At 46.0% G+C, this 288,358-nt stretch overlaps 1 protein-coding gene and 3 long non-coding RNA genes across 12 annotated transcripts; 1 reads left to right on the forward strand and 3 right to left on the reverse strand.

The window, feature by feature from the left end:
- Positions 1 to 17,079: 17,079 nt before the first annotated feature.
- LOC120920481 (Fc receptor-like protein 3) lies at positions 17,080 to 241,124 on the reverse strand. Of its 6 annotated transcripts, XM_040332595.1 has the most exons (11): positions 241,015 to 241,122; positions 234,184 to 234,204; positions 107,127 to 107,384; positions 92,922 to 93,182; positions 86,047 to 86,319; positions 71,112 to 71,150; positions 65,949 to 66,014; positions 63,189 to 63,332; positions 28,234 to 28,304; positions 26,978 to 27,076; positions 17,080 to 17,266 (listed from the first exon to the last, which is right to left on the reverse strand). In XM_040332595.1, the coding sequence occupies exons 1-10, from the start codon at positions 241,043 to 241,045 to the stop codon at positions 27,008 to 27,010; spliced, it is 1,233 nt and encodes a 410-aa protein (XP_040188529.1). In that variant the 5' UTR covers positions 241,046 to 241,122; the 3' UTR covers positions 17,080 to 17,266; positions 26,978 to 27,007. The 6 variants fall into 6 exon arrangements, with proteins under 6 accessions (XP_040188529.1, XP_040188535.1, XP_040188530.1 ...); XM_040332601.1 differs by lacking the exon at positions 92,922 to 93,182 and having other exon boundaries at positions 241,015 to 241,124; XM_040332596.1 differs by lacking the exon at positions 71,112 to 71,150 and having other exon boundaries at positions 241,015 to 241,121.
- LOC120920482 lies at positions 135,145 to 136,537 on the reverse strand. Of its 2 annotated transcripts, XR_005744721.1 has the most exons (4): positions 136,448 to 136,520; positions 136,191 to 136,337; positions 135,441 to 135,542; positions 135,145 to 135,226 (listed from the first exon to the last, which is right to left on the reverse strand). It is a non-coding gene; the product is annotated as an uncharacterized LOC120920482 (long non-coding RNA). The 2 variants fall into 2 exon arrangements; XR_005744720.1 differs by lacking the exon at positions 136,191 to 136,337 and having other exon boundaries at positions 136,448 to 136,537.
- Positions 141,431 to 142,805, reverse strand: LOC120920483. Of its 2 annotated transcripts, none has more exons than XR_005744722.1 (3): positions 142,585 to 142,805; positions 141,823 to 141,924; positions 141,431 to 141,608 (listed from the first exon to the last, which is right to left on the reverse strand). It is a non-coding gene; the product is annotated as an uncharacterized LOC120920483 (long non-coding RNA). The 2 variants fall into 2 exon arrangements; XR_005744723.1 differs by lacking the exon at positions 142,585 to 142,805 and adding an exon at positions 142,388 to 142,503.
- On the forward strand, positions 143,184 to 198,511 carry LOC120920484. Of its 2 annotated transcripts, none has more exons than XR_005744724.1 (5): positions 143,184 to 143,344; positions 143,774 to 143,875; positions 157,051 to 157,167; positions 195,994 to 196,124; positions 198,323 to 198,511. It is a non-coding gene; the product is annotated as an uncharacterized LOC120920484 (long non-coding RNA). The 2 variants fall into 2 exon arrangements; XR_005744725.1 differs by lacking the exons at positions 143,184 to 143,344; positions 143,774 to 143,875 and adding exons at positions 149,293 to 149,399; positions 150,373 to 151,330.
- Positions 241,125 to 288,358: the final 47,234 nt, after the last annotated feature.

Below are 288,358 nucleotides of genomic sequence, written 5' to 3' on the forward strand. Positions count from 1 at the left end.
CCCACGCCATTTTTTTGGGGGGGTTTACGGCGGGGTTCCCCTTAATATCCATTCCAGACCTGAAGGGCCTGGTAATTTAATTTGGAGGGACCCCCATTTTTTTTTTTTTTTTTTTTAATGAGCAATGACTGTATTCTTTATAGCCATGAGTACTTTAAACTTCCTTTTTTTTGTTTCACTTCAGAAATGACATCTTGTACAGGGACAGTTCTAAGCACGGGAAACATGCGTGTACCCCCCCTCCCCCCCTGTATGAAATTTAAAGGAATATTTCACTTTTATTATTTCACTTTAACCACTTCCATACCGCACCTATTCTGGCACTTCTCTCCTTCATGTAAAAATTATATTTTGTTCCTGGGAAATTAATCAGGACCCCCAAACATTATATATAATTTTTTAGCAGACACCCTAGGGAATAAAGTTAGCGGTCATTTTTTATTTGATTTCCAGCGGTATTTGCGCAATAATTTTTCTAACGCCTTTTTTTGGCCCAAAAAAAAAACACGGTTCATGAATTAAAAAAAAAAAAACAGTAAAGTTAGCCCAATTTTTATGGATAATGTTAAAGATGATGTTACACCGAGTAAATAGATACCTAACTTGTCACGCTTTAATATTGTACACACTCATGGAATGGCGCCAAACTTTGGGACATAAAAATATCCATAGGCGATGCTTGTTTTTTTTTTACAGGTGACCAGTTCAGAGTTACAGAGGAGATCTAGGGCTAGAATTATTGCTCTCGCTCTAACGCACGCGTCAATACCTCACATGTGTGGTTTGAATGGTGTTTACATATGTGGGCGGGACTTACATGCATATTTGCTTCTGAGTGCGAGCTTCTAGGGACAGGGGCGTTATTTTTTTTTTGTTTGTTTTTTTACCTCATATTTTTATTCTTGCACTTTTTTGACACTTTTTTTGATTTTGGATCACTTTTCTTCCTATTACAAGGAATGTAAACATCCCTTGTAATAGGACTAGTGTGTGACAGGTCCTCTTTATGGAGAGAGGCGGGGTCAATAAGGCTGGAAAGCATGGTATTGAAAAAAAAAAAAAAAAGTTCTCATGCTTTCAGCTGCAATCATGTTCGTTCAGCACAGTGGTGTAGTGTATAGCACTTTGACCTAGCAGCAAAAGAGTCGTTGGTTCGAATCCCGCCCGTGATAGCATCTGCATGGAGTTTGCATGTTCTCCCTGTGCCTGCGTGGGTTTCCTCCCACAATATAAAAACACGCTGTAAATCGGATCCGGTCTAAATAAGCCCTAATATGCAGTAGTATATTTAGGTTTTGTTTTGCCCTAGGCCTGACTACATATCTGCACCTCCTAATAGAAAAATGACCCACCCCTTCCTGTCAAGGTCACACCCTGTTTTTGTATGACCCGCCCAGGAATTTTCAGGGGACCCACACACTAGTTCTGGGGGGGCACTGGATTCCCTTAACCACTTCCATACCAGGCACTTACGCACCTTCCCGCCCAAGCCAATTTTCAGCTTTCAACACTGTCGCACTTTGAATGGCAATTGCGCGGTCATACAACACTGTACCCAAACAAAATTGGCGTCCTTTTTCCCCCACAAATAGAGCTTTCTTTTGTTGTTATTTGATCACCTCTGCGATTTTTTTTTTGCGCAACAACTAAAAAAAGACTGCAAATTTTGAAACAAAAAAAAACGTTTTTATTTTTTTAGGTTAATTTTTTTGTAAATAAGTTTTTATCTTTCAATTACGGGCACTGATATGGCGGCACTGATGGGCACCGATGAGATGGCACTGATGGACATCGATGAGGTAGTACTGACGGGCACAGATGAGGTGGCATTGATTGGCGGCGCTGGCATGCGGCACTGATGGGCACTCATAGGCGGCACTGATGGGCACTCATGGGCGGCACAGATGGGCACTCATGGGCGGCACAGATGGGCACTCATGGGCGGCACTGATAGATACTTATGGGCGGCACTTATGGGTGGCACTGATGGATACTTATGGGTGGCACAGGTGGGCACTGATAGGTGGGCACTGTGCATGGATGGGCACTGTGGGGTGGCACTGATGGACACTGTGGGGTGGCACTGATGGACACTGTGGGGTGGCACTGATTTTCCCAGGTTGCCAGTCAGTGCCCATTTGTGGGCACTGATTGGCATCTTTTTTCTTTTTTTTTATGCTTTTTTTTTGCACACCCTGGTGGTCCAGGGTGGGCATCCCTGGTGGTCCAGTGTGGTGATCCGAGGGGGGGCTGCGCTGATAAACAATCAGCACGAACGCCCCCTGTCAGGAGAGCCGCCGATCGGCTCGCCTATACTCGCGTCTGTCAGACGCGAGTGAGGAAGAGCCATCGATGGCTCTTCCTGTTTACATCGTGATCAGCCGTGATTGGACACGGCTGATCACGTGGTAAAGAGTCTCCGTCTCCGTGAGAGACTCTTTACCGAGATCGGAGATGCAGGGTGTCAGACTGACACCCCGCATCACCGATCGCCGCGCTGCGTGCCCCCACAGGCGCGTGCGGCATGAAATCCTGCAGGACGTCCTGTCAGGATTGTGTAACCACTTCCCGGACGTAAATCGGCCATAGGCTGGGCGGGAAGTGGTTAATTTGCATAGTTTTTCTCTCACTTCCTGTTTGGCTATGGGGCAGGAAGTGAAGGCAAATCTCCCCAATTGGACACAGATAATACAAAATAAACTGACAGGGCCTATAACCCTCCCTCACTCTATCCAAAATTAAAGAAAATAAAACTTGTTGATTATAGTTCTTGTCAGGGGCGGACTGACCATTGAGTCACTGCCCGAGGGCCCCATGCCACTAGGGGGCCCCATCCGGGTTGCCAGGCTCAGTAAAACCAGGGACAGTATGTAAAAATCTGTGTTTTTTTTAGATCTGTCCCTGATATGTCCGAAAATTACATGCTTTTAATGTGAATATCCCAAGATTTTAGCTGCCCGCCTCTGCACTACCTCCTGGCGTGGTGGCCATCTGTAAGCCAGAGGGGCCCCATAATCTTCTATTGCCCGGGGGCCCCATGAGTTGTCAGTCCGCCCCTGGTTCTAGCTTAAGCACAAAATTTCATAGAGTTTTATTGAGAGCCCTAAGAAAATATAACCATGCCAATAGGCCAGGATACAGCGTGGCTAATATGTAGGAATGTGTGTGTTAGAGCACCCCACCCAATGTTAACTAAAAAATTATTAATTTGCAAATAAGTATTATCTGCTCATTTTTTTGGGGATGTCTGCACCCCTGATAGTGACAACATTTGTGAGGTGTCTTCACCCTTTCTAATTCATTCACTTCCTGTCACATAGCCAAACAGGAAGTGAGGGTAAAACCTTACGAATATCTTTTCTTGGGGACACAGAGATCAATCTAAATAGTTTCCCATTATGTAAATTGCACTCTAGCATTTTGCTGTGTACACCCCAAATTATTAGGGATCTTGGACTTTGGGGTCCATTTACTAAAGGCAAATCCACTTTGCACTACAAGTGCAAAGCAAGGAAGAAAGAAAACAAAACAACTTTGCTTCTACAGGATTGGATGTTAAAACCATCAGTGCTTCCTCTCTGATTTTCAGCAACTATGCTTGTACTGCAGAGTGGCTTTGCCTTTACTAAACCCCAAACTAAATAATAATTTGGGGCAGGGATCCTCAAACTACGGCCCTCCAGCTGTTGTAGAACTACACATCCCATGAGGCCTTGTAATGCACTGACATTCAGAGACATGACTAGGCATGATGGGAATTGTAGTTCCTGAACAACTGGAGGGCCGTAGTTTGAAGACCCATGATTTGGGGTGTACACAGCAGTGCTGGAGTGCAATTTGCTTAATGGGGACACTAGTTAGATTGACCTGTGTCCCCAAGAAATGACACTGGTAGGGTTTTAACCTCACTTCCTGTTCAGCTGTGTGACAGGAAGTGAAGCCAATTTTAAGAAAAGGGACACAAAGCTCAACACAAAAATAAAAAAACACAAAGCAGGGGTTCTAACACTCACTTGGCTTCCCTCAAACACCCACAATTTGAATAGGATTGCCTTGCGCTAGATTTAAGCACAGTGCTGTAAATCAGCACATCAAGCCTGTCCACCAATAGCAAACCCCCCCCCCACACAGGCCATGTTTGCAGGTTTTCCTTCATCTTGCACATGTGCTTTAAAATACAGTCTGGACAGCAATTCTTGATAAGAGAAATCCACAAAACATGTCCTGTCGGGGGTACTTGAGGGCTGAGGACCACTGCAGAAAAAAGAAAATAATTACCAGTTTTGTCTTTAAAGTCATGGAGAATAAACATGGCAAACATTTCATGATTACACACCAGGAAAGAAGCTTAGACAAAAATCACACATTTGTTAGGCCCAAACCGATTTCAGCTGCAGCGGTCAACATATGTAGCATGAAAAAGTAACAAAAGACAAACTTAACAATTTTAAAGTAATTTTTATTGGTCAACAAAACAAGGAAAGCAAAAAAAGACAAACAAACAAACACAAACAAAAATACATTTCAAGATTCTAAATAACCATAGCTTCACACATTTTTCATAAAATAAGGCCACATAGACAAATACATCAAAGTGAACATCATTTAAAAATAAACCAAAACCATTGGCAAAATAAAAAACAAAACCCATACAACAAACCACATTTGTGTTTAGCAACAGCATTTCTGCCAGCCTGCCCCTTCTGAGGGCAGCTGAGGACTGATCGATCCCTGCTTTTTATAACAGTGCTAGTAATGAAGCAATTGAAATCACATGAACAAATTGCAGTCTCTAGTTTGGGTGAGCTTGTAATTGGGCACACCTGCAATTAACCCAAACCACACTCTATGAGCATCCAAGGAGTGTTTTTCACCTTTTAAAAAGAAAGGATAATTTTTTTCTAAGTGTTTGAGCATGCTCAGTTCATCACACATGTAGGAACCAAGCTGCAATGGAATGAGAGCTTTTTTTTTTTTTCCCCTGATCTGATGCTTTCCAGCCTGAAGGGGAGGTGTTAAAGACAGAAGTAAACACGCACATTTACTAATCTATTTGTGGGAAAAAAAAGGTTGCCAATTTTGTTTGGGAGCCACGTCGCACGACTGCGCAATTGTCAGTTAAAGCGACGCCGTGCCGAATCACAAAAACTTGCCCGGTCATTGACCAGAAATATGGTCCGGGCTCAAGTGGTTAAAAATTAACAAAACACAAAAGTGAGCCCAATTTTTGGGGATAATGTGAAAGATGATGTTACACCGAGTAAATAGATACCTTACATGTCACGCTTTACTATTGGAAACACTCCTGCAATGGGGCCAAAATTAATTCCGTGAATATCCCCATAGGCGACCTTTTTCTTTTTTTTCCAGGTTACCAGTTTATAGTTACAAAGAAGGTCTAGTGGTAAAAGTATTGCTCTCGCTCTAACGTACGAGTCAATACCTCACATGTGTGGTTTGAACGATGTTTATATATGTGGGCGGGACTTGCGTAAGTCCCGCCCACATATGTAAAAATTATTTTTACTTTTTGCTATAATAAATATCCCCAAAAATATATATTCTAAAAAATAAAAAAACCCTCAGTTTAGGCCGATACGTATTCTACATCTTTTTGGTTCCAAAAAATCGCAAATAGCGTTTAGTGTTTGGTTTTGGCAAAAGTTATAGCGTCTACAAAATACTTTTTTTTTTGTTTTAACTAGTTATTGGGGCGATCAGCGATTTTTATCGGTACTGCGACATTATGGCGGACACATCGGACACTTTTTTGGAACCATTGGCATTTTTCTAGCGATCAGTGCTGTAAAAATGCATTGCTTACTCTAAAAATGGCACTGGCAGGGAAGGGGTTAACACTAGGTGCGAGGGAGGGGTTAAATATGTTCCCTGGGTGTGTTCTAACTGAAGGGGGGGGGACGACTGACATGGGTAAATGACAGATCGCTGTTCATGAAGGGGAACTCCAGACCAAAAAAAAAAAAATGTGGGTTCCCCTTCAGGTGCATACCAGGCTCTTAGGCTTGATCTGGAACATAAGGGGTTAAACCGCGCGGAAAACCAGCGCGGGGTTCCCCCCAAGATCCAAACCAAGCCCTCATCCCAGGCACGCAGTCTGGCTGGACAGGAATGGGGGTGGGGACGAGCGAGCGCCCCCCCCCCTCCTGAGCCGTACCGGACCGCATGCCCTCAACATGGGGGAGTGTGTGCTGTGGGGGAGGGGGGCACTGCCCCCCCACCCCAAAGCACTCTTGTCCCCATGTCGATAGGGACAAGAGCCTCTTCCCGACAACCCTGGCCGTTGGTTGTCGGGGTATGCGGGCGGGGGGCTTATCAGAATCTGAGAGGCCCCTTTAATAAGGTGGCCCCCAGATTCCGGCCCCTCACCCTATGTGAAGGAGTATGGGGGTACATCGTACCCCTACCCATTCACCTGGGGAAAAAAATGTAAAGAAATAAAACACCACACATGAATAAATTAATTTATTAGTCTGCCGGGGGTCTTCTGCCGGGGGCCCCCCACCACCACCCCATTAGGCCCCGGGCTTCGCCGTCTTTCACCGGGACCCCCTTCACCAGTGAGGCTCCTGCCTTTGGGGGAGGGTCCCGGGCTTCTGCGACGGTTTCTGCGGGGGGGGGGTGCACTGGCACCCCACCCCCGTCTTCAGCGACGTAATTCACCGGGACCCCCTTCACCAGTGAGGCTCCTGCCTTTGGGGGAGGGTCCCGGGCTTCTGCGACGGTTTCTGCGGGGGGGGGGGGGGTGCACTGGCACCCCACCCCCGTCTTCAGCGACGTAATTCACCGGGACCCCCTTCACCAGTGAGGCTCCTGCCTTTGGGGGAGGGTCCCGGGCTTCTGCGACGGTTTCTGCGGGGGGGGGGGGGTGCACTGGCACCCCACCCCCGTCTTCAGCGACGTAATTCACCGGGACCCCCTTCACCAGTGAGGCTCCTGCCTTTGGGTCCCGGGCTTGTACGGTGTCTTCCGCCGGGGGGCGACACCCGCGGGCTTCTGCGATGCCTTCCGCTTCTGCCTGTCTCCTCCGCGGAGCACAGGGCTTGTCTCCGCTGTCTTCTCCCTTCTCTTCCATTCGATGTTGACACGACGAGGTCCGGCGCTGGAATGCCGTCTGAGCAGTGGGCATGGACTTATATAGGGCAATGCCACCATGTGACCTCAACCCATGTGACATCACATGCCCAGGGAATGTGATGTCACATGGGTTGAGGTCACATGGTGGCATTACCCTATATAAGTCCATGCCCGCCGCTGACACGGCATGTCAGCGCGGAACCTCGTTGTGTCAACATCCAATGGAAGAGAAGGAAGAAGACAGCGGAGACAAGCCCTGTGCTCCCGGAGGAGACAGGCAGAAGAAGGAAGAGAGAAGAAAGAAGACGGAAGAAAGCCCTGGCTCCGCGGGGGAGCCAGGCAGAAGAGGGAGCAGAGAAAAGACCGGGGAGTTGGCGCACCCCCGGCAGAAGACCAGGAAGACCGGAACCCTGGCAGAAGGCACCGGAAAGACCGGGGGATAGGCGCCATCCCCCGGCAGAAGACCCCGAAGTCCGGATGCCCCTCCCTAATGAAAAAGAGCTTAAATGGGGTGGGGGCATCCGGCGGAAGGCTCCGGAGAGGACCGAGGGATGGCGCCCTCCCCCGGCAGAAATCACCGAAGCCCAGGGTCCCGGCGGAAGATCGGGAGAGAAGAAACCCCCCCTTGTAAGAGAGCTAAAGAAGAAAGGGGGGGCTCCGGAGCAGATTAATAAAATATTTTATTCTGTGTGGTGTTTTATTTTACTTTACATTTCCCCCATGTGAATGGGTAGAGGTACGATGTACCCCATACTCATTCACATAGGGTGGGGGGCCGGCATCTGGGGGCCCCCTTATTAAAGGGAGCTCGCAGATTCCGATTAGCCCCGCCCGCATACCCCGACAACCAATGGCAAGGGTTGTCGGGAAGAGGCTCTTGTCCCTATCGACATGGGGGCAAGAGTGCTGTGGGGTGGGGGGGCAGTGCCCCCCTCCCCCACAGCACACACTCCCCCATGTCGAGGGCATGCGGTCTGGTACGGCTCAGGAGGGGGGGGCCGCTCGCTTGTCCCCACCCCCATTCCTGTCCGGGCCAGACTGCGTGCTTGGGATGAGGGCTTGGTTTGGATCTGGGGGGGGACCCCCGCGCCGAATCGGCGCGGGTTTAACCCCTCACGTTCCGGACCAAGCCTAAGAGCCTAATGTAGCCCTGGAGGGGGACCCACGCCGATTTCAAGTTTGAAATTTGGCGCGGAGTTCCCCTTCAGGGCTGAAAACAGCTCGGAGATTCCCGTGCGCCGCGTCACGCAGCGCATTCACGGGTACGCCACTTGGTATTTACCAAGATTCTCACGGCGTACTGACAAGGCGCACGGGAAGCGCCGAAATTTCTCTCTGCGCATGCCCAGTATGCAAATGAACCTCCCGAGGTTCAGGCGCACTGTGCAAGCGTACGGGATCTGTTTTCAAAAAACACTTTCCCTTTCAATTCGGCCCGCCAAACACTTCAAAACACATGTCACTTCACTTCCCCTGCATCCCCCCACCTCCCCCCCTAATAAACTCCCGCCCAAACCCCCGCAATTTACATTTCAATGTGCCGTGCGCCAGGTCTGTACTGGTGCACAATGCACCCTCTCCTGGGCGCACGGAGCACATTAGTAACTAGGGAAATACACTGCACTAGCAGCGTATTTCTTTAGTAAATGACCAAACGGCTGCTACTCCTGCTTTTACTCCATGAGTCATGGAGTAAAGGCTTGGTAAATCAGCCCCCAGTTTACTTTAGGCCTACACTCAAGCTTACCTCACAAACAGCTGTTCGAAGCTGACACTTCTCACACTACTGAAGCAAGAAGCCGGTACTTTATTTTAAGCTTATACCCAACTAATCTTCCGTTGTTACTGCATCAAGCTGTATGAAGATTTGAACTTTGTATGTATTTACAAACTGATGCCAAGTGAGATGCTAATAAAACACATACATGTGATTTTTTTTTTTGATTAATTTTTGTATATGTGATTTTGTAATAAATAGATATATTTTTTATATATATTTTGAATTTTTTGCGTGTTGCCTATATAGTCCCAATTTATGAGGTATTTCGAATATTTTCTAATAAAACTCATACTTTGAGTAAGCCTGGCTATTTGAACTTTTGAACGAAACGTCCTGACAAAAGACGCTATTGACATAACACGTGTCAAATATCGCGTTCAACACCGCTATGGAATCGCCACCTAGCGGCCGGCATAGAATTGCATCCTAAGATCCGACGGTGTAAGTCAATTACACCTGTCGGATCTTTTGGCTATCTATGCGTAACTGATTCTATGAATCAGTCGCATAGTTAGGACGGCTGGATCACAGAGATACGACAGCATATCAGGAGATACGCCGTCGTATCTCTTCTGTGAATCTGGCCCTTAGTGTATGAGCACATATTTACATATTACATTTTTCAATTGTTTCTATTAACTTAACATTTCATTTTCGAGTTGATTACCTGTTTATGTAAAATATCTAATCTTCAGATATGTATAATTGCATCCAATTTATTATCATATACTTAACTAATATTACCATTTGTTGTAACTATTTATTACTAATTGTAACTGTCAAAATTGACAAGAAAAACAATGCCGAAAATTAAGTTCCCTGTTGGGGTTTTTGTAAATGTGAATGAAAAAGGCTGGATGGATGAAAAAGGTGTAAAGCTATGGCTTGAAAATGTATGGAGTAGGCGACCAGGTGGACTTCGTTGAGAGCTTAGCCTGCTGGTGTGGAATATGTTAAGGGCTCATTTAACTACCAGCACATGAAAAAGGCTGGAAAGAATAAACACAAATGTTGCAGTTATTCATGCAGGATTGACATTGTTGGTACAGCCACTGGATATGTGCCTAAACAAGCCATGTAAAGATCGCATTCGAGAACAGTGGAATGAGTGTATGGTGAGCGGCGGAAAGTCATTCACAACAGAGGAAACATGCGTGCTCCGCAGTTGGAAGTTTTGTGTAACTTTGTCATAAGAGACTGAAATGATATTGATGCAGAAACAGGAATCAAGTCTTTCAAGAAGTGTGGCATAACAAATTCATTGGATGGTATGGAGGACGACTACTTATGGCAAGATGAAATGGAAACCAAAGCTGAATCCACACATATCCACATATCTGATTCAGAATTAGATAGATATGATGACAAGGGATGAGCTTTATGTTCGGGTCGAACATGAGTTTGACTCGAACATTGGCTGTTAGAATTTTTTTTTTTAAATTCGAACATTATGGGGCGTTCGTGCCAAATTCAAGCAGTGTGTTACACCTCATAATGCACTACGACATTGAAGTGCATTGCTGTCTGATGATTGGCCAAGCATGCACTATGATCCGCATGCAGGGTGCCTTTGGCCAATTATGGCTCAGGGGGTTAATTCCATGCCCCACACTATATAAGGCCGCCTGCACGTCGGTCCTGTGTAGTGTGTTGCTGGTGTTAAACGAGAGAGAGTGTCATTTAGATTGAGCAGGCAGGCAGATTGTCCAGTGAGCTGCAGTGTATTTAGTATATATATACATCCAGGCTTGTGTATGTGTATATATATATATATATATATATATATATATATATATATATACACTGTCTCCAGTTTAGCTAGATCTGACTGCAGACCGTTCCTGGTGTACTCTTTCTAATATACTTCAGGCAGGTGACTCAGTGAGCTGCAGTGCGTTTAATATATATATATATATATATATATATATATATATATATATATATATATATACACACACACACAGTCTCCAGTGACAAGGATGATGACGCACATTCAGTGCTGCTGGAGGCTTTGTAACCGATCACAGAGTGCACCTGTCCACAGACACAGACTCAGACCTCATAAAAATGAATTAGTCTTGGATCACCAGCTACCAAGCACCTGATGCTGTTGTAACCGATACATTTTTCTATGAATGTGAGATCCCTTGAAGACTGCCTATGCCGATTGACTATCCTGTTATGCTGAGTGACTATCCTATTCCTCCTCAATGTTCATGTTGTTAGCTTCTAAGAACGCTTTTGCTTCAGGGCACCACCACCAGTGCCTAAGGCCCAATTTTTCTGCCCCTGTTTAAGTTACAATTGTTGCTGTAATATTTCACAGCAGGGCTCGTTCCTGCGCTCAACTAGAGTAACTGTGAGGGCTTACAGTGTACTGGTACCACCAACACCCAAGGCCCAATTTACTGCAGAGTATATAGGGAAGGCCGTATAGTATATACAGGTGGTCCCCTACTTTCAAACATCCGACTTACAAACGACTCCTACTTACAAACGGAGGGAGACAACAGGAAGTGAGAGGAAATCTACCCTTAGGAAGGGAAATTCTCTCCTGTAAGAGTTATTATGGGAAAAAGTTCTCTCCACTGATGCTTTATCACCAATCCTTGTTTCCCTAACAACCCCATTTTTTTCAAAATCCGATTGCCATTGGGACAGAAAGTGAGGTGAAATCTTCTAAACAGGGGCACAGACAGCAAAACAAATGTTACAGGGGTGATAATCCTTCCCTATGCTATCCAAAAAGCTTAAAATAGATTTTTTGGCTGGAGCTACACTTACCTGTTCCAAATTACAAACAGATTCAACTTAAGAACAAACCTACAGTCCCTGTCTTGTTTGGACCGCCCATATACTGCTGTTCAGAGTATATAGGGCCAGATTCACAAAGGAGATACGACGGAGTATCTCAGATACGGAAGTACGCTACGCACGTCGCCGTTCGAAAAAATTACGTCAGTTCGCGCAAAGCACGGCGGGAATTTCGAAACGGAGCATGCGCAGTAGGTCCGGCGCGGGAGCGCGCCTAATTTAAATGGCACACGCCCCTTTAAATTATGCGGGCTTACGCCGGAGGCCGCCAGCGTAGGTTTTCATTGCAAGTGCTTTGTGAATCAGGCACTTGCGATGAAAACTTGCGGCGGTGTAACGTATCTACGATACGTTACGCCGCCGCACTTCTACGTGAATCTGGCCCATAGTGCCTGGGGGCCCCAAGCCTTTTCTTTTTTTTATATGGGTACAGGGTTTCCCTTAATATCCATACAAGACCAAAGGGCCTGGTAATGGGCTGGGGGGGGGGGGGGTACCCATGCCATATTTTCTCAATAATTTTCATCCATATTGCCGGGACGCAAGCAGTTTTAAATTACTTTTGTTCCTTTAGAAATGTAATTTTGTGCAATGACAATGGTCCCAAAATAGTGTCAAAAGTGTCTGATGTATGATGTATGTCACGATAAAAACCGCTGATCACCGGCATTACTAGTAAAAAATTATTATTAATAAAAATGCAATAAAACTATCCCCTATTTGGTAGACGCTATAAATTTTGCGCAAACCAATCAAACGCTTATTGCGATTTTTTTACCAAAAATATGTAGAAGAATACGTATCGGCCTAAACTGAGGAAAAAAACATTTTTTTTATACATTTTTTGGGGATATTTATTATAGCAAAAAGTAAAAAATATTGAATCTTTTTCAAAATTGACACTCTATTTTTGTTTTTAGCGCAAAAAAAAAACAGAGGTGATCAAATACCACCAAAAGAAAGCTCTATTTGTGGAGAAAAAAGAATGGAAATTTTGTTTGGGAGACACTTTGCATGACCGCGCAATTGTCGGTTAAAACGATGCAGTGCCGAATCGCAAAAAGTGGCCATGTCTTTAAGCTGCATAATTTTGGACGAAAATGCATTCAGACGAAAATGAATGCACATGTCTACAATTTAGTATTCACAACTTGAGGCCTCATGTACAGTCTAGGCACCAAGAGATTTTAGAGGGATGCATATATAGATTTAAAAATGAACAAAGGTACTCTTCATCACTCTTGTTACCTGGTTCACACCTATGCAGGTTGCAGTTTCCAGGTGGATTTTGCGTTTTTCAATACACCTTTTGGCTGGATTCACACCTATGCATTTTTAGTGCTTTTTGCATTTTGCAGATTTGCACTACAGAATGTATTCCATAGGAAACCATGTTCAATGGGCTAGAGTGCAAATCTGCAAAATGCAAAAAGCACTAAAAATGCATAGGTGTGAATCCAGCCTAAGTGAAGATACTTCACCATTCGGCCATCAGTTGGAGCAGAACCTGTACTTTGACCACATTGTCTAAAGCCTCATTCACACCTATGCAGGTTGCAGTTTGCATATTGCTGGTGCATTTTGCGTTTTTTCAATAAACATCTTTAAACCTTTGAAGTCTTTGGAACCAAAACCAGAAAAAAAAAAACTGGCCCTTGCCATAAAATGCACAGATGTGAACTACATCCATAGGAAACCATGGGACTGTAGTGTGTTTCTGCAAAACTGAAAACGCACTAAAAAATGCATAGGTGTGAACCAGGCCTAGAGGCCCAGAGGGAAATCTTTCAGCATCCACTTCCTTTGCAACTTGAAGAAGTAATGAGACCAAAGAGCTGCCCTCCACATTCCTTGCTATCCCACACATGCAAATTCCTAATGTAAAACAAGGTCAGAACTAAAATATTTCTCTTATCTACAAACTATTCAAATCTACCTTGGTATTTTAGGTGTAACTGGTGGTGCAGGAATCAGGGCAAAACGTCTATCGTCTAAAGCCTCGTACACACGTACAGGTTTACCGCCGGGAAACCCGAGGGGAAAGCCAAGAACCTGCTCGGCAGCTTTTTCCCTGCCATGAGAGCTTTGGTCGTGAAACCCGGCCATGTGTATGCTCCACCGCAGTGTTTTCCATGTCTTCCATGTTTTTCCAGGAAGACTGCCGGGAAAAAGACCACCGAGAATCGCGGTATGAAAAAAGAGAACATGTTCTCATTTTTCCCGCTGAGATTCCTGGTGGTTTTCCTGTCTGGAAAACTGTCATGGAGCATACACAGGTCCAGTTTTCCCGGCCAAAACTGTCATGGCAGTTTTCCCGACAGGAAAACTGGTCGTGTGTGTGAGGCATAAGGCTGAGGTCAGGGTTCACCACTACCATGGGTTCAAGGTGATCCTGCAGAACATTTTATTTTCACTCTGGTTACAAGCTCTCTGGACTCTAAACACCTTTGCTGCTGTTTTGTTTTGTGGTTAATGTAAGGTTAGGGGTGATCTTTAGCTGTTGTCACATCCATAACATTTTTTTTCCTTGCTGCAGGACTGACAAACAAATGGGCATTTGTTTCAGAGGAGTGGGATTTGGGGATTTATTTTTATTTTAGCCTTAGCTAAAATTATGAAATTAAAAAGGCCAGAGAGTGTGCCCACCCAATTGTGTGACCATAGCAAATACATTTTTGCTATATTCACACTACAGTTACTCCCTGCCAATCAGGAGGCAGGTCAGTGAGACCTGTTTCCTGATTGGCCAAAGTGGCAGGTGATCCTATTGGATAGAAAACAACATATAAAAACAATATATATATACAGCAGCGCTCCTTATGGAATTTAAATGCTATTATATGACAGTCCAAAAATTCATTTGAAAAGCCTATGGTAAAAAGAATAGTCCCAAACAAGATGTTCCGTGAGAAGACTAATGCCGCGTACACACGGTCATTTTATGTGATGAAAAAAAATGACGTTTTTAAAAACGTCACTTTAATTGACCGTGTGTGGGGGAAAACGTTGTTTTATGTCTTCTAAAAAACGACCAAAAAAAATTGAAGCATGCTTCAATTTTATGTGTCGTTTTTCAAAACGTCAACTTTTACTTCACAGAAATTGACCGTGTGTAGCAAAAACGTCGTTTAAAACGACGTTTTTTCATCCGCGCATGCCCAGAAGCTACTTATGAAGCAAGCTTCAATGGAAAAACGTGGTGGAACGTAACCTCGCTTTGCTAGAGCATTGTGAGAAAACGATGGTGTGTAGGCAACTTCGTCTTTGAAAATTGAAGTTTCAAAAACGTCGTTTTTTTACTTCACAGAAAATGTCGTTTTTTTTCATCACATAAAGTGATGGTGTGTATGCGGCATTAGAAATCCCCACTAGAGACAGTCCAGCGATATCCTTAAAACCACCACCACTCGTGCAATGAGCAAGTAAAACTCTTACCAGACAACGCTGGGTAATAAGCGTTGTATTATAACTTAAATCACAGCAGGGGTTAAATCCAATCCTCATTAGATATCCTCTCCCATGTGTGAAAAGAAACAAACAGTGGCTCATAGCATAATTCCGTTTGGTTTAATATTAAAAGACAGAATAATATAAAATGTGCACTTACATTTGAGCAAAGTAAGTCAGGCAATGTACATAACAGCTTGCATCATTCAATCAAAGAAACGAGCATCCAGAGCGGCGTCCACCGCTCGGTTCAAAATTGTTTCTCCTTTTGGATGCCTATCGCTGTGAAAGAGGAGACACTCTGGAACCGGACCCGTCACTGCTGCTTTCAGGAGGACACAGAAGGAGAGGAGGACACAGCAGGAGAAGAGAGGAGGACACAGCCCACTGTATAGTAAGTTATGGACCTCCCGGGAAGGGTGCTGGCTGACAGTGCCGCGAGCCTCGTGGCCACCCCAGTGTGGGGCGGCATCATCAGTGCCCCCCCTTTCGGAGGGGGGGTGGTGCAGGTTGTTTGCTGCCCCCAGAAGAAAAGCCCAACAGCCTGGCTTCTGTGTTTACAAGTGACAGTTTGTCTCCCAAGTGCAATATAATAAGTGCAATATAATAATATAATAATAAGGGAGATGCAGGTGCCCAGGGTGCAGTGCAAATGCCAACACCCACATTGGATGATCTCCCAGAGCATGTCTATTCATGTTGTAACGTTCGGGGAACCAGCTAGATCGCAAAACACAGGCTTTTCAATCAAAAAGGAGGTTTATTAAACTTAAATGGCTTCACAGCAGCAAAAACAAAATAAATAACAGTTTTACCGACTTGTAGCGCTCAGAACTGCTATCTCAGTTAAACAGTCCTCACTTTATGTTGCAGATAACTTCCCCAGCTCGGAGGCTTCCAGGCAGGACACTGTCATGTGCTTTCACAGCTTTTCACTGTCCACCATTCACAGTGTCCACTATACTCCTCCACACACACCTACAACTTCCTGTCTTGTTTTAAACCACTTCCTTGGACAGGTGCGTTAACCCTTTTGTTCCCTTAAAGGGACCACAGTCCAAACAAGAGGGGAAATATAGCGTCTTTCCAGGACCCAGCCACGCCGCATCCTGTACAATGTCTATAGACAGCTATACACAGCACTAGTAGATTCTGGGTACCACAATGCATTAGAAAGTTTAATGGAGAATGTGTGCAAGTCTTTGCGAAATAGAAAAAATATAAATAAAACTAGAAATGGTTAAAACTAATAAGGCAATAGAAAGACCTTCACTTCTTGTTCTTTATATTTGACTGTTGTGATTCTATGGTTGTACATTCACCGTACATGCAAATCCGTTCTGTAGACTATGACAAAATGATTGTGCTTATATGTATCATGTTAACTTCTTTCCTACATCCAATCCTTAAAGGATAAGTTCACCTTCCAAATTCCAGCTCCCCTATGTACCAATATAACATAAATGTACTTCCTTTGCAAAAATAAAAAAGCTTTCCATTTATTCTACACACGTTTATCTCACTTTCAAAACACTGCTCCATTATTTCTGCCTTACTTCCTGGACAGACTTTTGGTCACGAAACTGGAAGGAATTGACCAGCTGACCTCATTAGCACACACCCTTCATCGTCTACCCTCAGCTGGTCAACTCCTTCCTGTGTTATGGCCTAAAGTTTGTCCAGGAAGTAAGGCAGAAGTAATCGAGCAGGGTTTTGAAACAGCTGGAATTTAGAAAAAAATTCCCGTCTATACACACTCCAACAATGGCTGCATGGCATTTCTCAGGAGGGGCTTCCTGATGGTGACAACTGTGGACAATACCTTCTGTATGTAATGGGTGTTAAAATGCCCATGTATAGTCTCCACTGGAAGCCTGTGTGACAAGATGTGACAAGGAGTGCCTGAACATAGCACAATAATTAGGTAGGTTTGTTTTTTTTTGTTTTTTTTTTTAATAAAAGCTGCACATTTTAAAACATTGTGAATTACACAGCATGCTTTAGCTTAAATTAGATTTTAAGTGACAGAGCTTACATAGTGAATACAAATAATATGCAGAAGAATGAATACATTTCCCATGTTATGGAAAATTGCTATGTTTTCGGAATCCCTGTGGTAGGACTGTATATCTGTATTGAAAAAAAATGACAATATTTATTTTCAGGGATAATAAATAATAATAAAACAGAATTAAAAAACCTAAGGAAGCAAGAGAAGTTTAGATTGTTTAGTATGTGAATTAAAATTTTGGATTTTGAGAATTTGAATTTTTTTCTTTTTTTTTTTGAAAAACAAGAAAAAGGTGCTAATACAAAGAATTTTTAAAACCTACTGAAATGATGAATTATTCATTAGACATGTGCGCCGTCAATAAATTTGTTTAGTTTGTGCCATTCCGTTTCGTATTAGCCGTTCGTATTTCATAATTCGTGTCCGAAATTCAATTTGGATTCGTACGAAATATGAATTGATCGAACAATTTTTGGAACATTATGAGGGGCTCCCACCACCCCTGGGCTGTGCTGACTTCCTGGGTTTGTACCCCTGCTGTGCTCATTATGAGGGGCTCCCACCATCCCTGTGCTGTGCTGACTTCCTGGGTTTGTACCCCTGCTGTGCTCATTATGAGGGGCTCCCACCATCCCTGTGCTGTACTGACTTCCTCCTGGGGCTGTACCCCTGCTGTGCTCATTTTGAGGGGCTCCCACAATGATCGAACAATTTTCGATTCGTACTCATGTTCAAATTGAAACTGCGGACCCTACTGGTGACTCCCATTTCAAATATTCAGAAAAGGTAATTTAACTTCATCATAACGAATAATCCTAATTATTATGATAATAATAAAACGATATTAACCTCCCTGGCGGTATGATTCTTTCAGAAAAAACATGCTGAAAGCGGTACCATTATTTGCAAGGAAATTTGGCGTTTTATATTGTAGGTCTGTCATTTTTAGAAATAACTCACTTAAATCTGACCAAACAAGCTTCTAATAGGCATCCCGGGTATGACATTTTTTTAAAAACAAAATTATAAATTATAATATAATAAATAATTATAAATAATTATAACAAATAATAATATAATTATAATAAAAATTATTCAATAATGTAATCAAATCAAAATCACTAAAATTTGCTCAGTTGCAGAATTGTTGCTGTCATTATTTTTTTTTTTTTATGACGAATTTCCCCACAAATCGCTATCGCACAATTCTGCAAGTGATTATAATTTATTGTCGCTGTTTTTTAGCTGATCTAAAACTATTTTTGACATAAAGGGACACTTTTGGTTGCTATGGACAATCTACAGTTTGCAGGGAGAAAGAAACGTTTTTATTATATAAAATGACATGCACGACACAGGACAGACCACTAGGGACAAGGGGGGTGTGTTTTTTTTACATACAGTACTGTAATCTATAAGATTACAGTATACTGTATGTATAGTGTTTGTTTACTTTTTTGAATTTGGCGCCGTTCTCCGTCCCCGTGCGTCGTAACGTCGCAGGGAACGGAGATCGGCGTCACACGGAGGCACTGTGTGAATCGAGCGAGGTCCTGCTCGCTCACACAGTGCGGTGGCATCGCTGGATCCAGGGACAAGGTAAGTAAAACTCCCTGTACATCCAGCGAGGCGAGCCCGAGTCTGACTCGGGGTTACCGATCCTAGCCCAAAAATCTCACCCCGAGTCAGACTCGGGAACACCGCCCAGGAGGTTAACAAACATTCTTATTTTGTCCAATTCTGAATCTCCCATCAACTACCCGTACAAGTCTCCCACTCCCATATTAAAAAAAAAAAAAAAATTCCCAACCCTCACAGCAGAAGAAAACCTCTGAATGGTCAACAAAACAGCAGTCAAGTTTCTGTTGTAATGAAATTTGGAATCCGAAATTTGCCAACGAAATTTCATATTTCGTATACAATTCGGAAGCATAGCAATTCGGATTTTGAATGCTTCCGAATGTACGAATTTTGGTGAAATTTTTACGAATTTTGATTCGAAACGAAACAAACCGCACATGTCTATTATTCATTGGTTTCATGTATCAGACACATCCAGCTGCATGAAGGCTCACATTTAATATAGCACACCCCTGAATTCCAGCGTGTTCCAGCATGCAATTTTGGACCCCAGATTCCCAGGTGAGAGCCTTAGATTCGTTCACTTTTTGTAACAATTACGACCATTTGTTATGATGAATTTAAAAAGCTAAAATACCTCTCTCAATATGGTAGTCGATGATAGTTTTGTTTTTGCCCCAGTGCCCCCAGTATTCTTTTCATTTACACATATGACTGCTAGAACAGATAAAAAACCGACGTTAGACCTACCGGTAACGGTATTTCTATGAACCTTCCAGGACGGCACCCGAGAGATGATGGCTCCTCCTGCAGGAAACACAATCACATGACAGTTTAAAAGGCCCCGCCCTTCCCCTTGCACCTCAGTATGCAATAGAGTAATCCTGAACTGGTTCACAAGGGACGTAGGCCTTATCGGTACTTACCTTTTTTCCCTTTCCACATAGGGTGGGAAGTAGGCCTGCCGTCCTGGAAGGTTCATAGAAATACCGTTACCGGTAGGTCTAACGTCGGTTTTCTCTTACCACCTTCCAGGACGGCACCCGAGAGGATAATGGAGTAATAAACACAGGCCTACCTTCAGGGTGAGACCACAGCTTGTAGAACCTTTCGACCAAAGGCTAAGTCTTGCTGTGACAACATTTCCACACGATAGTGCTTCAGGAATGTATGACGGCTGGACCAGGTGGCTGCACTGCGGATTTGTTCCCAGGAGGCCCCTGCTTTCTCAGCCCAGGAAGTTGCTATGGCTCTGGTAGAGTGAGCCTTGATCTTTACGGGAGCTGTTGCTCCAGTGCATATATAGGATTTAGATATTGCTTCTCTAATCCATCTTGAGACTGAGGCTTTTGATGCCTGCAGTCCCTTCCTGGGCCCAGCGTGTAGAACTAGTAGGTGGTTAGATCTTCTAAAACTCTTAGTTCTCTCTAGATAAATGAGAAGACACCTTCTTACGTCTAACAGATGAAATTTCTTTTCTTTTTCGTTCTTTGGTTCAGAACAGAAGGACGGCAATATTATGTCTTGCGTCCTATGAAATAGGGATGCCACCTTAGGCAGGTACAGGGGGTCTGCTCTAAGGGTGATCCTATCTGGCTGCACCCTCAGGAAGGGTTCTTTCATGGATAGCGCCTGCAAATCCCCTACCCTCCTGGCCGAAGTAATGGCTAACAAAAAAGTCAACTTTAAGGTTAGAAACTTAAGGGGAACCTCTTCCAGAGGTTCGAATGGGTGTATAGATAACGCCTCTAACACCCTAGTTAAGTCCCAAGGTGGACAACTATATTTTTGGACTGGAGAAACTCTTTCTCTAGCTAACAAAAAACGTTTTATAAGGTCCTCTTTCGCCAATCTTTTATCAAGATAGACTGAGAGAGCCGTTATTTGGACCCGAAGGGTACTAACTTTCAATCCTAAATCTACCCATCCTGGAGGAAGTCCAGGATAACCGGGATAGAAGTTGAAGATACCTGTCTTTCCTTACGCCAGGAACAGAAGGTCTTCCATACCTTTTGGTAAATCTTTTGAGTTACTGGTTTTCTGCTCATGAGGAGAGTATCTATGACCTTCTCTGAGCAGCCTTTGCGTTCTAGAATCTGGCGCTCACTAACCAGGCCGTTAGCTGAAAGAATTCCGGCTTTGGGTGGAGTACTGGGCCCTGCCTGAGGAGATCTGCCCTGTACGGGAGCTTCAGAGGCTCCGCCATGGCTCTTAGGCTTGCGAACCAAGTTCTTTTTGGCCACCATGGTGCTATCAGAAGAATCTGGCCTGGAGACCTGCTGAGTTTCTGAAGAACTCGCGGAATGAGCGCCACCGGCGGGAAGGCATAGGCCAGTCCGAAGCGCCAGGTCTGGGATAGTGCATCCAGACCTTCCGACTGTAGTTCCCAGGAAATCGAGAAATACCTTTCTACCTTCCAGTTTTGTCTGTTCTTACTTGGACTTCTCTGCCTCTGATGTCTTCCTGGAAGGCTATTAGGGCTTCCCCCACTGCTCTGAGTTCTCTGTAGTTGGATGACCTGCGAGCTAGTGAGCTGTCCCATTGCCCCTGAGCTTTTTTCCCCTCCAGGTGGGCGCCCCACCCCCAGGAACTGGCATCCGTGGTAACCTTCACTGGGTTCCACTGAGCCCACGGTCGCCCTCCCCTCAGGTTTTGGGGAGATGTCCACCACTCCAGGGAGGACAGAACCTGGGGGGTGAGTAGTATTTCCTGATCTAAGGACTCTTTCTTTTTGTCCCATGAGGACAGGAAGAAGAAGTGTAATGTCCTGGCATGAAGCTGAGCCCAAACCACCGCTGGGATGCTTGCTGACATCAGGCCTAGGACTCTCAGAACATTCCTTCTGGAGAGTTTGGGGTTTTTGATAAGGTTCCCAACTGCTGAGGCTAGTTTTAAAACTTTTTCTTCTGGTAAGAAGAGTCTCTGCTGCCTGGTGTCCACTACGTATCCCAGGAAGGTCTTGACCTGTTCTGGTTTGAGGGAGGATTTTTCTTTGTTGATTATCCACCCTAGGCTCTCTAGGAGTGCCATTGCTTTGTTGGCATCCAGCGTGACTTGGGCGGCTGATTTTCCTGAAATCAGCAAGTCGTCTAAATAGGGTATAAGGGATATGCCCTGAAGGTGCAGGTATGCCACCGCTTCTGCTAGGATTTTTGTAAAAATCCTTGGGCTGGAGGTTAGCCCGAATGGTAGTGCTCTGAACTGCCAGTGGAAGGTTTCTCCTTCCACTACGACCGCAAACCTCAGATATACCTGGTGATCCACGTGGATTGGCACGTGAAGATAGGCATCTTTGAGATCTAGGGTCACCAAGAAGGCCTCCTTCATGAGGTTCTTTCTTACCGAATAAATACTTTCCATAGTAAACTTTTTGTATTCCAGAAACTTGTTCAGGTTTCTCAAGTTTACTATTAGACGGTATTTCCCGGAGGGTTTTCGCACTACGAAAATATGGGAATAAAATCCCTGGTACTGCTGAGCTTTTGGTACTGGTACTACCACTAGTTATTTGGCTAACTCCTGTATGCCCTCCAAGAGGGCAGACCTTTTCAGGGTATCCCTGGGAAGGTGAGTAATGGTGATCATGGTGGGGGGTGTAGCCAGAAATTCTAGGCGATAGCCTTTTTGAATTATTTGGCAGATGTAATGACTGTTCGAAATTCTCTCCCATAGAGGGAGGAATTGAGATAGTCGACCCCCCACTCTGACTTCGTCGTCACTTGGACGGTTTGTCGCTGGGTTTTGGAGGAGGGAAAAGGAGGTTGTTCTTCCTGTTCCCTTTGCCAAAGTTCCAACGCCTAAAAGGTTCCTTTTTGGCTTTCTGTCTACCCTGCCCCTGGGGGCCTCGAAAAGTTTTCTTGAAACCTTCTTTTTTGGGTTTAACTGGGAATTTTTTACCTTTTTCTGATGACCTAGCAAGGACATCATCCAGGTCTTTACCAAACAACAGGGAACCTTGGAAGGGGATGCCACAGAGTTTTCCCTTGGATGTAGCATCTCCCTCCCAAGCCTTGATCCAAACTGCCCTCCTAGTAGAGTTAATGAGGGCTGCTGTCTTGGCTGCTGCCCTTGCAGATTCTGTAGCTGCATCTGCCAGGTAAGCAATCGCCTTCCTTACTACTGTAAGTGACTCAACTACCTCCTCAGCCTCCGAGTTCTGAGCGAGGTGGTCGGTGAGTGTCTCTACCCAAACATCTGTATTCCTAGCCACACATGCTGCTGCTAAAGCTGGGCTTAGTGCTGCCGCATTGGCCTCCCAGGCTTTTCTAAGGAGAATTCTGCTCTACGGTCCATCACATCCTTGATGTTACCCCGCATCCTCAAAGGAGAGATCAGATAATTTTGTGACTTGCGACAAAGCCGCATCAAGTCTAGGAAGCTTAAAGAAGACCTCCTCATCTTCCTGGGAGAAGGGGAATCTTCTTTTCCAGGTTTTTTGTTTGATTATTCTCCTTTCAGGGTCTCTCCTCTCCTGAAGGACTAACTCCTTGAGGGATTTGTGCAGGGGGAATACTTTAGATTGAGAGTCGCTCAGGCCCCTATAAACTTTATCCTGTGCTGAGGCAGGTTTAGGGGTCTCAGGAATTTCCTCTGTGGCGTAGATTGCCTGGAGGAGACTCTCTAGATCTTCTACAGCAAAGAGGTGTTTTCTTGGACGTGTGTCTTCCTGAGACTGACCAATGGAGTCTCCATCTACCTCTCCTGAGCTGTGCCTAGACCTAGGTAGACTGACTACCTCACTTTCTTCACCATCTGCTTCCCCCAGAGGGGGAATTTGTGAAGGTGTAAAGAAAACACTTGGGCCCCTAGAAAAGGGGGTCTCCTGAGAGGAAGTGCCTTCCTTAGGGGTAAGTTCCTCCATTTCGGTCTGTGCCGACTGCCCGGCTGCCTCCCGGAAGGCCTTAACTGTTGCTAACATTTCTGTTTGCATGGATGAGAGAAAACTCTTCATCATGGCAGCAGCCTCCTTTCCTGCCAGCATATTAATACATTTATAGCAGAAAGGTTTTGTGTAGGATTTGGGGAGCTTCTCTCTACAATTCCCATACTTTTTAGAGGAACTATGCCCTGTAGCGGAAGGAGACTGAGCTGAGGCCTCCTGGGGTCCGCTGGGGGTTTCTGAAAGACATGAAATGTACATTTAAATTGTCTTTCCCAAGACTGCTGGCTGTACTGGGGAGGGGAGGAAGTGGACGAGAAGGGACCAGATCCTGCTCCGGTCGTTCCCTAAAAGTTTGGGAACTCTCACCGCTTCCCTCCTCCCTTTCCAGGGGGATTGGTACTTACCGCCCCCCGACCTGGATCTGCCAGCGGTCGTGTCGGTCTTTCCGTCCTCTTCCATGAGGAGGGTGACTCGGTCCTGGCTGTCGGTACTCCTGTACTGGTTCACCGCAAGCCGACCCGTCCACCGCCCACAGCCGTCTCCCACGTTCCACTGGGAACTTCCGGGTTACGCCGTCTGGAACCGCCCACTTCCTGTGATGCAGTTCCTGTCTCAGAACGAGGCCTGGAGCGCGGCGTTTTTTGAGTTTTGGAGACCCGGGAAACGGCGATTCGAATGGTGGTGGATTCGATAGCACACAGTGATGGCTCACCTCCCCGCAGCTCAGAGCACTGGTGCTTACATAGGGCGACCTGTGAGTTTGGACCGAAGTCTACAGGTAAGTTCAGCCCTCCCCGGCCTCCCTTAGACCTGTCTCACAGGGGTACCTTCGACCCTCCCCGGTCTCTAGGTTTCCATTAACAAAACAAACGTGTCGCTGTGTTGGAGAAACACAATCAATACTGAGGAGCAAGGGGAAGGGCGGGGCCTTTTAAACTGTCATGTGATTGTGTTTCCTGCAGGAGGAGCCATCATCTCTCGGGTGCCGTCCTGGAAGGTGGTATCTCTTAGGGTAATTGATCAAAATTGGAGCAAACAGAATCTGGAGCAGTTGTCCATGGCAACCAATCAGCTTCTCTTCAGTTCATTCTGTAAAGATTTGAAAATTAAAGAGAAAAGCTGACTGGCTGCCATGCACAGCTGCTCCAGTTTTCGTTTGCTCCAGTTTAGATAGATCCCCCCATTGTTTGGGGTCACTGGCAGTGTTGCCAACCATTCGTATTTTTACAGACAGTTCGTAAAAACTGGCACTTTTTTCCCCCCGTTCGTAAATGTCCGTGGTTGCGGGAATGTGCCAGTAAACATAGCAGGAACTGCACATGGAGATTGGAGGCAGGGGGTGATGGTGGCTGCAGTGGCACCGCAGAGGGGGATGGAGGCAGGGGGAGATTAGAGGCAGGGTAGATTAGAGGCAGGGGGAGATTTGAGGCAGGGGGTGTTAGTGGCAGGGGGTGAGTGAGGCAGGGGGTGTTGGTGGCACCGCAGAGGGGGATAGTGGCACCGCAGAGGGTGGGGGATGGAGACAGGGGTTGTTGGTGGCACCGCAGAGGGTGGGGATGGAGGCAGGGGGTGATTGGAGGCAGGGGGGCCTGGGGGAGATTGAAGGCAGGGGGAGATTGGAGGCAGAGGGAGATTGGAGGCAGGGGGAGATTGTGGCACCGCAGAGGTGGGTGAAGGCAGGGGGTGTTGGTGGCAGAGGGGGATGGAGGCAGGGGGTGATGTGACTAAATAATTTGCCCTTATTATATCGAAAATAACAAAAATATGTTTTTTTACTTTAATATCTACCTTAAATCACATTGCTATTTGCCTAGCGTACTTGTTTGTAGCCTAAATACTGAAATTTGCACCTAAAAATGTACCGGTAATTTAGTAACTTTTGTGAAATGCCAGTAAAAACGTGGCTGCGCCAGTAAATTTCAGGTATCGTGCCAGTAAATTTCAATCTGGTAGGTTGGCAACACTGGTCACCGGGGATGTGCAGAGAGCACATGCGTGGTAACACCAAACAATTTCCAGTGACCCAGCACATCCCCGGTGATCCCGCACATTGCGGGGGGCTCTATCAAAACTGGAGCAGGCAAAACTGGAGCAGCTGTGCATGGCAGCCATGTGCTCATTATGAGGGGCTCCCACCCATCCCTGTGCTGTGCTGACTTCCTCCTGGGGCTGTACTTCTGCTGTATTCATTATGAGGGGCTCCCACCATCCCTGTGCTTGCTTTGCTGACTTCCTGGGTTTGTTACCCCTGCTGTGCTCATTATGAGGGGCTCCCACCACCCCTGGGCTGTGCTGACTTCCTGGGTTTGTACCCCTGCTGTGCTCATTATGAGGGGCTCCCACCATCCCTGTGCTGACTTCCTGGGTTTGTACCCCTGCTGTGCTCATTATGAGGGGCTCCCACCATCCCTGTGCTGTACTGACTTCCTCCTGGGGCTGTACCCCTGCTGTGCTCATTTTGAGGGGCTCCCACAATGATCGAAACAATTTTCGATTCGTACTCATGTTCAAATTGAAACTGCGGACCCTACTGGTGACTCCCATTTCAAATATTCAGAAGAAGGTAATTTAACTTCATCATAACGAATAATCCTAATTATTATGATAATAATAAAATGATATTAACAAAACATTCTTATTTTGTCCAATTCTGAATCTCCCATCAACTACCTGTACAAGTCTCCCCCACTCCCATATTAAAAAAAAAAAAATTCCCAAACCTCACAGCAGAAGAAAACCTCTGAATGGTCAACAAAACAGCAGTCAAGTTTCTGTTGTAATGAAATTTGGAATCCGAAATTTGCCAACGAAATTTCATATTTCGTATACAATTCGGAAGCATAGCAATTCGGATTTCGAATGCTTCCGAATGTACGAATTTTGGTGACATTTTTACGAATTTTGATTCGAAACGAAACAAACCGCACATGTCTATTATTCATTGGTTTCATGTATCAGACACATCCAGCTGCATGAAGGCTCATTTAATATAGCACACCCCTGAATTCCAGCGTGTTCCAGCATGCAATTTGGACCCCAGATTCCCAGGTGAGAGCCTGACCTTGAGCACTCTGGCCAGTGGGGCTACACTTTTCAGTGATGGGCCAAAATGAAAGCACAAAAGGTGAGAGGGGTCATACCACTCATTTCAAGGTTGGTGGAGCTGGGGCGTTATAAATAAACTCCGAGCATGCACATAGAAAGTCTGGGAACACCAAACCCCACTTCAGCTTTGTTTCAAAACAAACCTACACTGAAAAATGAAAAAAACTTTGCTAAAATAATCAGCCTCCTTTACTGCTCAAGGAATTACCAAAGCCATGACATGCTGCTGAATGGAGAAAAAACAGAACCTTGTTCTACTTACATATACATTGGTCCTTTGTGAAGATAACAGTCAGTCATGCAATCTCCATGGTTGGCACTTTACTATATGCAGGGGGGTTATCGAAAGACATCTGTAAATCTAAGAGTAGGTTACATTTTAATTTCCTTTTCTACTTCCTAATAGATTTTGTAAAAAAATATGGGCCAGATTCACAAAAGAGATACGACGGTGTATCTCCTTTTTTTTTTTAACTGTATTTTTTTTTTTTTAAGTGTATTTTGTGCGTGTAATCGAGAGAGGAGCCAGACTGCAGGAGTTGGGAGTAGGCAGGCCTCACCCAGAGGCAATCTGGGGGCACTGGTAGGTGGCTCTGTGGGCACTGGCAAGTGGTGCTGGGGAGCACTGATAGGCGACACTGTTGTGCACTGGTAGGTGACACTGGCAGATGGCACAGGTGGGCCCAGATGACTCTATGGCGGCTCTTCGCGATTGGAACCAATGTCCCTCTGACAGGGCGCTTTTTTTTCCTCCTCACGTTATCATTCTTTTTATTCTAGTTATTCTCACAGGGCCGGATTCACAAAGAGTTACACCGGCGTATCACTAGATACGCTGACGTAACTCGAATCTAAGCCCGTCGTAAGTTTAAGTGTATGCTCAAACTGAGATACACTTAACCTAGCTAAGATACGACGGTCTGCGCCATTGTAATCTTAGGGTGTAATTTTTAAGGTAGCCGCTAGGTGGCGCTTCCGTTGATTTTTGGGGTAGATATATGTAAAATGACTAGATACGCGATTCACGAACGTACCGCTTGCCCGTCGCAGTAAAGATATGCCGTTTCCGTAGAGAATACGCCTCGTAAAGATAAACCTGCCCCCTAGGTGGCGTAGCCAATGTAAGTATGGCCGTCGTTCCCGCGTCCAAAAATATGCTTTAAATTTAACCAATGGCTTTCCTAACCGATAGGTCAAAACCGATCGTTAGTAGGCACGATCTATCGGTTAAAAAATCCATGCATGCTCAGAATCAAGTCGAAGCATGCTTGGAAGCATTGAAATTCATTTTTTTCAGCACGTCGTTGTGTTTATGTCACCCCGCGTTCTGACACAGTCTGTTATTTAACCTATGGTGTGTAGGCGTGACGGACCATCAGTCAGCTTCATCGGTTAACCCAAGACCGTTCTCATCGGATGGACAGATCGTGGTGAGAGGCTTTAGTGTGTTTAATCGGACTGACGTGGTATGTAAAGCCATACACGTCAACACGTGTTGATTAATATTGCTGCACTTACCTTGTGGTATATGAGGAACCTCAGATACAGCATATTTTTCTTCAAACTCAATCGTGTCTTCCCTATCAAAACTGAAACAGACAGAACATTAAGAATGGTTTATTCTAATTAATTTGTTCATCTAAAACTATAAGTATAAATGAATATATTGCAGCATAACAGTCCTTAGATGAGGTGGCTGCATTCGTTTTCCTTTTGCCAGGGTTTTTTTTCCCTTCAGTTTCATCTCGCGATCCTGGCCCGGAAAAAAATCCTTACAAAAATTACTGAAAGAGAGACAAATGACCATGCCCAGAGCCCCAAAAGCTCTATTGTTAAATATACATGACAACAAAACAGAAAAAGACAGGAGGCAAAAATGCCCCTTCATCAGTGCTTGGACAATATAGTAAAATAGTATTGATTGAACTAAAGCAAATGATCCTGAATATAACTTTATAAAGGGGAAATAAGTAATGTGCTATTGCACTTGCTTCTAAGTAGGGATGACCTGAACACCCCCTGGTTGGGTTTGCAGAAAAACATGCGAACAAGCCAAAAATGTGTGCGGACACCGTTAAAGTCTATCGAACATGAACATGAAAGTGCTTAATTTAAAGGGCTTATATGCAAGTTATGCATAAAAAGTGTATGGGGATCTGGGTCTGTGACCCTGGGGACATGTATCAATGTAAAAAAAAGTTTTAAAAAAATGAAGATTTTTCAGGAGGCAGTGATTTTAATAATGCTTAAAGTGAAACAATAAATATGAAACATTCCTTTAAATATCGTGAATGGGGGGTATCCTTAGTTTTCCTGTAAAGTAGCACATCTTTTTCCACGTTCATAACATTGCCACAGCAAAATTACATTTCTTAAGGAAAAAATGTTATTTAAAATTGCTCGCGGCTGTAATGTATTGTCGGATCCCGGCAATATAGATAGAAATCATTGAAAAAAATGGCACGAGTTCCCCCCTCAGTCCATTATCAGGCCCTTTGGGTCTGATATGAATATCAAGGTGAACCCCTGTGCCAAAATAAAAAACATTGTGTGGGGTCCCCAAAATATACCAGACCGAGCATGCAAAAACAAGGGGGGATTTGAGAGCATGAACATGCCACATGTCGGGTGCGGTCCCCCCAAAAACACCTTGTCCCCATGTTGATGGACATGGGAAGGGTGCTCTGGGGTCCCCCCAAAAACACCTTGTCCCCATGTTGATGGGAACAAGAGCCCTCTCCCCACAACTCTTGCTAGGTGGTGTTGGGGGGCTGCGGTCGAAGGACTTATTGGAATATGGAAGCCCCCTTTAACAAGGGGACCCCAGATCCCAACCCCCCAATGTGAATTGGTATCGGGTACATTGTACCCCTACTCACTCATCCAAAAAAGTGTCAAAAAAGTAAAAATTACAGGAATTGTCCAAATCTTCCTCCTGTAATTTTTTTAAAAAAATTGGTGAATGAGTAGGGGTACAATGTAGATTTTGGCTAGAAGCTAGTAATTTAGGATTTTTGAAGGCACCTGATAGGTATGATAAGAAATTTTTACCAATATAAAATCAAAGAAATTAAATCAATAACTGGTCCACACGGGTTATCACAATCATAATACAATTCTATCATAGAAGACTCTAAAAAGAGTATAACAAAAGGTTAACTGTGCGATGTGTAACCAGGCGGTGGGTCCAGAGGAAAAGGAGGGCTCGCTCTACATGTTACGCATTAAAACAACGCTTCCTCAGGAGCATAGACATGTCGATCTATTAAAATATACCGTATTTGCCAGCGTATAAGACGACTGGGCGTATAAGACGTCCCCCTAATTTTCCAGGAAAAATTTTGGTTTTGGGATATACTCGCCATATAAGACTACCCCCTTCCTACTAGTCTTTCTGGAAGTTGAGGGGTAGCCAGAACCGCTGACAGGCTTTTTCAAATCTCACTGTGCCATTACATTACATGCCTCACTGTGCCATTACATTACATGCCTCACTGTGCCATTACATTACATTACATGCCTCACTGTGCCATCACATTACATGCCCCCACTGTGCCATCACTTGCCCCCACTGTGCCATCACTTGCCCCCCCACTGTGCCATCACTTGCCCCCCCACTGTGCCTGAACTTGCCCCCCACTGTGCGAACAGTGCCATCACTCACGTTTTGCTGATTTGACTTCCAGGCCGTGACCGTCTCCGTCTGCTGCGAGCGTCCATGATTTGAAAGCCACGCCTTCTCCTCAGACTGTCCTGTGATAGGCGGAACACAAATTTTCCCAGCAGCGCCTCTGTTCTGTGTTCCGCCTATCACGGACGTCTTCTCATCTCGTCCGAGGATGAGAAGGCATCTGTGATAGGAGGAACACAGAACAGAGGCGCTGCTGGGAAGATTTGTGTTCCGCCTATCACATAGCACTCTGAGGAGAAGGAGCGGCTTTTAAATCAGTGACGCTCGCAGCAGACGGAGACTGTCACCGGCGTATAAGACGACCCCCGACTTTGGATGCATTTTTTTGCATCCAAAAAGTCGTCTTATACGCCGGAAAATACGGTATACAAACAAAAAAGCAATAAATGCATTTTTTTTATTCTTTGTTTATTTATACAAATAATTTATTGCTTTTTTGTTTGTATATATTTTAATAGATCGACATGTCTATGCTCCTGAGGAAGCGTTGTTTTAACGCCTAACATGTAGAGCGAGCACTCCTTTTCCTCTGGACCCACCACCTGGTTACACATCGCACAGTTAACCTTTTGATCATACACTTTCTTGAGTCTTCTATGATAGAATTGTATTATGATTGTGATAACCTGTGTGGACCAGTTATTGATTTAATGTCTTTGATTTTATATTTGTAACTGTTTTTTATGACATTTCTATAAAATAAAATGATCTAGTTTCTTATCATACCTATCGCGTGCCTTCAAAGCCCAAAATTACTAGCTTCTAGCCAAAATCTACATATTATCGGGACGGTGGCACACTAATACCAGTGTATCCAAACTATCACCCTGTAGGGATATACGTTAAATTTAGTCTTCATTAATGGGTACAATGTACCCAATACCCATTCATATGGGGGGGGGCGGGATCTGGGGGTCCCCTTGATAAAGGAATGCTTTTAGATTCCGATAAGCCCCCTGCAGGGACTTTTCAGTTTGGAGGATGGGGCTTTGTGGATTGCTGCAGAATTCAAGCTGTTAGGTGTTAGGTGTTACTGATGATTCCTTTTTATGGGTTAAGGCAGGGGTCTCCAACCCCGGGCTGTGGCCCACTGCCGGGCCGTAGCCTATTTGCAGTCGGGCCACGAAGGCTGCACTTTCAGAGGTTCGGCAAGAGCGGGCGAGAAGAGAGACGACATCACCTCTCGTGGCCCACCCTGAATCACAGCTGTTTCACCCACACAGCCGGCCGCAAACACAATACCGTCTGAGGTGCGTGAGAGCAGAGAGATTATGTCATCTTTCACCGCCCACCCTGCCCCACCACTGTCCAGTCCTCACAGCCGGCACAAACACTACACTGAGGTATGGCAGGCAAGAGATGAAATCTCTCACTGCCCAACCCGCATCGCCGCATGATCCACCCTCACTTGGCAAGTGACAGTCGGTATCTGGCAAGTGACAGTCAGTATCTGGCAAGTGATAGTCGGTATCTAGCAAGTGACAGTCGTTATCTGGCAAGTGACTTCCAGTATCTGACAAGTGACAGTCGGTATCTGGCAAGTGACAGTCGGTATCTGGCAAGTGACAAGCTGCATCTGGTGGTAAGCGATGGTGGCAAGTGACAAACTCAGGGTTCCCACTGATTCTGCATTATGGTGCGTTGAACTTTTTCTTTTTTTATTACAATAAAATAATGGGAATTATGCGCTTTAATCATCCTAACACCATATTAACCATGGCGTTGTGATGATTGAAGCGCCAACACCAGCCATTTCCATAACAAATTGCCCACGAAAAAACTCAGCCGGTCCCCAGTGTAAAAAAGGTTGGGGACCGCTGGGTTAAGGTGTCCAGTCTCCCCCCCCCCCCCCCATCTTACTAGGGATTAACACACTTCTTGTCTTAGGGCGACTTTCTTCACTCACTGTACTGTATGGCATTATCACCCTTGGCTACTATTCTGATTTGGACTTCTGACCTCTTCTTGCAAGCTCTAGTTGCATGGTCCTCATGCTCATCCTATGGGTTTAGTGATCACTGATGTGGAAACAGTATGCAGATTACAAATGACTATTTAACTAAAGCTATGGTGATCACTTTTCCATGCTCTGTGAGTGCTCAGTGATGTAATTTCTGTGCTCAGGCACAGTTTGCATTGTACCAGACTCCAAGTTACTCGTGCCCCAGACCACCCCTTTTAAGTGATCCTTGGTATGATCTAGAGCGCCAATGCCGCGTACACACGATCGGAATTTCCAACAACAAAACCGTGGGTTTTTTTTCGACTAAATTTTGGCTCAAACTTGTGTTGCATATACACGGTCACACAAATGTTGTCGGAAATTCCGAACATCAAGAATGCGGTCACGTACAACACTAGGACAAGCCAAGAAAAATTCAGTTAAATTATTCCGAGCATGCATAGGATTTTTGTGCATCGTAATTGCATACAGACGATCGGAAAATTTGAGAACTAGCTCTCAAATTTTTGCTGTCGGAAATTGTCGGAAATTCCCACAGAAAATGTCCGATGGGGCCTACACACAGTCAGGATTTATGACCAAAAGCTCACATCGAACATTTCTTGTCAGAAATTCCAATCGCATGTACACAGCATGGCACATACAAATGAACCAGAATAGGCCTTGTACACACGACCGAGAACTCGTCAGAAAAGACACATCGTTGTCCTGGAATGAGTTCCTTGTTAGGCTTGTTTGAGGAAACTCGACAAGCTTGCTTTGCGTATACACTGTCAAGACAAAATCGCCTTGGGTTCTCTAGGGATGAGCTTCGCGTTCGAGTACGAACGTAGTTTCGACACGAACATCGGTCGTTCGAAGTCGTTCGTCCGAAACTCGAACAGAAACGGGTCGTTCGCGCCAAATTAGAGTGATGCAAAACGTCCCCATAATTCACTGCGGCGTTGAGCGCTGATGATTGGCCAAGGCTTGCTGTATGTCCCGCATTGCTTGGCCAATCACAGCGCGCAAAAAACGAAGAGCCATAATTGGCCAGAGCCAGGCAGGCTTAGGGCCAATTATGGCTCAGGGGGGGTTAGGTACAACGCCCCACACTATAAAAGGCAGCCTGCAAGGCGGCCTCGTGTAGTGTGTTCCGGCTTTGTTACAGAGAGGAGCAGTCAGACAGTTAGAGAGAGATAGATAGATAGATAGATAGATAGATAGATAGATAGATAGATAGATACATAGATACATAGATACATAGATAGATAGATACATAGATAGATAGATAGATAGATAGATAGATAGATAGATAGATAGATAGATAGATAGATAGATAGATAGAAAGACAGAAAGACAGACAGACAGACAGACAGATAGATAAATAGATAGATAGAGCAGGAAGGCTAGTTAGTATAGTTAAATCTACAGTTTGTAGAGAATATATTCACATCCCTAGGAGTTGTCAATATATTTATAAACTGTATAGCTCACCTAGATCTGCTATTAGTATCTGTCAGGCAGGAGATTGTGCTTGATGCAGTGCTCTAACGTGTTGTATGGCCTGCATTAGGGTTTAGCTTAAACATAGTACTCCGTGTTATTCAACGTGTGCTAGTTAATTGCACATACGCGCATTACCTGTTACTGCACGTGTGCTATTTATTTGCACAGAAACGCAGTCGCGTGATATGCAATTGGGGCTATTGAATTGATCAGAAACGCAGTCGCTCTTACTGCGCGTGGTGCAGTTTAATACCACCTAAAACGCAGTTGGTGTCACTGCGTGTGTGCTGGTACATAGCACCCTGAACGCAGTCCGCTCTTTTACTGCGCGTTGTGCAGTTTAAGGCCTTGTACTCACGAGCAGACATGTCCGATGAAACCGGTCCGCGGACCGTTTTCATCGGACATGTCTGCCCGGGGACTGCCTGTTCGATGGCTGTACACACCATCGAACAGAAGTCCGCGCGTAAACAATACGCGTGGCGTGTCCACGTGTCGCCGCGTCGATGACGCGGTTGTCGCAGCGACAATGACGCGGCGACATGGGCGGGCCCTGCCTTTTAAATGCTTTCCACGCATGTGTCGAAAATCATTCGACGCATGCGAGGGATGGCGGGCGGCCGGACATGTACGGTAGGTCTGTACAGACGACCGTACATGTCCGGGCGGACAGGTTTCCAGCGGACTGTTTTAAAGCAAGTCCAGGAAACAGTTGTCCGCTGGAAACCTGTCCGATCTGCCCGAAAATGGTCCACTGGGGCCTACACACGGCCAAACAAGTCTGCTGAAACTGGTCCGCGGACCAGTTTCAGCAGACATGTTTGGTCGTGAGTACAGGGCCTCATACCACCTAAACGCAGTTGGTGTGACTGCGTGTGTGCTGTTACATAGCACCTGAACGCAGTCGCTCTTACTGCGCGTGTGCAGTTTAATACCACCTAAACGCAGTTGGTGTGAATGCGTGTGTGCTGTTACATAGCACCTGAACGCAGTCGCTCTTACTGCGCGTGTGCAGTTTAATACCACCTAAACGCAGTTGGTGTGACTGCGTGTGTGCTGTTACATAGCACCTAAACGCAGTCGCTCTTACTGCACGTGTGCATTTTAATACCACCTAAACGCAGTTGGTGTCACTGCGTGTGTGCTGTTACATAGCACCTGAACGCAGTCGCTCTTACTACGCGTGTGCAGTTTAATACCACCTAAACGCAGTTGGTGTCACTGCATGTGTGCTGTTACATAGCACCTGAACGCAGTCGCTCTTACTGCGCCTGTGCAGTTTAATACCACCTAAACGCAGTTGGTGTGACTGCGTGTGTGCTGTTTCATAGCACCTGAACGCAGTCGCTCTTACTGCGCATGTGCAGTTTAATACCACCTAAACGCAGTTGGTGTCACAGCGTGTGTGCTGTTACATAGCACCTGAACGCAGTCGCTCTTACTGCGTGTGTGCAGTTTAATACCACCTAAACGCAGTTGGTGTCACAGCGTGTGTGCTGTTACATAGCACCTGAACACAGTCGCTCTTACTGCGCCTGTGTAGTTTAATACCACCTAAACGTAGTTGGTGTGACTGCGTGTGTGCTGTTACATAGCACCTGAACGCAGACGCTCTTACTGCGCCTGTTCAGTTTATTACCACCTAAACGCAGTTGGTGTCACAGTGTGTGTGCTGTTACATAGCACCTGAACGCAGTCGCTCTTACTGCACATGTGCAGTTTAATACCACCTAAACGCAGTTGGTGTGACTGTGTGTGTGCTGTTACATAGCACCTGAACGCAGTCGCTCTCACTGCACGTGTGCAGTTTAATACCACCTAAACGCAGTTGGTGTGACTGCGTGTGTGCTGTTACATAGCACCTGAACGCAGTCGCTCTTACTGCACGTGTGCATTTTAATACCACCTAAACGCAGTTGGTGTCACAGCGTGTGTGCTGTTACATAGCACCTGAACGCAGTCGCTCTTACTGCGTGTGTGCAGTTTAATACCACCTAAACGCAGTTGGTGTCACAGCGTGTGTGCTGTTACATAGCACCTGAACGCAGTCGCTCTTACTGCGCCTGTGTAGTTTAATACCACCTAAACGTAGTTGGTGTGACTGCATGTGTGCTGTTACATAGCACCTGAACGCAGTCGCTCTTACTGCGCGTGTGCAGTTTAATACCACCTAAACGCAGTTGGTGTCACAGTGTGTGTGCTGTTACATAGCACCTGAACGCAGTCGCTCTTACTGCACATGTGCAGTTTAATACCACCTAAACGCAGTTGGTGTGACTGTGTGTGTGCTGTTACATAGCACCTGAACGCAGTCGCTCTCACTGCACGTGTGCAGTTTAATACCACCTAAACGCAGTTGGTGTGACTGCGTGTGTGCTGTTACATAGCACCTGAACGCAGTCGCTCTTACTGCACGTGTGCATTTTAATACCACCTAAAAGCAGTTGGTGTCACTGCGTGTGTGCTGTTACATAGCACCTGAACGCAGTCGCTCTTACTGCGCGGGTGCAGTTTAATACCACCTAAACGCAGTTGGTGTCACTGCGTGTGTGCTGTTACATAGCACCTGAACGCAGTTGGTGTCACTGTGTGTGTGCTGTTACATACTACCTGAACGCAGTTGTTGTCACTGCGTGTGTGCTGTTACATACCACCTGAACGCAGTTGGTGTCACTGCGCGTGTGCTGTTACATAGCACCTGAACGCATAAATATGTCTGGAAGGACAAAGAGAGGCAGAGAGTCACGAGGGCAAGCAGGCTCTGCATCTAGAGGTAACGCTGGTGGTGCATCCTCTTCAGCACGTGGCCGTGGCCGCTCGTCCTTTTCGGGAGCTGGCCGTGTTGAGCCTCAACATGCAGAGAAATTAGTGGAGTGGATGACCAAGCCGTCCTCATCCTCCTCATCCTCTCTCACACAGACCAATCATAGTTTGTCTGGCAAAGCAGCTGCCAAAGCGTCCTCTTCCCTCTGCACAACGGCTTCACACAATCCTTCCCTAGTCCCACCATGTCCTCCTGAGGAGTCCCCCAAACTGTTTCAACACAGTGTTGGGTACATGCTGGCATGAAGATGCGCAGCGTTTTGAAGACTCCGATGACGGAACACAGATAGAGGGAAGGCATGGATGTGAGCCCAGGGAGAGGGGGGTGCCGAGAGGGACAACAATCTGGGAGTGATGTTCCCCCCACTGGAGCATACTGCCAGTTGTCGACAGTGAGGATGAGGAGGGAGGGGATGATAAGGTCACTGACTCTACCTGGGTGCCTGATAGGGAGAGAGAGGAGGAAGAGGAGGGAGGACAGGAGGACGAGGCACAGGCACATCTCCAAAGAGGCAGGATGCCCTCCAGGGGTCAGCCTAAGGGCAGCACACCAACTGCATTACGTGGCACTGCTGTGTCTCAACGGTACAGCAAAAGTTCTTTGGTGTGGGCCTTTTTTGAAACAGGTCCATCAGATCGTACCTTTGCTGTTTTGCAACATAATGTCTCAAGCGTATCTCGCGTGGCCAAAACATCACCCGCTTGGGCACCACATGCTTGTCCAGACATATGTCGACCTGCCATGCAGCTCGTTGGCAAGCATACCAGAGAGACCCACACCAAAGACCAAAGTGAACCTCCCCTTGCCCTTCTGTGACCTCCAACCCCACTAGACCCCCAGTCCTCTCTGAAGCCTGCACTAAAGTTGTAGAAATAGGTGTGTCACAACCTAGTAGTGGTAGTACATGCGGGCAATATACTGATAGTACCAGACAAATTTCCCTGCCCCAGCTGCTGCAGCGCCGAAAGAAGTACACTCCCAGCCATCCTCATGCCCAGCGGTTGAATGCTAGCTTAGCAAAATTGCTAGCACTTCAACTGCTACCTTTTCAGTTGGTAGATTCTGCCCCCTTCCGTGAGTTTGTGGAATGTGCAGTACCTCAGTGGCAAGTACCCAAACGCCACTTTTTCTCACGGAAGGCGATCCGGCTCTCTACCGGCATGTGGAAGGCAATGTCCATGCCCTCGCTGGACAGGGCGTTCACTGGTAAGGTGCATCTTACCGCTGACTCATGGTCCAGCAGGCATGGACAGGGACCGTTACCTGTCTTTTATACGGCCCATTGGGTGACTCTGCTGGCAGCTGGGAAGGACGCAGGGCAAGGTACAGTAGTTTTGGAGGTTGTTCCGCCACCACGCCTCCAAACACTACTACTGCTTGTGACAACACCTCTCTCCTTCACCCCCTCCTCTTCTTCCTCCGTGGCCTCTTCCTGTGATGATGTTTCCTCAGAACAGCCGTGCTCCGTAGGCCGTACGAGGGGTTACGCAGGAATAGCAGGCCCAAGAGAGGCCATGCGGTGCTAGAGCTGGTGTGCTTGGGAGACAGGCGCCCACACTGGGGAAGAGGTTCTTTCAGCTCTGCAGGGGCAGGCTCAGAGGTGGTGGACGCCACGCCAGCTGAAGCCGGGAATGGTGGTCAGCGATAATGGCACCAACCTTCCTCTCTGCCCTGCGACAGGGAAAACTCAACCCATGTGGCCCTGTTTTGCGCGTGTTCTCAATTTGGTGGTGCAGCGGTTCTTGGGCAGGTTTCCCGGGCTTACAGGATGTCCTGAAGCAGGCAGGAAAGTCTGGTGTACATTTCCGAGGTCATATAATGCCACTGCTCGGCTGACAGACCTCCAGAGGGAATACAACCTGCCCAAGAACCGCCTAATCTGTGACATGCCCACCAGATGGAACTCTATACGTTGGCCATGCTGCAGCGGCTGCACACGCAGCAGAGGGCATCAATGAGTACCTGTGCCAATATGGCAGCAGAACTGGGTCAGGGGAGCTTTGGGTTTTTTTTCACCACTGCCAGTGGGGCCTTGATCAGGATGCATGCACTGTCCTGTCACCATTTGAGGAGGCCACGAGGATGGTGAGCAGTGACAGTGCATGCATCAGTGAGACTGTCCCGCTTATTCACATGTTGGAGCACACCCTACGTGGAATAATGGACAGGGCCCTTGAGGCAGAACAGAGGGAGGAAGAGGAGGACTTCCTTACCTCTCAAGGCCCCCTTTATCCAGACACTGTTCCTGCTTGCCCACCTAGCACACAGGAAGGAGGAGGAGGAGGAGGAGGATGATTGTATCAGCAGCATGGAGGTGGAGCCTAGCACATCAGTATCAACAGCAGCAGTCTTCAAGGGATCATTTACAGTCCAAGGAACACATGGATTTTTACGTGGCTGGGATAAAGGGGGCTTTGGATCCTGTCGTCCTCAGTGACCCAGAGGACTGTGCCCCGAATGCCTCTGCAAACCTACGCTGCATTGGCCTCCCCTGATCCAGCAAAGCCTGCGTAAGGATCCTTGTGTACGTGCTATCAAGGAGAGGGATCATTACTGGCTGGCAACTCTCCTTGATCCATGTTACAAGAGTAAGGTAGCGGACCTTATGTTGCCATCGCAGAGGGAGCAGAAGATGAAACGTCTGCGGGAGGCCTTGCAGAAGGGTCTTTGCAATGCGTTCCCAGAACCGGGGGGATTACCAAAACCTGGCCCTGGACAACATCTTGCTGAGGCTTTGGTGAGTCAGAGAAGGAGCGGTGGAGAAGGTGGCCGTCTGACCGATGCATTCAGATAATTTTTTAGTCCACAGCCCCAAGGTCTGACCGGTTCCAGCAACCATCGCCAGCGTCTGGTTTACATGGTCCGGGAATACCTAGCGGCAAGATCCGACTTGGACACCTTCCCCACGGAAAATCCTCTGGCTTACTGGGTCTTGAGGATGGATCACTGGCCAGAGCTTGCACAGTACGCAATTGAGCTACTGGCTTGCCCTGCATCCAGTGTTCTTTCAGAACGCACATTCAGTGCTGCTGGAGGCTTTGTGATCGATCACAGGGTGCGCCTCTCCACCGACTCTGTTGATCGACTGACCTTTCTGGGCTCCGCCACCAGTGCCTAAGGCCTAATTTTTCTGCCCCTGTTTAACAGGGGCGCCTAATAACAATTTTTGATGCAATACTTTGCACGTGGCTCCTTGTTGCGCTCCAATTACAGTTATTGGGAGGGGTTGCAGTGTTGTGTTGTGCCTACGGACAAATTTTTCTGCCCCTGTTTAACAGGGGCGCATAATACAAATTTTTGATGCAATACTTTGCACGTGGCTCCTTGTTGTGTTCCAATTACAGTTATTGGGAGGGGTTGCGGTGTTGTGTTGTGCCTAAGGCCTAATTTTTCTGCCCCTGTGTAACAGGGGCGTCTGATAACAATTTTTGATGCAATACTTTGCACGTGGCTCCTTGTTGCGCTCCAATTACAGTTATTGGGAGGGGTTGCAGTGTTGTGTTGTGCCTAAGAACAATTTTTTGTGCCCCTGTATAACAGGGGCACCTCATAACAAATTTTGATGCAATACTTTGCACGTGGCTCTTTGTTGCGCTCCAATTACAGTATGTTTGAGGGGTGCCCTTTTTTCTACAATTTTGCTTTCACAAAAAAATGGCCCCCCCACCACCCCTAAAATAATCGAGATATTGTTGCCACACAGCACGTGCGCAAGCAGTATTAAATTACTTTGTTCTTATAATAATTTCATGTTGTGCAGGGACATTTCTAAACACGTGCCACTACTATAGACACACAGCAGGTGTGATATTTAACCTCCCTGGAGGTATGATTCTTTCAGAAAAAAGGTGCTGAAAGCTGTACCATTATTTGCAAGGAAATTTGGCGTTTTATACTGTAGGCCTGTAATTTTTAGGAATAACTCACTTAAATCTGACCAAACAAGAGACTAGTAGGCATCCCGGGTATGACATTTTTTTTAAAACAAAATTATAAATTATAATATAATAAATAATTATAAATAATTATAACAAATAATAATATAATTATAATAAAAATTATTCAATAATGTAATCAACTCAAAATCACTGAAATTTGCTCAGTTGCAGAATTGTCGCTGTCATTACTTTTATTTTTTTAAAGACGAATTTCCCCACAAATCGCTATCGCACAATTCTACAAGTGATTATAATTTATTATCGCGGTTTTCTAGCTGCTCTAAAACCATTTTTGACATAAAAAGACACTTTTTGTTGCTATGGACAATCTACAGTTTGCAGGGAGAAAGAACAGTTTTTATTATATAAAAGTACATGTAGGGCACTGGGCAGACCACTAGGGACAAGGGGGGTGTGTATTTTTTACATACAGTACTATAATCTATAAGATTACAGTATACTGTATGTAATGTGTTTGTTTACGTTTTTGAATTTGGCGCAGTTCTCCGCTGTGTGAATCGAGCGAGCACCCGCTCGCTCACACAGCGCGGTGGCATCGCTGGATCCAGGGACAAGGTGAGTAAACACTGTCTGTGGATGCTGCGAGGCAAGCCCGAGTCTGACTCGGGGTTTCCGATCGCAGCACAGAAATCTAACCCCGAGTCAGACTCGGGAACACCGCCAGGAGGGTTAACCCCCCTGGCGGTAACCCCGAGCGTGACTCGGGGTGGATTTTTTCTGCTGCGATCGGTATCCCCGAGTCACGCTCGGGGTAGACATGCAGAGCCTGCAGCGTGCGCTGGCTTACCTTCTCCTGGATCCAGCAATGTCACCGCGCTGTGTGAGCGAGCGGGACCTCGCTCGATTCACACAGCGTCCTCCTGTGCCGCCGATCTCTGTTCCCTGCGACGTTACGACGCACGGGAGCGGAGATCGGCGCCAAATTCAAAAAAGTAAACAAACACATTACATACAGTACTGTAATCTATAAGATTACAGTATACTGTATGTAAAAAAAACACACCCCCCTTGTCCCTAGTGGTCTGCCCAGTGCCCTGCATGTCATTTTATATAATAAAAACCTTTTTTTTCTGCCTGAAAACTGTAGATTGTCCATAGCAACCAAAAGTGTCTTTTTATGTCAAAAATGGTTTTAGATCAGCTAGAAAACAGCGATAATAAATCATAATCACTTGCAGAATTGTGCGATAGCGATTTGCGGGGAAATTCGTCATAAAAAAAAAAAAATAATGACAGCAACATTTCTGCAACTGAGAAAATTTCAGTGATTTTGAGTTGATTACATTATTGAATAATTTTTATTTTAATTATATTATTACTTTCTATAATTATTTATAATTATTTATTATATTATAATTTTAAATTTTGTTTTTAAAAAAATGTCATACCCGAGATGCCTATTAGATTCTTGTTTGGTCAGATTTAAGTGAGTTATTCATAAAAATCACAGGCCTACAGTATAAAACACCAAATTTCCTTGCAAATAATTGTACCGCTTTCAGCATGTTTTTTCAGACAGAATCATACCGCCAGGGAGGTTAAAGGAATTTTATTTTATTTTTTCACTTTAAGCATCATTAAAATCGCTGCTCCGGAAAAAACGGCCGTTTTTTTTTTTTTTTCAATTTCTTTATTTTCAAAATAAATTTTCCTCTTCATTTATACAAAACATAGGAAATAACAATCATCTAACAAATATAAACAAATAAATCCAAGTACATTCAAAAAGAAAAAAAAACTTATCACAGTGCAATCTCTCTATCCGTTCTTCTCAAAAGAGAGAGAGAGGAAGGAGAGAAAAAGGAGAAGGAAAAAAAAAAAAGAAACTAAACAATAACATTCCTACCATTGGGGTCTTTTCATCTCCCCTGTTAATTCCCATCCTCCCACTCTTCCGAGTCGAGAGCGTGGCCAGTTAACTCCCAATATTGATCCATACCAGGAGGGGGGGGGTCCTGTAGGAGGTAGCTTTTGATAAACAAAAACTTAAAATTCCCTAATGTTTGGACATGGGGGGACGCTGTCCCATGCCCTCCCTTTTTGTTTTAGCCCACTCCCCATGCCCTCTCCCCCCTAATACTTATAGTTCCTTATCATAATATACATTCCCAAGTTTTCCCTCTCCAACCCAATCTAATTCAAGAACCAATCATAATTAACAAACAAACAGCAACAAAAACAACAACAACAACAACAACAACAAAAAATATATATATATTTCTCTCTCCCCTCCATCTCTCCCTCTCCCCCCCCCCCACATACCCTACCCCCCCTCCATCAGCCCTCCCTCAGACTGAATCCAATCGTTCCATGGTGTCCAAATTTTCCTATATACTTCTCTTTGTTTCCTACTTGTCCATATCAGATCCTCCATCCTATTCACTTCCTCCACCTTCCTAATTCACATACTCAAAGTAGGGGGTTGTATTTGTTTCCATTTAAGCTGTATGCATGCTTTAGCAGCATTCAACAGGTGATACAGTAGTGGGTTCCCATTTATTCCCCAGGCAATGTCTGACAGGTGCAGCAAGAAGAAAGCTGGGTCCTCTGGTATAGTCATTTTACAAAATTTTTGTGTAATCTTCCGGACCCCTCCCCAAAACCCCCTAATTCTAGTGCATGTCCAGAAGATATGTACCATCGTGCCATTTTCTGCCTTACATCTCCAGCATTCATTTTTTATGTTTGGGTAGTATCTGTGTAACTTATCTGGAATCCTGTACCATTGTGCAATTATTTTATAATTACATTCCTGCATTTTGGTACAGGTTGCTGTCTTAAATATAGCTTTTATCATTTTAGTTTTTTGTTTTTCCTCAAAAGTCCTACCCAAGTCTGATTCCCATTTCTGGATAAAAGGCAACTGAAAATTTCCTGATGGACTACTCAGTATTGCATACATTTTAGATATTGTATGTGTACTTGGTTCTTTTTCCATGCAATATTTCTCAAATTGTGACTTCCCGTCCCCGGTACCATGGCACAACTTGAGAATTAAAAAAATGTATTAATTGAGCTGCTTGCCAGAACTCTAGCTGATAAGGTCCATTTTTATCCATCAAGTTCTGTATTGTTGGCCAGTTGCCTTCATTTCTGAAATGGGAAATCTGATATGTCCCTCTCTCAATCAATGCCGTAAAAGGGCCTTTCTGTATGCCAGGTATAAACTGCGGATTACCCAGTATAGGTGTAAGGGGCGAATTATCCGTAGATATCAATTGCCTAGAAAACAAATTATAGCAAATCTTTAAAGTTGTACCTATTGTTGGGTGTTTGTTTGTGTTAATTGCGGCCGCTTTATAGCACCAGGGGGCTCTACTTAATAGTTCTTTACATTGTAATTGTTCTCAATTTGGCCAAATCTTTATATTCTAATGTCTACACCAATCAAGTACTCGACCTAAATGTACTGCCTGGTAATATTTATAAATATCTGGTACTGCTAAGCCTCCATAGAGCCTTGGTAGGGATAGCAGTGACCTCTTTATCCTTGGTTGCTTTCCTGCCCATATGAACTTTGAAAATACTGTTTGTAAATTCTTAAAAAATGTTCTTGGTAATGTTATCGGAATTGCCTGGAGCAGATACAATATTTTGGGCAATATGTTCATCTTGATTATATTACTCCTTCCAAACCAGGAGAACATTCCCCTATTCCATCTTTCCAATAGTTCACGTATTTTATTCAGTAATGGTACAAAGTTCAATTCATACATTTTCTTTGAGGTCACTGCGATCCTTGTCCCCAAGTATTTCAGACTTTGGTCTGCCCATTTAAACTTAAAACTTAGTCCTAATCCTTTTGACATTTCTTTTGGTATTGCCATCATCAAAGCTTCTGACTTGCTACAATTTATTTTAAAATATGATAATCTACCGTATAGTTCCATTTCCTTGATCAGAATCGGTAATGACACTGTCGGATTTGTTATTGAAAATAACATATCATCAGTGTATGCTGCTATTTTATGTTGTGTTCCTTTTATTTCAATTCCTTTGATATCTTTATTAAGTCTTATTTTACATAAGAAGGGTTCTAAGGTCAGGGCGAAAATCAAGGGCGATAGAGGGCAACCTTGTCTTGTCCCATTTGTTATCTTAAAGGAAGATGAAATTACTCCGTTTACCTTTACCTGCGCCGTAGGGTTCTTATACATGCTTGCAATCCTTCCAACCATCTTCTCTCCTAATTTTCTAATTTGTGTGCATCATCACTGTTTATAAGTTTGGGGCAGTGTTTGTCAAGGAAAGATTTGATTAATGTGTGGCGGGCTTCAAGGCTCTTGTGATTTGTTGCATGTTTAGGCAGATTATATTAATTGGAGTAGTAGGTCTCAAATTGCATTGCTATATCTGTCGGCGTAATGAAGGCCTTTCCTTGCGAATCTTTGATAGTGTGGATAGTAGCCTGTGCTTTTTTGGTTTGGAGAGCTTTCGCTAAATATTTTCCGCATTTGTTTCCGAATTCGTAGAAGAGCTTTTGGTGCAGGACAAATTTGCGTCTCGTTTTGCGATTCAACTCTTCACGCAGGAGTTTCCTATTATGGGTAAGCTCATGGTAAGTTTGTTGCGCTTGAGAATGTTTGTGGGTGAGTTCAAGGGCCTTGATCTTGTCGAGTATGTCTGTAATTGTACGTTGTTGGGCTTTTCGGCGGGCTGCCTTAAGGGAAATGAATTTCCCCCTAACTACACATTTGTGGGCCTCCCACTGGGTGAGTGGGGCTATGTCGGATGTGTTATTTTCTAGGAAAGAACGTATGTATGGCACTTACGAACGTCTTCGACCACCTCTTCTGAGGTAAGTAAGGTCGAGTCGAGGCGCCAGATACTTTTGGAAGTGTGTTCATTAGGGAAGCTCAGGGTCATTGTAATTGGATGGTGATCTGATAATGTCATTGGTTCAATAGTGGCAGTGGAGAGAAAGGGAAGGTCTTTCTGGGATAGGAATAGGTAGTCGATCCTGGAGTATTTGTTATGGGGGGCTGAGAAAAAAGTGAAATCTTTTTAGTCGGGGTGGAGGGCGCGCCAGGTGTCGTGTAGAAGAAGATCTTGGATCTGTAGTTTAATTTGTTTAATTGCTCTGTATGGTAGGGAGGCTGTTCCAGTGGAGGTGTCCAAAATTGGGAATAATGCAACATTAAAATCTCCCCCTAGAATGGTCAGTCCGGATTGAAAGTCTGAGAGCAGTCTTGAGATGGATCTGAAGAAGCTTACTTGAGCAGTATTGGGGCTGTAGATGTTAGCTAAGGTAACAGGTCGCCCTTGGAGGCGGCCCTTAAGGAAGACGTATCTGCCCTCTGTGTCTATAAGTGAGTCTATGGGTTGCCAGTCTAAATTTTTGGAAAGTAGGATTGAAACCCCCTTGGTTTTAGCGAATGAGTTGGTAGCATGGTATATTGTTGGGAAAAGGTGGTTGGTAAGCTTAGGGATTTTGTTTGTGTGAAAGTGTGTTCTTGCCAGACAACTATATTTGCCTTCATTTTGGCCATCAAGTCAAGAGTTTGGCTATGTTTTTCTGGGATGTTGAGGCCCTTTGTGTTCAGGGATACTATTTTAAGCGTGGAGGTTTTTTTTGTGGAGCTTAGGTGCGACATGGTGAGATAAGTGTGTAGTTATACTTGTAATAGAGGACGGTCCGATGTGAGGTGGTTGTCCTCACTTGTATGAGCACAAATAATGAGAGAGGGGCGGAGTCTGGAATCGCTTTGTGTTGGAAAGGATGCGGAAGAGGCGGAGACTGCGAGGTAGAAGGGGGGGAGAGAAAGAAAAGGCGGGAGTAAAAGGGAGAGAGGGAGAAGGTGAAGGAGGGAGAGGGGGGGAGAAAAGGAAGACAGAGGAGGAAAAGAAGGAGAGATGGAGAAAGATGAGAGAGAGAGAGAAAAAGAAAAACAACAAAAAAAGAAGGGAAGAAAGGAAGAAAGAAGGAGAAAGGAAAAAAAGGGGGAGGGGGGAGGGGGGAGGAGGATAAGTAGGTAAGCTAGGGTATAAAAGTCACCGAAGTGGACAAATTACCGGAGTCGGAGAGGTTATATGTGACCTCCCCTAGTATACTAAAGTATACTAAAGTATCCGGTAAGGTTCGACAGGAGCAAGTATGTTCCTGTCTCGTGGAGAGGTGGTAAGAACCGGTATGGAACGGTCAAGAGTCAGTATCTCTCGTCCACAGGAGATTTATGTAGCAGGATATGTGGAGGAGCCAATAAGTGTTGTAGTAGATAAGATGGCTATGGGTCTAGACTCCAGGGAGTCATGAATCAAGTACTATATGATGTCACTCAGCATGCAGGTTAAGCAGTTATAGACAGTTGAGCAGCTTACATAACATAACATTTGATAGTGAGGTAGAACCTAGAACCTAGAATAATAGTATGAGATCCTCTTCATCTAACGTTATATATAGTGTTGCTCACGAATATTCGCATTGCGAATATTCGACTCGAATATAGCATATTCGAGAAATCGCGCTATATTTCGAATTTCGCGGTGAATATTCGCAATTCCGAATATTCGCATTTTTTCAATTTGATTTTTAAAACAGATCACATCCTATCGACGTCTAAAAGCATTGCTGGTATGATTAGAGACCCTGGCCGAGTAGCTAAGCTGAGGCGATCCTTTTATGTTGCCAAATTGAAAAAAAAAAATTGCGATTTTTCGCTATTGCGAATGCGAAAATGATTGCGAATTTTCGATAACTGTGGTAGAGAACTCTGATTGTCTCTGATGCAAAAGGGGGGGCTTTGTGTATGTTTCTGTTATGAATATTTGTATGTTTATTTATCATTTTTTTGTAAGAAGGAAAAAATTGCGCATACCTTAAAAAAGGGGAGAATACAGCAGCAACTCAAAAATGTTATACAACATAAATTAATACAAGACAGAAAATGGAGTCGCTCTACAAGAATAAAAAATATGTCTAGTGACAAGACAAGTGGGCAAATTATAAAATAAGCAAGCGCAAATAACTTGTGAAATACACAGTGAAACAAATATATAAAGAAATATAGTCCCAAAATAGAAAAATAATCTTTCATAAAAATGTCTTTGATATGTGAAGTGAAAAAAAGTCCAAAGCATGCAGCATGAAACGTGTTCAATCTTCAAGGTGTTTGATTGACAAATGGCTGTGACAGATGGATAGAGTAAAGAATCACCACCAATGCAAAACACTTTATATTTTGTATTGTAAAATATCAAGAATATTCTGAGCCAATCAGAGTGCTCCTTCCGCATTTGCCGAATATTCGCAATTATTTTGTATTGTAAAAATATCAAGAATATTCTGAGCCAATCAGAGTGCTCCTTCCGCATTTGCCGAATATTCGCAATTATTTTGTATTGTAAAATATCAAGAATATTCTGAGCCAATCAGAGTGCTCCTTCTGCATTTGCCGAATATTCGCAATTATTTTGTATTGTAAAATATCAAGAATATTCTGAGCCAATCAGAGTGCTCCTTCCGCATTTGCCGAATATTCGCAATTATTTTGTATTGTAAAATATCAAGAATATTCTGAGCCAATCAGAGTGCTCCTTCCGCATTTGCCGAATATTCGCAATTATTTTGTATTGTAAAATATCACGAATATTCTGAGCCAATCAGAGTGCTCCTACAGCATTTGTCGAAATTGCGCAATAAATATCGCATTCGCATGTTGCGATATTTCGATAAAATATCACGAATATTCTGAGCCAATCAGAGCGCTCCTCCAGCATTTCTCGAAATTGCGCAATAAATATCGCATTCGCATGTTGCGATATTTCGATAAAATATCACGAATATTCTGAGCCAATCAGAGTGCTCCTACCGCAGTTATCAAAAAATCGCAATTATTTTCGCATTCGCAATAGCGAAAAATCGCAATCATTTAATTTCGATAAAATATCACGAATATTCGAATTTAGCGAATATATCTCGAATATTCGAATATATATTCGAGATATATCGCGAAATCGAATATGGCATATTCTGCTCAACACTAGTTATATACCCAAATTTAAGATGAGGGGATCCTAGAACCCTGAGATATAACAGAAAATCATTTAACGTGAACAAACAAACAAAATATGAGTATAACTATAACTGAGCCCGTATCAGAGAGCAGTATTTCCCACGTGATTGTACCTGGTCAAGTAGCATCTAAAATAGCGTTAGATAGGTTGTCTAGGCTATACCAGCATAGGTTGGACCAGGAGTGGTACAAAACCATACGTGGTCAATGTTCCAAGAGATATAAGAGGGCAGTTATTGTGTTTGAGTTGATAGGGTCAAACACCCCTTGTCCGGGAGTGACCGATGCGTAAGCCTTTCAATCAGTGAAAGAAATTTTGCCCTCTGATACAGTTTAATCTGGAAATAACTTTTCCCTTTGCCCCCCCCCCCTGGGTGAAGCAATCAAAAGAGAATCAGAGCTGTGCATGCAGCCAATCAGGGGGTAGGTATTGCAGCCTTAGACCTATTACCCACAGAAGGGGTGTACGTTAACAATGGTATAGCATTCTAAGTTTGGGTGGGGTAAAGGCCAGAGAGGTGGATTAGGTCTGTGATCATATGCATGCGGGAACTCGACCTTTGTGTAGTAACACCCCCCTTGTACAATGCTATACAGAGCAATGGAGAAGCGAGAAAAAAAAAAAAAAGGGGAAAAATAACGTCTCTGGAATCTCGAATCTAGGCAGGCCCTAGTGACAGTGACCAGGGGGCCTGAGTGCGGAAAGTCTCTCGGTATAAGAGGCATTGGAAGCCAGCCAGGACGGGGTGGGGCAGGCAAGGATCAGAGGGTTGGGAAGGGGGGCAGGGGGAGCCACCAAGTTTCTCGGGAGGGTCTATCGGAACTTGGGGTGTCTCCCCGGCGGAGTAAAAGACTTACGAAACCAGAGAGGTTGCAGTCAGTAGATCCGGATCAGAATGCTGGGAACTGTAAAGTGGAGCAGTCATGGACATCCGGGGCTGACGGATACTGGGGAGAGAAAAGAAAAGTTATCTTTTGATGTCTCTGTGAGAGCATGTCTTTAAGGTGTGAAGGAGGGCAGGGAGACTATCATCTCATCAGGTTGTTCGCGGCGTGCTCTCCTGTGAGCTGGGGAAGCTGTTGGGCTGTTTTGGACAGCAGTCTGGTGGTCCGAGATGTCGGGTTCCCTTGGCGAGGTGTGTCTGCGGCGGCCTAAGTGGAAGTCATCACGGACTGGAATAGCATCGGTGGAAGTCGATCTTCTCATGTGTGGTGGGCGAAGAGTAGTGTACCAATCCGGGATGTCAATGCGGGGAAGATTCAGTGTATGAAAGAAAGCGGGCAAATCTTCTGGTAGACGCAGGTTTGCTGTGCGACCTTGAAAGGAAGCAGAAAGGCAGAAGGGAAACTTCCATCGATACTGAATGCCTTTAGAGCGCAGGAGATCGAGAAGAGGGCGTAGGTCTCTCCTATTTTGAAGAGTAATAGGCGAGAGGTCTTGGAACAGTTTAATTTCCGCTCCTAGATATGACAGGGAGCTACGGTCTCTGGCCCTGCGGAGAATTTCTTCTTTCAATTTAAAGTTCACGAGACAGCCGATCACATCCCTAGGGGATCGGTATCTCTGCTTCTAGGTTTTAGAGCTCTATGCAAGCGTTCAAAACTCAATATGTGTTTCAGGGGGTCTGCCAAGAAGATCATTAAAGATGGCGATAGTGGCTTTAGTAATTTGCGCGTTTTCGACGGATTCGGGGATGCCTCGTACGCGAATATGTGGCGACGCCCCTGTTATCCAAATCTTCCATGTGACTTTGGATATCTCTTAAATGCCTTTCATTAGAATGGGAAGAGGCCTGCAATTGCTGGATAGCAGTGTCATGGCGGGATGTTGTTTCTTCCACATCCTCCAGCCGCACTGACATGGCCTGCACATCTCTCCTGAGGTCTGTGATGGCAGAGAAAAGCGTGGCTTTAATATCCTCTGCCACTGATCGGAGGTCCTGTATGCACAGGGGCTGTGAGGCATCTGTAGTGGTGGTCATGGCTTGGGGCTGGGATCGTCTCTTACCTGCAGGGCTGAGGCTGGAGGAGCGTGCGGCGCTCGAGTAGGCCCGATTTGAAGCCGGGGCCTCGCATACTTTGGGTCCGGAAGATGTCCGGAATTACGCGCTCGTTTTTCACTCCGGAGCCTCTGGGAGAGCGGGACCTGGTTGGGGAGGCTCCCTTGGATACTTTCCCCATTTACTGGCAGCGGATGGCTCGGCTAAGAGCAGTGCTTATCTCCTGTGGACGGGAGCTCGGGAATCAGGCAGCCATTCAGGTCCGGTGCCAAGCCACGCCCCCTCTCCTAATTTTATATGTCGTAGGACTGAAAACATAAACTCCCACCCCACCGCATCCGTCCCAAGAAACACGCAGGGAGTTTTAGACGAGTCTGCTATATGCATCAAATTTATTGCTCTAATAGTGTCATCTCTTGCCTCTCTTGTTGGGATAAAGCCTGCCTGATCTTGATGGATCAAGGAGGGAAGATGTTGTTGCAATCTGAGGGCCAGCATCTTGCTGAATATTTTAAGATCCACATTCAGTAAGGATATCGGCCTATAGCTGCCGCATTGCCTCAGGTCTTTACCCTCCTTTGGAATCACTGCTATTGTGGCTTTTGTTGTTTCAGAATGAAAAGCTGATTTATTACCCATTTCATTGAACATTTTAACCATAAAGAGTATCAGTTTTGGGCAAAGTGATTTGTAATACTGAGCCGTAAAGCCGTCTGGGCCTGGTGCTTTCCCATTTTCTAATAATTGTATTGCTCTTCTAGTTTCTTCTACTGTTATTGGTGATTCCAACTCCTCAATATCTGTTATAGACAGGCATGGCATTCCACTTAATGTTAAGTATTCCTCCATTTCTACTTGGTCTGGGACCTCCAGATCTAAATTTTAGAGTGAGGAGTAAAAATCACCAAAAGTATCCGCAATTTGTCCTGGCATTTGAACCTCCACTCCATCTTTTTTCTTAATTGAGGGTATATAGGTCCTTGCTTGCACATCTCGTAGGGCTCTAGCTAATTGTCTCCCACATTTGTTCCCTGATTCATAACTACATTTGCGACCTATCTGTAGTGCCATTTTAGCTTTATATTGTAGTAAACCTGTTACCTGGGTCCTTATTTTAAATAATTCTTGTTCCACTACAGTTGTCTGAGCATGTTTATGTTTTGCTTCTAATATATGAATCTTTGCTAATAATTCAGTTAATTTGGCCTCCCTAATTTTCTTAATTCTTGAGCCATGCTTAATCAGTATTCCGCGTATTACGGCTTTATGCGTTTCCCAAATTACCTCCGTAGGGCTTTCCAAATTATCATTTGTTTGAAAGAAGAATACTAATTCTTTCTGTACATCCTCCAAGACCATTGGGTCCTGGAGGAGACTCTCATTAAGTTTCCAGGTAGTTAAAGTTGAATATTTCCCTTCTACTGGTTTATATTTTAAAAAGATTGGCGCATGATCAGACCAGGTAATTATACCAATTGAGGTTTCTTTAACAAAATGTAGTTGTTTATGTGGGATTAAAAAAATATCTATTTGTGAATAAGACCTATGAGGGTTAGAAAAGAAGGAGAAATCTTTTTCCTTCGGATGTAATAATCTCCAAATATCTACTACTCTTGCCTCTATCAGTGCCTTTGAAATCCCCTTTCTAACTTTAACTGGTACTGATGATGTTCCCCCTGAAGTATCTTCACTTGGTATTAAAGGGATATTCGCATCTCCACCCATAATTAACTGCCCCTCTGAAAATTCAATGAGTACACCCAACATTCTTTTAAAGAATATATCTTGTTGAACATTTGGGGCGTAGTAGGTTACAAATGTCATTATAATCCCTCTAATTGTTCCTTTAATAAACAAGTATCTTCCTGATGCATCTGTCAAGACTTCCCTATGTTCCCATGTTACTCTATTAGATATCATAATAGATACTCCCTTAGTCTTTGCCTCTGGGTTAGTTGAATGGTATACCGTTGAATATTCTCTACTCCTAAGTAGATTCAACTTTTCCTCTTTAAAATGAGTTTCTTGAATAAAGGCAATATCGACTTGATATCTCTTAAGATCCTGTACTAACATTCTGCGTTTTTCAGGAGTGTTTAATTCTTTGACATTAAATGACATAAACTGCAAAGTTTCCATTTTTTTCCTTTCCTACCTTACCCTGTTTGAAGCTGATAGAAGTTTAAATGGAGGATCAACAGGACAATGGGTCTAAAGAGAGAGAGTAAAGAATAACAATATTATTCCAATAAAAATAGATAGCTGAGGAGGAGAGGGCAAAAAGAGAGGGAGAGAGAGAGAGAGGGAGAGAAAGAGATGAAGAAAAAAAAAACACACAAAAAAACCCCACCCAACACAGAAAAACAAACAAAAAACAAAGACAAAAAAAAAATAAAAAAAAAAATAAAAGAACACAAAAAAAAATACCCCACCCAAAACAGAAAAACAAACAAAAAACAAAGACAACAGAAAAAAAAAACCCAACCCAACACAGAAAAAAAAAAATACACAAATTCCCTAATAACTCTACAACCAACCCCTACTTGGCCGCACAAGTCAGTAAGGCTTCTTGCTTTATACACTCAATTCCCAATCTATAATTGAGTGGTGGCCTATTGAGGGGTTGGGGTAAAGAGCAGCTGAGCCAGAGCTGACTCTCCATCCATAGCCCACCTGTTTATATATGTATAAACAATTTAATAGCATTATTCATTTTGTCCCATCAAACAACGGAAAAAAAAATATATAAAAAAAAAAAGAAAAAAAAAATATTTTAGAAACCCCTCAGGGGGAAAAGTCCCAATATCTTCATTAGATCATTCCCCTCCTTTTCTTCTCATCTCCCCTAATATTCCCTCCCCCTCTCCTCTTCCCTCCCTCTCTACACCCTCTACACTCTAATTTGCTCCTCTTCCTCCTCTCTCCGCCTGCCTCTCATATCACTCATTACCCATGTTACTTAACCATCCTCCAGATGCTATTTCTAATAGCATGGCTCCATTTCCTCTCAATATAACTCTTCCTCAGGAGAAAAAAAAAAAAAGGGGGGTCTATCTTACCATTTACATTTAGCCAGTTAGAGGGGTCCCCTCTACACCCCTTATGTGTCCTAATTATATCCAATATCAGTGTACAATAATATTACAATCCCCTACCCCTCCCTCCCCTATCTATCATATACCTCCCCCTCGCTCTTTTGCCAATTGGGGGGGGGTTCATCTACACCCATTAAAACCCACTAGTGTCAGTGTACAATAACATCACTAACCCCTCTCCCTTATATTATATCTCCCCCCTCCCACCCACAGACAGACTCCCATTTCCTATCCCCATATCTCAACTAAACCAAAAAAAAAAAAAAGGTGTTTCATGGTGTACCAGTGATTTGTCCTTTAGTGCCCTACCCCCACCATCTCCCCTTCCCCCCCTACCAATTTATTAGAATTATTAATATACCAACTAATTCCTATATCCCCCCCCCCTCCAACTAGCTAATATCCAATATAATAATCACCCAACATTTGGAGTCCATCCAATTACAATATATCTTGTATCGTAAATCTTGTCACATCTAAAGCATCCTAATCATTTTTTTATCACTTACGCCTTTTCCCCTTTATATAAATTTAAAAAAAAAAGGTAATATGCTGAGGGAGGAAGGGGTGGCATAAATTGAGTACTCATAAACATTATTCACTAGGAAAAAGGATAAGGGAAAGGGCGAGGGAAAAAAAAGAAAACAAAAAAAACAAAAAACCCTATTACCATAAATTTAAATGCTCGAAGACAAATTAATAATTAATTGATAATTAACAGATTAATTAAATAGCTCCTTCTCTAGGGTTCTCCTAAATGGGGAGAAGAAAAAAAAAAAAGGGGGAGGGGGAATCAAAATGTTTTATAATTCCTATCGTCCCCAAAAAAATAAAAATAAAATTGAAAATTTCCCCCAGAGAGAAAAAAGGGTGAGGGGAATCAAATTTTAATATTTAATAGTTCCAGTGGTCCCACATAAAAATAAAAATAAAAAAAAGTTATTGGCCCAGATTCAGGTAGATTTGCCCACTACTTACACATGAGCTGCTCAGCTGAATTTCTCTGCGCTGGGGCAATTTAGCCAAATTGCCACCTGATTCAGGAATCGTTTGTTCAGTTAATTTGCTCCTGTTTAAGGCAAAGCTGAGGGCGCAAGGCCGCGCAAGTGAAAGTGGGTGTGCCTCTATGTAAATGAGCATTTTTCGGCTCAGCAGAGGTTTGCGCCGGGCGCGCGCATGCACAGTTATGGCGCTTCCGTCTGCGCATGCGTCAAACTGCGCCTATCATACTTTCAGGGCAAATCCTGCTCAGCTGCTTGCACTGAGCAAATAAATAGGAGCAGACTTGCGCAGGTTCTTTGCTGAATTTCATCCTGCTTTTTACAACCCCCCCTGAGCAAGGAAATTTAGCCCATTTTGAAGAGATGGCACCTCCCAAAGGAACGAAAAAAAGAAAGGCCAACTTCGTGGCTGCGGAGATGGACATCCTAATTGCTGCACTCCTGCGCCATAAAGAAGTCCTATATGGTGCCCAGCGGGCAAACACCACCGTTGCCCAAAGGAGGGCTATCTATGAAGCCATAACCCTGGACATCAATGCCCTGGGTAATCAAGAGCGTTCCTGGGATGACATCCAGAAAAAACTAAATGATATGAGGCGCAGGGTCCGGGAGAAACTGGCTCTTATCCGCAAACATACCGGTGGCACGGGAGGTGGACCACGATGTAAGATCCGACTAAATCAGGAGGAGGAGATTATTGCCCAAAGTCTAGTGCAGGAGCAGGTGGAGGGACTTGCAGGGTACGACTCCACTGTTGGGAACTTGGGGACTGGTAAGTTATTTTGTTTCATATCTGCTGTGCATCATGGGAGGGGGTAGAAGTGAACATATTTGGGGGTAGAAGTGAACATGGAACTATTATTTTTGTTTCATATCTGCTGTGCATCATGGGAGGGGGTAGAAGTGAACATATTTGGGGGTAGAAGTGAACATGGAACTATTATTTTTGGTTCATATCTGCTGTGCATCATGGGAGGGGGTAGAAGTGAACATGTGAGAAGTGTGTTGCACCAGCAAAAAATTTTTTTTTGGTGTCATCCACAGGTGGTGATGAGGATGATGAAGCTGGGCCGTCTTCGGCTGCGGGGCGACCCACGCCATCCATACCTGAGCCAGGGGTCCAGTCAGGCCCCATGGACATTATGGCAATGCTGGTACAGGAGGAGATCCTACCGGGGACAAGTATGGTGGAGGAAGTGGTTTTGGAGGAGGAGTCCTTTTTCATCATCCAGGAGGACTCTGGCTCCCTCCAGGAGGATACCACCATCCCTGATCAACCCACCACCCCCCCCCGGCCAGCACGTTATCCCCCTCCAGGGCAAGCCCCTCCATTGTGGACCCCTCCCCTTCTCCCTCTGTCCGTGCCCGAGCCTCTCCTCCCAGGAAGGCTCTGTTCAAAACCAGGGATATACCCTCCAGCCTCCGTCAGGGTCTGCTGGAGGAGCAGGCCCTGCAGAGCCGCCATATAGGGGCCATGGTGGGAGATGTAAGACGTTTGGCGGACAGCATGGCATCCACCTCCACCTCTGTGCAGCATGCCCTCACCCTGCATGCAGACCGGGACAAACATGTCTCACGGAGCCTGGATGAACTAAGTGGCAACTCCAAGGCCATAGTCACCTGCTTGGTGGCTCAGCAGAACGCCCCCGCTTTATTAACCGCTGAGGTCAGCAGGATGGCAGCTGCGGTGGAGGCCAACACCGCTGCTGTGCAGGCCAACACCGCTGCTGTGCGGGAGGAGGGGAGAGTTACCCGCCGTCATCAGCGGAACACCACCACCCGCCAAATGCGGATGTTGGGCCAGACCAACACCATCCTCGCCCGCCTGGCCAACGCCATGGAGGGCATGCAGCCACCACCTGCGAGGAGTCTGGAAGTAGGGGTTGCTGCTCCTCCCCCCCCTCCATCCCCACCCCATGCCTCCTCTGCACCACGGAGATTGAGGAGCCGGAGCCGGGGCACCCTTGGCCCAAAGAAGAAAAAAAAAATAATATTATTTGAAAAATTATTATATGCTCAGAATATGAGCAATTTTTTTTTATTATATGCTCAGAATGTGAGCTATTTTTTGTTATTATATGCTCAGAATATGAGCTATTTTTTGTTATTATATGCTCAGAATATGAGCTTTTATATTTATTTGTAGTCCCTACACACGGTGAGGAGTGTATACTACAGTGTGACTGGTGTGTGAATGGGGGGGGGGGGTGGCACTCCTGCTGGAAAAGGGGTGTCACCCTCTGCCATGTGAATGGTGTATGAATGGACAGCAACATAATTGGAGCCTTGACGCGGCGTTGCTGCTCCCTAATACCATGTGGTATTGTTGGGTCTAATCCAATTGGGGGTGCATGTGTCGTGTGTGTGCTAGGGACCACAGTGGTGTGCATACATGCATTATACTTGTGACAAGATCAGGGTGTGTTTAATGTGCAAAGAGACGTTTCACAAGACCATTCCGGATTGCTCTTCCCTCAGAAGATCCGGTAGTGTTTATTGGGGGGGGGGGGGATTGCGTGGTTCTGGGGTAAGGTCATTGCGTAGCTCAATGTGCATGCCCCTTCTCTCTGCAAAATTGTGGAGAATACAACATGCCCCGATGATTTGGCACACAAATTTGGGTGAATACAACAGGGTCCCCCCTGATTTATCCAGACATCGGAATCGAGATTTAAGGATGCCAAATGTGCGCTCCACCACCGCACGGGTAAGTGCATGGGCTTCGTTAAATCTTTCCTCTCCTGGTGTTTGAGGGTTACGAAATAGGGTCATCATGTGAGGTCCCAGGGCATATGCTGCGTCACCTGGAAGGGAAAAGACAGGAGGATGTTAGTCGTGCATGTGCCCCTTGTGATGTCTGCATCATGGGGGGGGGGCAGTCATACCTGACACCCATGTCACTCACCAATCAGCCAGCTGTCTCCATACATGTTCTGGTCAAACTCGGTTGGGATGGGGCTGTGTCGGTAAATAAAACTGTCATGGCTTGACCCTGGGTGTTTGGCACGGACATGCCATATGAGGCCATGTGCATCCACAATCACCTGCACATTTATCGAATGCCAATGCTTCCTGTTGCAGTAGATATGCTCGAGGTGCCGGGGGGGGCGTAGTGCCACATGGGTACAATCTATTGCACCCACAGTGCGTGGGAATCTGGCTATTTCATAAAAATCACTGATTGCCTTCTGCCGCAGGTCAGCCGTGGTTGGTTTGATAAATTGTGTGCCCATGCGTCTGAGTATTGCAGGGATCACTTGGTGCACACACCTGCTCATGCTGGATTGGGACATCCCCGCCACCATTCCACCTGTGCGCTGAAATGAGCCACTTGCCAAAAAATGAAGGGTTGCCACTACCTTCACCAGTGGCTGCAATGCCTGTCCCCGATGGGTCGGGCTGCTGATGTCATCCTGCAGGATTGTTAACAACTCAAGGATGACTTCAGGGCTGAAACGAAACATGCGATACACCTCATTATCACTCATATGAAAAAGGTTGTAGCGCCCTCTGTAAATCCTCTCCCGTGCCCTCCTACGAGTCGGCTCTGTCAATAGAATATCAAGAATCATAGCTGCCCCTGGCATGTTGGTGCACAGATGTGAGGTCCCAAAAATGTGGGTGCTCTGCTTGTTCAGCTCGTCTGTCTAGGTGCTGCTGAAGTTGCGCGCTCCTGCAGCTGACATGTGGCCATCTGTTGCTAACTTGCCCCTGCTTTTAGAAGGAGCAAGTTTGCCCGGGGAAAAAAGCTTGCGCGCTTGCAGCGCAAGATGCGCCTCACACACGCATGTTTCAGAATCATCGGCAGTACCTAATTTGCATATTAGCTGAGGGAATAACATGAATGCGCAAATTACACCCCGCGCAAAATTGCGCAAGAATTGCGCAGGAGCAGCGAGGCTGCGTGCGCGGGAAAAAGGCCGAATTGCAGGCTTAGCTGGTTTACAGAATCAGCCGCAAATTTGCATGGGAGCAAATCAGTACTTGCGCGGCGCAAATCACACTTGCTCCCGCGCAAGTGCTTCTTGAATCTGGGCCATTATCTGTGGGACTGTAGATTCCCCAAAAAAAAAAAAAAAAAAAAAAATTTACATTACAGGATATGTAACGCTATGTTGAAATTCCTTTACATACACCTTTCATAAGAAAAAAAAAAAAACCAGTATACTTCTTTAAATGTTAATTTTCCTGCAGGGACATCAATACATATGTTGTTGCCTATTTATGATTTTATTTGCGAGTGTTCAGAAATTCGCATATGCCCAGTGTTCCTCAGATTTTTAATTGGGAGTCGCCAATTCTGGACTGTAAAAGGTTCTACTTTCAGGAAAGAAAAAAACCCTGGAAGGTCATTATATGTTTGTAGCATATACGTAGCTGCATCCTTCCTTATAGCCACTGCAATGGGGTACTTCCATCGATATGTTCCCCCCTCCTTTCGCACACACTCCAAAACAGGTCGCAGCATTGCCCTACGCTGTAGTGTGGCTCGAGATAGGTCAGGCAAAATTTTCACTGAGCCCCCCTCAAAATCAACCGTGCCCATATCCCACGCTTTCCTAAGCAGAGCTTCTTTATGCACATATCTATGCAATCGGCATATAATGTCCCGGGGTCTCTGGGGGTCCACCGATTTGGGACCAAGGGCCCTATGAACTCTGTCCATGTCCAAATTTGATGGAATTTTGCCCTCTAAAATCAGTTGAAAAATACTCATTACTTTTTCTTGCAAATTTTCCTGTTCATTGACTTCAGGTACCCCCCGAAGTCTTAAATTACAGCGACGGCTGCGGTCTCCTAACTCTTCTATCTGCAACTGCATCTCCAAAGCCATTTCTGTATGTTCTTCTCTCTCCTTCTCTAATTTTTCAATTCTTTCCTCCAGTTTTAAGACTTTCACCTCTCCGTACACTTGTTGTATATCAGCGTGATGCGCCTCTTCAATTTTAGCAATGCGGGCTTCTATGTCATTTTTAGTAGGCAATGCCTCCAAGTCCACTCTCGTGGGCAAAGCTTGTATCAAAGTCCTTAAGTCCTGCTCCATCTCACGCTGAGATGCTGGGCTCTTTAGTACCTCACTCTCTCCACTCACACTATGGCTATGCTCCAAGCTTCCTCCTACAGCGCACACTACTCCGTGCTGGTACTCTGTAGTACCGCACTCTCACCTCGCACACTGTAGCTCTGTTCCAGATTTTCTCCCACAGCACTCACCACTCCACGCTGGTCTGCTGGGCACTTTAGTGCAGCGGTCTCACCTCGCACACTGTAGCTCTGCTCCAGATTTCCTCCCACAGCACTCACCACTCCACGCTGGTCTGCTGGGCACTTTAGTGCAGCGGTCTTACCTCGCACACTGTAGCTCTGCTCCAGATGTCCTCCCACAGCACTCACCACTCCACGCTGGTCTGCTGAGCTCTTTGGTGCAGCGGCCCCTCCTTGCCCAGCACAGCTCTGCTCCAGACGCTGGTCTGCTGGATTCTCTGTTGCTGTATTCAAACCTTGCACGCTGTGACTCAGCTCCAGGCTTCCTCCCGCAACGCTCCCCCCTCTCAATAGTTCCGCTTGAGTGTCTGAGGTGGCTTTAGATTCCTGCCTGTATGCCTTTGAAAAGTATGCCTGGATAGCAGGCTGTGCTCCGTTCTGTGCTCCAATCTTGATACATGTTCCCTGGGGCAAGACCCGGGTTCTGAAAGACGTTTTCCAACATTAAATTGAATATTGGTCTTTAAAATGAGCGTTTTTGAATTCGAACGTTCGAGTCTCAGACTTCAATGGGGTTCTAAATGTTCGCGCAAACCCGCGGTCTGTTCGAATGTTCTGGTGCGAACCGTACCCGGGTATGTTCGGCTCATCCCTATTGTTCTCAAACGCGGTGACGTACAACACATACAACGGCAGGGGAAGTTCGATTACACTGGCACAACCGTTGGGGCTGGTTTTGCTAATCTCATGTGTTTGCGTGTTAGATAAAAGTTTGGTAAGAGAAGATTTGCACTTTTCAGTCTGTTACAGCTTTAAAAATCTGTTATCTTTATTACAAATGCTACTTTTACTCCCGTCTCATACTTTATTCTGAGCAGGCGCGGGTTTCTTAGCATACACACGCTCGAGTTTCTCGTCGAAAACCAGCCCGACGAGGAACACGACAAGCAAATTCAGACTCCCGTCGAGGAAAAAGAGAAATTGCTCTCTTTTTTGCTCGTCGAGTTCCTCGACAGTTTCCTTGATGAAAAACGTACACACGACTGTTTTCCTCTGCAAAAAAGCTCTCCCACCAAGTTTCGTGATGGATTCTGCCGAGGAAACCGGTCGTGTGTACGAGGCCTTTGGGAGTAAACCATGCCCGGCATAGTAAAAATACCTAGTGTAATTACCACCCTGATTCAAATCACTAACCTCTACCCCTAACTAAAAGTAGCAGTAAAATCAAAATATTTATTTTTATTTTGGGTAGAGAAAAGGAAGTTTATAACCCATTATAAAAACATATATTAACCACTTGAGATCCGCGCTATAGACGAAATACGTCCGCAGCGCGGCTCTCAAGTGCCAAGTGGCCGTTTAAAAACGGCCTTTATGTGCATTACCCGCGCGCCACTGGGTGGCGCGCGGCGGGTAAAAACTGTCCCGACGCATCGCCGAAGACCCGATGCGTGTACCTGGTGGCCGCGATGTCCGCCGGGTACACGCGATCGTCGGTGACACGGTAGGTGACAGCAGGAACGTGGAGCTCTGTGTGTAAACACAGAGCTCCACGTGCTGTCAGAGGAGAGGAGACCGATCTGTGTCTCTTGTACATAGAGACACAGCATCGGTCCCCTCCCCCAGTCACCCCCCTCCCCCCACACAGTTATAACACACCCAGGCTACACAGTTAACCCCTTCCTCACCCCCTAGTGTTAACCCCTTCACTGCCAGTCACATTTATACAGTAATTAGTGCATTTTTATAGCACTGATCGCCGTATAAATGTGAATGGCGCCAAATTTGTGTCAAAAGTGTCCGATACGTCCGCCGCAATATCCCAGTCCCAATAAAAATCGCAGATCGCCGCCATTACTAGTAAAAAAAAAAATAATAAAAAAAATCATAATTCTGTTCCCCATTTTGTAGGCGCTATAACTTTTGCGCAAACCAGTCGCTTATTGTGATTTTTTTTTTTTTTTACAAAAATACGTCGAAAAATACGTATCGGCCTTAACTGAGAAAAAAAATAGTTTTTTTAAAAAAAAATTGGGATATTTATTATAGCAACAAGTAAAAAATATATATATTTTTTTTAAATTGTTGCTCTTTTTTTGTTTATAGCGCAAAAAATAAAAACCGCAGAGGTGATCAAATACCACCAAAAGAAAGCTCTATTTGTGGGGAAAAAAGGACGCCAATTTTGTTTGGGAGCCACGTCGCACGACCGCGCAATTGTCAGTTAAAGCGACGCAGTGCCGGACGCTGAGATTTCGCCTGGGAACGAAGGGGGTTTATGTGCCCAGTAAGCAAGTGGTTAAGGTGTGCTGTCCATAGTAAATGATTGATAATTCACATGAATGTGTTAGTCTTATGCCTCGTACACACAACCAGTTTTCCGGAAAACCGCTGGGCATTGCGTCAGGAAATATGAGAACGTGTTTTCTTTTTTCCTGCCGCGATTGCCGGCGTTTTTTTCCCCCCGGCAGTTTCCCTATGGGAAGCACTGCGGTGGAGCATACACACGGCCGGGATTCCCGGCCAAAGCTCTCACCGCAGTTTTCCCAACGGGAAAACCTCTGGTGTGTACACAGGAAAAGTGACCGAGAAGGTTCTCGGTTTTCCCCCCGGGATTCCCGGCGGACTTTTTACCGCCGGGAATCCCGATCGTATGTATAGGGCATGAGAGATTTATTTTTTCAATGATATTAAATGAATCAATAGTACATTAACATTATATAAAGTGCATAAATCCTTATATAACTTGCATGAATAGAAATAAAAGTCCAACTAAAGTGCAAAAATAGTGCCCAGTGTATAATTATCCACTCTTAGGTGGAAAATGTTAGACCAGATCGCACCACCACAGAGTGTCACCGAAGCCTCTTCACCAGAAGGAGTTAAAAAAAGCTTCTTACCAGATCTCACAAAGAGATCACAGAACGCCTTGCTGCTCAGGTGCCAAATGAACTACGATCCAAGGAAAAAAATACTGTTTTTATGATTAGTTTATGCAAATAAAGGAAAAATCTAGCACTCTAATGTCCACAATGACAAAGGATATCCTTGATTGCAGTCACTGGCCTCTGCAATACATCTAAGCATCAGAGTAAGGAACATGGACTATGAGTGGGTGAGCTACTTATAAATCTCATCATGGTTACAAAGCAGCAAGAAATCCAGTAATGCCACCTTTGTCCTTTCAGGTTCTTATGGATGAGTTGGAAATCTCTTTCTTTTCTATAGGACTTACCTGTTATTTGCTGTTGGCTGTTAACAGATAACCAAATCTGTTTCCTTCTGTACACGAAGATCAAGATGGCAAAAACAAGGACTAGGAGCAATACTACCAAAGTCACAGGGAGTATCAACGTTAGATTATTTGTGTTATTTGTCTCTATAGGAAAAACAGACAATCATTATTTGTATTTTAAAGCAAAGGCATGGAATACTATTGATGAAGTAAAATGAAGTAGTGACATCAAATGAATGAGGAATATGAGAATTCAAATAAGGATATTTTTCTACAAGATTTCCTGTCTGATATAAGAAGCCAATGGTTGATTTGAACTTCTGACACTTCCACAAAACTCATTTTTTAAATAAAAAACATATGATACTTACCTCCACTTTGCAGTTCATATTGCACAGAGTGGCCCCCGACCCTCCTATTCTAGGGTCCCTCGAAAGGCGCTTGCGGGTCGTCCCAGCATCAGGAAACCACCTAGGAGAACAACCTCTCCTTGGGGGTTTCAGGTCAGGCATGCTCCCGGGTCCAGCATTTGCATCCATAGACACAGAATGCCCGACTCAGCCCCCCCCCGTTCTGTGTCATTGCATTTACTTGACAGCAGCAGGAGCCAATGGCTGTGCTGCTTTCAATCTATCCAATCAAGACCCGAGACAATGGGCAGAGAAGGTGAGCGCATTACGGGGCTCAGGTGGGTAAAACGGCGGGGGGGGCTGGTCAGTGACAGAAGTTTTTTCACCTTAATGCATTACGGTGAAAAAACATCCCTTTAAACCATGTCAATCATCGACGACATTGGGGGAATACAAATGTAGTATAGCCACATACTGTACCAAAGGCACTGCTTGTTTAAGCACAATAACCTTGTTACACAAAGTTGAATTCCAGTCAAACAGCTAACAACAAATACTAAAACAGTGCTGAAATACATACAGTATATGCAAATTGAGTAACATTTCTAATTCCGTTCAGACATAATTGTGATTTATGCACATCAACAGCCCTGCATAGATGGTTGGGTGACCTCACTTTTCTCTGTTAAAGATAAGCAATAAAGTTTGGTCCTTTCCCCACTCTAAAGCCCTGTACACACGGCCGGGATTCTCGTCAGGAAAAACCCGTTGTTTTTCCTGACGAGATTCCTGGCAAGATTTTCTTGCCGGCCCAGTGTACACACATACGATTCAAAAGAACCGCCGTTCTTTTGAATGGCACGAACGTGGTGACAACATAGACTACGATGAGCATGCGCTCACCACATTGGATGCCGTCGCCACCATCTTGCTTCACCATACCTATCTCTTGGAAGCTACCGCGCATGCATCAAAGTCATTTCAAGCATGCTCGGGTTTCCACGGAGACAGGTAAGAATACACACTCTCGGGTTTCTCGACAGGAAAACACTTCCGAGAATCACAACGAGAAAATAGAGAGCAGGTTCTCTATTTTTCTCATCGAGATTCTGGGCAGTTTTCACGACAAGAAACCTCAAAGTCTTGTACACACGCAGGTTTACTCGGCAAGAAAGCTCTGCCAGCAGTTTTCTTGCTGTTTCTGGCCAAGAAAACGAACGTGTGTACGAGGCTTGAAAATTGGATAATGAAGGACCGGCAGCACACTATAAGGCCCTCTCTTTGCACTTTGAGAAAGAGCTCTGATGCGTTGAAGAATATGGGAATCTAATTTCAGTTCAATCCATTAATTTTCTCTTTCTACATTTAAAATAAAATAGAATCATATATTAGCTTCATAGATTTCATCAGTTCAAAAAAGACTTTGAAACCTTTTTTTAGAAATAATTTACATGTCAGCATTATAGGTGCAGAGGTCCCAACGCAAAGATACCTTAAACCCTCCTTATGTTAACCCTTCTTAAAACACTAACCCTTGTGTAAGCTTAGCACTAACTGTTCCTGTAACCCAATTTCCTTGTTAAAACCCTAACACTAACCCTCCTGTAAGCTTAACGTGAACCCTTCCTGTAATCCAACTCTCCATGTAACTCTAATGCCGAGTACACAGGATCGGAGTATCCGATAGTCTAAAACCTGAATTCCGTTAAAGCTGTCTTGCATACACACTGTCAGACTAAATTCCGTCCAAAACGTGGTGACGTACAACACTACCACGAGCCGAGAAAAATTAAGTTCAATGTTTCCGAGCATGCGTCGACTTGATTCTGAGCATGCGTGGATTTTTCTCCTACGGAATTCCACACAGACGATCGGAATTTCCCATCGGAAGAATTTAAAACATGTTCTATTTTTTAACTCCGATAGAACAAGCCCATCTGATTTTTGTCATCGGAAAATCCGATCGTGTGTACGCGGCATAACCCTCCCTTTAACCTTAACACCAATTACAGTATCTTCTGCATCACAAATGCTTGATCACATCAGAAATGATTTCTAGTGCTTATATCTCATCCTAAATCTACTCATAGTCCTAAGAGATTTGATAAGCTGCATTCTTTGGTCCATTGCTTTAGGCACACAATAGCTACTCTGTTATCTTTAGGTCATGGGTACATCGGTACACCTACTACCCAAGTATAGATTCTGGGTTTTCTGCCTTGCCTCCCCAACCATCATACACAGTACAACCTCTTGTAGCCACTATATACTGCCAGTCCTTCTGACAGTGATAGGCATACTTTAGGGATAACCCATAGCAATTTTTTCAGTAGGGTTTAAAAAGGCCACACAGCAACACCAAACTTTGCAATTAGTTGTATAAGGATTGTACAATGAATAACACAATGACCTTCTGTCACTGGGTGTGGGGTCACTGGATGTGCAGTCGCTATAATTTCATAAGAATCAGAGGACTCTGCAAAAGAGATTGTAAAAGAAAGTACATTAAAGTGAAATTATTTAAGATATTTTTAGAGAGCTCATATTTACATTATTTTTTGTAAAATTCTGCAGGAGAATGCACTGTAGATGAACAAAGCCTTTAGTTTTATTTTATTTAATACTGATAGCATTTTTATTATATGACAGTTTTATGTAAGCTTGACACTCCTGAACTGACATGGAGATATACAAGACAACCCCGGAAGTGACGGCTATGGTATGCTGCTGTGCCTCAAAACATTTCACACATATTGTGCGTCCTCAGGAAGCCTCAATACATTCAAAACAAAATTCAGGTGCAGCAGCTTACCATAGACGTCACTTCCCAGGGACTTTCGGTTTTGGCATTTCCTGCAATTGGAAAGCATGCCAACTCGGAGGTGCAGAGCGGCAGTGAGCATTTGGTGTTGAGCATTGCTGGGTAAAGTAAGTGCTGGTTTAGGGCACTCTACCTTGTGAGTTTACACAATCTTTAAACAGTTTTAGCATAATAAACATGTTGTGCAATTAGGGCTGTTTTTTTGTGAATTTCTGGCATATCGGGGAGTATACTGAGAGTGGTGAAATACTATCTGTTGGATGTGGACCCAATTGAGAAGATTTAAATCAATAGACCACTATATGGTTATCGCACTCTGGTGAGTGTGTTATCTATGTGGTGGAGGGAAGAGCACTACTGAATGATATCAGAGATTTGTGGACACTTTATTATATTGGTTTCATCATTTTGAAAGTGGACTGGTGGTATTATTGGGCACACGGAGGGCACAGTATTTATTTGTGGACTTGAACATATTATTTATATATAGTATATAATTAGTGATCTATGTATAATTAGCACAGCTTCTTATATTTAGTTATTTATTGGGCTTTGCACTATTGAGCTACAGCTTGGAGCATAAGGGCTTTCATATTATTGGATTGAGCTGGTGTATTTTTTTATATATTTAAGTGGTCTTTCTCCCTTCTGTCCATACTTAATAAAGCTTGCTCTTTCTAAAGATTATATTAATATTGATCTCTCTGAACCTTTTCCTCCAGGTTCCTTCAGAAACCAAATGTGGAGAACCAGCTGTCTATGGGCCTATTTCTGCATTTCCAAGCTCACAATAACATAATTTTATTGATCTTGAAAGCTTTGTCTTCAGAATTATGTTTGCTGCCTGTTGCTTTACATAGGACATCAACTGGAGGGCTGTCTTCAGATCCATTTGTTTTTAATGCTGAGAGCACAGTACGGGTACTGTAGTCCATGGCATCTGAGCTGTTTCCCAAAAGAAAGCTTATGTAAGAAATCCTCAATAAATTATCTTATGCCCCGTACACACGATCGGAATTTCCGATGGACTTTTTCGATCGGATTTTCTGATGAATTCCATCAGCGTTTAGATATAGAACATGTTCTATATTTTTCCGATGGAATTCCTTTGGAATTCCGATGTGATTTGGCCGGGCAAAAGCCTGGTCGTGTGTACGCGGCATTAGAAACAGTTTTATGTGTGATTATGTTTTTTTTTTTGCAGTGTTTCGCTCTGCCTACTAGTGAATGTGCAGCGTATGCTACATTCAAGGCATGCCTTTTGTGATACCTGTTGTCAATTGTGAAGAATAATTTAGGGTAAAGAAGGAGACATTAATTACCTTCTTTGCCTAAAGCATTTGGCTTGGGGGTGGTATATAGTATGTCCTGAAGTGGGGATTACTGACCTCAGCTTTCCTTCATTCTCTTGGCAAGTCCCCACCCTATACACCTATTGGCAAGTTTTATCTTACCAGCAGTTGAATGGTGCCTGTTTTATTTGGTTAGTCTGTTGCCTGCCTAGAACTCATGTTTAAGGAAATTAAGTGCTATTCAATGCTTACAGTTTATCTGTTAACAGCACAGTATTTTACTCAAAATGTAATGTTGTCTGCTGCTATGATGGAGTAAGTATGAGGTTTCATAACTTGGTAGGGATGAGGTTCAGATTCCCTGCTACCAAGGACTCACGGCAGATCTAAAAGATTCAAAGTTTGCTACTCAGTGAAGTAGTGTGGAATTTGGCCAGGCTACAGTAAATACTCTGCAACCATATTGCACTACATAGCCTTTAATCTTAGGTTGGTTGGCTTATAAAGGTCAATAAGGGGGCTTTTGGATAATCAAGTCCACGCCAGTATTAAAGGGTGAGGTCATAGCAGCCAGCCATATTGACAATGTACCTATATCTGTGATCTGATATTTCCTAATTGTTGCTGTCTGCAATTGTTTATTTTACATATTTTTTTTTAATAGTGCCAACAGTGGAATATGCCTATGCAATGAACAAGGGAATGCAGGCCCTTGCATGGACAATCCACACAGCAGCTTACAGTTTCCTTTCGGGGAGCATGCAACATGGTGATCTGTAGCCTGGAGATTGTGAGAGACAGTATTATGAAGTGACAACACTCTGTCCTACGTATAGAATATTAAAAACTGTGTAAACACAAACAAAACAAAAAATTCAGATATACTTGACAATTTTTTTTTAGCAGGGACAGGGCAGTAAATGTGCTGTTCAAATAGGCCATCACATTAAAACAGGTCAGGTCTTTTTTTTGGTCAGCAAAATTGTTATTTTTTTTTGTGCCAAGATAAGATACCAGTCTTTGTGTACCTCTTCTTAGCTTTTGCACCTAGGGCCTTGGGCAAACTGGCAAATCTGGCACCAGATTTAAAAAACAAGCGCAAGCCTAAAATGTGGACACAAAGGGGCAGATTCACAGTGAGAGTACGCCGGCGTATCTTTAGTTTGAATCCTCAAACCAAGATACAACGGCATCTGGGTTCGATCCGTCAGGCGTACGGCTTCGTACGCCTTCGGATCGTAGATGTAATACTTCGGCGTCCGCCGGGTGTAGTTTGCGTCGTTTTCCGTGTTGGGTATACAAATGAGCTTTTTCCGACGATCCACGAACGTACGCGCAGCCGTCGCATTCTCTTACATAGTCTCTAGTCGGCTTTTTCCGGCGTATAGTTAAAGCTGCTAATTTGCGGCATATAGATAGGCTTGCCATGTTAAGTGTGGCCGTTGTTCCCGCATCAAAATTTGAATTTTTTTTATTTTTTGCGTAAGTCGTCCTTGAATAGGGCTGGACGTAAGTCACGTCTAAGTTCAAAAAATGACCTTGTTGCGACGTCATTTCGCGCAAAGCACGGCAGTAAATTTCGAAACGGAGCATGTGCAGTTCAATCGGCGCGGGGACGCGCTCCATTTAAATGAATCACGCCCCCTACCCGCCGATTTGAATTACGCGCCGAGAGATACACTACGCCACCGTAACTTATGGCGCGAAATCTTCCTGGATTCGACTTAGAGCCAGGTAAGATACGGTGGCGTAGTGTATCTCTGATACGCTGCGCCGTTCTAAATCTATGTGAAGTGATGATGTCAAGTTTTGGTATTTTTTGACAAAGGGAAAGGAAGAAGAAGGAAGAGAGGTGCCAGAAGGTCAAATTGTTGATATGAGTGACGGCAAAAGCCAGAATAAGGGGGAAATGTTTTTTGGATGTTTCTTAGTTAAAGTGGAAGTAAACCCTCCTATTGTTTTCAGCCAAGGAAGCTGCCATCTTGGCCTCTGTTTAATCTGCAACAGCCACGATGCTGCACATGTGATCAGTTATGACACCAGCCATTGGATGGTTTGACAGTTTGGTTGAGAGCACAAGCAAATGTGACATCTAGCATTTCCGGCATGCCGGGAATGTTAACTGTTTTTTTAAACTATCAAATAGATGGGTTTACTTCCGCTTTAAATGGATGTTTTTAAAAAAAAAAAAGTATTATCTTTACCAGTAACATTTGAAGTAGGTGTTTGGTAGTGCTCTGTGATTCAGACCTTTTGATAAAAGTCAACTTCTATGTCACAAATCCTCCCACTGCACTAAACACTCTCTGACATAACACCTGCAAATGGGTAGGGTATTACCTTGAGGGCTACCTTCAGCCAGCGGAATATCCTCAACACCCACCAGTTTTTTTTATATTTATACTAGGGCTGTTACTGATCAAAATGTTTCTGTTCGATTAATTGTTTTTTGTTTTTTTTATCGATTAATCGACTAATTTCGATTAATTATAACGCACATACATATCTAACTACTCTTAGCTGATCTCCTTGCAGGCTGATTCCCAGTGCAGCTACCAACCACTGGAAAAATGGATAGCAGAATACAAAAAACACACAAAGGCAGCGCTTGATGGGAATAGCATTAAAACTTTTATAGTCTTCAAAAAGGTAAAAAAATAAATATTGCACTGGAGATAAAATCGATGTAGCTACATAAACTGTAAAAATGGTCTGAGTAATATCAAACGGTACCAAAAGCGTTATAAAAACATGTAGCTAAGTATGATACTGGTATAAAAATGTGTACAACGATACCACTGCTGAATCCAGATGAGGAGAGGTTAACATCAGTCTGTCGGCATGTAGATGTCCCATGAAGGGAACTATCACAACTCCCCGTGTATGGCTGTAGAATCCCAGGTTGATAGAGGGAAGTGATAGAGGGAAGTGTAACAGCCCTTGCGTGTGGCAGATAGTAAGGTCCCGCCGGCATGCAGATATGAAGGCACAGCAAAGGAGCCCTTCAGATCGACACGGCAAGCCCCGTCGGTGTCTGTGACGTTACTGGATCTCCGACAGAACTCCCTGAAGGCCCAGAAGCCAGTGGAGAGGTGAGTAGCAATCAAAAGAATTGTAATCGATCAAAAAGATTTTGATCAATCAAAAAAATTAAAGATTAATCGATTAAATAAAAGTTAATTTGCACAGCCCTAATTTATACCTTTGCAATCCCTGCCCATGTTTGTTTGACCAAGGCAATGATGGCGTACGGGGGGGGGGGGGGTTTAAAAAGGAAAGTGGGTGTTGGCAAGTGCTGTATTGATTTTCAAGTCTGCACTGTGGAGAATGGCAGGCAGCCTATTGGCATAAGATTGTATACTTAATGTTTGATGTTGCCTGCCCTTTCCAACTTATGCTTGGAGAAAGACACCCAGAAAAGGCCAACAGGGGCTGAAGGAAATTAAAATAAGTCTCCCACCTGATATGGCATTGCTGTTCCTGTCCATATTGGCTTCATCTGGGCAGGGAAGGGGAAAAAAAACATTAAAATGGTGATGGAGGGTGGCAATATGCAATGTGGGACCACCAAGTCAAAGAACTTTGCACTAGAGTTTAAATGAATGTTTTTATGATCACACCTATTAGGATATAAAGTGTGCGCTCTAAGAGGAACACAACAGATATGTTGGAGAAAAAGGGCACATCAGTAATGCTCGCCATCTACTACCTTCATGCAGAAGCAGAGGAACCTGGCCTTTGCTGTGTGTAGCCAGACCACCACAATAGTACAAAATAATACAGAAAATAATAAAAATAAACATAAAATATAAATAAACGTAATTTTTTTAAATGATTAAATAACATAAGTAAAAACATTTAAAAAATAAATTGTGGTGGGAAACACAGACCTTAGGCAAAGTTTAGGCTTGGGTGGTTATAGTTTAGCTTTTTTGCAGTTCCAGATGACAGCTAATGCCCACTTTCCACTGTGACATGTCCTCCGCTCCAGCACCCTGTTGCTCTCTTTTGCTTCTTCTCTAGGGATGTCCTACTTTCCTCTCCTTGCCACACAAGCTCAGACTGGCACTTCATCTTCATACTGCTCACTGGGGCACAGCTTAAAGGGATTGTAAAGGATTTTTTTTTTTCATAATAAGCATCCTTTACCTGCAGACATTCCTCTTTTCACTTCCTCATTGTTCGTTTTTGCTCAGAAGTTGCTCTATTTCTTCTCTGTTCTGTTCACTTCCTGCTTGTCTGATTATTACTCCCCACAGTGAAGGGAGGCTTTACTGCGGTGGCCAGTGACGTGCTCGCCCCCTCCTGGGAACTACATCTGTGCGGCAGGACGCTCTCTACGTGTTAGAGACTTCAAGGAGGTGTGAATTACTGGCCGTACCTCAATGCATACTGGGAAATGTAGTTCTTACATGAACGAGCGCCGCCAACCAGGAAGTGAATGAGAGAACAGAAACTAGAACGCCGAAGGTGATATAGATGAAGGAATTTAATAGGTATTTACTCGTTTTTTTAACAGAATCATTACACTATTCTGTCTGTCTACCTTGCAGACATTAATTTTAGCCAAAAAAATGTATTCCTTTACAACTCCTTTAAAGAAGGAGCCAACTGCTGCTTAATTTCTGCTATCCTCTGACTGGAGTGTGGTATCCTAACAATTAATGCCAGGCTCTAACCCTACTCTCTGTTGCTCTACTCTTCTAATCATTTTGTGACTGCCTGAGAACAAAAGGAGAGATATGCAAGCAGCTGGAAGAATATAGCTTCTGGGGGATCCAAGTGGATTGATAATTTGGATGGATACTGATACCGTGCTGTGAAGTATTTGATTTGTTTGATGATCTGAATCATTTAAGTGTGACAAATATGCAAATACATTTTTAAATTACACAAAGATAACATGAGTATATACAAAATGCAGTTTTTTAAATGATGATTTCATTTATTAAGGGAAAAAAGCTGTCCAAATCTGCTTGGCCCTATGTGAAAAGTTATTGGCCCTTCCTTGCTAAATCATTAATGAACTATAAATAGCCAAATTTTTTGGAAAGCTGAGTTAAATTTCACTTGCTACACCCAGGGCTGATTACTGCCAGACCTGTTGAATCAAGAAACCATTTAAATAGAAGCTGTCTGACAAAGTGAAGCACGCTAAAAGATCTAAAAAAGCCACACATCAGGTAGCGCTCTAAAGAAATTCAAGAATAGATGAGAAACAGAAGTCAAAGTAATTGACATGTATCAGTCTGGAAAGGGTTACAAAGCCATCTCTAAGGCTTTGGGACTCCAGCGAACCACAGGGAGAGCCATAATCCACAAATGGAGAAAACTTAGAACAGTGGTGAACCTTCTTAGGAGTGGCCAGCCTACCAAAATCACTCCAGGAGCACAACCATGACTCAACCAGGAGGTCACAAAAAAAAACGAAAAACAACATCTAAAGAACTGCAGGCCTCACTTGTCTCAGGTAAGATCAGTGTTCATGATCCAACGATAAGAAAGAGATTGGGCAAAAATGGCATTCATGGGAGAGTTCCAAGGCGAAAGCCACTGCTGACCAAAAAAACCCCCACAAAGGCTTGTCCCACATTAGACAAAAAACATTTTGATTATCCCTGAGACTTTAACTGATGAGAGAAAAGTTTAACTTTTTGGAAGGTGTTCGTCCCGTTACATCTGGCATAAAACTAAGGCCTTGTACAAACAATCAGTCCAAACTGATGAAAATGGACTGAAGTTCAGTTTCATCGGTTCACCATCAGTTTAAAAACCGATCGAGTCCAATGCGGTGACATAAAACACAATGACGTGCAGAGAAAAATCAAGTTCAATGCTTCCAAGCATGCGTCGACTTGATTCTGAGCATGCCCGGGTTTGGAACCGATGCTTTTGCGTACTAACCATCGGTTTTGACCTATCTCTAATGCGTCCATCGGTCCAATTTTAAAGCAAGTTCTCTGTTTTGGGACTGAAGGACTACAGACCGATTTGGCGTACACACGGTCGGTTTGGACCAACGAAACTGAACTTCAGTCCGTTTTCATGGGTTTGGACTGATCGTGTGTACGAGGCCTAACAGCACTTCATAAAAAGAACATCATACCAACAGTCAAATATGGTGGTGGTAGTTTTTTTGTCTGGGGCTGCTATGCAGCTTCAGAACATGGATGACTTGCCATAATTGATGGAACCATGAATTCTGCTCTTTACCAAAAAAAAAAAACGAAGGAGAATGTCCTGCCATCAGTTCGTGACCTCAAACTCAAGAGCAATTGGGTTATGCAGTAGGGTAAAGATCCCAAACACACCAGCAAGTCCACCCCTGAATGGGGAAAAAAATTAAAATTAAGATTTTGGAGTGACCTTGTCAAAGTTCAGACCTAAATCCAATTGGAATGCTGTAGCATGACCTTAAACAGACTGTACATGGTGGAAACCCCTCCAATGTGGCTGAATGAAAACAATTCTGCAAAGAAGAGTGGCCTAAAATTCCCCTACAGCGATGTGAAAGATTCATTGCAGTTGTTGCCACCAAGGATTTAGGTTAGGTTTAGGGGTAATTACTTTTTCAAATAGGGCCAGGCAGGTTTGGACAGCTTTTGTCCCTTATAAATGAAATTGACCATATTGCACAGTCCACACATGGGCAATCATATGAAAACATTAGTAAAGAAAATAACAGAGACTAAAAATCTGAAGTGTTCCTATCCCCTTGGTCCAGGTCTCTGTTCCAGCAGCAGGATATAATTTCTGGTTGCCTATGGCCACACTAATCCTTAGTTCCCACAGGAAGAAAGTGCTGCAAACACCTCCTCCTGTCTCTCTTCCATTCTCTACAGAGTCAGCTCACTGTTCTAGCCACTGTATGAATGTGCCAACCAACATCACTACTCCATGTTGGATCCAATGGCAACTTCTGGAGACCTGGTAATCTTTCAATTTATCTGGTGTCTCTGCCTGAAATCCAGAGAGCCCCCAATTATAGAAATGGGGGGATTGTCATCACTGAGATAAGGGGATATGGATGCTTTAAATGCAAATGTAACAGAAATCAAGTTATAGAAAGTACATTGTTACGTGCAGAAATGGGACTATTGCTCAATGGATTTTTCTCAAACATTTATAAGCTTCATGATAAACTATGTTATACACTGATTCTCATTTTAAGGTGTTGCATATATGAAAAGACATGTCCATTAAGATTGTATAGTCAAAAATTAGAAAGAAAATACATTAAAACAATACCTTATTACACTATTCAGACATTGTTTTGGACACGCTAAGTAACTCTGAAAGGAGCAGTCGCGTTAGCTCCAGACTCCAGGCTCAGGAGCTGAGCTGCATTCTAACCTTAAAGTGGAGGTTCTGCCATTTTTTTTTTTTTAAGTCAGCAGCTACAAATACGGCAGCTGCTGACTTTTAAAAAATGGACACTTACCTGTCCAGTGCGCCCGCAATGTCAGCAGCCGAGGCTGAGCAATCGCTCGGTCCTCGGCTGCTTCCGCCGCCATCCTCGGTGAGGGAAATAGGCAGTGAAGCCTTGCGGCTTCACTGCCCGATTCCCTACTGCGCATGCGCGAGGATTGCGGCGCGCTGTCACTGGTCCCCACTCTCTCCTGGAAACAGTGGGCCAGATCCACAAAAACCTGACGTAACTTAAAAAATCCAATTTAAGTTACACTGCCTTAAAGTTTCTACCTAAGTGCCTGATCCACAAAGCACTTATCTAGAAATTTCAGGCTGTGTAACTAAAATTCCTATATAGGCATCACCGTCCCATCATGCTCCGGCAGGTACCCACGTGGTGGGTGCCTACCCACGTGCACCCACCACGTGGGTACCTACCGGAGCATGATGGGACGGTGATGCCTATATAAATGGGATGCAAGGCGCGCTTCCATCATTACAGCGACAACAGGCGACGAGGCAACATCGGAAGAAAGGAAGAGAAGACCCTGACGCCACAGAAGACCGCGCTGGCTGCCTGTTTGAAATCGAGCTAACACACAAACATAGCAGGCAGCCAGCGCTGAAGAAGAAGGCACCGGAGAGCTGCAGAAGAACCGGGGTTCGCCGAGTCAAGAGCGGAAGAGGGGAGAAGATGGAAGAAGCCCCCCGGAGTCCGGAGAAGCCCCCCCGGAGAGCGGAAGAAGAAACCCCCCCCGGAGAGCGGAGAAGACCCCCGGAGAGTGGAAGAAGAAGCCCCCCCTGGTAAAAGAGCTAATAACGAAGACAGGGGGGGCGTCCGGAGCAGAATAATAAAATATTTTAAAAAGCCTTGTGTTGTGTGTTTATTAACTTTTACTTTTTGCCTCCAGGTGAATGGATAGGGGTACGATGTACCCCATATCCATTCACTTAGGGTGGGGGGCCGGTATCTGGGGGCCCCCTTATTAAAGGGGACTCCCAGATTCCGATAAGCCTCCGCCCGCAGACCCCGACAACCAATGGCAAGGGTTGTCGGGAAGAGGTCCTGTCCTCATCAACATGGGGACAGGGTGCTCTGGGGTGGGGGGCCCCGCAGTGCGCCCCCCTGCCGCAGAGCACCCAACCCCCCCATGTTGAGGGCATGCGGCCTGGCACGGCTCAGGAGGGGGGGGGACGCTCGCTCGTCCCCACTCCCATTCCTGGCCGGCCGGGTAGCGTGCTTTGGATACGGGTCTGGTATGGATTGTAGGGGGACCCCCTACGTCAATTTTTCGGCGTGGGGGGGGTCTCCTTACAACCCATGCCAAACCTAAGGGCCTGGTATGCTCCTGGGGGGGAACCCATGCCGGTTTTGTTTTTTACAAATTGCCGTGGAGTTCTCCCTCGGGAAAGCATACCAAATGCCGTCGCTGGAATGGTCTTTTACAAGGTGTGACTAGTTTACACTTTGTAGAACCAGCCCTAATTTTACACTTGCAAAATAACACTTACGGCGCAAAAAGGAAGCTAGAAAGCTTTGTGGATCGCCTTAAGTGCTAATTTGCATACTAGCAACGGCATTTCGACTCGAAATGCCCCCAGCGGCGGATGCGGTACTGCATCCTAAGATTCGGCAGTGTAATTCAATTACACATGCCGGATCTTCTGTCTAACTTTGGAAAAAGCCTTTTGAGGATCGTTTCCAAAGTTACACACAGACTGAACAGCAGTTAAGTCGGAGTATCTCTTTTGAGGATCTGGCCCAGTGTTTCCCAAAAGACAGTGTGGGGGGGGGGGGGTGACGTGACAGGCTGGATCCCCCGCGGGGATCAGAACCCGGAAGTGGTGCAAATACCTGTCTCAGGGATGGTAGGGATCCAAAAAGCGGAGGTTCACTTTTTGTGTGAACCTCCGATTTAAAGAGGAACTGCAGTCTACTCACATAATTTGTAATAAAAACATCTTTGCCATTCTGAAGCTTCCCTCCAACCACTTTGCATATTATTTTATATATACTATGATTCTGTACTTGTCAAATATGCTGCAGAGTCTGGCTGCAACCATTTTAACTGTGGGGAGATGAAGCTGCTGCCTGTTCACTTCCTGGATTTACACAGACACACAGAGGCACACCTCCAGCTCTGCAGCCCTGCAGCTCTGATTGGCCCTCCTATGACTCATCACCCCTCCCATCCTGGCAAACTCTCACGAGAGTTAGAGAGAGAGCTGTGCATGATGTCATAAGCCTAGGCCTTTTACCAGAAAAGAAACAGGAAGTGGGCTGTGTAAGGTATTTAATGGCAGAAAAAAATGTTTTACTATCCAAAGTACGGGCAGTAATAGATGCAAAGTTAAAAAAAATTACTGAAGGTTCGCTTTAACTTAATTCCAGCAATAGAAGCTTAGCGCCAGCTCTTGGGATTATCTGAAAATTGTGTTCGAGCTCCAGACAATGAAGTCATCTTCCAACCATAAAGTGATATTAACCACTTGCTGCCCGCCAATGACATATTGACGTCGGCAAAGTGGTTGTAGAATCCTGACTGGACATCATATGACGTCCTCAGGATTCTGAGCCGCTGCGCGCCCCCGGGGTCTGACACCCCACAACACCGATCAAGGTAAAGAGTCTCTCACGGAGACTCTTTACCACGTGATCAGCTGTGTCCAATCACGGCTGATCACGATGTAAATAGGAAAAGCCGGTAATTGGCTTTTCCTCACTCGCGTCTGTCAGACGCGAGTAGAGGAGAGCCGATCGGCTGCTCCTGTGACCACCAGGGATGAGGAGGACACAAAAAATGGATGCCAATCAGTGCCGCAATGGATGCCAATCAGTGCCCACAATGGGCATCACTGATTGGCAGGCATTGTTTGGCACTGATTGGCATCCATCAGTACAACACATACAATAGTGCCCATCTATGCCCATCCGTGCCACCTATCAGTCCCCATCCATGCCGCCTATCAGTGCCCATCCATGCCGCCTATCAGAGCCCATCCGTGCCGCCTATCCGTGCCTGTCCATACTGCCTATCCGTGCCCGTCCGTGCCGCCTATCCGTGCCCAGCCGTGCTGCCTATCTGTGCCTATCTGTGCCACCTATCCATGCCCATCCGTGCCGCCTATCCAAGTCCATCCATGTCGCCTATCCGTGCCACCTATCAGTGCCCATCCGTGCCGCATATTAGTGCCCATCAATGCCTCCACATCAGTGCCGCCTTATCAGTGCCCGTCAGTGCAGTACCATCAGTGCCCATCAGTGAAGGAGAAAACATACTTATTTACAATGTTTTATAACAGAAACAAAAAAAAAAATTTCTAAATTTTCAGTCATTTTTTTTTTCTTTTCAGAAAATAAATATCCCAGAGGTGATCAAATACCACCAAAAGAAAGCTCTATTTGTGAGTACAAAATGATAAAAATTTAGGGCCAGATCCACAGCCAGCGCCGCAAATTAAGTTACTCAAAACTTATGTCATTTAAGTTACGGCGCCCTAATTGCCGTATCCACAGCGCATTTGCGCACAAAATTGTGCTTGCGTAACTTAAATTCCGAGGCGTAAGGCGGGGTTATTGCAAGTGGGAAGGAAGTGGGCGTGCTTCATTGTAATGAGCCGTGACCCCATGCAAATGAAGGGCCGGCCGTACTGCGCATGCGCGCACAAAATCTGCACCTCACTGGGCATGTGCAGAACTTTGCTTGGCGCAATCAGTGAGATAGGTAAAAGGCCAAGCATACTTAGTTTGAGGATCGCCCTGTGTATAAATAGCCCCAGTCAAACACACTTCCCTTGCAAAAGTATTTCCCTGTGTTACCCTTCCTAGAGCAAGTTGCTTCTGCTCTGAATGTTTGTCGGTGTTTGTTGGTGAGTTGTGTGTGATAGAGAAGTTTTGGAGGAGTATTAGATTGTAGTTGGTTTGTTTCTGCTAAGTGTATTTTGTGTTTGTTTTTTTCTGAGTGTATTTTTTTTTTCTGATTGTATATTGTGTTTGTTTTTTTCTGATTGTATTTTGTGTTTGTTTTTTGCGTGTTTGTTTTTGAATTTGTAGTAGCTGTCTGCTTGTGTGTTTTGCTTTTTGTGTGTTTCTTCTGTGAGTTTTTTTGTTTGTTTGTTGTGTGTGTATTTTTGTTTGTTTGTCCTGTGAGTTTCTTCTTGTTGCTGAGTGGTGTCTGTGATGGCACCCAAGCGCAGGAAGCTCAATTTTAATCAGGTTGAGAAGCAAATCCTTGCTAGGTCCATCGTCCTATATGGGTGCTATTTACATGGGCCTGAGAGCCGGAACACCTCCCCGGCCCAAAGGATGGCGATTCTAAAAAAGATAACGGATCAGATCAATGCGGCGGGGGGGGAGACGAGGACCCCCGCTGGCATCCAAAAAAAGATAAACGATCTTAAGAGCGTGGTCTGGAACAAGGTGGCTAAGATCAATGCCCATGCCAGGGGCACTGGAGGAGGGGGACCCTGCCCCATCCGTCTGAGTGAGGAGGAATGGGCAGTGGCCCGGTGTTTCCAGCCAGAGCAGGTGGTGGGCCTGCGTGGATATCAGACAGGTGTTCCTGTGGGGCCAGGTAAGTTTTTGTTTTTTCTATCTGGTGATTAGCATGTGTGGGTGGGGGAAGGGAAGATGTGCCAAGTGTGTGGATCCTCAAACCTGTAATTGTTTTGTGTCCTCCACAGATGACCAGGAGATTGCAGGCCCATCAGGCCAGGCTGCTGCACCACCCCAAGGACAAGAGGCTGCTGAGGATTCCCCAGGGGAGGGGAGTGGCCAAACCTCCCCTCATGAGGAGGTTGAGGGGGAGGAGGATGAGGGGGAGGAGGATGAGGGGGTGGAGGAAGAAGATCTTCAAATTGGCCGGGAAGTCCTTTTGGCCTCTGATATGATGACCTTTGAGGATACCCTTGAGGCTACACTTGAGGCTACTCCAGAGCCTACCCCAGAGGCTGGCAGCAGTCAGGCCACCATCAGGGGTAGCCCCTCCCACTCCTCCCCCAACAGGCCGCAACCCACAAGGGTCACTCTCCCCCCTCCTCCCAGGCCACAAGCCTCAGGGGCAGGCAGGATGGCGACCCAGGAGACCAGGGGGGTGGCCGAGCGTCTGCCGGCCAGTCTGCAGAAGGACAATGCCCGGCAGACCCACACTCTGGGTCAGATAAAAGTCACTCTGACCCAGATGGAGCACAGCCTGGGTGTAATGAAGGAGTCACTCGGTGATGTGGCCACCAACTCATTGGCGGTCATCACATGTTTGTGTGAGCTGCAGACCACCACAACAGGCGTGGCCCAGGAGGTGACTGCCCTGACCCAGGCTGTGCAGGACAATACCCGGGCTGTCCAGGACAATACCCAGGCTGGCCAGGCCAATACGGCTGCCGTCACTGTCTGTCTCACAAGGATAGCAGTGGCCTTGGAGGGCAGGCCAGCAGGAGGACAGACACCAGGGGAGGCTCCTCCTTCCCCTGCTCACTCACCCCCCCATGAAGATACTCCCTCCCCTGCTAACACCCCCCCCATAAAGATTCTCCAGTTGGCCGTGGCCGTGGCCATGTCCGTGCCCGTGGGCAGCCCAGACGGAGCAAACGCCGCCAAAATTAATTTGCAGGGGTACTTTTGATTTTTTTTTTTTTTTATATATTTTTATGATTCCTGACGCAAGAGGAATGTCTGGGCTTTCCCAGTGATGTAGCAGAGTGTGCGTCAGAGGGGGACGGGGTCACGTGATGGGTGGCCCCGCCTCCCCTATATAAGAAATGTCAAAACTCCGGCCGTCTCATTCAGCTGGGATGTATCCAGCGGAGAGAGAAGGTTGGCGATGCTGCTCTAAATGGATGGATTTCTCATCGCTGGACCGGAAAGATCACCCGTCGCTGGATACAGACAACGTTGGACCGGGGAGCCGGATCGAGAGTGGATTTTTTTTTTCTTTTTTTTATTAAACAAGGACTTTTTTCTACAGTGACTGTGTGTTTTTTTTACAAGAATTTACACACACTTCCTTCGTGAAATGGTAGGGGTACAGTGTACCCCATTACCAATTTACATGGGGGGGGGGGCAGGATCTGGGGGTCCCCTTTGTTAAAGGGGTCTTCCAGATTCTGATAAGCCCCCCGCCCGCAGACCCCCACAACCACGGGCAAGGGTTGTGGGGATGAGGCCCTTGTCTCCATCAACATGGGGACATCCTCCCCATGCTGAGGGCATGTGGCCTGGTACGGTTCAGGAGAGGGGGGGCCGCACTCTGTCCCCCCCTCTTTTCAGCGGCCGGCCAGGTTAACGTGCTTGGATAAGGGTCTGTTGTGGATTTTGGGGGGAACTCCATGCCATTTTTTTTTTTAAATTTGGGGTGGAGTTCCCCTTAACCTCTTGACCACTGGGCACTTAAACCCCCTTCCTCACCAGACCAATTTTCAGCTTTCGGTGCTCTCACAATTGGAATGACAATTACTCAGTCATACAACATTGTGCCCATCTGAAATTTTTGTCCTTTTTTTCCCACAAATAGAGCTTTCTTTTGGTGGTATTTGATCACCTCTGCGATTTTTATTTTTTGCGCTATAAAAGAAAAAACACTGAAAATTCTGTAAAAAAAAAAAAAAAAATCTCGTTTCTGTCATATTAGCAGGTATTGCGGAGTATTGGGTGGTATTGCGGAGTATTGAGTGGTATTGCAGAGTATGGGGGGGTTAATTGCAGAGTATGGGGGGGTTAATTGCAGAGTATGGGGGGTTAAATGCAGAGTATGGGGGGTTAAATGCAGAGTATGGGGGGTTAAATGCAGAGTATGGGGGGTATGGGGGTATTGCAGAGTATGAGGGGTTAATTGCAGAGTATGGGGGGTATGGGGATATTGCAGAGTATGAGGGGTTAATTGCAGAGTATTGCACAGGGAGGGAGGGATGGATCTGTGAATGCATGTGTCACAGATCCATCCCACAGCAGCTGCTGCTGCCGCTCTCCCCCCTCTCCTCTCACACTGTACCGATCGGTACAGAGAGGAGAGGGAGGAACCGGCGTCATGACATGACGCCGGTTTGTTTACAAGTGATCGCTCCGTCATTTGACGGAGCGATCACGTGGTAAACCGCCGCTATCAGCGGCGATTTACCGCGATCTGTGATGCGCCGGGTCTTCTAGACCCGGCGCTCACAGATGATTCCGGGAGCGCGCCCCAGGGGGCGCGCGAGTGAAGGATTCTGGGAGGACGTCCCAGGGACGTCGTCCCGGAATAACTCCACCGCGCTGTAGCAGTATTTTCGCTATGGCGCGGTGGGGTAGTAGTTAAAATCCACACCAGACCTGAAGGGTCTGGAATGGATATTTGGGGGGAACTCCACGTCATTTTTTTTTTAAATTGACGGCGGGGTTCCCCTTAATATCCATGCCAGACCTGAAGGGCCTGGTAATTAAATTTGGGGGGACCCCCACACTATTTTTTTTTCTTATGAATGAATCCTCTCTGAATTGCCGAAGCCGACAATTCATTATAGCCGCAAAGCCGACAATTCATTATAGCCGCAAAGCCGGTTTTAAATGACTTTTTTTCCTTTCAGAAATGACACTTTGTGCAGGGACAGTTCTAAGTTTATTTCAATGGTGTTCGGGTCAAGTTCGGGTCCCGAACCCGGACTTTTTTCCGAAGTTCGGCCGAACCCGCCGAACCCGAACATCCAGGTGTCCGCTCAACTCTACTGATCACGTGTACGCGGCATTAGGCTGCATTCACACCTGAGCGTTTCAAAGCCGCACGTTTTTATCCAATTTTTCATGCAATTTTGCCGCAAAGAAGCTCATGTTCTTTTTTGAGCTTAAGGCATTTTTCAGGCATTTTGCTTCAGGTGACAAAAAACAAAGATGTGAACAGGTGCCATTGAAATTAATGGGATTTTGCTTGTTGGGCGCCTTTCAGGCGTTTTATGAGCTGAAAACGCTCAGGTGTGAATGCAGTCTAATAGTTATGACTTACATGGAAAGCCACTTACTCTAACCTACTGTATACATGCTTACAGATGGTAGCTGCAGAGCTTGTAAATCCCCTTATGGGGAAGTTGATTCACAAGCTCATCGCTGAAAATCTGCAAAGTCTTCCCCCAAGGAGAGTTAAAACCACTCCCTCTGTATACCCCACTGGCGTAGCGTGGGGGGTGCAGGGGGGGCTGTGGCACCGGGCGCAACATTTAGGGGGCGCCCGCCAGTATGTGTCACACTGGCTGCCTCCTCCTAAATGTACTTTCCTGTGTCCCCGTGCATTGCCCCCATGTTCAGTCTCAGGCGCCCCGTGATTGGGCGTATGGGGTCATGTGCAGCGGCAGGGCTAGCCTGTCCATGATCGCGGTAGATTCTAATGTCCCGCCTCCGCCCATGTTCAGTCTCCTGCACCCTGTGATTGGGCAAAGGCGGGACATCAGGAGCAACCGCGATCGCTAACAGGCCAGCCCCGCCCCCCAATCACAGTGAACCGCGGGAAAGACAGAAATGGATTTTGAGATGCCGCCGTGTTCTCCTCCTCCACAGAAAAGAAGGTTCTCCCTTGTGATCGTGAGATGTTGCTGGCCCCCTCTTATAGTTCCGCTCTCCACTCCTCCTCGTCCATGCGCGTCCGCACAGGTGGGATAGGGTGGGGAGAGCTGCAGGCTGCTGTCTGGAGGTTTCCCCTGCCGCCCCCTCTCTTTTTCATGTCAGCAACACGGGGAAGAGAAGTCTTTTCCTGCCCGTTTTTTTTCCCTCCCCATTGGCCCAGTTTTTCTCAGCAGAGAGCAGACTACAGTCCCCAGCATGCACTCTGCTGCGGAAAAAGAGAAAACCCGGAAACAAGGTGAGGAGTCAGTGGTACACTGTAGCAGCTACAGGAGACATGGAAACAGAAAGAAGACTGGGGGAACTAATAGCCCCAGCATCACTAGAGAGAGCCACGCTGTACCCGTACCACCAGAGAGCCACGCTGTACCCACACCACCAGAGAGCCCTGCTGTACCCGCACCACCAAAGAGAGCCACAAAAGCCACGCTGTACCCGCACCACCAGAGAGAGCCATGCTGTACCCACACCACCAGAGAGCCATGCTGTACCCGCAACACCAGAGAGAGAACCAGGCTGTACCCGCACCACCAGAGAGAGAGCCACGCTGTACCCGCACCAGAGAGAGAGCCACGCTGTACCCGCACCACCAGAGAGAGAGCCACGCTGTACCCGCACCACCAGAGAGAGAGCCATGCTTTACCCGCACCACCAGAGAGAGCCACGCTGTACCCGCACCACCAGAGAGCCACGCTGTACCCGCACCACCAGAGAGCCACGCTGTACCCGCACCACCAGAGAGAGACACGCTGTACCCGCACCACCAGAGAGAGAGAGAGCCACGCTGTACCCGCACCACCAGAGAGAGAGCCACGCTGTACCCGCACCACCAGAGAGAGAGAGCCACGCTGTACCCGCACCACCAGAGAGAGAGCCACTCTGTACCCGCACCACCAGAGAGAGAGAGCCACGCTGTACCCGCACCACCAGAGAGCCACACTGTACCCGCACCACCAGAGAGAGCCACGCTGTACCCGCACCACCAGAGAGAGCCATGCTGTACCCGCACCACCAGAGAGCCACGCTGTACCCACTCCACCAGAGAGAGAGCGTAATGCTGTCTAGCACCACCAGAGAGAGAGCAGGTAAGTGTCACTGGGCAGTGTAGGCACAATAGGAGACATAGAGTACTAGCATTATTTGGCCACAATAGGACTGGGACACTGATAAAAAGCCGATTTCACTGTAAAGGGGCACTGTAATCATTGCAGTGCCCCTTTACAGTGCAGTCCCCTCTATATCACAGTGTCCCTGCACATTACAGTGTAGAGGATCGACACCAGCTACCCCCGCGAATGGCGACACACCCTGCCCCTGGAAAATTTGGCTGCTTAGTCTAAAAATTCCCGGGCCTATTTTTTGTCCCAGTCCGGGCCTGGTTAGTATAGTGTAGTGGTCAGTATAGTGGTCAGTGTAGTATAGTGGTCAGTATAGTGTAGTGGTCAGTATAGGAATCAGGTAGGTCAGTATAGTATAGTGGTCAGTGTAGTGTAGTATAGTGGTCAGTGTAGTATAGTGGTCAGTGTAGTGTAGTGGTTAGTATAGTGGTCAGTGTAGTGTAGTGGTTAGTATAGTGGTCAGTGAAGTATAGTGGTCAGTGCACTATAGTGGTTAGTGTAGTGGTCAGTGTAGTATAGTGGTCAGTGTAGTGTAGTGGTCAGTATAGGAATCAGGTAGGTCAGTATAGTATAGTGGTCAGTGTAGTATAGTGGTCAGTGTAGTATAGTGGTTGGTATAGTGGTCAGTTTAGTGTAGTATAGTGGTCAGTGTAGTATAGTGGTCAGTGTAGTGTAGTGGTCAGTATAGTGGTCAGTGCACTATAGTGGTTAGTGTAGTGGTCAGTGTAGTATAGTGGTCAGTGTAGTGTAGTGGTCAGTATAGAAATCGGGTAGGTCAGTGTGGTATAGTGGTCAGTATAGTAAAGTGGTTAGTATAGTGGTCAGTGTAGTATAGTGGTCAGTATAGGAATCAGGTAGGTCAGTGTAGTGGTCAGTATAGTAAAGTGGTCAGTGTAGTATAGTGGTCAGTATAGAAATCGGGTAGGTCAGTGTGGTGTAGTGGTCAGTATAGTAAAGTGGTTAGTATAGTGGTCAGTGTAGTATAGTGGTCAGTATGGGAATCAGGTAGGTCAGTGTAGTGTAGTGGTCAGTATATGAATCCGGTAGGTTAGTGTAGTGGTCAGTGTAGGAATCAGGCTGGTCAATACTATTGTAGGAAGGGACAGGACTCAAATAGAGTGCTAAAAGTCTGCAGGTTAGGGGGCGCAAATTACTTTCCTTGCCCCGGGCGCTGACAACTGACGCTACGCCACTGGTATACCCCGCCTACAAACACAAAAAAAGAACAAAAGTACAATAAACTCATTAAACTATATGACATTGTAAGCAACACTATGTTTTCCCACCTTTCCTTTTAGCTTCTACGTGAAGGGGCACACTGGTCTTCTCCACTTCGTTGGTCGAAGTTCTCACTAGACACGTGTAACTCCCAGAATCCTTCATCCAGGCAGATGGAATAGAAAATGTACCAGCTGTACTATAACTCTGAACATTCTGTCCATCTCTATAAAAAGCAAAGTGCAATTCTGTTGTCTCTCTTAGTGGACTGAGGCTGGTGTCACAAGTTAGCATGGTGTGATCACATTCTATCAGTCTTAGAACTGGAGGTGTGAACAACTCTAAAATACAAAAATGAAAAAAATATTCATGAATCAAGTTATTGCATCAATTCTTAATGCCCAAATATTTTTAAACTTGATATATAAAATTGATGGTTACATAAAGGGATCCTTCTGGTGCCAATCGCTTGACCAAATAACAAGGCATTAGTCATGTGATCCCCACTGAAAGGCTTAAAGGGGTTGTAAAGTAGGGTGACCAGACATGCATCCCGGTTTCAGGGGACAGTCCCCAGGTTGAGGACACTGTCCCAAGACCAAGTCTGTCCCCAGTTTTGTCCCCAGATTGGATTTGAACAGGGGCTGGGGCAATTTCAAAAACAGTCAGTGCAGAATTAAAAAAAGGAAAAATTCTGAATTACACCCCCCCACTCCTACTGGCTTGGGGGGGGGGGGGTATTTTTTCCATTACCTGTGCCCCTTTCTGATCATGTGCTGGTCGGAGCAGAGGGAATATTTCTTCAGTTTCGGGTGCATGCCCATTCAGCTATGCTTGCATGTTCTTCTGCCTTGGCTCAAGTCCCGGCCTGCTGCCTGCCTGCTTATCTCCTTGCCTTCCCTGACGGAGTGATCTTCCTCCGAACCCCACCCAGCAGTAGCCGGGGCCTGGAGAGTGAGACTTGGCAGGCTGTGAGGCGGGCAGCTGCGGCGATGGGCAGAGAGTCGCTGATTGCCGCCATTACTAGTAAAAAAAAAATATGTCCCCGGATTTTATTTTAAAAATCTGGTCAAGGTTAGTTTTTTATTTTCTAATTAGGTTCCTTTAAGCTAGTGCATTGTTGGTTCACTTATCATTTCCTTCGATTTCTCTTCTAAATGTTTTTTTTTCTTTGTCTGAATTTCTCATTTACTGTTTCTCCTCAGTAAACTTGCCCCCATCATCCATGGGGGTTAGTCAGCCAGAACAGCTTACTGAGGAGGAACAGGAATTGAGAATTTCAGACAAAGAAAAAAAACATTTAGAAGGGAAATCGAAGGAAAAGGTAAGTGAACCAACAATGCACTAGATTAAAGAAATCCATTTAGTAAATAGAAAATTAACCTTTGCAACCCCTTTAATGACTAATGTTGAAGGAGAGAAAAAGCAGTCTACCTGAACGCTGAAACGCAAGCTGAGGATAAAGTTAGTTTAATTTTTTATGAGCTGCAATAAGATAATCATGTAAAACAAATATAGGAATGTATAGTGGTTTTATATATTTTTCTTTTTAAATGCATAACTAACATTTTGAAGATCCCATAAAAAGCATTTTGAAAATATAACAACAATGTTTCATTTAAAGCGGGGGTTCACCCTATCGACGAAAAATTTTTTTTTTTTTTTATTTTACCATAAAATCAGGCATTGTAGCGCAAGCTACAGTATGCCTGTCCCGAATTTTTACCCCCGTACTCACCTTGTACGCGTAGATCGAAGATACCGGGGAATGGGCGTGCCTATGGAGACGGAGGATGATTGACGGCCGGCTCTGGCGCGTCACGCTTCTCCGGAAATAGCCGAAATAGGCTTGGTCTTCACGACGCGTGCGCATAGCCTGTGCGCAGGCGCCGTGAAGAGCCGAGACCTACTCCGGCTGTCTTCGGGGAGAGTGACGTGCCAGGGCCAGCCGTCAATCATCCTCCCTCTCCATAGGCACGCCCATTCCCCGCGGGAGCCGAAAAATACGATCTCCGATTACAAGGTAAGTCCGGGGTTAAAAAAATCGGGACAGGCATACTGTAGCTCGCGCTACAATGCCTGTCTCGATGGTAAAATCGTGTCGGGGGGGGTGAACTACCGCTTTAAGTCAGGTAAATATGAAATTTATGCATATGAATATTATGTAGCCGTCTATTCAGCAAGCAGGTAGAACTGTGGGCACCTTTTCACATTTCCTGTGTCTCCGTACTACTTGTAAAAAGAAAAGCCTGGTTACAGAGTTCAGTGACTTAAAGGGGTTGTAAAGGTTTGTTTTTTATTTTCTAAATACGTTCCTTTAACCACTTCATTACTGTGCACTTAAACCCTCTTCCTGCCCAGACCAATTTTCAGCTTTCAGCGCTGCCGCATTTTGAATGACAATTGCCTGGTCATACAACGCTATACCCAAATTATATTTTTATAATTTTTTTCCCACAAATAGAGCTTTCTTTTGGTGGTATTTGATCATCTCTGCGATTTTTATTTTTTGCGCTATAAAAAATTAAAAAAAAACACAATGGCCCGGATTCAGAAACATCTGCCTATCTTGAGGCGGGCGTAGCGTATCTCATATACGCTACGCCGTAACTTTGAGAGGCAAGTCCTGTATTCAGAAAGAACTTGCGCCTAAAGTTACGGCGGCGTAGCATATATTGGCCGGCGTAAGCCCGTGTAATTCAAAATAGGCTGGTAGGGGGCGTGTTGTATGCTAATTAGCCGTGACCCAACGTAATTGACGTTCTTAACGAACGGCGCATGCGCCGTCCATGAAAATATCCCAGTGCGCATGCTCCAAATTACGCCGCAAATAGTCAATGCTTTAGACGTGAACGTAACTTACGTACAGCCATATTCGCGTACGACTTACGCAAACGATATAAACTACGCAAAATTCAACACTGGCCCGACGTCCATACCCAACATTGGCTACGCCTCATAGAGCAGGGGTAACTATACGCCGAAAAAAGCCTTACGTAAAAAAATACGCCGGGCGCACGTACGTTTCTGAATCGGCGTATCTAGCTCATTACCCTATTCGACGCGTAAATCTACGGAAGCGCCACATAGCGGCCAGCGTAAATATGCAACTTAGATACAACGGCGTAAGAGACTTATGCCGCTCGTATCTAGGCAACTGTGTGGCAAATCTGATTCTATGAATCAGGCACCGAGTTGCGACGGTCCGCATTCGGAGTTATGACAGCGTATCTGGAGATACGCCATCGTAACTTCTTTCTGAATCCGGGCCAATATGTTTTACTTTTTGTTATAATAATATCCCAATTCTTTTTTAAAAAATATTTTTTTCCTCAGTTTAGGCCGATACGTATTCTTTTACATATTTTTGTTAAATAAGCGTATATTGATTGGTTTGGCAAAAGTTATAGCGCCTACAAAATAGGGGATAGATTTATACATTTTTTTTTTTTTAATAGTAATGGCGGCGATCTGTGATTTTTTTGTCAGGCCTGCGATATTGTGGCGAGCATATCGGACACTTTTGACACTATTTTGGGACCATTCACATTTATACAGCGATCAGTGCTATAAAAATGAACTGATTACTGTATAAATGTGACTGGCAGGTAAGGGGTTAACACTAGGGGGAGAGGAAGGGGTTAAATGTATTCCCTGTGTGTGATTCTTATTGTGTGTGGAAGAGACTAACTGGGGGAGGTGACCGATGCTGTGTCCCTATGTACAAGGGACACAGCATCGGTCTCCTCTCTCCCTGACAGGACGTGGAGCTCTGTGTTGTAGAAACATATTCTTTGTGGGCGTTCTTGTGCATTATCTTTAGAAGGAGCTTTCTTCTGGGACAACAGCCATGCAGACCAATTTGATGCAGTGGTCTGAGCACTAACAGACTGACCCCCCACCCCTTCAACCTCTGCAGCAATGCTGGAAGCACTCATACACATACCTCCCAACTTTTTGAGATGGGAATGAGGGACATCTATCAGAAAAAGTATGCAGGCATAGGACACAACCCCTGGTCACACCCCCTTAAAGGAGAATTGTACAAAAAAACAAGATTGGTTAAACCCACAAGTGCTTTTTTACCACTACTATTCCTTTATATTTTCTTTTGGAGGTTACAAATGCAGCAATTTTGAAATTGGATGAAAGGTTTAGTGCTGAAAAACACAAATAGTGCATTCTATATACACACATATATATATATAGATCAGACCAAAATGAGGGACAAATGAGGAGGAATGAGGGACAGAGGGACATTGCTCCAAATCAGGGACAGTCCCTCCAAATCAGGGACAGTTGGGAGCTCTGCATACGTCTGTTTCCCAAAGACAACCTCTGGATATGACACTGAGCACGTGCACTCAACTTCTTTAGTTAACCATGGTGAGGCCTTTTCTGAGTGAAACCTGTCCTGTTAAACCACTGTATGGTCTTGGCCACCGTGCTGCAGCTCAGTTTCAGGGTCTTGGCAATCTTCTTATAGCCTAGGCCATCTTTATGTAGAGCAACAATTCTTTTTTTCAGATCCTTAGAGAGTTCTTTGCCATAAGGTGCCTTGTTGAACTTCCAGTGACCAGTATCAGAGCATGAGAGCGATAACACCAAATTTGACACATCTGCTCCCCATTCACACCTGAGACCTTGTAACACTAACGAGTCACGTGACACCCGGGAGGCAAAATGTCTAATTGGGCCCACTTTGGACATTTTCACTTAGGGGTGTACTCACTTTTGTTGCCAGCGGTTTAGGTATTAATGACTGTGTGTTGAGTTATTTTGAGGGGACAGAAAATTGACACTGTTATACAAGATGTACACTTACTACTTTACATTGTAGGAAAGTGTAATTTCTTCAGTGTTGTCACATGAAAAGATATAATAAAATATTTACAAAATTGTGAGGGGTTTACTCACTTTTGTGAGATCCTGTATATGAGCACATAACAGAGGACATTATTCTTCGTAACGTGGACTTTGTAAGGATTAATTTGGACTTCTAGATGCACTCGGGGCTGCTGTTAGAAATCATGGGGCACCATACAGCCTCCCTGACTGGACCGCCCCACCCGGTGAAAGTGACTAAGGACTTAGAATTATCAGTTCCTTTCTCTGCAACCTCAGCTGCACAGATAAATAAATAGGAAGTGCTCTAAGGCTTCCTGCTCATTTACAAACTAAAGCATAGTAAATACAGTTTACTATGTTTCAAAGATGAAAGAACACATAAGTAATTGGTAACAATCACTCACTGTGTTCATTCAGGAAAAGAAGGGGCCAGTAAATGACATATTTACCAGCCTCTTCCCCCTCTCTGTATTCTGAAACATCCATCTGTGTACCTGCAGAGGCTGGCGGAAGAATAGAGCAGTGAAGCCTGCAAGAGAAAGGGGAGCACAGGGGGGCCTGGACAGGTGGAAGCAGCTCATGTGCTAGAACGTCTAAAGTCGTGCTAAAGTCGCCGTACGGAAACTCTGTACCTTGCGTGCGCAGGGCCCGCGCAACTTTTGTGAATCGGTGGTAGTATGCAATTTGCATACTATACGCCGATCAGAATGGCCGCGCCCCCTAGCGGCCAACGCAAGAATGCAGCCTGAGATATGAAGGCATAAGGAGGCTTATGTCTGTCATATCCTAGGCTGCAGTCCGCGTAGCGATGTTCCTGAATCAGGGGCATTCGCTACGCGGGAGCAAAACAGCTATTGCGCCTTGCAACCTATGGTTGCGCGGGCGCAATAGCTTCTTGAATCTGGGCCACTTTCTTTAAAATATAGATTTGTATGAAGCTTTAAAACACTTTGGCCCAGATTCAGGTACGATTTGCCCCTTTTTTACGTGAATTCAAATTTCACGACGCGGGAACGGCGTGTATACTTTAGCATTGGCTGCCCCTACTATTAGAAGGGGCAGCCTTACGCTAAAGACGCCGTACGGAAACTCCGTAACTTGCGTACGCAGGGCCCGCACAACATTGTGAATCGGTGATAGTATGCAATTTGCATACTATACACTGAGCACAATGGGAGTGCCCCCTAGCGGTCATCGCAAGAATGCAGCCTAAAATCTGCGTGGCATAAGAGCCTTATGCCACGCAGATTTTAGGCTGCAGCCGGCGTTACGATGTTCCTGAATCAGGAGCATTCGTAACGCCGGAGCAAGTAAGCAATTGCGCTGTGTAACCTATGGTTACGCAGGCGCAATTGCTTCTTGAATCTGGGCCAGAATTGCTATTGTATTATTTATTTTGATTCTCTATTTTGAAAGCCTTTTTCTATGTCATGTGAATGGCACCGCATCAATCAGCCCTGTGCAGACACAGGTCCAGGGGCGGACTGACCACTCATGGGGCCCCTGAGCAATAGGAGATTATGGGGCCCCGCCGCCCCGGGCAATAGAAAATTATGGAGTCACACAGTATACACACACACACACACACACACATACAGTATACATACACAGTATACACACAGACACACACAGTATACATACACACACTGAAAAGGTACTGGAGAGGCGGGGCAGCTATAATCTTGGGATTTAAAAAAAAAAACACAGATTTGTACATACTGCCCCTGGTTTTACTGAGGCTGGCAAACTTAATGGGGCCCCCTACTGGCATGGAGCCCTCGGGCAGTGCCCAGGTGCCCGAATGGTCATTCCGCCCCTGCACAGGTCCATAGTCCAGATGTCCTCTGCTGGTGTATGCTCTATAGCAGCAGAGGACATCTGAATTATGGACCCGTACTAGAAACTACCCCCTCAAACCTTTCCCTGTTGGGTTAGCCCTGGGAAATGTCATGTGACCTTTGAACAGCAATAAATAAATAAGGAACCCAGATGCTTTTTTATAGTACATTAAATACAGTTGCATGATCATGAAAATAGAAGAGATAATGGCAATAAAACAGTAGGCTTAGTATCACTTTAAGTTCTGTACATTTACCTTGGGCTGAAAAGGTCACTTCATCTGTGTGCAGGTAATACAATAAATGGTGTTGGACCTGTTTTGTGCATTTGTACCTCTGATTAGATGTGTTGTCTATATTTTCAATCAGTAGTTCAGATTCGAGTGACCAATCTTGAATGACCATACTGTCATTGTAAAATACAGTGAGTTTGCCTGCGTGCCCAGGAAACTGAGTACATCTCAGTGTAACATTGTCCCCTTCGTACACATGAAGAGGAGCCTGCAGGAGGACATAGCCTGAAAGTAAAAAAAAAATAATAATTAGCAAGGTAGTGTTGCACATGGGGAGTCAATAGAGAGTAAAAATAGAGCTGGATCAAATGCCCAGAACCAGAGGAGGAGAATCTGTATGTGGCAGTACTGAAGGAGTTGTGTTGGAGTTGCAAAAGTGTACCAGAGCCCTCAAGAAGCTCAAGAAACATAGGGCCAGATTCACAAAGCAGATGCGCCGTCTTAACTCGAGATGCGCGGCGTAATTGAAATTAGCGCCGCGCGTATCTTTGCGCCTGATCCTCAAAACGAGATACGCCTGAAATCCAGGTTTTTCCGTCCTACCTAAAAGAATTACACCGGCACTTCTTCGCACGCAAAATACGCTAGACACGCCGCTGTTTTGATAGGCAAAGATGCAAATGAGGGAGATAAGGCGATCCACAAAATTAGGTGTGTGCGGCGTAGATTACGCCCTGTGCACTTCTGTTAGTTTCCCGGCGGGAAGTTACACTTTATAAAAGCAGCCCTAATTTTACACCAGCCGTGTAAAGGTCAGCTAAAGCATCACCATTAAGGAAGAGCTGAGCACACACACTTGCCAGACTACAATCTGTCTGCCAACATGCCAGGGCCATCCATGCACATAACTGCACTAGTGACTTTAGAGGCGCAAAGAAGGAGGAGGGAACGGAGGAGGAGGAGGAGGGCACAGGAGAGGGTATACCGCACACGCCTAGATGTGTTTGGCATGGCTGCTTCTGAGGTGTATCGCAACTTCAGATTCAACCGTGAAGCCATCATGGAAATAACCACAATCCTGCAGGATGACCTCACCAGCCCAACACAACGCTCACATGCAGTGCAGCCACTGATCAAGGTACTGGCAACACTCCATTTCCTTGCCACTGGCTCTTTTCAGCGCACAAGTGGAGGTGTGGCTGGGATGTCACAATCCTCCATTAGCAGATGTGTGCACCAGGTTGTCCCTGCAATCCTCAGACGCATGGCCAATCAATTCATCAAACCCTCCCAGGAGGTCCAGCGAATAAACACAATGACCGATTTTTTCAAAATTGCAGGATTCCCATGAACCATCGGGGCCATTGATTGCACACATGTGGCACTACAGCCCCCCCATGAGACAGAGCGCATGTACCGCAATAGGAAGCATTGGCATTCAATCAATGTACAGGTGATAGTGGATGCCCAATGCCTCATATGGCACGTCTGTGCCGAATTCCCAGGATCCAGCCATGACAGCTACATATACCGTCACAGCAACATCTCCAGAGAATTGGAACAGAATGTGTATGGGGACAGCTGGCTGGTTGGTGAGTGACATGGGTGTTAGGTATGACTGTCCCCCCCCATAATGCAGACATCACGAGGGGCACATGCATGACTAATATCCTCCTGTCTTTTCCCTTCCAGGTGACTCTGCATATGCACTGGGACCCCATCTTATGACTCCATACCGGAACCCCCAAACCCCAGGAGAAGAAAACTACAATGCTGCACACATACGTACCCGTGAAGTGGTGGAACGCACATTTGGCCTCCTGAAGTCCCGTTTCCGATGCCTGGATAAGTCTGGGGGTACCCTGTTGTATTCCCCAAACTTTGTGTGCCAGATCATCGGTGCATGTTGCATGCTGCACAACTTCGCAGTGAGAAGGGGCCTGGAGATTGACATACGTGATGACCTGACCCCCGAACCAGACAATCCCCCCCTAACCCAGGGTACCCCCTCTTCTGAGGGAACAGCAGCCAGGAGACGCCTCGCAGAAGGCATCTTTGCACAGTAAACACACACATTAATCATGTCACAATGAGAATGCATGAATGCACACCCACTGTGGTCCCTAGCACAGACACATCACATGCACATCTAATTGGATTAGATCCAAGTACCCCCGATGGTACTTGGGAGCACTTCTCCCTGGTCCTGGGGATCCCTACTCCACCAAAACTGAGGGTGACATCCTTATTTAATCAGGAATGCCACCCCCACATTCATACATCATTCACACACATTAAACAAATCATAAGTACAGTATACTAAAAAAAAAAGAAAAAAAAATCAAAAGTACCCCCAAAAATTAACGGCGGCGGCATGAGCTACGCCTGGGCCGCCCACGGGCACGGCCACGGCCAACCAAAGGAGCCTCCTGGGGGGGGGTGAGGAGGGGAAGGAGGATCATCCTGGGGGGGTGGGTGAGCAGGGGAAGGAGGATCATCCTGGGGGGTGGGTGAGCAGGGGAAGGAGGAGCCTCCCCTGGTGACTGTCCTCTTGCTGGCCTGCCCTCCAAAGCCACTGCTATCCTGGTCAGACTGAGAGTGAGGGCAGCCGTATTGGCCTGGACAGCCCGGGTATTGTCCTGGACAGCCTGGGTCAGGACACTCATCTCCTGGGCCACGCCTGTTGTGGCGGTCTGCAGGTCACAAATGCATGTGATGACCGCCAAGGAGTTTGCGGCCACATCATTGAGTGACTCCTTAATTAAACCCAGGCTGTCCTCCATCTGGGTCAGAGTCTGTTTGATCTGACCCAGATTGCGGGTCTGCCGGGCATTGTCCCTCTGCAGATTGGCCGGCAGACGCTCGGCCACCCCCCTGGTCTCATGGGTCGCCATCCTGCCTGCAGCTGAGGCTTGTGGCCTGGGAGGAGGGGAGAGAGAGACCCTTGTGGGTGGAGCCCTGTTGGGGGAGGAGTGGGAGGGGCTACCCCTGATGGTGGCCTGACTGCTGCCAGCCTCAGGGGTAGCCTCAAGGGTCAACAAATCCGAGGCCAAAAGAACTTGCCTGGCAATGTCCATATCTTCATCCTCAGCCTCCACCCCCTCATCCTCCTCCCCCTCAACCTCCTCATGAGGGGAGGTGTGGCCACTCCCCTCCCCTGGGGACTCCTGCCCTTCTTGGGACTCTTCTGCAGCCTGTTGTCCAGGGGATGGTGCAGCAGCCTGGCCTGATGACCCAGCAACCTCCTGGCCTGATGGCCCAGCAACCTCCTGGCCTGATGGCCCAGCAATCTCCTGGCCATCTGTGGAGGACACAAAACAATCACAGGTTGGAGGATCCACACACTTGGCACATCTTCCCTTCCCCCACCCACACATGCTAATCACCAGATAGAAAAACCCAAAACGTACCTGTCCTCACAGGAGAATCAGATTGATAGCCAGGCAGGCCCACCACCTGCTGAGGGTGGAAACACTGGGCCACTGCCCATTCCTCCTCACTCAGCGTGACGGGGCAGGCTGGGCCTCCTCCAGTGCCTGTGGCATGGGCATTGATCTTGGCCATCTTGTCACGGACCAGGCTCTAAAGATCGTTGATCTTATTTTGTATCCCACTGGGGGTCCTCGTCTCCCCCCCCCACCGCATTGATCTGATCCGTGATTTTCTGGATGATCTCCTTCCTCTTGGCCGGGGAGGTCTTCCGGCTCTCAGGTGTTGTGGAAAATGTTATATATGTGGACATTTATATTCTAGGATGTGTGTTTTATAGATTGTCATCTGTCTCCCTGTGTCTGATGTTTAATCGAGGAGCGCTCTAGCAGAGCGCACTTGGGTTGAATCAAGACCAGCAGTAAAACGGTCAGTATGAAAACCTTCTTATGGGATTGATACGTGTTCTCTGTGTGTGTGGGCATTTATTAGTTTGTAGATATCAAGCGCAATGCGCTGGACTGCTTGCTTTCCAATGACTATACACATTAGAGAAGCGAAGTCCGCATAACGAGAGAAACCTATTATATCTCTCTTGCAGGCTTCGTTATCCGTTATGGATACATATCTGTGTGAGAGGACATTGATATCTGCCTTGTTGGTGTACTTGTACCGTATATTGACAACAGCAGTAGCAGTGTCCCCGCAGATTGTCTGAAGCCTATATGAACAATTAGAATGATCTTTATTCAGATATTGTTTTACTTTGAACAATGTCTGAATGGGATCCATGCTGGCCAAGATGGGGTGTGTGCACTTTCTTTCCCCTGCCTTTCTTTGAGTGCCCTCCCCTTTTTGTTTGTCATTTCCTGCCATGTGATTTTGTATTAAGGGAAGTGATTCGCTGTTGGGGCCATCACTTCCTGCTTTGTTATTCTTTTGTTTGCAATGAATAAAGGATTTTTGGTTTCCTGTCCTGAGGGCAGAAGCTTGAGATTCCAGCTAGAAGCAGCATTGTTTTCTGATTCTTCCTGGTGCCATGAAGTACTTCACATTCCTTGTACAAAGAGCTTGATACAAACGTGCTTTTAAGCATGAAGGAATTGTTTGGTGCTTTGTGCGCATTGAGACGCTGGAAGTGCACATTTTGGCGCGGTGTGGATGGTTGTGCAAAGCCCAAGGAAATTCTTCCACGACACAGGGCCATGCAAATAACGCCCATATCGGGCTATGGACCGAGCAAGTATCTGCTTCTCTGTGGTAGAAAAATTAAGCTTCCTGCGCTTTCGGTGCCATAACACCCACCACTCAGCACCAACAAAAAACAACAAACAAAAATACTCACACAACAAAAGAAACAAATACTCACACAACAAACAAACAAAAATACTCACACAACAAACAAACACAAAAATCAAACCACACAAGCAGACAGCTAATACAAATTCAAAAACAAAGTCCGAAAAAACAAACACAAAATACAATCAGAAAAAACACACAACTACTACACTCTACTACTCCTCCAAATATTTTAACTAACACTAAACTCACCAACACACACCAACAGACGACAGAGCAGAAGCAAAGGGGAACACAGGGATGTACATTTGCAAGGGAAGTGTGTTTGTCTGGGGCTATTTATACACAGGGCGATTCTCAAACTAAGTGCGCTTGGCCTTTTTCCTATCTCACTGATTGCGCCGAGCCAAGTTCTGCACATGCCCAGTGAGGTGCAGATTTCGTGCGCGCATGCGCAGTATGGCCGGCCCTTCATTTGCATGGGGTCACTGCTCATTACAATGGAGCACGCCCACTTCCTTCCCACTTGCAATAACCCCACCTTATGCCTCGGGATTTAAGTTACGCTTGCGCAATTTGGGGCGCAAATGCGCTGTGGATATGGCACTTACGACACAAAAATAAGGCGCCGTAACTTAAGTGACATACGTTTTGAGTAACTTAATTTGCGCCGCTGTTTGTGAATCTGGCCCATACTGAGCACTCTTATGACTTGTGGTGGCCATACACACTTTTAGGTAGATTCACAAAGAGTTAGGCCGGCTTATCTCCAGATAGGCGGCGTAGGTGTAGATATGCGCCGGCGCGCATTTGTTCGGTACCCACAGAACAAGATAGGCCTGAAATTAGGCTTTTTTCGACCGATGCAATTATTTTAAGCCAGGCGCATATTTAGGCGCGACGCATCTTCCGCTTGCATTGATTTCCTATTTAAATATGCAAATTGCGGAGATAAGGCGATTCGCGAAGGAAAGTGCGCCAGACTTAGGCTAAGCCCGGTGCAATCAAGTGTTACATCAGGCCTAAAGTTATTCCACCAAAAAGGTGAACTAACTTTGCACCAGGACACAGGTCAGCTGGAGAGCAGCTCCAGCAGCAGCGTTACGGACGAGCTGAGCAAGCCGAGCACCCACACTTGCAGGACAACACATCTGTGTGCCAACATGCCAGGGGCAGGTGTGCTCCTAGCACTACTAATGGGTCAAGGGACTCGTAGGAGGGAAGGGGAGCGGATCTACCGAACGCGCCTGAACGTCTTTGCCATGGGGAAGCAGAGGTGTATCGCATCTACAGATTCAGCCGTGAAGCCATCCTGGATTTAACCAGAATCCTGCAGGATGAACTCACCAGCCCAACACAACGCTCACAAGCAGTGCAGCCACTGATCAAGGTCCTGGCAACACTCCATTTCCTTGCCAGTGGATCTTTTCAGCGAACAAGTGGAGGTGTGGCTGGGATGTCACAAACCAGCATGAGCAGATGTGTGCACCAGGTTGTCCCTGCAATCCTTAGACGCATGTCCCACCACTTCATCAGACCCACCCAGCAGCATCTGCAGCAGAAGGCAATGGAGATTTCTATAGAATTGACAGATTCCCACACACCGTGGGGGACATTGATTGCACTACGGCCCCCCCCCCCCCGTGAGACAGAGCACATATACCGCAATAGGAAGCATTGGCATTCAATCAATGTACAGGTGATAGCCGATGCCCAATGCCTCATATGGCACGTCCGTGCCAAACACCCAGGATCCAGCCATGACAGCTTCATATACCGTCAAAGCGACATCCCAACAGATTTTAACCAGAACATGTATGGGGACAGCTGGCTGGTTGGTGAGTGACATGGGTGTCAGGTATGACTGTCCCCCCCCATGATGCAGACATCACGAGGGGCACATGCATGACTAACATCCTCCTGTCTTTTCCCTTCCAGGTGACTCTGCATATGCACTGGGACCCCATCTCATGACTCCATACCGGAACCCCCAAACCCCAGGAGAGGAAAGATACAATAAAGCACACGCACGTACCCGTGGAGTGGTGGAACGCACATTTGGCCTCCTGAAGTCCCGTTTCCGATGCCTGGATAAGTCTGGGGGGGCCCTGTTGTATGCCCTAAACTTTGTGTGCCAGATCATCGGTGCATGTTGCATTCTGCACAACTACGCCGTGAGAAAGGGCCCTGCATTGACATACATGATGACCTGACCCCTGAGCCACACAATCCCCCCCTAACTGAGGATAATCCGTCTGCTGTGGGAGCCGCAATCAGAACACGGCTCACAGAGGGGATATAATTACACGTTAAAAACACACATTAAACATGGCACAAGTAGAATGCACACATTCACACCACTGGGGTCCCTAGCACAGACACATCTCATCCTCATCTAATTGGATTAGACCCAAGGACACCGGACGGGACTTGGGAGCAGCAATGCCACGCCAAGGCTCCAATTATGTCACTGTACATTCATACCCCTTTCACACGGCAGAGGGTGACACCCCTTTGCCAGCAGGAGTGACACCCCCCCCCCCCCATTCACACACCAGTCACACTGAAGCAGCACTCCTCACCGTGTGCTGGAAGAAATAAATAAAAAAACTCATCACCTGAGCAAAAAATAAATAATAACCCAGCTCATGACCTGAGCTAAAAATAAATAATCCAGCTCATGACCTGAGCAAAAAATAAATAATAATCCAGCTCATGACCTGAGCAAAAAATAAATAATAATCCAGCTCATGACCTGAGCAAAAAATAAATAATAATCCAGCTCATGACCTGAGCAAAAAATAAATAATAATCCAGCTCATGACCTAAGCTAAAAAAAACAACAAAAAAAATAAAGGCTTTTATTTAGCCTTTCTTTGGCTTCGCCTGGTGGCAGCAGATTGGCTCCTCAGCTGCCTGGGCGGAGCCTGGGGTGGTGGGGGGGTGGGAGATGGGGTGGGGGGTGTTTGATGGGGTGGGGGGGTGGGAGATGGGGTGGGGGGGGAGATCAGGAGGTGGCACACTCCTGCTAGGTGACGCCTGCCTTGGCGGAGCCTGGGGTTGGATCGGGAGGTGGCACACTAATGCCAGGTGACGGCTGCCTGGCCTCCAAGGCAGCGGCAATCCTGGTGAGGACCACGTTAGTTTGGGCCTGCATCCTGAGCTGGTGGGTGAGGTTGGCCCTCTCACTCCGCAGCCTCCGTCTCCCCTCCTCCTGCACCGCAGCGGTGTTGGCCTTACCAGCCTCACAAAGGCAATCCACCTTGGTGCCCAGGTCGACCATACAGGTGGCCACTGCAGAGCTGTTGCAGCTCAAATCCTGCACAGCCTCCCTCAGATGGCCAGCATCCTGTGCAATTTTTTTCATCTCCCCAGCTAGATCCCCCATATGCTGGGTCTGGAGGGTTTGGTCCTGGGCGATCTGCTCCTGCACGTCGCCCACAACACCCCTGGTCTTCTTAGTCGCCTTCCTGGGGCCAGAAGAGGCAACAGAGCGGGTGTAGGGGGAGCCCCTGGTGGTGGTGGCCCTGCTGGTGGGTGAGGGAGAGGGGCTTCTTATAATGGGGGTGGAGGTGGTGGAGGGCCCAACCATCACAATACACTCCTCTATAATATGCCCGATCTGGCCTAGGTCCACCGAGTCGTCCAAGACCACCTCAATCGACCTGGTGTGGACTGTCCTCTCCTCCACAACATCTTGGGGGGCTTCATGTGGCTCCTCAGAAGAGGTGGTGGGACGGCCAACAAGCCCAGATGGGCCCGCCTCATCCTGCACATCTGTGGATGACATAAAGCAGTCACATGTTGGGGGACCCACACACTTGTCACATGTTCCCTTTCCCCACCCACACATGCTACACACCAGATAGGAAATTTAAAACACACTTACCTGTCCTCAAGACATCTTCCGGGGAATCAAAACCCTCAAAGCTCCCTGTGCAGACACCAGGCTATCCTCTCCTCCTCCGGGGTCAGCACGACAGGGCAGGGTGGTCCACCCCCAGTGCCAGTCCGGTGCTTTCTGATTGTGGCCACCTTCTCCCACACCCGAAGCCGCATTTCTTTAATCTTTTTTAAAATATGCTGGCCAAGGCGGGGGACATTGCCAAGGGCATTGACCCTGGTGGCAATGGTATCGTAAATCTCTTGACGCCTGGCACGCGTCGTATTGCGGCTGGAAGGGCCATGGAGGGACTCATAGAACTCCTCCATCCCATCAATAATAATGGCCCTCTCCTGGGGTGTAAAGTTGTTTTTCCTGTGGGTGACAGGAGCTGACACGGGAGCTGCCACTGGAGCAGACATAGTAATTCAGTAAGTCACAAACTGAACGCAAGGGGCAAAATTACCAAGCTCAGGGGGGGGTGGAAAGCAGGATGTAATTTTGCAAAGACAGGATGCATGTCTGGCCGTACTTGTACACTCGAGCCTAGCCAATAGGCCGGCCTACAACAGGAAGTTCGGCCGACCTAGATGCGCGCATGCGCACAAGAAAGTGCTCCGGGTAAAACATCACTGCGCATGCTCCGTTGAAGTTAGGCCGGGCGTAAGCCACTGCACCACGCTCAGACAATCATTTACATAAGTTGACACCCACTTCCACTTGCACCGGCTTAAGCCTCCAACTTAAGTTTTGGCCGGCGCACATTGGCGCGCAAATGCTTGGTGAATCATCAACTTTGCCCTACAGATTAGGCCGGTGTAGCCTAAACAGGCTAGGCTAGGCCAACCTAAAGTTAATCCAATCTACGTGAATCTACCTATTTGATTCCATTATCTAAACAATGCACGATTCAATCAAAATAGGGCTGTTACTGATTAAAATTTTCGAGTTCCATTAATCAATTTTTTTTAATCGATTAATCGACTAATTTCGATTTATTATAACGCACATACAGATCCAACTACTTTTAGCTGACCTCCTTGAACACTGATTCCCAGTGCAGCTACCAACCACTGGAAAAATGGATAGCAGGATACAAAAAACACACAAAGGCAGCGCTCGATGGGAATAGCATTAAAACTTTTATAGTCTTCAAGTAGGTAACAAAATAAATATTGCACTGGAGATAAAATCGATGTAGTTACATAAACTGTAAAAATGGTGCAAGTAATACCAAATGGCAGCAAAAGCAGTCATAAAAACATGTAGCTAAGTATGATACTGGTATAAAAATGTGTACAACGATACCACTGCTGAATCCAGATGAGGAGGGGTTAACATCAGTCCGTCAGCATGTAGATGTCCTGTAAAGGGAACTATCACAACTCCCAGTGGATGGTTGTAGAATCCCAGGTTGATAGAGGGAAAGGTAGAGGGAAGTGTAACAGCCCTTGCGTGTGGCAGATAGTAAGGTCCCGCCGGCATACAGATATGAAGGCACAGCAAAGGAGCCCTTCAGATGGGCACAGCAAGCCCCGCCGGTGTCCGTAACGTCACCGGATCTCCGACAGAACTCCCTGAAGACCCGGAAGCCGGCGGAGAGCTGAGTACCGATCAAAAGAATTTCGATCGATCAAAAAAAAATGAACGATTGATCAAGGAATTTATAGTTAATTTCCACAGCCCTAAATCAAAACAATCAAATCTGCAAACAATTGAGAAGCCATAACTTCCTTTTTAATCGATTTTGGATCAGATTTAATCAAAACTGAGTCAACCCGCCAGGGCACTACATTGTGTATGTTTGGATCATTCTACAGCACCTAAATATTTTGTTAGTAAATACGATGGTACCTCCGTTGGTCAGATTAAGAAATTACATAGTGGTAATAGAGATGTGATCAATAACTAATTATCATAAACAAAAATAGTATTGAAAGAAATCAAAATCCATTTCCCCATGTGTGGCATATCGATTGAATGGGTTGTCAAATATGTATCGATCATTCCTAACAGAAGAGTTCAATCAGAAAATAAATCATTTATCAAAGCGTGTACAGCCACCATTGCACATATGAAAAATGATCTTGGTCACAGAGTGTCTCAGGAAAAGAAGAGGATAGAGAAGCACAGCTAAACCCTCCATGTGCTCCTCCGCCCCCCCCCCCCTCCGTGTGCCTCTCATCCAGCCCCCTGTGTGCTCCTCCTCTGCCTTCCCCCTCCTTCTCTCCTCTCCTGCTGGCTGCTGGGGGGATCTGTCAGGATGGAGAGCAGAGGATGGGGCTGGTAAATATGTCATTTACGGGCCCCTTCCTTTCTTGAATCAGACACAGTGAGCGATCAGTACCAATCACTCCTGTGTCCTTTGTTAAATGAGCATAGTAGGAGCTGCTGACTCCTGTTCATTCATTTTCAATGCTGAGCCTGCTGAGAAAGGGACGAGGGAATCTTTGTCCTTAGTCCCTTTCTCTGTCTAAAAGGCGAGATGTCAGGGGTCTTTCTAGACCCCTGCTATCTCACCAAAGCCCACCAACAGAACTAAAAAAAAAAATCAAACAATCAAGTAAAAAATGTAATTGTAAAAAAACAATATAAAATAAAAAACTACAGACACCCCCGCCCTACCAACACTGTCCACTGTATCAACACTACCACCAAAAAAAACATTGTGGGAAAAAATTTAAAACAATTGAAATTGTAAAAAAATAAATGCATAGAAATAAAAAATGAGTGACACTGTCCACTGCCCAATGACACATACTACCCACCTCCATACACTCCACACTCCTCTCCTGTACATACTACCCACCTCCATGCACTCCGCACTCCTCTCCTGTACATACTACCCACCTCCATACACTCCACACTCCTCTCCTGTACATACCACCCACCTCCATACACTCCGCGCTCCTCTCCTGTACATACTACCCACCTCCATACACTCCACACTCCTCTCCTGTACATACTACCCACCGCCATACACTCCACACTGTAAATTCCCTATTTAACATTGTAAGGCATCTCAGACTCTATCAAACCACACCCCTTTTAAGCAACGCCAGGGGAGGGCTGGCAGGGGGGGCAGGGTTGAAATCTCCCCCCGGGCTGGTGACACTGTGAACAGCCACCGGCCGCCACTACCAAATGCTGTTTTTGCAGAGCAGGAATATGCCTGCTGGAGCTCTGTTAACACAGTTCACGGCCGCTGCTCACCTCCCACTGGTGGACTCTGATGTAAGGGGGGCCACTGTGTGGACTCTGATGTAAGGGGGGCCACTGTGTAAACTCTGATGTAAGGGGGGCCTCTGTGCGGACTCTGATGTAAGGGGGGCCTCTGTGCGGACTCTGATGTAAGGGGGGCCTCTGTGCGGACTCTGATGTAAGGGGGGCCTCTGTGCGGACTCTGATGTAAGGGGGCCTCTGTGCGGACTCTGATGTAAGGGGGCCTCTGTGCGGACTCTGATGTAAGGGGGCCTCTGTGCGGACTCTGATGTAAGGGGGCCTCTGTGCGGACTCTTGTGATCATGAAAAATCTTAGACTGTTTTCCTCGATCCATCACTTTTCCACGCTCTATGGGCCACTTGACTGGACTTGCCCCCCAGGCCTAAGGCTGCCAGCCCTCCCCTGAGCAACGCCCAATATTTAGCACAATTTTAGCCACGCCTAAAGTTCGTAGTGCAACACTTTTTTTTTATCAATGCCAAGGGACCCACTTTTTATCTTGCACATGAGCCCACTAATTTTAATGATACTCACCTGCTTTGGGACTACGTTTTACAAACCGAAAGCCCACTCAGTTTACATATATTTATTATGATCCACTACTGGGAGGAATCACAACCACTATCTATCTACTAATTATGTCATCCATAAACTCCCTCCATACAGCTCTCTACAAATCTTTTCAAGTCTCACTTGGCTTCCAATGCATAGCATTCCAGAATGACCTGTGACACTGCTTAAATTGTCTTCTTGATACAGAAAATTAGTGGCTTGGGGGGGCAGTGGCCCTGTGCCCTGTGCGCAACATTTGGGGGGGCGAAATCCTGCATCCATGTGTGTCTCTTTGCCTAAATCCTCCGATTTCTATTTACTGTGTCCCCTGTGATCCGGCAGCCATGTTTATTTTAGCTGGTGCCCTGTGATTGGGCAAATGGAGTCATATGGTGCGACGGGCCTGTCCATGATCGTGGGCAGCGCATGCGCGAAGGCTGTTCCCGGAGTTCCGTCCCACCTCGTTATTTGAGCCGCCGCCATCTCCCCCTACTCTCTGCCTTACCACACCGGTGTTCTATCATTCTCTGAGAATCCAGCGGCTCCGATTGCTGCACCTGTGCAGTCCAGCCCGGGCACTATCCGATGGGGGACCCATCTTAATAGGCCACACACCTGATCTGGAACTGCGACTGATTGATGGAAAAAAAGCAGGTGAGTGAGTCGTCTCAGAGAAGGGAGCAGCCGCCAGCCAGCGAACAGTTAAGGAGACTAGTCACGCCACATTCAGATCCATGCATTCATTTCAGCCAGCGAACAAACATGCAGCATGCCTGACAGTGTAGTGTAAGTGGGGTGGACATTGCAGTGTAAGTGGGGTGTGCATTGTAGTGTATGTGGGGTAGGTAGGGTATTGGGGTGGGCATTGTAGTGTAAGTGGGGTAGGCAGTGTATTGGGGTGGGCATTGTAGTGTAAGTGGGGTGTGTAGTGAGATAGGCAGTGTAGTGTAGTCGGGTGGGCAGTGTAGTGAGGTAGGCAGTGTAGTGTAGTGGAGTTTAGTGGACAGTGTACTGGGGTGGGCAGTGTACTGTAGTGTAGTGGAGTTTAGTGGGCAGTGAAGTGGAGAGGGCAGTGTAGTGGGGCATTGTAGTTTAGTGGGATGGGCATTGTAGTGTAGTGGGGTAGGCAGGGTAGTGTAGTGGGGTAGGCAGTGTTGTGTAGTGGGTGGGCAGTGTAGTGGGGTGGGCAGTGTAGTGGAGTTTAGTGGGCAGTGTAAGTGGGGTGTGTAGTGAGATAGGCAGTGTAGTGGGGTAGGCATTGTAGTGTAGGTGAGGTAGGCAGTGTATTGGGGTGGGCATTGTAGTGTAGTGGGGTAGGCAGTGTAGTGTAGTGGGTGGGCAGTGTAGTGGAGTGGGCAGTGTAGTGGAGTTTAGTGGGCAGTGTAGTGTAGTGGAGTTTAGTGGGCAATGTAGTATGGTGGGGTGGGCAGTGTGGTGTAGTGTAGTGGAGTTTAGTGGGCAGTGTAGTGTAGTGGGCAGTGTAGTGGAGTTTAGTGGGCAGTGTAGTGTAGTGGGCAGTGTAGTGGAGTTTAGTGGGCAGTGTAGTGGGCAGTGTAGTGTGGTGGGGTGGGCAGTGTGGTGTAGTGGAGTTTAGTGGGCAGTGTAGTGTAGTGGGGTGGGCAGGATAGGAATCAGGTTGGTCAGTGTAGGCATCGGGTAGGTTAGTGTAGTGGTCAGTGTAGGAATCAGGTTGGTCAGTACTACTGTAAGAAAGGAAGCAACTCGGGGAGTGCTAAAAGTCTGCAGGTTAGGGGGGCGCAAATTACTTGCCTTGCCCCAGGCGCTGACAACCCACGCTACGCCACTGCTGAAAATCACTAGTAAAAGGAAATATGTGACTCACCGTTATCGACATCCAGTCTAGCTGAGTCACTTCTAGCACTGGTACCTAACTGGCACTGGTAGTTTCCACTGTGTGAGTGTTGGGCTTGTTGAATTGTATAGCTCTTCCCTGTATGTAACCAGTGACCATCCTTGTACCAGGTATAGACCAAAACTCCTTGTGCCATCGACCTCACATCACAGGTCATTGTAATAGCCTCTCCAGTAAAGATCTTGTTCCATTCTGGTGTGAAGATCACCATAGGCCTTGTTGTGGTTTCTGTAAATGAATATATGGGCTTATACATAGTTACATAGTTAGTCCATCTAGTTCAACCAATATATATATATTATATATATATATATATATATATATAAAATTATAACACAATCTCATATACACTATACACATACCTTCACCCACAGCTGATCCAGAGGAAGGTGAAAAACCCCAGCAGAACATGATCCAATTTGCTACAGCTGGTGAAACAATTCCTTCCTGGTCCACCGAGAGGCAATTGGATTTTCCCCTGATCAACTATACCCATACATTTTAGTACCCAGTTATATTATGTACATTTAGGAAAGAATCCAGGCCTTTTTTAAAGCTATTCCACATTTTCACAGCTCTTATGCCTTGTACACACGACCGGTTTTCCCACCTGGAAAACTGCCATGAGAGCTTTTGACCGGGAAAACCGGCCGTGTGTATGCTCCATCGCAGTTTTCCTAACAGGAAAACTGATGGGAAAAAATAGAGAACCAGCTCTCTTTTTTCCCACCGGGTTTTTAACCCGGCAGTTTTCCAATGGGAAACACTGCGATGGAGCATACACATGGCCGGGATTCCCGACCAAAGCTCTCATGGCAGTTTTCCTGTGGGGAAACCCGGTCATGTGTATGGAAAAAGTTACTGAGGAGGTTCTCGGTTTTCCCCTTTGGTTTCCCGGTGGACTTTTTACCACTGGGAATCTCGTACGTGTGTACAAGGCTGTTACCATAGGCCTTGTTGTGGTTTCTGTGAATGAATACATGGGCTTATGAAAAGGAAATAAAGCATATTTACCCCAAACAGCTATGATGGCTACTGTTTTACGGCAAAATCTTCCAAAGCAAAACCTTCCATGCCTCAACAGTAAATAAAAAAATATGCTATATATACACAGTATATATATAGGGTACATAGCCTAATACAGCTAAACGGGTACATAGCCTACTACAGTTACTTGTTCACCACGCTTTGCTATTTATCTTTTTGTGATCACAGGGCTTGTACTTTTACTGTTTTATCCTATTTTTACTTATGCCATTAAAGGCTTTTTTTATCTCCCATTGGGATTAACTACACTATGTGGAGCCTCTTTTTTATTCTTTCCATGTTCCCCACTGCCCTCTATGAGGAGTTTCCATTGCTGTTTACCCTATCCTGGACATACAAGACCCAAAGACGTTGGACCCCAGAGGCGGCTCTTTAATTAGGCAAAATAGGCGATCGCCTTAGGCCTCGCCCACAGAAAGGGCCTCGCCGTCGCGCGATTGCCTAATTTGTCTTTAACGTGTTGTGTCATATTGTTGTGCGGGACAGACAGGGACTCGCAAGCGGCGGACGCGCAGCTGCACATAGACTGAGGGAGCTGAGCCTCCGCTGCGGCAGAAGAGGCGGGCAAACAAGTGACATTGCTATCGTTTCTGCGGTGGATGGTGGGCAGACTCAGGCTGCCTGCGTCCAATAGCAGGCTGCCTGGCTCCCAGGGCTCCACCTAAAGTCGGCGATGGCGGCCCCAGTGCATGGCGGGAGTTGTAGTTCTCTCACAGAGCACAGGCACACAGACTTCAACTAGGCCGTCTGGTGCCTGTGCTCTGCAGAGAGACTACAAATCCCAGATTGCACTGCAGAGAGCGTGGGAGAGATAGAAGTTGCTTCTCCCTCAAAGTCCTGCTGCCTTTAGTCGTGGGAGGACCAAGTCACCAAGGTGAGGAGCAGAAGGTGGTCTCTGTATGCCCCATTGTGTAGAGGAGTCTGTGGGAGTGGGACTACAATGTCCAGCATGTCTGTGGAGGACTAGCAACTAACTTAGTGCAAGGCTGGAGGGGGAAGCATAGTGTATCAGTCCAGGGTCTCACTCATAGTACAACGTGTCTCAATGGCTTTGCAGTGTGAGCCCTGAACATCCTGATACCCACTGAACACTGTATCCACATATCCCAATTACCACATGTCAGCAGCCCCCCTTCCTCTGCCAGATAAGCCTCTTCCATTCCCCCATTATTTTCTTCACCCCCTTTCTCTTCTCTCCTCTCCTCTTCTCTCCTCACTTGCTCCATCCTCTCTCCCTCTGCGCCCCCCCCCCTCTGTCCTCTCTACCTACATCCCTCTGTTCACTCTTGCTTCTCCCCCCTCCTGCTGTCCAGGCTATCCTCCCCCCATCCACTCTCTCCTCCCCCATCCACTCTCTCTATCCTCTCCCCCTCCCTCTTTTCACTCTCTCCTCCCCCCCTTTCTATTCTTTCCCCTCTCGCTTTCCATTCTCTCCTCTCAACCCTCTTCTATCCTCTTCCCCTCCTCTGTCCACGCTATGCTCCCCCTATCCACTCCTTCCCTCTCTATTCTCTCCCCCTCCCTCTGTCCAAGCTATACTCCCCCTATCAACTCCCTCCCTCTCTATTCTCTCCCCCTCCCTCTGTCCAAGCTATACTCCCCCTATCCACTCCCTCCCTCTATTCTCTCCCCCTCCCTCTGTCCAAGCTATCCTCCCCCTATCCACTCCGTCCATCCTCTCCCTCTCTCTATCCTCTCCCCCTCCCTCTCGCTATCCTTTGCCCCTCCTTTTTTCCCACTCTCTCCTCTCCACCTCCCTCTATTCTTTCCCCCTCCCTCTTTCCACTCTCTCCTCTCCCCCCTCTTCTATCCTCTTCCCCTCCCTCTGTCCACGCTATGCTCCCCCTATCTACTCTCTCCCTCTCTATTCTCTCCCCCCTCCCTCTGTCCACGCTATTCCTCCCCTATCCACCCCTATCCTCTCCTTCTCCCTCTCTGTATCCTCTCCCCTCACTCTCTCCCCTCCGTCTACCATCTCTTCGCTCCCTCTATCCTCTCCCCCTCCCTCTCTATCCTCTCCCCCCTCCCTCTGTCCACTCTCTCTTCTCCCTCTCTCTATCCTCTCCCCTCCCTTTGTCCACGCTCTTCTCTCCCCCTCCCTCGCTCTCCTCTCCCTCTTTCTATCCTCTCTATCCCACTTCCCCCTGTCCATTCTCTCCTCTCCCCCTCCTGCTCTCTATTCTCTCCCCCTCCCTCTGTCCAAGCTATCCTCCCCCTATCCACTCCCTCTATCCTCTCCCCATCCCTCTCTCTATCCTCTCCCCCTCCCTCTCGCTATTCTTTGCCCCTCTCTCTTTCCACTCTCTCCTCTCCACCTCCCTCTTTCTATTCTTTCCCCCTCCCTCTTTCCAATCTCTCCTCTCCCCCCTCTTCTATCCCCTTCCCCTCCCTCTGTCCACGCTATCCCTCCCCTATCCACTCCTTCTATCCTCTCCTTCTCCCTCTGTATCCTCTCCCCTCACTCTCTCCCCTCCATCTACCATCTCTCCCCTCCTTCTCTATCCTCTCTCCCCTCCCTCTCTATCCTCTCTCCCCTCCCTCTCCTCTCTCCCCTCCCTCTGCTCTCCCCCCCTTCCTCTGTCCACTCTCTCTCTTCTCCCTCTCTCTATCCTCTCCCCCTCCCTTTGTCCACGCTCTTCTCTCCCCCCTTCCTCACTCTCCTCTCCCTCTTTCTATCCTCTCTATCTCACTTCCCCTTGTCCACTCTGATCTCCCCACACCCTCTCTCTATCCACCCTCCCCTTCCTATATCCTCTCCCTCCACTCTCTGTCCACTCTCTCCTCTCCCCCTCCTGCTCTCTATTCTCTTCCCCTCCCTCTGTCCAAGCTATCCTCCCCCTATCCACTCCCTCTATCCTCTCCCTCTCGCTATCCTCTCCCCATCCCTCTCTCTATCCTCTCCCCCTCCCTCTCGCTATCCTTTGCCCCTCCCTCTTTCCCCCTCCCTCTTTCCTCTCTCTATCCTCCTCCCTCTTTCTATTCTTTCCCCCCTCCCTCTTTCCACTCTCTCCTCTCCCCCCTCTTCCCCTCCCTCTGTCCACGCTATGCTCCCCCCATGCACTCCCTCCCTCTCTATTCTCTCCCCCCTCCCTCTGTCCATGCTATCCCTCCCCTATCCACTCCTTCTATCCTCTCCTTCTCCCTCTCTGTATACTCTCCCCTCCGTCTATCCTCTCCCCCTCCCTCTCTATCCTCTCCCCCTCCCTCTCTATCCTCTCCCCCTCCCTCTCTATCCTCTCTCCCCCTCCCTCTGTCCACTCTCTCTTCTCCCTCTCTCTATCCTCTCCCCCTCCCTTTGTCCACGCTCTTCTCTCCCCCCTTCCTCTCCTCTCCCTCTTTCTATCCTCTCTATCCCACTTCCCCCTGTCCACTCTGATCTCCCAACACCCTCTCTCTATCCACCCTCCCCTCCCTCTATCCTCTCCCTCCACCCTCTGTCCACTCTCTCCTCTCCCCCTCCTGCTCTCTATTCTCGCCCCCTCCCCTTCTCTTCTCTCCCCATGCCCTCTCTCTATCCTCTCCCCTCCCTCTGTCTCTCCCTTCCCCTCCCTCTCCCTCTCCCCTTCCTCTCTCTCTTTCTTCCCTCTGTCCACTGTCTGCTCTACTCTCTCCCACCTCCCTCTGTCCACTCTGATCTCCCCCACACCCTCTCTCTATCCCCCTCCCTCTGCCCACTCTCTATATCCTCTCCTCCCTCTGTTCACTCTTCTCTCCCCCCTCTATCCTCTCCCCCTCCCTCTGTCCACTCTCTCCTCACCCTTTCTCTATCCTCTCCCTCCCCTCTCTCTATTCTCTCCCACCTCTCTACCCCCCTCCCTCTCACTCCCCTCTCTCTATTCTCTCCCACATCTGTCTGCTCTATCCCCCCACCCTCTCTCTACCCCCCTCCCTCTGTCTACTCTCTCCTCTCCCCCCCTCTCTTCATCCTCTCCCACATCTCTCTGTCTGCTCTGATTACCCCACCCTCTCTCTACTAAACTCCCTCTGTCTACTCTCTCCTCCCCCCTCTCTTTATCCTCTCCCCCTCCCTCTGTTCACTCTCACCTCCCCCCTCTATATCCTCTCTGCCCCCTGTCTTTTCTCCCCTCCTTCTCTCCTCTCCCCCTCTGTCTACTCTGTCCTCTTCCCCCTTCCCTTTCTCTGTCCTCTCTCTCCCTCCCCTCCCTCGGTTTCCCCCGTTCTCTCTCCCCCCTTTCTGCCCTCTTGCCCCCTTCCTTTCTCTCACCTCTCCCTCTCCTCCCTATGTCCTCTTTCCCCTTCCCCTCTACTCCCCTTTCTCTGTCCTCCCCCCCCCCTCTGCCTCCAGGATCATGTATTGTGTAAAGACCATGGACCTCTACATTGGAAGCATGGGGCCTCATGGACACTATGAACAGCGAGGTCTAGAGGGGTGGCCAGGACACTTGGAGTTAGTTCAGCTTTTCATTTTGTGTGAAATGGTGAACTTACCCTTTAAACCTTCCCAACTATCTCAGGGCATGAAAAAGGGCCCTATAGGTGCTACATTCCTCTTACCTACCTGGTGGAAAATCCAAGGGACCTGAGTCTCCAAGAACGCTATCATATACAGATCTAGACCAGCCAGAGGCTCCAATGGTTGTTATTTGCTTATAACTTTGATGGGTGGTCTCATTACCAGTAAGGGGGAGTGCAGGCCCAAGCATTCTACAACAGTGGCTGGTCAAGATTTGTACAATGGAGCACCTAAGGTTTAGGGGTTCTGAGGTTGGTGACATACAACCGCCAACAACAGATGGGACATGGGAACCTGTGGGTGATGTTACTGCTCCAGGCCTTACCAATGATTGTCAAGTACTCTCTCCTCTCCCCTGCAGCCATCACTGATTGACACAGTGGATCATGTGACCAGACTGGAGCTACAAATCCACAGGTTAGGGTCCTCCAATTACTTGCCTTGCCCCAAACACTGACAACTCACGCTACACCACTGGAGGGGAGAGCCCAGCATCGGGAAGAAGGATGCTGGTATTAATTGTTATTGGTTTAATTATTTTTCCAATTATGGGCGTGAGAGGGCCTCATGTCTAAGTTTTGCCTAAGGCCTCACAAAGCCTAGAGCCGCCTCTGTTGGACCCTAACGATATCCCTGAAGCTCCATTGCTGTTTCCACGGATGTCATCATCCTGAGGATTTCGTTTATGCCTAACTGACATACCGCCGCTGACGAGTGTGTCCAACACGTCTGGTAAGAGTATCCATTTCTTACATGTCTTGGCTATCTCTGGATTGTATAGTGGACCCTTCAGTGAGCCTTTAAACTTCTGAAATGATGCGACTCACCTCACATGCTCCAGCATAGTCGCATAACGGGACTTTTCTGCTCATTGGTTATACAGGACGTCATCTCACCACTGTGTGTTTAATATATAATTGTGACTATCTGGACTTGCACCATCCTGCTCGGTCCATTGTGATATATTTATACACATATAACCACTTATGTTTAGTTGTATTTTCACTAAATATTGTTGTTATGAGTTGATTAATTTCATCTATACACAGAAGACGTTTTTCACTATTTTTAGGGGCATTCCCATTCCCTTATTCACTTTGTTTTTGATTATAGTTCTTACTATATCCTATTCAGCGCCGCATTTTTCTACCTTTTATTCTTGTACACAATATTGTCTTATTGTTGGTGCAGCCTGCTACATAGATTATTCTTTATTAGTAGAGAAACTTTTTCCCATTATTAATATACAGTATATATACTCACACAAAAAATATGGGTTTACAAAATATGTATTTCAAATCTGGAAGGCTCTGTAAGACCCCTTTCACACTGGGGCGGTTTGCAGATGCTATTGCGCTAAAAATAGCGCCTGCAAACCAACCTGAAACAGTCCTGCTAGCTGCATCTTTGGAGCGGTGAAGGAGCGGTGTGTCTACCGCTCCTCCACCGCTCCTTCCCATTGAAAGCAATGGGAAACCACGGCCATACCGCCGGCAATGCGCCTCTGCAGAGGCGCATTGCCGGCGGTATTAACCCTTTTTCGGCCACTAGCCAGGGGTAAAACCACACGGCTAGTGGCCGAATACCGCCGCAATTCCAAGGGTAAAGCGCCGCTAAAAATAGCATTGCTTTACCGCCACCGCACCTCCCGTGTGAAATGGGCCTTAAGGCTGGATGTCACTGTGGAGGATGGGGGTTGTGGAGGGGGTCAGGGGACAGGCTTGGTGATCCAGTAAGGGACAAGGTTTCTGAAGAAAGCTAGGGGCAACTGTGCGGGAATGTGTCTCTGTAGAGAGAGCCTCCCTAGTAGGCTAAGGACTTTGCTGGGGCACTCTGGGAAACTGGAGGGCACTGCAGGGGCAGAGGTGCCCTGCAGGACACTGTTGAAGGCTGGGGGCACTATGGCAGGCGAGAAGTTCTGCAGCAAGCCATGGGACACTGTAGAGCCCTAGGGGCACTGTGGGAGACTGGGCAGCACCGTTGGGTCTAAGGGTCTCAGGGGGTTGTGGCCCTCTATGGGAGGCTGAGTGTCAATATGGAACTGGGAGGTGATGTGGCAGGTTAGAGGATCTGCAACTGGCTTGCGGGCCGGAATGAGAGAGGCTATGATTGAGAACTGCTTTTATTAGCTTAAAATTATTTTTCCAAAAAGTCTTAGCTCTGTCCACCGAACAATGCCTGAAGTTTGGTGCTGTTAAAATACCTTTTCCGTCTAGCACCAATGCATATAACAGGGACTGAAGCCTCATACACACGACTGAGAATCTCGTCAGGAAAAAACAGTCGTTTTCCCTGACGAAATTATTGGCAAGAAACTCTTGCCGCCCGAGTGTACAAACTTCCGTTTCAAAAGAACCGCGGTTCTCTTGAAAGGAAAGAACGCGGTGACGTCATCGCGTACGACGAGCATGCGCTCGTTACATTCGATGCCGTTGCCGCCATCTTGCTTCACCCTACCAATGCCGTGGAAGCTACCTCGCATGCGTCAAAGTCATTCGAGCAAAAAGAGAGCAGGTTCTCTTCTTTTCTCGTCCAGATTCTGGCCAGATTTCCTGACGAGAAACCTGAAAGCCTCGTACACACGAACGGGAATCTCGGCAATAAGCAGTTTTCTTGCTGGTTTTTGCAGAGAAAACCAGTCTTCTGTACGAGGCTTCAGACACAGACAGAGCAGTAAAGGGCCTGCAGATATAAATGGTCAGTCACTTTATTACCTATTCACAAGTAATTATTGTGCATTATACAACGCGCACACACACGACCTTTTTTCATGAAGTAAAAAATGCCATTTTTTAAAATGGTCATTAAAAACGATCGTGTGTAGGCTCCAGACTCTCGCCGTGAAAAATGGGCATTAAAAATTTAGAACATTCTCTAAATGTTCTCGTTGATTTTCACGTTGACGTTTTTCATGTCGTGAAAAACGGTCGTGTGTAGGCTGAAAAAAACATGCACGCTCAGAAGCAAGTTATGAGAGGGGAGCACTCGTTCTGGCAAAACTAGCGTTTGTAATGGAGATAGCACATTTGTCACGCTGTAACAGACTATAAAGCACGAAGACTGAAAAGCGTAAATTGTTTCTCACCACACTTTTACTAACACGAAATCAGCAAAAGCAGCCCAAAGGGTGGCGCCATCTGAATTGAACTTCCCCTTTATAGTGCCGTCGTATGTGTTGTTTTAAATTATTTTTATTTTTTTACACATAAACTTTTACAGACTTTACAAAAACATTTTAAAAATTAGAAACCATTAAAGGTTCGCATAAACACATTCATAAAACACGTACAATAATACAATAATACATGTATGGGTACATAGTAGGGTCCATCCTCTAAATCATGCACCTAAAGTAGGTCACTCTATACCATAACGCCTTCTCTTTTACCTTCAAAAACCTCTTGGAGACATAGAGATCAGAGCAGCCCACACAACCCCCTCACCCCCCCCCCCCCCAAAAAAATAAAAAATTGTGTGTTTTTACCCCCTTATCCACATATGTTTACCCCTCTTAATGTGTATCCCATTTCTATAGCAGTGCCACTGCCTATATATGTATCCTTACTTTTAGAGAGGGGAAAGGGGAAATCCTTTATCTCGTCATCCTCCCTTGTATCCCTTCATATTGTGTGAAGAAAAAAAAAATACACCCTCGCAACTCCCAAAAAAGTGTAAAGAGGGAATAAAGAGAGGGGTAAACATATCTGGAGACGTACTTTTACATGTATCCACACATGGTCACCCCCCCCCCCATATCGTATGCTTTGCTCGAGTATAGTATTTTTTTCACGATCGTGTGTATGCAAGGCAGGCTTGACAAGAATCACGTCGAAAAAAACGTCGTTTTTTTCTAGGACATTAAAAATGGTCGTGTGTACGCAGCTTCAGAGATTTTATTTTTGCTTTACTTTTTTACTTTAGTAGTATACTGTACATTTATATTAAATTAGTTATTAGATAAAATTTGTTATTTTACATTACAGAAGTATGAATCAGTTCACTCAAAGACAGAATGATACAGATCAGCAGATTTATGTGTGCCTTATTGTTTGTGAATCTTGTCTGATCCACTGGTCAAATTAATTAAAGATCAACTTTGGTCATTTGTACAAAAATGTTTTTACTTTTATGTAAAAACACACTTAGCAATCAAAGGACATTGGGGTTTATTTACTAAACACAAATCCAATTTGCATTAGAAGTGCACTTGGAAGTGCAATCGCTGTAGGGGGAAATGCAAGGAAAATAAATGTAGCACCCTGCTCCTGTTGGGTAGGCGCTATTTTTAAATTTAAGTTATCTGAGCTGTAGTTTAGCTCGGAATGATTATGTCAAATTATTGATTTCTGTTCCAGTTCAGCTGCGTTGCACATTTTCCACTTGACTGTAGGTGTCGCTGTCACCATGGGTCAAGGTTGGAAATGCAATGGGCTGGGTGTATTTAGTATTCTTTTCCCAGAAGCAGCCCAGTGGGTGGTCTCCGCCGCTGTGCATTCTGGCAGATGGTACTTAAGGGACAGACGCCGTTCTGGCGGGGTCTTCTGATCCTGACCCGATCGCCCTCCTGGCCTCAGGGATGTGTTAGCAGTTCTTCAGCCTTTGGGGCCTGTTGGCCTGAGGCTCAGTTTACTGAAAGTAGGCCCAGGAGTTTCTGGGGCCTACTGGTCCAGGGGTGGTCCTGTGCTATCTTGCCTGTGGGAAGGAGCCGAATAATTGGGGACTTAATTGGAGGACGCATCCTGGCCAATCTACCTCACAGAGCTACCGGCTGGCTGAAAGATCCTGGTACTGTGTAGCTGTGTCTTTGGAACTTTGAAAAGTGTGTTCTTTTGGTTACACGGTCCTGTGGCAGACTCGTCTGCACTCATCAAGTCTGTGGCAGAGACTTTTGTTCCGAAAACAAATGTGTGATAGCATGCTCTCAAATTTTCCGACAACAAATGTGTTTCCGTCAGATTATCCGATCGTGTGTACACAAGTCCGTCGGACTAAAATCCAAAGTACAAACACGCATGCTTCGAACCAATGCTAATCATAAGACAACATTAGCAGAAGTTGACCAAAGGGTGGCGCTAAAGAGAAGAAAAACCATGTAGTTTTGTGTATGTTGGCTGAAAAAGTTCTGCCGTCTGTATGCAGAACAATTTCACGGTCACCCCCCCCCCCCTCGCACAAAATTCCACGGATTTGTCCGATGGAAATCCGATCGTGTACGAGACTTTATAGTCCCAACAAACCATCACCGCAAGCACCATAGTCAAAAGTTTCGGAGTCATTTTTGACTCAGACATGACAATGGATGCACAAATAAAATCAGTAGTTAGCGGATCTCATCACCTGCTAAGTCTCCTACGCAGAGTTGTTTCCTTCATCCCAAAAGAAGACGTAGCAGTGGTAGTTGGAACAATTATAAACTCCAGATTAGATTATGCAAATTCCCTTTACCTCGGACTCCCAAAATACCAGATTGCCCGTCTCCAAGTCATCCAAAATACGGCGGTACGACTGGTAAAAGGGAAAAAACCCTGGGAACCAGTCAGCCCATCCCTGAAATCCCTCCACTGGCTGCCCGTAAAAGGACAGAATCACATTCAAGGCCCTTTGCCTGACGCACAAATGTGTACACGGAACCGCCCCACAATATTTAAGAGAGAAAATAAAAAAACAAAATCCCAATCGCGCTCTGCGATCAACTAATCAAAAACTACTACAAATCCCAAAAGCCCGCTACAAAACCAAAGGAGAACGACGATTTCCAGTCCACCGCGATTATGGAATGCACTACCAACTAACATCCGAACGGAAATTGATCACCTGACCTTCAGAAAAAAACTCAACCTATTCTGAAGGTTAACAGAATGGAAAAAACAGATGCCAAGTGCCTTGAGGTGATTTAGTTCGCATTTGTAGCGCTATACAAGTTATTCACTCACTCACTCAACAAGACACACCCAACTTCAGTGGCTGGGTAATGGTAAATCCTTTATAATAATATTAATAATACGATAATTTATAGAGAGAAAGCTGACTGATTAGCTCACTCTCTGATATTCAATTGGAGAATGAGGACCAGGGAGCATCCACTTACACATGTGGGAGTAATTGGTAAGGGGTTAGAAGGATTCTTTTATAAGAATACATAACAGACAAGAAGGATTTAAGGGGAAACGTCTACTAAAAAAGGAAGTTCCGCTTCACACCACCACATTTGGATGTTTTTGTTTACTGTGAGTGGGTACCTATGTATGACAGGTATCTGCTCCCACTCCAAAATTTGAATTTGCGTTTAGTAAATAAACCCCAATGTCCTGCACTACTTTTGCAGATTTGCAGGTGCGATTTTAATAGACATCCGTGTATGAAACCACACAGATGTCTATCAAGTAGCACCTGAAATCGCGCTGACCTTGCTTCTTGAAATCGCACTACTTAAAGGGGTGGTTCCCCCTAAAACAAATTTCTAACAATACATTCGTAAGACCTGTTACACTGCGGGTAGGCTGGCTTTTGTTTTGTTTTTTTAGTACATACCTCGATACCGCCGTTTCGTCCCTTGGCGGTGGGCGTTCCTAGTTGATTGACGTTCCTCCGACGGGCGCATACTGCGCGTCACGACTTTCCGACAGAAGCCGAACGTCATTGCGCAGGCGCCGTATAGCGTCGGCTCTATACGGCGCCTGCGCAGCGACGTTCGGCTTCTTTCGGAAAGTCGTGACGTCACGTATGTGCCCGTCGGAGGAACGTCAATCAACTAGGAACGCCCACCGCCAAGGGACGAAACGGCGGTATCGAGGTATGTACTAAAAAAAAAAAAAAAAAAAGACAGCCTACCCGCAGTGTAACGGGTCTTACGAATGTATTGTTAGAAATTTGTTTTAGGGGGAACCACCCCTTTAAAGAGAAATAGCGCGATTTCAAAGTAGCATCAATGTGAACCAGGGCAAACACGGATACATCAAAAGTATGTACAAAGTCCTCAAAAAAATTACAAAAAGTGTGCAAAGTCTTATGCCGCGTACACACGATCGTTTTTCGGGTTGTAAAAAAACAAGTTTTTTAAAAATGTCATTTAAAACGATAGTGTGTGGGCTTCAGAGCATTTTTCGTGTTCTGAAAAATGGCCCAATTTTTTTTGAACATGCTCTATTTTTTCACGACGTTTTAAACGTTGTCGTTTTTCGGGTTGTAAAAAATGGTCGTGTGTGGGCTTTAACGACATGAAAATCCCACGCATGCTCAGAAGCAAGTTATGAGACGGGAGCGCTCGTTTTGGTAAAACTAGCGTTCGTAATAGAGATAGCACATTCGTTATGTTGTAAATTATTGCATCGTGTAATGCAGCGCATTCTTTTCTTCTTTTTAATGCTACACTAATCCAAATCTTTTGCTGCTGATATTGCCACATAGTTATGACAAGCTTGTTACTATATTATTTATTGTTATCTCATGAATATTATTTAAAGAAAAATATATATAATACATATGGAGCTTTGCACAGTAAACTGGGGAAGATATTTCCCAAACGCATTACCGTCCCGGGTAGATAGATAAATATAAATTCCCAGTTCTGGGATGTGGCATGGGACTATGCGAATGCGATTAGGAATATGTATAGTAATTGTAAAGAGTTTGCTGAGATACCGCAGGGATCACATATGATAGACAAGACTTGTATATATAAAAAATAATTTAATTAACATTAAACATGTACATAAATATATAGAAAAATAAAAAAATAAAAGTAAAAAGCATGATCACATAAGATAATATAATTTTACCAATTATTGGGGTGACAGAGTGATGTATGCAGGGGGTCCAACATGTTTTGCCCGTCGGGCTTCTTCAGGGACAAGAATGCATACTATATTATCTATAAATGAAAAACATGTAAGTATAGTACAATTCATATTTTCAAATAATATAATGATCACATGTATTATGCGGACATAGCCGCAATTTACTGTAAATGTAAGAATTAACATATTTCATATAGAGAACAGGTAGGTTGAAAATGTGTGCACAAAGCAAACAATTAAGACTAATACTTGTCTAAAACTGCCACCACTATGTGAACAAACAAATGACCTGGACAGGTGTCTGTACCTCAGTAATGATCGCACACAAAAATCCCAGGCGTGTCCACCAATGGTTGCTAGATGGAAAATCAGTATATGGTACGGGTCATGGATAGTCCATGGGTCTCACTGGGGGGCATATATAAAAGCAGATAACATCATAATATATAATGTCAGAAAAAGATATAGTCTAATATCGATGGAGAGAGAAAAGGTCAAAGAAGTATAGAAAAAAGAAAAAGTGGAAAAAATTATTTGCAAATAACGCAGAAATATTCACCTGCTATAGGTGCATCCACACAAAGCATGGGAAATGGTTGATGAAAATAAGCCCATAAGGATAATGCTAATAGAAAAAGAAAAAAAATCAATAAATGAATATTTAATTTTACACATGTATAATGGGCAAGAGCTCATATAAATATTGGGTTATTAGGTATGTAATTGGATATAAAAAGGAAAATAGTGCGCTTACCAAAAATTAACAGAAAATTATATAAAGCTGCTAACTCAAAAATGTTATACTAACATATAAATCATAAACAAAAATGTGGAGTAGCGCTAGAGACTGAAGGGCCTTCAAATAACTAAATAAATCAAGGAGAAGGCTGTATGAAAGTCCAATATAAATCAAAAATGTGTTTAACAAATTAGTGACAAACAATTGGTTAATAGTCCAAACGTGTATCAAACTTGAGTATAACACTCTGTTGTAACAACGAAAGGAAGAAGTCTGGCTCCAGAAGGAAAATGCAACTTGCTGACCCTTACCGAAAAGGAAGGTCCTATCAGACCTAGTCAAGCAGAGATCCCTGGATGGTGTGTGTTGAAGTAGAGCTTGTCTGTTAAGACGATCCCTCCAGGGGTCACAAATCTGCCAATAGAACAACCAGAAGAAAAAAACTCATATAGTGTAAATCCGTGTGATAATAAAGCATGAGTGCATCCCCCAGTGACTGGCAACAGACAGTGTGAACACAAGAAACCACCACCAGTACACACACTGACCCTTACCAGAACCTGTGATCCGTCAGGATCAATCAAAGCAGAGGGGATGTAGACAGTGAGCAGTAATGGGACGTCTCAGCCAATGGTAAACGAATAAATCAGCAGGTCCAATATGTGTGAGGAAGAAAAACTCACATAGCGTGATGCCGTAGAGGTTTTTAATATAAAAAAAGCAGTACACTTACAGTTCAGTAACAGAGTGTCAGCAAAGATAAAAAGAAGAAAGTCGGCCGGCGTGTCAGAACGAAAGTCCTCAAATCGCGGTGACGTCAGCACGTCGCCTCCCAACGTTTCGTCTGCTCTAGACGTGGTCACGGGAATGAGGAGACGTTCTGCGTCACCGCATATAAACGTAAAGTGGGCGGGAAATCAACTGGACAACAGTCTCTAGAGGTCGCCCGTCCGCCATCTTACTTGAGGGCAAAAGCAAGGGAAAACCAATGTAATTACAACATATGGTCCAAAAATAATGCAAAAACATTGCCAAATGTTTGACGGAAACTTTGCCAATGGTTTGTTCAATGAAACCGTCAAAGGGACAATTAAAATACAAAGCATAGGAGTACAACAAATAAATAAAAAAGGGGATAAAATGAAGAAAGCTGGTATATATCCTCTGAGACTGGTGTCCACTTAGATGGCTATATAGTAACATCCCACTCAAATACAGTCATTTATATTCATAAAGATACAGAGACCATATTGGAAGTATAGTGCTATACATATGTTATCAGACCATATATAGCAGAAACAAATAAACGCATATGGAGAATTATCCAGTAATAATTACCACTAATGACACGGTTAAAAAACAGCAAATATACATAAATATGCTGTATTATTTTAAGAGACAAACAGAATAATTAAAATCATAAAAGATATATATATAAAATAAATAATAGAGGTAAGGACCATGCATTAAGAATTGTCAATAAAACAATTGACGTCTACCTCTATATTCAAACCGTGAGGTTCATAACATTTTAATTTGTGAACCCACATCATCTCTGAACGTGAGATGCTCCTCACCAGGTCACTCCCTCTCCAGTGTGCCTGGAATTTCTCTATTCCTAAAAAGATAGTGCCTCCAGGATCCTTATTGTGAGCCAACAAATAATGTTTGGACACAGAGTGATTTGGGAAGCCACTGTAAATATTCGTGAGATGTTCGTTCAAACGTATGTGGAGGGGACGTTTGGTCCTTCCCACATATTGGAGTCCACATGGACATTGGAGTAGATAAACCACTCCCACCGTGGAACAGGTGATAAATGTTTCAATTGGAAACCTCTTGATTGAATGTCTGGATCCAAAACTGGTCGTTTTCTTAGAAATTTGGCGGTTGATAGCACAGACATGGCATTTGCCGCATTTGAAAAAACCCACCAGGCCAGACAAAAACATGGAGGGAATCCTGGGTGGATCCAAAACATTGGGTGCCAACTTATCCTTCAGGGATACCGAACCCCTAAAGACGACCCGGGGCTTGTCAGGCAATATGGCACCCAAGATTTTGTCACTCTTAAGCACATGCCAGTGTTTACTGATAATATGTTTAACACTGGCATGTTGGCAACAATAATCAGTCACAAAAGGAGTTTTGTAACTACCCCCTTGGTCATCTCTGGGTTTGGTACGAAGTAAATCTTCGCGATTGGTGTTGGTCACCAAATCCAAAGTGTCAGCCAAGGAACTTCGATCATAACCCTTTTCAACAAAACGTTCTGTTAGAACCCTGGCCTGATCAAGGAAGACACTATGTCTACTACAATTCCTTTTCAGACGAAGGAATTGCCCCTTGGGCACAGCTTTAAGCCAAGTGGCATGGTGACAACTGTCACTTGGAATAAAGGCATTTCTGTCTGTGCTTTTAAAGTAGGTGGAAGTGGAAAAACCATCACTATCAGCAGAAATAGTTAAATCCAAAAAATTAATTTTGTCCTTACTGGCCTCATATTTGAGTATGATCCCCCTATTGTTGGAATTGAGGAATGTCATGAAGACAGATAGTTCGTCCTCAGACCCTTTCCATAGGAGGAGGATGTCGTCTATGTACCGTGCCCATAACCGAATCTGGGGCCTAGTACCAACACCGACGACATCCTCCTCCCATTTGGCCATAAACAAATTGGCCAAACTCGGGGCAATTTGGCCCCCATCGCCACTCCTTTATCCTGCCTGTAGTATTGGCCATCATGCCAAAAAAAGTTGTGGGACGCGGCATATTGTAATAGCTCCATAATGTAGGAGATTTGAACAATCGGGAGTCCTGAATCTCTTTCTAGAAAATATGAAACCGCCTCTAATCCTAGATCATGTGGGATCACAGTATACAAGGAAGTGACATCTGCAGTCACTAACCATAAATCTGGTGTAGGTTGAATGTCAGATAACAAATTTATGACCTGTCTGGTGTCCTTTAAAAAGGAAGGCATGTTTTTCACCAGGGGCTGCAGAAAAAAGTCAATATATTTGCCCACCCGGGACGTCACAGAATCTATACCACTGACTATAGGGCGTCCGGGGGGCAAACAGGGTCCTTATGTATTTTCGGAAGATAATACATGATGGGCACTCGAGGAGCCTTAGGGACCAAAAAGGCCTTTTCTTTTTTATTGAGAATATTGAGACTGGAGCCTTTATTCACAATTTTGACTAGAGCTTTCTTATACTTGTCTCCCAGATTGAGAGGGAGGCGAGTATAAGTATCACCATCATCAAGAATACGTCTCATTTACAATAGGTAATCCTCTTTGTTTAGGACCACAATACCACCCCCTTTATCCGCGGGGCGAATAACAAGGTTCTTATTAGCACACAAAGACTTAATGCCCTCCTCTATATTTAATTTACATCTTACTTTCTTAGTATTGAGATTATCAAGGTCCTTAAGAGTCAAGTCTCTAAATACTTTCAGGGAAGCCGGGAGTTGACCCGGGGGATTGTAAGTGGAGGCATTGGCCAAACCAGAATGAACATAGTTGGAAGTCATGGTGTTAGAAGGATTAAAGGGATTGGAAGAAACATACCGCTGGATATTTAGTTTGCGTACAAACTTATGAACATCCATATATGTTCTAAATTTATTAATGTTTCTTGGAGGGGCATATTTCAATCCCTTATCAAGGACATGTAATTCCGAGCTGGACAAAGTGTGGGAACTAAGGTTAAAAATACCGGCCCCTATTATGTTTTCGGCCTTTTTGGACTTATTGCGTTTGCCCCCTCTGCTCCCTCTTTTAGTTCGACCAATCTTTTGGTTCCCTGGCCTGCCCTGGGAAAACCCCAATTGGATTGGGTCAAATTAGGATGGCCAGGGTATCCCAGCTCGTAGGTAGCTGGGGGTAGTGTCTGACTAGTAGAGGGGTTGGAGAAAAAGTTCTGCCCCTCAGCATTCTCCAAATTTCCTAACGGGAGGAAACTATTATGGGTAAGCACATTGTAGTCTGGCTCAAATGTCCCTGCATAGTGCACTACCTCATTATCTATATATCTCTGTGTCACATTTGGGTGAGGGCCTAGAGTATATGAATTGTTACGTCCCAAATCCTGAGATGTTGATTGACCACCGACAAAATTTGGTGGGTAACCAGGGGGAGGACCATTAAAGGTACCCCGACCTCGTGAATCTATAACGTTTGATCGCTCTGTAGTGCCTTGTCCCCAAGGTTGGCTATAGTACAATGGTGGTGGGCCAAATTGTCCACGTTGGTTGCCCCTACCTCTCCCCATATTAGGGGCATAAGATGTTGTGTGTTTTTTAATCCTCTGATGGCCCTTGGGGGTGTTAGGGTTAGTGCGACCTACACCTCCTCTACCTTGAGGTACATTAGAACCACTAGTTGAATTACTGTTAGGCACAAAGTTCGGTGGAGCGACCTCCATTACTGGATTCAAGGAACCAGTGGCCTCAGCCAGTAGTTTCTTTTGCCACTCAAACACAATATTATTGTGGTAATCTCCAAAGTCCCTGTTGAACTTCTTCTTTTTTTTGATTTGTTGCTCCCTTTCTTCCTTTTCAAGAATTTTTAGGAGACTTTGAGATTTGACTGTGTATTCCTCACTGGACATAAAAGGGGTTAGCTTTTCCTTGATAAGAGTAATCTCATCATCCAATCTTTTTAGTTTGGTGGTTTTACGGTCTCCTAAAAATTTAAGTAGACTAAGTCCAGAATCGTTGAAATACTTGTACCACCCCTCCAAATCGGTGTCACCCTTTTGTGGGGCAATTTCCCACCTCAAACTTCTGGGAACCATCTGCTGCTTAATATAAGCATCCAAAAAGACGACATCCCACTGAGTGTGGAGCTCTGCAATAGTTAGATTTTTGAGTCTCATTGGATGCGACATATGCATCAAACAATGACATTCTATTAAAAAAAATTATATATCATAACAATAATGAGCAATGTAAACTTACATCTCCACTTTCCATGGAATGAATACCATATGGTAGATGTCAGAATAGGAGCAGCTCATAAAGAGTGAGCTAATTGAGACCAGCTGCGTCCAGTATGTAAGGCAATCTGAGATGATTACAAATAAGCAATAGGTTTCAGGTACTAACTATAGGAATAAAAAAGGAAAAAAGAAAAGATATAAGATATGCAGACATGTACCTTATAGGGTATCCCCCATGTGCATAGCATGAGGGGATAAGGAAATCCCCACAGGGGTGCAGGGAAGGAACAGCCGCACATTTAACCACCCAGTAATGAATAAGGAAAAGCTGGAAAAGTTCAAAGGAAAACGCTTCCCTGGTAAAAAAGGGGGAACGGTATTAAAGCTGTATAATATATAACTAGCCTCCATAAGTACAGGGAGGGTAGTGCATACTCCAAATGGAAGTTATAGTGCTTTGAGGTTTTACCTTGGTGTGGTGGCTGGATTTAGGCACGGTCTGCCTGCTGAAGCCTGGGCGGACTGTATCAGCTGTGTGTGCTGCTTATATATGCCCCAGGAGCTCTGACGTGGGAGGCGTCAGAGCGCTGAGGTGGGCGGGCATAGTGCGTCAGGAGAGGCAGGGGATTCCCCTCCTGTCGGGTCGTGTGGGAGACCGCCCATAGGAGATGACGCGGTGAGCCTGCCCCCTGGGCGGGATATGGGAACGCCGAAGCGTCTCCAACAGTGTGTCTTAGCTCACACACACGGCGGTGCACTGTCACGGATGATCGCAACACCATGGCCTCCTCCATGGTTCAGATCACATGCTGATCTGGCGAGCACCCCTGGGAGCCCACCTAGCGTGACCCACGGATGTCGGATGGTGCAGAACCAGCATCCATATATATGTAAGGGAGGTATCTTTTTGTTAAGGGTTCTATATTTAATAGAATGTACACTCTAGTTAACGTCTACTGCCCTAATGCGCACCCCTGTCTCTTTTTTGGAAAAGTGTTAAATAAGCTGGAAAAGTTCAGAGAGGGGTGTGTGATTATGGCAGGGGATCTTAATTTTGTGTTCGACCCAGTCCTGGATACTCAACCCTTTTCCCAGCGCTCGGAAGGAAGGGTGCTTAAGACCATTAAAAGAAAACTATATCAACAATTAGTAGAAATTTGGAGGATCTTCCACCCTAAAGGAAGAGACTTTACATACTATTCCCAGATACACTCCACGTATTCGAGAATTGATCATATCTTCCTAGACCACCAACTCATGGAAGGGGTAATGAAAGTAGAGGTGAAGTCCATAACTCTCTCAGATCATGCCCCAGTGATGGCCCTATTAGATCTAGAAGAGGTTCCGGTCAGGCAGAGATCTTGGAGATTTGATGAATCTCTCCTGTATGACCATAGTGTAAGTGATGCGCTGGAAAGGGACTTAAATCTGTTTTTTGAAGAAAATAATGTAGAAAATATTGCACCATCTACACTGTGGGAAACCCATAAAGTATTTATGAGAGGAAGATTAATAGCGGAAGGGGCAAAAAGAAGGAAGATTTGGTCAGGGGAAAAAAATCAGATCTTACAGGAAATTCAGAAGCTGGAACAGGCACATAAAGAGTCAATTGACAATAAAATAATGGAGGAGCTAACAAAAAAGCGTGAGACATTGAAGAATTTGCTAGAACAAGAGACAAAAAGAGCCTTTTTAAAATCAGCTAAAAAACAATATGAGTTCGGTAATAAATCTGGAAGATTGCTGGCTGAAGCGATTAAACCTAGACGAAACCGGAATTATATTGCAAAAATAAAAGACAAAAAGGGGAATTTGAAACATACAACGAGAGATATCAGTCAAAACTTTCTCAAGTACCATCAATCTCTATATAATGTAAGCGACTGTCAGGATAAAGAAGAAATACAGAATAGGAAAGAGAAAGTTGAACAATATCTTAAGAAAATAAAACTATTAGCTATCTCAGAAGAAGAGTCAAATAAATTAGAATGTGAAATATCCGAGGAGGAAATTCAGCAGGCAATTAAAAATAGTAAAAATGGAAAAAGCCCAGGACCGGACGGATATACTTCCTTGTACTATAAAAAAATTTATCGGAATACTAACGCCGTATTTCTATTGTTATATGAACTCCATCGGAGATGGGATGAAAATACGTAAAGAAGCATTAGGAGCTCATATAACAATATTACCAAAAGAAGGCAAGGACCCCACGCTGTGTTCAAGCTTCAGACCAATATCCCTGATCAACGAAGACATAAAAATCTACGCTAGGATCTTGGCCGAAAGATTGAAACTATACATGCCAGACTGCATAGAGACAGATCAGGCAGGGTTTGTCCCTGGTAGGGAAACAAGGGACAATATATTAAGGGTAAACCTGTTAATACATGAAGCAAAAAAAAAGAAAGAAACCGGCTCTTTTTCTATCTGTAGATGCTGAAAAGGCCTTTGACAGAGTCAATTGGGAATACATGTTACAAACACTGCAAGGATTTGGCCTGAAATCACGAATGATGAGATGGATAGGGGCATTATACTCAGACCCTATGGCCCAAGTCCAGGTAAATGGGACTCTGTCAGAGGCATTTAAGCTACATAATGGGACTCGTCAGGGATGCCCACTCTCCCCTTTATTGTTTGTAATATCTTTAGAACCCCTTTTAACCTCCATAAGAAAGAATAGAGACATAAATGGCATTAAAGTAGGTGAGCAGGAACATAAGATAGCTGCTTATGCAGATGATATTATGTTATTCATAGCGAATCCTAGACAATCACTTCCAAAGGTTATGGAAGAAATAGATGAATATGGAAAGGTTTCTGATTTTAAAGTAAATATGGAAAAAACAGAGATATTAAACATAGATATACCCCTAAAAGATAAAAGAGAATTAAAAGCACGTTTTCCCTTTATGTGGAGAGAGAGGGGACTGAAATATCTAGGAGTTTACTTATCAGTAATAACAACTGAATTATATCAGGATAATTATATTCCCCTACTGAACAAAATCAAACAAGATCTGGGGGGATACCGGGCATACAGACTGTCATGGCTAGGAAGGATAAATGTAATTAAAATGATGACACTCCCGAAATGTTTGTATATCTTCCAGAGCCTGCCAGTCTGTATCCCCAGGGCATACTTCAGAACCCTGAGGAGTCTAATACAAAAATTTATTGGGAAGGGGAAAGGAAGTCATATCTCATATAAAACAATGAGTAGAACAAGAGAAAATGGGGGGGTATCACTTCCAGACCCTCAAAAATATTACGAAGCCGCAGTAATAAAAAGTTATAGATTGGTTACATAATAAAGTACATAAGAAATGGGTATCCCTAGAAGAGAATATGAGTAAAACGGAGCTGGGTCAGATTATCTGGATCCCGAAAAAATATAGAAATCTCCCTACGACACCTGCCCCAACTACAATAGAAACATTAAAGATATGGGATAATATAATTAAGGATAGGAGGGGACAATATAACAGCCCATTGATGCCCCTAATGGGAAATGATTACTTCCCACCGGGGAAAAATTATAAACTATACTTAAAGTGGATACATTCAGATAGACTGAGGCTAAGGGATGTCCTAAAGGGAAATAGGCTATGTAATTTAGAAGAATTACGAGAGAAATATGGAATACTACGGGGAGATGGTTGGAGATATATGCAGCTCCAACACTTCACTGAATCCCTTCCGAAGTCATTGCGAAGTAGCGAAAGATTAAATCCCTGGGAGAGATTGATAGATCAAGGAGGGATGAATGGAAAAGGGACGATTTCTAAAATATATAGGTTGCTGATATCCTCTAATGAGGAAGGATCAACACACCCTCTGGAAAAATGGGAGATTGAACTAAAACAAAAAGTTCCAGAGAGGATGAAGAAGAGGATTTTGGACTATGCACACTCCACCTCAAAAGATACAAAGATGAAAGAAATGAACTATAAACTATTGACTAAATGGTACTATGTCCCCACCAAGATGCATAAAACAAACAATGATATATCGCCCCTGTGCTGGAGGGAGTGTGGGGAAGAAGGAAATCATGCTCACATTTGGTGGCAATGCAGATTGGTTCAAACATATTGGGGGGAGGTACTGGGGCTAATAAAACAGATAGAAGGGAAAGAGATAAGACTGGATCCCTGGAAGTGTTTGTTTCATGCTATGGAAGGTCAGAGGAAAGAATATAGAGCATCCCTCACCCCATTCCTCCTAAATGCAGCAAAAGCAATAATCCCGAAAAAATGGAGAACTAAGGATCCACCAAGAATAAAAGAATGGCTTAGCGAGGTAGATAAAATAAGAATAATGGAGGAGCTAACAAGCTATCAAGAAGAGGCAGAAACAAAATTCCAAGAAACCTGGGGGAAATGGACACACTTTAAACAGTCCCAGTTGTATCTGAAGATTATGGGGAGAGAAGAAGATCCGCAGGTTGATAACTAGAAAGGGAATGGAAAAAAAAAAAAAGGGAAAGGGAACTTTTTTTTTTTTTTTTTTTCCCTCACACATTATGAAATGACATATGGGACAGAAGGTCCACCACCTCACTTCCTTAAAAATAATGACACACTTGAGGACACTCAGATATACAAAGGAATGAGCTGGGTGCAGGGGGAGAAGCAGGTGCAGACTATATGGAAGTACTTGGAAAAATCCCCCTCTCCCCCGCTTCCTCCTTCTTTAACTTTTTTTAATTTTTACAAAGATAAAAAAAAAAAAAAAAAAATCTTTTTTTTCTTTCTCACTTTTTCACTTCCCTTTTTAATTTCTTCAATTTTTTAATTTTTTTAAATTTTTACATTTTTCACTTTATCACTTTCCTTCCCTCCCTTTTTTTTTTTTTTTCCTCTTTCCCTTTCTTCCTTTCTCGGTGACTTATGGGGCTCAATGGGGGGGGAGAGCAGAGAAGAGTATACCCCTAACCTAAAAGCCTTCAATATAGAGGTAGTATCGTAAGAATGGACGTATCTCTGTACCCGCACAATTGTTATTTGTAATGTTGTAATATGTAGTTTGTATATGTCAATGTTATATGTATGAAGAACTTGTGTGAATTTTACAATAATTGGTGATTTAAAAAAAAAATGAAAGTTTGTAAAGTTTTTCTATTTTATGTGAAAACAATAAAAAAAAAAATTCAAACAAAAAAGGAAAAAAGATATAAGATATGCAGACATGTACCTTATAGGGTATCCCCCATGTGCATAGCATGAGGGGATAAGGAAATCCCCACAGGGGTGCAGGGAAGGAACAGCCGCACAGTTAACCACCCAGTAATGAATAAGGAAAAGCTGGAAAAGTCAAAAGGAAAACGCTTCCCTGGTAAAAAAGGGGGAATGGTATTAAAGCTGTATAATATATAACTAGCCTCCATAAGTACAGGGAGGGTAGTGCATACTCCAAATGGAAGTTATAGTGCTTTGAGGTTTTACCTTGGTGTGGTGGCTGGATTTAGGCACGGTCTGCCTGCTGAAGCCTGGGCGGACTGTATCAGCTGTGTGTGCTGCTTATATATGCCCCAGGAGCTCTGACGTGGGAGACATCAGAGCGCTGAGGTGGGCGGGCATAGTGCGTCAGGAGAGGCAGGGGATTCCCCTCCTGTCGGGTCGTGTGGGAGACCGCCCATAGGAGATGACGCGGTGAGCCCACCCCCTGGGCGGGATATGGGAACGCTGAAGCGTCACCAACAGTGTGTCTTAGCTCACACACACGGCGGTGCACTGTCACGGATGATCGCAACACCATGGCCTCCGCCATGGTTCAGATCACATGCTGATCTGGCGAGCACCCCTGGGCGCCCACCTAGCGTGACCCACGGATGGTGCAGAACCAGCATCCATATATGTGGCTGCATTACAGAGGGGGCGACCCCCGGGGGTGTATGTATAATGATCATATACAGAGGCACATAAGGTCCCTGGGCATATCTGTATCCAACACAAGGTGGCAGTATACAAAATAGACAGACAAAGTAAATCTTTTACATATGCAGCAATACACGGTCTTGTCCACAGAATGTCATGTGGAAATACTATTTATACACCTAAGTGCAGACATCATGCACCTTTAGGGGCAGCTGTCCCTTAGGATAGATACAAAAATAATAAGATCTTCATTAAGGAATCTTTGAAGATTAGTATAATCACTAACGTGAAGATTAATATTTTGAAAAAAATCGTCTACTGTGGGATGGTTATACCCACGTAGACTGGTACTGGGAACGTTCTCATGTCATACAGATACACGATTGATGGTCTGGCTGTACTACCATCTGATGTTGAAGATGGAGCTGTTTGTTGGAAAATTCATCTGCCAGGTATTGAAGGCAGATGGTAAGTGGGTATGCTAGATCCGCATCTGATAGATGGAATGTGGATGCATGGTGTACACGCAAGGGTGACTTTGTCACATCCATTGTTCGCATGAAAGGAACAATGGATGCGAGTCCCCCCATGAGAAATGAGGGGGGGGGGGAAACAAGGGAGACCGTAACAAATACATATATGGAACATCCCCAAAACCACAATGTGTTTACAAAAATGATTTATAGCTCATGCTATCATTAAGGCCTGGGTATACAGTGGCTCTTAATGTGTATATCCAACGTGCTTCCAGTTGGAGAAGCCGTTTGTCGATCTCACCACCTCTCTCATTGGGTGCGATGTGGCCAATGGCGAAAAAACCCATCATGTCCACATCGTGCCCATGGAGTAGCCCCATGTGCCTACTGATTGGGGTCTCAAGTAGTTTTTTGTTGACTGCCGATACGTGATCACGTATACGGCAAAAAAAGTTACGTTTTGTTTTGCCGATGTAAAAGGCTCCGCAATTACACTTCATTATGTATATACACTAATACCTATGGTTTGGCATGTAGCTCGGAATTTAGGTGTGCAAATGTCGCCATTAGGCAGAAGTATACTGCTGCCTTTAATAATATGGCGACAATGATTACATTTCATGCATCGATAGGTTCCTGTTAGTGTGGGTTTGGGAATCGATTGAGTAGAGTAATGACTAGATACTGCGTTATCTCTTATTGACCTGGACCGTTTGAATGTAATTTCGGGATAGTTGTTCACAAACTTATTAATTTTGCTATCTGATGTCAAGAGGTGCCAGTATTGATTATATATTTTCCTTATTTTGGAGTGCTGTCTGCTGTATCTAGTGATTACTCGGGTGGTATTTGATGTCTTTTTTTCTTTTGGTACATAAAGGAGCGTATTGCGGTCCTGGCAATTGGCCCTATTATAGGCCTTGCGTAGGCAGCTTTTAGAGTACCCACAGGCCCGTAGGCGAGCAGAAAGTTGTCTCGCTTCTAGAACGAAGTCGCTTTGTTCAGAGCAATTACGCTTGATACGTAAATATTGGCTATATGGTATGCTAAGTAAGCTATTCCCTGCTGTTGGTTTCCGATAGAGGGTTGAGCATAGCCTTTCGTTAGTATCAACAAAAAGTTCAACATCTAGGAAAGTTATTTTCTCCTGACTTATGGGTGAATCTCAGGTTGTAGGTGTTGATTTGTAATTTACTTAGAAAAATATCCAGATCTGTTTTGGATCCTGCCCAAACCATAAACACGTCGTCTATATATCTGTGCCAGGTAAGCACATTGATCAAGAGGACGTCATTTTCTTCACCTCCAAAAAAGGTCACGCTCCCACCCCCCCAGGCCTTAATGATAGCATGAGCTATAAATCATTTTTGTAAACACATTGTGGTTTTGGGCATGTTCCATATATGTATTTGTTACGGTCTCCCTTGTTCCCCCCCCTCATTTCTCATGGGGGGACTCACATCCATTGTTCCTTTCATGCGAACAATGGATGTGACAACGTCACCCTTGCATGTACACCATGCATCCACATTCCATCTATCAGATGCGGATATAGCATACCCACTTACCATCTGCCTTCAATACCTGGCAGATGAATTTTCCAACAAACCGCTCCATCTTCAACATCAGATGGTAGTACAGCCAGACCATCAATCGTGTATCTGTATGACATGAGCACGTTCCCAGTACCAGTCTACGTGGGTATTACCATCCCACAGTAGACGATTTTTTTCAAAATATTAATCTTCACGTTAGTGATTATACTAATCTTCAAAGATTCCTTAATGAAGATCTTATTTTTATTTTTGTATCTATCCTAAGGCCCCATACACACGGGAGGATTTATCCGCGGATACTGTCCAGCGGACCGTTTCCACGGATAAATCCTCTCGAGGATTTCCGCGGATTTCCATCCGATGGAGTGTACTCACCATCGAATCGAAATCCGCGCCGAAATCCTCTGGCGATGACGTGTCGCGCCGTCGCCGCGATTATGACGCGGCGACGTGCGCGACGCTGTCATAAGGAATTCCACGCATGCGGGGGATCCCTTCGGACGGATGGATCCGGTGAGTCTGTACAGACCAGCGGATCCATCCGTTGGGATGGATTCCAGCGGATAGATTTGATAGCATGTCATCAAATATTTATCCGCTGGAAATCCATCCCAGGGGATAAATATCCGCGGAAACAGATCCGCTGGAGTGTACACACCATAGGATCTATCCGCTGAAACCCATTCTCTGGGATTTTTCAGCGGATGGATTCTATCGTGTGTATGGGGCCTAAGGGACAGCTGCCCCTAAAGGTGCATGATGTCTGCACCCAGTTTGCTGCCTTAGGTGTATAAATAGTATTTCCACATGACATTCTGTGGACTAGACCGTGTATTGCTGCATATGTTAAAGAATATATGTTCCCAATTCTGGGATGTGGCATGGGACTGTGCGAATGCAAGTTGGAATATATATTATAATTACAAAGAGTTTACTGAGAAACCACAGGGATCATACATGATAGACAAGACTTGTATAGATAAAAAATATAATTAAATTGACATTGGACATGTAAATATACACATAGAATAAAAACATGATCACTTAAGATGATATATTTCACCAAAAGTGAGGTGACAGAATGATGTACGCAGGGGGTCCAACATGTTTCGCCCTTCGGGCTTCTTCAGGGACAAGAATGCATACTATATAATCTATAAATGAAAAACATGTAAGTATAGTGCATTTCATACTTTCACGTATTATGTAGACCACAAACATGATGCGGACATAGCCGCAATTTCTAAAGCTATAAAGGTCAGCATATTCAATACATGAGCATAAAGCAAAAATTCAATATTTTAACTACTGCTTGTCTAGGTCTCCCGCCATTATGTGAACATATCAATGCCCTGGACGTAAAGGTACCTCAGTGGTGATCATACACGGAACTCCCAGTCGTGTCCAACCAATGACTGCTGGATGGAATATCAATATACGGTGCAGGTCATGGACAGTCCAAAGGTATCACTAGGGGGCGCATAGAAGCGTGATGGAATTAAAATAAAATCAAAGAAAGATATGGTCTAATATCTATAAGAGGATACAGAGTCAGATGAACAGAAGAAAACATTGTTTATAAATGGTAATGAAATGTTCTCCTGCTGTATATGCATACATAGATAGCACTGGAGAATGGTAATGAAGGTAAGAGTGGGCCCGTGGAGGTAATCTATGTATAAAAACAAAATGGGGGATATATATATACACCCATATATATGTGTATGCATGTATATATATATATATATATATATATATATATACACACACACATGCCTGTGCATGCGCACGCTTGTATAGGTAAAAAATAGGCAAAAGCTCATATACAGTATACATTAGCCTCATGGGCTTATAGTTATTTGCGAGATGTGCATCGGGTAGAAGCAATCAGTTAGAGAATGTATTGTCTGTGTAAACTTACATCTCAAGTTTCCATGGAGTAGGTAACAGATGGCAGATGTCAAAATCAGGATGACTCACAGAGAGTGAACTGATTGAAATCAGCTGTATCCACCGTAAATAGGCAATCTAGGATGGTTACATGTGAAAATTTGTTTCAAAAGAAAATACATAATGGGTGAGATAAGAAAATAAAATGAAGGATATGAATGTAGGTACCTCTTGTGATACCTCCAGTGTGTAGAACATGCAGAAATAAAGATACCTTCAGGGATGCAGGGATGGAGCAGCCACACAGCTAACCACACATTGAGGGGAGAACCCAAAAAGGGAAGGTCCAAGGAAAAGTCCAAGGGAACAGATTCCCTAATGGAGAAATACCAATAATAAAACTGTGCAGTATATGCCTGTCCTCCATGGGTATGAGGAAGGCGTTACAGCGATTCAAAGAGAGTATAGATAGTTATGTAATTTACCTTTGTGTGGTGGCTGAGTTAGGCACGGTCTGCCTGCTGATGCCTGGGCGGATTGTGTCAGCTGTGTGTTCTGCTTAAATACGCCCCTCAAGCTCTGACGTAACGAGCGTCAGAGCGCTGTGGTGGGCGGGCATAGTGCGTCAGGAGAGGCAGGGAAATCCTCTCCTGTCGTAGCCGTGTTGGGGGACCGCCCATAGGGGATGACGAGGTCGGCCCGCCCCCTGGGCGGAGTGGGAGAGCGGCGATGCGTCTCAGTTGTGGTGTATGGACCCGCACACGGCAATGCACTGGGGCGGGGGATGATCACAGCACCATGGCCTCCGGGGGTGTGAGCCGTGAGACCGCGCACTGAAGCACAGGGAGTCCCTGAGCATAAAACGTGTCCTACACATGGTAACAAAATAGAAATAGACAAACATAAAAAAAATATTAGTTACAAGTGCAGCAAAACAGGATATAGTCAACAGAATGTCATGTTGATGTTCTATTTGTACAACTGGTGATGCCAACCTCAATGCAGACGTCGTGCACCTGTTAAGGTGGTTATCCCTTATGATAAATCACAAATTTAGCTCATTGGAAAAGAGCATTTAAGCCTGAGTAAGGTTACAAATATAAAAATTGTTTATTTAGATTGTCTATGGTGGAATAATAATACACACATAGACTAGTACTGGGAACATTCTGATATCATACAGATTGCTATTTGGGAACCTGTCAGGACTCCATCTGATCTTATAGGGGAGGGGGGGGGGGAATGATTGATGGAGATATGTGCTGGATCCGCTTCAGAGAGGATGGAGTGTGAATGCAGGATGGGATGGATACATTGTGGCGATGTAAGGACAATCGCTCTAATAGAAAGAATGGGATATATGAGCCCCCCTAAGGGGGAGATGGGAAAGTAAACAAAATTAGGAGGAACATCACATAAATCGCAATGTGTTTATAAAAATGATTTATAGCTCATGCTGTCGTTAAGGCCTGGGTATATGGTGGCTCTTAATGTGTAGATCCAACGTGCTTCTAGTTGGAGAAGACGTTTGTCGATCTCACCGCTTCTCTCGTTTGGTGCGATGTGGCCGAGGGCAAAAAAAACCATCATGTCCACATCATGCCCATGATGTAGCCCCATATGTCTGCTAATTGGGGTTTCAAAACGTTTTTTGTTGACTGCCGATACATGATCACATATACGGCAAAAAAATTGCGTTTTGTTTTGCCGATGTAGAAGGCTCCGCAATTACACTTCATTATGTAAATGATTCCTACCGTTTGGCATGTGGCTCGGAATTTAGGTGTGCAAGTGTCGCCATTGGGCAGGAGTATACTGCTGCCTTTGATAATATGGCGGCAGTGATTGCATTTCATACAGGGGTAAGTGCCTGTTAATGTAGGTTTAGGCATCAATTGGGTAGAGTAATGGCTAGATACAGCATTGTCTCTTATTGATCTGGACCGTTTGAATGTAATTTCAGGATAATCATTCACAAACTTGTTAATTTTACTGTCTGATGTCAAAAGGTGCCAGTATTGATTATATATTTTCCTTATTTTAGAATGCTGTCTGCTGTATCTAGTAATCGATTTGCCCTATTAAAGGCCTTGCGTAGGCAGCTCTTAGAATACCCACGGGCCCGTAGACGGGCATAAAGCTGTCTTGCTTCTGAGACAAAATCGCTTTGTTCAGAGCAATTACGCTTAAGTCGTAAATACTGACTAAACGGAACACTGGCAATCAAGGTCTTTGGATGAGAGCTAGAGGCGTGGAGCAGGCTATTCCCTGCTGTTGGTTTCCGATAGAGGGTTGAACATAGCCGGCCGTTGGTATCGACAAAGAGTTCCACGTCTAAAAAAGTTATTTTCTTCTGACTATAGTTGTGGGTAAATCTAAGGTTATAGGTATTAATTTGTAGTTTATTTAGGAAAATATCAAGGTCTTTTTTGGACCCTGCCCATACCATAAACACGTCGTCTATATATCTGTGCCAGGTGAGCACATTAGACAACAGGGCATCATTTTCTTCACCTCCAAAGAGGTCACGCTCCCACCCCCTCAGGTACAGGTTGGCATATGAGGGGGCACAGCCTGCCCCCATATCCACACCTTGTACCTGGAGGTAGTGGGAGCGCCTGAAGAGAAACACATTGGTGGTCAAAATAAATTCTAACATTTCGATGATGAAGTTATTGTATTTTTTAGCATGTTTGTCGCATTCACAAAGGAAACTTCTGATGGCTTGTACTCCATGGGAATGGGGTATAGAGTTATAAAGAGCCTCTATGTCTATGGTGACAAGCCAAGCATCATCGGGGATTGTTAGTCCGTCCGTGATTTTGAGGAGGTCGATTGTGTCCTTAACATATGAGAACAGTCCCCGCACATGAGGGTATAAATACTCATCAATAATGCGGCTGGCGTTCTCGGTGAGAGATCCGCATCCTGAGACGATAGGTCGTCCTGGTGGTGGCAGGATGCCTTTATGCACTTTTGGTAGTGCATAAAAGGTGGGTGTGGAGGGGTGCTCAATGTTAAGAAATTTAGTAGTGTTATCGTCAATAATCCCTTCTCGATGAGAGCGATTAAGGATTTCCCTATATTTATTTATGTTCCGAGTCACAGTGGAAGCGGGTACCAGCCTGTACCAGTGTTTGTTCTTAAGAATGTCTAGGCACATGGACTCGTATCCCTCTCTGGTAAGGATGACAACATTGCCACCCTTATCAGAGGGTTTAATTACTATCTTGTCGTTATTTCGAAGATCATTAATGGCTTTTTTGAGGTTCGGGCTTATGTTGGGAAGGGGACCTGTCTTCCATTGTGTGTTTTCAATAGCCTTTGTTACTTGTAAAACGAATGCCCAGATATTGGGATTCCCTTGTAGGACAGGAAAGGAACGTGATTTTGGCTTGTATGTTTTTGGCGTTATGTAGATAGGTCTATTGGATCGAGATTGGACCAAGGTACCAGGTGTGACCCCCGGGATCTTGAAAGTCCAACCCTCCTCCTCGGGGTTGCTCTCGTCCCAAAGGGACATGAGATCCTGTAAGGCTTGGAGTTCCTGTAAGGAAGTCTGATCAAGACTAGAGTTGTCAGTGATTGGAAGCTCTGTGTTTACTTGGGATTTGTCGTAGAGAACCTTAAACATCAATCTTCTAGCGAAGAGATGTAGGTCTTTGATGAGTTCAAACTGGTCTGCTTCGCCATCAGGGCAGAAGGATAGACCTAGTTGGAGTACTGTGGTCTGGTCTGCTGTAAGTTTGAAATTAGATAAATTGATAATGTTGTTAGAGTCCCGATCTGGATTATCGTCAAGATCGGGACTTATTGGTTTAATTCCTGAACCGTATTGGTTGGTATTATGCTCGATCTGCATTCCATCGTAAAGATAGGAGCGGTTCTTATATCTGTTATGTTGTGAGAACTAGAAGTACCATGGCCGCAATTAGGTTGGTGTGTCAAAGGGGATGCCGGTGTAGATATAACGTTAACCACCGGTAATGGTGAACTTAAAGCCACTGATGTATTACTATGTATACTAGTACTTTGGGCTTCGACAGATTGTGATCTACGATTTCTTTGGGCACATGGCCGTTTGTCTTTAAGCGGGAATTGGGAGCGTGAAATTTCCTGTAAACTGCTGTCAGCATCGTTTTTACGTTTCTTTTCTTTTACGGGTCTCCTGCTTATCGGGACATACGAGGCTGATGACAGTGATGAAGTGTCAGAGCCCTGTATGTCCGTCTCCGCAGGAAGGGGTGGTTTTTTATTGTTAAATTGTTTTTTCATGTTACTCCGTGGTGGATTGGAGCTTGTCCATTTGTAAGCTTGATCATTATCATAGGCTCTCTTGTCTCTTTGGTATTTGCTCTCTTTTGTCTTAATCAGATTTGTTGCGTAGCATGTGAGATTATCTTTAAGTTGTTTTTCACATGCAATATAGTTAGGATACGTATTTACGTTTCCACTATTGTCAAGCCATTCTTTTATCTCGACATCGACTTGTTGGATGTCCTGTCCATACTGTTCACAAAGGATTTTCATCATCTGAGTTGAACAGGTTTGGAGGTTATCCTCCCATGCTTTTTTGATTTTTGGTTCGACCTTTCGAATGTTAGGGAAGATCTGAATGCGTAAGCCCCAGGGTACTAGCTTGCTAGATATATACTGTTCAAAAAAGTCTTTATGCCAGAAAAGTCTGGTCTTTTTCTCAACCAGTCGCTGGAGACCTGAAAAGTACAGATTGGCATCCTCCTCCGATGCTTCATCCCTATGTCTTGATTTTTTGACCTCTGTCACAAAGCCATCCCACTCCTTGCCATAGTAGCTAGCCATGGCATATAGATCCACGAAGGGCGCCCAACTCGCGCATAGACCAAGGTACGAAAAGGGACAAGTCTGGTGTGCGTGTTAGCGCCCGTTCAGAGATGGATCCGCAAAACCTCAACAGTAGAAACCAATCAAACAACATGCATGTACAGATCCCAGTACCTCAAAGGTAAAACAATATTCTTTTAAATATGTCCTAGTCTCACACAGGGACCTTTGTATAGGTGTACTGGTGAGAGAGGTCATATGGGTATCTGGCTTATATAAATATATGTAAAGTCAGATTGAAAACAACATTTGTCTAGAAATTGTTCTGATCGCTGCGGTAACAGAGCAAAATCGTAAATTATCTGAGAAATAGTCAACTAAATGAAAGCTAATGTGCAATTTGCTCTATGTACATAAGGTTATAGCAGGTGTTTAAATCCACCCAATGTTGTATAGAGAAAAATATATAGTACATATAGAGCTTGCACAGTATACTAAGGGAGTGAGTCCAAGAAGCATTACTGTCCCGGGTAGAATAATGAATATATGTTCCCAATTCTGGGATGTGGCATGGGACTGTGCGAATGCAAGTTGGAATATATATTATAATTACAAAGAGTTTACTGAGAAACCACAGGGATCATACATGATAGACAAGACTTGTATAGATAAAAAATATAATTTAATTGACATTGGACATGTAAATATACACATAGAATAAAAACATGATCACATAAGATGATATATTTCACCAAAAGTGAGGTGACAGAATGATGTACGCAGGGGGTCCAACATGTTTCGCCCTTCGGGCTTCTTCAGGGACAAGAATGCATACTATATAATCTATAAATGAAAAACATGCAAGTATAGTGCATTTCATACTTTCACGTATTATATAGACCACAAACATGATGCGGACATAGCCGCAATTTCTAAAGCTATAAAGGTCAGCATATTCAATACATGAGCATAAAGCAAAAATTCTATATTTTAACTACTGCTTGTCTAGGTCTGCCGCCATTATGTGAACATATCAATGCCCTGAACATAAAGGTACCTCAGTGGTGATCATACACGGAACTCCCAGGCGTGTCCAACCAATGACTGCTGGATGGAATATCAATATACGGTGCAGGTCATGTACAGTCCAAAGGTATCACTAGGGGGCGCATAGAAGCAGATGGAATTAAAATAAAATCAAAGAAAGATATGGTCTAATATCTATAAGAGGATACGGAGTCAGATTAACAGAAGAAAAGATTGTTTATAAATGGTAATGAAATGTTCTCCTGCTGTATATGCATACATAGATAGCACTGGAGAATGGTAATGAAGGTAAGAGTGGGCCCGTGGAGGTAATCTATGTATAAAAACAAAATGGGGGATATATATATACCCATATATATGTGTATGCATGTATATATATATATATATATATATATATATATATATATATATATATATATACACACACACACATGCCTGTGCATGCGCACGCTTGTATAGGTAAAAAATAGGCAAAAGCTCATATATACATTAGCCTCATGGGCTTATAGTTATTTGCGAGATGTGCATCGGGTAGAAGCAATCAGTTAGAGAATGTATAGTCTGTGTAAACTTACATCTCAAGTTTCCATGGAGTAGGTAACAGATGGCAGATGTCAAAATCAGGATGACTCACAGAGAGTGAACTGATTGAAATCAGCTGTATCCACCGTACATAGGCAATCTAGGATGGTTACATGTGAAAATTTATTTCAAAAGAAAATATATAATGAGTGAGATAAGAAAAGAAAATGAAGGATATGAATGTAGGTACCTCTTGTGATACCTCCAGTGTGTAGAACATGCAGAAATGAAAAGATCCCTTCAGGGATGCAGGGATGGAGCAGCCACACAGCTAACCACACATTGAGGGGAGAACCCAAAAAGGGAAGGTCCAAGGAAAAATCCAAGGGAACAGATTCCCTAATGGAGAAATACCAATATTAGAACTGTGCAGTATATGCCTGTCCTCCATGGGTATGAGGAAGGCGTTACAGCGATTCAAAGAGAGTATAGATAGTTATGTTATTTTCCTTTGTGTGGTGGCTGAGTTAGGCACGGTCTGCCTGCTGATGCCTGGGCGGATTGTGTCAGCTGTGTGTTCTGCTTAAATGCGCCCCTCAAGCTCTGGCGTAACGAGCGTCAGAGCGCTGTGGTGGGCGGGCATAGTGCGTCAGGAGAGGCAGGGAAATCTGTGCATTGCCGTGTGCGGGTCCATACACCACAACTGAGACGCATCGCCGCTCTCCCACTCCGCCCAGGGGGCGGGCCGACCTCGTCATCCCATATGGGCGGTCCCCCAACACGGCTACGACAGGAGAGGATTTCCCTGCCTCTCCTGATACATAATGGGTGAGATAAGAAAAGAAAATGAAGGATATGAATGTATTTTCTTTTGAAATAAATTTTCACATGTAACCATCCTAGATTGCCTATTTATGGTGGATACAGCTGATTTCAATCAGTTCACTCTCTGTGAGTCATCCTGATTTTGACATCTGCCATCTGTTACCTACTCCATGGAAACTTGAGATGTAAGTTTACACAGACTATACATTCTCTAACTGATTGCTTCTACCCGATGCACATCTCGCAAATAACTATAAGCCCATGAGGCTAATGTATATATGAGCTTTTGCCTATTTTTTACCTATACAAGCGTGCGCTTGCACAGGCATGTGTATATATATATATATATATATATACATGCATACACATATATATGGGTATATATATATCCCCCATTTTGTTTTTATACATAGATTACCTCCACGGGCCCACTCTTACCTTCATTACCATTCTCCAGTGCTATCTATGTATGCATATACAGCAGGAGAACATTTCATTACCATTTATAAACAATCTTTTCTTCTGTTCATCTGACTCCGTATCCTCTTATAGATATTAGACCATATCTTTCTTTGATTTTATTTTAATTCCATCTGCTTCTATGCGCCCCCTAGTGATACCTTTGGACTGTCCATGACCTGCACCGTATATTGATATTCCATCCAGCAGTCATTGGTTGGACACGCCTGGGAGTTCCATGTATGATCACCACTGAGGTACCTTTATGTCCAGGGCATTGATATGTTCACATAATGGCGGCAGACCTAGACAAGCAGTAGTTAAAATATTGAATTTTTGCTTTATGCTCATGTATTGAATATGCTGACCTTTATAGCTTTAGAAATTGCGGCTATGTCCGCATCATGTTTGTGGTCTATATAATACGTGAAAGTATGAAATGCACTATACTTACATGTTTTTCATTTATAGATTATATAGTATGCATTCTTGTCCCTGAAGAAGCCCGAAGGGCGAAACATGTTGGACCCCCTGCATACATCATTCTGTCACCTCACTTTTGGTGAAATATATCATCTTATGTGATCATGTTTTTATTCTATGTGTATATTTACATGTCCAATGTCAATTAAATTATATTTTTTATCTATACAAGTCTTGTCTATCATGTATGATCCCTGCGGTTTCTCAGTAAACTCTTTGTAATTATAATATATATTCCAACTTGCATTCGCACAGTCCCATGCCACATCCCAGAATTGGGAACATATATTCATTATTCTACCCGGGACGGTAATGCTTCTTGGACTCACTCCCTTAGTATACTGTGCAAGCTCTATATGTACTATATATTTTTCTCTATACAACATTGGGTGGATTTAAACACCTGCTATAACCTTATGTACATAGAGCAAATTGCACATTAGCTTTCATTTAGTTGACTATTTCTCAGATACTTTACGATTTTGCTCTGTTACCGCAGCGATCAGAACAATTTCTAGACAAATGTTGTTTTCAATCTGACTTTACATATATTTATATAAGCCAGATACCCATATGACCTCTCTCACCAGTACACCTATACAAAGGTCCCTGTGTGAGACTAGGACATATTTAAAAGAATATTGTTTTACCTTTGAGGTACTGGGATCTGTACATGCATGTTGTTTGATTGGTTTCTACTGTTGAGGTTTTGCGGATTCATCTCTGAACGGGCGCTAACACCCGCACCAGACTTGTCCCTTTTCGTACCTTGGTCTATGCGCGAGTTGGGCGCCCTTCGTGGATCTATATGCCATGGCTAGCTACTATGGCAAGGAGTGGGATGGCTTTGTGACAGAGGTCAAAAAATCAAGCCATAGGGATGAGGCATCGGAGGAGGATGCCAATCTGTACTTTTCAGGTCTACAGCGACTGGTTGAGAAAAAGACCAGACTTTTCTGGCATAAAGACTTTTTTGAACAGTATATATCTAGCAAGCTAGTACCCTGGGGCTTACGCATTCAGATCTTCCCTAACATTCGAAAGGTCGAACCAAAAATCAAAAAAGCATGGGAGGATAACCTCCAAACCTGTTCAACTCAGATGATGAAAATCCTTTGTGAACAGTATGGACAGGACATCCAACAAGTCGATGTCGAGATAAAAGAATGGCTTGACAATAGTGGAAAAGTAAATACGTATCCTAACTATATTGCATGTGAGAAACAACTTAAAGATCATCTCACACGCTACGCAACAAATCTGATTAAGACAAAAGAGAGCAAATACCAAAGAGACAAGAGAGCCTATGATAATTATCAAGCTTACAAATGGACAAGCTCCAATCCACCACGGAGTAACATGAAAAAACAATTTAACAATAAAAAAACACCCCTTCCTGCGGAGACGGACGAAACAGGGCTCGGACACATCGCTGTCATCAGCCTCGTACGTCCCGATAAGCAGGAGACCCGTAAAAGAAAAGAAACATAAAAACGATGCTGACAGCAGTTTACAGGAAATTTCATGTTCCCAATTCCCGCTTAAAGACAAACGGCCACGTGCCCAAAGAAATCGTAGATCACAATCTGTCGAAGCCCAAAGTACTAGTATACATAGTAATACATCAGTGGCTTTAAGTTCACCATTACCGGTGGTTAACGTTATATCTACACCAGCACCCCCTTTGACACACCAACCTAATTGCGGCCATGGTACTTCTAGTTCTCACAACATAACAGATATAAGAACCGCTCCCATCTTTACGATGGAACGCAGATCGAGCATAATACCAACCAATACGGTTCAGGAATTAAACCAATAAGTCCCGATCTTGACGATAATCCAGATCGGGACTCTAACAACATTATCAATTTATCTAATTTCAAACTTACAGCAGACCAGACCACAGTACTCCAACTAGGTCTATCCTCCTGCCCTGATGGCGAAGCAGACCAGTTTTAACTCATCAAAGACCTACATCTCTTCGCTAGAAGATTGATGTTTAAGGTTCTCTACGACAAATCCCAAGTAAACACAGAGCTTCCAATCACTGACAACTCTAGTCTTGATCAGACTTCCTTACAGGAACTCCAAGCCTTACAGGATCTCATGTCCCTTTGGGACGAGAGCAACCCCGAGGAGGAGGGTTGGACTTTCAAGATCCTGGGGGTCACACCTGGTACCTTGGTCCAATCTCGATCCAATAGACCTATCTACATAACGCCAAAAACATACAAGCCAAAATCACGTTCCTTTCCTGTCTACAAGGCAATCCCAATATCTGGGCATTCATTTTACAAGTAACAAAGGCCATTGAAAACACACAATGGAAGACAGGTCCCCTTCCCAACATAAGCCCGAACCTCAAAAAAGCCATTAATGATCTTCGAAATAACGACGAGATAGTGATTAAACCCTCTGATAAGGGTGGCAATGTTGTCATCCTTACCAGAGAGGGATACGAGTCCATGTGCCTAGACATTCTTAAGAACAAACACTGGTACAGGCTGGTACCCGCTTCCACTGTGACTCGGAACATAAATAAATATAGGGAAATCCTTAATCGCTCTCATCGAGAAGGGATTATTGACGATAACACTACTAAATTTCTTAACATTGAGCACCCCTCCACACCCACCTTTTATGCACTACCAAAAGTGCATAAAGGCATCCTGCCACCACCAGGACGACCCATCGTCTCAGGATGCGGATCTCTCACCGAGAACGCCAGCCGCATTATTGATGAGTATTTATACCCTCATGTGCGGGGACTGTTCTCATATGTTAAGGACACAATCGACCTCCTCAAAATCACGGACGGACTAACAATCCCCGATGATGCTTGGCTTGTCGCCATAGACATAGAGGCTCTTTATAACTCTATACCCCATTCCCATGGAGTACAAGTCATCAGAAGTTTCCTTTGTGAACGCGACAAACATGCTAAAAAATACAATAACTTCATCATCGAAATGTTAGAATTCATTTTGACCACCAATGTGTTTCTCTTCAGGCGCTCCCACTACCTCCAGGTACAAGGTGTGGCTATGGGGGCAGGATGTGCCCCCTCATATGCCAACCTGTACCTGGGGGGGGTGGGAGCGTGACCTCTTTGTAGGTGAAGAAAATGATGCCCTGTTGTCTAATGTCGCTCACCTGGCACAGATATATAGACGACGTGTTTATGGTATGGGCAGGGTCCAAAAAAGACCTTGATATTTTCCTAAATAAGCTACAAATTAATACCTATAACCTTAGATTTACCCACAACTATAGTCAGGAGAAAATAACTTTTTTAGACGTGGAACTCTTTGTCGATACCAACGGCCGGCTATGTTCAACCCTCTATCGGAAACCAACAGCAGGGAATAGCCTGCTCCACGCCTCTAGCTCTCATCCAAAGACCTTGATTGCCAGTATTCCGTATAATCAGTATTTACGACTTAAGCGTAATTGCTCTGAACAAAGCAATTTTGTCTCAGAAGCAAGACAGCTTTATGCCCGTCTATGGGTCCGTGGGTATTCTAAGAGCTGCCTACGCAAGGCCTTTAATAGGGCAAATCGCCAGGACCGCAGTACGCTCCTTTATGCATCAAAAGAAAAAAAGACATCAAACACCACCTGGGTGATTACTAGATACAGCAGACAGCATTCTAAAATAAGGAAAATATATAATCAATACTGGCACCTTTTGACATCAGACAGTAAAATTAACAAGTTTGTGAATGATTATCCTGAAATTACATTCAAACGGTCCAGATCAATAAGAGACAATGCTGTATCTAGCCATTACTCTACCCAATTGATGCCTAAACCTACATTAACAGGCACTTACCCCTGTATGAAATGCAATCACTGCCGCCATATTATCAAAGGCAGCAGTATACTCCTGCCCAATGGCGACACTTGCACACCTAAATTCCGAGCCACATGCCAAACGGTAGGAATCATTTACATAATGAAGTGTAATTGCGGAGCCTTCTACATCGGCAAAACAAAACGCAATTTTTTTTGCCGTATACGTGATCATGTATCGGCAGTCAACAAAAAACTTTTTGAAACCCCAATTAGCAGACATATGGGGCTACATCATGGGCATGATGTGGACATGATGGTTTTTTTTGCCCTCGGCCACATCGCACCAAACGAGAGAAGCGGTGAGATCGACAAACGTCTTCTCCAACTAGAAGCACGTTGGATCTACACATTAAGAGCCACCATATACCCAGGCCTTAACGACAGCATGAGCTATAAATCATTTTTATAAACACATTGCGATTTATGTGATGTTCCTCCTAATTTTGTTTACTTTCCCATCTCCCCCTTAGGGGGGCTCATATATCCCATTCTTTCTATTAGAGCGATTGTCCTTACATCGCCACAATGTATCCATCCCATCCTGCATTCACACTCCATCCTCTCTGAAGCGGATCCAGCACATATCTCCATCAATCATTCCCCCCCCCCTCCCCTATAAGATCAGATGGAGTCCTGACAGGTTCCCAAATAGCAATCTGTATGATATCAGAATGTTCCCAGTACTAGTCTATGTGTGTATTATTATTCCACCATAGACGATCTAAATAAACAATTTTTATATTTGTAACCTTACTCATGCTTAAATGCTCTTTTCCAATGAGCTAAATTTGTGATTTATCATAAGGGATAACCACCTTAACAGGTGCACGACGTCTGCATTGAGGTTGGCATCACCAGTTGTACAAATAGAACATCAACATGACATTCTGTTGACTATATCCTGTTTTGCTGCACTTGTAACTAATAATTGTTTTATGTTTGTCTATTTCTATTTTGTTGCCATGTGTAGGACACGTTTTATGCTCAGGGACTCCCTGTGCTTCAGTGCGCGGTCTCATGGCTCACACCCCCGGGGGGTGTTCCCCCTTATGACATGGCTGTATATATGGACATAGCATCTCGTCATCTGACACCCTCGGTTCACGCCAGGTGGGCGCCCAGGGGTGATCACCAGATGCAGTATTTGCCCTGAACCATGGCGGAGGCCATGGTGCTGTGATCATCCGCCGCCCCAGTGCATTGCCGTGTGCGGGTCCAGGGGGCGGGTGGACCTCGTCATCCCCTATGGACGGTCCCCCAACACGGCTACGACAGGAGAGGATTTCCCTGCCTCTCCTGACGCACTATGCCCGCCCACCACAGCGCTCTGACGCTCGTTACGTCAGAGCTTGAGGGGCGTATTTAAGCAGAACACACAGCTGACACAATCCGCCCAGGCATCAGCAGGCAGACCGTGCCTCACTCAGCCACCACACAAAGGTAAATTACATAATTATCTCTACTCTCTTTGAATCGCTGTAACGCCTTCCTCATACCCATGGAGGACAGGCATATACTGCACAGTTCTAATATTGGTATTTCTCCATTAGGGAATCTGTTCCCTTGGACTTTTCCTTGGACCTTCCCTTTTTGGGTTCTCCCCTCAATGTGTGGTTAGCTGTGTGGCTGCTCCATCCCTGCATCCCTGAAGGGATCTTTTCATTTCTGCATGTTCTACACACTGGAGGTATCACAAGAGGTACCTACATTCATATCTCACTCATTATGTATTTTCTTTTGAAATACATTTTCACATGTAACCATCTTAGATTGCCTATTTACGGTGGATACAGCTGATTTCAATCAGTTCACTCTCTGTGAGTCATCCTGATTTTGACATCTGCCATCTGTTACCTACTCCATGGAAACTTGAGATGTAAGTTTACACAGACTATACATTCTCTAACTGATTGCTTCTACCCGATGCACATCTCGCAAATAACTATAAGCCCATGAGGCTAATATGAGCTTTTGCCTATTTTTTACCTATACAAGCGTGCGCATGCACAGGCATGTGTATATATATATATATATATATACACGTGTATATATACGTGTATATATATGTGTTTTGTGCGCCTACCTTTGATACCAAGAGCAACACATCTCACATCAAAAAATCCCTATATTCGGAGAGGAACTGACCTCCCCTAATATATGCCAACTCCTTTTTATTTTTTACAAATTTTGATGGGATTGTGAGTGACTGTTGCTCGAGAGGAAGTCATTCATTCACTTACATAATTTATTTCTAAGCAGTAGTTAAAATATTGAATTTTTGCTTTATGCTCATGTATTGAATATGCTGACCTTTATAGCTTTAGAAATTGCGGCTATGTCCGCATCATGTTTGTGGTCTATATAATACGTGAAAGTATGAAATGCACTATACTTACATGTTTTTCATTTATAGATTATATAGTATGCATTCTTGTCCCTGAAGAAGCCCGAAGGGCGAAACATGTTGGACCCCCTGCATACATCATTCTGTCACCTCACTTTTGGTGAAATATATCATCTTATGTGATCATGTTTTTATTCTATGTGTATATTTACATGTCCAATGTCAATTAAATTATATTTTTTATCTATACAAGTCTTGTCTATCATGTATGATCCCTGCGGTTTCTCAGTAAACTCTTTGTAATTATAATATATATTCCAACTTGCATTCGCACAGTCCCATGCCACATCCCAGAATTGGGAACATATATTCATTATTCTACCCGGGACGGTAATGCTTCTTGGACTCACTCCCTTAGTATACTGTGCAAGCTCTATATGTACTATATATTTTTCTCTGCATATGTTAAAGATTTACTTTGTCTGTCTATTTTGTATACTGCCACCTTGTGTTGGATACAGATATGCCCAGGGACCTTATGTGCCTCTGTATATGATCATTATACATACACCCCCGGGGGTCGCCCCTCTGTAATGCAGCCACATATATGGATGCTGGTTCTGCACCATCCGACATCCGTGGGTCACGCTAGGTGGGCGCCCAGGGGTGCTTGCCAGATCAGCATGTGATCTGAACCATGGCGGAGGCCATGGTGTTGCGATCATCCGCGACAGTGCACCGCCGTGCGTGTGAGCTAAGACACACTGTTGGAGACGCTTCGGCGTTCCCATATCCCGCCCAGGGGGCGGGCTCACCGCGTCATCTCCTATGGGCGGTCTCCCACACGATCCGACAGGAGGGGAATCCCCTGCCTCTCCTGACGCACTATGCCCGCCCACCTCAGCACTCTGACGCCTCCCATGTCAGAGCTCCTGGGGCATACAGTATATAAGCAGCACACACAGCTGATACAGTCCGCCCAGGCTTCAGCAGGCAGACCGTGCCTAAATCCAGCCACCACACCAAGGTAAAACCTCAAAGCACTATAACTTCCATTTGGAGTATGCACAACCCTCCCTGTACTTATGGAGGCTAGTTATATATTATACAGCTTTAATACTGTTCCCCCTTTTTTACCAGGGAAGCGTTTTTCTTTGGACTTTTCCAGCATTTCCTTATTCATTACTGGGTGGTTAACTGTGCGGCCGTTCCATACCTTATATCTTTTCTTTTTTCCTTTTTTACTCCTATAGTTAGTACCTGAAACCTATTGCTTATTTGTAATCATCTCAGATTGCCTTACATACTGGACGCAGCTGGTCTCAATTAGCTCACTCTTTATGAGCTACTCCTATTCTGACATCTACCATATGGTATTCATTCCATGGAAAGTGGAGATGCAAGTTTACATTGCTCATTATTGTTATGATACAGTATATAATTTTTTTTAATAGAATGTCATTGTTTGATGCATATATCGCATCCAATTACATACCTAATAACCCAATATTTATATGAGCTCTTGCCCATTATACATGTGTAAAATTAAATATTCATTTATTGATTTTTTTTCTTTTTCTATTAGCATTATCCTTATGGGCTTATTTTCATCAACCATTTTCCATGCTTTGTGTGGATGCACCTATAGCAGGTAAATATTCCTGTGTTATTTGCAAATAATTTTTTCCACTTTTTCTTTTTTCTATACTTCTTTGTCCTTTTCTCTCTCCATCGATATTAGACTATCTTTTTCTGACATTATATATTATGATGTTATCTGCTTTTATAAATGCCCCCCAGTGAGACCCATGGACTATCCATGACCCGTACCATATACTGATTTTCCATCTAGCAACCATTGGTGGACACGCCTGGGATTTCTGTGTGCGATCATTACTGAGGTACAGACACCTGTCCAGGGCATTTGTTTGTTCACATAGTGGTGGCAGTTTTAGACGAGTATTAGTCTTAATTGTTTGCTTTGTGCACACATTTTCAACCTGCCTGTTGCCTCTATATGAAATATGTTAATTCTTACATTTACAGTAAATTGCGGCTATGTCCGCATAATACATGTGATCATTATATTATGTGAAAATATGAATTGTACTATACTTAAATGTTTATCATTTATAGATAATATAGTATGCATTCTTGTCCCTAAAGAAGCCCGACGGGCGAAACATGTTGGACCCCCTGCATACATCACTCTGTCACCCCAATAATTGGTGAAATTATATTATCTTATGTGATCATGCTTTTTACTTTTATTTTTCTATATATTTATGTACATGTTTAATGTTAATTAAATTATTTTTTATTTATACAAGTCTTGTCTATCATATGTGATCCCTGCGGTATCTCAGCAAACTCTTTACAATTACTATACATATTCCTAATCGCATTCGCATAGTCCCATGCCACATCCCAGAACTGGGAATTTATATTTATCATGAATATTATTGTTTTTTTTTTAAGCCAGATCTCCCTCTAAAAAGTTTTCTGCATATTTAAAATCTTTTAATGTAGCTCTTCTTTTTTGGTTATTAATTGGATAATATTTTAGACTGCTTTCCATTTTTTTTGGAGTATGGCAAGTTACCACAACAACATTATTATTTAGTATAATTTACCCACAAGGAGGTTAGTGTCCCTTATTAATTAGAACATTTTTTTAAATGTCCCTGCCTACTTTAGTCAAGTTTTGTCAGCAAACAAAAAATCCATTTATTCTGGTGTAAGTAACATAACATAAAGGCTGACGGCAAACAAAAAGCTCTACAGGAAAAATAAATCTCGCGCCAAATGAATTACACTAAATTATATACTTGATAAATCAAGTGACTAACTGAGTGAAGCTGCTCCCAAATAAAATTAGGTGACTGACTTGCATATATTGTGTAGTGAGGTGAGGGGCGCTATATCAAAATAGTGGATGCGTGTCACAATGTGCGTTTGAGTAGTACACAGTGTAACTGTGTGCCCAAATCTATGTGAAAAACCAAACAGATTATAGTCTAAACTCTATAAGTACAATAGTGCCAAATGCCGTGGAAAATAAATAAAATATATAAAAAAAAAAATAAAAAAAAATTTAAAAGAATGTCCAGCAAATAAATAGTTAAGTGCAAAATGGATCCAGTGTTGTATCAAGTCCAGGTGCAAAATGCAAATAATCCAATCCCAAATCGCAGGGAAAAGTGCAAATGCTAAAGTGCTTGTGAATCTTCAAAATAGCCAAAGTGCGAGAAAGAAGTGATCCGCCTTCACCTATAGGTCACCAGAATAATAATGGATGGCTCCTTACCACACGGTGTTGACCAGATTACTTAAAATATGGTCAATCAGGCTTGTTTTAAATGAGGATCAGCAGGGTCTCATTGGATTCCAATGTCAGCGATTGCAGCAAATGGTGTACCAAGAAAGGAGAAGAGATACCACCATAGTGTAAAACCATTTAATATACAAAAGTTAAAATTACAATGCCAAATGGCCTCTTACGGGCACCAGCAACAGTAAGAGGCCATTTGGCATTGTAATTTTAACTTTTGTATATTAAATGGTTTTACACTATGGTGGTATCTCTTCTCCTTTCTTGGTACACCATTTGCTGCAATCGCTGACATTGGAATCCAATGAGACCCTGCTGATCCTCATTTAAAACAAGCCTGATTGACCATATTTTAAGTAATCTGGTCAACACCGTGTGGTAAGGAGCCATCCATTATTATTCTGGTGACCTATAGGTGAAGGCGGATCACTTCTTTCTCGCACTTTGGCTATTTTGAAGATTCACAAGCACTTTAGCATTTGCACTTTTCCCTGCGATTTGGGATTGGATTATTTGCATTTTGCACCTGGACTTGATACAACACTGGATCCATTTTGCACTTAACTATTTATTTGCTGGACATTCTTTTAAATTTTTTTTTATTTTTTTTTTATATATTTTATTTATTTTCCACGGCATTTGGCACTATTGTACTTATAGAGTTTAGACTATAATCTGTTTGGTTTTTCACATAGATTTGGGCACACAGTTACACTGTGTACTACTCAAACGCACATTGTGACACGCATCCACTATTTTGATATAGCGCCCCTCACCTCACTACACAAACAAAAAGCTCTGTTAATAAAAACAAAGAAGCCAGGAAGGCAGCACTGGAGAGCCTGCTTGCATTTGTAAAGACGCAGATCCCCACAGCAAACAACCAAGTATTTGATCCAAAAAATTGCGACCATTAGGGGCATCACATCACATCTCTCCTCATTTCCTGGATTTGGTTTTAGCCCTCCCTGCAGTCTTCCCTGCAGTCTGGGTCCTCCTGGAGTCAAGGTTGTGCCAGGAGCAGGACTAAGAGCAGGCTCAGGAAGAGGATCAGGATCAGGACTAGGAGCAGGAGCAGCAGCAAGAACAGGGGGAGCAATCCGCACAATGTCGGTGTCGTCATCGAGCTTCCCCAACAAGGTTTACTGCCTTGAAGATGAGGGTTTCACAGCGCACACGCTGGCCTCTCTCCAGATTCTGCAGCTTGCTGGCAATGAGCGCTGTAAAACCCTCTTCTTCGCTGGGGGGCTCTCGGAGGGCCGCAGTTGCTTCGTGAATAAGGGCCTGGGTCTCCTCCTCAATTTGAAGAAGCCTCCTGGCACTTTTCGCGGGAGTGCGGAGAGGAGGAACCTGCTAAATAGTGTCCTGCCGTGCCTCCTGTCTCCCACTGGGGCTTGCCTCCCCCTGGCTCCCAGTGGGCTCTGCCTCCTCCTGTCTTGCAGTGGGCCCTGCCTCCTCCTGGCTCCCTGTGGGCCCTGCCTCCTCCTGGCTCCCTGTTGGCTCTGCCTCCTCCTGGCTTTGCTCTGTCTGTGTATAAAAAAAAGGTATATAGTTTATGTGGCTTGACAATGTCAGTCAAGCTTCTACTAATAAACTTTCTCACCATATATAGGCCACAAACTCATCCACTGATCAATAAAGTCAAAAATCATGTTACGTACCGTCATTGTACACGGTCCTTCCTTCCGCCTTCTTCCACACACCGAAAATTGTTTTGACCCATGCAGTATCCCTTTATACACTGCGCATGCATGAAGCTCTGCGCGTTTTTCCCGCCCCTGACGTTCGTTCTAGTACTTTCCCCGCCCCTTCTCGGTCGTTCTAGTGAAAGACAACATGGTGGACACTCGGCAAGTGGCAACCTCAAGCCAGGAGTGAACCCAGTCGGTACCACACACCAGATCCAGGAGATACAAGGCCACAAATATGGCGTTTTAGGAGATGGTGGAAATGGTGGCAATATTGAGGAGGGAGGATTATGATGCTAAACATGGCCCATACAAATACCCTAATAAGGTGAAGGCCCAAATAATGGACAAAGTGGTCAAAAGTCTGTACCACAAATTTGGGGTGCGCAGTAGACATGTGCATTCGTTTTCGTCCGAATGCATTTATTTATTTATTTATTTCAGGTATCTTTGTTATTGTTTTAACAAACGATAACGATAGCACAGAAAACGAAAACCGAAAGATCCGACATAAACAAATGCTTTATTTTCGTTGCGGTCAAATGTGCCTAACCTTAACCCTATTAGTCCAATATTATTCTATATAAAGAGAAAAGATTCAACATTATAGAGACATGAAGAAGAGTCGACATAGAAAAGATTCAACATAGAGAGAAAAACTTCGACATAGAGACATGAAGATTCGACATAGAGAGACATGAAGAGTCAAAATTGTATTTTTTTTTTTAAAGATTCTGTCAAATCTTCTTTTTTTTTTCTTCTTAGAACATTTGACAGACACCATAAGCCTTCAATGACAGATTCGACCTTAATTTGGATTTTCGGACTAATGTATTTTTTTAACGAAATAAATAAAAACGAATTTCGGGAGTAACTAAATAAATTTATTTTTCGGACGAAAATGAAATTACAAAACTAAATATTTCAGTGTGCACATGTCTAGTGAGCAGATCCAAGGAACAGCTCCGCAAAAGATGGTCTGACATCAAATTGAGGGAGACGGAGCAATACCAGAAGATTAAAAGAGTCATTAGAAAAAGTAATATGTTGCTGCATGTGCTTTTTCTTTCATGTAGTACAGTTCAAGATGTCAAGTTTCATGTTTGTGGGCACAATAATTGGTCGTACAGTATGAGTCGTCGCTCATTCGCTCACTAATAATTAAATACGATCTTTTTCTCTGATACAGTGTTTTAGAAATTTCATCATGCCTATTTAGGCATGGACAAATGTAGTTAACACTGTATCAGACAAAAGATGGTATTTTATTATTAGTGAGCGAATGAACGACGACTCATACGACCAATTATTGTGCCCACAAACATGAGACATCTTGAACTATTTATGTGAGAAGATTTTTTTTTTAGTGTAGATGTGTTCTTAACTAGATTTAACTAATCAAACTGAATTCAATATACAGTAAGGAGAGTATGCTCAGCAGTTGGTTACACATGTCGACTCAGTAGCACAAGTGTTGGCCACAAGAACAACCTATTTAGGGTGTCACACACAGGTGATCCAGTGGATCCTTGGTGTGTTTCCATGTGGGAAACTTGACCAAAAATAGATAAATGTAGCAGCTTTGGTAAAGGATACAATCATGTGTTCAGCTTACAAGTATTGACAAAACAGACAATTGTACCACACTTACAAAAAGAATGATTCATATTCCTCTTTCAGGCCTCAAATCTTTTTGACTCAAGTATCCCTTTTGTTACAATCTCATAGGGCGACAACGAGCTTCCAGACAGGAGCCAAGAAACCCCACACCTCCTACCCAAGCCCCACCCCCGCAGGATGTGGAGAAAGAAGAAGCGGAGGAAGGAGAAAGTGGCACCACAACAGGTCAGTGTCATACACCACAGCTTCAGGGGCAGGTCCAGAGTCTAGTGTCAGGAGGGGCACTGACAGAATATATGTTTTTTCGGGGGAAATTTATCGGGGAAATGGCTGGTATTGGCCCTTCAATCATCCCGGCACCATGGTTATTATGGTCTCAGGATGATTGAAGCGCATTATTTCTATTATTACATTGTAATATAAAAATAAATAGTTCAACTCATCATAATGCAGAATCAGTGGGAGCCCCGAGTGTGTCACTTGCCACGTCGCCTGCCATCAAATGCGGATTTTTACATGCCATGTCACCTGCCACACGTTGCGGATTGTCACTTGCCACCTCACCTGGCACACGTTGCGGATTGTCACTTGCCACGTCACATATTGTCACTTGCCACATCACCTGGCACACGTTGCGTATTGTCACTTGCCACATGTTGCAGATTGTCACTTGCCACGTCACCTGCCACACATTGTGGATTGTCACTTGCCACGTCATGGATTGTCACTTGCCATGTCACCTGGCACGCATTGCGGATTGTCGCTTGCCACGTCACCTGGCACATGTTGCGGATTGTCACTTGCCACGTCACCTGGCACACGTTGCGGATTGTCACTTGGCAATTTATCTGGGAAATGGCTTGTATTGGCCCTTCAATCATCCTGGCACCATGGTTATTATGGTCTCAGGATGATTGAAGCGCATTATTGCTATTATTACATTGTAATATAAAAATAAATAGTTCAACTCACCATAATGCCGAATCAGTGGGAGCCCCGAGTGTGTCACTTGCCACGTCGCCTGCCACCAAATGCGGATTTTTACATGCCACGTCAGCTGCCACACGTTGCGGATTGTCACTTGCCACGTCACCTGGCAAACGTTGCGGATTGTCACTTGCCACATCACATATTGTCACTTGCCACGTCACCTGGCACACGTTGCGTATTGTCACTTGCCACATGTTGCAGATTGTAATTGGTTGTGAGTGTCACCGGCACAAAAGGAAATAAATAAATAAATGTGAACCGTGATCTGCTGCAATACTGTGTGCCCTTAGTGGGGGTCAATAGTGCTCTAAGAAGAAAAATGTTACTGCGCTGATCTAATTATCCAGAGGTATTTAATCTCTGGGAATATGGACATAAGTGAAATATCAGGGCCACAATGTACCCAATCTTAAATGTGAATAACCTGAATACAAACAATAAAAAATATAAGAAATATATGAGTCATACAAATGTGACACAGTGGGCCTGATTTACCAAGCCTTTACTCCATGACTCATGGAGTAAAAGCAGGAGTAGCAGCCGTTTGGCCATTTACTAAAGAAATACGCTGCTAGTGCAGTGTATTTCCCTAGTTACTAATGTGCTCCGTGCGCCCAGGAGAGGGTGCATTGTGCACCAGTACATACCTGGCGCACGGCACATTAAACTGTAAATTGCGGGGGTTTGGGCAGGAGTTTATTAGGGGGGGAGGTGGGGGGATGCAGGGGAAGTGAATTGACATGTGTTTTAAAGTGTTTGGCGGGCCGAATTGAAAGGGAAAGTGTTTTTTGAAAACAGATCCCCGTACGCTTGCACAGTGCGCCTGAACCTCGGGAGGTTCATTTGCATACTGGGCATGCGCAGAGAGAAAAGTCAGGGATTCCCGTGCGCCTTGTCAGTACGCCGTGAAAATCTTGGTAAATACCAAGCGGCGTACCCGTGATTGCGCTGCGTGACGCGGCGCACGGGAATCTCCGAGCTGTTTTCAGCCCTGAAGGGGAACTCGGCGCCAAATTTCAAACTTGAAATCGGCGCGGGTCCCCCTTCAGGGCTACATTAGGCTCTTAGGCTTGGTCCGGAACGTGAGGGGTTAAACCCGCGCCGATTCGGCGCGGGGGTCCCCCCCAGATCCAAACCAAGCCCTCATCCCAAGCATGCAGTCTGGCCCGGACAGGAATGGGGGAGGGGACGAGCGAGCGCCCCACCCCACAGCACTCTTGCCCCCATGTCGATAGGGACAAGAGCCTCTTCCCGACAACCCTTGCCATTGGTTGTCGGGGTATGCGGGCGGGGCTAATCGGAATCTGCGAGCTCCCTTTAATAAGGGGGCTCCCAGATGCCGGCCCCCCACCCTATGTGAATGAGTATGGGGTACATCGTACCTCTACCCATTCACATGGGGGAAATGTAAAGTAAAATAAAACACCACACAATAAAATATTTTATTAATCAGCTCCGGAGCCCCCCCTTTCTTCTTTAGCTCTCTTAGAAGGGGGGGTTTCTTCTCTCCCGATCTTCCGCCGGGACCCTGGGCTTCGGTGATTTCTGCCGGGGGAGGGCGCCATCCCTCGGTCCTCTCCGGAGCCTTCCGCCGGATGCCCCCACCCCATTTAAGCTCTTTTTCATTAGGGAGGGGCATCCGGACTTCGGGGTCTTCTGCCGGGGGATGGCGCCTATCCCCCGGTCTTTCCGGTGCCTTCCGCCAGGGTTCCGGTCTTCCTGGTCTTCTGCCGGGGGTGCGCCAACTCCCCGGTCTTTTCTCTTCTGTCTTCTCTGCTCCCTCTTCTGCCTGGCTCCCCCGCGGAGCCAGGGCTTTCTTCCGTCTTCTTTCTTCTCTCTTCCTTCTTCTGCCTGTCTCCTCCGGGAGCCCAGGGCTTGTCTCCGCTGTCTTCTTGCTTCTCTTCCATTGGATGTTGACACGACGAGGTCCGGCGCTGGAATGCCGTCTGAGCAGTGGGCATGGACTTATATAGGGCAATGCCACCATGTGACCTCAACCCATGTGACATCACATTCCCTGGGCATGATGGGAATGTGATGTCACATGGGTTGAGGTCACATGGTGGCATTGCCCTATATAAGTCCATGCCCACTGCTCAGACGGCATTCCAGCGCCGGACCTCGTCGTGTCAACATCCAATGGAAGAGAAGCAAGAAGACAGCGGAGACAAGCCCTGGGCTCCCGGAGGAGACAGGTAGAAGAAGGAAGAGAGAAGAAAGAAGACGGAAGAAAGCCCTGGCTCCGCGGGGGAGCCAGGCAGAAGAGGGAGCAGAGAAGACAGAAGAGAAAAGACCGGGGAGTTGGCGCACCCCCGGCAGAAGACCAGGAAGACCGGAACCCTGGCGGAAGGCACCGGAAAGACCGGGGGATAGGCGCCATCCCCCGGCAGAAGACTCCGAAGTCCGGATGCCCCTCCCTAATGAAAAAGAGCTTAAATGGGGTGGGGGCATCCGGCGGAAGGCTCCGGAGAGGACCGAGGGATGGCGCCCTCCCCCGGCAGAAATCACCGAAGCCCAGGGTCCCGGCGGAAGATCGGGAGAGAAGAAACCCCCCCTTCTAAGAGAGCTAAAGAAGAAAGGGGGGGCTCCGGAGCTGATTAATAAAATATTTTATTCTGTGTGGTTTTTTTTTTACTTTACATTTCCCCCATGTGAATGGGTAGAGGTACGATGTACCCCATACTCATTCACATAGGGTGGGGGGCCGGAATCTGGGGACCCCTTTATTAAAGGGGTCTCTCAGATTCTGATAAGCTCTCCGCCCGCATACCCCGACAACCAACGGCCAGGGTTGTCGGGAAGAGGCTCTTGTCCCTATCGACATGGGGGCAAGAGTGCTTTGGGGTGGGGGGGCAGTGCCCCCCTCCCCCACAGCACACACTCCCCCATGTTGAGGGCATGTGGTCTGGTATGTCTCAGGAGGGAGGGGGGCGCTCGCTCGTCCCCACCCCCATTCCTGTCTGACCAGACTGCGTGCCTGGGATAAGTGCTTGGTTTGGATCTTGGGGGTGACCCCACGCTATTTTTTTTTGCGCGGGTTTAACCCCTTATGTTCCAGACCAAGCCTAAGAGCCTGGTATGCACCTGGAGGGAACCCACCTTATTTTTTTTTGGGGGGGTCTGGAGTTCCCCTTCATGAACAGCGATCTGTCATTTACACATGTCAGTCCCCCCCCCTACAGTTAGAACACACCCAGGGAACATATTTAACCCCTCCCTCGCACCTAGTGTTAACCCCTTCCCTGCCAGTGGCATTTTTTGAGTAAGCAATGCATTTTTTACAGCACTGATCGCTAGAAAAATGCCAATGGTTCCAAAAAAGTGTTCGATGTGTCCGCCATAATGTCGCAGTACCGATAAAAATCGCTGATCGCCCCAATAACTAGTTAAAACAACAAAAAAAAAAAATTTGTAGACGCTATAACTTTTGCAAAAACCAAACACTAAACGCTATTTGCGATTTTTTGGAACCAAAAAGATGTAGAATACGTATCGGCCTAAACTGAGGGGTTTTTTAGTTTTTTGAATATATATTTTTGGGGATATTTATTATAGCAAAAAGTAAAAATAATTTTTACATATGTGGGCGGGACTTACGCAAGTCCCGCCCACATATATAAACATCGTTCAAACCACACATGTGAGGTATTGACGCGTGCGTTAGAGCGAGAGCAATACTTTTACCACTAGACCTTCTTTGTAACTATAAACTGGTAACCTGGAAAAAAAAGAAAAAGGTTGCCTATGGGGATATTCACGGAATTCATTTTGGCCCCATTGCAGGAGTGTTTCCAATAGTAAAGCGTGACATGTAAGGTATCTATTTACTCAGTGTAACATCATCTTTCACATTATCCCCAAAAATTGGGCTCACTTTTGTGTTTTGTTAATTTTTAACCACTTGAGCCCGGACCATATTTCTGGTCAATGACCGGGCAAGTTTTTGTGACTCGGCACGGCGTCGCTTTAACTGACAATTGCGCAGTCGTGCGACGTGGCTCCCAAACAAAATTGGCAACCTTTTTTTTCACACAAATAGATTATTAAATGTGCGTGTTTACTTCTGTCTTTAACACCTCCCCTTCAGGCTGGAAAGCATCAGATCAGGGGAAACAAAAAAAAAAAGCTCTCATTCCATTGCAGCTTGGTTCCTACATGTGTGATGAACTGAGCATGCTCAAACACTTAGAAAAAAAATATCCTTTCTTTTTAAAAGGTGAAAAACACTCATTGGATGCTCATAGAGCGTGGTTTGGATTAATTGCAGGTGTGCCCAATTACAAGCTCACCCAAACTAGAGACTGCAATTTGGTCATGTGATTTCAATTGCTTCATTACTAGCACTGTTATAAAAAGCTTGGATCGATCAGTCCTCAGCTGCCCTCAGAAGGGGCAGGCTGGCAGAAATGCTGTTGCTAAACACAAATGTGGTTTGTTGCATGGGTTTTGTTTTAATTTGCCAATGGTTTTGGTTTATTTTTAAATGATGTTCACTTTGATGTATTTGTCTATGTGGCCTTATTTTATGAAAAATGTGTAAAGCTATGGTTATTTAGAATTTTGAAATGTATTTTTGTTTGTTTTTTTGCTTTCCTTGTTTTGTTGACCAATAAAAATTACTTTAAAATTGTTAAGTTTGTCTTTTGTTACTTTTTCATGCTACATATGTTGACAGCTGCAGCTGAACTAGGTTTGGGCCTAACAAATTATGTGTGATTTTTGTCTAAGCTTCTTTCCTGGTGTGTAATCATGAAATGTTTGCCATGTTTATTCCCCATGACTTTAAAGACAAAAACTGGTAAGTATTTTATTTATTCTGCAGTGGTCCTCAGCCCTCAAGTACCCCCGACAGGACATGTTTTGGGGATTTCTCTTATCAAGAATTGCTGTCCAGACTGTATTTTAAAGCACATGTGCAAGATGAAGGAAAACCTGCAAACATGGCCTGTGGGGGGGGGTTTGCTATTGGTGGACAGGCTTGACGTGCTGATTTACAGCACTGTGCTTAAATCTAGCGCAAGGCAATCCTATTCAAATTGTGGGTGTTTGAGGGAAGCCAAGTGAGTGTTAGAACCCCTGCTTTGTGTTTTTTTATTTTTGTGTTGAGCTTTGTGTCCCTTTTCTTAAAATTGGCTTCACTTCCTGTCACACAGCTGAACAGGAAGTGAGGTTAAAACCCTACCAGTGTCATTTCTTGGGGACACAGGTCAATCTAACTAGTGTCCCCATTAAGCAAATTGCACTCCAGCACTGCTGTGTACACCCCAAATCATGGGTCTTCAAACTACGGCCCTCCAGTTGTTCAGGAACTACAATTCCCATCATGCCTAGTCATGTCTGTGAATGTCAGTGCATTACAAGGCCTCATGGGATGTGTAGTTCTAAAACCGCTGGAGGGCCGTAGTTTGAGGATCCCTGCCCCAAATGATTATTTAGTTTGGGGTTTAGTAAAGGCAAAGCCACTCTGCAGTACAAGCATAGTTGCTGAAAATCAGAGAGGAAGCACTGATGGTTTTAACATCCAATCCTGTAGAAGCAAAGTTGTTTTGTTTTCTTTCTTCCTTGCTTTGCACTTGTAGTGCAAAGTGGATTTGCCTTTAGTAAATGGACCCCAAAGTCCAAGATCCCTAATAATTTGGGGTGCACACAGCAAAATGCTAGAGTGCAATTTACATAATGGGAAACTATTTAGCTTGATCTCTGTGTCCCCAAGAAAAGATATTAGTAAGGTTTTACCCTCACTTCCTGTTTGGCTATGTGACAGGAAGTGAATGAATTAGAAAGGGTGAAGACACCTCACAAATGTTGTCACTATCGGGGGTGCAGACATCCCCAAAAAATGAGCAGATAATACTTATTTGCAAATTAATAATTTTTTAGTTAACATTGGGTGGGGTGCTCTAACGCACACATTCCTACATATTAGCAACGCTCTATCCTGGCCTATTGGCATGGTTATATTTTTTGGGGCTCTCAATAAAACTCTATGAAATTTGTGCTTAAACTAGAACCAGGGGCGGACTGACAACTCATGTGGCCCCTGGGCAATAGAAGATTATGGGGCCCCTCTGGCTTACAGATGACCACCACGCCAGGAGGTAGTGCAGAGGCGGGCAGCTAAAATCTTGGGATATTCACATTAAAAGCATGTCATTTTCGGACATATCGGGGACAGATCTAAAAAAAACACAGATTTTTACATACTGTCCCTGGTTTTACTGAGCCTGGCAACCCGGATGGGGCCCCCTAGTGGCATGGGGCCCTTGGGCAGTGCCCGAGTGACTCAATGGTCAGTCCGCCCCTGACAAGAACTATAATCAACAAGTTTTATTTTCTTTAATTTTGGATAGAGTGAGGGAGGGTTATAGGCCCTGTCAGTTTATTTTGTATTATCTGTGTCCAATTGGGGAGATTTGCCTTCACTTCCTGCCCCATAGCCAAACAGGAAGTGAGAGAAAAGCTATGCAAATTAACCACTTCCCGCCCAGCCTATGGCCGATTTACGTCCGGGAAGTGGTTACACAATCCTGACAGGACGTCCTGCAGGATTTCATGCCGCACGCGCCTGTGGGGGCACGCAGTGCGGCGATCGGTGATGCGGGGTGTCAGTCTGATCTCAGTAAAGAGTCTCTCATGGAGACGGAGACTCTTTACCACGTGATCAGCCGTGTCCAATCACGGCTGATCACGATGTAAACAGGAAGAGCCATCGATGGCTCTTCCTCACTCGCGTCTGACAGACGCGAGTATAGGAGAGCCGATCGGCGGCTCTCCTGACAGGGGGCGTTCGCGCTGATTGTTTATCAGCGCAGCCCCCCCTCGGATCACCACACTGGACCACCAGGGATGCCCACCCTGGACCACCAGGGTGTGCAAAAACAAAAAAAATATAGAACAAAAAAACAAAAAGCAATAAAAAATAAGAAAAAAGATGCCAATCAGTGCCCACAAATGGGCACTGACTGGGAAAATCAGTGCCACCCCACAGTGTCCATCAGTGCCACCCCACAGTGCCCATCCATGCACAGTGCCCACCTATCAGTGCCCACATGTGCCACCCATAAGTATCCATAAGTGCCGCCCATCTGTGCCGCCCATGAGTGCCCATCAGTGCCGCCTATGAGTGCCCATCAGTGCCGCATAGCAGCGCCGCCAATCAATGCCACCTCATCTGTGCCGTCAGTACTACCTCATCGATGTCCATCAGTGCCATCTCATCGGTGCCCATCAGTGCCGCCATATCAGTGCCCGTAATTGAAAGAGAAAAACTTATTTACCAAAAAATTAACCTAAAAAAATAAAAACTTTTTTTTGTTTCAAAATTTGCAGTCTTTTTTTAGTTGTTGCGCAAAAAAAAAAACGCAGAGGTGATCAAATAACAACAAAAGAAAGCTCTATTTGTGGGGAAAAAAGGACGCCAATTTTGTTTGGGTACAGTGTTGTATGACCGCGCAATTGCCATTCAAAGTGCGACAGTGTTGAAAGCTGAAAATTGGCTTGGCGGGAAGGTGCGTAAGTGCCTGGTATGGAAGTGGTTAAGGGAATCCAGTGCCCCCCCAGAACTAGTGTGTGGGTCCCCTGAAAATTACTGGGCGGGGTTATACAAAAACAGGGTGTGACCTTGACAGGAAGGGGTGGGTCATTTTTCTATTAGGAGGTGCAGATATGTAGTCAGGCCTAGGGCAGAACCAAACCTAAATATACTACTGCATATTAGGGCTTATTTAGACCGGAACCGATTTACAGCGTGTTTTTATATTGTGGGAGGAAACCCACGCAGGCACAGGGAGAACATGCAAACTCCATGCAGATGCTGTCACGGGCGGGATTCGAACCAATGACTCTTTTGCTGCTAGGTCAAAGTGCTATACACTACACCACTGTGGTGAACGAACATGATTGCAGCTGAAAGCATGAGAACTTTTTTTTTTTTTTCAATACCATGCTTTCCAGCCTTATTGACCCCGCCTCTCTCCATAAAGAGGACCTGTCACACACTAGTCCTATTACAAGGGATGTTTACATTCCTTGTAATAGGAAGAAAACTGATCATTTTTTTTTTATTTTTTTATTTCAGTGTAAAACATTATAAAACTAAATAAAAATAAATAAGAAAACCCCAAAAAAAAAATTTAAAGCGCCCCGTCCCGACGAGCTCGCGCACAGAAGCAAACGCATACGCGAGTAGCGCCCGCATATGAAAACGGTATTCAAACCACACAAGTGAGGTATCGCCGCGATCGTTAGAGTGAGAGCAATAATTCTAGCCCTAGACCTACTCTGCAACTCAAAAAATGCAACCTGTAGAATTTTTTAAACGTCGCCTATCGAGATTTTTAAAGGGTAAAAGTTTGATGCCATGCCACGAGCGGGCGCAATTTTTAAGCGTGACATGTTGGGTATCATTTTACTCGGCGTAACATTATCTTTCACAATATATAAAAAAATTGGGCAAAATGTATTGTTGTCTTATTTTTTAATTCAAAAAAGTGATTTTTATCCAAAAAAAGTGCGCTTGTAAGACCGCTGCGCAAATACGGTGTGACAAAAAGTATTGCAATGACTGCCATTTTATTCCCTAGGATGTCTGCTAAAAAAAAATATATAATGTTTGGGGGTTCTGATTAATTTTCTAGCCAAAAAATTGTGATTTTCACATGAAGGAGAGAAGTGCCAGAATTAACCCGGTGGGCAAGTGGTTAAAGTACTCATGGCTATAAAGAATAGAGTCATTGCTCATTAAAAAAAAAAAAAAAAAAAAGGGGGTCCCTCCAAATTAAATTACCAGGCCCTTCAGGTCTGGAATGGATATTAAGGGGAACCCCGCCGTAAAAAAACCCCCAAAAAATGGCGTGGGGTCCCCCCAAATATCCATACCAGACCCTTCAGGTCTGGTGTGGATTTTAAGGGGAACTCCACCCCAAATTGAAAAAAAAAATGGCGTGGAGTCCCCCTAAAAATCCACACCAGACCCTTATCCGAGCACGTTGACCTGGCCGGCCGCAGAAAAGAGGGGGGGACAGAGTGCGGCCCCCCTCTCTCCTGAACCGCACCAGGCCACATGCCCTCAACATGGGGAGGATGTCCCCATGTTGATGGGGACAAGGGTCTCATCCCCACAACCCTTGCCCGGTGGTTGTGGGGGTATGCGGGCGGGAGGTTTATCAGAATCTGGAAGACCCCTTTAACAAAGGGGACCCCCAGATCCTGACCCCCCCCCTGTGTGAAATGGTAATGGGGTACATTGTACCTCTACCATTTCACCCCAAAAAAAATGTCAAAGTGTTAAAAATGACAGTAGCCGGTTTTTGACAAATCTTTTAATAAAATCTTCTTTTCTTCTTTCCTTCGGGTTTCTTCCGCTGCTTCTTTCTTCTCGTTCACATCTTGCCCGACGTGTTCTTCTATCTTCTCCGTCCGTCCTTCAGCCTTCTGGTCCCGCATCTTGCCCGTTGTCTTGTCCTGTCTTCTTCTCCGTCCGCCTCCTCGTCCGCATCTTGGGTCTTCTGCGGTGTTCTTCTCGTCCCCGGACCCAGCGTTTGAATTTGATTTGGCCGCCGTTTTCCCGCTCCTGGGACCCGCCCCCCTCTGACGCCACAAGTAAACTCCTTAGAAGGTCATGTGCGTCAGAGGGGGGCGGGGTCGCAGAGCGTCACACAGCGGGGGATTTCAATTTCAATCGCGCCGCCCGGAGAAGAAGTTCCCGCCGTGTCACACTCATGTGACCCCGCCCCCCTCTGACGCCACAAGTAAACTCCTTAGAAGGTCATGTGCGTCAGAGGGGGGCGGGGTCACATGAGTGTGACACGGCGGGAACTTCTTCTCCGGGCGGCGCGATTGAAATTGAATTCCCCCGCTGTGTGACGCTCTGCGACCCCGCCCCCCTCTGACGCACATGACCTTCTAAGGAGTTTACTTGTGGCGTCCGACGGGGGGTGGGTCCCAGGAGCGGGAAAACGGCGGCCAAATCAAATTCAAACGCTGGGTCCGGGGACGAGAAGAACACCGCAGAAGACCCAAGATGCGGACGAGGAGGCGGACGGAGAAGAAGACAGGACAAGACAACGGGCAAGATGCGGGACCAGAAGGCTGAAGGACGGACGGAGAAGATAGAAGAACACGTCGGGCAAGATGTGAACGAGAAGAAAGAAGCAGCGGAAGAAACCCGAAGGAAAGAAGAAAAGAAGATTTTATTAAAAGATTTGTCAAAAACCGGCTACTGTCATTTTTAACACTTTGACATTTTTTTTGGGGTGAAATGGTAGAGGTACAATGTACCCCATTACCATTTCACACAGGGGGGGGGTCAGGATCTGGGGGTCCCCTTTGTTAAAGGGGTCTTCCAGATTCTGATAAACCTCCCGCCCGCATACCCCCACAACCACCGGGCAAGGGTTGTGGGGATGAGACCCTTGTCCCCATCAACATGGGGACATCCTCCCCATGTTGAGGGCATGTGGCCTGGTGCGGTTCAGGAGAGAGGGGGGGCCGCACTCTGTCCCCCCCTCTTTTCTGCGGCCGGCCAGGTCAACGTGCTCGGATAAGGGTCTGGTGTGGATTTTTAGGGGGACTCCACGCCATTTTTTTTTCAATTTGGGGTGGAGTTCCCCTTAAAATCCACACCAGACCTGAAGGGTCTGGAATGGATATTTGCCGGGAACCGCACGTCTTTTTTTTTTTTGGTTTTTACGGCGGGGTTCCCCTTAATATCCATTCCAGACCTGAAGGGCCTGGTAATTTAATTTGGGGGAACCCCTACACATTTTTTTGTTTGTTTTATGAATGAATCCCTTTAGAATTGTCAGAGCCGACAATTCATTATAGCCGCGTGTGAATTTTTAAATGACTTTTTTCCTTCTGAATGTCATTTTGTGCAGGGGGAGTTCTAAGTGCGGGAAAAATGCGCTATTTCACATGCTGACATTACACCCCCCCTAGGTACGAAATTTAAAGGAATATTTCACTTTTATTGTTTCACTTTAAGAATTATTAATTTCACTGCTCCCGAAAAAACGGCCGTTTTAAAAAATAAAAAAAGCATTGATACATGTTCCCTGGGGCAGGACTGAGGTCCCCAAACACTTTTTAGGACAAAACTTGCAGATTAGCCTTTAAAATGAACACTTTTGATTTCTCCCATAGACTTCTATAGGGAGTTCGGCGCGGCTTTACATATTAGTTTCAATGCGCCGCCTGCTACGCTGGTTCATGCGCCTGATTAAGCCTCCACCCGGAGTACTAATTAACGCATGAACCAGCGCAGTGCACAGAGCATAGTAAATCAGGCCCAGTGATTTCAAACTTAAATCATATATCATATATCTAGATCAGTGTGTCAGCATACAATCCATATGCCACAGTGCTTCTATGAGAAAAATGACTGTTGCTGCTGCTACTGACCAACCAAATAGTGAAAACAATACGAAAGATATTACAAAAAAATATTATATATATATATGTGTGTATAAAAACACAATATGCAGTATGCCAACTGCACCGTGAGTTGTCCAATAACCGATATTGGAACAAAATAAATATCAATAAAAGTGAAATAATTATCAAACAACCATACAAATGTGCAATGTGCTGGCTGCACTTAAAAATACAGGGGGCGTTCGCGCTGATTGTTTATCAGCGCAGCCCCCCCTCGGATCACCACACTGGACCACCAGGGATGCCCACCCTGGACCACCAGGGTGTGCAAAAACAAAAAAAATATAGAACAAAAAAACAAAAAGCAATAAAAAATAAGAAAAAAGATGCCAATCAGTGCCCACAAATGGGCACTGACTGGGAAAATCAGTGCCACCCCACAGTGTCCATCAGTGCCACCCCACAGTGCCCATCCATGCACAGTGCCCACCTATCAGTGCCCACATGTGCCACCCATAAGTATCCATAAGTGCCGCCCATCTGTGCCGCCCATGAGTGCCCATCAGTGCCGCCTATGAGTGCCCATCAGTGCCGCATAGCAGCGCCGCCAATCAATGCCACCTCATCTGTGCCGTCAGTACTACCTCATCGATGTCCATCAGTGCCATCTCATCGGTGCCCATCAGTGCCGCCATATCAGTGCCCGTAATTGAAAGAGAAAAACTTATTTACCAAAAAATTAACCTAAAAAAATAAAAACTTTTTTTTGTTTCAAAATTTGCAGTCTTTTTTTAGTTGTTGCGCAAAAAAAAAAACGCAGAGGTGATCAAATAACAACAAAAGAAAGCTCTATTTGTGGGGAAAAAAGGACGCCAATTTTGTTTGGGTACAGTGTTGTATGACCGCGCAATTGCCATTCAAAGTGCGACAGTGTTGAAAGCTGAAAATTGGCTTGGCGGGAAGGTGCGTAAGTGCCTGGTATGGAAGTGGTTAAGGGAATCCAGTGCCCCCCCAGAACTAGTGTGTGGGTCCCCTGAAAATTACTGGGCGGGGTTATACAAAAACAGGGTGTGACCTTGACAGGAAGGGGTGGGTCATTTTTCTATTAGGAGGTGCAGATATGTAGTCAGGCCTAGGGCAGAACCAAACCTAAATATACTACTGCATATTAGGGCTTATTTAGACCGGAACCGATTTACAGCGTGTTTTTATATTGTGGGAGGAAACCCACGCAGGCACAGGGAGAACATGCAAACTCCATGCAGATGCTGTCACGGGCGGGATTCGAACCAATGACTCTTTTGCTGCTAGGTCAAAGTGCTATACACTACACCACTGTGGTGAACGAACATGATTGCAGCTGAAAGCATGAGAACTTTTTTTTTTTTTTCAATACCATGCTTTCCAGCCTTATTGACCCCGCCTCTCTCCATAAAGAGGACCTGTCACACACTAGTCCTATTACAAGGGATGTTTACATTCCTTGTAATAGGAAGAAAACTGATCATTTTTTTTTTATTTTTTTATTTCAGTGTAAAACATTATAAAACTAAATAAAAATAAATAAGAAAACCCCAAAAAAAAAATTTAAAGCGCCCCGTCCCGACGAGCTCGCGCACAGAAGCAAACGCATACGCGAGTAGCGCCCGCATATGAAAACGGTATTCAAACCACACAAGTGAGGTATCGCCGCGATCGTTAGAGTGAGAGCAATAATTCTAGCCCTAGACCTACTCTGCAACTCAAAAAATGCAACCTGTAGAATTTTTTAAACGTCGCCTATCGAGATTTTTAAAGGGTAAAAGTTTGATGCCATGCCACGAGCGGGCGCAATTTTTAAGCGTGACATGTTGGGTATCATTTTACTCGGCGTAACATTATCTTTCACAATATATAAAAAAATTGGGCAAAATGTATTGTTGTCTTATTTTTTAATTCAAAAAAGTGATTTTTATCCAAAAAAAGTGCGCTTGTAAGACCGCTGCGCAAATACGGTGTGACAAAAAGTATTGCAATGACTGCCATTTTATTCCCTAGGATGTCTGCTAAAAAAAAATATATAATGTTTGGGGGTTCTGATTAATTTTCTAGCCAAAAAATTGTGATTTTCACATGAAGGAGAGAAGTGCCAGAATTAACCCGGTGGGCAAGTGGTTAAAGTACTCATGGCTATAAAGAATAGAGTCATTGCTCATTAAAAAAAAAAAAAAAAAAAAGGGGGTCCCTCCAAATTAAATTACCAGGCCCTTCAGGTCTGGAATGGATATTAAGGGGAACCCCGCCGTAAAAAAACCCCCAAAAAATGGCGTGGGGTCCCCCCAAATATCCATACCAGACCCTTCAGGTCTGGTGTGGATTTTAAGGGGAACTCCACCCCAAATTGAAAAAAAAAATGGCGTGGAGTCCCCCTAAAAATCCACACCAGACCCTTATCCGAGCACGTTGACCTGGCCGGCCGCAGAAAAGAGGGGGGGACAGAGTGCGGCCCCCCCTCTCTCCTGAACCGCACCAGGCCACATGCCCTCAACATGGGGAGGATGTCCCCATGTTGATGGGGACAAGGGTCTCATCCCCACAACCCTTGCCCGGTGGTTGTGGGGGTATGCGGGCGGGAGGTTTATCAGAATCTGGAAGACCCCTTTAACAAAGGGGACCCCCAGATCCTGACCCCCCCCCTGTGTGAAATGGTAATGGGGTACATTGTACCTCTACCATTTCACCCCAAAAAAAATGTCAAAGTGTTAAAAATGACAGTAGCCGGTTTTTGACAAATCTTTTAATAAAATCTTCTTTTCTTCTTTCCTTCGGGTTTCTTCCGCTGCTTCTTTCTTCTCGTTCACATCTTGCCCGACGTGTTCTTCTATCTTCTCCGTCCGTCCTTCAGCCTTCTGGTCCCGCATCTTGCCCGTTGTCTTGTCCTGTCTTCTTCTCCGTCCGCCTCCTCGTCCGCATCTTGGGTCTTCTGCGGTGTTCTTCTCGTCCCCGGACCCAGCGTTTGAATTTGATTTGGCCGCCGTTTTCCCGCTCCTGGGACCCGCCCCCCTCTGACGCCACAAGTAAACTCCTTAGAAGGTCATGTGCGTCAGAGGGGGGCGGGGTCGCAGAGCGTCACACAGCGGGGGATTTCAATTTCAATCGCGCCGCCCGGAGAAGAAGTTCCCGCCGTGTCACACTCATGTGACCCCGCCCCCCTCTGACGCCACAAGTAAACTCCTTAGAAGGTCATGTGCGTCAGAGGGGGGCGGGGTCACATGAGTGTGACACGGCGGGAACTTCTTCTCCGGGCGGCGCGATTGAAATTGAATTCCCCCGCTGTGTGACGCTCTGCGACCCCGCCCCCCTCTGACGCACATGACCTTCTAAGGAGTTTACTTGTGGCGTCCGACGGGGGGTGGGTCCCAGGAGCGGGAAAACGGCGGCCAAATCAAATTCAAACGCTGGGTCCGGGGACGAGAAGAACACCGCAGAAGACCCAAGATGCGGACGAGGAGGCGGACGGAGAAGAAGACAGGACAAGACAACGGGCAAGATGCGGGACCAGAAGGCTGAAGGACGGACGGAGAAGATAGAAGAACACGTCGGGCAAGATGTGAACGAGAAGAAAGAAGCAGCGGAAGAAACCCGAAGGAAAGAAGAAAAGAAGATTTTATTAAAAGATTTGTCAAAAACCGGCTACTGTCATTTTTAACACTTTGACATTTTTTTTGGGGTGAAATGGTAGAGGTACAATGTACCCCATTACCATTTCACACAGGGGGGGGGTCAGGATCTGGGGGTCCCCTTTGTTAAAGGGGTCTTCCAGATTCTGATAAACCTCCCGCCCGCATACCCCCACAACCACCGGGCAAGGGTTGTGGGGATGAGACCCTTGTCCCCATCAACATGGGGACATCCTCCCCATGTTGAGGGCATGTGGCCTGGTGCGGTTCAGGAGAGAGGGGGGGCCGCACTCTGTCCCCCCCTCTTTTCTGCGGCCGGCCAGGTCAACGTGCTCGGATAAGGGTCTGGTGTGGATTTTTAGGGGGACTCCACGCCATTTTTTTTTCAATTTGGGGTGGAGTTCCCCTTAAAATCCACACCAGACCTGAAGGGTCTGGAATGGATATTTGCCGGGAACCGCACGTCTTTTTTTTTTTTGGTTTTTACGGCGGGGTTCCCCTTAATATCCATTCCAGACCTGAAGGGCCTGGTAATTTAATTTGGGGGAACCCCTACACATTTTTTTGTTTGTTTTATGAATGAATCCCTTTAGAATTGTCAGAGCCGACAATTCATTATAGCCGCGTGTGAATTTTTAAATGACTTTTTTCCTTCTGAATGTCATTTTGTGCAGGGGGAGTTCTAAGTGCGGGAAAAATGCGCTATTTCACATGCTGACATTACACCCCCCCTAGGTACGAAATTTAAAGGAATATTTCACTTTTATTGTTTCACTTTAAGAATTATTAATTTCACTGCTCCCGAAAAAACGGCCGTTTTAAAAAATAAAAAAAGCATTGATACATGTTCCCTGGGGCAGGACTGAGGTCCCCAAACACTTTTTAGGACAAAACTTGCAGATTAGCCTTTAAAATGAACACTTTTGATTTCTCCCATAGACTTCTATAGGGAGTTCGGCGCGGCTTTACATATTAGTTTCAATGCGCCGCCTGCTACGCTGGTTCATGCGCCTGATTAAGCCTCCACCCGGAGTACTAATTAACGCATGAACCAGCGCAGTGCACAGAGCATAGTAAATCAGGCCCAGTGATTTCAAACTTAAATCATATATCATATATCTAGATCAGTGTGTCAGCATACAATCCATATGCCACAGTGCTTCTATGAGAAAAATGACTGTTGCTGCTGCTACTGACCAACCAAATAGTGAAAACAATACGAAAGATATTACAAAAAAATATTATATATATATATATGTGTGTATAAAAACACAATATGCAGTATGCCAACTGCACCGTGAGTTGTCCAATAACCGATATTGGAACAAAATAAATATCAATAAAAGTGAAATAATTATCAAACAACCATACAAATGTGCAATGTGCTGGCTGCACTTAAAAATAGTCCAAATGACAGGCAATCTTGCTCTTATACAATAGGTTCCAGCAAACACAAGGTTCAATATTGGTAATGCTGTGTACAGGAAAGTGCCGCTATCTCTTCCACCCGACAAAGATGTGCCACCATCACCAATGGTTAAAATCAACACTCACCAGACCCCAGATATTATTAGGCTCCAAAGTGGTGTCTTTTCTTTGTCGGTCAGTGGGTGTTGCCTCCTTTTCCTTTTTACAAGGTGTCATCAATTCCTCAAAAACAAGGGGCTCATCATGGTGTAGTATATTAAAATATGTATTTATTTAAAAAAAGGTAAAAAAATATAACACTTACAATATAAAGTGCCTCTGACCGGCACTGAGTGTCTTTGGCAGTGTCAACCGTTAAAAGCCGCTGACCAGCATTTAAGTGGCGTCCTAAGAGGTGTGCTTGCCCCGCTGTGCTCCGCATGTATTGCTACAAGGGGTCCGTGCGCGCTGGTGTGCTGCACCCTCAATGTGTGTGTCCAAACAGCCTCTACGCGTTTCGCTAGTTGCGTCGTCAGGAGAGCTGTGGACACTACTGTTTAGGCTGTATTTATACCCCTGTGGATTCCCTGAAATGCTGCAAGGTAGTCACAGGAAGTCTTCCGGCCGCCATCTTAGCTGATGGTGCCGGAAGTTCCTGTTCCACCATTTTGGTTCCTGGATACCTGGCTGTTTGCCAGTCCTGGCCATTCACAGGAAACAGGAAGTCTTCCAGCCGCCATCTTAGCTGATGGTGCCGGAAGTTCCTGTTCCACCATTTTGATTACTGGATACCTGGCTATTTGCCAGTCCTGGCTGTTGTTACTGGGTGTCAGCAATAAAAATATAAATATAAATATGCCCAGCAACCAGGGTGGCTGTATGTGTGGGGCGCTATGTGCGCTGCTACCTCTGTTCGTTTGTGCACCTCCCCCCTCCCCCGTGTGTGGGCGCTTGTCGCCCTGTGTGTTATTCCCTGTATTATCGCCGCAACCGGAAGTGCTTGTGCGGCCATCTTGCCTCCGTTACCGGAAGTGTCCGTTCCGCCATTTTGGTTACTGGCATCATGTGTTAGTCTATGCCTATTTTAGGTAATGGCTAATTCCCCACACAGGATGTAATATTGGTCATTTTAGCTACAGGCAATAGTCCCTGTGTAGCAGTCACCGTCTCTGGTTGACGCTGCCAGGGACACTTTACAAAAAATAACATTTTATCACCTATATTACTGTAAGTGGTCAAAAACTGTGTTTACTAAAAGTTTTATTTACTAAAAATTAATCAAACACCATGAGGCCATAAAGAGCAGGAAACAAATACAGTTTTCATTTTTCTGCTGCTATATTTTAACTTTTCTATATAAACCCTTCTCAGTGTATATCATTACTGATATTTTAACCCTATATTATTTAATACACATACTCGTTGGTTTCTGATACTTGATGGTAGGTGATCCATCATCAAGTGATCTAGTGCTGTTTCTTAAATGCTGTTTCTTAAAGGGGAACTGCTCTAATTGCATGCATACTAGAAATATTGATGTTATCAACTTATTAATGGAATGCTTAGGGGGAATGAAGTGCGGAATACTTAAAAAAATCTTCCAAAAAACAATTTATATCTAATTCCACATTCATTCCCCTAGGCTTTAATGTGTCTAATCTAAAAATCCACTCAGTTTCGTTCCTCGATACTTCCCTTCTTAAGTTTATGTTCCTCCAATTCTGTTCAATTTTATCTATGGCATAAAACTTCATTTTACTGGGGTCTCTGTTATGTTTATTTCTGAAGTGTAATGACACACTATGATGTATATACCCTTTTTTGATATTTCTAATGTGTTCTCCCATTCGCACCGAGAGTTTCCTTGTGGTTCTGCCCACGTATTGCAGCCCACACTCGCACTCTATTACGTACGTTACGTGTGTGCTGCTGCACGTGATCAGTTTACCCACTTTAAATTGTTCATTATTGGCATGAGATTGAAACTGGTCAACCTTTCTTGATCCTTTTGTGGTGCGACAAGGTTTGCATCTTCCGCACCTATAAAAACCCTTCTGGTCAAGGAAGGATATCATCTTTTTGGGTGGATCCGGTACATTTTTAACCAAGGAATCTCGTATTCTCTTTGCTCTTCTGTACACAAATTTTGGTCTAGCTGGTAAAATTGTACTGAGTTGCGGGTCTCCCAAAATAATGGGCCAGTGTTTTCTAATGATGTCTTCAAACACTCTGTAGTCTGCATTGAAACCCGTTATGAAGGTGACATCATTCTTTTTAGGGGGTGCAATTACTCTCTTTTTTAGCATATCATCCCGGTTCAGAGATCCAACCTCCAATCTAGTTTGCTCCAACCTTCCTCTATCATAACCTTTATTAGCAAACCTATCAATTAAGATCTTTGTCTGTGTCTGATAGTCGGCCATAGAGTTACAATTTCGTTTTATTCTGATGAACTGGCCTTTGGGTATAGCCCACTTCCACTGCGGATGGTGGCAGCTTCCGAATGGTATATAACCGTTACGGTCCGTTTCTTTAAAGTGTGTTTTCGTGTGCAGTTCACCTTCGACCTTGAATATTTCCAGGTCTAAGAACTGGGTCACATCAGGTTGTACATTTACCGTGAATTTAATTTCATAGTGGTTGGCGTTGATATGCTCTATGAAATTACTTAATTGCTCGCGATTCCCTTTCCACACGATTAGGATATCGTCGATGAATCTTTTGTATATTTGTATGTGTGGCCAGCATTTTCCGAATATCTCCTCGCTCTCCCACTTATTCAGGAAAATGTTGGCGAAACTTGGGGCGTACTTATTCCCCATGCCAACCCCCTTTATTTGGCTATAGTACTTATGGTTGTGCCAGAAGAAATTGTTCTTCATGGCCATCCGCAGACCTTCAAGTATAAACCTTCTTTGTTTTAATTTGAGTTCCGAGTGTTTTTTTTAGAGCCCATGCCACTGCTGCCAGTGCATCTGCTTGTTTTATATTCGTATATAGAGACTCCACATCTATGGTTATTAATAGTGTGGAGTTATCTACAGGTACCTGTTTCAGTGCGTTTATGACGTCTTTGCTATCTTTAATAAATGATTCACCTTTCGCTGCCAATGGCTGTAGGAATACATCTAAGTACTCTCCCAGTCTTGAATGAACGGAGTTTATGCCGCTTATTATTGGGCGGCCGGGAGGTTTTGATTTATTTTTATGTACTTTTGGTACCTGATAGATCACTGGTATTCTGGGGGCCTTAGGTAGTATGTATCTTCCCTCTTTTTTGTTCAAAATGTGATCCGCGATCCCTTTGTTTAGAAAATCTCTCAGTTTATTTTTTAGTTCTTTATTGGGGTACTTTTTTAATAGTTGATAAGTGGTGATGGCCATGAAGAACAATTTCTTCTGGCACAACCATAAGTACTATAGCCAAATAAAGGGGGTTGGCATGGGGAATAAGTACGCCCCAAGTGTCGCCAACATTTTTCTGAATAAGTGGGAGAGCGAGGAGATATTCGGAAAATGCTGGCCACACATACAAATATACAAAAGATTCATCGACGATATCCTAATCGTGTGGAAAGGGAATCGCGAGCAATTAAGTAATTTCATAGAGCATATCAACGCCAACCACTATGAAATTAAATTCACGGTAAATGTACAACCTGATGTGACCCAGTTCTTAGACCTGGAAATATTCAAGGTCGAAGGTGAACTGCACACGAAAACACACTTTAAAGAAACGAACCGTAACGGTTATATACCATTCGGAAGCTGCCACCATCCGCAGTGGAAGCGGGCTATACCCAAAAGCCAGTTCATCAGAATAAAACGAAATTGTAACTCTATGGCCGACTATCAGACACAGACAAAGATCTTAATTGATAGGTTTGCTAATAAAGGTTATGATAGAGGAAGGTTGGAGCAAACTAGATTGGAGGTTGGATCTCTGAACCGGGATGATATGTTAAAAAAGAGAGTAATTGCACCCCCTAAAAAGAATGATGTCAACTTCATAACGGGTTTCAATGCAGACTACAGAGTGTTTGAAGACATCATTAGAAAACACTGGCCCATTATTTTGGGAGACCCGCAACTCAGTACAATTTTACCAGCTAGACCAAAATTTGTGTACAGAAGAGCAAAGAGAATACGAGATTCCTTGGTTAAAAATGTACCGGATCCACCCAAAAAGATGATATCCTTCCTTGACCAGAAGGGTTTTATAGGTGCGGAAGATGCAAACCTTGTCGCACCACAAAAGGATCAAGAAAGGTTGACCAGTTTCAATCTCACGCCAATAATGAACAATTTAAAGTGGGTAAACTGATCACGTGCAGCAGCACACACGTAACGTACGTAATAGAGTGCGAGTGTGGGCTGCAATACGTGGGCAGAACCACAAGGAAACTCTCGGTGCGAATGGGAGAACACATTAGAAATATCAAAAAAGGGTATATACATCATAGTGGGCCTGATTTACCAAGCCTTTACTCCATGACTCATGGAGTAAAAGCAGGAGTAGCAGCCGTTTGGCCATTTACTAAAGAAATACGCTGCTAGTGCAGTGTATTTCCCTAGTTACTAATGTGCTCCGTGCGCCCAGGAGAGGGTGCATTGTGCACCAGTACAGACCTGGCGCACGGCACATTAAACTGTAAATTGCGGGGGTTTGGGCAGGAGTTTATTAGGGGGGGAGGTGGGGGGATGCAGGGGAAGTGAAGTGACATGTGTTTTAAAGTGTTTGGCGGGCCGAATTGAAAGGGAAAGTGTTTTTTGAAAACAGATCCCCGTACGCTTGCACAGTGCGCCTGAACCTCGGGAGGTTCATTTGCATACTGGGCATGCGCAGAGAGAAAAGTCAGGGATTCCCGTGCGCCTTGTCAGTACGCCGTGAAAATCTTGGTAAATACCAAGCGGCGTACCCGTGAATGCGTTGCGTGACGCGGCGCACGGGAATCTCCGAGCTGTTTTCAGCCCTGAAGGGGAACTCCGCGCCAAATTTCAAACTTGAAATCGGCGCGGGTCCCCCTTCAGGGCTACATTAGGCTCTTAGGCTTGGTCCGGAACGTGAGGGGTTAAACCCGCGCCGATTCGGCGCGGGGGTCCCCCCTCAGATCCAAACCAAGCCCTCATCCCAAGCATGCAGTCTGGCCCGGACAGGAATGGGGGCGGGGACGAGCGAGCGCCCCCCCCCCCTCCTGAGCCGTACCAGACCGCATGCCCTCAACATGGGGGAGTGTGTGCTGTGGGGGAGGGGGGCACTGCCCCCCACCCCACAGCACTCTTGCCCCCATGTCGATAGGGACAAGAGCCTCTTCCCGACAACCCTTGCCATTGGTTGTCGGGGTATGCGGGCGGGGCTAATCGGAATCTGCGAGCTCCCTTTAATAAGGGGGCCCCCAGATGCCGGCCCCCCACCCTATGTGAATGAGTATGGGGTACATCGTACCTCTACCCATTCACCTGGGGGAAATGTAAAGTAAAATAAAACACCACACAGAATAAAATATTTTATTAATCTGCTCCGGAGCCCCCCCTTTCTTCTTTAGCTCTCTTAGAAGGGGGGGTTTCTTCTCTCCCGATCTTCTGCCGGGACCCTGGGCTTCGGTGATTTCTGCCGGGGGAGGGCGCCATCCCTCGGTCCTCTCCGGAGCCTTCCGCCGGATGCCCCCACCCCATTTAAGCTCTTTTTCATTAGGGAGGGGCATCCGGACTTCGGGGTCTTCTGCCGGGGGATGGCGCCTATCCCCCGGTCTTTCCGGTGCCTTCCGCCAGGGTTCCGGTCTTCCTGGTCTTCTGCCGGGGGTGCGCCAACTCCCCGGTCTTTTCTCTGCTCCCTCTTCTGCCTGGCTCCCCCGCGGAGCCAGGGCTTTCTTCCGTCTTCTTTCTTCTCTCTTCCTTCTTCTGCCTGTCTCCTCCGGGAGCCCAGGGCTTGTCTCCGCTGTCTTCTTCCTTCTCTTCCATTGGATGTTGACACGACGAGGTTCCGCGCTGACATGCCGTGTCAGCGGCGGGCATGGACTTATATAGGGTAATGCCACCATGTGACCTCAACCCATGTGACATCACATTCCCTGGGCATGATGGGAATGTGATGTCACATGGGTTGAGGTCACATGGTGGCATTGCCCTATATAAGTCCATGCCCACTGCTCAGACGGCATTCCAGCGCCGGACCTCGTCGTGTCAACATCGAATGGAAGAGAAGGGAGAAGACAGCGGAGACAAGCCCTGTGCTCCGCGGAGGAGACAGGCAGAAGCGGAAGGCATCGCAGAAGCCCGCGGGTGTCGCCCCCCGGCGGAAGACACCGTACAAGCCCGAATTACGTCGCTGAAGACGGGGGTGGGGTGCCAGTGCACCCCCCCCGCAGAAACCGTCGTGGAAGCCCGGGACCCTCCCCCAAAGGCAGGAGCCTCCCTGGTGAAGGGGGTCCCGGTGAATTACGTCGCTGAAGACAGGGGTGGGGTGCCAGTGCACCCCCCCCCGCAGAAACCGTCGTAGTAGCCCGGGACCCTCCCCCAAAGGCAGGAGCCTCACTGGTGAAGGGGGTTCCGGCAGAAGATGGCGAAGCCCGGGGCCTAATGGGGTGGTGGTGGGGGGCCCCGGCAGAAGACCCCCGGCTGACTAATAAATTAATTTTTAAATGTGTGTGGTGTATTATTTTTTTCCATTTTTTCCCCCAGGTGAATGGGTAGGGGTACAATGTACCCCATACTCATTCACATAGGGTGGGGGGCCGGAATCTGGGGACCCCTTTATTAAAGGTGTCTCTCAGATTCTGATAAGCCCTCCGCCCGCATACCCCGACAACCAACGGCCAGGGTTGTCGGGAAGAGGCTCTTGTCCCTATCGACATGGGGACAAGAGTGCTTTGGGGTGGGGGGGCAGTGCCCCCCTCCCCCACAGCACACACTCCCCCATGTTGAGGGCATGTGGTCTGGTATGGCTCAGGAGGGAGGGGGGCGCTCGCTCGTCCCCACCCCCATTCCTGTCTGACCAGACTGCGTGCCTGGGATAAGGGCTTGGTTTGGATCTTGGGGGGGACCCCACGCTATTTTTTTTTGCGCGGGTTTAACCCCTTATGTTCCAGACCAAGCCTAAGAGCCTGGTATGCACCTGGAGGGAACCCACCTTATTTTTTTTTTGGGGGTCTGGAGTTCCCCTTCATGAACAGCGATCTGTCATTTACACATGTCAGTCCCACCCCCCCCCCCTACAGTTAGAACACACCCAGGGAACATATTTAACCCCTCCCTCGCACCTAGTGTTAACCCCTTCCCTGCCAGTGGCATTTTTAGAGTAAGCAATGCATTTTTACAGCACTGATCGCTAGAAAAATGCCAATGGTTCCAAAAAAGTGTTCGATGTGTCCGCCATAATGTCGCAGTACCGATAAAAATCGCTGATCGCCCCAATAACTAGTTAAAACAAAAAAAAAATATTTTGTAGACGCTATAACTTTTGCCAAAACCAAACACTAAACGCTATTTGCGATTTTTTGGAACCAAAAAGATGTAGAATACGTATCGGCCTAAACTGAGGGTTTTTTATTTTTTAGAATATATATTTTTGGGGATATTTATTAGAGCAAAAAGTAAAAATAATTTTGACATATGTGGGCGGGACTTACGCAAGTCCCGCCCACATATATAAACATCGTTCAAACCACACATGTGAAGTATTGACGCGTGCGTTAGAGCGAGAGCAATACTTTTACCACTAGACCTTCTTTGTAACTATAAACTGGTAACCTGGAAAAAAAAGAAAAAGGTCGCCTATGGGGATATTCACGGAATTCATTTTGGCCCCATTGCAGGAGTGTTTCCAATAGTAAAGCGTGACATGTATCTACAAGGTATCTATTTACTCAGTGTAACATCATCTTTCACATTATCCCCAAAAATTGGGCTCACTTTTGTGTTTTGTTAATTTTTAACCACTTGAGCCCGGACCATATTTCTGGTCAATGACCGGGCAAGTTTTTGTGATTCGGCACGGCGTCGCTTTAACTGACAATTGCGCAGTCGTGCGACGTGGCTCCCAAACAAAATTGGCAACCTTTTTTTTCCCACAAATAGATTAGTAAATGTGCGTGTTTACTTCTGTCTTTAACACCTCCCCTTCAGGCTGGAAAGCATCAGATCAGGGGAAACAAAAAAAAAAAAAGCTCTCATTCCATTGCAGCTTGGTTCCTACATGTGTGATGAACTGAGCATGCTCAAACACTTAGAAAAAAAATATTCTTTCTTTTTAAAAGGTGAAAAACACTCCTTGGATGCTCATAGAGCGTGGTTTGGGTTAATTGCAGGTGTGCCCAATTACAAGCTCACCCAAACTAGAGACTGCAATTTGTTCATGTGATTTCAATTGCTTCATTACTAGCACTGTTATAAAAAGCTTGGATCGATCAGTCCTCAGCTGCCCTCAGAAGGGGCAGGCTGGCAGAAATGCTGTTGCTAAACACAAATGTGGTTTGTTGCATGGGTTTTGTTTTATTTTGCCAATGGTTTTGGTTTATTTTTAAATGATGTTCACTTTGATGTATTTGTCTATGTGGACTTATTTTATGAAAAATGTGTGAAGCTATGGTTATTTAGAATTTTGAAATGTATTTTTGTTTGTTTGTCTTTTTTTGCTTTCCTTGTTTTGTTGACCAATAAAAATTACTTTAAAATTGTTAAGTTTGTCTTTTGTTACTTTTTCATGCTACATATGTTGACAGCTGCAGCAGAAATCGGTTTGGGCCTAACAAATTATGTGTGATTTTTGTCTAAGCTTCTTTCCTGGTGTGTAATCATGAAATGTTTGCCATGTTTATTCCCCATGACTTTAAAGACAAAAACTGGTAAGTATTTTATTTTTTCTGCAGTGGTCCTCAGCCCTCAAGTACCCCCGACAGGACATGTTTTGTGGATTTCTCTTATCAAGAATTGCTGTCCAGACTGTATTTTAAAGCACATGTGCAAGATGAAGGAAAACCTGCAAACATGGCCTGTGGGGGGGGGGGGGGGGGTTTGCTATTGGTGGACAGGCTTGACGTGCTGATTTACAGCACTGTGCTTAAATCTAGCGCAAGGCAATCCTATTCAAATTGTGGGTGTTTGAGGGAAGCCAAGTGAGTGTTAGAACCCCTGCTTTGTGTTTTTTTATTTTTGTGTTGAGCTTTGTGTCCCTTTTCTTAAAATTGGCTTCACTTCCTGTCGCACAGCTGAACAGGAAGTGAGGTTAAAACCCTACCAGTGTCATTTCTTGGGGACACAGGTCAATCTAACTAGTGTCCCCATTAAGCAAATTGCACTCCAGCACAGCTGTGTACACCCCAAATCATGGGTCTTCAAACTACGGCCCTCCAGTTCAGGAACTACAATTCCCATCATGCCTAGTCATGTCTGTGAATGTCAGTGCATTACAAGGTCTCATGGGATGTGTAGTTCTACAACAGCTGGAGGGCCGTAGTTTGAGGATCCCTGCCCCAAATGATTATTTAGTTTGGGGTTTAGTAAAGGCAAAGCCACTCTGCAGTACAAGCATAGTTGCTGAAAATCAGAGAGGAAGCACTGATGGTTTTAACATCCAATCCTGTAGAAGCAAAGTTGTTTTGTTTTCTTCCTTGCTTTGCACTTGTAGTGCAAAGTGGATTTGCCTTTAGTAAATGGACCCCAAAGTCCAAGATCCCTAATAATTTGGGGTGTACACAGCAAAATACTAGAGTGCAATTTACATAATGGGAAACTATTTAGATTGATCTCTGTGTCCCCAAGAAAAGATATTAGTAAGGTTTTACCCTCACTTCCTGTTTGGCTATGTGACAGGAAGTGAATGAATTTGAATTAGAAAGGGTGAAGACACCTCACAAATGTTCTCACTATCAGGGGTGCAGACATCCCCAAAAAATAAGCAGATAATACTTATTTGCAAAATAATATTTTTTTTGTTAACATTGGGTGGGGTGCTCTAACACACACATTCATACATATTAGCCACGCTGTATCCTGGCCTATTGGCATGGTTATATTTTCTTAGGCCTCTCAATAAAACTCTATGAAATTTGTGCTTAAACTAGAAGTTCTAGTTTAAGCACAAATTTCATAGAGTTTTATTGAGAACTATAATCAACACTTTTTATTTTCTTTAATTTTGGATAGAGTGAGGGAGGGTTATAGGCCCTGTCAGTTTATTTTGTATTATCTGTGTCCAATTGGGGAGATTTGCCTTCACTTCCTGCCCCATAGCCAAACAGGAAGTGAGAGAAAAACTATGCAAATTAACCACTTCCCGCCCAGCCTATGGCCGATTTACGTCCGGGAAGTGGTTACACAATCCTGACAGGACGTCCTGCAGGATTTAATGCCGCGCGCGCCTGTGGGGGCACGCGGCGATCGGTGATGCGGGGTGTCAGTCTGACACCCTGCATCTCCGATCTCGGTAAAGAGTCTCTCACGGAGACGGAGACTCTACCACGTGATCAGCCGTGTCCAATCACGGCTGATCACGATGTAAACAGGAAGAGCCATCGATGGCTCTTCCTCACTCGCGTCTGACAGACGTGAGTATAGGAGAGCCGATCGGCGGCTCTCCTGACAGGGGGCGTTCGCGCTGGTTGTTTATCAGCGCAGCCCCCCCTCGGATCACCACACTGGACCACCAGGGATGCCCACCCTGGACCACCAGGGTGGGCAAAAAAAAAAAAAATATTGAAAAAAAAAAACAAAAAGCATTAAAAAAAAAGAAAAAAAATGCCAATCAGTGCCCACAAATGGGCACTGACTGGCAACCTGGGAAAATCAGTGCCACCCCACAGTGTCCATCAGTGCCACCCCACAGTGCCCATCCATGCACAGTGCCCACCTATCAGTGCCCACCTGTGCCACCCATAAGTATCCATCAGTGCCACCCATAAGTGCCGCCCATAAGTATCCATCAGTGCCACCCATAAGTGCCGCCCATGAGTGCCCATCTGTGCCGCCCATGAGTGCCCATCAGTGCCGCCTATGAGTGCCCATCAGTGCCGCATACCAGCGCCGCCAATCAATGCCACCTCATCTGTGCCCGTCAGTACTACCTCATCGATGTCCATCAGTGCCATCTCATCGGTGCCCATCAGTGCCGCCATATCAGTGCCCGTAATTGAAAGAGAAAAACTTATTTACAAAAAAATTAACCTAAAAAAATAAAAACGTTTTTTTGTTTCAAAATTTGCAGTCTTTTTTTAGTTGTTGCGCAAAAAAAAAATCGCAGAGGTGATCAAATAACAACAAAAGAAAGCTCTATTTGTGGGGGAAAAAGGACGCCAATTTTGTTTGGGTACAGTGTTGTATGACCACGCAATTGCCATTCAAAGTGCGACAGTGTTGAAAGCTGTAAATTGGCTTGGGCGGGAAGGTGCGTAAGTGCCTGGTATGGAAGTGGTTAAGGGAATCCAGTGCCCCCCCAGAACTAGTGTGTGGGTCCCCTGAAAATTCCTGGGCGGGTCATACAAAAACAGGGTGTGACCTTGACAGGAAGGGGTGGGTCATTTTTCTATTGGGAGGTGCAGATATGTAGTCAGGCCTAGGGCAGAACAAAACCTAAATATACTAATGCATATTAGGGCTTATTTAGACCGGATCCGATTTACAGCGTGTTTTTATATTGTGGGAGGAAACCCACGCAGGCACAGGGAGAACATGCAAACTCCATGCAGATGCTGTCACGGGCGGGATCCGAACCAACGACGCTTTTGCTGATAGGTCAAAGTGCTATACACTACACCACTGTGCTGAACGAACATGATTGCAGCTGAAAGCATGAGAACTTTTTTTTTTTTTTCCAATACCATGCTTTCCAGCCTTATTGACCCCGCCTCTCTCCATAAAGAGGACCTGTCACACACTAGTCCTATTACAAGGGATGTTTACATTCCTTGTAATAGGAAGAAAAGTGATCCAAAATCAAAAAAAGTGTCAAAAAAGTGCAAGAATAAAAATATGAGGTAAAAAAAACAAACAAAAAAATAAAATAACGCCCCTGTCCCTAGAAGCTTGCACTCAGAAGCAAATATGCATGTAAGTCCCGCCCACATATGTAAACACCATTCAAACCACACATGTGAGGTATTGACGCGTGCGTTAGAGCGAGAGCAATAATTCTAGCCCTAGACCTCCTCTGTAACTCTGAACTGGTCACCTGTAAAAAAAAATACAAGCATCGCCTATGGATATTTTTATGTCCCGAAGTTTGGCGCCATTCCATGAGTGTGTACAATATTAAAGCGTGACAAGTTAGGTATCTATTTACTCGGTGTAACATCATCTTTAACATTATCCATAAAAATTGGGCTAACTTTACTGTTTTTTTTTTTTTAATTCATGAACCGTGTTTTTTTTTTGGGCCAAAAAAAAGGCGTTAGAAAAATTATTGCGCAAATACCGTTGGAAATCAAATAAAAAATGACCGCTAACTTTATTCCCTAGGGTGTCTGCTAAAAAATTATATATAATGTTTGGGGGTCCTGATTAATTTCCCAGGAACAAAATATAATTTTTACATGAAGGAGAGAAGTGCCAGAATAGGCGCGGTATGGAAGTGGTTAAAGTGAAATAATAAAAGTGAAATATTCCTTTAAATTTCATACAGGGGGGGAGGGGGGTACACGCATGTTTCCCGTGCTTAGAACTGTCCCTGTACAAGATGTCATTTCTGAAGTGAAACAAAAAAAAGGAAGTTTAAAGTACTCATGGCTATAAAGAATACAGTCATTGCTCATTAAAAAAAGAAAAAACAAAAAAAAAGGGGCAGCCTCCAAATTAAATTACCAGGCCCTTCAGGTCTGGAATGGATATTAAGGGGAACCCCGCCATAAAACCCCCCCCAAAAAATGGCGTGGGGTCCCCCCAAATATCCATACCAGACCCTTCAGGTCTGGTGTGGATTTTAAGGGGAACTCCACCCCAAATTGAAAAAAAAATGGCGTGGAGTCCCCCTAAAAATCCACACCAGACCCTTATCCGAGCACGTTGACCTGGCCGGCCGCAGAAAAGAGGGGGGGACAGAGTGCGGCCCCCCCCTCTCCTGAACCGCACCAGGCCACATGCCCTCAACATGGGGAGGATGTCCCCATGTTGATGGGGACAAGGGCCTCATCCCCACAACCCTTGCCCGGTGGTTGTGGGGGTCTGCGGGCGGGGGGCTTATCAGAATCTGGAAGACCCCTTTAACAAAGGGGACCCCCAGATCCTGCCCCCCCCCCTATGTGAAATGGTAATGGGGTACATTGTACCTCTACCATTTCACCCCAAAAAAAATGTCAAAGTGTTAAAAATGACAGTAGCCGGTTTTTGACAAATCTTTTAATAAAATCTTTTTTTCTTCTTTCCTTCGGGTTTCTTCCGCTGCTTCTTTCTTGGGTCTTCTCGTCCACATCTTGCCCGACGTCTTCTTCTATCTTCTCCGTCCGTCCTTCAGCCTTCTGGTCCCGCATCTTGCCCGACGTCTTCTTCTCCGTCCGTCCGCCAGCCTCCTCGTCCGCATCTTGTGTCTTCTGCGGTCTTCTTCTCGGTCCGCCAGCCTTCTCGTCCCCATCTTTTTCTTCCCCGGACTCAGCGTTTGAATTTGATTTGGCCGCCGTGTTCCCGCTCCTGGGACCCGCCCCCCTCTGACGCCACAGGTAAAATCATATGAAAGTCCGTGTGTGTCATATGTGCGTCAGAGGGGGGCGGGGTCACATGAGTGTGACACGGCGGGAACTTCTTCTCCGGGCGGCGCGCTTGAAATTGAATTCCCCCGCTGTGTGACGCTCTGTGACCCCGCCCCCCTCTGACGCACATGACCTTCTAAGGAGTTTACTTGTGGCGTCAGAGGGGGGCGGGTCCCAGGAGCGCAACACGGCGGCCAAATCAAATTCAAACGCTGAGTCGGGGAAGAAAAAGATGGGGACGAGAAGGCTGGCGGACCGAGAAGAAGACCGCAGAAGACACAAGATGCGGACGAGGAGGCTGGCGGACGGACGGAGAAGAAAACAGGAGAAGACACCGGGCAAGATGCGGGACCAGAAGGCTGAAGGACGGACGGAGAAGATAGAAGAAGACGTCGGGCAAGATGTGGACGAGAAGACCCAAGAAAGAAGCAGCGGAAGAAACCCGAAGGAAAGAAGAAAAGAAGATTTTATTAAAAGATTTGTCAAAAACCGGCTACTGTCATTTTTAACACTTTGACATTTTTTTTGGGGTGAAATGGTAGAGGTACAATGTACCCCATTACCATTTCACATAGGGGGGGGCCAGGATCTGGGGGTCCCCTTTGTTAATGGGGTCTTCCAGATTCTGATAAGCCCCCCGCCCGCAGACCCCCACAACCACCGGGCAAGGGTTGTGGGGATGAGGCCCTTGTCCCCATCAACATGGGGACATCCTCCCCATGTTGAGGGCATGTGGCCTGGTGCGGTTCAGGAGAGGGGGGGGGCCCGCACTCTGTCCCCCCCTCTTTTCTGCGGCCGGCCAGGTCAACGTGCTCGGATAAGGGTCTGGTGTGGATTTTTAGGGGGACTCCACGCCATTTTTTTTTCAATTTGGGGTGGAGTTCCCCTTAAAATCCATATCAGACCTGAAGGGCCTGGAATGGATATTTCCCGGGAACCGCACGTCTTTTTTTTGTTTTTGTTTTTACGGCGGGGTTCCCCTTAATATCCATTCCAGACCTGAAGGGCCTGGTAATTTAATTTGGGGGAACCCCTACACATTTATTTGTTTGTTTTATGAATGAATCCCTTTAGAATTGTCAGAGCCGACAATTCATTATAGCCGCGTGTGAATTTTTAAATGACTTTTTTCCTTCTGAATGTCACTTTGTGCAGGGGCAGTTGTAAGTGCGGGAAAAATGCGCTATTTCACATGCTGACATTACACCCCCCCTAGGTACGAAATTTAAAGGAATATTTCACTTTTATTGTTTCACTTTAAGAATTATTAATTTCACTGCTCCCGAAAAAACGGCCGTTTTAAAAAATAAAAAAAGCATTGATACATGTTCCCTGGGGCAGGACTGAGGTCCCCAAACACTTTTTAGGACAAAACTTGCAGATTAGCCTTTAAAATGAACACTTTTGATTTCTCCCATAGACTTCTATAGGGAGTTCGGCGCGGCTTTACATATTACATTCAATGCGCCGGCTGCTACGCTGGTTCATGCGCCCAATTAAGCCTTCACCCGGAGTACTAATTAACGCATGAACCAGCGCAGCGCACAGAGCATAGTAAATCAGGCCCAGTGTGTCATTACACTTCAGAAATAAACATAACAGAGACCCCAGTAAAATGAAGTTTTATGCCATAGATAAAATTGAACAGAATTGGAGGAACATAAACTTAAGAAGGGAAGTATCGAGGAACGAAACTGAGTGGATTTTTAGATTAGACACATTAAAGCCTAGGGGAATGAATGTGGAATTAGATATAAATTGTTTTTTGGAAGATTTTTTTAAGTATTCCGCACTTCATTCCCCCTAAGCATTCCATTAATAAGTTGATAACATCAATATTTCTAGTATGCATGCAATTAGAGCAGTTCCCCTTTAAGAAACAGCATTTAAGAAACAACACTAGATCACTTGATGATGGATCACCTACCATCAAGTATCAGAAACCAACGAGTATGTGTATTAAATAATATAGGGTTAAAATATCAGTAATGATATACACTGAGAAGGGTTTATATAGAAAAGTTAAAATATAGCAGCAGAAAAATGAAAACTGTATTTGTTTCCTGCTCTTTATGGCCTCATGGTGTTTGATTAATTTTTAGTAAATAAAACTTTTAGTAAACACAGTTTTTGACCACTTACAGTAATATAGGTGATAAAATGTTATTTTTTGTAAAGTGTCCCGGGCAGCTTCAACCAGAGACGGTGACTGCTACACAGGGACTATTGCCAGTAGCTAAAATGACCAATATTACATCCTGTGTGGGGAATTAGCCATTACCTAAAATAGGCATAGACTAACACATGATGCCAGTAACCAAAATGGCGGAACGGACACTTCCGGTAACGGAGGCAAGATGGCCGCACAAGCACTTCCGGTTGCGGCGATAATACAGGGAATAACACACAGGGCGACAAGCGCCCGCACACGGGGGTGGGGGGAGGTGCACAAACGAACAGAGGTAGCAGCGCACATAGCGCCCCACACATACAGCCACCCTGGTTGCTGGGCATATTTATATTTATATTTTTATTGCTGACACCCAGTAACAACAGCCAGGACTGGCAAATAGCCAGGTATCCAGTAACCAAAATGGTGGAACAGGAACTTCCGGCACCATCAGCTAAGATGGCGGCCGGAAGACTTCCTGTTTCCTGTGACTACCTTGCAGCATTTCAGGGAATCCACAGGGGTATAAATACAGCCTAAACAGTAGTGTCCACAGCTCTCCTGACGACGCAACTAGCGAAACGCGTAGAGGCTGTTTGGACACACACATTGAGGGTGCAGCACACCAGCGCGCACGGACCCCTTGTAGCAATACATGCGGAGCACAGCGGGGCAAGCACACCTCTTAGGATGCCACTTAAATGCTGGTCAGCGGCTTTTAATGGTTGACACTGCCAAAGACACTCAGTGCCGGTCAGAGGCACTTTATATTGTAAGTGTTATATTTTTTTACCTTTTTTAAATAAATACATATTTTAATATACTACACCATGATGAGCCCCTTGTTTTTGAGGAATTGATGACACCTTGTAAAAGGGAAAAGGAGGCAACACCCACTGACCGACAAAGAAAAGACACCACTTTGGAGCCTAATAATATCTGGGGTCTGGTGAGTGTTGATTTTAACCATTGGTGATGGTGGCACATCTTTGTCGGGTGGAAGAGATAGCGGCACTTTCCTGTACACAGCATTACCAATATTGAACCTTGTGTTTGCTGGAACCTATTGTATAAGAGCAAGATTGCCTGTCATTTGGACTATTTTTAAGTGCAGCCAGCACATTGCACATTTGTATGGTTGTTTGATAATTATTTCACTTTTATTGATATTTATTTTATTTTGTTCCAATATCGGTTATTGGACAACTCACGGTGCAGTTGGCATACTGCATATTGTGTTTTTATACACACATATATATATAATATTTTTTTGTAATATCTTTCGTATTGTTTTCACTATTTGGTTGGTCAGTAGCAGCAACAACAGCCATTTTTCTCATAGAAGCACTGTGGCATATGGATTGTATGCTGACACACTGATCTAGATATATGATATATGATTTAAGTTTGAAATCACTGTGTCACATTTGTATGACTCATATATTTCTTATATTTTTTATTGTTTGTATTCAGGTTATTCACATTTAAGATTGGGTACATTGTGGCCCTGATATTTCACTTATGTCCATATTCCCAGAGATTAAATACCTCTGGATAATTAGATCAGCGCAGAATGTTGCAGATTGTCACTTGCCACGTCACCAGCCACATGTTGCGGATTGTCACTTGCCACGTCAACTGGCACACGTTGCGGATTGTCGCTTGCCACGTCACATATTGTCAATTGCCACATCACCTGGCACACGTTGCGTATTGTCACTTGCCAGATGTTGCAGATTGTCACTTGCCACGTCACCAGCCACATGTTGTGGATTGTCACTTGTCACCTGGCACATGTTGTGGATTGTCACTTGCCACACGTTTGTGGATTGTCACTTGCCACGTCATGGATTGTCACTTGCCATGTCACCTGGCACGCGTTGCGGATTGTCGCTTGCCACGTCACCTGGCACATGTTGCGGATTGTCACTTGCCACGTCACCAGCCACACGTTGCGGATTGTCACTTGACACGTCACCTGGCACACGTTGCAGATTGTCACTTGACACGTCACCTGGCACACGTTGCAGATTGTCACTTGCCACTTCACCTGCCACACATTGCCACTTGCCACGTCACCTGGCACACGTTGTGGATTGTCGCTTGCCACGTAACATATTGTCACTTGCCACGTCACCTGGCACACGCTGCATATTGTCACTTGACACGTCACCTGGCACACGTTGCGGATTGTCACTTGGCAATTTATCTGGGAAATGGCTGGTATTGGCCCTTCAATCATCCCGGCACCATGGTTATTATGGTCTCAGGATGATTGAAGCGCATTATTGCTATTATTACATTGCAATATAAAAATAAATAGTTCAACTCACCATAATGCCGAATCAGTGGGAGCCCCGAGTGTGTCACTTGCCACTTCGCCTGCCACCAAATGTGGATTTTTACATGCCACGTCACCTGCCACACGTTGCGGATTGTCACTTGCCACGTCACTTGGCACACGTTGCGGATTGTCGCTTGCCACATCACATATTGTCACTTGCCACGTCACCTGGCACACGTTGCGTATTGTCACTTGCCACATGTTGCAGATTGTCACTTGCCACGTCACCAGCCACACGTTGCGGATTGTCACTTGCCACGTCAACTGGCACACGTTGCGGATTGTCGCTTTCCACGTCACATATTGTCAATTGCCACATCACCTGGCACACGCTGCGTATTGTCACTTGCCAGATGTTGCAGATTGTCACTTGCCACGTCACCAGCCACACGTTGCGGATTGTCACTTGCCACGTCACCTGGCACACGTTGCGGATTGTCGCTTACCACGTCACATTCTGTCACTTGCCACATCACCTGGCACACGTTGCGGATTGTCGCTTACCACGTCACATATTGTCACTTGCCACATCACCTGGCACACGTTGCGTATTGTCACTTGCCACATGTTGCAGATTGTCACTTGCCACCGTCACCAGCCACACGTTTCGGATTATCACTTGTCACCTGGCACATGTTGTGGATTGTCACTTGCCACACGTTGCGGATTGTCACTTGCCACGTCACCTGCCACACATTGTGGTTTGTCACTTGCCACGTCATGGATAGTCACTTGCCATGTCACCTGGCACGCGTTGCGGATTGTCACTTGCCACGTCACCTGGCACATGTTACGGATTGTCACTTGCCACGTCACCAGCCACACGTTGCGGATTGTCACTTGACACGTCACCTGGCACACGTTGCAGATTGTCACTTGCCACTTCACCTGCCACACATTGCGGATTGTCACTTGCCACGTCACCTGGCACACGTTGTGGATTGTCGCTTGCCACGTCACATATTGTCACTTGCCACGTCACCTGGCACACATTGTGTATTGTCACTTGCCACACATTGCGGATTGTCACTTGCCACATCATCTGCCACACATTGTGGATTGTCACTTGCCACGTCATGGATTGTCACTTACCACATCACCTGCCACACATTGTGGATTGTCACTTGCCACGTCATGGATTGTCACTTGCCACATCACCTGGCACACGTTGCGGATTGTTGCTTGCCACGTCACCTGGCACATGTTGCGGATTGTCACTAGCCACATGTTGCAGATTGTCACTTGCCACGTCACCAGCTACACGTTGCGGATTGTCACTTGCCACGCCACCTGGCACACGTTGCGGATTGTCGCTTGCCACGTCATATATTGTCACTTGCCACATCACCTGGCACACGTTGCATATTGTCACTTGCCTCATGTTGCAGATTGTCACTTGTCACCGTCACCAGCCACACGTTGCGGATTGTCACTTGTCACCTGGCACATGTTGTGGATTGTCACTTGCCACACATTGCGGATTGTCACTTGCCACGTCACCTGCCACACATTGTGGTTTGTCACTTGCCACGTCATGGATTGTCACTTGCCATGTCACCTGGCACGCTTTGCGGATTGTCACTTGCCACGTCACCTGGCACATGTTTCGGATTGTCACTTGCCACGTCACCTGCCACACGTTGCGGATTGTCACTTGACACGTCACCTGGCACACGTTGCAGATTGTCACTTGCCACTTCACCTGCCACACATTGCGGATTGTCACTTGCCACGTCACCTGGCACACGTTGTGGATTGCCGCTTGCCACGTAACATATTGTCACTTGCCACGTCACCTGGCACACGTTGCATATTGTCACTTGCCACACATTGCGGATTGTCACTTGCCACGTCACCTGCCACACATTGTGGATTGTCACTTGCCACGTCACCTGCCACACATTGTGGATTGTCACTTGCCACGTCATGGATTGTCACTTGCCACGTCACCTGGCACACGTTGCGGATTGTTGCTTGCCACGTCACCTGGCACATGTTGCGGATTGTCACTAGCCACACATTGCAGATTGTCACTTGCCACGTCACCAGCCACACGTTGTGGATTGCCACTTGACACGTCACTTGCCACACGTTGCGGATTGTCACTTGCCACTTCACCTGCCACACATTGCGGATTGTCACTTGCCACATCACCTGACACACGTTCTGGATTGTTGCTTGCTACATCGCATATTGTCACTTGCCACGTCACCTGGCACACGTTGCGTATTGTCACTTGCCACATGTTGCAGATTGTCACTTGCCACGTCACCAGCCACATGTTGCGGATTGTCACTTGCCATGTCACCTGGCACACGTTGTGGATTGTCACTTGCCACACGTTGCAGATTGTCACTTGCCACGTCACCAGCCACACATTGCGGATTGTCACTTGACAGGTCATGGATTGTCACTTGCCACGTCACCTGGCACATGTTGCAGATTGTCGCTTGCCACATCACCTGTCACATGTTGCGGATTGCCACTAGCCACACGTTGCAGATTGTCACTTGCCACGTCACCAGCCACACGTTGCGGATTGTCACTTGACACGTCACCTTTCACACATTGCGGATTGTCACTTGCCACTTCACCTGCCACACATTGCGGATTGTCACTTGCCACGTCACCTGGCACACGTTGTGGATTGTCACTTGCCACGTCAACAGCCACACGTTGTGGATTGTCACTTGCCGCGTCACCTGCCACCAGATGCGGATTGTCACTTGCCACTTCACCTGCCACACATTGCGGATTGTCACTTGCCACGTCACCTGGCACACGTTGTGGATTGTCACTTGCCACGTCACCAGCCACATGTTGTGGATTGTCACTTGCCGCGTCACCTGCCACACATTGCGGATTGTCACTTGCCACGTCACCTGCCACCCTATGCGGATTGTCGTTTGCCACACATTGCAGATTGTCACCTGCTGTGTCACTTTCCTGCCAAGGTGCTCTGTCCCAAAGTCTGGCAGCAGAGAGATGATGTAATCTCTCTGCTGTCCATGGCTGCCTGCACAGTGGGGGCGGTGGAACTGCCAGGATGCAGGGCGGGCATCGGGAGATGATGTCATCTCTCTGCTCCCGTGCCTGCTGGCTCCTTGATTGGCCAGCAACGCTCACACACTGAGCCGCCCAGCTACCTCCCCTCTCTTACCCACCCACTTACAGATAGAGCACCCGCTATCTCGCCGGGAGAGCCACCCACCTGCAGACTCGCGGAGCCGCCCCCCCCCCCCCGGGAAATCACGAAGCCGCCTGTCCGCGGAATCGCAGTGCCACACACGTCACCCGCGCAACTGCCCGCTCTTACCTGCATTCTCGGAGGGGGCAATTGCCCAGTTGCCCACCCCTGGATCCGCCTCTGCACAGCTTCAGGTAATAGATGTAGGCCTGCATATTTATAATACATGGTGTGTTTTCAAATTTCAGGAGCTTTTCTGGCTGGGGACGGCTTTGATACACATAGCGCCCAGATGCTAATTGGCGATGTGATGGCCTGCTCAGCTGACCTGGAGGACATCAACACAAGTTTGGGGCAGATAAGGGAAAAGACAAAAAAGGTGGAGCAACGAATAAAATATGTGATTGATGTTCTTGGGAGGGTTTAAAAAAAAATAAAAAAAAATGTTATACTTTTAAATTTTGTTTGTTGGTAATGTTTCATTTGTTTTTATCTGTATTTAAAAAAAAATAATGTTTTTATTTTAATCTGAATTTTTAGTTTTACGTGCTAAAACACATAAACAATGACAAACGAAAAAAGTTACATTGTGCATGCATTTTAACCAGAAAAAAACAACATTTTAGATTAAAAAAAATTTTTTTTACTAAAAAAATATATATATATTTTTGGAATAAAAAATAAAAATAAATCCACCAAAAAAATATTTAAAGAAAATAACAATAAAAAAGGTTTTATACTAAAAAAAAATGTGTGGCTTCTTATATCAATGCTGCCTAAAAGAACAAATAAATATTTGTGGTGTTTACATTGACAATGATGGTTATTTAGTAAAGGAAAAAACACATGGCACTACAATGGCACTAGGATAACCTAGGAGAAAGATAAAATAAACCCAAATTAGAAAATAGTAAAATTAAAAAAAATAACAGACTTTTTCATTCCAAAATAAAATGTTATTGAACATCTTTCAGGGAAGATCAGGTATTGCAATGGCCCCCCTACCCATAAAATAATCCACATATCTTTGGCGGACATCACGGGCGCTTTGGGGGCCAAGCTTGTAGGGCCAGCCTCATGGGCCGGCAATGGCATTTGGTCCATGGCCTCATCAGGCGCAATGTATAGAAAATTTGATGAATGTCTCTTTAAATAATTGTGCAAAATGCAACAGCACATGATGACGTGGTTCCATTTGTATTCCGCCACGTTGATGGCGGTGAGGAATTATCGGAACCGGCTGGCCATGATGCCAAAGGCATTTTCAACCACTGGCTCTGGGCAGCCTATAGTTAAAAACCCTCCTCTCAGGGGTGAGGGTTCGTTGGGGAAAAGGCCTCATCACGTGGGGACCCAGTGCAAACGCCTCATCAGCAACAAAGATGAAGGGTAGTCCCTCTTCATTCTCCTCTGCAGGTGGCAATCCCAGGTCATCCGATTGAAGCCGTTGGGCGAACTCTGTATGGGCAAATACTCCGCCGTCAGTCATCCACCCATTTTTCCCCACATCCACAAATAAAAAGTCGTAATTGGCCGACACCACTGCCATCATCACAACACTGTGGAACCCTTTGTAATTATAGTAATAGGGATCCCAAACGGGGTGGTGGCACGATGTGGACGTGCTTTCCATCAATGGCTCCTCTGCAGTTTGGAAAGTTCCAACGCTGCGCAATCTCTGATGCCACAGTTTGCCATTCCTGTGACGTAGTAGGGAACTGTGGAGAAAAAAAAAATTCAAACATTGCAATCAGATTATCCAAAAACATTCTTGCCAAAAACAACAGGATATCATTAATTTGAAGGAGTATTTTAAGACCCCAAAAAAAATAATGGATCACTAATCAGATTCATCACCACCTCTAAAGGCCCAAAAAAATAATGTTTTTGGGGAGTGGGGTTCAAGATGAGTTGGGGACCTCAAAAATAAAGGATGTAGCACTCTGTCTGAATTCCCCCCAAAAATGTAAATGCACACATTTGGGGGGGGGGGGGGGTTTGGGCAAGGACTACAATGGAGCAGACAAAATACTTTGTGATATAGGGAGACACCAAATGGAGCACTACAATGGAGCAGACAAAATTCTTTGGGAAGTGACTAGGCTAAGTGTGTTTGGGCCCAGGATAGAATGTTGGAGTGGTTGGCTATTGGAAATATGCATGTAGGCCAAAAAAGGAGCATAAAAAGCTTACAGCATGCATGGGGACAAAGGGGACATTCACAGCATATTAAAAACATGTTAATTAGGGACTGATTAAAAAAAAAATACATTAGCAAGCATTAAATACATACAGTAGATTAAAAAGAGAGAATGGAGGAGTATGGGATTATTGCGGTGCCAGGATAGAGACCAAACAAAAACGGATATACAAAAATAGAAAAGTTTTATTGGTTACATAAAGATAAAAGAGTTTAGTTCGGACATAGGAGTTTTTGGGGTCTGTATTTTGGCACCTGGGCTTTATTTTTCTCCGCAACATTTCCTAGCCAAACTATAATTATACTAACAATTGTGTACAATGCTATATTTATGCAATTATTGAATTAACTGATAAATTATTTTTGTCTCGTTTTAGAGCATTTCATTGTGATGGTCACGTCATAAATCCCCTGATGGAGCCAAAGGATTGGCGAAACTAGTAGGAAAGACTTGACCACTGGCTTGTACTCTAATGTATTGCTCCCACAATATTTGTACACTGCTCCTATGTCCGAACTAAACTCTTTTATCTTTATGTAACCAATAAAACGTTTCTATTTTTGTATATCTGTTTTTGTTTGGTCTCTATCCTGGCACCGCAATAATCCCATACTCCTCCATTCCCTCTTTTTACTTAATTAAGGGATAAGGTGCCGTATTCTTATTTGGACTATCGACCACTAACTACCTACTTTTAAATACATAGATTGTGAGGTTAAAGGACAAAACTTACCTTGGGAGGGGCCACGCAAGATGGCGCCGATCAGCAGCTGAGCGCTGAGACTCCCGCTCCTCTCCAATCCCAACCCCGTGCAGATGGATGTTGGATAAAGGAAGCAGTGACTTAGACCCAGACTCAGACCTGATGCACCCGATGGCCGCGATACATCTGATGATGATGACAGGATCTTCTCTTTGAGCCTTTGACTGTACGTGTGGAGCGGGTAGTGCCTCTGAAGATTTTAGTCGCTGCCGAAATCACGGACGTTTCTCTCAAGTTACCTGTGCGGAAACCGGGTCTGTGATCTACACTTAGGCTCCGTTTAGTGATCCGTGGAGTGTTCTGATTCTGGACCCAGTACGGAGGTACGGAAGTACGGTGGGGGAACCGTTGACCTGACCTGATAACCTGACAACCTGCACTGCAAAAGCACTTACCGGAGGTCCCGACATCGGCCCGACACCGAGCGGCGTGTATCGAAGGAAGGAGGGAGGCGAAAGCCCGCCTGCTGAAAGGAAGCGTGTGAGGTGTCCGGGAGGGAAGCTCAGAGAGATAGCAGAGCCAGACCTATTACATCGCAGCCTGAGGTCTCCGAGGCGGGAGCCTGGGAGGTCACGCTCGCCTCGTTCTTGCTGGGCGAGTTGCGCTGGTTCGGGCTGTGCCACTTGAAGCTACCTGAAGCCACCTGAAGCCTTGGAACTGCTCCAGAGTGAGTGAGACCGCTGGAGTACGGGTCCCTCAAGAGCCTCAGGAACCCCTCAAGAACCCCACGATCTTACGGTAGGAGTAATCTGTAACACTCAGTAACACCTACGATAAATCATTGAAATCACTGAAAGTTTTTCCATGCGGGATTGGCTTACTGGCTTGCTGGTAAAAGGGGTCTTATTGCGGGACTATGAAAATTACCCCTTAAAGCGCATATAAACTGCATATAAGTTGTGAATTAGAATATAATCACTAGTTTTATTTTGAACCGGAGAAAGTGGACTGAGACACATGCCTATCCCCTGGTTAGCAGCAGAGAATATAATATATAATTAAGGGGTACTGTGAAATATTCAAATCTTAAGAGGCTCAGGACAATTACCCATACCAATATCAATATAATACCCCAATGAGCATTCTCCAGTAAGAAGCAAGAAATTAAGCTAATCAGCTAGAAATTAAGCTAATCAGGGATAGGGGCATAGAATTGAAAATATCGTGTATTACAGAGAATGATTAGACTTTTTTTTTCTCCTCAGTAAGACCCCTGTATTTGATAAACCTTACAGGAAAAGGAACTAACCAAATACGAACTGGATATCTGAACCTAAACTAACCCCCCTGGGTTGTTCTCCTTTTTTTTTTTTTTTAAGATCCCTGCACTTGATAAACTTTTCCCTGCAGGAAAAAGAATTTAAATACGAACTGGACTTTTGAATTTAAAATTGCTCCCCCCTCTTTTTATCCCCCCCCCCCCTTTTTGTTTCTTTTTTTTTTTTGGCACATACACGTACCACAAAGGTATTTTTTTGGGCATAACTAGGGGTTTAAGTGTTTAAGTGTTGTTATAATTGTATAGTTGTGTAATTATATAACTGTATAATGTTTTTGTTTTTTTTTCTTTTCTTTTTTTCTTTTTGGGTAAGGGTATTGGATAAATAAGTAGTAGTGACACCTGATACTACAGTAGGCATTGCAGTAGGCAATACCGTATAATACAAGATTGGATATAAAGGTAAACACATGACAAACACATAATAAAATAGATATATATAGATAAGTACACTTTGAGATTAAATAAATTCACTAATCAATTAAGGGAAGGGGAGCAAGGGGAGAGAGGGAGAAGAAGGGAGGGAGGAGGGGAAGAGAGGAAGGGGAAAAAACAGGAGAGAGAAAGAAAAAAGAAAAAAAAGGAAAGAAACTAACAACTAATAACTAAATATTAGATCATGAAGCTAAGGAATAAAACAATGGTGAAGAAAGGTCCAAAGGTTACAGAAAGTGGGAAAGGGAACTCTATAATGTCGTATATGGTACAGGATAAAGTAGATCAAAGGGTAGAACAGGAGGTGGAGGAGATTGAAGAATCAGCCCCCCCATTGGAGAGTTCAACAGTTGGAAACTCTAATGGGGAGGAAATAAAACAACAGCAAACACCGGAGGTGGAGAATAGAAAAGGAATGGATAATTCCCAAATGCCTTCTACCAAACAAGACATGGCTGAGCTGATGAAATGAAGAATCGGAGGCGCAATTAGGTGAACACCAAAAAGCTGTCTTGGAATTACAGGAAAGAGTTGATGGGGACTGAATAGAAATGAGGAACCTCAGATATAAGCTGGAGGACCAAGAAAATAGAAGTAGACAAAGTAATTTAAGGGTCCGAGGCTTACTAGAATCGGTAGAAAATAAAGATCTAGAAGATGTGATTCGGGAAATATTTAATAAAATAAGGGAAAAAAAAGCAAAATCGCCATTAGCCTTTGATAGAATACACAGAGTACAGAAATCCATGAAAGCCCCTTCTGAAACATCAAGAGACGTAATAGTAAGATTCTCCCAATATAAGGATAAACAACAAGTTCAATACGGCATGAGAAATACTAAAGATATTGAATATGGAGGATCAAGGCTGCTTCTCTTTACGGATCTTTCACAAGAAACATTGGCGTGAAGAAGAGCCCTGAAACCCTTGATTAATTAGCTACAAGAGAAAAAGATTTATTACAGATGGGGATTCCCGGCATGTTTAACAGCTAAAAATCTAGGGATATCAGCTGTCCTGCGATTCCCAGACGATCTGAAAGAATTTTGTACCAAGATGGAATTGCCATATATTAATATAGAAAATTGGGGAAAAAAACGCAAGAATGGGGAAAGCTCAGGAACCAGTCATGGAATAAAGTATAATGAAAATAGGGAAGAGAATAAACAAAAGGGTAGCAGATAGGTAGAGTCTGGGTCATTAAGAGAGATCTGCATGGGGCGGGGGGAGGATTTGGCGGTGCCCGCCTGGGCCCTTGGGTCCATCCCTATATGGGAGAGGGGGCCGTGGGCACAGGCTGGCATCTACAGGACCCCCTAGGAAGGTCTGGCCATGTCTGGGGGCTAGCAACAGGCCCCGGCTTGGCTGACCAAAACATTGTTTTTCAAGGGGGGGGGGGGGGGGGGGGAGGGGGGAAGGGAAAGGGATTACTTGTGATGTTTAATTATGTTTGTTATTGTCTGGGTACACTGAATGGTCCATCCTACAGAAATCGTTATACAAAAGGATATAAACTCTGTGATGTATATATGAAAGATGCACTTTTGAGGGGGGGGGGAAGTAAAGAGCATATACTGGATTTCCTCTGAGAAATGGCACCCTTAAAAATTGTTACATATAATGTTAGAGGGTTAAATAGTCCTTCCAAGAGCTATCAAATACTGCAAGAACTGAAAAACTGTATCAAATAATGTTTTTTTTTACAGGAGACTCATTTTAGAGTTGAAAATATGTTTATTAGAATTTTAACAAGTTATACATGAACAGCATAAGGTGTCACAGTCAGGGTACAGTCATGAATACGTAGTGGTGGAGAGTCAGCCCAATGGCTATCGCCCACAGCAGGACTCCCACCAGCATATAACTCAACAGGAACAATTATGACAAGAACCCGAAACAAAAAATTGTGAGCGGCCAAAATGGCCTCTTGGTAGGTGACAACATTGTAACCAGAGTCTCCAGGAAGGAAACAATAAAATCAACAGAAAAAAAAAATGACGCATAGGACAAAAAAGAACCAAGGCCGAAAAAAAAACAAAAACAAAAAAACAAACAAAAAAAAACACAAAAATAGGGGGGGGGGGGTAAGAATCAGGGGCATGAGAGGGCGGAGAGGAAGGGGGAAGGAGAGAAGAAAGAGAGAGAATATAAGGAAAGGAGGAGAGAGGAAAGAAAACCAGAGGGGGATCATGGGGGAGTGTGAGAGTTGCTGAGGGGGCAAATGGGAGAAACAATGTGAATAAGGTGGGAGGGGGGACCTAGTTTATCTAAGGGGGTGACACAGACGTAGGCAGTCGAAGACCAAAGTCAACGGCGCCGCCCTCTGTTCCGCTTTTGCTAGTTCCGTGTGACCGCGTGCTAGTGAAGGTTTGGTTACAGCCGATTCGTGCTTTTCAGTCTCCGCGTTTTGACAGTAGGTATTCTCGGGTTCAGTGCGTTTGCTTGGGGTTTGCAGTTGGCATTCGGGCACAGGCTTTCAGCACGTTTCCGCGTACTGTGCGCTCGTATCTGTGTGTCCTGCGGGCTTAGCAGGTTGTGCTGGATTTGGGGGTGCTTTCTGTTGGAGTGTGTTCTTGACTGACCAGCCGGCCGGTTTGAATCCATGATGGAGCAGCAGCGTCGATTCTCGCGAATTGGTGCTGGTTATGGGATTGCTTATGGCCATGTCCAGCGAACCTGTTTATTGGCCAGGAACAGTGGGAGGAGGCGTTTCTGGACCAAGAATTGGTTGCGCCAGCGTGACCAGTTTTCTCATATGCCTCTGCTTAGGGAACTCCAGGAGAATAATCCTGATGATTTTCGGAATTTTCTCCGCATGACGGACCCCGTATTCAACCGTCTGCTGGAACTTCTGTCCCCCTATATCACGAGGCAGGACACTGTGATGCGCGATGCCATCACGGCCGAGCAGAGGCTTATTGCCACGTTGCGGTACCTGGCGACTGGGAGGAGCCTGCAGGACCTCAAGTTCTCGACAGGCATCTCTCCCCAGTCACTTGGGGTCATCATACCGGAGACGTGTACTGCCATCATACATGTTCTGCAGGAGGAGTATATTAAGGTAAGTTCCCTAATTTTAACATCACAATGTTTATTTTTTAAATGTGTGAGAAAGTCAATTATTTTTTTCTTCCCTAATAACCATGAGATTGTAATCTGCTGTGTGTGGGATGTTCCCTTTTCTCCCCATGCATGTTGTTAACCTTTACATGTTTGTTTTGGGCCTACCTGCATATTTTGTCCTTACCCACCATAAACCTGTCCAGCATGCTTACCTAGGCCCCAACACACCTAGCCAAATTTTTGGTTATTTTTTGGCTAATCCATTGTAGCTCTGCCCCTCCCCCCCTCCTCCCCCCCGAAAATATTTTCTTGCTCGATCATCAGAGGGATGTGGAGTCTGATAATTAAGTGGGCCTATATTTTTGGAAATAAATACTCACTTCACAATGCTTGTAGGAAATGTGAATCCTGTTGTTGATGTTGCACAATGATGGTTTTTGTATTTTGTTTGCAATGTTTATGTGCCAAAGTAATAAATCTCTTTTTTTGTTTGTCCCCACAGCTACCCTCCACACCACAGGAATGGCAGTCTGTGGCTTCCCAATTTGCCCAGCGTTGTGATTTTCTGAACTGCGGTGGAGCAATAGATGGGAAGCACGTCCGCATTGTGCCCCCACCCCACTCGGGGTCCTACTATTATAACTACAAGGGTTTTCATAGTATCGTGTTGATGGCGGTGGTGTCGGCACAGTATGAGTTTCTCTATGTGGACGTGGGGAAGAACGGCCGGCTGTCAGATGGGGGAGTGTTCTCGCAGACAGAATTCTACGATCGTCTCCAAACTGGTGGTCTGGCACTGCCACCAGATGAAGATAATGTGGAAGGACTTCCGTTTGTGTTCCTAGCGGACGAAGCTTTCGGGCTTGGACCTCACCTAATGAGGCCATTTCCCCAGAGGACCCTCACCTTACAGAGGAAGGTGTTCAATTATCGGTTGTCCAGGGCTCGGAGGGTAGTCGAGAATGCCTTTGGGATCCTCACCAACCGGTTCCGCCTTTTCCTGACAGCGATACATCTGGCGGAATATAAATTGAACACCATTGTATTTGCCTGCTGCATTTTGCACAACTTTTTACGCAGGCACTCCCAGACGTACCTACCCGACAGCGTTTCTGAGGCAAGACTACTCTCAGATCCTCTCCCTGGGCTGGACACTGGTCGCGCTGGCTTGGCCCCCCTATCTGCTCGTGAGGTACGCGACAAATATGTTGAGTACTTCATGGGTCGGGGGGCCATTGCTATGCCAGATCATATTTCTTTCTAATTCGGCCCCCAAAAGAAAGGAATATTCACAGAACTAATAAATAATTAGACCATTGGACTTTATACAGTTGTTTGTCATTACTGCTTTTTCTATTTTTATCTGTCTTCCTGGTTAGCCACAAAAATAGTGCACTTCTAGTGCCAAATGTATGGTTCAGGTTTTAGTAAATAAACACAATTGCACATTATTCACTCATCTCCAAACTGGGTATTCAGCATCTTAAATAATCAAGCCACTCCTTGTAATGATTTTCTAAAATATTTTTTTATTGTCAGCTTTTTCCTTTTTATTTTTTTTTTAGGAATATTTTTATTAATAAACATGCCAACATTTTTAGTTTGCAAGGCTTTTTTTTTTTTTGTTTTTTTTTTTCGTATCAATTTTTTTGTTTTTTTGGTCCAAACCATTTTGGAATTTTTTTTTTGGTGTTCACAAACAATGTAGTACAATTGTACCATTTTTCACAAAAATATTGTATTTACCAAGTGTAAACGTAACCAAATCTTTTTGGTGTCCTAAAATTTTTTTTGTTTTTTTTAGAAAAAATATTTGTGCAGATTTTTGACCTTTTGGATTTTTTCATTATTTTTGTGGGTAATTTTTTGAGAAAATATTGCTCACATTTTTAAAAGATATTTGTTCACCCAATAAAACTTATTTTTTTTTTTTCAATATTTTATAAGATTTTTTTTTCAATTTTTTTTAAAAATGTTTAATATTTTTTTTTTTTGTTTTTTTGGAACTCCAAAAAAAAGATTGATCTCATTTTTTGGATAGATGTGTTAACCAATCTTTTTTTTGTTAACTAATTTTTTTTGTTTTTATTTAATTTTATATTTTTTTTTGTACTTTTTCTGTTTTGAACAAGATTGGAAGCCATTTTGAAAATACCAAAAACTAAAAACACAAATGTGTCACTTTTGCATTCCCAAAAACAGTCATGGTGTGAGGTCACACCGGAACACGCCAAAATTTGAAGATGCACACATTCAGTGCAATTCGCCAAATGTCAGTTCTACAACATAGAAAGACTTTAAAATGGCGACATGTGCTATCTGCCATCATGGGTGAACAATGTCTGGGTTTTGTGGGAGCAAACCCTTCCTCGAAAACTAATTGACAATCGAGGAGGGGGTTGTACCCACAAAGCACAGATATTCTATATTCTGTGATGGCAGATAGCACATGTTGACACACTGGGCCTGATTTACCAAGCCTTTACTCCATGACTCATGGAGTAAAAGCAGGAGTAGCAGCCGTTTGGCCATTTACTAAAGAAATACGCTGCTAGTGCAGTGTATTTCCCTAGTTACTAATGTGCTCCGTGCGCCCAGGAGAGGGTGCATTGTGCACCAGTACAGACCTGGCGCACTGCACATTGAAATGTAAATTGCGGGGGTTCGGGCGGGAGTTTATTAGGGGGGGAGGTGGGGGGATGCAGGGGAAGTGAAGTGACATGTGTTTTGGGGTGATCATGGGTTGGGTGGACATCATGTTCGCCAGGGTGTCAGAGGAAGAGAAGTGGGAGCCAGACGAGCCATAGCATGTATACTTATCAAAAGTGTCGTTGTCAAGAGCCAGCATCTCCTCCATTCTCATGGTATCGTTCATAATAGAGACCAGCGTGACAATGTAGGGAGTAGCGGTCCGACTTCCAGTAGGAAGGTATGAGCTGTCTTGCTGAAGACATGAAAAAACGGAGGAGGCTCCGCCTCTGCGATTTAACAGAACCAGGCAGGATAGAGAGAAGAGCAATTTTAGGTGAGGGAACCAGTGATTTATCGTAGACTTTGTTGTAACATTCAAATACCTGAGACCAGAAGGGCCGGATCCTCTCACAATCCCACCAGACATGTAGATAAGTCCCCACAGCAGCGGAACATCGCCAACAGGATGCCGGGGTGGACGGAAATATTTTGTGCAACATGGAGGGAACCCTGTACCATCTTGACAGAATCTTGTAGTTTTTTTCCTGTGCGTAGCAGGAGATCGTGGACTTGTGAGTAAAGTAAAACGAAGTCTGCCAGTCTGCCTGCCGGATGTCCTCACCCAGGTCTGCAGACCACATCCTAGTGTAAGAGGGTAGCTCGGTGTGCGTGAGTGTTTGCAGTAGGTTATATATGGCCGAGAGTAGGTGCCTGGGCGTCTCCGAGAGGGAGCACAATCGTTCAAACTCCGTGAGAGGGCGGTGTACCTGAGAGGAGGAATGTAAGTGCTTTGTAAGTGTGGACAAGTGCAGTGTAGTGAGCCAGTCATGGGCGCCTGCCGGAGTCGCTGGCGACCCCAGCGTAGGATGCACAAAGGAGCGTGCCTGGGGCCATTCAGTCCTTTTGAAGGGGCCTAACGAAGATACACCAAAGCCTTGGGGGAAGGAGGGATTGTCGAATAGGGAAGATAACGGAGAGGGGTCGGAGGACAGTAGGGAACATAACCCCCTGTTGTACCATAATCTGAGAGAAGCCAGAGTAAGCGGGGAGGGGGGAGGTATGTGTGTCAGTTCAGTTCTATATCCCCATAGGAGTGCTCGTAGGTCAACGTGAGACAAGTCTTGTTCTAGGGCGACGGAGGCCTTCAAGAAAGGACGCGGGAACCACTCCAAGACACGCGCAATATGCGCGGCCTTGTAGTAGGTCTCGAAGTCAGGAATGCCAGCTCCGCCCCGCAGCTTCGGGCGGGTGAGCACATTGTACTTCACTCTAGATAGCCCCCGCCGCCACAGGAATCTGATGGCGAGGGAGCGTAAGGAGTTGAAGAAGGACTTGGGGATTAAGACGGGAACCGTTTGAAGGAGATACAGGAGTTTGGGTAGAGTGTCCATCTTCAGGGTGTTGATCCTCCCGAACCACGGCAGGGAAGTCCCCCCCCACTCCTCCAAGTCCTTCCGCAAACGTGAAAGCAGGGGAACATAGTTCAAAGAAAAAAGGTTGGAAAGACTAGGAGGGATAAGGACGCCAAGGTATGAGATTCCCCTCGTCTGCCATTTAAAAGAAAAATTGGCTTTGAGCCTAGTCATCGTAGCGGCAGGGAGGGAAACGTTGAGAGCCTCAGTCTTGGACAGATTGAGTTTGAAGTTGCTAAATGTGCCAAAGCGACGGAATTCCGCGAAGAGGGATGGTAGGGAGGTATGGGGGTCCTGTAGGTATACCAAAAGGTCGTCAGCATAGAGGGATAGTTTGTAATGGGAGGAAGGTGTTTGGATACCGCGGATGGAGACATTTTGTCTGATGGCGCAAGCTAAGTGTTCTATTACAATGACAAATAAGAGTGGGGATAGGGGGCAGCCCTGCCGGGTACCATTGGAGATGTCAAAGGGCGCAGAAGTAGAACCATCCACCAAGACTGAAGCTGAGGGCTGCGAGTAAAGGGACATCACCTTGGAAATAAAGGGCGTCCCCAGGCCCAATTGTTCCAATGAGAGTCGAAGAAATCCCCAGCTGACCCGATCGAATGCCTTTTCGGCGTCGAAAGAGAGGAGACAAGCCCTCAGCCCTTTGCGTTGGATGTAAGAGATTAAGTGGATCGTTTTGGTGGTATTGTCCCTCGCCTCGCGGCCCGGGACAAATCCCACCTGGTCGTTGTGGATTACATTTGGGAGTAGAGGAGACAAACGATTAGCCAGGACCTTCGCAAACAACTTTAGATCCACGTTGAGCAGGGATATAGGTCTGTAGCTGCTGCATTGCGAGGGGTCTTTGCCTTGCTTGGGTAATACAGAGATGTTAGCGGATAACAACGCCTTGGGCGGTGCGGGGGTGTCATTCATTGTATTAAAGGCCTTAGCCATCAACGGGGATAAAAGTGGGGCAAAGGTCTTGTAGAAACGTGGAGTGTATCCATCCGGGCCAGGGCATTTGCCCACCTGCAAACTTTTGATGGCACCGAAAAACTCGGACGTATCGAGGGGTTTATCTAGCTCAACCACATCCGACGCATCAACAGGGGGTAGCGCCGTCTCGGCAATATAATCTCGCATGTCATCACCCGAAGGTGTATAACACCTGGTCGGGTCTACGGACTGCAGATTATAGAGTCGCGAATAGTATCCCCGGAAGGCGGAGGATATACCATCCGGGTTGTACGATCTAGTTTGATCAGGGTGTGAAATAAAGCTAATGGAGCGGCGAGGTGTCCTGGGGTGCAGGACCCGTGCCAAGTGTTTACCACATTTATTGGCAAGTGAGTAATGGAAGTTGCGCGCCTTATCTCGAGCTATCAAGGAATGGGAGTCAAGAAGCTGAAGGAGATCCCTACGAGCATTCGATAAGCGGACAAAAATGGCGGGGTCTAGGTTACGTTTGTGTAGAGGCTCTAGTTCCGCAATGGTGGAGAGGAGACGGCGAATGTCACTCGATCGCATTTTCTTTAGGCGTGAGCCATGTTGGATGAGCACGCCTCTGATCACACATTTAAAGGCTTCCCATTGGATGAGAGGGGGGGTAGTGTCCGAGGAGTGATCCGAGACGAAATGACGGATAGCGGCAGAAACTTCAGCCACACATACAGAATCCCGCAGCAAATTATCATTAAGCCTCCAGTGTGCACCCCTACGTGAAGTGGGGGGGCGTGCAAGGGTCAAGTAGACCGGGGCATGGTCCGACCAGAGCAATTGACCCAAGGACGTTTGTAAAGGGGAATCTAGCAGTGACTGGGATATCAGGAAATGGTCTAGCCTACTATATGAGTTGTGTGCTGCAGAGTAATGACTGTAATCCTTGTCTGTGGGATGCTGGACACGCCAGACATCCACCAGATGGAAGGAATGTAGGAGAGTCCTGATGCGTGTTAGTGTAGAGTGTGGGATAGAGGACTTACCCGAGGATGTATCTGCAGACGGGGACATAACGGCGTTGAGATCTCCCCCAATGATGTAGCAGGGGCCCCCAAAAGAGGATAGTCTGGTGAGGACCGATGAGAGGAACCGGGCCTGACCCACATTTGGAACATATATGTTGGCCACTGTGAAAAGAAAGTTGTTTAGTTTCAGTTTGAGAAAAATGAATCGTCCATTAGTATCAATAAGGGTGTCTAGGACCTCAGGTTTAAAGGATTTATGGAAAGCTATGGATACACCCTTAGACTTCGCTTGGGGATTAGTACTATGGAACCATTGTGAATAGTACCTGTTACGAAGAACCGGCACTGAATCAGTACGGAAATGCGTTTCCTGGAGTAGCAAGATGTCAGAACGCTTTTTATGAAAATGAAAAAGGACCTGACTCCGCTTCTCAGGTGTGTTGAATCCCCTACAGTTAAAAGACGCTAAGGCTATCGGGCAAACAGAAGTCATATTATTGGCAGGCATGAGTGGTGGGAATACAGAGAAAAGGCACGGGTATAGGTAATATCAAGCATCAGCAACTCTCGAAGATAGAAATAGCGCCAGAAAGAGCCTGGAGGAGAAAAGGAAGGAAGGAAGATAGGAATAAGAGCAAAAGAGAGGAGAGGCGGGGAAAGACAGGGGGGAGGGTAAGAGCGGGTGGTAACAACAAACAAAAAGACATAAAAAAAATAAAAAGACATGTGTTGGGTATGGACCCCATCCGCACCACTCTTGTCACTAAGTGAAGGTAGCAGGAGACAGCTAGGTAGAGGTGGTGGGGAGGGAGACCACAACAGCCAATTAAGTAATGAGAAAAAAAAATTAGCAATAACAAAAAAGGCCACTGGGTGGCTCCAGAAGGCTACGCAAAAAAAAAGGAAAAAGAAAAAAAAACATACAGCATGGCTAGTAGCCATGAGCCAAACGGCATCCATAGTGACGCCGTAAGAAAAAAAAAACCCTCAAAAAAAGTAAGGGGGGGGGGGGGCGCGGTGAGATCACTCCAAGTAGGGCGGTCACCCCGGCCCCCAACTCCACGGGAGAACAATCATGGAGCAAAACCAACACGTGTTACAAAAAATAGCGGTACAAAGAACGGAAGGGAAGAAAAAAAAAAACGAGTTGGTTAAGCACGTGAAGTAGGAAACCAAACAGACTATTTAGGCAAAAACAACAGTGAAATGAAATTACGATGAGAGAGAACACAATGGTGATACAGCAGCAGAGTGAAAACATGTCATCAAAAGTCATATAATTGAAGATACTTAGGAACAATCTGCGAGTGTCTCCCGGTCTGGAACATAGAGCCCGAACCACCTGAAAAGAGAATTAAGGTCGTAACAATAACATCAACATTAAGGCAGTCCGGGACTCAAGAGGGGCAAGCCCAACAGGCAAAATAGTGTCCGAGGGAGCGGTAGGTTGAGCCCCCAAGAATGAAAAAACAAAATGAAAAAATAAAATAAAGCGTGTATGATGAGGAGGCTTCAACCTGGTGTCATCTCCGGGGGGAAACCCCCGGGAAGGCAGGGCAAGTGGCGTGGTTAGATCGGCCAGAGTGCATTCAATCCTCAGAGTCCCGGCGAGGTGGAGGCCTGGGGTTGCGCTTGCGGCCTTGCGTCTGCCACGGAGAGGCAAAGGGTAAACCTGGAGTGGTCGGCATGAATGGCCAATCTGGGAGAGATACTTGTGGGAGACCCAGGGTGCTGAGGAAAGTAGGCAGGTCCCCCAGCGTGCGGAAGATGGCCGTCTTGCCCTCGTGGTGCACACGCAAATGGAACGGGAATCTCCACTGGTATTTCATCTGCTTGGTTATCAACAGTTGGGTAAGTGGTTTCAACGCCTTTCTCATCGTCAGTGTTTGACGTGACAGATCCGGTAGAAGCATCACGGGGGTATTGTTAAACAGTATAGTGTCCTGCGAGCTGGCGGCTCTCATGATGGTTTCTTTGACCTTATAGAAGTGGACCCGGCACAGGGTGTCACGGACGAAGGAGGGGTCTTGGGTCCGCGGGCCAGAGGTTCTGTGGACCCGGTCTAGCTCAATTGGGTTGTCCTTAGGGCATTGCAGTAATTGGTTGAAAATGGCGGTCACAGCAGCCGGCAGGGTTTTGACGTCTACCGTTTCAGGGATTCCGCGAATACGGATATTGTTACGACGGTTACGATTTTCGATATCATCTTGTTGGTACGCCAGTTGCTGTAGCATGACAGTATGGGCGTTCAGGATTTTGTCATGTGACTGCACCGTATTATTAAGACCGTCTGTGGTAGCGTCCAGGTCCTCAAAACGGACGCTCACATCTTTTTTGAAGTCAGAGAGTTCTTTTTTGTAGGTCTTTTCTATCCTTTGGACACAGTGTTCAAAGTCAGCTTTGGTGGGTAAAGATCTGATATAGCTGTGTAGGGAGCGTATTTGTGCCTCCAGGTCCCAACCCTCTCCCGATGCCAAGGAGGCCGTGGAACGGCTTCTGGTGAGCATAAAGTCGGAGTCCCCAGAAAGGGGGGGATGATTGTGCACGCTCGTCTGAGAATGTAGGGACGACTCAGATCGGGCCGGGGATGGGGGTGCCTGCGCCATCTGAGCTTCAGAACGGCGCTGTGATGCGGCTCGGGATCGGGCAAAATAGACCTCTAGATCTCCTCCCTTACGGTCCCCACCGGATCCCTTGTGTGGTTTTTGCTTGTCTTTCCCCATGTGCCGGAGTTTGGGTTGGTTTCCAAAAGAGATATGTCCCGTGGAGTTGGGGGTTTAGGGGGTTATGATAGGGTCCATCTCACTGCTCCATGTGAGAAGTGAATAGGAAGAGTGCAGGGCAGAGAAGGAGAAAGGAGCAGAGTCTGTGGGGGACTAACTGGGCAAAGAAGGTGGCTACTCACTGTGTGGAGACTGGGGCCCAGAAGTCGCTGCTGCAGGCACTGTAGAGAGCGGTGACAGCCATAGGGAACCCCAGACTTGCGGGGAGGAGGTTAGGCCACAGGGTGGAGGAAGGAGCAGGGCACCAGGGACCCCGAGTGCTGGATGCTGGGCGCCGTCTTCCGGGGCTAGGCCGGAGCCGCGGACTATCCTAAAGGTGTCGCCGGGCGTCGGGGGCTCCCCAGCGGGTCCCGGCCGCGGAATAACTTGGCCGCTTCTTCCGGAGGTGCTGCGGATGGTGGAGGAGGAGGGATAGCTGCCCGCCCCGCAGAGCGCAGCACGCAAGCACGGGAGGCGTCGGAGGACTCGTAGGCCCCAAGATGGCGGCGGGCCTCGGCAGCGTGGAGCCGGCTGAAGGCCTGGGAGAAGATGGGTCTAGCCAGACACCGCGGAATACGCTGTGATCCGTGCAGGGGGTGCCCCAAGACAGGTGCAACACTCCAGGAGCCCACCGGAGCAAGGATCGTGGAGGATGGCAGTGGATTATGCCAGGGCTGCTGGAGCTGTGTAGGAACACGTCCGTCCAGGAGCTCTTCCGGACACGCCCCCCGAGACTCATTTTAAGTTGTCCTCTAGGGCTGGATTAAACTCTAGACACTTTCCACTATGGTTTCATGCATATTCACCTAATAAAAGATCTAAAGGTATAGCAATAGGATTTGATAGGAATACCCCTTTTGTGTTAAAAGATATTGAATCAGATTCTGAAGGGAGGTATCTTTTTGTTAAGGGCTCCTTGTTTAATAGAATGTATACCCTAGTCAATGTCTACTGCCCTAATGCACACCCATGTCTCTTTTTTGGAAAAGTGTTGAGTAAGCTGGAAAAGTTTAGAGAGGGGGGTCTGATTATGGCAGGAGATCTCAATTTTGTGTTTGATCCAGCCCTGGATACTCAACCCCTTTCCCTGCGGTCGGAAGGAAGGGCTCTTAAGGTTATTAAAAGAAAATTATACCAACAACAACTAGTAGAAATTTGGAGTATCCTCCACCCTAAAGGAAGGGATTTCACATACTACTCTCAGGTACACTCCACTTATTCGAGAATTGACTATATCTTTTTAGACCACCAACTTATGGAAGGGGTAACAAAAGTGGAGGTAAAGTCATAACCCTCTCGGATCATGCTCCAGTGATGGCCCTATTAGACTAGAAGATGTTCCGGTTAGGCAGAGATCTTGGAGATTGAATGAATCTCTCCTGTATGATCATGGCGTTAGTGATGCATTGGAAAGGGATTTAAATTTATTTTTTGAAGAAAATAATATAGAAAATATTGCACCATCTACACTATGGGAAACTCACAAAGTATTCATGAGAGGGAGATTAATAGCTGAAGGGGCAAAAAGAAGGAAAATCTGGGCAGCGGAAAAAAAACTGATCTTACAAGAAATTCAGGAGCTGGAGCAGGTACATAAAGAGTCAATTGACAGTAATATAATTCAGGAGCTAACAAGAAAACGAGAGGCACTGAAGAATCTGTTGGAACAGGAGACAAAAAGAGTATTCTTAAAAACAGCCAAAAAACGATATGAATTCGGTAATAAGCCAGGGAGATTACTGGCAGAAGCAATTAAACCTAGACAAAATCTGAACTACCGTATTTATCGACGTATATCGCGCACTATTTTCCCCTTAAAATAAGGGGAAAATCGTGGGTGCGCGATATACGCCGATAGCCGCTTCCCGCGCTCAGTTTGAAATCCTGCGCCGACATATACCGAGTGCAGTACACTCGGGTACATTCGGCCAGGCTCGGCTTTGCTCGTGCTCATGCATAAACGTCACAGAGCGTGAGCGCGAGCGACGCAGAGCCTTGCCGAATGTACCCAAGTGTACTGCACTTGGTATATGTCGACGGAGGCATTCGAACTGAGCGCGGGAATCGGGGACTCGACATGAGGCGTGCGCTGGAGAAACCCGGGAGGACACCATCGAGGCCGCAGACGGAAGCCGGACCGGACGATGGACGCTGGGAAGACACCAAAACTGTAAGTAATGCAATCATATAAAATTTTTTTTTACAGGAATTTCGGGGGCACTTTGGGGGTGCGCGGTATACGCGGGAGCGCGTTATACCGCAATAAATACGGTATATAGCAAAAATAAAGGATAAAAGGGGGACCCTGAAACCAGAGGCGTCCCTAGGGGGGGGGCCAGAGGGGGCCCTGACCCCCCCAACATCATGCTGTGCCCCACCATGTGCCCCCCCCCCAAATTTTTTTTTATTTTTTTTTGCAATTTTTGTATTTTGCTCCCCGAGAGGGAGAGCGTCCCCAGTCAGCTCTGCGGGGGATTCCTCCCCCTCCCTCTGCTCGCCGACACTGCATAATGCGAGCACTCACACAACCAGATATTCTTGCCTGGACCGTGTTTAAGTGTGTGCACTGCAGACTGCAGTACACTGTAATCACTGAACTACATTATCTCCATCCCTTCTCTCCCCCCATCTGTCTCCCTCCCCCTCTCCTGTTCTTTCAAAACATTCACAATTTACTTTCACTTTCAGTTAGGCAGATAATATACGGTGCAATTTTCTTTCCTGCATCCACAGATTGCAGGAAAGAAACTTGCATGATTCCCCCATCAACAGACAGTGGTGACAGGGGAATATCCCTCCTGCCCAGCAATTATATTCTCCTGACAAACAGTGATTATCACCAGTGGCTATACAGCAACCACTAGTGATAATTATAAGAGAATCTGCTCATTAATGGTTTAAATCTCAGCCAGTTTCTGCTGAACCAGCTGAGATTTAAACTGTCTATGGCTGGTCTTAGATCTTAGGCAGCCCATACATTGATTAGCACTGTGGAGTGTCGGCTTCCTGGCGGGATCGGGCATGTGGGATTTCAAATACACCCGAGCCCATCTCTATTGGTTGTAGACAGTTGAGCTCCCTGCAGGTTGCAGGTTGCTTAGCAGCAGTGGACCCTTCTCTGACATGCTGATCGGGATGCAATCCAGGTGATGCTCTTAGTCAAATCCTAGTAATAAATATCAGTGATTTTATTGATCAAAGCCCACGCTTTACAGGCATAGAGCCCACATGGCTGCTGATCATACGGTTGATTATATTTATGTGGTTGTACTCTTGATGCTAATAAATACTGTGTTTATTAGATCTGACTGGGAGCATCACCTGGATCACATCCCAGCATGTCAACAGAGAAGGTTATACAGCATTACTGCTGCTAGGTGACCAGCTGGGGGCTCGGCTCTCTATAACCAATAGTGCCAGCCTTCCCCTGCATGCACCCATAATGTCACCAGCACTAGGTCCTAATAGACTGCCGCCGCTGCCAAGGAGACAGATGCCAGACCAGCGCTGTAAATAGCAGGGACAGGACAGCTGGGGATCCCCACTGTGGCAGAACACCAGGGCCCGGTGGCAAGACAACCTTTGCAACAATGATAGTTCTCCCACTGCTTTGGACCCTTATATTTTCTTGGTGTGCTGGTGACATATATCTCTTGTTTTCTGCCACCCTGGGGGGCCCCAGTATAGTAGGAAGGGAGCTCACTGCAGAACATGTGAAAGGGCCCATAGTGGGATCGTAGTAAAGGGCCCCAGGATATATATATATATATATATATATATATATATATATATATATATATATATATATATATATATATATATATATAATTGCATTTTATAGTTGGCCCCCCTACTTTTGTCCCTGTCCCCCCATGTGCCCCCCCTAAATATGAAAGCTGGAGACGCCACTGCCTGAAACATACAAAGAGAGATATCAGTAAAAATGTTCTCGAGTACTATCAATCTTTATATAAAGTAAGCGATAGTAAGGATAAAGAAGAAATACAGAAGAGGAAAGAGAAAGTTGAACAATATCTTAAGAAAATAAAACTATTAGCTATTTCAGAAGAAGAGTCAAACATTAGAATGTGAGATATCTGAGGAGGAAATCCAGCAGGCAATTAAAAATAGCAAAAATGGAAAAAGCCCAGGACCGGATGGGTATACATCCTTGTATTACAAAAAATTTCTTGGAATACTAACACCGCATTTCTATTGTTATATGAACTCCATTGAAGAAGGGATGAAAATACGTAAAGAAGTGCAGCGTCCCACTCAGGACATGTGGGAACTGCAAAAGTATTACTTCTTTGTCATTGCTTTATTGCATGTCATTTTGCATTGCTATACCTGTGGTATCCCTGTTCATAGGCTGGTCAAGTGTGCTTCATACTTCCCACCACAAGATGGGGATAGCACCACTCTGGGATATCTATCCCAGCTCGGGTTATCTGTGGTCAGTTGTTCAGTACAGGAAGAGAGTGTGCAGAGAGAAAGCAGAATGTGAAGGTGAGAGAAGGTCAGTCCAGAGAAGGGACAAATTGGAACTGCTAAAATCAAAGGATAAAAGCCAGTAATTGACAGCAAAGACCTTTGAGTATAAAGGTGAAGGATTTCTTAGCCACCGGCAACCTCACCCATGTCACTGGATTCAAAAGGGACCAGACACAAGTAAGCATTATACTGAACCACAGCCTGAGTCCAGGCCTACTAAAGCCTATTAGCAGTGGATCAGCAGAATTCCTCTATTTACCCAGAGACTGTATTCTAACTGGATGTTTGTACTGCAACCAAAACCAGACACAGTAAAAGTTTGTGAGTTGTATCCTACCACTGTCTACCTCATTCTTCAACATTGCTACTACAACTGGTTGTACCACCATTAACGGTACTGGCGTCACGACAAATACCATCAAGGGACCCAGCCGCCACAAGCACTCTAAACTCCCCTGTCATCACGGGCACCTCAACCACCATCTTGGCTGGCGTTTCACTATCACAGAGCATGCCCCAGAGGATTTCGTGCTGTCTTCCCTTTCACTGTGCGACCGGCCCATGGAGGCTTTCTGCTAACCGTGAGTAAACCGATGAACTGTATTATTGCTGTCATTCATCGGCCCACCGTGCACCTCACGTGTTCCCCTGCGGTTCTGGCTCGTCGCATAAAAATTTGGCGTCACGAACAGGATTTTTTACCCCTGTGCCTTATCTAAAAGACTGTCGCATCAGAATAAGCCCCTTTGCTTTATTGAGAGACTATTTACTTATTGCATGCTGTGTGGGGCCACAGAACTGTTTAAACTGTTTAAAAGTTGCATGGAAGCGTTATCCCAGTTATCAGCATAAAAATCGCAGCATCCAAAGTGAGAAAATCGGACGCTTGTGTGTTAACAAAACTGCTTGCTGTATTTGAATTGACTGTTTCCATTCACTTAAAATGGCTGCCGGAGACCTTCTTGTTCAAAAATTCCTGCGCCATCACTGTGGATAAGTTAGTGACACCCCCTGAAGAGCGGGAAAGTTTGGTGCCACCCATTTATGCAAAATTGTCCAGCCAGCCCGCCTTACCTTTGCTGTGTCAATCCTGGGAGGAGAGTGTGACAAACGCACGCCCCAGAAGTCGCAAGACTTCGCATGCGAGCAAAAGAAGAGAAAATAATCGCATTGCTTGCCGTCCGAGCAGTAATCGCAACCTGTCAGTTGCCTCTACTAACTATAAGGAGCACTGATAGCTGGAACTCTGCCAGAGACCCAAAATCAACATCGCTGCAGCATTGCATTCAGCTGGCATTAAATTCTTAAAGGGCCATACACCCGCAAGACAGCGGTTGCCCATAGCAACACCGCACAAAAAGTGTCTAAAAATGCATTTGACTTACCTAACTAGAACTCACCTGCTGTTACCATGTCTGTGCAGGAAGACGAAGTGCAGCCTGACCTCAGCGGACCCCCTGCATCAGCCGCAGTCAGTCCCAATGCAATACCAACCGCTGCAGCACCAAGCTTAATGCCTTTAATCATGCCTTATTATTTTGGGGCCCCCTGGTTCCCACAATATTCTGGAGAAATTCATACTTTAAGGGACTTTAAAGACAAAATTCTGGCTATGTTCAGATTGTACCCTGTATCCTCAGAGCAACAGATGGAGATTCTTCTTGCGCAATTGGAAGGAACTGCGCTCAGAGAAGTGAAATCTTGGCCGAGCTCGGAGAGAAAGACCATGGAGCAGATTTTTGAACGTCTCTACACCACCTTTGAACCCAGAACCGTGTCAGAGGTCAAAATGAGGTTCTTCAGCAAGAGACAGCAATCTGGTGAGTCACTCAGAGACTTTGCATTATCTTTGCAGGAAGCCCTTAGAGCTGTTGTCCAAGTAGACCCCCGTGAGGCAGAAAATCAGGACAAAACCCTGAAAGAACAATTTATTGAAGGCGTCGATACAGACAATCTAAAGGGCCAACTAAGAATGTTAGCCGCCCAACATCCAAGCGCTACCTTCTTAGATTTCAAAGAACTAGCTATCAGCATACTGGGAAAATGCCCACCAACAGAACCTGTTGGATCTGTTGAAGTACCTGTATCACAGCTGGTTACCCCTGTAAAGTCTTTACCTATAGTCAGTCAGGCAACCCAAGTTCCAGTTCCTGACGCAGTTGCTGCCTTGACGGAGCAAGTCCATTTCCTGACTAAAAGTCTGGAGAAAGTCCACCAAAAATTGGAACAATGGGAGAAACCATTAATGCTAGAGGATGAGAAACTTGTGTCCAGAAGACTCTTCCCCTCTAATTCTAGAGAGACTTATTCCAGAAATTCTGGCGGACGCCCCCTGACCGCACTAGTACCCCTAAGCGGCCTATCTGCACGTACTGTCACAAACCAGGCCATACAGAAGCAACCTGCTGGCAGTTAAAACGGGAAGCCCCCGAGGCCAAGGACCACCCCTCGGGAGGTGAACCAATAGGTCCAAAAGATCCCCACTGGATGCCAAGGTACGTTGGATCCCGTCCTGAAGTGGCACTTCAAATAAATGGAGTTCCTTTTGTTGCCCTAGTTGACACCGGATCCCAAGTCACCACCATCCAACAAGCAGCCTTTGAAAAATACTGGGATCAAAATCAGCTTACCCAGCCTCCAGAATCCTGGCTGAGTCTCATAGCCAGTAACGGCAAACCCATACCAGTCCATGGTTATTGGGAACCTACCATTCAAGTAGGAGGAATTACACTACCTCGACAAGGCCTTATTGTGGTACAAGTCAGAGACAATAACCCTAACCCTCCAATAGTCCTAGGAATGAATGTCCTCAGGAACTGTTATGTTGAGATGCTAGAAGCCTTGCACCAGTTAGTGCCTACTGCCTCTCCTGATTCTAAGAAGGTGATCCAACAAACCATCCGTGTACTAAATGCGCAACAGAGATTCACCAACGAAAAAGGAGAAATTTGCTGTGCCCGCATCCGGGATAAGCAACCTGTGATCCTCAAACCCAACACCGAAACTCTCTTGTGGTGCCGAGCTGTAGTCGGAATCCAAGGTCAAGACTACCAAGCCCTGGTAGAGCCTGTTGTTTTGGAAGACTATCCTCTAGTTAGAGCTGCAAGGAGCCTAGTAACCGTCTCTGAAGGTAAAGTGCCTATACGACTCCTAAACTTGAGTGATAGCAGTGTAATGCCGCATACACACCATCACTTTATGTGATGAAAAAAAACGACATTTTCTGTGAAGTAAAAAACGACGTTTTTGAAACTTCAATTTTCAAAGACGAAGTTGCCTACACACCATCGTTTTTCTCACAATGTTCTAGCAAAGCAAGGTTACGTTCCACCACGTTTGTCCATTGAAGCTCGCTTCATAAGTAGCTTCTTGGCATGCGCGGATGAAAAAACATCGTTTTAAACAACGTTTTTGCTACACACGGTCAATTTCTGTGAAGTAAAAGTTGACGTTTTGAAAAACGACACATAAAATTGAAGCATGCTTCAATTTTTTTTGGTCGTTTTTTAGAAGACATAAAACGACGTTTTCCCCCACACACTGTCAATTTTTCATCACAAACGACCGTGTGTACGCGGCATAACACTAACAAAACACTGTCCTATTGCACAGCTAATCCAAGTCACTTTTCAAGATGTCATCAGTCCACACTACCACAGAGCAAATTACCGAGAGACAGAACCCACCGGACCAAAATGTAAACACATCCTGGTGGAAAGAACTTCATGTGGGAGATGCTTCCACATCAGCAAACCAAATGGAGGGAGTACTAAAAATTGTGAAGGAGCTTCACCGTGCCTTCAGTAAGCATCCCACAGACTATGGAGAAGTGGATATTATCAAGCACTCCATTCCTACAGGTTCACACCCACCGATCAAGGGACGATATCGGCCTATACCACCAACTATGTACCAATCCGTAAAGCAAATGATCCAAGAGATGAAGGACTCCAATGTCATTAGAGACAGCCATAGTCCATGGGCTGCACCTCTAGTCCTTGTACGTAAAAAGGATGGTAACATCAGATTCTGTGTGGATTACAGAAAAATTTACCAAATCACCCACAAGGATGCTTACCCTTTACCACGCATAGAGGAATCTTTGACAGCTTTAGGATCTTCAGCCTACTTCTCTACCCTTGATTTAACCAGTGGATACTGGCAAGTACCCATGGCACCTGAAGATCGTGAGAAGACTGCATTTACTACCCCGATGGGCAGTGCTTTAAGTGGGCCAAAAGAGGTGCCGGTACTCTATTAGGCGCCGGTGCTCCCCCCCCCCCAATACTGAACATGAAAATATATATATTTTACAAACCCTCTCTTAGACGAAACCTAACATTTGATTTTGCTGCTAAAATTACATAAACCAGCTGATGATGTCAGAAACTAAAAAAAGAGAAGATAAAATGGGCACAAAGCATGACAAGGGACAGACACCACAGAAAATAGATAGAATAATGGATGTTATTCATCAGTCTGAGCAGTCCATGTGCAAGCTTGCAACAATAATCATACAATGAACATCTTCCTACTTTTCAAGACAAAACCGAGAAAATAAACATAACAGGAAAATAACAGGGCAAGTCTGCATGGCTGTCTGAAAAGAGCCATGATAAATTGCAGAGTTCCTAATCTCTATAGGAGGAGACGCTGTGAGATGTCATTCCCCATCACCTCTTCATCCTTCTGGTGTAATACACAGGTACCATGCCATGTATATTACAATCCTGTGAGATGTCATTCCCCATCACCTCTCCATCCTTCTGGTGTAATACACAGGTGAGTCCATGCCATGTATATTACAATCATAACCGTTGACATCTCACAGGATTGAGGCATGGTACCTGTGTATTACACCAGAAGGATGGAGAGGTGATGGGGAATGACATCTCAGGCCCCATACACACGACCGAGGAACTCGACGTGCCAAACACATCGAGTTCCTCGTCGAGTTCAGTGTGGAAGCCGCAGAGGAGCTCGCCGGGCCGACTTTCCTCATTGAACAACGAGGAAATAGAGAACATGTTCTCTTTTCGGCCCAACGAGTTCCTCGACGGGTTCCTCGCTGAAAACTGTACACACGACCGAGTTTCTCGGCAGAATACAGCTCCGACCGAGTTTCTGGCTGAATTCTGCCGAGAAACTCGGTCGTGTGTACGGGGCCTCACAGGATTGTAATATATATGGCATGGTACCTGTGTATTACACCAGAAGGATGAAGAGGTGATGGGGAATGACATCTCACAGGATTGTAATATACATGGCATGGTACCTGTGTATTACACCAGAAGGATGAAGAGGTGATGGGGAATGACATCTCACAGCGTCTCCTCCTATAGAGATTAGGAACTCTGCAATTTATCATGGCTCGTTTTAGACAGCCATGCAGACTTGCCCTGTTATTTTCCTTTTATGTTTATTTTCTCGGTTTTGTCTTGAAAAGTAGGAAGATGTTCATTGTATGATTATTGTTGCAAGCTTGCACATGGACTGCTCAGACTGATGAATAACATCCATTATTCTATCTATTTTCTGTGGTGTCTGTCCCTTGTCATGCTTTGTGCCCATTTTATCTTCTCTTTTTTTAGTTTCTGACATCATCAGCTGGTTTATGTAATTTTAGCAGAAAATGCACCAATATATTGCAAACCATAGCTGCTATGGTTTGCAATATATTGGTGCATTTTCTGCTAAAATTACATAAACCAGCTGATGATGTCAAACTAAAAAAAGAAGATAAAATGGGCACAAAGCATGATAAGGGACAGACACCACAGAAAATAGATGGGAGAAGTATAGAATATACATATCAGTCTGTGAGCAGCCATAGCAACAAAACATCACTCACCATTAGTACAGAATCTGTACTTCAGATCCAAAGCAAAGTCCGATGACTGATTTTTCACTTTGCTGCACCGTCCTAGGAGGGCCAGTCACCCGCTCACATCCACCACGCCGCACTGATCGCTCCTCACAGGCGCGCGGAAAGGAGTTGACGTCATCTAACGTGAGGTCAACTCCCTGCCTGCGCCTGCACGTACGGCTCAAGCCGTACTCTGCACACGGCCCGCCCCCCTCCACTAGCTTATGGCCGGCCCAGCCAATGACTATTATGGAGGAGACGGTGCGCGATGTAATTCGCCCAGCGGCCAGCCACTACAATGCTGTAGCTAGCTCTCCGCCCGGGGGCCGGATTAAAAGGTCCGTCGGGCCGTATCATCATATTCCTGGCCTGGGGCTGCGTTCCAGCAGTGGCGTAGCTTGGGTTGTCAGCGCCCGGGGCAAGGCAAGAAATTTGCGCCCCCTCCAACCTGCGGGCTTTCCACTACACACTGACCACTAACCCACACACTGACCACTATCCTGCACACCACTACACTGCACCCTGACCCACCTGACATCTACACGAACCCACCTCACCCCTGCTTCCTGCACTACTCACATTACACTGCCCCACCTGACACCAACACTGACTATTACACTGACTGACACACATACACTGACCCCCGACACCTACCTGACACATACACTGACCCACCGACCTCATACCTACACTGAAATTTGCAAAATGAGGTGCAGCGCTAAATTAATAAATAAATGAATGTCAATAGGTGTAATTTGAAAAATTGGTGGAAAGGAAATCTAATGCAGAGTCATATTAAATTCATATGATTCTAAATAATTTTCAATTGAATGAAATTAAGACATAAAAATTAGTGAAGGAGGAAAACTATTGCAGAATCCTAATCACATAAAATTGATATATCTGGGCAAGATACTAATAACAAACAAATGAGATGAAAAAAATATCAACAAGCGAAAAAAAACAGTAAGAAAGGAAAACTATTGCAGAATCTCAATCTCATAAAGCTCATGTAGGTCTATGCAAAATGAAAATAAAGGAATTATGAGTGGTGAAAAATTCAGCAGGTGAAAAAATGGTGAAAAAAGAGGCAACTAATGCAGAGTCCCAACCACAAGGAATTTCATAAGAGTCTATGCAATGCTTTGCATCCAAATGAGTGAAAAATAGCATTTAAGTGACACAAATCTTCACACCAGCCACCGGGCAAATAGCCCGACACCCAATTGAGAAGCACTAAGTAGCCTGCTTACCAGGAGACATTGACTGTCACACAGCCTCACCAAGTATAGGGAATTTAACGGTCTCCCCAAGACTCAAGTGCTATCCGGAAACAGCGAAGTGTAATTGAAGTGTTACTCGCGGACATGGAAGGTAAAAAATATTCTCATGGTGCAGTATGTTAACTCAAATACATTTAATATAAGAATTATTGCCCTTACAAGAGCGATGTTGGTATATCAGCGAAACAGCAATCACATATGTGGTCATGTAAGGAGCTGTGGCATCTCTGTTAACTTCTCTTTACTCCCTATCGTCAATCCACCGTCTGGAAAGGAAAAACGCGATGATGTCACCAGGGCTCCACCCGCCATCACGTTTTTCCTTTCCAGACGGTGGATTGACGATAGGGAGTAGAGAGAAGTTAACAGAGATGCCACAGCTCCTTGCATGACCACATATGTGATTGCTGTTTCGCTGATATACCAACATCGCTCTTGTAAGGGCAATAATTCTTATATTAAATGTATTTGAGTTAACATACTGCACCATGAGAATATTTTTTACCTTCCATGTCCGCGAGCAACACTTCAATTACATGCCAAAAGCCCCCCCCCCTCAGGAATCTGATTAATGATTTACTGAGCTTCATGTACCCTTCGGGGCTTTAAGCATCATGTAAGGGGTTAAATGATGAATCCTGCTAGGTATTTGGCATGTCGAATGCCCTGAGGGATGAATTGTATAGCATAGCAGGAATAATAATTTAACCCCTTACATGCTGAAATATAATGCATTCCTCAGGGCTTTCAGCATGTACGGGGTTAAATGATTAATCCTGCTATGCTATACAATTCATCCCTCAGGGCATTCGACATGCCAAATACCTAGCAGGATTCATCATTTAACCCCTTACATGATGCTTAAAACCCCCGAGGGGTACATGAAGCTCAATAAATCGTTAATCTGATTCCTGAGGGGGGGGCTTGGAGGGGGCTTTTGGCATGTAACTGTCTCGGTCTGTACTGTGGCATGGCGTGTCTCTCCTCTCCCTAACTGCTGTTGACCTGTTGTCCATTGACTCGAGTTCCACTTCTCGCCGGTCACAGATGAAGACTCATTTCCAGATCCGGTCAGGGAGAGAAGATGGTGGCGGCTTACAGAAGCGCGGGCGCCGGGGGGGGGGGGTCCTTCGCGCATGTGCCGCCCACGTTCAAGGATTGGCCAGCGGCGGCAGCACATGACCACAATCGACCAATCGCAGGGCGCAACATGGCGACCGAGCCAGTGACACGGTACATCAAATTGAACACGGACCATGATAAGTGACACATTAACGGTGCAGAAATTCGCCCCCCACCGAATATTTTGCCCGGTGCGACGGCCCCCCCCCTCGCTACGCCAGTGCGTTCCGGTACGGGAAACCCATGTACTGGGCGCACAGAGAGGTGCTGGTACTCTCCAGGGCCATTTTTGGAAGTGGCGGTACTGAGTACCGCCGCGTTCTGGCCCAGTTAAAGCACTGCCGATGGGCCTATTTGAGTTCAACCGCATGCCTTTTGGACTTTGCAATGCGCCCGGAACCTTTCAAAGATTAATGGAGCATTTTTTAGGACACAAACATTTTGAAACCGTCCTGTTGTACTTAGATGATGTCATCATCTACTCCAAATCTTATGAAGATCATTTGAAACATTTGGCCGAAGTTTTTCAAATCCTCATTAAACATGGACTCAAAGTCAAACCATCTAAGTGCTATCTACTGAAGACAGAAGTCAAATACTTAGGGCATATTGTAAGCTCTGAAGGTGTTAAACCGGATCCAGAGAAGATAGCCGCAGTCCGAAATTGGCCTACTCCTACTACAGTGAAAGAAGTGAGGAGCTTTCTCAGTTTCGCAGGATACTACAGACGCTTTATTCCTCATTTTGCCCAAATTGCGGGGCCAATATTAGAACTTCTGAGAGGACATCCCAAGAGGTACCAAAAGTCTCCAATACCAGTTGAATGGAACACAGAAAGAGAAATTGCCTTCCAGCTCCTAAAGAAGAAGTTAACAGAACCACCAATCCTAGGCTATCCAGATTACCAGCAGCCATTTCATCTTTACACAGATGCTAGTAAGAAAGGTCTGGGAGCTGTCCTGTCGCAGGTACAGGAAGGAAAAGAAAGAGTTATTTCCTACGCTAGTAGATCTCTTAAAGGTACTGAAAGAAACGACCAAAACTATAGTTCCTTCAAATTGGAATTCCTTGCACTCGTGTGGGCTGTTACAGAAAAAATTAAAGATTACCTCGCCGCAACACCATTTGTGGCCTTCACAGATAACAACCCGCTAGCACACCTGTATACCGCCAAGTTGGGAGCATTGGAACAAAGATGGGCCTCACGCCTAGCTAACTACGATTTCACCATAAAATACAGAACAGGAAAAGCAAATGAAAATGCGCATGCATTATCCCGTCTGCCTACCCAAGAAGACACTACTACACAGGAAGATGTTTGGGAAGAGGTAGAAATGCCAGCTTTTTACAAAAATTTTGCCCAACAAGACATTATCACCATCAAAGGAAGAAAAGTCCTTAACCTTCAACAACAAGTGGATCCAAGATCCCAAGTGGACAAAGAAATGTGGATCAAGCTGCAAAATGAAAGCAGAGTGTTGGGAGAACTGCAAAATTTCTTCACCAGCGGAAGAACACCTGAAAGAATTCGCAGAAGAAATGCTGATCCAGAATTGTCAAAACTTTGGAGACACAGAAAACATCTCTTCCTACAGAAGGCCCTACTATTAAGAAGAACTTTAGACCCAATTACCTCGGATCGTCTATACCAAATCTTAATACCACGCCGAGATGCAAGAATCATTCTTGAGATGTATCATGATCAATCAGGACACTTTGGCGTGCAGAAGACAGAAGCCACCATCCGTAGAAGATTCTACTGGATTGGGATGAGAGGAGACATTGAAAAGTGGTGTCGAGAATGTTCCACCTGTGATGTCGGAAGAAATGAAAAACATGACCAAAAAGCACCCTTACATCCCATTGTAAGCCGAACACCGCTAGAAATAGTTGCGATTGACCATGTGAAGCTGGAACCAAGTCGCTCAGGTTACACATACGCCATGACCATCATTGATCACTATACCAAATTTGTTGTAGCCGTACCTGTCAAGGACCTGACCGCTAAAACAACTGCAGATGCCTTCTGGAAACATTTCCTATTGCCATATGGATGCCCAGAAATAATCCTTACAGATCAGGGATCTGCCTTTGAGTCACAACTCTTCAAAGAACTGTGTACACTTCACAATTGCCAGAAAATCAGGACCACAGCCTACCACCCCCAAGGGAATGGACTCTGTGAGAAAATGAACCAAACTTTAATTGAGATGTTAAGAGCAGTACCACCTGCTAGAAGAAGTGATTGGCCTACTCTATTGCCTCAATTGATGTACACTTACAATAACACCATTCACTGTTCTACTGGGTATACACCTTACTATCTCATGTTTGGCCGACAAGGTAAACTACCTGCTGACCATACTTTGGACGTACAAGTGCCTGATGCAATCAACCCTCTACCAAAGACTGATTGGGTGAGTGAGCACCAAAGACGTCTAATTGATGCACAAGAAATTGTTCAACATCGCATGGAACGTTCTCATGAAAAGCAACAAAGAGATTATAACCAATCTGCCAAAGCAGAACCTCTCAAAATTGGTGACCATGTATGGTTAAAAAACAACCATCGCACCAGCAAGTTAGATAGCAAATGGGAGAGAGAACCTTACACCATTACAGCTATTCTCAATCCAGAGACTGATACTTATGAGATCACTAAAGAAAACAAATCACGTGTAGTACATCGCAATCGCCTTAAGTTAAGTCTCAAGGAAAGTACTCAAGAGGAAACTCTTCAAGAAGAAGCTGTCCAAGAGGAAACACAATCCATAGAACCAGAGCCTACAAAATCATCTGATTCAGAGAACCCACTACAGTCTTTTGGAAAAGCATTATTAGACTCTGATCCTTTACAATGGTTCCTTACACCATGGCTCAATATCTTAGTGCCTGTCAAGACCAATACAACCGCACTTCAACCAGAGGAGCTAACTCAAGAAGTGTCTACTACAGCTCAAGAGACACCAAGTTCCCTTGAAACAAGGCCTGTAGAAATTCAGCCGCTACCAAGATCTGACAGGACTACAAGAGGACGACCACCCTTTAAGGATTTCCCGCACCAGCAGCCATGAAGTCAACTACCAACCCTGCAATCTCATCGTTGAGTGCATCCTTACGTCGTCTGAAGTTCCAGAGTGAGAAGAAGACTTACTTGGGATATCATGTTTATTTCCTTTAAAGGACTTTTTGAAAGGACTACTTACCTACTGTTTTGCAACGTTCAAGCCTGCACCCGGAGATAGACTTTCACGTACCTGAGCCTCCGTGATATTCGTCTGTTGACATTTTCCTGTGCCCAGGGAACGGACTCATACCCTGTGAGCCTCCTGAGATGTTATTTTTGTTTTATTTTCCTTTTTCCATCTCATCGTGGACTATTCTGGTTTTTGCCATACATCACCAGTCTTCAGAGGAAAAACTACACCCCTTTTTGTCACCTTTTGTCACATTTCGTTGTTGCCTGAGATATGTTTGCCTAACCCATTTACTTGCAGAAACAAGAAGTACAAGAATGGGGTTATATTGTTATTTCCTATGCATGCATGCTTTTCCCTTTCTCTTATATCTTACAGGAAGACACAACATCGAGTCAAAAATGTGTCGAGGTTGACACACGTTTTACCATGGGGGTATGCAGCGTCCCACTCAGGACATGTGGGAACTGCAAAAGTATTACTTCTTTGTCATTGCTATATTGCATGTCATTTTGCATTGCTATACCTGTGGTATCCCTGTTCATAGGCTGGTCAAGTGTGCTTCATACTTCCCACCACAAGATGGGGATAGCACCACTCTGGGATATCTATCCCAGCTCAGGTTATCTGTGGTCAGTTGTTCAGTACAGGAAGAGAGTGTGCAGAGAGAAAGCAGAATGTGAAGGTGAGAGAAGGTCAGTCCAGAGAAGGGACAAATTGGAACTGCTAAAATCAAAGGATAAAAGCCAGTAATCGGCAGCAAAGACCTTTGAGTATAAAGGTGAAGGATTTCTTAGCCACCGGCAACCTCACCCATGTCACTGGATTCAAAAGGGACCAGACACAAGTAAGCATTATACTGAGCCACAGCCTGAGTCCAGGCCTACTAAAGCCTATTAGCAGTGGATCAGCAGAATTCCTCTATTTACCCAGAGACTGTATTCTAACTGGATGTTTGTACTGCAACCAAAACCAGACACAGTAAAAGTTTGTGAGTTGTATCCTACCACTGTCTACCTCATTCTTCAACATTGCTACTACAACTGGTTGTACCACCATTAACGGTACTGGCGTCACGACAAATACCATCAAGGGACCCAGCCGCCACAAGCACTCTAAACTCCCCTGTCATCACGGGCACCTCAAACACCATCTTGGCTGGCGTTTCCCTATCACAGAGCGTGCCCTGGAGGATTTCGTGCTGTCTTCCCTTTCACTGTGCGACCGGCCCAGGGAGGCTTTCTGCTAACCGTGAGTAAACCGATGAACTATATTATTGCTGTCATTCATCGGCCCACCGTGCACCTCACGTGTTCCCCTGCGGTTCTGGCTCGTCGCAGAAGCACTAGGAGCTCATATAACAATATTACCAAAAGAAGGCAAGGATCCAACACTGTGTTCAAGCTTTAGGCCAATATCCCTGATTAACGAGGACATTAAAATTTACGCTAGGATCTTGGCCGAAAGATTGAAACTATATATGCCAGATTGTATAGAGACAGACCAGGCAGGCTTTGTCCCCGGAAGAGAAATAAGGGATAATATATTAAGGACAACTTTGTTAATACATGAAGCTAAAAAAAGAAAGAAACCGGCCCTTTTTCTATCTGTAGATGCTGAAAAGGCCTTTGACAGAGTCAATTGGGAATATATGTTACAGACACTACATGGATTTGGCCTAAAGTCACGAATGATGAGATAGATAGGGGCATTATACTCAGACCCTACGGCTCAAGTCCAGGTGAATGGGACTCTGTCAGAGACATTTAAAGGGGTGGTCCACCCTAAAAACTACTTTTTTTTATTACAATGGCCCCCCACATTACAATACGATTAAGGCTATTATTATTTTTTTGAAGCTGTACATACCTTTGTACAGCATATTCACCCGTTGCGAGTCCCGCGGGAGTGGGCGTTCCTCACATGTCTGTGATTGACATTTTGACCAAAAACGAGCTCCCCCGCGTCGCGTAAGCTGCGTCACGATTGGCGAAAGGAGCCGAACGGCGATGCGCATGCGCAGTATAGCGCCAACTCGCCGTTCGGCTCCTTTCGCCAACCGTGACGCGGCTTACGCGACGGGGGGGGGCTCGTTTTTGGTCAAAATGTCAATCACAGACATGTGAGGAACGCCCACTCCCGCGGGACTCGCAACGGGTGAATATGCTGTACAAAGGTATGTACAGCTTCAAAAAAATAATAATAGCCCTAATCGTATTGTAATGTGGGGGGTCATTGTAATAAAAAAAAGTAGTTTTTAGGGTGAACCACCCCTTTAAGATACATAACGGGACACGTCAGGGATGTCCACTCTACCTTTTATTGTTTGTGTTATCTTTAGAACCCCTTTTAGCATCTATAAGAAAGAATCGAGAAATAAATGGTATCAAGGTAGGAGGGCAAGAACATAAGATAGCTGCTTATGCAGATAATATTATGTTATTTATAGCAAATCCTAGACAATCTCTCCCAAAGGTTATGGAAGAAATGGATGAATATGGAAAGGCCTCGGATTTTAAAATAAATATGGAAAAAACAGAGATATTGAACATAGACACACCCCTAAAAGATAAAGGAGAATTAAAAGCACTTTTCCCTTTATGTGGAGAGAAAATGGACTGAAATATCTAGGAATCTATCTATCAGTAATAACAACAGATTTATATCAAGATAATTATATTCCCCTCTTGAATAAAATCAAACAGGATCTGAGGGGATACCGGGCATACAGACTGTCATGGCTAGGAAGGATAAATGTAATTAAAATGATGACACTTCCGAAAGTTTTGTATATCTTCCAGAGCCTGCCAGTCTGTGTTCCCGGGGCATACTTTAGAACCTTGAGAAGTCTAATACAAAAATTTGTTTGGAAGGGGAAAGGTAGCCGTATCTCATATAAAGCAATGAGCAGATCAAGAGAAAATGGGGGGGTACTACTTCCAGACCCCCAAAAATATTATGAAGCAGCAGTAATAAAAAGAGTTATAGACTGGGTTCATAATACATCACATAAGAAATGGCCCACTGATGCCCTTAATGGGAAATTATTATTTCCCACCGGGGAAAAATAATAAACTGTATCTAAAGTGGACTCACTCGGATAGATTGAGGCTAGGGGATGTCTTAAAAGGGAATAGGCTTTGCCAATTAGAAGAACTACGAGAGAAATACGGAACATCGCAGTGGGATAGCTGGAGATATACTGTATGTAGTTTGTATATGTTAATGTTATATGTATGGAGAACTTGCGAATTTTATGGTGATTCTAAAAATGTTTTTATAGAAAGTATGTAAAGTTTTTCTATCTATGTGAAAACAATAAAAAAAATGTAAACACAAAAACTTACCTTAATATAGTCCTCCTGCAGGACTTGGATTATAGCAGAACAGGTGTCCGGGATTATGATCCCCAGAGCCTGGGGGCGATGCCTGTCGAGAACTTCAAGTTCTGCAAGCTTCTCCCTGTTGCCAGGTATCGCAACGTAGCAACTAGCCTCTGCTCAGCAGTGATGGCTTCCTGCATAACGTGTCCTGCCTGGTGATATACGGAGACACCGAAGCCAAGAACTGCTGGAAGACGAGGTCATATATCCTCAGAAAATTCCTGAAATCATCAGGGTTATTTTCCTGGATCTCCCGCAGCAGAGGCATATGAGAGAACTGGTTCCTACGGAGAAAACAATTCTTGGCCCACAAACTCCGGGATAAAGCAGAAATCCCAGTACCAAGCACAGCACGATCTCGGTGACGAGAACATACCCGCAACATGGCTAGAAAACGGTCATTTTATCAGAACGAACTAAAAGAACGCACTGAAGAACAGCAAGGCCTCTGAAGAACGACCTGAAAAACAGTAACGAGCAGACAAGAACGCACTGCAAAAACAGATACGAACTGACTACAAGCACTGAAAGACAGATACGAACCCACAAGCACAAACTGAACAGCAGAAAACGATCTTTAAAGCACAAAGACTGAAAAGCGCGAATCGTCTCTCACCAAACTTTTACTAACACGCGGTAACACGAAATCAGCAAAAGCAGCCCCAAGGGTGGCGTCATCCGCATTGAACTTCCCCTTTATAGTGCCGTCGTACGTGTTGTATGTCACCGCGCTTTGCTAGAGCATTTTTTTCACAATCGTGTGTAGGCAAGGCCGTTTTAATGATCGAGAAGTTGAAAAAAACGTCGTTTTTTTCTAGAGCCTGAAAAACATCGTTTTTTACAACCCGAAAAATGATCGTGTGTACGCGGAATCACAGTTGATGTTCTTCAGAAGCAACTACTAGGACCTCTGAATCAGCAAGGGACATATCAGACCTCAGCAGAAAGACCACTGCTTCCATGCCGAGACTAATATTCTCTCTACCACATGCAATCAGGTGACTGCACATATTTTAATTTGATGCATTTGGAATGATGTATTTAGGTCATTTAAACGGAGTGTTCAGTTGGTATTAAAATGCAGGGATGGAAGTCTAAACTCTTACTAAAGGCTGCAATTTTACAGTTGAGTAATGCCCCGTACACACGATCGGAATTCCGCTCAAGCTTGGCTTGCATACACACGGTCACACAAAAGATCTCGGAACTTTCAGCCGTCAAGAATGTGGTGACGTACAACACTTAAAAAATTAAGTTCAATGCTTCCGAGCATGCGTCGAATTGTTTCCAAGCAGGTGTCGGAATTTTGCACGTCGGAATTGCTACAGACGATCGGATTTTCCAATAGGATTTATTTCCGTCTGAAAATTTGAGAACCAGCTCTCATGCCACGTACACACAATCGATTTTCGGCATGAAAAAAAAACGACGTTTTGCAGCATGTAGAAAAAACAACGTTTTTTCCAACTATATCATTAAAACGACATTGCACACACATGGTCGTTTTTAAAAAAATGCTCTAGCAAAGCGCTTTGACGTACAACACGTACGTGGGCACTACAAAGGGGAAATTCCATGCGGATGGCGCCCACCCTTTGGGCTGCTTTAGCTGATTTAGTGTTAGTAAAAGTCGATTCGCTCTTTTCAGTCTGTTACAGTGTGATTAATGTGCTTACTCCATTACGAACGCTAGTTTTTCCAGAACGAGCGCTCCCGTCCTATAACTTGCTGAGCATGCGCGAGTTTTTAACGTTGTTTTACCCCACACACGATCATTTTTTACAACCCGAAAAACGACATTGTTTAAAACGTTGTTAAAAAATGCAGCATGTTCAGAAAAAAAAATTGTCGTTTTTTTCTCAGAACGCGAAAAATTATGTGAAGCCCACACACGATCATTTTTAATGACATTTTTTTAAAACGTTGTTTTTTTCATGCCGAAAAACGATTGTGTGTACGCGGCATCAGTCTTTTGTTGGCTGAAATTCCGACAGCAAAAGTCGGATGGAGCATACACACGCTTGGAATTTCCATTCAAAAGCTCACATTGGACTTTTGCTGTCGGAATTTCCGATTGTGTGTACGGGGCATAAGTTACTTTGGGTTTACCTATCACCACCAGTTAGTGATACAATATTAACTGAATGACTTCAGAATATCTTCACTTTCCCAGTTTCCATTGGAGTAAAAGAGAAATGTTCTCTATCTAAACTACGACAGAATTCCTCTGAATTTCCGATGGAAATAATCCGATGGGGCATACACAAGGTCGGAATTTCTGATGGAAAAAGTTTGTCTGACTTTTTCCATCGGAAATTCCGATCGTGTGTACGTGGCATAAGACTATCATTGACAGTCAGGTATATCCCTTTATGCCATGTACTTCTATAGCAGAAATATGTCATGCATTTATAAGTGGTAAATATGGCTTACATCATGCATACTGTATGGAAAATACTATAATATATAATATGAATCTGCAAACAGACATAATATAAAGTACCGGTATTAGCCTCTTCTAAAATAAACTCACCAGCTCTTACCCAAGAAGACACTGAAAAACAAAACATTAAAAGTGTTTAGAATATGGTATTTAATGTATTTGCCAGAAATTTAAAGTTCAGGTTCAGCATACATTCCTAATGGTATAGAAGTAGAAAGAGCTAGCTGCACACCTTACTCATCCCAAATGGTTAGCATGTAAAATCTCAACATGTTTAGTAAAGTTGGAAACTCGTGATAGCACTCATGATAAAATCTGTGAAGTGTTGTCAAATCACCATTCACTATGGTAAAGATATTAAAGCCTAACCAAGGGAAGTGTCAAACCCATGTCAAGTCTTTATTGCTGTTTGTGTTCCAGTTGTGGCAACAGGCAATAATGATAAATATTTGGGATTAGCTCGATGTTCGGGTTGAACATAGGTTCGACTCGAACATCGGTTGTTCGCCCGTTCGTCGAAAAACAAATGTACTTGTGCTTTTAGCATGGGCGCTACACTAAAGTTAATGGGGAATGGGAGAGTTACTTTGCTCCCATTTAAGATTTATTCAAATTCTGGACTCCTGTAATTCCAGAATTGTCCACTGGGTCAGTCTGTGCTCCAGGGATGCAGTGCCATCACTGGCCAACAGTTGGCACCAGAGGGGTTCTGGCAGAGCAAGCTTTCCCAGCAGCCAATTAGAGGAGTTTTACCTTGCAAGGCATGCTGGGGGAGAGTATATCTGTGACAGGGGTCATGTGTTCTAAAACCTTCACAGGGTCCCTGTTCCAGGTGCGGTACCCACCTTCAGGGTACGCGCATCCATGAACCCCGCCAGCGCGCCCCACCTGGCCAAGGCTCAATACTGCCTTAAACCTCATCGGGAGGAAAAGGTGGACTTCAGTGTTTCGCTGGATTCCAGGACCTATTGAAAGAATCCCAGTCTGGGATCGGGTGTCCGGACCACTGATAGGTATGCTTGCTGTCACCTGGGGGCCTGTTTAGGAAAAAAGTCTACTGGGAGGAGTTGCTCTTTATTCACCTAAGTCCTTTATTGAAATTGGCCTGTGACCAAGGCCCTAGAGCCGGGTCTGTGAGACAGACCCGTTCCTCCCAGACGGTTCAGAGTGACACTTCGGCTGCCAGGCCTATACTGGTGTCTGTCCGGGGGCACTTTACCCACTCCGAGTAGAGTGGCGACGAGTTACAGAAGTTACATAAATAGTTACATAGTTACATAGTTACATAGTTAGTCAGGTTGAAAAAAGACACAAGTCCATCCAGTTCAACCACAAAAAAATAAATAAACAAACAAAATAAAAAACACAATACAATCCCATACACCCAACTCCATACCCACAGTTGATCCAGATGAAGGCAAAAAACCCCAGCAGAGCATGATCCATTTTGCTACAGCAGGGGAAAAAATTCTTTCCTGATCCCCCGAGAGGCAATCGGATTTACCCTGGATCAACTTTACCTACAAATCTTAGTACTCAGTTATATTCTGTACATTTAGGAAAGAATCCAGGCCTTTCTTAAAGCAATCTACTGAGCTGGCCAGAACCACGTCTGGAGGGACTCTGTTCCACATTTTCCCAGCTCTTACTGTGAAGAAACCTTTCCGTATTTGGAGATGAAATCTCTTTTCCTCTAGACGTAAAGAGTGCCCCCTTGTCCTCGGTGTTGACCGTAAAGTGAATAACTCAACACCAAGTTCACTATATGGACCCCTTATATATTTGTACATGTTGATCATATCCCCCCTTATTCTCCTCTTGGTACTATACAGAGCAGTACTGACTGCTCCATTGTTATCCAGGCCTGATACCGCAAGGTTTTCTCCTCCTATCCTTTCATCAACCTTGTCATTCCAAACTGATGTTGATGTTGGACGTGTTGGCCTGGAAATAAAGCATTGAAAACCCTTCAATTACTCTCTGGACCTTCGCTCACTATTTGTTCTGCCACTGCACCCCTGGAGCCATGTCAGGGTAACTTAATTTGCCGATCCCAAATCAATCAGCGGCTCCTTCAGGGGTAGCGCTACACAAACATTATGGGGCGTTCGCTCAGGGGGACGAAGTCCTCACCCCACACTATATAAGGCTGCCTGCACACCGGCCCTGTGTAGTGTGTTGTTGGCGTGGACCGAGAGATAGTGTGATTTAGATTGAGCACACAGGTTATTCAGTTAGCTGCAGTGTATTAAATATATATATATATATATATATATATATATATATATATATATATATATATATATATATATATATATATATAGTTGTATTCAAAATTATTCAACCCCCCACTGAAATTGATTGTTTTGCCCAGTTTAACATTGATTTTGATCATCCTGTCATCCTGCTTACAATTAAATCAAAGAGGCACGTGTAGGTCAGACAAATATAACATTTATAATGAAATAACCACAAATGTCTTTTCTGTGCTCACATCATTATCAGTTTTATTCAACCCCCAATTGACATTCAATCTTAGTACTTAGTACAACATCCTTTTACAGTTATAACAGCTTTTAAACTTGAAGCATAGCTTGACACAAGTGTCTTGCAGCGATCTACGGGTATCTTCGCCCATTCGTCATGGGCAAAAGCCTCCAGGTCAGTCACATTCTTAGGCTTGCGCACTGCAACTGCTTTCTTTAAGTCCCACCAGAGGTTCTCAATCGGATTTAAGTCTGGTGACTGCGATGGCCACTCCAAAATGTTCCAGCCTTTAATCTGCAACCATGCTCTAGTGGACTTGAAGGTATGCTTGGGATCATTGTCCTGTTGAAAGGTCCAACGTCTCCCAAGCCTCAGGTTTGTGACGGACTGCATCACATTGTCATCCAATATCTCCTGGTACTGAAGAGAATTCATGGTACCTTGCACACGCTGAAGCTTCCCTGTACATGCAGAAGCAAAACAGCCCCAAAGCATGATTGACCCCCCTCCATGCTTCACAGTAGGCAAGGTGTTCTTTTCATCATAGGCCTTGTTCTTCATCCTCCAAACATAGCGTTGATCCATGGGCCCAAACACTTCTATCTTTGTTTCATCAGTCCACAGAACACAATCCCAAAACTTCTGTGGTTTGTCCACATGATTTTTGCATACTGCAGTCGACTCTTCTTATTCTTTGGAGACAGCAAGAGGGTGCGCCTTGGAGTTCTGGCATGGAGGCCTTCATTACGCAGTGTGCGCCGAATTGTCTGAGCAGAAACTTCAGTACCCACATCTGACAAATCTTTTGTCAGTTCCTCAGCAGTCACAAGGGGACTTTTCTCCACTCTATGCTTCAGGTAGCGCTCAGCAGTCAAAGTCAGCATCTTCTTTCTGCCACGACCAGGTAGCGTTTCAACAGTGCCCTTTACCTTGTATTTGCGAATGATGCTTCCTATGGTGTCTCTTGGTATGTTTAACATCTTTGCAATCTTCTTATAGCCATTGCCCTTCCTGTGAAGAGTAATCACCTCTTCTCTTGTCTTCCCGGACCATTCTCTTGACTTCACCATGTTTGTAACCACACCAGTAAATGTCTAGAAGGAGCTGAGTATCACAGTCATTTTAAAGCTGCCTGATTGGTGCTTATTAGGCTTTATTGCTGCTCCCTGACATCCACAGGTGTTTTCAATACCTGATTGAAGACACTTCAATGAATCTCTGTTCTTGAGAGTGGTAGTCTTTAAGCGGTTGAATAATTGTGTAAATGAAGAATTCACAAAATAAACATTTACTACTGTATTACAAAACCAATTGATGTCATTTTAGTTGCATATGGTTCTTGTAGGATTTCATTCTGAATACAATTACAAATGTACACTAAATTCTCTAAAACCCTTTACAGCATTGGGGGGTTCAATAATTTTGAACACAACTGTATATATTGTAAAGTTTGGGGAACCACCTAGATCCCAGATCAAAACCAAGCTTTATTAAACTTAAATGGCTTCATAGCAGCAAAAACAAAAGAAATAAAATCAGACAGGTGTGTTAACCCTTTCTGTTCCCTTAAAGGGACCACAAGTCCAAACAGAGGGTAAATATAATGTCCTTCCAGGACCCAGCCACGGCGTCCTGTACATATCCCCCCCCCCTGTGCCCCAAGGCCAGGGAGGTGGAGGCAACAGTGGAGCACAAACAATGGACTCGGGAGAGGGCATCTGCGTTTTGATGCAGTCTCCCAGGCCTATGCTCCACTACAAACTTAAATTCCTGGAGCGCCAGGAACCAACGGGTAATCCTGGCATTAGTCACTCTACCTTGCCTCATCCACGTTAAAGGGGCATGATCAGAAATCAACCTAAACTTCCTCCCCAAGAGGTAATATCTGAGGGACTCCAGAGCCCACTTAATGGTCAGACACTCTCTTTCAATTATGTAGTTTTTCTCCGCTGGTGTCAACTTCCTACTGAGAAAGACTACTGGTTGCTCCTCACCATGAACAACCTGTGACAACACAGCTCCCAATCCTACATCGGAAGCATCAGTTTAGACAATAAACTCTCTTGAAAAATTGGGCGCTATCAGGACAGGGTGTTGGCAGAGTGCTGACTTGAGCTCCAAAAAAGCCTTCTCAGCGTCTGCATTCCACTCCACCATGACCGATTTCCAACCCTTAGTCAGATCGGTCAATGGAGCCGCCAATGTGGCAAAGTTGGGTACGAATCTCCTGTAATATCCCACCATGCCCAGGAATGCATGTACCTGCTTTTTTGTGAGGGGGCGGGGCCAATTCTTTATAGCCTCTACCTTGCTGACCTGAGGTTTCACCACCTCTCTACCCACGATATAGCCCAGGTATTTCACCTTCTCCATTCCCAAAGCACATTTTTCAGGGTTTTATAAACCCCAGTCCAGTACTGCCTGGACTTTGGGCAAGCGTGATTCCCAGTCTCTGCTAAAAACAACTATGTCGTCCAAGTACACTGAGGCATACTCCCGATGAGGTCGTAAAATCCTATCCATTGCTCGCTTACACCGGCAGACCGCCGTTCTGTCTCTGCGGGGAGCAATCGTGGGTGGCGTGATGTCCGCCAGGCCCGCCGATTGGCTCCCACTGTGGCCAATCAGCACACACTCCCCACAGTGGCTATTGATAAAATCACGTACAGGTAAGTGATTTTGCGTAATAGAGCTGCCTTATCACAGTATATGTACGGCAGGCAGCCGGGAGGTGGTTAAAATGCATAACTTTTTGAAATGTGTCTTTCTGGATATTTTTGTTGGTATTCTGTCTCTCACTGTTAAATTAAACCTATCATTAAATTTACAGCCTGATAATTTATTTGTCAGTGGGTAAACTTATCGTTAGGTAAGCCTTATTATAGGCTTACCTATTGGTAGAAATTATACTGCCTATCTACACCAAGCTTCTGCATTGTTATCTAAAAATAAACTTATATTTTAGTAGTGGACGGACTAGAGAGTTAATGCATCTACCAATATCTTGACAAGGTCTGAATACTTGCTGTGGTCATTATGAAGGGTTGCCACTCAAATTATACCTTTTATTTGTTTTATATTATTATTATATTATCCATTGCTCGCTTACACCGGCAGACCGCCGTTCTGTCTCTGCGGGGAGCAATCGTGGGTGGCGTGATGTCCGCCAGGCCCGCCGATTGGCTCCCACTGTGGCCAATCAGCACACACTCCCCACAGTGGCTATTGATAAAATCACGTACAGGTAAGTGATTTTGCATAATAGAGCTGCCTTATCACAGTATATGTACGGCAGGCAGCCGGGAGGTGGTTAAAATGCATAACTTTTTTGAAATGTGTCTTTCTGGATATTTTTGTTGGTATTCTGTCTCTCACTGTTAAATTAAACCTATCATTAAATTTACAGCCTGATAATTTATTTGTCAGTGGGTAAACTTATCGTTAGGTAAGCCTTATTATAGGCTTACCTATTGGTAGAAATTATACTGCCTATCTACACCAAGCTTCTGCATTGTTATCTAAAAATAAACTTATATTTTAGTAGTGGACGGACTAGAGAGTTAATGCATCTACCAATATCTTGACAAGGTCTGAATACTTGCTGTGGTCATTATGAAGGGTTGCCACTCAAATTATACCTTTTATTTGTTTTATATTATAGAAAATGCAACAGAAGAACACAAAAATTCCCAAGTGAACAGGAAATCTGGAAATGAAAGAAATCCTACTGTTGGTATATCCAAACAAGCAATTGTCGCACATTTTGCATACATCTAGCTTAAAATATCATTTTTGATAAACTGACCAATTATACATTTTTTATGTTTAAATAAGCATTACAAAAATGTAATTGTTAACAAAGCTTATGCAGATCTCTAACGTTACCCTTTATTTCATTGTAGATTAAAGATTACAGATTAAAGAATAGCTAAACCCAAGAATATTGAAGTTTACAGGCCCTTAGATGTAGTACGTTCATTTGTTTTCTTTTTTCAGGCTTCTATTTTTTCACCCGGTGGTGGTAATACATTTCCAGCCCTAGGGACCTTACCGTATGGAAGAGCAGCATCATCCCCATAGGGCAGGAAGAGTTTTCGGATTCCAGAACAAACCCCTTCTTCCTATTCTCCATACCATATAGGGGTGTTCTGTAAGTCCACAGAAATTGCTGGTGACAATGCAATGCTATCTGATAACAATGCTGCGCAAGGCAGAAAGTTATCAGCTCAGATTTCTAGCAGAATTTACTGTAATTTTTTGAATTCATCAAATTGAAAAAAAATTCAATGATTTTTGCTTCCTTTTGGTCTATTAGCTATAATAGAAGTTCATTGCTTAGAGTTTACCCTTTAAAAATACTTAGATATATGAAAAGAGTTTATTGACACTTTATTCTTTAAGCATATGCAAGGATTCTAATAGAAATCTACTTACGGAAAAGGCTCATTATCACTGCGACATGCATGGTGACTCCTAAATCCAGACACAAAAAAACACTAACCACTCTGAAAGAAGAAAAAATGGTTTAGCTGTTTTTCTCTAGAGAAAAGTGTTGACATAGTTATCTGGGACAAGGGGGATTTTTAAAGACAAACAGAACAGATTGACCTTGTCTCTGTCTATGATGCAACGTTCATTGCACATTTTTAAGCAGAAACTGGAACTATCATTACGCTTTTTTTTTTTTTGTGTAGCGCCTGTGTACTTTATGGTACCGGTGCTAGTTAAATTTACAGGTAGATCAGAGTGTAGTTAAACTCTGATCCAGATTGTTAGTTGCAAAACAAGGTCTCTGTCTCAGCTTGGCTGTGAGCCCATTCTGCTGTACTGGGGTGTTCTTCCAGCCCCGGTGCTGCAGGTGGCAGCAGTGAAGTTGAGGTTTGGGTGCTCTTCCCAGCAGCCAATCAGGAGGGCTGGACCACGCTGTGCATGCTGGGGAGGGGTATTTATAAGACAGATGCCATTGGTTCTGGGTCTTCTTCTTCGAGTGTGGCACCCACCTTTAGAGTGGCCACATGACGGCGCCCCGGCGCTATGGCCTACCTGGCCGGGGCGTGCATGCCGCACAGTGTTTCTGGTTCTGGAGCATCTGAACAGCGACGGGGACCCAGTGAGTGACTGGGTTCCCACCTCTGAAGATCCCAAGCTGTACTGCTGTTCGGTGGGGATTTAGTCTGAGGAGCGCCATTGAGAGGCTGGCGGTCCAAAAGGGCCTGGACAAACCACCGGGGATCAAGGTAGCCGGACACTGAAGGATTGATCACCTGTCAGTCGGTACATGGGCGACAAGTTGAAGGAGATCCAGACGTAACTCATTTAAGGAGGCATATCTCCACGAATTCAATCCAGAGAGGGCTTGTGGCAGAGGTACCTTTCTGAGGCTCACTGAGAGGGGTCAGTGGCAGAGAATTTCTCCCAAGTTCCAGTTCAACAAGGAGGGTCTGTGGCAGAGACCTCATCCTGCAATTGTTCGAGTGATACTCCGGCTGCCAGGTCAGTGAGAGAGGCCTGTCCGGGTACGCTAAACCCACTCCGGCGGGAGTGGCGCAAAGAAGTGTTATGTTTGGGAGTAGGACTGTTTCCTATCATTATGCCTGAATCTGCTATTCTCCTTTCTTCTTCAACTTTACTTTCCTCACCACAAGTTTACTGTTTTTACCCGGCTGGGTAATAAAGAGCACAGCAAAGAGCACCTGTCATGGACATTCCTTTACTTCTACTACATGCAATACGCATTATTCACCCCTAGGAATTTCGGATGAGCCATGAGGTAACACGCCGCCCAAAAATCCAGCAGCTCCACTTGTTTTTATGGGAAAGGTTTAGAAACAAAATTGACACAAAGAGAGACCTAACGCTTAAAGCAGACCTTCGAATAAAAATGTACACTCATCATCCTCCTTCATCTACCCCCAGATTCTTACACAATCACATGTTTTTTTCATGGAGCAAGTACATTTTTATTGGTGGTCCCACTTCCTCATCTCTTTGGTTAGCCCCCACCTGCAGCCTCTCGGTATAAGGTCCCATATCCCAAGAGGCTACGAGAGTGGGCGGGCTGTAAGTGATCAAGCCAGCTCCCAAATACAAGATGGCAGCACAGAAAATCAGAAGCCCAGATAGAAAAAATATGGAAAAAAATACTGGACGTCTTGAAATTGTAAGTATATGTTTCTAAAAAGTCAGCAGCTACAGTACTTGTAGCTGCTGACTTTTAATTTTCCCCTAGATGGGTAAAGTTCCTGTTCAAAATATTCCTGTGTCTGGAATATGGATATTTAAAGTGGTAAACCCTCAGGGAGAAGCTACACCAACAGGTAAAGCCCTGTATACACGGCTCGGTTTCTCGTCAGGAAAAAAAAAACGCAGTTTTTCCTGACGAGATTCCTGGCACGATTTTCTTGCCGGCCGAGTCTACACACGTACGATTCAAAAGAACCGCTGTTCTTTTGAATGGCAGGAACGCGGTGACGTCATCGACCAGGACGAGCATGCTCTCATCACATTCGATGCCGTCGCCGCCATCTTGCTTCACCCTACCTATGCCTTGGAAGCTACCGCGCATGCAACAAAGTCATTTCGAGCATTCGCAGGTTTGCATGGAGACAGGTAAGTATACACACGCTCTGGTTTCTCGGCAGGAAAACACTGCCGAGAATCTCACGACGAGAAAATAGAGAGCAGGTTCTCTAGTTTTCTCGTCGAGATTCTGGGCAGTTTTCTTGATGAGAAACCTCAAAGCCTCGTACACACGCATGGTATACTCGGCAAGAAAGCTCTGCCAGCAGTTTTCTTGCTGTCTCTTGCCGAGAAAACAGTGTGTGTGTACAAGGCTTAAGCCTAGATTATGCCTTACCTGTAGCCGCTTGCAATATCTCTGAGACCTACACGCTCTCAGAGATATTTGCAATTTTCCAGAGCGACACCTTCTTCTGCGCATGCACCGTCTTTAAAGGGCAGGAGCCCGTTAAAGGTGGCTCCCGCGCGTCACGCATCTCCAGCCAGTCGCAGAGCCGGAGTTCGCGGCCCCCGGAAGAAGAGGGGTGGAGATGGACGCTCGCTGCCATGGAGGAAGACGGTGACATTGTGGGCTTCTACTGCAGGTAAGTGTCACATAATGGGCTACTGCATTTGATGGGCACAGTGGCAGCACTTGACGGGTACAGTGGCAGCGCTTGACAGGTACAGTGGCTGTGTTTGATGGTACAGTGGCTGTGTTTGATGGATACAGTGGCTGCGTCTGATGGTACAGTGGCTGCGTCTGATGGTACAGTGGCTGCGTTTTATGGGCACAGTGGCTGCGTTTGATGGTACAGTGGCTGCGTTTGACGGGCACAGTGGCTGCGGTTGATGGGACGGTGACTGTGTTTAATGGGCACAGTGGCTGAATTTGATGGGCACAGTGGCTGCGTTTGATGGCACAGTGGCTGCATTTGATGGGCACAGTGGCAGCCTTTGATGGGCACAGTGGCAACATTTGAAGGGCACAGTGGCTGCATTTGATGAGCACAGTGGCAGCCTTTGATGGGCACAGTGGCAGCATTTGATGGCACAGTGGCAGCGTTTGATGGTACAGTGGCAGCTTTTGATGGTACAGTGGCTGCATTTTGATGGCACAGTGGCTGTGTTTTATGGGCACAGTGGCTGCGTTTGATGGTACAGTGACTGCGTTTGGCGGGCACAGTGGCTGTGTTTGATGGGATGGTGGCTGCGATTGATGGGCACAGTGGCTGCATCTGATGGGCACAGTGGCTGCGTTTGGCACAGTGGCTGCGTTTTATGGGCACAGTGGCAGCCGTTGATGGGCACAGTGGCAGCCTTTGATGGGCACAGTGGCAGCATTTGATGGTAAAGTGGTTGCGTTTGATGGTACAGTGGCATCATTTGATGGTACAGTGGCTGTGTTTGATGGCACAGTGAGGCTGCAATTGTTTTTTTTTTTCCAGAATTTTTCAGTTTGCCTTCGCCCTCCAAAAATTTTTGGACACCATCCGCCACTGGTTTATATGTGTGCGCATATGTGCATTTATATATATGTGTGTGTGTATATACAGTATAAGTGTGTGTATTATGCGTGTGTGTGTGTGTTTACATGTATGTATGCGCTTTTAATCCTGACCCCCTATATGTGTACATGGTACCAGCAAAAAAAATGATGTTCCTCTGAAAAGCAATCCATGCTCAGATTGCTTTTCAGAGGCATTTGACAGCCGGGAGAGAGGCAATATGTTGCCTCCTGACCGCCTGTTTTAACCCCTTATATGTATCATCACTATGCTGCAACTGCATGCAATGCACACAGTTGCAGGGTGGTTGCAGTGCATTTCCATTCCCCTAGGGGTGTACTTCAAGGGTGCCCTGACCGAAAAAAGATTGAGAAACACTGGCATAGAGGAACCGATCTCTCCATTTTCCTCCTGCAGCCGCTGAATGCCTGCAGGAGGGAGAGGAGGAGAAGCAGGGGGAAATGGAGAAATCGGTTCCTTTATATGCAGCCACCCACTTGCGACTGGGCCCTGTTGTTCCACAACCGGGGGTCAGGGGGGCCCTTCGTAGTTTCTTGCATCGGGGCCCTGAAGGATCTAGTTACGCCACTGGTTCAAGCCAAATATATTGGGCTTGATAGGCAGAGTACAGACCAAAAAACATAGGCCCAAATTCTCAAAGGGCTTACGACGGCGCAACGCCATTTGCGCCGTCGTAAGTCCTAATCTGGGCCATCGTATCTATGCGACTGATTCTTAGAATCAGTTACGCATAGATATCCATTAGATCTGACAGGCGTAAGGCTCTTACGCTGTCAGATCTTAAATGCATTTTTTTTTACCGCCGTTAAGTTTCGCCTCGTCGTTTTCCCCGTCGTCTATGCAAATTAGCTATTTACGCGAGATTCCCGAACGTACGCGCGGTCGACGCAGTGAATTTACGACATTTCCGTAAGCGTAAACTTGCCCCTGCTATATGAGGGGTAAGTTTACGAAGGTCCGTCGTATGCCATGTTAAGTATGGCATCGGGTCAGCGTCGTCTTTTTCCGTCGTTTACGTCGTTTTCCTAAGTCGTTCGCGAATAGGACTTTACGTCAATGACGCTCACGTCAGCTTCATTGATGTTTTCCGTCGTGAGCTGGAGCATGCGCACTGGGCTATTTTTCCGCCCGGCACATGCGCAGTTCGATCGGCGCGGGGGCGCGCTTAATTTAAATACAAGCCGCCCCCTTTGAATTACGCTGCCTTACGCCGGGCCATTTACACTACGCCGCCGCAAATTATGGAGCAAGTGCTTGGAGAATACGGCACTTGCTCCAGTAATTTGCGGCGGCGTAGTGTAAATGGCTTACGCTACGCCGCCGCGGATTCTACGAGAATCTAGCCCATAATCATCAGCTCCTTCGGGGGTAGTGCTACACGTGGGGGCTCGTCCGGGATTTATTGTTACTCTGCAATCAAGCCCCACCCTAGTAGCACCAGCAATTGAACTCCCTGGAGAGAACTGGGATGAAGAGGAGGTCAAGACCATTGAAAAGACATTATCCCCCCATAGGAAAGCATGGGTGATTGCCCTCCGGCCGGATCAAGGGACCTCTCGCACTCATGCACTATTGGAATGGAGATAGGGAGTACCCAAAAGTTTCAAAGGAAAGAGCGTACAATTGGAAAACAAGACAAAGCTTTATATAGTACACCCAAGAGTTCCAGGTGAAGGCCTCCCCAGTACCAGTCAGTAGGGATGAGCCGAACATACCTGGGTTTGGTTCGCACCAGAACGTTCGAACAGACCGCGGGTTCACGCAAACATTTAGAACCCCATTGAAGTCTATGGGACTCGAACGTTCGAATTCAAAAACGCTCATTTTAAAGACCAATATTCAATTTAATGTTGGAAAACGTCTTTCAGAACCCGGGTCTTGCCCCAGGGAACATGTATCAATGGAAATTTTTTTTTTAAAAACGGACGTTTTTCCGGAGCAGCGATTTTAATGATGCTTAAAGTGAAAAAAAAAAATGAAAAATTCCTTCAAATATCACACCTGCTGTGTGTCTATAGTAGTGGCACGTGTTTAGAAATGTCCCTGCACAACATGAAATTATTATAAGAACAAAGTAATTTAATACAGCTTGTGCACGTGCCGTGTGGCAACAATATCTTGATTATTTTAGGGGTGGTGGGGGGGGGCATTATTTTTTTGTGAAAGCAAAATTGTAGAAAAAAGGGCACCCCTCAAACATACTGTAATTGGAGCGCAACAAAGAGCCACGTGCAAAGTATTGCATCAAAAATTGTTATTAGGCGCCCCTGTTACACAGGGGCACAAAAATGTGTCCGTAGGCACAACACAACACTGCAACCCCTCCCAATATCTGTAATTGGAGCGCAACAAGGAGCCACGTGCAAAGTATTGCATCAAAACATTTTATTAGACGCCCCTGTTACACAGGGGCAGAAAAATTGTGCCTTAGGCCACGTGCAAAGTATTGCATCAAAAATTGTTATTAGACGCCCCTGTTACACAGGGGCACAAAAATGTGTCCGTGGGCACAACACAACATTGCAACCCCTCCCAATATCTGTAATTGGAGCGCAACAAGGAGCCACGTGCAAAGTATTGCATCAACAATTGTTATTAGACGCCCCTGTTACACAGGGGCACAAAAATGTGTCCGTAGGCACAACACAACACTGCAACCCCCTCCCAATATCTGTAATTGGAGCGCAACAAGGAGCCACGTGCAACGTATTGCATCAAAAATTGTTATCAGACGCCCCTGTTACACAGGGGCAGAAAAATTGTGCCTTAGGCCACGTGCAAAGTATTGCATCAAAAATTGTAATTAGACGCCCCTGTTACACAGCGGCACAAAAATGTGTCCGTAGGCACAACACAACACTGCAACCCCTCCCAATATCTGTAATTGGAGCGCAACAAGGAGCCACGTGCAAAGTATTGCATCAAAAATTGTTATCAGACGCCCCTGTTACACAGGGGCAGAAAAATTAGGCCTTAGGCACAACACAACACTGCAACCCCTCCCCATATCTTTAATTGGAGTGCAACAAGGAGCCACGTGCAAAGTATTGCATCAAAATTTTTTATTAGGCGCCCCTGTTAAACAGGGGCAGAAAAATTAGGCCTTAGGCACTGGTGGCGGAGCACAGAAAAATAACATTTCTTACTAGCTATCAGCAAGAAAAGTGAGGAGGAGAAGAATATTCCATCAGCAGCATAACAGGACAGTCACTCAGCATCAGCAGTCTCAAAGGGATCTGACATTTCAACAAAAAAATATTATTCAGTAACATCAGCATCAGGTGCTTGGTAGCTGGTGTTGATCCAAGCCTGATTCATTTTGATAAAGGTCAGTCGATCAACAGAGTCGGTGGAGAGGCGCACCCTGTGATCGGTCACAAAGCCTCCAGCAGCACTGAATGTGCGTTCTGAAAGAACACTGGATGCAGGGCAAGCCAGTAGCTCAATTGCGTACTGTGCAAGCTCTGGCCAGTGATCCATCCTCAAGACCCAGTAAGCCAGAGGATTTTCCATGGGGAAGGTGTCCAAGTCGGATCTTGCCGCTAGGTATTCCCGGACCATGTAAACCAGACCCTGGCGATGGTTGCTGGAACCGGTCAGACCTTGGGGCTGCGGACTAAAAAATTGTCCGAACGCAATGGTCAGACGGCCACCTTCTCCACCGCTCCTTCTCTGACTCACCGAAGCCTCAGCAAGACGTTGTCCAGGGCCAGGTTTTGGTAATCCCCCCGGTTCTGGGAACGCATTGCACAGACCCTTCTGCAAGGCCTCCCGCAGAAGTTTCATCTTCTGCTCCCTCTGCGATGGCAACATAAGGTCCGCTACCTTACTCTTGTAACGTGGATCAAGGAGAGTTGCCAGCCAGTAATGATCCCTCTCCTTGATAGCACGTACATGAGGATCCTTACGCAGACTTTGCAGGATCAGGGAGGCCATGCAGCGTAGGTTTGCAGAGGCATTCGGGGCAGAGTCCTCTGGGTCACTGAGGACGACAGGATCCGCAGCCACCTCATCCCAGCCACGTAAAAGTCCATGTGTTCCTTGGGACTGTAAATGATCCTTTGAAGACTGCTGCTGTTGATGCTGTGTGCTAGGCTCCACCTCCATGCTGCTGATACAATCATCCTCATCCTCCTCCTCATCCTCCTCCTCTTCCTGTGTTCTAGGTGGGCAAGCAGGAACAGTGTCTGGATAAAGGGGGCATTGAGAGGTAAGGAAGTCCTCCTCTTCCTCCCTCTGTTCTGCCTCAAGGGCCCTGTCCATTATTCCACGTAGGGTGTGCTCCAACATGTGAATAAGCGGCACAGTCTCACTGATGCATGCACTGTCACTGCTCACCATCCTCGTGGCCTCCTCAAATGGTGACAGGACAGTGCATGCATCCCTGATCAAGGCCCACTGGTGTGGTGCTGCCATATTGGCACAGGTACTCATTGATGGCCCTCTGCTGCGTGTGCAGCCGCTGCAGCATGGCCAACGTAGAGTTCCATCTGGTGGGCATGTCACAGATTAGGTGGTTCTTGGGCAGGTTGTATTCCCTCTGGAGGTCTGTCAGCCGAGCAGTGGCATTATATGACCTCCGGAAATGCACACAGACTTTCCTGGCCTGCTTCAGGACATCCTGTAAGCCCGGGTACCTGCCCAAGAACTGCTGCACCACCAAATTGAGAACATGCGCAAAACAGGGCACATGGGTGAGTTTTCCCTGTCGCAGGGCAGAGAGGAGGTTGGTGCCATTATCGCTGACCACCATTCCAGGCTTCAGCTGGCGTGGCGTCAACCACCTCTGAGCCTGCCCCTGCAGAGCTGAAAGAACCTCTTCCCCAGTGTGGCTCCTGTCTCCCAAGCACACCAGCTCTAGCACCGCATGGCATCTCTTGGCCTGCATTCCTGCGTAGCCCCTCGTACGCCTACGGAGCACGACTGGTTCTGAGGAAACATCACCACAGGAAGAGGCCACAGAGGAAGAAGAAGAGGAGGGGGTGGAGGAGAGAGGTGTGTCACAAGCAGTAGTAGTGTTTTGGAGGCGTGGTGGCGGAACAACCTCCAAAACTACTGTACCTTGCCCTGCGTCCTTCCCAGCTGCCAGCAGAGTCACCCAATGGGCCGTAAAAGACAGGTAACATCCCTGTCCATGCTTGCTGGACCATGAGTCAGCGGTAAGATGCACCTTACCACTGACCGCCCTGTCCAGTGAGGCATGGACATGCCTTCCACATGCCAGTAGAGTGCCGGAATTCGCCTTCCGTGAGTAAAAGTGTCGTTAGGGTACTTGCCACTGAGGTACTGCACATTCCACAAACTCACGGAAGGGGGCAGAATCTACCAACTGAAATAGTAACAGTTGAAGTGCTAGCAATTTTGCTAAGCTAGCATTCAACTGCTGGGCATGAGGATGGCTGGGAGTGTACTTCTTTCGGCGCTGCAGCAGCTGGGGCAGGGAAATTTGTCTGGTACTATCAGTAGATTGCCCGCATGTACTACCACTACTAGGTTGTGACACACCTATTTCTACAACTTCAGTGCAGGCTTCAGAGAGGACTGGGGGTCTAGTGGGGTTGGAGGTCACAGAAGGGCAAGGGGAGGTCCGCTTTGGTGTTTGGTGTGGGTCTTTCTGGTATGCTTGCCAACGAGCATGGCAGCTCGACATATGTCTGGACAAGTATGTGGTGCCCAAGCGGGTGATGTTTTTGCCACGCGAGATACGCTTGAGACATATGTTGCAAACAGCAAAGGTACGATCTGATGGACATGTTTCAAAAAAGGCCCATACCAAAGAACTTTTGCTGTACTGTTGAGATACAGCAGTGCCACGAAATGCAGTTGGTGTGCTGCCCTTAAGCTGACCCCTGGAGGGCATCCTGCCTCTTTGGAGATGTGCCTGTGCCTCGTCCTCCTCCTCTTCCTCCTCCTCTCTCCTATCAGGCACCCAGGTAGAGTCAGTGACCTCATCATCTCCTCCCTCCTCATCATCACTGTCGACAACCTGGCAGTATGCTCCAGCTGGGGGAACATCACTCCCAGATTGTTGTCCCTCTCAGCCACCCCCTCTCCCTGGGCTCACATCAATGCCTTCCTCTATCTGTGTTCCGTCATCGGAGTCTTCAAAACGCTGCGCATCTTCATGCAGCATGTACCCAACACTGTGTTGAAACAGTTCGGGGGACTCCTCAGGAGGACACGGTGGGACTAGGAAAGGATTGTGTGATGCCATTGTGCAGATTGAAGAGGACGCCTTGGTAGCTGCTTTGCCAGACAAACTATCAGTCTGTGTGAGAGAGGATGAGGAGGATGAGGACGGCTTGGTCATCCACTCCACTAATTTCTCTGCATGTTGAGGCTCAACACGGCCAGCTCCCGAAAAGAAGGACGAGCGGCCACGGCCACGTGCTGAAGAGGATGCACCACATCCAACACCAGCGTTACCTCTAGATGCAGAGCTTGGTTGCCCTCGTGCCTCTCTGCCTCTCTTTTTCCGTCCAGCCATATTTATGCGTTCAGGTGCTATGTAACAAAACAGACGCAGTCACACCAACTGCGTTCAGGTGTTAGTAAACTGCACACACGCAGTAAGAGCGACTGTGTTCAGGTGCTATATAACAAAACAGACGCAGTCACACCAACTGCTTTCAGGTGTTAGTAAACTGCACACACGCAGTAAGAGCGACTGCGTTCAGGTGCTATGTAACAAAATAGTCGCAGTGACACCAACTGCGTTCACGTGTTAGTAAACTGCACACACACAGTAAGAGCGACTGCGTTCAGGTGCTATGTAACAAAACAGACGCAGTCACACCAACTGCGTTCAGGTGTTAGTAAACTGCACACATGCAGTAAGAGCGACTGCGTTCAGGTGCTATGTAACAGCACACACGCAGTGACACCAACTTTTCCCGCACTTAGAACTGTCCCTGCACAAAATGACATTCAGAAGGAAAAAAAGTCATCTAAAATTCAAATTCAAAAATTCAAATTCGGCTATAATGAATTGTCGGCTCTGACAATTCAGGGAGGATTCATTTATAAAACAAACAAAAAATGTATGGGGTTCCCCCAAATTACCAGGCCCTTCAGGTCTGGAATGGATATTAAGGGGAACCCCGCCGTAAAAACAAACAAAAAAAAGACGTGGGTTTCCCCCCAAATATCCATACCAGGCCCTTCAGGTCTGGTGTGGATTTTAAGGGGAACTCCACCCCAAATTTAAAAAAAATGGCGTGGAGTCCCCCTAAAAATCCACACCAGACCCTTATCCGAGCACGTTAACCTGGCCGGCCGCAGAAAAGAGGGGGGGACAGAGTGCGGCCCCCCCCTCTCCTGAACTGCACCAGGCCACATGCCCTCAACATGGGGAGGATGTCCCCATGTTGATGGGGACAAGGGCCTCATCCCCACAACCCTTGCCCGGTGGTTGTGGGGGTCTGCGGGCGGGGGGCTTATCAGAATCTGGAAGACCCCTTTAACAAAGGGGACCCCCAGATCCTGCCCCCCCCTATGTGAAATGGTAATGGGGTACATTGTACCTCTACCATTTCACCCCAACAAAAAAATCAAAAGTGTTAAAAATGACAGTAGGCGGTTTTTGACAAATCTTTTAATAAAATCTTCTTTTCTTCTTTCATTCGGGTTTCTTCCTCTGCTTCTTTCTTGGGTCTTCTCGTCCACATCTTGCCCGACGTGTTCTTCTATCTTCTCCGTCCGTCCTTCAGCCTTCTCGTCCACATCTTGCCCGGTGTCTTCTCCTTTCTTCTCCGTCCGTCCTTCAGCCTTCTCGTCCACCTCTTTTTCTTCCCCGGACGCAGCGCTTGAATTTGAATTGGCCGCCGTGTGCCGCTCCTGGGACCCGCCCCCCTCTGACGCCACAAGTAAACTCCTAAGAAAGTCATGTGCATCAGAGGGGGGCGGGGTCACAGAGCGTCACACGGCGGGGGAATTCAATTTCAAGCGCGCCGTCCGGAGAAGAAGAAGCCGCCGCACTATGCGGACGAGCTTCCAATTGAAGTTCCCGCCGTGTGACGCTCATGTGACCCCGCCCCCCTCTGACGCACATATACCACACACGGACTTTCATATGAGTTTACCTGTGGCGTCAGAGGGGGGTGGGTCCCAGGAGCGGGAACACGGCGGGATCTTCAATTTCAAGCTCAGCGCCCAGAAGATCAAGAAGATGCGGGACGAGAAGGTCGACGGACAGAGAAGAAGATGGGAGAAGACGTCGATCAAGATGTGGACGAGAAGACCCGAGAAAGAAGCAGAGGAAGAAACCCGAATGAAAGAAGAAGGAACCGCGGAAAGAAGATTTTATTAAAAGATTTGTCAAAAACCGGCTACTGTCATTTTTCACACTTTTGTCACTTTTTTGGGGGTGAAATGGTTAAGGGGTACAATGTACCCCATTACCATTTCACATAGGGGGGGCCGGGATCTGGGGGTCCCCTTTGTTAAAGGGGTCTTCCAGATTCTGATAAGCCCCCCGCCCGCAGACCCCCACAACCACCGGGAAAGGGTTGTGGGGATGAGGCCCTTGTCCCCATCAACATGGGGACATCCTCCCCATGTTGAGGGCATGTGGCCTGGTGCGGTTCAGGAGAGGGGGGGGCCGCACTCTGTCACCCCCTCTTTTCTGCGGCCGGCCAGGTTAACGTGCTCAGATAAGGGTCTGGTGTGGATTTTTAGGGGGACTCTACGCCATTTTTTTTTATTTGGGGTGGAGTTCCCCTTAAAATCCACACCAGACCTGAAGGGTCTGGTATGGATATTTGGGGGGACCCCACGCCATTTTTTTGTTTTTACGGCGGGGTTCCCCTTAATATCCATTCCAGACCTGAAGGGCCTGGTAATTTAATTTGGGGGGACCCCCATACATTTTTTTTTTTTTTTTTAGTTTTAATGAGCAATGACTGTATTCTTTATAGCCATGAGTACTTTAAAATTACTTTTTTTTTCACTTCAGAAATGACATCTTGTACAGGGACAGTTCTAAGCACGGGAAACATGCGTGTACCCCCCTCCCCCCCTGTATGAAATTTAAAGGAATATTTCACTTTTATTATTTCACTTTAACCACTTCCATACCGCGCCTATTCTGGCACTTCTCTCCTTCATGTAAAAATTATATTTTGTTCCTGGGAAATAACTCAGGACCCCCAAACATTATATATAATTTTTTAGCAGACACCCTAGGGAATAAAGTGGCGGTCATTTTTTATTTGATTTCCAACGGTATTTGCGCAATAATTTTTCTAACGCCTTTTTTTTTTGGCCCAAAAAAAACCACGGTTCATGAATTAAAAAATAACAAAACAGTAAAGTTAGCCCAATTTTTATGGATAATGTGAAAGATGATGTTACACTGAGTAAATAGATACCAACTTCTCACGCTTTAATATTGCACACACTCATGGAATGGCGCCAAACTTCGGGACATAAAAATATCCATAGGCGATGCTTGATTTTTTTTTTACAGGTGACCAGTTCAGAGTTACAGAGGAGGTCTAGGGCTAGAATTATTGCTCTCGCTCTAATGCATGCGTCAATACCTCACATGTGTGGTTTGAATGGTGTTTACATATGTGGGCGGGACTTACATGCATATTCGCTTCTGAGTGCGAGCTTCTAGGGACAGGGGCGTTTTATTTATTTTTTTATTATTTTTTACCTCATATTTTTCTTCTTGCACTTTTTTGTCACTTTTTTTTATTTTGGATCACTTTTCTTCCTATTACAAGGAATGTAAACATCCCTTGTAATAGGACTAGTGTGTGACAGGTCCTCTTTATGGAGAGAGGCGGGGTCAATAAGGCTGGAAAGCATGGTATTGGAAAAAAAAAATGATCTCATGCTTTCAGCTGCAATCATGTTTGTTCAGCACAGTGGTGTAGTGTATAGCACTTTGACCTAGCAGCAAAAGGGTCGCTGGTTCGAATCCCACCCGTGACACCATCTGCCTGGAGTTTGCATGTTCTCCCTGTGCCTGCGTGGGTTTCCTCCCACACTATAAAAACATGCTGTAAATCGGATCCTGTCTAAATAAGCCCTAATATGCAGTAGTATATTTAGGTTGTGTGCTGCCCTAGGCCTGACTACATTTCTGCACCTCCTAATAGAAAAATTACCCACCCCTTCCTGTCAAGGCCACACCCTGTTTTTGTATGACCCGCCCAGGAATTTTCAGGGGACCCACACACTAGTTCTGGGGGGGAGGGGGTTACTGAATTCCCTTAATTTGCATAGTTTTTTTCTCACTTCCTGTTTGGCTATGGGGCAGGAAGTGAAGGCAAATCTCCCCAATTGGACACAGATAATACAAAATAAACTGACAGGGCCTATAACCCTCCCTCACTCTATCCAAATGTAAAGAAAATAAAAAGTGTTGATTATAGTTCTAGTTTAAGCACAAATTTCAGAGAGTTTTATTGAGAGGCCTAAGAAAATATAACCATGCCAATAGGCCAGGATACAGCGTTGCTAATATGTATGAATTGGATGTGTGTTAGGACCACCCACAAACACCACCCAATGTTAACTAAAAAATTATTAATTTGCAAATAAGTATTATCTGCTCATTTTTTGGGGATGTCTGCACCCCTGATAGTGACAATATTTGTGAGGTGTCTTCACCCTTTCTAATTCAAATTCATTCACTTCCTGTCACATAGCCAAACAGGAAGTGAGGGTAAATCCTTACTAATATCTTTTCTTGGGGACACAGAGATCAATCTAAATAGTTTCCCATTATGTAAATTGCACTCTAGCATTTTGCTGTGTACAGCCCAAATTATTAGGGATCTTGGACTTTGGGGTCCATTTACTAAAGGCAAATCCACTTTGCACTACAAGTGGACAAGCAAGGAAGAAAACAAAACAACTTTGCTTCTACAGGATTGGATGTTAAAACCATCAGTGCTTCCTCTCTGCAGTACAAGCGTAGTCGCTGAAAATCAGAGTGGCTTTGCCTTTACTAAACCCCAAACTAAATAATCATTTGGGGCAGGGATCCTCAAACTACGGCCCTCCAGCTGTTGTAGAACTACACATCCCATGAGGCCTTGTAATGCACTGACATTCACAGACATGACTAGGCATGATGGGAATTGTAGTTCCTGAACAACTGGAGGGCCGTAGTTTGAAGACCCATGATTTGGGGTGTACACAGCAGTGCTGGAGTGTAATTTGCTTAATGGGGACACTTGTTAGATTGACCTGTGTCCCCAAGAAAAGACACTGGTAGGGTTTTAACCTCACTTCCTGTTCAGCTGTGTGACAGGAAGTGAAGCCAATTTTAAGAAAAGGGACACAAAGCTCAACCCAAAAAAAACACAAGCAGGGGTTCTAACTCTCACTTGGCTTCCCTCAAACACCCACAATTAGAATAGGATTGCCTTGCGCTAGATTTAAGCACAGTGCTGTAAATCAGCACGTCAAGCCTGTCCACCAATAGCAAACCCCCCCCCCCACAGGCCATGTTTGCAGGTTTTCCTTCATCTTGCACATGTGCTTTAAAAGAGTCTGGACAGCAATTCTTGATAAGAGAAATCCACAAAACATGTCCTGTCGGGGGTACTTGAGGGCTGAGGACCACTGCAGTAAACAGAAAATACTTACCAGTTTGTCTTTAATTTCCTCGAGATTAATCATGGCAAACATTTCATGATTACACACCAGGAAAGAAGCTTAGACAAAAATCACACCTAATTTGTTAGGCCCAAACCTATTTCAGCTGCAGCTGACTGTAGCATGAAAAAGTAACAAAAAACAAACTTCAAAATTTTAAAGTAATTTTTATTGGTCAACAAAACAAGGAAAGCAAAAAAGACAGACAAAACAAACAAACACACAACCTTAAATACATTTCAAAAATGAAAATAAACATAGGTTAACCGTCCCAACATCTTCAGAATTTTTTTATAAAATAAGGCAGCAGAGACATCAAAGTGAACATCATTTAAAAATAAACAAAAACCATTGGCAAAATAAAAATAAACATGCTCCAAACCACATTTCTGTTTAGCAACAACATTCCTGCCAGCTTGCCCCTCTGAGGACTGCTCTGTCCACGCTTTTTATAAAATGTGTGCTAATTTAGCAATTGAAATCACATGAACAAATTTCAGTCTCTAGTTTGGGTGAGCTTGTAAGTGCTTACACCTGGTAATAACCCACCCACACTCTATGAGCATCCAAGTGATTTTCACCTTTTAAAAAGAAAGGACATTTTTTTCTAAGTGTCTGAGCAGGCTCAGTTTATCTCACATGCAGGAACAAAGCTGCAATGGCTGCTGAAAGCATGAGAGCTTTTTTCCTGAACTCATGCTTTCCAGGCTGAAGGGGAGGTCTTAGTGAATTATTACGTAACAAAAATAAATAATAATAATTAAAATGCCCGTGTCCTCCCAGTCAGAAGCGAACACGCACATTTTTTTTCTTCAGGTTACCAGTTTATAGTTACAGAGGAGGTGCTAAACGTATTGCTCTCGCTCTAACGCACGTGTCAATACCTCACATGTGTGGTTTGAACAATGTTTACATATGTGGGTGGGACTTGCATAAGTCCCGCCCACATATGTAAACACCGTTCAAACCACACATGTAAGGTATTGACGCGTGCGTTAGAGTGAGAGTAATACTTTTAGCACTAGACCTTCTCTGTAGCTATAAACTGGTAACCTGAAAAAAAAAGGGTCGCCTATGGGGATTTTAAAGTACTGAAGTTTGGGGCCATTCCATGAGTGTTTGCAATAGTAAAGCGTGACATGTTAGGTATCTATTTACTCGGTGTAACATCATCTTTCACATTATCACCAAAAATTGGGCTAACTTTAGTGTTTTGTTAATTTGTAACCACTTGAGCCCCAGACCATATTACTGGTCAATGACCGGGCCAGTTTTTGTGATTCGGCATTGCGTCGTTTTAACTGACAATTGCACGGTCGTGCGACGTGGTTCCCAATCAAAATTGGCGTCCTTTTTTTCCCCACAAATAGTTTTTTTTTTTTGGTGGTATTTGATCACCTTTTTTGCTATAAACAAATATAGAGCGACATTTTTTTTTTACCAAAAAAAATCATTTTTACTGTTTGCTATAATAAATATCCCCAAAATTAACTAAAAATTATCTTATTTTCCCTCAGTTTAGGCCGATACGTATTCTTCGACATATTTTTGGTTCCAATAAATCGCAATAAGCGTTTGATTGGTTTGCGCAAAAGTTATAGCGTCTACAAAATAGTGGTTAGTTTTATGGCTTTTTTATTGTTTTTTTTTTACTAGTAATGGCGGCGAACAACGATTTTTATCGGTGCTGCGACATTATGGCGGACACAATTTTGGGACCATTGGCATTTTTCTAGCGACCAATGTTCTAAAAATGCATTGCTTACTATGAAAATGTCACTGGCAAGGAAAAGGGTTAACACTAGGGGCGAGGGAGGGGTTAATTATGTTCCCTGGGTGTGTTCTAACTGTAAGGGGGGGGTGGGACTGACTAGGGAAAATGACAGATCGCTGTTCATACATTGTATGTATGACAGCTTTCAGCTTCACGGCCGGGCACCCACTGCGCATGCGCGAGCGGCACTGCACATGCGCGAGCGGCACTGCACATGCGCGAGCGTCGCGGCGCCGTCCGATTGGACAGGCGCTTGCCTACAGGGAGGGGCTTCAATAAGGCAATTAAGCTATTCACCTTACCAGCCCCTCGGCGGAAGGAGGAAGTGGGACATGAAGTCCCACTTCTTCTGACCCCCCCACTCCCCCCCAAAAAAATGACATGCCAAATGTGGCACGTAAGGGGGGAAGGAGTGGATTAAGCGGAAGTTCCATTTTTAGGTGGAACTCCGCTTTAAGCACATACCTACATGCTTCCATAAACACATGCATCCATGAATGCATATTGCATAAACAAATGCTGGCATGTTTTCATTTGTACTGCATACGTATATGCTTAGTTTGAACTCCATACATATGTGCTTATTTACATTAAACTGTATACATATGTGCTTATTTACATTAAACTGTATACATATGTGCTTATTTGCCTAGGACTACATAGGTATCTGATTTTTTGCCTAGGACTATATGCAAATATGCTTATTGCCTTAAGCTGCATACATAGATGCATGAGTGGCAAGAATACTTGTATACATTGGATACCTTTTTAAATTCTGTTTATTAAAGGTTTTTGCACATATACAAAAAAAAAACAACGGGCCAGATCCTCAGCCAGCGGTGCAAATTTAGTTTGTCCTAACTTATGTGATTTAAGTTACGTTGCCCTAAGTTGGTGTCGTAAGTGCCGTATCCACAGCGCATTTGCGTCTAAATGTGCGCCAGCGTAACTTAAATTCAGAGGCGTAAGGCGGGGTTTTTGCAAGTGGGAAGGAAGTGGGCGTGCTTCATTGTAATGAGCCGTGACCCCATGCAAATGAGGCGCCGGCCGTACTGCGCATGCGCGCACGAATCGGGACCACACTGGGCATGTGCAGAACTGATCTCGGCGCAATCAGTGAGATAGGTAAAAGGCCAAGTGTACTTAGTTTGAGGATCGCCCTGTGTCTAAAAAGCACCACACACACACACTTCCCTTGCTAAAGTATATCCCATTGTTCCCCTTCCATGAGCAATTTGCTTCTGCTCTGTTTGTTTGTGTGTTGGTAAGTTGTGTTTGTGAGAAAAGTGTTTGAGGAGTTGGAGAGTCTAGTTGTTGTTTGTTTTTGAGAAGTGTATTTATTTAATTTGTTTGTTATTGTTTTTGCTGATTGTTTTTTGGTGATTGTTTTTTGGTGTTTGTTTTTTGTTTGTTTGTTGGTGCGTGTTTCTTTTTGAATTACTATTAGCTGTGTCCTTGTGTGTTTAGATTTTGGTTCTTTTTTTGTGGTATAGATTTTTGTCAGGTTTTTGGGTGTGTATTGTCGATTGTTTGTCGGGTGTGTTTGTTGTTGCTGGGTGGTGTATGAGATGCCCCCTAAACGCAGGAAGCTTAATTTCACCCTGGGAGAGAAGCAAATTCTTGCTCGGGGCATTGTGAAATATGGGCGATTTCTGCATGGCCCTGAGAGCCAGAACACCACCCCGGCCAGGAGGAGGCAGCTTATTAAAAAGATCACGGACCAGATCAATGCGGCGGGGGGGGGGGGAGACTAGGACCCCCGCTGGCATACAGAAAAAAATAAATGATCTGAGAAGCGTCGTCCGGACTAAGATGGCAAGGATCGACGCCCATACCAGGGGCACTGGAGGAGGGGGACCCTGCCCAGTCAGACTGACGGAGGAGGAATGGGCAGTGGCCCAGTGTTTCCACCCACAGCAGGTGGTGGGCCTGCCTGGCTATACGTCAGATGTTCCTAGGAGGACAGGTAGGTTTTTTGGTTTATTCTCTGTTGATTAGCATGTGTGGGTGGGGGAAGGGAAGATGTGCCAAGTGTGTGGTTCCTCAAACATGTGATTGTTTTGTGTCCTCCACAGATGGCCAGGAGGTTACACGCCAGGAGGTTGGAGGCCAGGAGGTTACACGCCAGGAGGTTGGAGGCCAGGAGGTTGGAGGCCAGGAGGTTGGAGGCCAGGAGGTTGCAGGCCCATCGGGCCAGGCTGCAGCACCACCCCCAAGACAGGCAGATGATGAGTCCCAAGAAGGGCAGGATTCCCCAGGGGAGGGGATTGGCCAAACCTCCACTCATGAGGAGGTTGAGGGGGAGGAGGTTGAGGGGGAGGAGGTTGAGTGGGAGGAGGATGATGAGGGGGAGGAGGAGGAAAATATGCAGATTGGCCGGGAAGTCCTCCTGGCCACTGATATGATGACCTTTGAGTCTTCCCCTGAGACTACCCCTGAGGCTGGCACCAGTCAGGCCACCATCAGGGGTAGCCCCTCCCACTTCTCCCCCAACAGGCCTCCAGTCACCAGGGTCACTCTCTCCCCTCCTCCAGGCCCGCAAGACTCAGCGGCAGCCAGGGGGACAACCCAGGAGACTGTGGGCGAGCGTCTGTCGGCCAGTGTGGTGAAGGACAATGCCCGGCAGACCCGCATTCTTGGAAAAATTCTGGAAAAACTGACGCAGATGGAGCACAGCCAGGGTGAAATGATGGAGGCACTCGGTGATGTGGCCACCAACTCAACGGCGGTCATTACATGTTTGAATGACATACAGACCGCCACAACGCGCGTGGCCCATGAGCTGAGTGCCCTGACCCAGGCTGTGCAGGACAATACAAGGTCTGGCCAGGCCAATGCGGCTGCACTCACTGCCTGTCTCACTCGCATTGCAGGGGCCATGGAGGGCAGGCCAGCAGGGGCGGCTCCTCCTTCCCCAGCTCAACCCCCCCAGGAGGCTCCTCCTTCCCCAGCTCAACCCCCCCAGGAGGCTCCTCCTTCCCCAGCTCAACCCCCCCAGGAGGCTCCTCCTTCCCCAGCTCAACCCCCCCCCAATGGACATCCTCCGCGACGGCGTGGCCAAGGCCGTGGCCGTGGCCGTGCCCCTGCCCGTGCCCCTGCCCGTGCCCCTGCCCGTGCCCCTGCCCAGCCAAGGCGTAGCAATCGCCGCCGCTAATAAATTTGCTGGGATACTTTTGTTTTTTTGTTTATGCATTTTTTTTTTTTTTTATTTGGTCTTCTGTACTTATGATTTGGTTTATGTGTGTGAATGATGTGTGAATGTGGGGGGGTGGCATTCCTAAGAAATTAAGGTTGTCACCCTCAGTTTTGGTGGAGAAGGGATCCCCAGGACCAGGGAGAAGTGCAATCCCAGGTTCCTGAATGGTGTATGAATGCACAGTGACATAATTGGAGCCGTGGCGTGGCGTTACTGCTCCCAAGTCCCAAAGGGGGGGGGGGACTTGGATCTAATCCAATTCGATGTGCATGTGATGTGTCTGTGCAAGGAACCACAGTGGTGTGCATTCATGCATTATCATTGTGACTTTATTGATGTGCATTTACAGGGAAAAGATACATTCTTATTGTGACATTAATCATGTACATTTACTGGGAAAAAATGCCTTCTGCAAGGCGTCTCCTAGCTGTTGTGCCCTCAGCAGACCGGGTAGAGTTGGTTGGGATAGTATTGCCTGGGTCAGGGGTCAGGTCATTACATAAGTCAATATGCAGTCCCCTTCTGAGGGCAAAGTTGTGGAGTATGCAACATGCCCCAATTATTTGGCACACAAAGTCAGGGGAATACAGCAGGGTACCCCCAGACTTATCCAGGCATCTGAAGCGGGACTTCAGAAGCCCAAAGGTCCGTTCAACCACTCCCCGGGTTCGTATGTGCGCCTGGTTGTAGCGTTGCTCTCCTGGGGTTTGGGGGTTCCTGAATGGGGTCATTAGATGAGGTCCCAAGGCATATCCTGAGTCACCTGTAAGGGAAAAGACAGGAGGATATTAGTCATGCATGTGCCCCTTGTGATGTCAGCATCATGGGGGGGACATACCTGACACACATGTCACTCACCAATCAGCCAGCTGTCTCCATACATGTTCTGGTCAAAATCTCTTGAGATCTGGGTCTGCCGGTAAATGTAACTATCATGGCAGGATCCAGGAAATTTAGCACAGACGTGCCAGATGAGGCCATGGGCATCTACGATGACTTGCACATTGATGGAATGCCAGCCTTTACGATTCCGGAACATGTGCTCAGTATCATGGGGTGGTTGTAGTGCCACATGGGTACAATCAATGGCCCCGATGGTGCGTGGAAATCTGGCAATGTGATAAAAGTCGGTCATGGACTTTAAACGCTGATCCTCCTGGGTGGGTTTTTTAAACTGATTTCCCATGCGCCGCAGGATTGCAGGGACCACTTGGTGCACACACCTGCTGATGGAGGATTGTGCCATCCCAGCCACGCCTCCACTTGTGCGTTGGAATGAGCCAGTGGCCAGAAAATGCAAAGTGGCCAGTACTTTGGTGAGTGGCTGCAGTGCATGGGAGCGTTGGGTTGGGCTGGTAAGATCATCCTGAAGTATTGTTGTTAATTCCAGGATGGCCTCACGGGTAAATCTGTAGTTGCGGTAAACTTCACAAGCAGGCATGCCAAACAAATCTTGCCGTGGGCGGTAGACCCTCTCCTGTGCCCTCCTCCTCCTCCTCTGTGCCCTCCTCCTTCTTTGTGTCTCTATATCAACTAATGCAGCTAGTATCATTGCTGGTCCTGGCATTTTGGCAGAGAGATTTCAGTCCTGAACGTGTGTGTGCTGAGCTCTTCCTGAATGGTGTTGCTTCAGCAGACATTCAGACGGCATGTGTAAAATTAGGGCTGCTTTTATAAAGTGTAAATTCCCACCAAAAAACTAACAGGTGCGCACAGGGCGTAATCTACGGCGCACACACTTAATTCTGTGGATCGCCCTATCTCCCTCATTTGCATCTTTGCCTATCAAATAAAGCGGCGTGCCTAGCGTAATTTGCGCACGAGAATGCGCCGGCGTAAGATTTTTAGGTAGGACGGAAAAGCCCGAATTTCAGGCGCTTCTCGTTTTGAGGATCGGGCGCAAAGATACACGCCGTGTAAATTTAGAAAAATCGAGTTAAGTCGGCGTATCTCTTTTGTGGATCTGGCCCAACATTCCTTGGCACACCGCCAAGCTTAACTATCGGCCAACATGACCGGGAACACAAAAACTGTGCCATCGCAGATGGCATATTCAATACAAAACCTTCCCAGATCCTCCCCCCACCCTCCCTACTCAGTTCCCATCCCCGCCCAACCTTAAAGCGGGAGTTCACCCATTTCTAAAAAAAATTTTTTTCTTCCCCTAGATTCCTGCTCGTTCGGTCTAGGGGAATCGGCTATTTGTATTAAAATATGAGCCGTACTTACCCGTTTTCGAGCTGCATCTTCTTCCGTCGCTTCCGGGTATGGGTCTTCGGGAGCGGGCGTTCCTTCTTGATTGACAGCCTTCCGAGAGGCTTCCGACGGTCGCATCCATCGCGTCACTCGTAGCCGAAAGAAGCCGAACGTCGGTGCGGCTCTATACTGCGCCTGCGCACCGACGTTCGGCTTCTTTCGGAAAATCGTGACGCGATGGATGCGACCGTCGGAAGCCTCTCGGAAGACTGTCAATCAAGAAGGAACGCCCATTCCTGAAGCCCATACCCGGAAGCGACGGAAGAAGATGCAGCTCGAAAACGGGTAAGTACTGCACATATTTTAATACAAATAGCCGATTCCCCTAGAGAAAACGAGCAGGAAGCTAAGGGGAAAAAGTGCCCTCTAAGGGTGAACCCCCGCTTTAAGCGGGAGTTCACCCATTTATGAAATTTTTTTTTTCTCCCCTAAGGTTCCTGCTCGTTCGGTCTAGGGGAATCGGCTATTTGTAGTAAAATATGTGCAGTACTTACCCGTTTTCGAGCTGCATCTTCTTCCGTCGCTTCCGGGTATGGGTCTTCGGGAGCGGGCGTTCCTTCTTGATTGACAGCCTTCCGAGAGGCTTCCGACGGTCGCATCCATCGCGTCACTCGTAGCCGAAAGAAGCCGAACGTCGGTGCGGCTCTATACTGCGCCTGCGCACCGACGTTCGGCTTCTTTTGGAAAATCGTGACGCGATGGATGCGACCGTCGGAAGCCTCTCGGGAAGACTGTCAATCAAGAAGGAACGCCCATTCCCGAAGCCCATACCCGGAAGCGACGGAGAGGATGCATCTCGTAAACGGGTAAGTACTGCACATATTTTAAAATAAATAGCCGATTCCCCTAGTAAAAACGAGCAGGAATCTAAGGGGGAAAAGTGCCCTCTAAGGGTGAACCCCCGCTTTAAATCAGGACACTTTCAGTATCAATACTCCCCTCTGTAGCATGCCACTGACAGCTTCCCCGAAACACCTGGAACAGGAGCTCTACCCCACGTATATACCTAGTTAATCATACATCAGCCTTCTTTCTCTTTATCCAACCGTGTGGTCTGATTCATACCAGGCCCTCCACACCTTTTCAAATTTCCCGACACATCCCCGGGATAGGTACGTTGCCTTATAGTAAGGCATCATAGTGTTCACCAAACCCTTCCAAAAAGCAATCTCAGGAGCCCCTGGATTCTTCCATTTGAGCAAAATGGCCTTCTTACCATAGAACAACAAGATACTCAATAATGTTCTGTGAGCTCTAGACGGCACCACCTCCTCCACCAATCCCAGTACACAAACACTAATTTCCTGTGGGACCGGTACCCCCAGCACTTCTGCAATACAGGCAGGGCCGGACTGGCCTACCGGGATACCGGGAAAATTCCCGGTAGGCCGCTTGCTTTTGCCTGCTGTATTTATATGCCTGTCAATCATCAATCAAATACAATCAGCGGCGGGCCGTAGCTGCGGCCGCCGCTCTTTTCAATTGTGTAGGTGTCGGCTGCATTGAGTTCCCTGGGGCTGCTTTTGCATAGCTTCAGAGTGACACTGGCTGCAGTGGTTAAAAGCAGCCGTGGGTCGGCGCCGGGTTGCGGCCGCCATACTCGCCGCCGCACTTCCCTTACCTAGCTAATCAGTGAGCAGCATCACTGATCATGTGTCCAAGGGGAGGAGCCGAGCAGGAGAAACAAACGTCGGGACATGTTCCATCGTCCCGCGCGGCGCCAGGAAAGCCCACAATGTCTGCAGGGTCAGGAGTGAGGGTCGGGGAGAGAGCCACAGAGGAGAACTGAATGGCGTCACCACCCTGCCTTGGAGGCTGGAGCACAAGGTGAAAAAATAGACATGCTCTATTTTCTAATATTAGAGGGGACGGACAGGATAGGACAATTGCAGTACGGGGGGGTGTAATACAATGTACAGGAGGGAGGGGTGATCGGATGGGGGAGGGGAGTAATGTTTCTGTATAAAAAGTTCTCCATCACCTGATCCCACCCAGTGCCCCCCCTGTACTCCCCTCCCTCATCCCAGTGTCCCCCCTGTGATCTCCTCCCTCATCCCAGTGTCCCCCCTGTACTCCCCTATCCCCCCTGTACTCCCCTCCCTCATCCCAGTGTCCCCCCTGTACTCCCCTATCACATTGTCCCCCCTGTACTCCCCTCCCTCATCCCAGTGCCCCCCCTGTACTCCCCTATCCCAGTGTCCCCCCTGTACTCCCCTCCCTCATCCCAGTGTCCCCCCTGTACTCCCCTCCCCTATCCCAGTGTCCCCCCTGTACTCCCCTCCCTCGCATCCCAGTGTACTCCCCTCCCCCCTCCCAGTGTCCCCCCTGTACTCCCCTCCCTCATCCCAGTGTCCCCCCTGTGCTCCCATCCCAGTGTCCCCCCACCCTGTACTCCCCTCCCCTATCCCAGTGTCCCCCCAAGTACTCCCCTCCCCCATCCCAGTGTACTCCCCCCCCCTCATCACAGTGTCCCCCCTGTACTCCCCTCCCCTATCCCAGTGTCCCCCCCTACTCCCCTCCCCCATCCCAGTGTACTCCCCTCCCTCATCACAGTGTCCCCCTGTACTCCCCTCCCCCCTCCCAGTGTCCCCCCTGTACTCCCCTCCCCCATCCCAGTGTCCCCCCTGTACTCCCCTCCCTCATCACAGTGTCCCCCCTGTACTCCCCTCCCCCCTCCCAGTGTCCCCCCTGTACTCCCCTTCCTCATCCCAGTGTCCCCCCTGTGCTCCCATCCCAGTGTCCCCCCACCCTGTACTCCCCTCCCCTATCCCAGTGTCCCCCCCGTACTCCCCTCCCCCATCCCAGTGTACTCCCCTATCCCAGTGTCCCCCCCGTACTCCCCTCCCCCATCCCAGTGTACTCCCCTCCCTCATCACAGTGCCCCCCCTGTACTCCCCTCCCCTATCCCAGTGTCCCCCCTGTACTCCCCTCCCCTATCCCAGTGTCCCCCCTGTACTCCTCTCCCTCATCCCAGTGTCCCCCCTGTACTCCCCTCCCTCATCCCAGTGTCCCCCCTGTACTCCCCTCCCCCCCTCCCAGTGTCCCCCCTGTACTCCCCTCCCTCATCCCAGTGTCCCCCCTGTGCTCCCATCCCAGTGTCCCCCCACCCTGTACTCCCCTCCCCCATCCCAGTGTCCCCCCTGTACTCCCCTCCCCCCCTCCCAGTGTCCCCCCTGTACTCCCCTCCCTCATCCCAGTGTCCCCCCTGTGCTCCCACCCCAGTGTCCCCCCTGTACTCCCCTCCCCCATCCCAGTGTCCCCCCTGTACTCCCCTCCCTCATCCCAGTGTCCCCCCTGTGCTTCCATCCCAGTGTCCCCCCACCCTGTACTCCCCTCCCCTATCCCAGTGTCCCCCCCTGTACTCCCCTCCCTCATCCCAGTGTCCCCCCTGTACTCCCCTCCCTCATCCCAGTGTCCCCCCTGTGATCTCCTCCCCCATCCCAGTGTCCCCCCTGTACTGCCCTCCCTCATTCCAGTGTCCCCCCTGTGATCTCCTCCCACATCCCAGTGTCCCCCCTGTACTCCCCTCCCTCATCCCAGTGTTCCCCTGTGATCTCCTCCCCCATCCCAGTGTCCCCCCTGTGATCTCCTCCCTCATCCCATTGTCCCCCCTGTGATCTCCTCCCTCATCCCAGTGTCTCCCCTGTGATCTCCTCCCTCATCCCAGTGTCCCCCTTGTGATCTCCTCCCTCATCTCAGTGTCCCCCTTGTGATCTCCCCCATCCCAGTGTCCCCCCCGTGCTCGCCTCCCCCATCCCAGTGTCCCCCCTCCCTCATCCCAGTGTCCCCCCCCCCCGTACTCCCCTCCCCTAGCCCAGTGTCCCCCCCGTACTCCCCTCCCCTATCCCAGTGTCCCCCCTGTGCTCCCATCCCAGTGTCCCCCCCCCGTACTCCCCTCCCCTCATCCCAGTGTCCCCCCCCCATACTCCCCTCCCCCATCCCAGTGTCCCCCTGTGCTCCCATCCCAGTGTCCCATATCTGCACCCCCCCTTCTCTCTCTGTCACCTACCTTTGCTGCCCTTGCAATAAAATTGAAATCTGCATAATAATCTCAGAGAGGACGGGGGGAGGGGCATGTGACTTAGGCTACTTTCACACTGGGGCGTTGCGCCGTCGGCAGTAAAGTGTCGCTATTTTAGCAGCGCTTTACTGTCGTTTTTGCGGCGCTATTCGGCCGCTAGCAGGGCGCCTCAAAGACTTTTTTGAGCGTCCTGCCAGCACAATGCTAGCGGTCCAAAAGGATAAAAAAACGCCCGCAGCAGTGCTTTGCTGGCGGTTCAGCGCCGCTGCCCATTTCAATGGGCAGGGGCGCTTTAGAAGCAGTGTATACACTGTTCCTACAGGGCCTCAAAAATGCGGCTAGCTGGACTTTTTTGCGCATCCTGCCAGCGCACCGCTCCAGTGTGAAAGCTTTCGCATTGGAGTGAGAAAAGATGCTCTTTCAGGGCATTTTGCAGGCGCTATTTTGTAGCGCTTGAGAAGTACCTCAGTGTGAAAGTAGTCTAAGACCCCTTTCACACTGAGGCGCTTTGCAGGCGCTATAACGCAAAAAATAGCGTCTGCAGAGCGCCCTGAAAGAGTGGATACATTCACTCCAGTGTGAAAGCCCAAGTGCTTTCACACTGGAGCGGTGCGCTGGCAGGACATTAAAAAATTTCCTGCAAGCAGCATCTTTGAGGCGCTGAAGGAGCGGCTCCTAAAGCGCCCCTGCCCATTGAAATCAAAGCGGCGCTTTGCGGCCATTAAAAGCACCCCGCTATCGGCTGAATAGTGCCGCTAAAAATAGCGGCGTTTTACTGCCGATGCCCCCACCGCCCCAGTATGAAAGAGGCCTTAAAGTCATCATCATGTGCGATTGTGCGTGTGTGCTAAGCAGACAGGGCCGCTGGTGATCCTACTCCCTCTCTCCCCCTGTACAGTGTCAGAGGCACTGGCGCAGCATTGGCAGAGGACTGTATCCATTACAAGGAAACACCCCCTGCACTGCTGCGTGTCCCTGACCATCACAGTGCCAGTGAGTGTGACCTGTCTGTGTACCACTGCGTGCAGTCACTGTCTGATGTTCCATTCCACTCTGCCTTTCTGCCCAGTGCTGTGCCCATGATACACCGTGTGCCCATGATACACGATTCCTATGCATTTAGCTATGAATAAGCACTGTATGAAACGCGTTAGCCCTTTTCCTGATTTTTTTGCTGTGACATATCCATGTTGTGACCAGTTTTTATTAAAAAGGAACACATTTTTGTTTTTGGAGTGCGGCCATCCCGGTTCTTCTATATACATTTTTGCTTCCTCTGCATTTATGGGTGCTGATATTACCGCATTTATGGGTGCTGATATTACCGAATTTATGGGTGCTGATATTACCGCATTTATGGGTGCTGATATTACCGCATTTATGGGTGCTGATATTGCCGCATTTATGGGTGCTGATATTACCGAATTTATGGGTGCTGATATTACCGCATTTATGGGTGCTGATATTACCGCATTTATGGGTGCTGATATTGCCGCATTTATGGGTGCTGATATTGCCGCATTTATGGGTGCTGATATTGCCGCATTTATGGGTGCTGATATTGCCGCATTTATGGGTGCTGATATTGCCGCATTTATGGGTGCTGATATTACCACATTTATGGGTGCTGATATTGCCACATTTATGGGTGCTGATATTGCCACATTTATGGGTGCTGATATTGCGGCATTTATGGGTGCTGATATTGCGGCATTTATGGGTGCTGATATTACCGCATTTATGGGTGCTGATATTACCGCATTTATGGGTGCTGATTTTGCCACATTTATGGGTGCTGATATTGCCGCAATTATGGGTGCTGATATTACTGCAATTTTGGGTATTTTTTTTGTTATGGTTATCTGAAAGATGGGTTTCAAATGTTTTGACAGGGGCGCAGTTTCAGTAGAAACGCCTCTGCTCTCGCCGTTGCACCCTCTCTCTCACCGTTGCACCCTCTCTCTCTCACCGTTGCACCCTCTCTCTCTCTCACCGTTGCACCCTCTCTCTCTCTCACCGTTGCACCCTCTCTCTCTCTCACCGTTGCACCCTCTCTCTCTCATCGTTGCACCCTCTCTCTTTCTCTCTCTCTCTCACCGTTGCAACCTCTCTCTCTCTCTCACTGTTGCAACCTCTCTCTCTCTCCCGCTCTCTCTCGCCGTTGCACTCTCTCTCTCGCCGTTGCACCCCCTCTCTCTCTCACCGTTGCACCCTCTCTCTCTCACCGTTGCACGCTCTCTCTCTCACCGTTGCACCCTCTCTCTCTCACCGTTGCACGCTCTCTCTCTCACCGTTGCACCCTCTCTCTCTCACCGTTGCACCATCTCTCTCTCTCTCGCCGTTGCACCCTCTCTCTCTCTCACCGTTGCACTCTCTCTCTCGCCGTTGCACCCTCTCTCTCTCGCCGTTGCACCCTCTCTCGCCGTTGCACCCCCTCTCTCTCGCCGTTGCACCCCTCTCTCTCACCATTGCAGCCCGGCCCCTCTCTGGCCATGGATTTCTCTCTTTTTTTTTGGGCTGGTATATTAATGCTGTGGGGCTGGTATGAAATTATTTCCAGGGCTGGTTTTCATTCCCAGTCCGGCCCTGAATACAGGCCATGACCCCAGTCCAGAACTGTTGGATCTGGGGGCAAGTCCAGAACACGTGTTGCGCGTCAGCAGGAGAAAACGTACACCTCCAGCATTCGGCAGGTACCGATGGATAAATCGATGCCAATCTGGCCGGAGTATAGTATACTCTATGTAAAAATTTAAAACTGAATTAGCCTGTCTCTCGCTGCCACTAGATGTTTAAATGGACGGTCCCACATTTCATCCCATTCCTCTCCCTGTACACCCGGCACCTCTGCTCCCCATCTCTCTCTGCCCTTGAGTAACGCTTTGGGGCTGGCCTTAAAAAGTTCTTTGTAGGTTACTGACAAGGTCTTGGGCAGCTCCTCCGTCATAAGTAAGTCTTCCAACCTAGAGGGGAAAGATTCAACTTTCCGCAATCCAAACTGAGACTGAAATGCATGTCTCAGGCTTAGATAGCAAAAAAACTGAGAGTTCGGAAGGTCATGTTTGGCTTTCAGTTGATCAAATGTTAGCAGTTCACCATCCCGAGTAACATCCCTGAGTAGTTTAACCCCCCTAGACGCCCATCCGGGTGCACCATCTAGTTTGTAGAAATGATGGAGTTTAGGGTTCATCTACAAGGGTGTTGAGGGGGAAAATCCTGTATAACTCGGAGAGGCGAGCCTCTCTACCTCCTCCCAGGCTTTGATCGTAGCTTTCATGGAATGTGTAAGGGGAAGGTCCCTGCCCGTACCTCTATGAATGGCCAATCGCAGGGACTCGTATGATCCGAGATGGGCAGCCTCAAGCACTGTGGCTGAATCCCCCGCATCTGAGCTCAGCCACCTGTGAACAAACACCAACTGACCAGCCAAGTAGTACTTGCGCCAGTCAGGAAGCGCCAGTCCCCCCTGACCCCACGGTTCTTGTAGGACTTTCAACCCCACCCTAGGCATTTTTGGAGCCCAGAGAAACGAGCTTGTAAGACTATCCAGTTTCCGAAAGAAGGACTTCGGTATCCATACCGGAGCGTTCCTCAGAAAGTATAGAATAACCGGGAGAATTTTCATTTTCAAGAGGTTAATTCTGCCAATCAATGATAACGGAAGTTTTTGCCAGACCAGTGCTTTTTGTTTAAAGAACGTCAAAAGTGGCAGTAAGTTGAGGGACATGTAGTCCATCACACTCGCCGTGACCTTCACTCCCAGATACGTTATTTGTTTGACCTATTGAAGAGGCAGGTCGGGATTCACTTTTGCCCTAGCCCCCTCCTCTAACGGGAGTATGGATGACTTCCCCCAGTTGACTTTCAAGCCAGAAAATGTAGTAAACCTGTCCATAATATCTAAAGCAGTGTTCAATGACTCCACGGGATCCCTCTAAAACAGGGGTGGGCAATTATTTTTTCGATGGGGCCACATGAGAAACTAAAAATATTTTGGAGGGCCGGGCCAAAAGGCTAAACTCAATACTGCATAAAATCAATTGTATTTCTTTATAAAAAGCAGTAAATATCATTGTTGGAAAACAACACAGACAAAGGCTGGGGACATGACACAGGAGGGGGACAGAGGCTGGGGACATGACACAGGAGGGGGGCAGAGGCTGGGGACATGACACAGGAGGGGGACAGAGGCTGGGGACATGGCACAGGAGGGGGACAGAGGCTGGGGACATGACACAGGAGGGGGACAGACACTGGGGACATGACACAGGAGGGGGACAGACGCTGGGGACATGACACAGGAGGGGGACAGATGCTGGGGACATGACACAGGAGGGAGACAGACGCTGGGTACATGACACAGGAGGGGGACAGACGCTGGGGACATGACACAGGAGGGGGACAGACGCTGGGGACATGACACAGGAGGGGGACAGACGCTGGGGACATGACACAGGAAGGGGACAGACGCTGGGGACATGACACAGGAGGGGGACAGACGCTGGGGACATGACACAGGAGGGGGACAGACACTGGGGACATGACACAGGAGGGGGACAGAGGCTGGGGACAGGCAGCCACTGTTTAATCAATAACAATTGATTAAACAGTGGCTGCATGTGATGGCACAGTGGCTGCGTGTGATGGCACAGTGGTTGCGTTTGATGGGCACAGTGGCGACAATCGATGGCACAGTGGCTGCGTGTGATGGGCACAGTGGCAACAATTGATGGCACAGTGACTGCGTGTGTTGGCACAGTGGCTGCATGTGATGGCACAGTGGCTGCGTTTGATGGGCACAGTGGCTGCGTTTGATGGGCAGAGTGGCTGCGTGTTATTGGCACAGTGGCTGTGTGTGATGGGCACAGTGGCTGCGTTTGATTGGCACAGTGGCTGCGTGTGATTGGCACAGTGGCTGCGTGTGATTGGCACAGTGGCTGCGTGTGATTGGCACAGTGGCTGCATGTGATTGGCACAGTGGCTGCGTGTGATTGGCACAGTGGCTGCGTTTGATGGGAACAGTGGCTGCGTGTGATTGGCACAGTGGCTGCGTGTGATTGGCACAGTGGCTGCATGTGATTGGCACAGTGGCTGTGTTTGGGAACAGTGGCAACAATTGATTGCACAGTGGCTGCGTGTGATTGGCACAGTGGCTGCGTTTGATGGGAACAGTGGCTGCGTGTGATTGGCACAGTGGCTGCGTGTGATTGGCACAATGGCTGCGTGTGATTGGCACAGTGGCTGCGTGTGATGGGCACAGTGGCTGCGTGTGATGGGCACAGTGGCTGCATTTGATGGGCAGAGTGGCTGCGTGTTATTGGCACAGTGGCTGCGTGTGATTGGCACAGTGGCTGCGTTTGATGGGCACAGTGGCTGCATGTGATTGGCACAGTGGCTGCGTGTGATTGACACAGTGGCTGCGTGTGAATGGCACAGTGGCTGCGTGTGATTGGCACAGTGGCTGTGTTTGGGAACAGTGGCAACAATTGATTGCACAGTGGCTGTGTGTGATTGGCACAGTGGCTGTGTTTGATGGGAACAGTGGCTGCGTGTGATTGGCACAGTGGCTGCGTGTGATTGGCACAGTGGCTACGTGTGATTGGCACAGTGGCTGCCTGTGATTGGCACAGTGGCGACACTTTATGGTGGCACAGTGGCTGCGTGTGTTGGCACAAGTGGCTGCATGTGTTGGCACAAGTGGCTGCATGTGTTGGCACAAGTGGCTGCGTGTGATGGGCACAGTGACCCCTCCCGGCCCTGCCTACTGTTATTACCGCGGCGGGGAACATTACAGACAGCGTTCGTTTGAACAGCTGTTTTCCCCGATGTGCATAGACACTCCCCCTTGGACAGATCTGTCCAATCGCGAGCAAGGGGGAGTGTCTATGTGACTCCCCCTTGCTCGCGATTGGACAGATTCGTCCAAGGGGGAGTGTCTATGCCATAGACACTCCCCCTTGGACGGATCTGTCCAATCGCGAGCAAGGGGGAGTGTCTATGTGACTCCCCCTTGCTCGCGATTGGACAGATCCGTCCAAGGGGGAGTGTCTATGCGCGGCGGGGAAAACAGCTGTTCAAAAGAACGCTGTCTGTAATGTTCCCCGCCGCGGTGATTAACGTGGCAGCGGCGGCGATTTCGGCGGCGGGGGTGGGCCGGATTAAAAGGTCGCGGGCCGTAGTTTGCCCAGGTCTGCTCTAAAACAAAAGAAGGTCATCAGCATATAATGCCAAGCCCTCGTCTATACTCCCCACCCTGATGGCCTTCACCTCCTCCGACCCTCTCAATGCCACAGCCAGGGGCTCCATCATAAGGGCAAATAAAAAGGGTGATAGAGGGCATCCCTGCCTCGTCCCTCTCCCTATCGTGAAAAACTCAGAAGTTGACCCTCCCATGCGAATAGCCGTCTTAGGCTTACTGTATAGCAATTTGATCCACTGCCTAAACCCCTGGCCAAAGCCCATTGTCTCGAGGACTGTGTGCATGAAATGCCAGTCCACCGAGTCAAAGGCCTTTTCTATATCTATGGAAACTATTATTCTACAGGACGCGTCTAAATTAGGAAGCTGTAAGTGCGTAAAAAGTCTTCTCAGGTTTGTGTCAGTGGACTTACCCGGCATGAAGCCCGTCTGATCCACATCCACTAGTGACGATATGACCAGAGCAAGTCTCTTTGCTAGTACCTTTGTCAGAATTTTGAGATCCATATTAAGAAGGGCAATAGGTCTATACGACGAACATTCCTGCAGGTCTTTACCCGGCTTAGGTAATAGGATAATATAAGCCTCGAGCATCGACGCCGGAAGCGTCTTATGCTCTAAGCAGCAGGCAAACAAAGTCACAAGCCTGGGAGCTAATTGCTCTGCGTACAACTTGTAGAAGTCCGCCGGGAATCCATCCGGACCCGGTGCTTTATTAGGTGGAAAAACTTGGCGGGAGGCTTATCGGATCATAATCCGCTCGTTCTCTCCTTGCTCTTCCCGGCAGTCGGGAGGGGGAGGAGTTGGAGGCTATCCCCGGGTTGGTTACAGGAGGAGCAGGTCTCTGCGCACCTGCTTGAGTCGGTTGGTAATTACTGGGACCTGAACGTAGACTCAGCAGACCCCCCAGTGGTCTGGGACGCCTTTAAGGCGGTAATTCGGGGAGAAGCTATCACGGCTATTAAGAGAGTGAGAGTAGACCAAAATGCTGAAGTTCTGGGGTTGCAGGAAAAGGAGCGTGAATGTGCTTCTGTCCATGCCACTGACAAGACTGATGACACGTATACTGCCCTACTGGAAGCTAGACGCAGACTTTCCCTACATTACAATGACCTTGCACATACTGAAGATAAGCACAGGGCAAATTCGTTATTCTCGGAAGGGGATAAAAATGGTAAACTGCTGGCTAGGTTGGTAGCTGACCACAACCATATTGAACATATCTCAGTAATAAAGGGGTCGGCGGGCGACCTGGTCAGGGATCCGACTGCAGTGTTGAAGGAGTTTAAAACATATTTTTCTGCCCTCTATGCTCCTAACTGTCGTATGACCATGGGGAGCTGAGAGATTTACTAGGGGGCCTGACTCTCCCCAAACTTACTGTAAAGGAATGCTTGACTTTAGACGGGTACCTGTATACTTATGGAGTTTGTTAAGACCTGCAGTGGTTAAGGTACTGCGGCCTTCTTTCCGTCCCTCAATCGCCGAGCATAAGTGATTATCGCTCCCATAGAAGGTAGAGGGATAGTGGAGATGAATGCAGTTTCCAAGATGAATGTTCCCCCCAAACATGAGCCAAGACTTCATGAAGGGTGTCCAGATATAGAATAGCTTTATTGAGACTGGAGGTTACTTATATACAGCAAAAGGAATACTTGACGTAATCAGATGAACAATGATAATCTCCTCACACATCATCATACAATGGTTTTACTAATGAGCCCCCCCCCCCCCCCCCCCGTACAATAGACCTCTTAGGAGACAGACGTCCTGTCTCAGATGTAATCCACATGTGTTAATTACTGGTCATTTACCCAGACGAGGTGAGATCTTCTCACCTGCTAAACAATAGAAATTCACACAATGAACGCTTCTTGAGAGACAGACCAAAGTTCATTTACATGACACCGCAGACGATATTATCACAGCAAGCTATGCCTGGGAGATATTGAAATCAGTTAAGGAATAAACCAATTATCTCCAGGCAGAGAGCACCCCAAGTTTCCCAAAAGTTGGAGCACCCCTTTCCACACAAGGTATCCCTACAATTACATATGCCCTGATAGCTCCGATCTGGGGGACCAACATATCCAAATTTCACCCAGATCGGTCCAGGGGTTCTTAAAAAACAAACACAACCTATGAGAAAATCCAGAATAAAGTCTATTTTCTTCACAATACTCCTCCTTAGTTCCATGGGTCGGCATACCCGCCTAGACCCTGCCGGGTTGGCTAGGGGATGTCCGGGTCAAAATTATACTTCCAAGTCGGTTTGGCGGGAAAGCCCATCCGCATTGCCGTTCTGCTTGCCCGGGCGGTATTGCAGTGTAACATTGTAGGGCTGCAACGCTAAACTCCAGCGCAGCAATCGGGGATTGTCTCCAGGGACTCGGTTGAGCCAGATGAGGTGGTTATGGTCAGTGGGTAGGCTAAAGGCACGGCCATAAAGGTACGGTTGGAGCTTCTTTAAGGCCCATACTAGAGCCAGGCATTCTTTTTCCATGCCGTCTTAAGTCCCTGGAACGCCGTTGCACACTTCAAGAACCAGGCTACCTGCTTGGGTAGGGCCCTTTTGGTCAGGTCGGTGAGGGGTTTCGCTAGGGTGCTATACCCTGGGATGAACTTCCTATAATACCCGGCGGTGCCTAGGGATGCCAATACCTGCGTCTTGGTGCAGAGCTGGGGCCAATTAGCTATGACCTCTACTTTTGCGGGTTCAGGGGGCTGTTTCCCAGACCCTACTCTAGGCCCTAGGTATTGAACCTCTGCCATGGCCCCATGGCAGTTCTCGGATTTCAGGGTGAGATTTAGTTTCTCCCCCAACCCAACTTGCTCTAGGTTACCTTGGTTAGCTGCCAGCAGGTCGGGTAAGGGGAGTCCTTTACTAGCGTCAGTGGACGGGGCACCGATAGCGGCCACGTCCTCGGAGCGCTCGAAGTACGGTTTCAACATGTTCACATGAAAGGCTCGTCTGATCCTTTCATCCAAACATTTGACCACAATATAGGTGGTGTCGCTAATTCGTTCCACCACTTTAAATAGCCCCTGCCACGATGCCTGTAGCTTGTCCTTTTTGGATGGTCTGAGGGCTAATACTTTTTGCCCTATTTCCAGGTTCCTATCTCGTGCTCCCCGGTCATACCATTGTTTCTGACGTTTCTGGGCTGGCTGTAGGCTCTCCCGAACTGATTCGGTCAGTGCCCGCAGGCGGTCCCGGAACTCCAGCACGTACGGCAAAACCGGGATCCCTTCCTCTCCTGTGTTGCCCTCCCAGTGCTCCCGTATGGGGTCCAGGGGTTCCCGGACTTTTCTCCCGTATAGGAGTTCGAAGGGGGAGAACCCGGTCGCCGCCTGGGGCATTTCCTGGTAGGCAAACAGGAGATGGGGTAGAAATTTCTCCCATTGACCGCAGGACTCTGTGAACGCTGTGAGCATCTGCTTAAGCGTGCCGTTGAATCGTTCACAAAGACCGTTGGTCTGGGGGTGGTAGGGGAAGTTAAATAACGGTTTCACCCTGCAGCTCTGCCACAACTGTTGAGTGACAGTTGCCGTGAACTGGGTTCCCTGATCTGAGAGTATTTCTCGGGGGAATCCTACTCGAGAAAAGATCCTGACTAGAGCTTCTGCTACTGTCTCCGCCCCAATGTTGGGGAGCGCCACTGCCTCAGGGTACCTGGTGGCATAGTCCACCACCATGAGGATGTAGCGCCTTCCGGAGGCGCTGGGTTTGTTGAGGGGCCCTATCAGGTCTACTGCCACTCTGGCGAATGGTTCCTCTATTATAGGTAGGGACCGCAACTTGGCCTTGGGGTGGTCCCCACGTTTCCCAATCCTTTGACACGTGTCACATGTCCTGCAGTACGTCTGCAAGTCTTTTGATATCCCTGGCCAGAAGAACGTCTGGGTAAGGCGATCCTTAGTTTTCTTGATACCCAGATGTCCGGCTAGCGGGATATCATGGCTGAGCTTTAGAAGCTCTGCTCTGTATTTTCGGGGTACAACTAGCTGCCTTTTTATAACTTGGGCTGCCCCACTTCCCACTCCCCCTGTGACCCTATATAGCAGTCCCTTGTCCCAGTGGAAGTCCTCTTGAGCATTACCTTCCTTAGGGGTACCTACGGCCTTCATGTAACCTGCTAAGGTGGGATCTGACTGCTGGGCTTGGCCAAAGTCTTGTGGAGTGCCCCAGAAGGGGATAGGGTCCGGACATACTACGGGGTTTTCGGTCCCTACCTGTGGTTCCTCGGAGTGCGTCTGTCCAGCTCGGCGGGCTTGCGCCCTGGTAGTCACAGGGCAGGTTCCAGCGGGATCTGGGGTAAGCAGCTGTGAAGTTAGGCACCCCAAATCGTTCCCCAGCAATACTTTCGTAGGTAGGCCCCGACATAATGCCTACTTCCATCTGCTTGGCTCCGGTGCCCCAATTTAACTGCACTTGGGCTGTGGGTAGTTTGTGGGTGGCGCCTCCTGCCACTCTTACTGCAACAGTCCTGTTGGTGCGCGCCTTCGCAGATATGGTGTGAGGCTGCACCAGAGTGAGGGTGGCCCCAGAGTCTCGTAGTGCCTCAGCCTCCTTTCCATCTACTGTGACCCATTGTCTGTGGTGCACTTGGTTGTCCCCCTCGGCTTGTGCTAGGTTCACCTCATGCAGTTTGGTCCATTGCTCAGATTCAGTGCTGTGGTCTTCCAGCAGCTCATGCTGATAGTGATGAGTGGCTGCCCTCGGTGGTGGTGGTGATGGCCGCTCCCAATTGCCTCTGCTCCGCTGAGGGCAATGTATTTTGTAGTGCCCTGGCTGATTGCATTGGTGACATACCAATGGCGGTCTCCGGTTAACATTAGGTGGTGTAGTGGGTGGTACCGCGTTCGGTTGGTGGTTGGTCACAGGACCTGGCGTTGGGGTGCTTAACCCTACCAGAGGGCGGTTTCCACTAGCCTCTCCTTTTCTTCCTTCGTGATACTCGTCTGCCAGCTTGGCCGCTTCCTCGATTGTGGCCGGCTTCCTGTCTCTGACCCAGTCCTTGGTGTCTGCAGGTGTGTGGTCAAAAAATTGTTCTAGCAAGAAGAGTTGTAGCACCTCCTCTAGCGTCGCGGCTTGGCAGCCTTGTATCCAGTTTTGGGCCGCCCGATACATCCTAAAAGCCCATTCGGTGTAGGAGTCTCGGCCCCCTTTCCGTAATGCCCGAAACGTTTTCCTGTAAGTCTCTGGGGTCACGGCATACCTGGCTAGCATAATGTCCTTTACCCTGGCATAGTCGTGTATGGCTGTATCAGGAACTGCTCGGTATGCCTCTGCTGCTCGGCCCGTGAGTTTGCTGTTTAGAATCGTGGCCCATTGCTCCGATTCCAGACCCTCCAAAGCGCATTGACGCTCGAAATCTTGTAGGTATGCGTCAATTTCCATTTCTCCATCCGAAAAACTTTTAAACGCAGCATAGTTAATCTTTCTCTGCTGCCCTCCATTTATAGATCCGGCTAAGGAAGCGGTGTCTCCTTGGTTTACGCTTGCCTGTTGTGCTCTGCGTTCTGCGCTCACCTGCTCCAGGACTTGCGTCACCATCTCCGGTGTGGGATTTGGCCCATATAGGTTTAGCCTCCACATCACCTTCTGTTGGAACTCTGCTTCCTCCTGGCTGACATTCGCCATGCTGCTGGTTTGGTCGCCCTCCATTAGTTCTGCTATGAGGGTAGCTCTCTTTTTGTTGCTTGCCACCTGACCTCGGGCTTCCAGCAGATCCTTTAGCGTGGTCCTCTTTAGTCTCTCGTAATGCTGGGCCATTCACCTGTTGTCTTTATGCGTCCCATTCAACCCCGCTGCTTGCCACCAGTTGTTAAGACCTGCAGTGGTTAAGGTACTGCGCCCTTCTTTCCGTCCCTCAATCGCCGAGCATAAGTGATTATCGCTCCCATAGAAGGTAGAGTGATAGTGGAGATGAATGCAGTTTCCAAGATGAATGTTCCCCCCAAACATGAGCCAAGACTTCATGAAGGGTGTCCAGATATAGAATAGCTTTATTGAGACTGGAGGTTACTTATATACAGCAAAAGGAATACTTGACGTAATCAGATGAACAATGATAATCTCCTCACACATCATCATACAATGGTTTTACTAACGAGCCCCCCCCCTACAATAGACCTCTTAGGAGACAGACCTCTTGTCTCCGATGTAATCCACATGTGTTAATTACTGGTCATTTACCCAGACGAGGTGAGATCTTCTCACCTGCTAAACAATAGAAATTCACACAATGAACGCTTCTTGAGAGACAGACCAAAGTTCATTTACATGACACCGCAGACGATATTATCACAGCAAGCTATGCCTGGGAGATATTGAAATCAGTTAAGGAATAAACCAATTATCTCCAGGCAGAGAGCACCCCAAGTTTCCCAAAAGTTGGAGCACCCCTTTCCACACAAGGTATCCCTACAATTACATATGCCCTGATAGCTCCGATCTGGGGGACCAACATATCAAAATTTCACCCAGATCGGTCCAGGGGTTCTTAAAAAACAAACACAACCTATGAGAAAATCCAGAATAAAGTCTATTTTCTTCACAGAGTTGTATAGCGGTAGACCAACATTGTCTAGGCCTGCATTCTTGTGGAACTGTGTATTAGTTTGTCTAATACAGTCATTTTTTTATGTATCCATTAGACTAGCTAAATTACTTAGAAAAGTAAGGCAGGTACACTGCCCTCAGGTCTCCTGTTGAACTAATGGCATCAGGGTGATTTGAGCCAAAGTTTTTGACAGAATTTTGGCTCAAACTTGTGTTGCATACACACGGTCACACAAAATTCTGACCGTCAAGAACGTGGTGACGTATGACACTACAACGAATCAAGAAAAATTAAGTTCAATTCTTCCGAGCATGCGTCGACTTGTTTCCGAGCATGCATGTTTTTTTTTGCGTCGGAATTGCATACCAGCATACCAGCTCTCAAATTTTTCTTGGCGGAAATTCCGACAGAAAAATTCCAATGGAGCCTACACACGGTCGTAATTTCCGACCAAAAGCTCACATCGGACTTTTCTTGTTAAAATGTATTATAATTTGTACGCGGCATAAGTGAGGGAGGCATTTGAGGTTGCTTTGTTTGAGAGTATTTAAGACCATAGGATTTTAGAGCAGTCTCTGAGGTGGTTGCTCCTTCCTTAGTCGGGTCAGTCTTGGCCTTGGCTTGGAGCAAAAGTTATGGGTTTATTATTGTAAAACAATTAAATGGTAGCAGCTTCAAAACTGAAAAGGGACATGAGGACTATCTTTAGATCTCAATCCGCTGGGCATCCTTCTGTTTCAGATAGGCTCGGTCTGTTCAGTGATGACCTCTCTGCAAGAGGTCAATTGCAGGGCCCATAATCATCAGGAAACACACAGCTTCATTTGCCGAGTTGATTCCAGCCTCATCAAAGATTTCTGTAATTGCAGTAAAAAGTTTTCTGTTTTCTTTTTTGTGACCATCTTTCAGGCTGGCCACAGCTTTTGAGGTTCACAAAGCTCCTAGCTCTGGTGCTGGACTTGCTAAAAACACAGAGGGGTGTCAATCTCAGTCAATAACCTTTGCTCAGGAAGCAGTTGGTCTAGCAGTTGGTCTAGATTTTCCTACGATACATTTTGCAGTAGGAAGCTGTATCTAGGTCAAAGCACATTCCTAATGTACAGTCCTACTCCAGGTCTTGGAGAGGATCATTCTCTCTGTCTGGAACTTGAAGATCCAGGCATTGGATTGCCGGAGGGCTCTGGTCCCCGTGGCGTTGCATAGCTAAAGATGGGTAGTTGGTGGTTCGGAATCTAGAAAGGTTGAATTCTTCCTTTTAGGTATTTGAAGATAATAACCACTGATGCCAGTTTCTCCATTTGGGTTGAGGGTGACTACAGTTCAGTGGACTTGGTCTCCATAGGAGAGTATACTGCCCATAAATATCTTGGAGCTTCTGGCCAGTACTCCTTGCTCTGGATTATGGTACAAACCAGTTGTAGGTTCTATCCAGGAAAGTCTCTGCAGGGGCCGTCTTCCACCAGGGCCCCCACCCCATAAGGCTCTTTTGCATTCGGGGGGGGCAGGCTTCGCTGATTTCTGCCGGGGGTTACACCTACCCCCCCCCACGGTCTTCTGTGCTGTCTTCTGCCGGACCCCCCTTCACCATGAAGCTCCTTGCTTATGGGGGAGGGCTCCGGGCTTCGTCGATTTCTGCCGGGGGGTGCTGTAGCCCCCCCCGGCTGTTTTCTGCCGGAGCCCCCTTCACCATGAGGCTCCTTGCCTATGGGGGAGGGCTCCGGGCTTCGTCGATTTCTGCCGGGGGGGGGGGTGGTGCTGTAGCCCCCCCGGCTGTTTTCTGCCGGAGCCCCCTTCACCATGAGGCTCCTTGCCTATGGGGGAGGGCTCCGGGCTTCGTCGATTTCTGCCGGGGGGGGTTCTGTAGCCCCCCCTGGGCTGTTTTCTGCCGAAGCCCCCTTCACCATGAAGCTCCTTGCTTATGGGGGAGGGCTCCGGGCTTCGTCGCTTTGTGCCGGGGGGGGGGGGGGCTGTAGCCCCCCCCCCCCCCGGGCTTCTACGCTGTTTTCTGCCAGGGGGCGACACCCATGGGCTTCTGCGGTGCCTTCCGCTTCTGCCTGGCTCCTCCGCTGAGCACAGGGATTGTCTCTGCTGTCTTCCGCCGGAGGGCGCCACCCTCCGGGCTTCTGCGGTGCCTTTCCGCTTCTGCCTGTCTCCTCCGGGAGAACAGGGCTTGTCTCTGCTATGTTCTTCCTTCTCTTCCATTCGATGTTGACACGACGAGGTCTCGCGCTGGAATGCCGTCTGAGCAGTGGGCATTGACTTATATAGGGCAATGCCACCATGTGACCTCAACCCATGTGACATCACATTCCCATCATGCCCAGGGAATGTGATGTCACATGGGTTGAGGTCACATGGTGGCATTGCCCTATATAAGTCGATGCCCGCCGCTCACACGGCATGTCAGCGCGGAACCTCGTCGTGTCAACATCGAATGGAAGAGAAGGGAGAACACAGCGGAAAGAAAGCCCTGGGCTCCCGGAGGAGACAGGCAGAAGAGGGAACAGAGAAGAAAGAAGCGGAAAGAAAGCCCTGGCTCCGCGGGGGAGCCAGGCAGAAGAGGGAACAGAGAAGACAGCAGAAAGAAAGTCCTGGGCTCCCGGAGGAGACAGGCAGAAGAGGGAAGAGAGCCCTGGCTCCCAGAGGAGACAGGCAGAAGAAGGAACGCCAAGACAGCAGAGAAAAGACCGGCGAGTTGGCGCACCCCCGGCAGAAGACGAACAAGACCGAAGCCCTGGCGGAAGGCACCGGAAAGACCGGGGGATAGGCGCCATTCCCCGGCAGAAGTCGCCAAAGTCCGGATGCCCCCCTCCCTAATGAAAAAGAGCTTAAATGGGTTGGGGGCCCCCGGCGGAAGGCTCCGGAGAGGACCGAGGGATGGCGCCCTCCCCCGGCAGAAATCACCGAAGCCCAGGAAGATCGGGAGAGAAGAAACCCCCCCTTCGGAAAGAGCTAAAGAAGAAAGGGGGGGCCCCGGAGCTGATTAATAAATTATTTTATTCTGTGTGGTGTGTTTTTTTACTTTACATTTTCCCCCAGGTGAATGGGTAGAGGTACAATGTACCCCATACTCATTCACATAGGGTGGGGGGACGGCATCTGGGGGTCCCCTTATTAAAGGAGGCTTGCAGATTCCGATTAGCCCCCGCCCGCATACCCCGACAACCAATGGCTTGGGTTGTCGGAAAGAGGCTCTTGTCCCTATCGACATGGGGACAAGAGTGCTGTGGGGTGGGGGGGCAGTGCCCCCTCCCCCACAGCACACACTCCCCCATGTTGAGGGCATGCGGTCTGGTATGGCTCAGGAGGTGGGGGGGCGCTCGCTCGTCCCCACCCCCATTCCTGTCCGGCCAGACTGCGTGCTTGAGATGAGGGCTTGGTTTGGATCTGGGGGGGAACCCCGCGCCGATTTTCGGCGCGGGTTTAGCCCCTCACGTTCCAGACCAAGCCTAAGAGCCTAATGTACCCCTGGAGGGGGACCCGCGCCGGTTTCAAGTTTGAAATTTGGCGCATAGTTCCCCTTCATGGTCAGCGCAGGCTGAAAACAGGTCGGAGATTCCCGTGCTCCGCGTCACGCAGCGCAATTACGGGTACGCCGCTTGGTATTTACCAAGATTTTCTCGGCGTACTGACAAGGCGCACGGGAAGCTCCGAAATTTCTCTGTACAGATGCCCAGTATGCAAATGAACCTCCCGAGGTTCAGGCGCACTGTGCAAGCGTACGGGGATCGGTTTCCAAAAATCACTTTCACTTTCAATTCGGCCCGCAACACACATTCAAACACATGTCACTTCACTTCCCCCGCATCACCCCACCTCCCCCCCTAATAAACTCCCTCCCGAATCCCCGATATTTACATTTCAATGTGCCGTGCGCCAGGTCTATAGTAGTGCACAATGCGCCCTCTCCTGGGCGCACTGAGCACTTTAGTAACTAAGGAAATACACTGCACTAGCAGCGTATTTCTTTAGTAAATGTCAAAACGGCTGCTACTCCTGCTTTTGCTCCATGAGTCATGGAGTAAAGGCTTGGTAAATCAGCCCCATTGTCTCTATCTATCTCTCTCTCTAACTGTCTGACTGATCTGCTCTCATTAACAACCGCAACACACTACACAAGGCCGCCTTGCAGGCAGCCTTTTATAGTGTGGGGCGTGTACTAATCCCCCTGAGCCATAATTGGCTCTTCGCTGTGATTGGCCAAGCATGCGGGACATACAGCATGCTTGGCCAATCATCAGCGCTCAACACCGCAGTGAATTATGGGACATTTTGCGTCATTCGAATTTGGCGCGAACGACCCGTTTTGTTCGAGTTTCGACGAACGATCGAACGACCGATGTTCGTGTCGAACATACGTTCGTATTGAACGTGAAGCTCATCCCTACCAGTCAGAAAGAATCAGCGAAAGGAGCAGCCGCCTCCCCAGCACCTCTGACCATTATTGGGCAAGAACTCCTCACCGCTTTGGGGGATTTTGTATACAAGTGTCAGAAGAATAACACAGTATGTGTGGAAGCTGGGTACAGGAAGCTGAGGATTTTCTCAGGAAAACAGCCCGTACCACTTGGAGAAGAAGAATTTGATGTCTGGAAAGAGCAAGCCATGCAAGCTCTGGAAGAATGGGAACTGCCAGAGGCCCAGGAGAAGCAGTGTATAAGTGAGAGCCTACAAGGAGCTGCCGCGAAAGCTGTCAGGAACTTGAAGTTCAGCAATGTCACCTGTACAGCCTTGGTCATGCTACAAGAAGAGTTCGGACGACTGGAGAAGGCAGTTGATCTGATCTACCAGTTTGAACACACCCTCCAACACCCAAGTGGAGCGCCTTTCTGAATACATCAGACAACTAAATAAGATGCTATGTCAGATTCTGCTAAAGAAAGGAATGAAGCCCTCTGCCATAGACCAAGCTAGGATCCAGCAGATCTTAAGAGGGGCTCTGCTCTCAGATCCAGTCTGGCTGCATTTGAAAACCTCTGAGGGTGTCATGTCACTAAGATACCCTGAACTTCAAAGTGGTGAGAGATGAACAAGCGCTATTAAATGACCAGCGAGTAACTACTCAACCAACATCTACCCATTTGGCTGGAATCAGATCTGCAGTAACAGTGGAACCGGACTCTGAAGTAGCCACTTTAAAGTCTCAAATGGCACAAGTGATGGAGATGCTGACTATATGCAGGCTGAGGTTGAAGGCTACTACCACTCTTGCATACGGTGTATCCAGAGGAAGACCCTGCCTCATCGAGCCGCCCCAATGGGCCATCTTCAGAGTCAGGGACCCATGGATCTGGTGTGCATTGACTTCCTTTGCCTGGAGCCTGATCTGAGTGGACAAGGGAATGTCTTAATAGTGACTGACCACTTCACCAGATACACTCAAGCATTCCCAACAAAGGACCAGCAAGCTTCCACAGTAGCGAAGGTCTTAGTGGAGAAATTCTTCGTACATTATGGTTTGCCTCAATGTATTCACTCGGATCAAGGGAGAGACTTTAAAAGTAACGTTAAACTTGTTGGGCATCAAAAAGTCCAGAACTACTCCATATCACCCCCAAGGGGATGCTCAACCTGAATGCTTCAATCCTACCCTCCTAGACATGCTGGGGAATCTAAGCACAGAGAAGAAGCAACAGTGAAGCAAACATGTAGCTGCCGGGGGGCGTGGCCAAGATGGCGATCTAGACGGACGTGCTTGAGAGGAGCTCCGCTCTCTGAGACCTGATTATCCGCTCTTTTCACGGATCCACCAAGAATTTTTTACCCTGACCGAAGCCCGGTGTCCCCGGGCATGCGTAAAGGCAAAACCGTCTCCGGACGGCGAGGCGGCTCCACAGCAAAAGCGAGTCCCCTGCCGAAGCTGCCACTGACGCCACTAGGCCGCGCGCACATGGCGTCTCAGACGGCGCCTGCCCCGGCAAATGCATCTTAGGAGGACCGCTTCCAGGCACTGATGCTGGCGATACAGGGATGCCAGACCACCCTTACTGGTAAGATCGACACCCTGCAGTTGGATCTTGGGCTCCTTCTGAGGGACCTGGACGGCATACGGGAGCGGCTGGGTGAGGCGGAGCGGCGGGTGGGGGATTCGGAGGACTCCATCCGCGAGCAGCATGCATCCCTACACACTCTCCAGGTGAGAGTTAAGGCCCTTGAGTCAAGGGCGGAAGACAGCGAGAACCGCAGTAGAAGGAATAACCTTTGTGTGGTGGGTCTCCCGGAGGGGGCCGAGGGCCGAGACCCAACTACATTCACGGAGACCATGCTACGCAATTTGCTGCCGCAGGCCCAGTTCTCCCCGCACTTTGTTGTCGAGAGGGCACACAGGATGCCGCCGGGCCGTGCTGTACCGGGGGCCCCCCCGCGCACCTTTATTTTCCGGCTGCTCAATTTCCGTGACAGGGATCTGGTGCTGAGGGAGGCCAGAAGGGTCGAGGAACTCAGGTTTGAAAATACGCGGCTGAGGATGTTCCCTGATTACTCCCTGGACACCCAACGGCTCTGCAGGACATTCGACCATGTTAAGGTGCAGCTCCGCGCCAAGGGCCTGAAATACAGCATGCTGTTCCCGGCCCGGCTGAGGGTCATTGACGGAGAAACCACTAAGTATTTCACATCGCCGGAGGATGCCTCCCACTGGCTGGATCGGTAACTGTATGGCTTTTCTGTTTTGCCCCCTTATTCTCATCTCCTTGTACTGCTTGATTGCACCTGAACGTTGCTCACTTTGCCATCTACTGCCTATGTTGAGGGGCAGGACTGTGCCTCTCTATTTTTCTGTTTGACTCCGTGGCCCCCTGTCCCCCCCCCCATTTTTTGCCACCCCTTGACCCGATGTGGGAACTACACGTGGCCCCCGCCTGGAACTCTTTACCCCATGCCGGTCTACCTGGGGGGGTTGGTTGAAATGTGTTTGCTGTTGGGGGGGGTGGCGGTTGGACTGGGGCCGGGTGCATCCTGACGCAAGGTGGTGGATCTGGGAAACCCTTGGGGCCTGTCCTGGGCCTTCGGGTCTCCGGGGCTTATTTTTTTGTTTTTTCTACTTGTACCGTTTAAGTGTGTGCCCCTAGCATTGCCTAGGTGAACTGGTTCTGAATGTTATTTTTACGAACTGGGGCGTTATTTGCTTCAACATGCTCTGGTGAATCCAAAGTTATCCGGTGATTTACTGTGGGTCTTGGGGTGGTGGCCTCTCTGTTAGGTACTGGTGAGCCGGGTGTCTGCTCTCCCGGTGCCTCCGGACAGGTCGCCTTGTCAGTTGTCCCCATAGGAGACTTTCCTACAGTTTGATGGGGTTGGTTTGGGGTCTAGGCACTCCGGCGTGCGGGGTGGGGGGATGGGCTGTGCTGTTATGTTCTACTGTTTTTTTCCCTCTTTTTTGTTTTTTTGAGTTGCCAAATTGATTGCCAGACTTATGCATGCAGTGTGTTGCCTTGGGCTCCCTACTTGGCCGGTGCTGGTTGCATAGGCCGGGAGCCCAACGCACTTAAGGTGACTGTCTTCGCGCAGTTGATGGGTTATCCTCTCCCACGTTGGCGCCACTCAGCCTGGCTTGCCGGCCCTATACTACTAGAATTTAAATGGCCCCCATTAGGTTGATTTCGTGGAATGTCAGAGGGCTGAATGATAAGATAAAGAGATCGTTGGTTATGGCCTACCTTAAAAAATATTCTCCCCATGTGTGTCTATTACAAGAGACCCATTTAACGGGCAGGAGAGTCTTGGGTCTGAGGAAACAGTGGGTGGGTCATTCCTATCATGCTGCATACTCCAACTATGCCAGGGGGTTAGCATACTTATCCATAAGTCCCTAGCCCCTCCCTGCTAGACGTTAAAATTGACCCCGAGGGTAAATATGTGGTCCTTCACGCTGTGCTAGACACGGTGGAAATGTTGATTGTGGGCATTTACATACCGCCCCCGGCCACGGTGTCTTTTTTAAAGTCCCTGGTACCCATTCTGGCCGCATACCCCACAGATAATATTATCATTGCAGGGGACTTCAATATGGTCCTGAACCCATCTCTGGATAGGCTGTCCTCTGACACTAGTGTCAACTCCCCCCTGCAGAGATGGGCTTCCTTGTATGGTTTTACGGATGTGTGGTGCTGGAAATACCCAGAGGCT

The sequence above is a fragment of the Rana temporaria genome, chromosome 13, assembly GCF_905171775.1.
Source record: "Rana temporaria chromosome 13, aRanTem1.1, whole genome shotgun sequence".
NCBI lineage: Eukaryota > Metazoa > Chordata > Amphibia > Anura > Ranidae > Rana > Rana temporaria.

Bases quoted from the DNA above. Each gene is read 5' to 3' on its own strand.
- LOC120920481 (XM_040332595.1), bottom strand. From the start codon at position 241,045: ATGCATGTCGCAGTGATAATGAGCCTTTTCC. The intron at 234,205-241,014 runs GTAAGTAGATTT...TTTGTTTTTCAG, and splicing joins AGTGATAATGAGCCTTTTCC to TGTCTTCTTGGGTAAGAGCT. The intron at 63,333-65,948 runs GTCATTGTGTTA...TTTTTCCTATAG, and splicing joins CCCACACCCAGTGACAGAAG to AGACAAATAACACAAATAAT.